Genomic DNA, 288358 nt, shown 5'->3' on the forward strand with positions numbered 1-288358 from the left:
CTATCTGACAAGTGAAGGCTTGACAGCTTGTGCTCACTTTGTGTAGGTGTGTGTGTGTGTGTGTGTGTATAAATATATATGTGTGTGTGTGTGTGTGATTCACCTACGGGTCCGGTCTTGTCCCTGCATTCCCCACTTCAAGAGGTATTCACACTCAAAACTGGGAATGTGTTCTGAAAAGCTCAAAATGTGTGTGTGTGTGTGTGTGTGTGTGTGTGTGTGTGTGTGTGTGTGTGTGTGTGTGTGTGTGTGTGTGTGTGTGTGTGTGTGTGTGTGTGTGTGTGTGTGTGTGTGTGTGTGTGTGTGTGTGTGTGTGTGCGTGCGAGGGGTCCAAAATAAATTGAGGACAGTCATGAGAGTTCAGCCTCTTCTTCTACCGCTTGTACTCCGTTGCCATGACGGCTACTAGTTACCATAGAGACTAGAGATATGTGCACTTGGTATAAATGAAATGTTTTTGTGTGTGTGTGTCCTGTTCCTGTGCTTATCACCTTCTTTGTCACCTCTCCAAATGGACAGATTGTCTCACATCCCAACACCAGATGGTTCCTTCCTTCGTTAGACACTGCAGGATTAAACCCTCTATATCATACAATAAGACATACACACACACACACACACACACACACACGCTTCCACACTTCCGTTAGTTAGTTTCCTCGATCACGGATTCAAGAGTTTTCACACACTAAAAAGGCGTTTACATGTAGGAGACATGTGTCTGTAACACACTTGCGCTGAAGGTTTTCATACGTGTCCGATATGTTGCAACGTGCGAGGATACAGTACACGTACGATATGTGTGAGAGAAGGAGTGAGTAGTGGCTTTGGTGTGGGTGGATTTGCCTCAGGACTGCAGACCGTCCCTGCCTGCTGATATCGCTCTCCTGCAGCCTTATTTGGCGTTTGCACTTCCTGTTGTAGCTCTCGCCGTGCTGGAGATAGTGTGGGAGGTATCGGGAGATAATGTGTGTGACCCACCGAGCGCACCCTGAACCTGTGGCTCAGCAGCACTGCTGTGGAGCTGCAGCCGCTGCTTCACAATCAACAATTGTTAACGCTGTGTTTTTGTCAATTCTGTTGGACACGAGAATCACTGACTTTTACCAACTCATTTGACTTGTTGCGACAGGATCAGAAACTCCAGAAAAGCTACTAAATGGTCCTCTCGTACTGTTGTTTATTGGTGTTTCTCAGAGAGGAGGCAATAAGGATGAGTCATGCACTATCTTTGGTTTTTCTCTTACTGGATCACATACGTAGACCTGTAAAAGACAGAAATAGGCAGAATGACGTCAAGCTTTGTGGGTTGGATTTCATATATATGTGACACTTGCAGTGACACGGATACCAATATATACTCCCATGCATCCTGCAGGTACATTGCACAAACCTGCTCAGTGGTGGCGTTTTTCTGAAGTACACGAGTCCTGAAGCTACATTGCAAAAGAGGAATCAAATAGATGGGAGTTCCTTTGCCCTGAGCTATTGTCTGCCAAATGTTTAAACTTGTCCGTATCTGTACGTGAACAGAAGATTTCCTTTGCAATCGATAGAAAGGTAAGAAGAGCGGTCGAACAACGATTCACAATGAGCTGATTCTGCGTTCATTTGGGGTTTAATTTAACAACTGTTGAACTACTTGCTTACTTTAGACTCAGATGATGATAGTTAGCGATTTTTGGAAATATGCTTCTTTATTTCTTGTCTGTACAGTAAATCTGAAGCTATAGCTAGCAGACAGTTAGCTTAGCTCAAAAACTGTCTCTGTCCAAATGAAAACATAGAAGTAGTCGGTGGGAAAAAATATTTCCGCCGGTATTTTATGCAATTGAATTTGATGTCGTTGTGATGATGATAGTAACTGTTGAACTGTCTCAACTCGTGCTGCACACAAACAACACATTTACACTCCTGTGAACCAGCACGAGCTTGTCTCTGTACGGGCCCAGCGTCGCCATAGTGACGAGATGGAGAGGAGGAGGAGGAGGAGGAGGGAATGTGTACTGGGTAGAGAGAGAGAGAGAGAGAGAGAGAGAGAGCGTGCTCAGGCAGAGACATGTAGGAGATGTAGTCTGGCTGCCGCAAGCTGAAGAAAGAGGGGGAGTTGGTGAGCGCTGGAAATCTGCACAGAGTGCGAGAAAGGGAGACGAGAGCTGGTGGTGAGGAGGCGAGGAGTAATGCTAGGGAAGCGTGGCTGAAGACAGCAGAGACGGAAGACAGAAGAGAAGGAAGACGAACTTGTCTCGCACGTCAAGAAGGCAACGGCAAAGGGCACGAAGTGAAGATCGTGAGAAAATTAAAACACAGGAGGAGACAGCGGAGAAGACTCTTCAACCTTTCATTTGGAATAAGTGCAGTCCCGAGGAGAGGTAGGTAACCGCGCTGATAGACAGGACAGGGACTGAGTGAGGAAAGAAAAAGAGGGAGAGATGATAAAAACAAGAAAGAGAGAGAAGGGACACGATGATGAGCCGTTGATCCTTTTGTTCTTCGCCTGCTGTTTTTATTCATGCATCTGTCACGCTCAGCGAGGCTGAGGTGATCGCAACCTACGAAACTCTTCCATAGCGCTCAATCAACACTGCTGACTAGGCAGATTGACTGGCTTCGCGACTGTGTGCGCAGGAGTTAAAGACGAACGCTTTAGTGCATCTAGATTGTGGGAGTCTGTCCTCGAGACCACCGGGGAGATTAAGCTCAAGTGTTGAAGCAGTGAAGCTTCCAGTCATCTGTCCGTCCTTTGCATAGAACTTAGGTGTGTTATTCTGCAAGTTTTCTTTTTGTCTCTTCCCTGGGAATTTATGCTTGTGAATCTTTGACGGCATGTGAATCATGTTCAGTTGCATTCGATACTGGGCGTGTGTTTGGTTTTCTTGGCCATTAACCCAATTTCCTGCCAGAAACTGGATCAAGCTCTCATATTTGAACGCATCGCAGGACTTTCTAAAAAGGCAAGTTTAAATCCCCAAATCATGTTTCAGCTCAGAGCATGTCTATCCTTTTTTTTTTTGTAGTTCCAGATTGAGTCGAGTGCAGCAGAGAAAAAGAGCACAAAGCTATTACTACGACAGTTAAACCCACTCGAATCCAATCGCTGCCCTAATTTGTGTCCTTTCCCCATTTTCATGCACTAAGTTATTTTACCTCCACTTCATTGGACGGCTTCCTGACTTTGTCTTAAGTTACTGGCAAGCAGGAGTGAAACAGGCAAGATGATAAGTCTATATTTCCCAGCCTGTTTGGACTTGTATTGCAACACTGATGATGGGAAACAAGGCAGCCGCTGTAGCGCAAGACTGGAGCGGAGAGTAAGCGAAGACCCTGCGGGAGGAAAATAGAGGGACAGAATGAGACAGGTCCCAGCAGGACAACGGGAAGACCCAGCTGTTTAAGAACAGCCCGGACGGACAGGAAGATTGAATTGGAAGTCCTGTCGGATGCTTTCTAAGCCTCGGACGCCGGCCGATCGATCGTAAGCCGGCCTCCTGTTCATCGAGTCGCCGCGGTAAAGGAAAGTGGCCGAGTCTTGAAATGTCTGTATATGTGTGTGTGTTTAAACATCAGAGTGACATCTGGAATAACCTCAAAGCGAGCAGGACATGGCATCTTGCTTTAGCTGTATATATATATATATATATATATATATATATATATATATATATATATATATATATATATAGCCCCGCAGCTTTGACCTCTCCATTGGCTGACATTTATACTGCTGCTCTGATGTGGCTCTGATTTATTTAGATGTTTTGAAATATCTGAGATATTATGCAAGTGTTTACGAAGTAGATATTCACATTTCACAAAATCAAAATAGGTCTCACCACATCAATGTTTTCTTCTGTAGGCTAGAGATGATTCTATCTACATCGATCCAAATATTTATACCAAACAATTGACATGTGCAACTAGCTAATGGATGAAAGAGATTGAAGAGTAAGAGAGGGATCATGAAATATGGTCGACCGAACTCTTGATCAAAACACTGCTTAATACCAATTTCAACTGGGATTTTAAATCATATTCGACATTTCTTTTACATTGGATGCAAATAAACCTCCTTTGCTGTAAATAATGATGCAATTTTGATCACTAATTAATAAATATCAGGAGGAAAATGGCAGCTAGAACACCACTGGCTGCTCCTTTTTATGTGATTTGGCTGCTGGAAACAAGCACCGGCAAAGATATTCAACTGCTCCTCTTCTTATATTCAAGTTTTGACCACCAGTCACAGGGAATCACAAAGACGTGACACAGCATGGTGCCGTCCTAAGCGGTCTGTCAGCAGAGAGTTCACAGATGCACATACGGCCGCTACAAGCGTCCTATTAACCCGACCTCGCATCGGTAGCCTTTTCCCCAACGGCGCGTGCACTTCGTGTTCCGCACGTCGCCGACTCTGACCGCGAGCAGCTGGCGTATGTGAACTTTACTCCACCTCTGGAGTGCAAGGTACCGAACATCAACAACAACGTAAGCGTCAGCCTACTGGGCTCTGTCTCTCTCTGTTGCTGTGGCAACTTAAACCGTGTGATGTCACGCGGACACGCGCATCACACGAGCTCACATGTAGCCTTGGTCGTCAAAGATTTGCACCTTTAATTCATCTGATTTTGTGGTTCTGTAAAACATTACATGACATTTTTTAAACATAATTCCTTTTGTGAGTATCAATCAATCTTCATCATTGTTTCTGTGTCATGAAATTGAAGCCTTTCTACATTTGAACAATTGCATTTTTAAAGTTTGTAAAGGCCGAGGGTGGATAAACTCTTTGAAGCACCCACACCCAGATAGTACTGTGCTCATAAACACACACACACACACACACACACACACACATGCATGGATGTGCACGCATGCCTTGGGAGAGCTTGTGCTCCTCTGTGGTGTGACAATCGGTTCCATCGTGGGGCTTTTGAAGTATTTATTAACCCAGAAAAATATCATACACCACTTCCTCTCTCATCATGAGCTCCTCTCTGTGTGTATGGCAAAGTGTGTGTGTTTGTATGCAGAGGAAAAGCTTTGAGAGCTCTTGCTTCAACCTTGATCCTGCAGCACTTTGTACACACTCTCTCTCTCACACACACACACACACACACAGAGCATGTGCTTCTCGTCATAGTTACAGTTCTTGTGCTATTAATGGAGATATATCTGTCTCCATGGAGGCAGGCTTATTAACGGCACGCTCTGATTGGCTGCCGTTTCTGTCAGCACCGGAACAAGCCGTGCTATTGGTCCCTGTTGGACATAATTTTCAACAACCCCCCCCCCCTTAGCTGCAACTCCCCTCCGCTCTCTGGTTGCTTGGCAACCGGTGGTCTCTGGTTTCCCTCTGATGCCCCCCCCCCCCGCAATGTAGTATGTGTATGTATACACACACATATATTGCTGTATGTAGGAGCGGCTGTGGTTCTCAACAAAGCAAAGAGACTTCACTGTCATGCTTTCTGAGGGTTATTCAATATGTTGCGTGTTGAGTGTGTGTGTGTGTGTGTGTGTGTGTGTGTGTGTGTGTGTGTGTGTGTGTGTGTGTAGTCTTTTGAGAGTTCAGGCAAATCAATAGTCATCATTCCAGCCGAAAAGCTCCACCTCCAAACAGCACAACCGTTAAGTGAGGGATGGAGCGACAAGGCCGGCTGTGATTAAGTATTCAGGGTTAGAAAATGTCAATAATCGGGATGAAAAATGAGCCTTTCACACTCAGCGTGTGCTGTGCTCATTATCCACATTACATCAATGCTTTTCTATCACAAAACCTATTGATTGCAAGATGGGAGCTCGTGTCTTTTATATCCCATTTTAGCCAACAGATTATACAATTATAATCTGATATAATATGATTATCGGCTCATGATTATTCTCAAATTTGCATTTTCTTGCTCAAAGCCACTTTTCATATGACTGTAGTGCAGTAGTTATACGACTCAAATAGGGCTGTTGGAGTACAAATTCCCTCAGCATTAACCCCCCCCCCCCCCCCCCCCACACTCCTAAATGATTGACCAGCCACCAACAAAATTCAGGACAAATGTTCTAGTATTTAAAGTGTCAATCTTGAAGATTTTCACTTAAATCACAAACTATTGCTGAAGGAGGTAACGCAATGGTGATTGAGCCGATAGCCCACTGATGAAACTATATTTATGTAGTTACGGTATTACAGACTGAATGCCTGTGGCAACATTCCCAGAAAAAAAGATGTTGTGTTGTAGTTTTTCTCCACTGTATAAACACAAACAAATCCAACATCTGAAAGATATCGTGTAGTTTTGAGATTTCGGAAACAGCCCAAAACTCTGGACTCCATTGGTTTGATTCAAATAGAATTTCTAAATAAACCAGGACGGAAATCTTAAGGTCCGCCTCTTTAAAATCTAGATGTCTTCATGCTGTTTAAAGAAGAATTACACTGACAATTATGTAATTCCGGTAGATAATACTAATCCTTTTTTAGTGTATTACAATTTTTGCAAAGAAAAAGTCAAAATGTTTGATATTTAGTCAAAAAAAAGCCTTTAAACCTGAGATCCATACTTAAGAGGACAAGACCTCGATGTCCTCAACAGCTACAGTCCTGTATTCAACCCCTAAGACTGAGACAGACATGGGCTATTTGCTGATCAATATTACCATTCAATTGGCCTGTAATGTATTCTGACCTGGGCAATTTAAGAAACCCTACGCCAGTGATTCTTTGATCTGGAAAAATCGATTGGAGGATTCTTCAAAGGGTCGAACCCCCAACCGCACCATTAGCAGACGGCGCCCGTGGGGCTTCAGAGGGTCTGCTGCTATCACGGCGATCACGACCTCCTAGACTACAGGGGAGAGGTGATTGGTCACATCGACATGAGCCTGGAGAGAAGGTAGACACACACGGCCAACGCTAACAATGGACCAATCGCATGCAGTTGCTGAGGAGAAGAAAGTCTTTAATGTGCGACTGCGGCGCCAAGGGAATCAGAACCTGGAAAAGGGAAGGCGGGGAAAGGGATGCTTAGGGGGGGTCAATGTAGATTAAACGGGAGCAGAAAGCGTTTTCCGTCCCCTCCTTCTCCATCATTAAAACTACATGCTAGCTTGAGCACAGACAGTGACTGGACTGTTGGTTCCCTCGCTGGGTTTTTACGCTCCAGCGAGCCAACGAGCTTCCAAACTCCCCTTCCAGTAGGAAACAGAGAAAAGGCTTTTTGTCTCCAGTGTCCCGATTGAAACAGGTCGTTGTTAATGTCCCCCAATCACTGACGCGTACCACTCACCCCTTATTGTTGCACTGCTTTCTTTGCAGAATATGTCCTCGGCCTCGGCAGAGGTCACTGTGTTCTTAGGATCTTCTAGGAAGTTCATACAAATTCAGCATCTTGAAAGAAGGTGAAGTTTTGCTTTTTGCGTGTTTTATGAAATAACTTGGAAGGTTGAACAGTTTACATGCATACACAGGTATTTAAATTGCGAGGCACCTTATCGTTTGTTTATTTTTGTTGTAGTAAAGTGACTGCAGGCTACAGAGAGGAGATGGCTGTGAGACAAACACAGCTCCGCTGCCCGCATGTGTGCCGGCTAACGCGGTGACCAAGCCCGTTCAATCCGGGCTAACGGGACTGTTAACAGGATTAGCGCATTGATCGGCACACACAGACAAAACACATAAGACACAAACTGTGCAGCCCAGCCAGATACTGGAGACAAAAAGTGTCCCAAATCACTTCAAACTACGGTAATAAAATCAAGACCGGAGGGTAAGTAAGCCTCATCGAGCCACTCGGTTACAAATCAAGGAGAGAGAGAGAGGTTCAGTGGAGAGACGTGAGCAGGGAAAGTATCGGATCACGTCAACTCTACCTGCTCTCTGAGTAGATTCGAATCGAGTTGAGCTCAAATGAATGAGCGGTTGGTACGATAGCGTCGGATAGAAAACGAGGGAAGGGGTGCAGAGGGGTGCACGCTGTGGTAGCCCGACACGTTTCCCATCCGGATATATATGCGGCTGCTGTGAACATAATTTCAATGCAAATGGAGCGATACTGCAGTCAAGCATCACAGAGAGAGAGCGTGAGAGTCTGTGATTTAACAATAATGGTCGGGTTGCATTCTCATCCTCAGCCATTCAGGGATAACAATGTAATCTTCTTCTTCAGCCTCCGAAACAGCTGTTTGTGTGTGTGTGTGTGTGTGTGAGAGAGAGAAAGAAAGAGAGTACATATCCACGTGCATGTGGATATATATATATATTTCTTTATTTTGGATGCGCGTGTGTGGGTGACTGCTGCGGCTCTGTGTTGCCATGGTGACGGTTGCACTTGAGGTTGAGGCTTCTACTGTAGTTGAAGTAGAGGCTGTTGCATAAGACGAACAGTAGACACACACGCGCTGATGCACACCAGCCGAGGCCATTTCTGTCCTCTCTCTGGAGTGTGTGTGTGTGTGTGTGTGTGTATTTGTATGTGATTAAACAGCAGTGTGAGGACTGGTGTCGCGCTGTAGCCCCTCAGGAGACAGACGGGGAGAGAAGCAGGAGAATGAATATTTCATGACCGTTACGACATCGGGTGAAAAAGTAATCCATTACCCAGGTCATTTTGTACCTTCTAGTTTAGTGAAACGTCATCAAATCGAATCCCGTGTAAGGTAAAAACTACTTTGCAATCTGGTTTTTCAATAGGCGCTAAATTTGAAATTCAGAGCATATCTAAGATTGAGGGATTGCCTCCACAAGGCTCTCAACATGGCGCCGGCTGAGCCAGCAGCTAGCGGCACACACACGGGGGTCCACTTTACAAACACTTTGCTGCTACATAAATGCTCTGAATTTAGAATTTAGAATTGGGCACCTTTAAGGAATAACGTCATATTTTCATAATTTACTGTGATTATAGAGTCAGCTGCAGATTATTGTCTCAGTAAATGCCTTCATCATTGGGTTTCAAAAACCCAAAGAGGAAAGATATTTAGTTTACTCACACAAAAGACAAAGATCTCGACATAATTGAGAAGCTGGAATTGCGAAATGTTCCTTAAAAATGGATTAAACAATCGATCGATTATCAAAACAGCTAATACATTTTCTTTTTATCAACTATTCCATGATGGACTTACTCTAACTTCATTTTCATGAAGACACTGACACCTACGCTAAAAAAAACATGTGAAACAAATATGATTGTGCCTTATGACATATGACATGATCTTAATGCACCAAATTCAGCGAGTCAATGTCATCTTCAGTACTAAGTGTGTCCATAAAGGAGGATGTGTAAGAGAGAGAAATAGAGAGGAGAGGATGCGAGGGGAAAGATGAGTGAATAAAAATTGGTGGAGGGAGCACGGGGCGGCCATTATACACCAATTAGTTCCACTACCCGCTCGTCCCAGCTCTCCTCTCTGTTTCCCTTTGATCCCTCTAATTTTAACAATTAAAATACATTATTTCCATGCAGAGAAGAGCAGCGTAGGATGTAGTTTAACCCGTTAGCAGCTGCTCGTCTCACTTTCAACACTGCACCTTCACCTTTTACTGTTTGACATGAAATGTAATTAATGAAACCTGCTTGGCAAAGAAAACAAGAAAACAAGAGAGCATTTTTGGGCTTGCTTGATCAGTTGATTGCATGTAATTGGCATATTTGCACTATTCATTGCGTTTGGGGTTTATGTTCTGTTTGTATGTTTCGGGTTTATGCACACACACAATGAGCCAAAGTACGTGCATCCAGCGTTTGTCATTTTTATGTTTCTCTCGCAGATGTAGAGCAGTAATTGGTGCGTGAGATGATGAAGTACGTGTGTATCTGTGCGTGAGTTGCGCTGACTCACAGCAAGACTGTTGGGAGAGTCATTACTCTCGCGCCAAGGCCTCACATTGAGGCTCATTACCACCTTTTTGCCCTGAAGACGCACACAAACACGCACACATTCTCTCAGACGCGTATATATCTTTATTGGACCTCCAGAGGCAGCCCCATGAAGCCAGGCAGCAGTTTGTTGCATACTGAGGTATGTCTTGGTGCCAGAAGGTGTAGACAGTGCAAACAACAGCTCTGCACAAAGCAGTCGTGTTCCAGCTCGTCTCTTTAGAAAACCCGGTAACTGGCACAGTCAGCGGACGCCTGGTGACCGGAGGAAGAATGAATGCCTTGTCGACCAGTGTGTGTGTGTGTGTGCGTACTTTGTCTCTTTGTGTGCCTGTGTAACGAGCGCCTGGTGAAAACCAATAGACTTTTACAAATTTGCCAGAATCTGATATTGTTGAATTTGCATTTCACGGCTGTCGGAGCAGAAACTCTCAGAACAAAGAACCTGAAAGTCTTTTGGTTTGTGTGGGGGTGTTTCTGACTGAAGCCTGACGGAGGCCTAGTGGGTACAAATTCAAGGTGTGTTGCTTGTTTTTGTTCAAGTCAAGTCAAGTCCTGCTTTTTGTGAATCTGACTCAAGTCCAAAGTTTATCCTCCAAATTAATTCTGATACTTTGCCTCTTTGTGTGAGTCTCCTTCAGGATACCGTATACTCTCCGGTATGTGTGTTTTACTTCAAGGTGTACACTCCACGATCTTGTTTGTGTATCACGGCACAACCAACAGTTTGAACACAGCCGTCCGAGCCCTTTTAGTTCTGTAATGATGCCATGATGTATGCTCCTGCTCAGGGGCATTTCATGTCATGATGCACTTTCCTGAGTGCTGGTGTTTTTGTCTGTGAAACACTTTTCTGAACAGCAGAATTATCCTCCATTTCAGCCTCCTGATGATGGAAATCTGTTACCTTTTATGTGTTGTTTTTTAAATTCATTTTTTTTGCATTTGCATTTGCTAATATTATGCTAATATTATGCATTTTGGAAACCCTTGAACTCTATAAAAGCTGTTTATGCTAATGTCGGTGAGTCATCATTTTTTGCCAGTAGCTTTTGACCCAGCATTTCTTGTGTGTTTGCAGTGAACATAAAAATCAGACATCTTACCTCCTTCTGAACCTCAGGCAACGAAATATTTTATTTGATTAAATCATTGTAGCCTTATGAGCTTGAAATTGCTTGTTTTGTCCAACCCAACAATACTAAGATTACGTGATATAAATCCAGCAAATCCTCACATTTGAGAAGTTGAAACGAGCTAAAAACAAATGACCCTGCTCGTAATTGAACTTGAATGTGTAATATATCTGTGTGTTTCATTCAGGTATTGAAGATCAGTCTCATCGGACACAGAAAACGGATCCTTGCCTCATTGGGGGACCGGCTCCACGAAGACACCCCACAAAAACCTCCACGGGCCATCTCCCTCAGGGTGAGTGAGTCTCAGTGAGCAGCCTGTGTTTTACATGAACCATGAAAAGCCTCTGCAATATCTTAATTCAGCGTGGATGCTAGTACTCAGCGGCATTCGGCACTGTAGCTGGAAAGATACGATTGGACAGTGCACAGTGAACGCAATTGCCCTACTTATTGTACTTGCAGCAGTGACACAGCACGCGATGAAATGATGAATGAACCCTCTCTTACCTCCCTCCACTCCTCCACTCTCCCATTCTGTCCCAGGAGCCCGGCGGGAACCACACTCCTCCCCAGCTCAGCCCGTCGGTGGGCCAGGCAGCGTACACGGCGGGGGTCCCGGGTGGATCTCTGGACGTGCAGCACCTCATCATGCAGGCGGACGCCCGGCGCAGGCAGCGCAGCAATGACAACTACTTCGAGGACGTGCCGCGATCCAAGCTGGAGCGACAGATGGCCCAGGTCAGCATGGTGAGGAAGGGAGGACGGGATGGAGGGATGAATGAAGACAGGGGGAGAGAGAGGGGAGAGTATTATGAATGGTGGAAGTCAGACAGTTGTCTGGCTGAATGCTGAGAGGGTAAATTCGGTAATATTCTGTATTTTTCTTATTGGCAACAAACACGTCATCTCTGCCACAGAGCTCCACATTTTTTAAAACACATCAGTGAGCCACACTGGGTGACATGTTCCTTAATTATTGTTTTTTTTAAATATTAAAAAATAAGTGAAATTACATATTTGTGAGGCAAGATTTACGTCTTCAGTGTTTCTAAAAGGCTGGTTTGGGAGTGACAGTTAGTTTGAGTCTTCATGGGATTATTGACAAAAGTTATATAGAATAACTTCAGATTCATCCTTTGATACTGTTTTTTAACTTGCTGCTGTAGTTAAATGATAAAACATTATGAATAAATATCTGATTTCAAAGTTGCATCCTGTCATTTTATAAATTCAAAGCTATAATAAACGAATGGACTCTAGGGAGTATCACATTTCTAATTAAGATCTGCAGTGGAGCAGATCTTAATCACACATGAAGTACCTCAGTAATTAAATGCTGTCCCTAATAGCTACAATATTCAAGCCAAAAGTGTTTTATCTGCCTGTTTGCATTAATAATCCGCAGCAGGCAGACCATCTGATGCCAGCTGTCGTCTCTGCAGTTTAGAGCTTGTATACATTTTTACAATTAAGGAAACATGAAATTTATGCGATAACACGATGAAATATGCGAACCACAATGCAGTGGGCGGGGTGCAACAGTTTGGTTGGCATGCTTACAAAAATGCAATCAGGCATAATCTACAGCGTTACCAAATCGACGTTCATCAGTCTGTCTCTGATACCAAACATCAAAAGACACATCTCAACTTCACTGCCAAATGTATTCTCATTTAAACTCTTTATTATAACTTTATGACTTCCAATCAGAAACACACATGCACACATCTGAGAGAGCAGCTGTGTTGTGATTCAGTGTGATTCGGGTCTTTTTGTGCCTCCGTGTGAATCACAGACTGACACGCACTGATGTTTCCCACCGAGTCCCTTCAGTGTGTGCGTCACAGTGTCCCCCCGTCTAGAAACAGCACCTCTTGAGGTGGCATTGATGAGTCAGCTTTGCCGGAATGGAAAGACAACTATTGGAGAAAAGAGGATATTTATTATCTTTTTAATCGCCCCTGTTCTCTGACTGTTCCCTCGTTTCTTCCTCTCCTTTCTTCTTAAGAAAACAAAACCCAGGAAAACGGGTTCAACACATTTTTAAAGACTCTTCGTAACTGAAGATTTCCAGCTGAGTCCGGCAGCTGGGTCAAAGTGTGTGGGACAGAACATGTGTGAAACGGTTAAGCTGTTGGGGTTTAGCGTAGATTTGGCTTATGCCTGTTTATCAAACATCAGACGGGGATTACACACACACACACACACACACAATCAGATATGGAGAGGCACATAAACATAGTCTTTGGGACGGGATGTGTGCTTAGAACATCATCTGGCTTCATTTTACCAAAGAATGAAAGACCATACAAAACGTAATTGTTGTCCGCAGACATTTGAGAAGTATGCAGATAGGCTTTAGGTATTTACTCTGTTTAAAAGGTGAAAGCTCAGCGGGTGAGAAAGATGAGCAGCAGCAAACAGTCTTAAACTGAGCCAAAGAACGGGAACATTTCAAAGCCGAGCATAATTCATCCAAGTTTCATTTCCTCTCGGATGCGAAAGCGTGTCCCCTTTGAAGGCACGGTCATGTTCGGTCAGGAAAGCTGTTACATTATGAACTTACACGTCAGGCCAGCGAGTTATGTCAACATGGGACACACAGCACGGGCCTCCACGTCACGCCACATCGTGTTAACATGTGCGATCCCGTTCGTGTCCTTCCAGGCTGGCGAGTGGTGCGAGCCGATCACGTTGCGTCCGCCCAACGAGGCCACCTCGTCCACTCCGGTGCAGTACTGGCAGCATCACCCCGAGAAGCTCATCTTTCAGTCCTGTGACTACGAAGCCTACGTGAGTCCTACCTCCTTCCCTTCCCCCCTTCTTGTGTGTGAGTTTGTCCACAGGTCACAGGTTAAAAAAACAGTTCATCGATCATCAAAGCTGCTGCCATAATTCTGTGGTTCCTTAATTAATTGACCGTTTCAACTGATCATAGGGTAATAATATGAAACATAAATGACCCTAAACCTCACCCTTCAGTCAATACTGCACTCAGTTATTCTCAGCACTTTGGTAAATTTCGAGCGTTGTTACATAAAGGATGTTATATATCCACGCTACCACGGTTACAGCAGTGCGCCTCTGATTGGCTGTATGCTCAGCACCCAGACTGGAATGATTACTTACTTGCAGCAGTGCAAGAAATGCAATTTAAGATGGCATTGGCTCTTTGGAACGTCCAGAGGGAACGTAATCTCAGAAATACATGTTCTGATTAGTTTGTTGGCGTTGTGCTGAAGACTTGGAGCCGAAGATGATTGAGTGAGAAAGAACTGGAGAAGAGGGAGTAAAGAAAAAGATGGTTTGAGAGAGATCGGGGAAAAAAAATCAACGTTTGAACGAATAGGACAGGGGATTGAGAAATCAAATGCGATGCTGAAATCAAATATGAATGAAAGCAAGATGAGATAGAGGCTGACTGAATGAGAGATAAAAGAATCCCACGGGCTCGTCAAAAATGCCCTCTTTTTTCATTTTCTCACCTCAGAAGATTGATAGAAACAACGTGGACCATTAGGCCTCTGACAGATGTACAGCTACACAAGCAATGTGTTTTGGACGGATGATGGGGAACACAACGGGTGGGCGACCTGGGGGAAATAGGAAGGTGCTTTCATGCAGCCATTTATGTCAACATGTCTAAAGAACGCTGGATGTCCCAGGACAACGGGCTCCAGGAAGCTCAGAAAGTGAGATAAATGAGCGGGAGCCACAACAGAGGGGGAGGCAGAGCGCTCAGTGTGAATATTGGCAAGCTGGAAGGAGATGGAGAGTGAATAAGAATAAATTAGATGGAGAAGGAGAAGGAGAGAGGAAAGAGTATATTGTGCTGGTGCTAATAGAGAAAGAGAGACGGTAAAAAAAGGCAAAAGGACTGAATAAAGGCACAGTTCACATTTTCATCTCAGGATCTAAATTTAAAAAAACGCTCTCCTCCACTTTCAGCACCTCCGATGGCATCCTAACTTTGTTATGTCCGTTTTATCTAAATAGTATCTGACGTTATTACAAATCCATTTCCAGTGAAACCCTGCAGGCAACATACCCTAACGTCATTACCACACTCTACATCATTACCAGCCAGCATCATCTCAACAACGACTCCGTCTGCTCTTTTTTTATCTGTACACACATCAAATACACAAACGTATTAGGGAGTTCTTCCTCTTATTGAATCGCCGCCTGGTTTATTACTAAAAACATGGAAATCTCATGACTTTGCCATCAGTCTCGGCCTTCATATTTAGTGCTTATTAGCAGCCTCACATAGCTGCTATAGCATGGCTGTAGTCCCTCAGTCTTGTTTGTGTGCACCAAACACTACCGCCACAGAGACACGGTAGACAAGACGGCAGGCAGCTGGTCCCGTGTGCAGCTGTAATGCAATTTCTAGCATAACTGCCAGCAAGCCTGCCATAACGTCAAGACAAATTATTAACATGCCCAGATGACCTTCTTCCAAGGAACAGACTCCCCAACAAAGCAATTTGTTCAAAAGGTTGTTTTTGCCCCCATAATTCATTCATCGCTAATCGAATGTAGGATAAATCCTGTGTGGTAGATATTCAACATTTCAGTTCTGGGTCTTTGAGTCCCACTTTTAAAGAGCAAGGTCTCTTCCGTGACCATTTATTTGATTAAATAAACGAAAACAAAAAGGACAATGAAAATGTAAAAGCCAACTGTTTGGTGTCTTGCAGAGATTCGCAGGTTAATATGGCTGCAGAGCTGTGTAACCAGCCAGACCCTCACACGCTTCCATATTCCCCATGTGTACTGTTTACTAAGCACACTGTGTGTCTCTTCCACAGTACCTGGGCTCCATGCTGGTGAAGGAGCTGAGAGGGACGGAGTCCACACAAGACGCTTGTGCCAAAATGAGGGTAAAGCCCAGCCCAACACACTTCTTCTTCCGCTGTTGCGATGAACATCTGTTGCTGAGATGTTGGAACATATCGTAGTGGCAACGCCTAAAAGGAGTCTGAACGAAGCTACAGAAACACAGCCCGAGTTGTGATCAGTTAAACATGAATGCGCGTGGCTGCATTATGTAAATGCTCTCGCAATAAAAATGTAAATCTGGGACACAGTCTCATAGTCTGCCCTCACGTTAGAATTTAAACTTAAACGATCATTATGGTGGATTAGGTTTATTCTTTTTAATATTTGCCTGGGGTGGCTTGACACCCCCTGACCCCCCTTATCTCCTCCTCTCACTTTGTGTTGCTCTTTCTTCCTGCTCCCTCCCTCTTTCCACATTTTACTGTAACACTAACTCTCCTCTGGCCCTCAGTTCATCTCTCTCTCATCCTGAGCTGCTGCAGTGTGAAGATAACGTTTAATATTCATGTGCAAAGCTTTCTGTTCCTCCTCCCCTCCCTCTTTCCCTTCTGTCTCTATATTTATGTTGCCACATCACAGGGCATCTTTCTTTCTTTCTTCTTCTTCTTTCCCGCCTCAGTTTGACACACCTTTGCTGCAAACCGAGGTTGTAATCAACTGCGATGAGATGCAAATCATATCGTTCTGGCTTTTTATCACCTTCCATCTTCACCCGCTCGTCCCCGTTCCCGGCATCCCTCCTCTCATCTGCCCATCCATCCGCTGTGGAGGTAGATGTGGATGTTTTAATCCCAACTTCACAGCCTCGAGCTGCGTATCTGCCAGCGAAGCCGGTCTGCGCTGCCTTTGTCAGCGTTTCAGCACTACCTGACCCCGACAAGGCCGAACCGCAGCAGCGACACGCTGCGAGCAGGGAGAAAAGAAGGGAAAACAGATATGGAAAGGATGGCAGCGAGTGGATTCGACAAGGGGGAGACATGAGGGACGGAGTGTGATAGAAATATGGATACTGAGAGAAGGAGATGACAAGTGATGAAAGAGCAAGAAGTGAGAAAGCAGGAAAGGGACTCGTCTCACGTCGATTCCTTTGAACACGTAAAATCTCTCGGCAGGTAGAATGACAGCTTTGGAGGGCGACGCCGACATCGCTGTAAATCACACGATTCTCCACAGCGCCTCACTGCATAATGAGTTTAAATATATGTAATTGAGACGCGTCAAAGTGCCAATGTGTAATTAAAAAGAATAAGGAGGGATATACAGAAGGAGCGCCGATGTGGCTTAAAAGCTAATAGACTTGTTAGATTTGCAGCGCTGCAGTCAATTGGGTTTGGAAATGTAATTGCGAAGCGGTTGTGTTTTTATGAGGCGCCTGACAACCCTCAAGCGCTGGAGATTATTTGGATTGACTGAGGAATTCATTAATCTTTAACGATTTACAATAAACTGATTCCCGTGCACTTCTTTACGTCGTGCCTCAAATATAATCTTTCCTTTTCGTCTCTCTTTTTCTTTCGGCGCACTCCAAGAAGTCGACCGAACAGATGAAGAAAGTGCCGACCATCGTGCTCTCCGTGTCCTACAAAGGAGTGAAGTTCATCGACGCCACAAACAAGGTAACGCGCTCGCCGCTCACTTCCTGTGAATAACACCTGAAAGGTCAAGCGTCTGAAAACGAGCACGAGTGACATTCAGCAGCAGCAGCGCCGATGCCTTCTTTTGCTGCAGCGTGACTGATTTAAAGCTGTATACGCTGTGCAAAAATCAATAAGGTGTAAAAGAGGGCAAGACACAAACAGGCAATAACCAGTGTGAGCCGGGAAATCAACAACAACCTACTCAGTTCATTAAATCCTGACTGGAACGGGCTTTTTACTTTTTAAAGAAGCATAGAAATACAAAAAAACAGAACAAACAGCTGGTCAGCTTTGCATTCACACACCTTATACTGATGGTAATAGATGCCCAAAAGTCATCATCTCCATACTATCTCTCCAGAATATCTGGGTTTGCCAGCTGTTCTTCCATTTTCCTCCAACGCAGACCCCTTCACCATCTCAACTGTCTTTTGAATTTGAACAGTCAGAAGTGATTCTGTGCGTATGCTTTTCCTCAACGGTCTGTTTAAAGGTTTATCGTCATCGTCTCCCTCTTCCATCCAGAGTGACATTTGAGTGAAGGGTGCTCGGCGTGTGTCAGCACGTTCGCACTCAGACAGTGTTTTTACCCGGCTAATGATGTCACACTGCGGAGTCACTTATTTCCGATCGTGCGCTGATTCCCGTGCGAGACGGTAGGATCTAATAAAGGTGGCACAGTGAGACGCATTTTAAAGATAATTATAAGCTGCTTGCTTGCAAAATGTGTTTTTATTTTATTTTATTTAAGCCTCTGCGATGCACAAAAGCACACACACAGCAGAAGATGAGCATCATTTGCAGAAAGTCGGTACATTTTGAGCTCTTCCTCAGACAGCACTGCACACAGCGGACTCAAGTAAGTTGGCCTCAATACATAAATAATACACACAGAAGTACAGCACATTCAAGCATGTGCTGTGTCTGTCTTTGCCAAAACACTTCAACTACTTAGTGTAGTCAATCAGACGTGAATATTAAATATATTAAGGGGATAAGGAAAAAAATCTTCCCTATTTCATCTCCGTATCTTATCTGCTGTCCCGGTGAACACGTAAAACAGACTGGAGGGCGTGGTTCTTACACAAACCAACAATCGGCTGATATCTTTTGATAGAATCAGTGACGAAGATGAGGCCGTCTCGTATGACAAAAAGCAGTCATGTTCTCTCGCGAAAGCTTCGATGTTCTGCGTTTCACAGCACGGAGGCTTTAATTATCACAACACAAAGACAAGAGTTCTCCAGTGACATTACCGGAGGACAAATTCCAACTCAACTCATGTGCTCCAGTGATTATGGTTTCGGGGGGTGTGTGAAATTAGATGAATAATAAATCTGATTTGTTTTTCCATGAAGTGGCTCACTAGAGATTATCAGCTCTCTCTCGCTCGCTCTCTCTCGCTCTCTCTCTCGCTCTCCTCTCTCTCTCTCGCTCTCTCTCTCGCTCTCTCTCTCTCTCTCTCGCTCTCTCTCTCGCTCTCCTCTCTCTCTCTCGCTCTCTCTCTCGCTCTCTCGCTCTCTCTCTCGCTCTCCTCTCTCTCTCTCGCTCTCTCTCTCGCTCTCCTCTCTCTCTCTCGCTCTCTCTCTCGCTCTCTCTCTCGCTCGCTCGCTCTCTCGCTCTCTCTCTCGCTCGCTCGCTCTCTCGCTCTCTCGCTCTCTCGCTCGCTCGCTCTCTCTCTCGCTCGCTCGCTCTCTCTCGCTCTCTCTCGCTCTCGCTCTCTCTCTCTCTCGCTCTCTCTCTCTCTCTCGCTCGCTCTCTCTCGCTCTCTCTCTCTCGCTCTCTCTCTCGCTCTCCTCTCTCTCTCTCGCTCTCTCTCTCGCTCTCCTCTCTCTCTCTCGCTCTCTCTCTCGCTCTCTCTCTCGCTCGCTCGCTCTCTCGCTCTCTCTCTCGCTCGCTCGCTCTCTCGCTCTCTCGCTCTCTCGCTCGCTCGCTCTCTCTCTCGCTCGCTCGCTCTCTCTCGCTCTCTCTCGCTCTCGCTCTCTCTCTCTCTCGCTCTCTCTCTCTCTCTCGCTCGCTCTCTCTCGCTCTCTCTCTCTCGCTCTCTCGCTCTCTCTCTCTCTCTCTCTCTCTGTCTCTCTCTCTCTCTCTCTGCAGAACATCATAGCAGAACATGAGATCCGTAACATCTCGTGTGCGGCTCAGGATCCAGATGACCTGTCTACATTTGCCTACATCACCAAAGACCTGAAGTCCAGTCACCACTACTGCCACGTCTTTACTGCTTTTGATGTGGTCAGTACGCCGACACTGTGTGTTTCAAAGCGAATATCATATTCACAGCAGCTGTAATAGCACATTGCATTCTGGCGCCGCTACCCTCTTGTCAGAACCTGGCGTATGAGATCATCCTGACGCTCGGCCAGGCCTTCGAGGTGGCCTATCAGCTGGCCCTGCAGGCCAGGAAGAGTGGCCACGGGTCGTCCACGCTGCCCGAGAGCTTTGACAGCAAGCCCAGCAAACCTGTCCCCAAACCTCGAGTCAACATCCGAAAATCTGTAAGCATCGCTGCCGCACCGCCGCACAGCCGTTTGAAGGGAAAATCCATCCTAAGCTGAAATTCGTGAATTTGAAGAATGTTGGTTAAAAAAAACCTGGAAGAACTGGATCCTCTACAGATGATTTCAGAATACGCGTACGGTCTAGATGGCCTTTCCAAAGTGAATATACAGCACAGGATTGATTATAACAAGAAGTAATGTCTTTTAAGATGGATTTTCACTTGTGATAACACCTCTCTCACACTCTGCTTCTAATCACATCTCACCAGCATCCCATCAACTCTGTCCCATTCGCTCTGGAATCCGTCCGCTCCGAGTCGTTCCCGTGTCTCATCCATTCTCAAATGCGTTGTTTTCACCTCCCAGTTTGGTTCTCTGGGATTATCCTGGAGCGCTTGTGTTTTGTGCGTTTGACAGTCTTGGCCCGGCGGACGCTGTGGCAGAGGTGTAGGCGGATATTTGATCTTGTTAAGCGTCCGTTCGGTCTTCCTGTCCCTGCAGTCTCTTCCACACTGGGCTGATTGATGAGGCCTGTTTGCATTGGGCTCTGGGGAGGCTTAGCTCTCCTCCTGTGTGTGTGTGTGTGTGTGTGTGTAAGAAGATAAAGAAGAATCCTCATGTGGAAGATTCCTACATACTGCAGCCTTGCATGGAGAATTGATTTATTGACATTTCAGTCCATCAGATCCTCGTCAAAAAGGCTGGAGTCTCTGATGGAGAATGTGTTGGAGCAACACCCAAACTGTAGTGGGTTCATAGAATCTACACTCCATGCTGCTCGTGGTAAAAACAAATGCCACAGGGTCCCTTTAACAGTTGTTTGATACCAGAATTAAGTTTGTGACATTAGATACTTGGGTCCCGCATTCTGTCGTGTGTGTGTGTGTGTGTGTGTGTTTGCGCAAACGTGTGTCGCCTATCTTCATGCCTCCTCCAACCGCAGCGTCACGAAGTCTATCTGCAGACCTGTCAACCTCCCATTAACCCCCGACAGAGCTTCAAATAGCTTCAAAACGCTAACACACTCCTCCGCCGACACGCATCGGCCGGCACATGTGTGTCTAAAGGGTCCGGGGTATCGAGTTACGCCGGCTGCTGCATCAGTGTGCTTATAGACTAAATTTAAGTCTATTTACATCCTGCGTGAGTCACGGAAGAAACAGATGGTGATGGAGGAGAAATGGCCTCACTTTCTAAAGTTAGAGCGGGATGTGAGACGCTGAGGAAAAGATAGAAGAAGAGCTCGTGTGTGTGTGGTCCCGTGCCTGCAGAGATGATGGACGATGGCACGTGTATGCACAATCTGCTGAGTCTGCAACCGTTACATTAACCATTAATTGCCTTTTTCCTCTCTCTGTTCGTGTGTGTGTGTGTGTGTGTGGTGTACTTAATGGCTTGTGGTGTGCAGCAGGGCAAAGATACTGCAGGATTCACTTAATATTCCTGCCACCTGCCAGCCATAATCTCCATCCTGCAGCACCCCTCGAGCACCTGCGCTTTCAAATACTGTCGCTTTGTTTTTCTGCCCACAAGTATCCGTTTCACCACGCCTTCCTACTTATATTTTTATGTTGTGTGTTATGTGAGCGTATCTCTGCTCATAAATCTCCCTCAACATCCACTTAACTCGCTCTTATGAGTGTGACCGTGTCTGATGTGGCTGTTGTCTTTGATCGGCCTCGGCATGTCACTGTAATCGGATTACAGGATTGCAACACATGACCCTAACCCTGCATGATTGAGTCTCACAATCTTGGGTTTCTTAAAGAAGGAGTGAAAGAGCCTCCCAGTGATGTGAAAATAGCTTGTTTCCATGCAGAAGGCAAGTCTAGCAGCCTTGAGTTTATACTTTTCTCAAGAACTCGAGAGCAAATCAAATGTAACCACAAGCTTTCTGACCTCCTTGGCAGGATTTTTCATGACTTCTAGATAAAAAAAAGAAATTTGAACACGAGTCTGGCTTGTCGAGGTGCTTTTGCAGATGTTTTGTTCAGTTGCCGTGCCGTATCCGTCCTGCTCGGAGTGTTTTTTTGCCAAACCAGAGCTGCTATATATATGTGTGGCGTAACGTAGCCTGCTGTAGTTTTGTCCCACGCTGTTGCCGGGGTGAAAGACTTCGCTGCCATGTTGTTGCCATGGTTTTGCTTTTGGTTTTGGAGTGTTGTTGCCTCTCCGTGTTGCCATGCAGCTGCTCTGTCATCGCCGTGGTTTTCTTTGCCTTGCCGCTTTGCTGTTTTCGGTGTTTGCTGTTGCCGAGCGGGCCCACTTTGACCTGTGTAATACCTCTGCCCCTGTAGGTCATCATGCCCCCCGTCAGCCGCTGGTCACTGGGCCACATTTACACCCCTCACCGGCCTCCTCTCCACCCTCCTCTTCCTCCCCCTCGACTCTTCCATCTTCCTTACAAAGCTCAGTCGCAGGTCCTCCACGCTTTTTTCCTTCTCTTATCCTTTATTTCCCACATGACTTCTCTTTTAGTCCAGAGGAAAGCGCCGTCTGTAAGTGCTTCCATTTTACTCTGTCGCTTTATTTCTTCAAAACTCACCCTGCATCCTCGTGTGGTCTGTTAGCAGCGAGTGTTTGTGTGTCTCATTCTTCAGTTACTACCTTTAGCTCCTTATCAATAGCATTAGAATGAGGAAAAACCTCAGATGTGACACTGAGCCAACCCATTTCATTACTTTACTGCTAATAAAATCAGCAGAAATCAGCCCTAGACTTTAGCGCCTCAGTCAGTTTTTATGAGCCTCGCTGCACCGATTCAACCCCTGGATGGGGATGCACTGCCTCCTTAAAGATGCATGGTCGAGATGGTAAATGAAGTGTAAATTAGCTGAGTGTTTATTAAAACAACCTCAATTGAATGCTTGGGAATGAGCTTTTTTACGTTTGGAGTGTTTTTCCTTCTGATCCTCTTTTTTTTCTCGCTCATCCACGTCTTCATCTTGCACGCAAGGCAGTCGGATATTTGAAAGGGTCGTCAAAAGAAGACTGCAGTAGCGGAGCATACACAGCGTGTGCCAAGAAATGATTCAAATGTGCTAAAGTGATATTAAGCCTCACACTGCAAAAAGCCATGTTCTGCATGGGATTGGATAACGGAGCTTGCTGTCCTTTGGAGGTTTTCAAAGCCAAATCACACACACTGTGATGTCCCTGCAGCATTACCGCAAGTTCTTATGTCCTTCAGCAGAAAACCCCCAAAAAAAGGTGTTGATATAAAACGTATTTTGAAGGCAGGCATAGTTCATTCAGCGGCTTCATGTGTGGTTGCTGAATTTAAGACGAGTTCTGCACCATATTGATCTTCTGTGATCGAAAGTGTGTTTGTTCCTCAATCCTGTTACCCCACAACATGATTATAAGGTCTTGCTGTGTGTGTGTGTGTGTGTGTGTGTGTGTGTGAGGATAGAGAATCGGATTATTTTACAGTAAGTTTCCGTAGTGTTGCTGTAGCAGCGTGCTGAGACAAGATAAGGAAACATGGCTCTGTTGGTGCGCTGCAGAACTTTGAGGTTAGCCCTGTTTACTCAAGAAGTAGATCTTTACTGCTTTATAAAATATCTATATCAAATGTAGTTACATTTAACATACGTGTCTATTGACATAATTATAATTGATGTGCAAGGACAAATGTGGTGTTCTGCTGTCAAAACTGCAGCGCTCACAGTCGATTTCCCCCCCCACATCACCTGAAAATAAACCAATAGATTGGATGAAAACCACCCTCAGCAACACAACCCGGCCGCTTGATTGCTGCCGTGGGGTTATTTTTGAAGGCAGCGTAGATTGTTTGGTTTATTTCTCCGCTGTGAAGCCACGATAGCTTCACAGTGGCAGCAACAGACCGAGTCCACAGTTCTTTGATAATCGGATGCACAGGAAGTGCACCGCTGCAAACGCAGCACGTAGTAATTGCGATTGTTCAGGACCAGCTGGATCTTGCACGCAGAAACTGTATAGATATGGAAAATTAAACCAAATGTGAGCTTCTGTCCGTGATCCGTGTTCTGCTTTCTCATTTGTAATCTGTATCTTAGCCGCCTCTCACGTTTGAGTTATTATTTTTCATCACATTAACTTCCAAAGCCACACTTCCTCCATCTCATTCCTTCCACCGTCTCCCTCTGTATCCACTGACTTAGTTCGCATTATGTTGTCACAGAAAGTTGCCCCTACAGTGTGCAAGATGACGATTGTCAACAGGAACAGCTGTTTGCATTCCAAATGTATCATGAAGTTTTGCATCCAGCATCTAAAGAAGTGCAAAATCAATACAGAAGTGTCTACTATATGCATAATTGAGAATATGCAGGTCGTTGAGAGTAACTTGTCTCTCCTCCGTCTTCTCTCTGTTTCCTCTCTGTCCACGTCAGATGGAGCAGCCGTCCATGGACCAGAAGGGCCACGCAAACGTGCCGTGGATTGTGGAGCCGGGTCAGGAGGCGAAGAGAGGAGTCAACACCAAGTACGAGACCACTATTTTCTAACATACACCCGCCTTGTCCACTCCTGTGTGTGTGTGTGTGTGTGTGCCTTTCAGAGGTCGCCCTGTACTGGGGGCCCCGCCCCGGAGTTGGGCACGAGCGACGCACGCACGCCGCGTCACCTCACCGGCTGAAAAATAAAAAACAAAACATCCTCCCCCGTTAGCCGAGCCTGTCTACTGCATGATGAAGTTTGGCACTGCGCTGTCTCTCTCTCTTCTTCTCTCTTTTTGTTTCTGCTCTGCCCTTCTTTGGCCCGGGCCCCATCCTCCTGCCTGCAGGGCTGGCGCATGACCCCGGGGGCTGTGGTGCACTTCTGTGTCTCCACCTGTTGGGGGAATTGTCAGCTCCGTTTTTTCTCCCCACTTCCTGTTTGTCAGTCAGTCAGCGGTCAAGCAGTCAGTTGTTCTTCTTTTTTTTTTGTTCCTGTTGATGGGTGCAACCGTTTGGCTTCGTCTCACTCCTCTTTTTTTCTCCTCTGACTGCCTCCATCCCTCGCTTTTCTCTACATCTTCTGCCCCCTTGTCCAACTGCCCCTGACAACTTGAATGACATTTGTAACCAGAATACTGCTAAGAGCTGTGACAGTGTTTTAGCTGTCTGTTGAGCCCAGTGCGGGAGCTGACAATGAGGAGGGCGGTTGTCGAAACATGACAGCTGGAGGAAAGTTCAGACTTTTTAAACATTTTTTTAATCAAAGAGGAGCGCTGAATTACAGGAGAGGTGATGTCTCTTTGACTCAAACTGGTTCATCCAGCAGGCTACTAGAATGTATTACAACTTTTTGATCCTTTATATCAGATTATTTTTTTGAAAATACTAACAAACTTGTGAATTTCTTTGACACACAACTTTAACCATGTCCTGTGACACGGGAATCCTTTCTTTGCTTTTATAGCACCCTTTTCCACCACATGTGTGTGTGTGTGTGTGTGTATATGTTCAGAGTTATGTTCACCGAATGGACTTCTCCCTGGCCATGAACCTTATTTTATTCGGAGGGGAAAACATCTTGTACGTAATCGGTTAAGCATGCGGCTTGTGAGACGCATGGTGGCCATTTTAGACTTGCTGAGCAGGGGGGGGGGGGGGGGGGCGGTGTAGAGGGGGGGTGTGAGGGCTCTCTCGATAAGTGATGTCATCTCATTTGCAGGGCAATGCCGGACGCTCATGTCTATTACTGTGGAATGCAAAGAATGTAGCCAGCCCTAAACACGGACCTTGTCACACACACACAATGCAAAATGGACTACAAAAGGACTACAAACATGGACGCCACTCCACAGTGTTTAAGGTTGACTACAAAATTCTAACATCATTCATCCACATGATAAACATGACATTCATACACAGTAACAGGACTGCATCTTGAATGTACACTTATTTGAAAGCAGCCTGGACGTTCTCCAACGCCAGCAGGATCTTTTTTTTAAGCGCCCAACTGGGAGGCGTGACCTATGAACTTTTGGGGGCGGTCACAGCGACTCCGTGGAGACTGTGGGTGTGGTTACAGGGCATCTGTTGGTTCACAGACAATGGACTCGCTAAAGGCACCACTGGGCATGTGTCATTGATGGAACGGGCATGGGGGTTTTGAAGACGGCCGGCTGGCTCTTTTTGGTCTTTTTTTATTTTCTTTAAAGTCAGAATATAACACAGAGATATATGCACAAGTGTGTAAATGTGATTGGACCCTGCAGCACGCTGGAGATGCAACAGGTGTGTCCTTATGAGACGTCGCATAACGGATTATAAACCTATGTGAACAACACAGCATCTGGCGTAAAAAAAAAAAAAAAAAGTATTCTATTCGTATTGCCCGACATTTTAATGTTTAATATGAGAGTATTATATTACCATGATTATTATGATTATTCTTGTGCAATTCTTGTCTACTGTTGTCTTAATGTTACATTATTTTTCTATGATACGATGAGATGAAAACCTTGGGCTTGAGAATGATGGCCATCCTTTAACAACAATCTGAAACGATGTGATCATCCTTGTACTCGGAGAGTGAATGTTGCAGGTGGCTCGCTAACTCATGTCAGGTCAACTCCATCGTTTCTCACGGGGCTCTACTCTTATCTCGCAGATGTAATATTTTAAACGCAGTATTACTGTATTATTTGGATGAGACGTTGTCCGATCATAAAATGTACATAGATATTTTGCCAACTCATTGTTCATACATGTAATGTAAAAGAGAAAAGAATAAAGGATTTGCAGTACGTGGCACTGGAAACAAGGTACCAAAATAAAGGTTGGAAATGAAAAGAACTGGTAGATTGTATTTTGAGTGACGACTGAGATGGTGACATCACTGCTGACCAACTTATGTACACTGATTTTTGTAATTTGGGCCATTATTTATATCCTTGTAAAGCACATGGAATAAAATATGACTTGTAAAACCATCATTCACCCTTGGATAAAGTTGTCATAAGTTATTTCCTTTTCCTCCATAAAAAGGTCTTTTACACGACAGTTTGACTTCAATGTTTGAAAGGATTTATTACTCCGTATCCCATTTAGGTTTGGCCATCGTGTTATTGGTTATGACAAAATTGTACTTGCAGAGATTCTGGGAACACAACAGCGTCGGTACAAACGGGGCAAGAAAACACAAACAAGGTTGTAAACGAGCCTCTAAAACGAGATCTAAAACGTTTAGTGTCAAACTAACCTTACAGAGAGAAGTGTATGTGAGGTGATGGTGAGTGTCGCATGCATAGTTCAAATTGTTCAAACATAAAGAATTGTTCGTATACTAATTTACAGACGAAGCAGTTTTTTGTCACAACTATGGACGGCTTTCAGATTGTTTCGTGGCATTCGGCCGACTGAATAAATCCGTAGGATACGGATTTCAGATTTCGCTCTCACTCCCTCGGTTGAAGTTATTTCTGCCATTTGGGGGGGGATGTGCGTTCTCCGGTAGTTCTTTTACTGAGCCTTATAAAAGCTGAATAAAAAAAAATGAAATAAATGTGTGGAAGTAAAGATGAACACCTATGGCTGTGTGTCTATTAACTTCATTGGATTGACATTTACAGTGAGCCCCTGAAAAGGCTGAACAAGCGTTTGCCATGAGCTATAAAACCACTGAATGAAAAAAGCTTCACAAGCTTCACAATCTACAGCGACTATTGGGCTACTTTCTGAGATTGGAGGAGGAAGGGCCACGGCTGCGGCACATTGATTTGCTGAAGATTTACTGCCAATCTGCAATTTGGTGCATTCTGTTGAAAAATGACAACATGTTTATCGTTTGTAAAGAAACAGCAGACCACTGCGGGTTGGGAGTGGGAGGTAATTCGAGACATTATTTCTGGAAGATTAGACCAGGAGTGGTGCAGTGGCTGCTGTATATAGGAGGCTTCCCAAAGCTCCAACAGCTCGATTTTCTTCCTACTGCAGATTTATTTGCATTGTTAAACGCATACTGCTGATAATGTACGGCAAGATGGTGGATTAACAGACACCAATGTGTTAGATTTCTGCAGTGAAGTGTAAGACAGGAAGACTACATGCTTTGTTTCACCGTCTGTGCCAGACTGTGGGAGAGGGCCAAACTTCCAGATGGTGTGCACTGCCCACGGCTAAGTGAGACGGCTATGTAAAAACTGCTCATGTAACAATCACAATATTGTCTGGTATTCATTCAATGGGGACAGCTTCAACCAGAGAACTGATACCCACTGGGGGTAAAATGCATGTCTGTGTTCTCATTTAGATACAAATCCTCGCTGTTTACCCTGCACACACAATCCACATTTAAATGTTTCCAATTCACAAACAAGGCCGAGGAATAAATGGAGGAGAATCTGCATGGAGAAACTATTTTACATAAGACTGGCAGAACAGAGATCACTTTATTTTGCACCTCGCAGATGTGGTGCAACAGCACCCAGATTACCATAATGTACTGATATTGTCCAACATGGAACTGACTCGCTTCATCTCTGTACTGTCCTCCAAAAGTAACACTCAAACAAACAAACCTGGAAAGTGTTGCTGCCTCTGTTGTCATGGGTGACGAAGGAGAGTTGATAAGAGTTTTCGTTTACTGTGTTGGGTGCTATCGATAACATAAACATTGTTGTCAAGTAGTTACATTGCTTGACTTTTTCGACATGCTATACGATGACCGTGATTGACTTTTTTCGAAATGCTACACGATGACCGTTTTTGACTTTTTTCGACATGCTATACTATGACTGTTTTTGACTTTTTTCGACACGCTATACTATGACTGTTTTTGACTTTTTCCACATGCTATACTATGACTGTTTTTGACTTTTTTGAACATTCTATACTATGACCGTTTTTGACTTTTTTCGACATACTATACTATGACCGTTTTTGAGTTTTTTCGACATGCTATACTATGACCGTTTTTGACTTTTTTCGACATGCTATACTATGACTGTTTTTGACTTTTTTCGACATACTATACTATGACCGTTTTTGACTTTTTTCGACATGCTATACTATGACTGTTTTTGACTTTTTTCAACATGCTATACTATGACTGTTTTTGACTTTTTTCGACATACTATACTATGACCGTTTTTGACTTTTTTCGACATGCTATACTATGACTGTTTTTGACTTTTTTCGACATGCTATACTATGACTGTTTTTGACTTTTTTCGACACGCTGTATGATGGCCGTCTTTGACTTTTTTCCACATGCTATACTATGACTTTTTTTGACTTTTTTCGACACTCTATACCATGACTTTTTTTGACTTTTTCCGACACGCTATACTATGACTGTTTTTGACATTTTTCGACATGCTATGCTATGACTGTTTTTGACTTTTTCCACATGCTATACTATGACTGTTTTTGACTTTTTTCGACATACTATAACCGTTTTTGACTTTTTTCGACATGCTATACTATGACTGTTTTTGACTTTTTTCGACATACTATACTATGACTGTTTTTGACTTTTTTCGACATGCTATGCTATGACCGTTTTTGACTTTTTCCACATGCTATACTATGACTGTTTTTGACTTTTTTCGACATGCTATACTATGACCGTTTTTGACTTTTTCGACACGCTGTATGATGACCGTTTTTGACTTTTTCCCACATGCTATACTATGACTGTTTTTGACTTTTTTCGACATGCTATACTATGACTGTTTTTGACTTTTTTCGACATGCTATACTATGACTGTTTTTGACTTTTTTCGACACACTATACTATGACTGTTTTTGACTTTTTTCGACATGCTATACTATGACCGTTTTTGACTTTTTCGACACGCTGTATGATGACCGTTTTTGACTTTTTCCCACATGCTATACTATGACTGTTTTTGACTTTTTTCGACATGCTATACTATGACTGTTTTTGACTTTTTTCGACATGCTATACTATGACTGTTTTTGACTTTTTTCGACACACTATACTATGACCGTTTTTGACTTTTTCGACATGCTGTATGATGACCGTTTTAGACTTTTTTCCACATGCTATACTATGACTTTGTTTTGACTTTTTTCGACACGCTATACCATGACTTTTTTGACTTTTTTCGACACGCTATACTATGACCGTTTTTGACTTTTTTCGACATGCTATACTATGACTGTTTTTGACATTTTTCGACATGCTATGCTATGACTGTTTTTGACTTTTTCCACATGCTATACTATGACTGTTTTTTGACTTTTTTCGACATGCTATACTATGACTGTTTTTGACTTTTTTCGACATGCTATACTATGACTGTTTTTGACTTTTTCCACATGCTATACTATGACTGTTTTTGACTTTTTTCGACATACTATACTATGACCGTTTTTGACTTTTTTCGACATGTTATACTATGACTGTTTTTGATTTTTTCCGACATGCTATACTATGACTGTTTTTGACTTTTTTCGACATGCTATACTATGACTGTTTTTGACTTTTTTCGACACGCTGTATGATGGCCGTCTTTGACTTTTTTCCACATGCTATACTATGACTTTTTTTGACTTTTTTCGACACTCTATACCATGACTTTTTTTGACTTTTTCCGACACGCTATACTATGACTGTTTTTGACATTTTTCGACATGCTATGCTATGACTGTTTTTGACTTTTTCCACATGCTATACTATGACTGTTTTTGACTTTTTTCGACATACTATAACCGTTTTTGACTTTTTTCGACATGCTATACTATGACTGTTTTTGACTTTTTTCGACATACTATACTATGACTGTTTTTGACTTTTTTCGACATGCTATGCTATGACCGTTTTTGACTTTTTCCACATGCTATACTATGACTGTTTTTGACTTTTTTCGACATGCTATACTATGACCGTTTTTGACTTTTTCGACACGCTGTATGATGACCGTTTTTGACTTTTTCCCACATGCTATACTATGACTGTTTTTGACTTTTTTCGACATGCTATACTATGACTGTTTTTGACTTTTTTCGACATGCTATACTATGACTGTTTTTGACTTTTTTCGACACACTATACTATGACTGTTTTTGACTTTTTTCGACATGCTATACTATGACCGTTTTTGACTTTTTCGACACGCTGTATGATGACCGTTTTTGACTTTTTCCCACATGCTATACTATGACTGTTTTTGACTTTTTTCGACATGCTATACTATGACTGTTTTTGACTTTTTTCGACATGCTATACTATGACTGTTTTTGACTTTTTTCGACACACTATACTATGACCGTTTTTGACTTTTTCGACATGCTGTATGATGACCGTTTTAGACTTTTTTCCACATGCTATACTATGACTTTGTTTTGACTTTTTTCGACACGCTATACCATGACTTTTTTGACTTTTTTCGACACGCTATACTATGACCGTTTTTGACTTTTTTCGACATGCTATACTATGACTGTTTTTGACATTTTTCGACATGCTATGCTATGACTGTTTTTGACTTTTTCCACATGCTATACTATGACTGTTTTTTGACTTTTTTCGACATGCTATACTATGACTGTTTTTGACTTTTTTCGACATACTATACTATGACCGTTTTTGACTTTTTTCGACATGCTATACTATGACTGTTTTTGACTTTTTTCGACATGCTATACTATGACTGTTTTTGACTTTTTTCGACATACTATACTATGACCGTTTTTGACTTTTTTCGACATGCTATACTATGACTGTTTTTGACTTTTTTCGACATGCTATACTATGACTGTTTTTGACTTTTTTCGACATACTATACTATGACCGTTTTTGACTTTTTTCGACATGCTATACTATGACCGCTTTTTGACTTTTTTCGACATGCATACTATGACCGTTTTTTACTTTTTTCGACATGCTATACTATGACTGTTTTGATTTTTTTCGACATGCTATACTATGTCTGTTTTTGACTTTTTTCGACATACTATACTATGACTGTTTTTGACTTTTTTCGACATGCTATGCTATGACCGTTTTTGACTTTTTTCGACATGCTATACTATGACGTTTTTGACTTTTTTCGACATGCTATACTATGACCGTTTTTTGACTTTTTTCGACATGCTATACTATGACTGTTTTTGACTTTTTCCGACATGTTATACTATGACTGTTTTTGACTTTTTTCGACATACTATACTATGACTGTTTTTGACTTTTTTCGACATGCTATACTATGACTGTTTTTGACTTTTTTCGACATACTATACTATGACCGTTTTTGACTTTTTTCGACATGCTATACTATGACCGTTTTTTGACTTTTTTCGACATGCTATACTATGACTGTTTTTGACTTTTTCCGACATGTTATACTATGACTGTTTTTGACTTTTTTCGACATACTATACTATGACTGTTTTTGACTTTTTTCGACATGCTATACTATGACTGTTTTTGACTTTTTTCGACATGCTATACTATGACCGTTTTTGACTTTTTTCGACATGCTATACTATGACTGTTTTTGACTTTTTTCGACATGCTATACTATGACTGTTTTTGACTTTTTTCGACATGCTATACTATGACTGTTTTTTGACTTTTTCCACATGCTATACTATGACTGTTTTTTGACTTTTTTCGACATGCTATACTATGACTGTTTTTGACTTTTTTCGACATACTATACTATGACCGTTTTTGACTTTTTTAGACATGCTATACTATGACTGTTTTTGACTTTTTTCGACATGCTATACTATGACTGTTTTTGACTTTTTTCGACATACTATACTATGACCGTTTTTGACTTTTTTCGACATGCTATACTATGACTGTTTTTGACTTTTTTCGACATACTATACTATGACCGTTTTTGACTTTTTTCGACATGCTATACTATGACTGTTTTTGACTTTTTCCCACATGCTATACTATGACTGTTTTTGACTTTTTTCGACATGCTATGCTATGACTGTTTTTGACTTTTTTCGACATACTATACTATGACTGTTTTTGACTTTTTTCGACATGCTATGCTATGACCGTTTTTGACTTTTTTCGACATGCTATACTATGACTGTTTTTGACTTTTTTCGACATGCTATACTATGACTGTTTTTGACTTTTTTCGACATGCTATACTATGACTGTTTTTTGACTTTTTTCGACATGCTATACTATGACTGTTTTTGACTTTTTCCGACATGTTATACTATGACTGTTTTTGACTTTTTTCGACATACTATACTATGACTGTTTTTGACTTTTTTCGACATGCTATACTATGACTGTTTTTGACTTTTTTCGACATACTATACTATGACCGTTTTTGACTTTTTTCGACATGCTATACTATGACCGTTTTTTGACTTTTTTCGACATGCTATACTATGACTGTTTTTGACTTTTTCCGACATGTTATACTATGACTGTTTTTGACTTTTTTCGACATACTATACTATGACTGTTTTTGACTTTTTTCGACATGCTATACTATGACTGTTTTTGACTTTTTTCGACATGCTATACTATGACTGTTTTTGACTTTTTTCGACACACTATACTATGACTGTTTTTGACTTTTTTCGACATGCTATACTATGACCGTTTTTGACTTTTTCGACACGCTGTATGATGACCGTTTTTGACTTTTTCCCACATGCTATACTATGACTGTTTTTGACTTTTTTCGACATGCTATACTATGACTGTTTTTGACTTTTTTCGACATGCTATACTATGACTGTTTTTGACTTTTTTCGACACACTATACTATGACCGTTTTTGACTTTTTCGACATGCTGTATGATGACCGTTTTAGACTTTTTTCCACATGCTATACTATGACTTTGTTTTGACTTTTTTCGACACGCTATACCATGACTTTTTTGACTTTTTTCGACACGCTATACTATGACCGTTTTTGACTTTTTTCGACATGCTATACTATGACTGTTTTTGACATTTTTCGACATGCTATGCTATGACTGTTTTTGACTTTTTCCACATGCTATACTATGACTGTTTTTTGACTTTTTTCGACATGCTATACTATGACTGTTTTTGACTTTTTTCGACATACTATACTATGACCGTTTTTGACTTTTTTCGACATGCTATACTATGACTGTTTTTGACTTTTTTCGACATGCTATACTATGACTGTTTTTGACTTTTTTCGACATACTATACTATGACCGTTTTTGACTTTTTTCGACATGCTATACTATGACTGTTTTTGACTTTTTTCGACATGCTATACTATGACTGTTTTTGACTTTTTTCGACATACTATACTATGACCGTTTTTGACTTTTTTCGACATGCTATACTATGACCGCTTTTTGACTTTTTTCGACATGCATACTATGACCGTTTTTTACTTTTTTCGACATGCTATACTATGACTGTTTTGATTTTTTTCGACATGCTATACTATGTCTGTTTTTGACTTTTTTCGACATACTATACTATGACTGTTTTTGACTTTTTTCGACATGCTATGCTATGACCGTTTTTGACTTTTTTCGACATGCTATACTATGACGTTTTTGACTTTTTTCGACATGCTATACTATGACCGTTTTTTGACTTTTTTCGACATGCTATACTATGACTGTTTTTGACTTTTTCCGACATGTTATACTATGACTGTTTTTGACTTTTTTCGACATACTATACTATGACTGTTTTTGACTTTTTTCGACATGCTATACTATGACTGTTTTTGACTTTTTTCGACATACTATACTATGACCGTTTTTGACTTTTTTCGACATGCTATACTATGACCGTTTTTTGACTTTTTTCGACATGCTATACTATGACTGTTTTTGACTTTTTCCGACATGTTATACTATGACTGTTTTTGACTTTTTTCGACATACTATACTATGACTGTTTTTGACTTTTTTCGACATGCTATACTATGACTGTTTTTGACTTTTTTCGACATGCTATACTATGACCGTTTTTGACTTTTTTCGACATGCTATACTATGACTGTTTTTGACTTTTTTCGACATGCTATACTATGACTGTTTTTGACTTTTTTCGACATGCTATACTATGACTGTTTTTTGACTTTTTCCACATGCTATACTATGACTGTTTTTTAACTTTTTTCGACATGCTATACTATGACTGTTTTTGACTTTTTTCGACATACTATACTATGACCGTTTTTGACTTTTTTAGACATGCTATACTATGACTGTTTTTGACTTTTTTCGACATGCTATACTATGACCGTTTTTGACTTTTTTCGACATACTATACTATGACCGTTTTTGACTTTTTTCGACATGCTATACTATGACTGTTTTTGACTTTTTTCGACATACTATACTATGACCGTTTTTGACTTTTTTCGACATGCTATACTATGACTGTTTTTGACTTTTTCCCACATGCTATACTATGACTGTTTTTGACTTTTTTCGACATGCTATGCTATGACTGTTTTTGACTTTTTTCGACATACTATACTATGACTGTTTTTGACTTTTTTCGACATGCTATGCTATGACCGTTTTTGACTTTTTTCGACATGCTATACTATGACTGTTTTTGACTTTTTTCGACATGCTATACTATGACTGTTTTTGACTTTTTTCGACATGCTATACTATGACTGTTTTTTGACTTTTTTCGACATGCTATACTATGACTGTTTTTGACTTTTTCCGACATGTTATACTATGACTGTTTTTGACTTTTTTCGACATACTATACTATGACTGTTTTTGACTTTTTTCGACATGCTATACTATGACTGTTTTTGACTTTTTTCGACATACTATACTATGACCGTTTTTGACTTTTTTCGACATGCTATACTATGACCGTTTTTTGACTTTTTTCGACATGCTATACTATGACTGTTTTTGACTTTTTCCGACATGTTATACTATGACTGTTTTTGACTTTTTTCGACATACTATACTATGACTGTTTTTGACTTTTTTCGACATGCTATACTATGACTGTTTTTGACTTTTTTCGACATGCTATACTATGACTGTTTTTGACTTTTTTCGACATACTATACTATGACCGTTTTTGACTTTTTTCGACATGCTATACTATGACCGTTTTTTGACTTTTTTCGACATGCTATACTATGACTGTTTTTGACTTTTTCCGACATGTTATACTATGACCGTTTTTGACTTTTTTCGACATACTATACTATGACTGTTTTTGACTTTTTTCGACATGCTATACTATGACTGTTTTTGACTTTTTTCGACATGCTATACTATGACCGTTTTTGACTTTTTTCGACATGCTATACTATGACTGTTTTTGACTTTTTTCGACATACTATACTATGACTGTTTTTGACTTTTTTCGACATGCTATGACCGTTTTTGACTTTTTTCGACATGCTATACTATGACTGTTTTTGACTTTTTTCGACATGCTATACTATGACTGTTTTTGACTTTTTTCGACATGCTATACTATGACTGTTTTTTGACTTTTTCCACATGCTATACTATGACTGTTTTTTGACTTTTTTCGACATGCTATACTATGACTGTTTTTGACTTTTTTCGACATACTATACTATGACCGTTTTTGACTTTTTTCGACATGCTATACTATGACTGTTTTTGACTTTTTTCGACATGCTATACTATGACTGTTTTTGACTTTTTTCGACATACTATACTATGACCGTTTTTGACTTTTTTCGACATGCTATACTATGACTGTTTTTGACTTTTTTCGACATACTATACTATGACCGTTTTTGACTTTTTTCGACATGCTATACTATGACTGTTTTTGACTTTTTCCCACATGCTATACTATGACTGTTTTTGACTTTTTTCGACATGCTATGCTATGACTGTTTTTGACTTTTTTCGACATACTATACTATGACTGTTTTTGACTTTTTTCGACATGCTATGCTATGACCGTTTTTGACTTTTTTCGACATGCTATACTATGACTGTTTTTGACTTTTTTCGACATGCTATACTATGACTGTTTTTGACTTTTTTCGACATGCTATACTATGACTGTTTTTTGACTTTTTTCGACATGCTATACTATGACTGTTTTTGACTTTTTCCGACATGTTATACTATGACTGTTTTTGACTTTTTTCGACATGCTATACTATGACTGTTTTTGACTTTTTTCGACATACTATACTATGACCGTTTTTGACTTTTTTCGACATGCTATACTATGACCGTTTTTTGACTTTTTTCGACATGCTATACTATGACTGTTTTTGACTTTTTCCGACATGTTATACTATGACTGTTTTTGACTTTTTTCGACATACTATACTATGACTGTTTTTGACTTTTTTCGACATGCTATACTATGACTGTTTTTGACTTTTTTCGACATGCTATACTATGACCGTTTTTGACTTTTTTCGACATGCTATACTATGACTGTTTTTGACTTTTTTCGACATACTATACTATGACTGTTTTTGACTTTTTTCGACATGCTATGACCGTTTTTGACTTTTTTCGACATGCTATACTATGACTGTTTTTGACTTTTTTCGACATGCTATACTATGACTGTTTTTGACTTTTTTCGACATGCTATACTATGACTGTTTTTTGACTTTTTCCACATGCTATACTATGACTGTTTTTTGACTTTTTTCGACATGCTATACTATGACTGTTTTTGACTTTTTTCGACATACTATACTATGACCGTTTTTGACTTTTTTCGACATGCTATACTATGACTGTTTTTGACTTTTTTCGACATGCTATACTATGACTGTTTTTGACTTTTTTCGACATACTATACTATGACCGTTTTTGACTTTTTTCGACATGCTATACTATGACTGTTTTTGACTTTTTTCGACATACTATACTATGACCGTTTTTGACTTTTTTCGACATGCTATACTATGACTGTTTTTGACTTTTTCCCACATGCTATACTATGACTGTTTTTGACTTTTTTCGACATGCTATGCTATGACTGTTTTTGACTTTTTTCGACATACTATACTATGACTGTTTTTGACTTTTTTCGACATGCTATGCTATGACCGTTTTTGACTTTTTTCGACATGCTATACTATGACTGTTTTTGACTTTTTTCGACATGCTATACTATGACTGTTTTTGACTTTTTTCGACATGCTATACTATGACTGTTTTTTGACTTTTTTCGACATGCTATACTATGACTGTTTTTGACTTTTTTCGACATGCTATACTATGACTGTTTTTGACTTTTTTCGACATGCTATACTATGACTGTTTTTGACTTTTTTCGACATACTATACTATGACCGTTTTTGACTTTTTTCGACGTGCTATACTATGACTGTTTTTGACTTTTTTCGACATGCTATACTATGACCGTTTTTGACTTTTTCGACACGCTGTATGATGACCGTTTTTGACTTTTTCCCACATGCTATACTATGACTGTTTTTGACTTTTTTCGACATGCTATACTATGACTTTTTTGACTTTTTTCGACACGCTGTATGATGACCGTTTTTGACTTTTTTCCACATGCTATACTATGACTTTTTTTGACTTTTTTCGACACGCTATACCATGAATTTTTTTGACATGCTATACTATGACTGTTTTTGACTTTTTTCGACATGCTATACTATGACTGTTTTTGACTTTTTTCGACATGCTATACTATGACCGTTTTTGACTTTTTTCGACATGCTATACTATGACCGTTTTTGACTTTTTTCGACATGCTATACTATGACTGTTTTTGACTTTTTTCGACATACTATACTATGACTGTTTTTGACTTTTTTCGACATGCTATACTATGACCGTTTTTGACTTTTTTCGACATGCTATACTATGACTGTTTTTGACTTTTTTCGACATGCTATACTATGACTGTTTTTGACTTTTTTCGACATGCTATACTATGACTGTTTTTGACTTTTTTCGACATACTATACTATGACTGTTTTTGACTTTTTTCGACATGCTATGCTATGACCGTTTTTGACTTTTTTCGACATGCTATACTATGACGTTTTTGACTTTTTTAGACATGCTATACTATGACCGTTTTTTGACTTTTTTCGACATGCTATACTATGACTGTTTTTGACTTTTTCCGACATGTTATACTATGACTGTTTTTGACTTTTTTCGACATACTATACTATGACTGTTTTTGACTTTTTTCGACATGCTATACTATGACTGTTTTTGACTTTTTTCGACATACTATACTATGACCGTTTTTGACTTTTTTCGACATGCTATACTATGACTGTTTTTGACTTTTTTCGACATGCTATGCTATGACTGTTTTTGACTTTTTTCGACATACTATACTATGACCGTTTTTGACTTTTTTCGACGTGCTATACTATGACTGTTTTTGACTTTTTTCGACATGCTATACTATGACTGTTTTTGACTTTTTTCGACATACTATACTATGACTGTTTTGACTTTTTTCGACATGCTATACTATGACTGTTTTTGACTTTTTTTGACATGCTATACTATGACTGTTTTTGACTTTTTCGACATGCTATACTATGACCGTTTTTGACTTTTTCGACACGCTGTATGATGACCGTTTTTGACTTTTCCCCACATGCTATACTATGACTGTTTTTGACTTTTTTCGACATGCTATACTATGACTGTTTTTGACTTTTTTCGACATGCTATACTATGACTGTTTTTGACTTTTTTCGACACACTATACTATGACTGTTTTTGACTTTTTTCGACATGCTATACTATGACTGTTTTTGACTTTTTTCGACATGCTATACTATGACTGTTTTTGACTTTTTTTGACATACTATACTATGACCGTTTTTGACTTTTTTCGACATGCTATACTATGACTGTTTTTGACTTTTTTCGACATGCTATACTATGACTGTTTTTGACTTTTTTCGACATACTATACTATGACCGTTTTTGACTTTTTTCGACATGCTATACTATGACCGCTTTTTGACTTTTTTCGACATGCATACTATGACCGTTTTTTACTTTTTTCGACATGCTATACTATGACTGTTTTGACTTTTTTCGACATGCTATACTATGACTGTTTTTGACTTTTTTCGACATACTATACTATGACTGTTTTTGACTTTTTTCGACATGCTATGCTATGACCGTTTTTGACTTTTTTCGACATGCTATACTATGACGTTTTTGACTTTTTTCGACATGCTATACTATGACCGTTTTTTGACTTTTTTCGACATGCTATACTATGACTGTTTTTGACTTTTTCCGACATGTTATACTATGACTGTTTTTGACTTTTTTCGACATACTATACTATGACTGTTTTTGACTTTTTTCGACATGCTATACTATGACTGTTTTTGACTTTTTTCGACATACTATACTATGACCGTTTTTGACTTTTTTCGACATGCTATACTATGACTGTTTTTGACTTTTTTCGACATACTATACTATGACTGTTTTTGACTTTTTTCGACATGCTATGACCGTTTTTGACTTTTTTCGACATGCTATACTATGACTGTTTTTGACTTTTTTCGACATGCTATACTATGACTGTTTTTGACTTTTTTCGACATGCTATACTATGACTGTTTTTTGACTTTTTTCGACATGCTATACTATGACTGTTTTTGACTTTTTTCGACACACTATACTATGACCGTTTTTTTACTTATTCCACATGCTATACTATGACTGTTTTAGACTTTTTTCGTCATGCTATACTATGACTTTTTTGACTTTTTTCGACACGCTGTATGATGACCGTTTTTGACTTTTTTCGACATGCTATACTATGACTGTTTTTGACTTTTTTCGACATGCTATACTATGACCGTTTTTGACTTTTTTCGACATGCTATACTATGACTGTTTTTGACTTTTTTCGACATACTATACTATGACTGTTTTTGACTTTTTTCGACATGCTATGACCGTTTTTGACTTTTTTCGACATGCTATACTATGACTGTTTTTGACTTTTTTCGACATGCTATACTATGACTGTTTTTGACTTTTTTCGACATGCTATACTATGACTGTTTTTTGACTTTTTCCACATGCTATACTATGACTGTTTTTTGACTTTTTTCGACATGCTATACTATGACTGTTTTTGACTTTTTTCGACATACTATACTATGACCGTTTTTGACTTTTTTCGACATGCTATACTATGACTGTTTTTGACTTTTTTCGACATGCTATACTATGACTGTTTTTGACTTTTTTCGACATACTATACTATGACCGTTTTTGACTTTTTTCGACATGCTATACTATGACTGTTTTTGACTTTTTTCGACATACTATACTATGACCGTTTTTGACTTTTTTCGACATGCTATACTATGACTGTTTTTGACTTTTTCCCACATGCTATACTATGACTGTTTTTGACTTTTTTCGACATGCTATGCTATGACTGTTTTTGACTTTTTTCGACATACTATACTATGACTGTTTTTGACTTTTTTCGACATGCTATGCTATGACCGTTTTTGACTTTTTTCGACATGCTATACTATGACTGTTTTTGACTTTTTTCGACATGCTATACTATGACTGTTTTTGACTTTTTTCGACATGCTATACTATGACTGTTTTTTGACTTTTTTCGACATGCTATACTATGACTGTTTTTGACTTTTTTCGACATGCTATACTATGACTGTTTTTGACTTTTTTCGACATGCTATACTATGACTGTTTTTGACTTTTTTCGACATACTATACTATGACCGTTTTTGACTTTTTTCGACGTGCTATACTATGACTGTTTTTGACTTTTTTCGACATGCTATACTATGACCGTTTTTGACTTTTTCGACACGCTGTATGATGACCGTTTTTGACTTTTTCCCACATGCTATACTATGACTGTTTTTGACTTTTTTCGACATGCTATACTATGACTGTTTTTGACTTTTTTCGACATGCTATACTATGACTGTTTTTGACTTTTTTCGACACACTATACTATGACCGTTTTTTACTTTTTCCACATGCTATACTATGACTGTTTTAGACTTTTTTCGACATGCTATACTATGACTTTTTTGACTTTTTTCGACACGCTGTATGATGACCGTTTTTGACTTTTTTCCACATGCTATACTATGACTTTTTTTGACTTTTTTCGACACGCTATACCATGAATTTTTTTGACATGCTATACTATGACTGTTTTTGACTTTTTTCGACATGCTATACTATGACTGTTTTTGACTTTTTTCGACATGCTATACTATGACCGTTTTTGACTTTTTTCGACATGCTATACTATGACTGTTTTTGACTTTTTTCGACATGCTATACTATGACTGTTTTTGACTTTTTTCGACATGCTATACTATGACTGTTTTTGACTTTTTTCGACATACTATACTATGACTGTTTTTGACTTTTTTCGACATGCTATGCTATGACCGTTTTTGACTTTTTTCGACATGCTATACTATGACGTTTTTGACTTTTTTAGACATGCTATACTATGACCGTTTTTTGACTTTTTTCGACATGCTATACTATGACTGTTTTTGACTTTTTCCGACATGTTATACTATGACTGTTTTTGACTTTTTTCGACATACTATACTATGACTGTTTTTGACTTTTTTCGACATGCTATACTATGACTGTTTTTGACTTTTTTCGACATACTATACTATGACTGTTTTTGACTTTTTTCGACATGCTATACTATGACTGTTTTTGACTTTTTTCGACATGCTATGCTATGACTGTTTTTGACTTTTTTCGACATACTATACTATGACTGTTTTTGACTTTTTTCGACATGCTATGCTATGACCGTTTTTGACTTTTTTCGACATGCTATACTATGACTGTTTTTGACTTTTTTCGACATGCTATACTATGACTGTTTTTTGACTTTTTTCGACATGCTATACTATGACTGTTTTTGACTTTTTTCGACATGCTATACTATGACTGTTTTTGACTTTTTTCGACATGCTATACTATGACTGTTTTTGACTTTTTTCGACATACTATACTATGACCGTTTTTGACTTTTTTCGACGTGCTATACTATGACTGTTTTTGACTTTTTTCGACATGCTATACTATGACTGTTTTTGACTTTTTTCGACATACTATACTATGACTGTTTTGACTTTTTTCGACATGCTATACTATGACTGTTTTTGACTTTTTTTGACATGCTATACTATGACTGTTTTTGACTTTTTCGACATGCTATACTATGACCGTTTTTGACTTTTTCGACACGCTGTATGATGACCGTTTTTGACTTTTCCCCACATGCTATACTATGACTGTTTTTGACTTTTTTCGACATGCTATACTATGACTGTTTTTGACTTTTTTCGACATGCTATACTATGACTGTTTTTGACTTTTTTCGACACACTATACTATGACTGTTTTTGACTTTTTTCGACATGCTATACTATGACTGTTTTTGACTTTTTTCGACATGCTATACTATGACTGTTTTTGACTTTTTTTGACATACTATACTATGACCGTTTTTGACTTTTTTCGACATGCTATACTATGACTGTTTTTGACTTTTTTCGACATGCTATACTATGACTGTTTTTGACTTTTTTCGACATACTATACTATGACCGTTTTTGACTTTTTTCGACATGCTATACTATGACCGCTTTTTGACTTTTTTCGACATGCATACTATGACCGTTTTTTACTTTTTTCGACATGCTATACTATGACTGTTTTGACTTTTTTCGACATGCTATACTATGACTGTTTTTGACTTTTTTCGACATACTATACTATGACTGTTTTTGACTTTTTTCGACATGCTATGCTATGACCGTTTTTGACTTTTTTCGACATGCTATACTATGACGTTTTTGACTTTTTTCGACATGCTATACTATGACCGTTTTTTGACTTTTTTCGACATGCTATACTATGACTGTTTTTGACTTTTTCCGACATGTTATACTATGACTGTTTTTGACTTTTTTCGACATACTATACTATGACTGTTTTTGACTTTTTTCGACATGCTATACTATGACTGTTTTTGACTTTTTTCGACATACTATACTATGACCGTTTTTGACTTTTTTCGACATGCTATACTATGACTGTTTTTGACTTTTTTCGACATACTATACTATGACTGTTTTTGACTTTTTTCGACATGCTATGACCGTTTTTGACTTTTTTCGACATGCTATACTATGACTGTTTTTGACTTTTTTCGACATGCTATACTATGACTGTTTTTGACTTTTTTCGACATGCTATACTATGACTGTTTTTTGACTTTTTTCGACATGCTATACTATGACTGTTTTTGACTTTTTTCGACACACTATACTATGACCGTTTTTTACTTATTCCACATGCTATACTATGACTGTTTTAGACTTTTTTCGTCATGCTATACTATGACTTTTTTGACTTTTTTCGACACGCTGTATGATGACCGTTTTTGACTTTTTTCCACATGCTATACTATGACTTTTTTTGACTTTTTTCGACACGCTATACCATGAATTTTTTTGACATGCTATACTATGACTGTTTTTGACTTTTTTCGACATGCTATACTATGACTGTTTTTGACTTTTTTCGACATGCTATACTATGACCGTTTTTGACTTTTTTCGACATGCTATACTATGACCGTTTTTGACTTTTTTCGACATGCTATACTATGACTGTTTTTGACTTTTTTCGACATGCTATACTATGACCGTTTTTGACTTTTTTCGACATGCTATACTATGACTGTTTTTGACTTTTTTCGACATGCTATACTATGACTGTTTTTGACTTTTTTCGACATACTGTACTATGACTGTTTTTGACTTTTTTCGACATGCTATGCTATGACCGTTTTTGACTTTTTTCGACATGCTATACTATGACGTTTTTGACTTTTTTCGACATGCTATACTATGACCGTTTTTTGACTTTTTTCGACATGCTATACTATGACTGTTTTTGACTTTTTCCGACATGTTATACTATGACTGTTTTTGACTTTTTTCGACATACTATACTATGACTGTTTTTGACTTTTTTCGACATGCTATACTATGACTGTTTTTGACTTTTTTCGACATACTATACTATGACCGTTTTTGACTTTTTTCGACATGCTATACTATGACTGTTTTTGACTTTTTTCGACATGCTATGCTATGACTGTTTTTGACTTTTTTCGACATACTATACTATGACTGTTTTTGACTTTTTTCGACATGCTATGCTATGACCGTTTTTGACTTTTTTCGACATGCTATACTATGACTGTTTTTGACTTTTTTCGACATGCTATACTATGACTGTTTTTGACTTTTTTCGACATGCTATACTATGACTGTTTTTTGACTTTTTTCGACATGCTATACTATGACTGTTTTTGACTTTTTTCGACATGCTATACTATGACTGTTTTTGACTTTTTTCGACATGCTATACTATGACTGTTTTTGACTTTTTTCGACATACTATACTATGACCGTTTTTGACTTTTTTCGACGTGCTATACTATGACTGTTTTTGACTTTTTTCGACATGCTATACTATGACCGTTTTTGACTTTTTCGACACGCTGTATGATGACCGTTTTTGACTTTTTCCCACATGCTATACTATGACTGTTTTTGACTTTTTTCGACATGCTATACTATGACTGTTTTTGACTTTTTTCGACATGCTATACTATGACTGTTTTTGACTTTTTTCGACACACTATACTATGACCGTTTTTTACTTTTTCCACATGCTATACTATGACTGTTTTAGACTTTTTTCGACATGCTATACTATGACTTTTTTGACTTTTTTCGACACGCTATACCATGAATTTTTTTGACATGCTATACTATGACTGTTTTTGACTTTTTTCGACATACTATACTATGACTGTTTTTGACTTTTTCGACATGCTATACTATGACCGTTTTTGACTTTTTTCGACATGCTATACTATGACTGTTTTTGACTTTTTTCGACATGCTATACTATGACTGTTTTTGACTTTTTTCGACATACTATACTATGACTGTTTTTGACTTTTTTCGACATGCTATGCTATGACCGTTTTTGACTTTTTTCGACATGCTATACTATGACGTTTTTGACTTTTTTAGACATGCTATACTATGACCGTTTTTTGACTTTTTTCGACATGCTATACTATGACTGTTTTTGACTTTTTCCGACATGTTATACTATGACTGTTTTTGACTTTTTTCGACATACTATACTATGTCTGTTTTTGACTTTTTTCGACATGCTATACTATGACTGTTTTTGACTTTTTTCGACATACTATACTATGACCGTTTTTGACTTTTTTCGACATGCTATACTATGACTGTTTTTGACTTTTTTCGACATGCTATGCTATGACTGTTTTTGACTTTTTTCGACATGCTATGCTATGACCGTTTTTGACTTTTTTCGACATGCTATACTATGACTGTTTTTGACTTTTTTCGACATGCTATACTATGACTGTTTTTTGACTTTTTTCGACATGCTATACTATGACTGTTTTTGACTTTTTTCGACATGCTATACTATGACTGTTTTTGACTTTTTTCGACATGCTATACTATGACTGTTTTTGACTTTTTTCGACATACTATACTATGACCGTTTTTGACTTTTTTCGACGTGCTATACTATGACTGTTTTTGACTTTTTTCGACATGCTATACTATGACTGTTTTTGACTTTTTTCGACATACTATACTATGACTGTTTTTGACTTTTTTCGACATGCTATACTATGACTGTTTTTGACTTTTTTTGACATGCTATACTATGACTGTTTTTGACTTTTTCGACATGCTATACTATGACCGTTTTTGACTTTTTCGACACGCTGTATGATGACCGTTTTTGACTTTTTCCCACATGCTATACTATGACTGTTTTTGACTTTTTTCGACATGCTATACTATGACTGTTTTTGACTTTTTTCGACATGCTATACTATGACTGTTTTTGACTTTTTTCGACACACTATACTATGACCGTTTTTGACTTTTTTCGACATGCTATACTATGACTGTTTTTGACTTTTTTCGACATGCTATACTATGACTGTTTTTGACTTTTTTTGACATACTATACTATGACCGTTTTTGACTTTTTTCGACATGCTATACTATGACTGTTTTTGACTTTTTTCGACATGCTATACTATGACTGTTTTTGACTTTTTTCGACATACTATACTATGACCGTTTTTGACTTTTTTCGACATGCTATACTATGACTGTTTTTGACTTTTTTCGACATACTATACTATGACTGTTTTTGACTTTTTTCGACATGCTATGACCGTTTTTGACTTTTTTCGACATGCTATACTATGACTGTTTTTGACTTTTTTCGACATGCTATACTATGACTGTTTTTGACTTTTTTCGACATGCTATACTATGACTGTTTTTTGACTTTTTTCGACATGCTATACTATGACTGTTTTTGACTTTTTTCGACACACTATACTATGACCGTTTTTTACTTATTCCACATGCTATACTATGACTGTTTTAGACTTTTTTCGTCATGCTATACTATGACTTTTTTGACTTTTTTCGACACGCTGTATGATGACCGTTTTTGACTTTTTTCCACATGCTATACTATGACTTTTTTTGACTTTTTTCGACACGCTATACCATGAATTTTTTTGACATGCTATACTATGACTGTTTTTGACTTTTTTCGACATGCTATACTATGACTGTTTTTGACTTTTTTCGACATGCTATACTATGACCGTTTTTGACTTTTTTCGACATGCTATACTATGACCGTTTTTGACTTTTTTCGACATGCTATACTATGACTGTTTTTGACTTTTTTCGACATGCTATACTATGACCGTTTTTGACTTTTTTCGACATGCTATACTATGACTGTTTTTGACTTTTTTCGACATGCTATACTATGACTGTTTTTGACTTTTTTCGACATACTGTACTATGACTGTTTTTGACTTTTTTCGACATGCTATGCTATGACCGTTTTTGACTTTTTTCGACATGCTATACTATGACGTTTTTGACTTTTTTCGACATGCTATACTATGACCGTTTTTTGACTTTTTTCGACATGCTATACTATGACTGTTTTTGACTTTTTCCGACATGTTATACTATGACTGTTTTTGACTTTTTTCGACATACTATACTATGACTGTTTTTGACTTTTTTCGACATGCTATACTATGACTGTTTTTGACTTTTTTCGACATACTATACTATGACCGTTTTTGACTTTTTTCGACATGCTATACTATGACTGTTTTTGACTTTTTTCGACATGCTATGCTATGACTGTTTTTGACTTTTTTCGACATACTATACTATGACTGTTTTTGACTTTTTTCGACATGCTATGCTATGACCGTTTTTGACTTTTTTCGACATGCTATACTATGACTGTTTTTGACTTTTTTCGACATGCTATACTATGACTGTTTTTGACTTTTTTCGACATGCTATACTATGACTGTTTTTTGACTTTTTTCGACATGCTATACTATGACTGTTTTTGACTTTTTTCGACATGCTATACTATGACTGTTTTTGACTTTTTTCGACATGCTATACTATGACTGTTTTTGACTTTTTTCGACATACTATACTATGACCGTTTTTGACTTTTTTCGACGTGCTATACTATGACTGTTTTTGACTTTTTTCGACATGCTATACTATGACCGTTTTTGACTTTTTCGACACGCTGTATGATGACCGTTTTTGACTTTTTCCCACATGCTATACTATGACTGTTTTTGACTTTTTTCGACATGCTATACTATGACTGTTTTTGACTTTTTTCGACATGCTATACTATGACTGTTTTTGACTTTTTTCGACACACTATACTATGACCGTTTTTTACTTTTTCCACATGCTATACTATGACTGTTTTAGACTTTTTTCGACATGCTATACTATGACTTTTTTGACTTTTTTCGACACGCTATACCATGAATTTTTTTGACATGCTATACTATGACTGTTTTTGACTTTTTTCGACATACTATACTATGACTGTTTTTGACTTTTTCGACATGCTATACTATGACCGTTTTTGACTTTTTTCGACATGCTATACTATGACTGTTTTTGACTTTTTTCGACATGCTATACTATGACTGTTTTTGACTTTTTTCGACATACTATACTATGACTGTTTTTGACTTTTTTCGACATGCTATGCTATGACCGTTTTTGACTTTTTTCGACATGCTATACTATGACGTTTTTGACTTTTTTAGACATGCTATACTATGACCGTTTTTTGACTTTTTTCGACATGCTATACTATGACTGTTTTTGACTTTTTCCGACATGTTATACTATGACTGTTTTTGACTTTTTTCGACATACTATACTATGTCTGTTTTTGACTTTTTTCGACATGCTATACTATGACTGTTTTTGACTTTTTTCGACATACTATACTATGACCGTTTTTGACTTTTTTCGACATGCTATACTATGACTGTTTTTGACTTTTTTCGACATGCTATGCTATGACTGTTTTTGACTTTTTTCGACATGCTATGCTATGACCGTTTTTGACTTTTTTCGACATGCTATACTATGACTGTTTTTGACTTTTTTCGACATGCTATACTATGACTGTTTTTTGACTTTTTTCGACATGCTATACTATGACTGTTTTTGACTTTTTTCGACATGCTATACTATGACTGTTTTTGACTTTTTTCGACATGCTATACTATGACTGTTTTTGACTTTTTTCGACATACTATACTATGACCGTTTTTGACTTTTTTCGACGTGCTATACTATGACTGTTTTTGACTTTTTTCGACATGCTATACTATGACTGTTTTTGACTTTTTTCGACATACTATACTATGACTGTTTTTGACTTTTTTCGACATGCTATACTATGACTGTTTTTGACTTTTTTTGACATGCTATACTATGACTGTTTTTGACTTTTTCGACATGCTATACTATGACCGTTTTTGACTTTTTCGACACGCTGTATGATGACCGTTTTTGACTTTTTCCCACATGCTATACTATGACTGTTTTTGACTTTTTTCGACATGCTATACTATGACTGTTTTTGACTTTTTTCGACATGCTATACTATGACTGTTTTTGACTTTTTTCGACACACTATACTATGACCGTTTTTGACTTTTTTCGACATGCTATACTATGACTGTTTTTGACTTTTTTCGACATGCTATACTATGACTGTTTTTGACTTTTTTTGACATACTATACTATGACCGTTTTTGACTTTTTTCGACATGCTATACTATGACTGTTTTTGACTTTTTTCGACATGCTATACTATGACTGTTTTTGACTTTTTTCGACATACTATACTATGACCGTTTTTGACTTTTTTCGACATGCTATACTATGACCGCTTTTTGACTTTTTTCGACATGCATACTATGACAGTTTTTTACTTTTTTCGACATGCTATACTATGACTGTTTTGACTTTTTTCGACATGCTATACTATGACTGTTTTTGACTTTTTTCGACATACTATACTATGACTGTTTTTGACTTTTTTCGACATGCTATGCTATGACCGTTTTTGACTTTTTTCGACATGCTATACTATGACGTTTTTGACTTTTTTCGACATGCTATACTATGACCGTTTTTTGACTTTTTTCGACATGCTATACTATGACTGTTTTTGACTTTTTCCGACATGTTATACTATGACTGTTTTTGACTTTTTTCGACATACTATACTATGACTGTTTTTGACTTTTTTCGACATGCTATACTATGACTGTTTTTGACTTTTTTCGACATACTATACTATGACCGTTTTTGACTTTTTTCGACATGCTATACTATGACTGTTTTTGACTTTTTTCGACATACTATACTATGACTGTTTTTGACTTTTTTCGACATGCTATGACCGTTTTTGACCTTTTTCGACATGCTATACTATGACTGTTTTTGACTTTTTTCGACATGCTATACTATGACTGTTTTTGACTTTTTTCGACATGCTATACTATGACTTTTTTTGACTTTTTTCGACACGCTATACCATGAATTTTTTTGACATGCTATACTATGACTGTTTTTGACTTTTTTTGACATGCTATACTATGACTGTTTTTGACTTTTTTCGACATGTTATACTATGACTGTTTTTGACTTTTTTCGACATACTATACTATGACCGTTTTTGACTTTTTTCGACATGCTATACTATGACTGTGTTTGACTTTTTTCGACATGCTATACTATGACCGTTTTTGACTTTTTTCGACATGCTATACTATGACCGTTTTTGACTTTTTTCGACATGCTATACTATGACTGTTTTTGACTTTTTTCGACATGCTATACTATGACTGTTTTTGAACTTTTTCGACATACTATACTATGACTGTTTTTGACTTTTCGACATGCTATGCTATGACCGTTTTTGACTTTTTACGACATGCTATACTATGACGTTTTTGACTTTTTACGACATGCTATACTATGACCGTTTTTTGACTTTTTTCGACATGCTATACTATGACTGTTTTTGACTTTTTTCGACATGTTATACTATGACTGTTTTTGACTTTTTTCGACATGCTATACTATGACTGTTTTTGACTTTTTTCGACATGCTATACTATGACTGTTTTTGACTTTTTTCTACACACTATACTATGACCGTTTTTTACTTTTTCCACATGCTATACTATGACTGTTTTAGACTTTTTTCGACATGCTATACTATGACTTTTTTGACTTTTTTCGACACGCTATACCATGAATTTTTTTGACATGCTATACTATGACTGTTTTTGACTTTTTTCGACATGCTATACTATGACTGTTTTTGACTTTTTTCGACATGCTATACTATGACTGTTTTTGACTTTTTCCGACATGTTATACTATGACTGTTTTTGACTTTTTTCGACATACTATACTATGACTGTTTTTGACTTTTTTCGACATGCTATACTATGACTGTTTTTGACTTTTTTCGACATACTATACTATGACCGTTTTTGACTTTTTTCGACATGCTATACTATGACTGTTTTTGACTTTTTTCGACATACTATACTATGACTGTTTTTGACTTTTTTCGACATGCTATGACCGTTTTTGACTTTTTTCGACATGCTATACTATGACTGTTTTTGACTTTTTTCGACATGCTATACTATGACTGTTTTTGACTTTTTTCGACATGCTATACTATGACTTTTTTTGACTTTTTTCGACACGCTATACCATGAATTTTTTTGACATGCTATGCTATGACCGTTTTTGACTTTTTTCGACATGCTATACTATGACGTTTTTGACTTTTTTCGACATTCTATACTATGACCGTTTTTTGACTTTTTTCGACATGCTATACTATGACTGTTTTTGACTTTTTCCGACATGTTATACTATGACTGTTTTTGACTTTTTTCGACATACTATACTATGACTGTTTTTGACTTTTTTCGACATGCTATACTATGACTGTTTTTGACTTTTTTCGACATACTATACTATGACCGTTTTTGACTTTTTTCGACATGCTATACTATGACTGTTTTTGACTTTTTTCGACATACTATACTATGACTGTTTTTGACTTTTTTCGACATGCTATGACCGTTTTTGACTTTTTTCGACATGCTATACTATGACTGTTTTTGACTTTTTTCGACATGCTATACTATGACTGTTTTTGACTTTTTTCGACATGCTATACTATGACTTTTTTTGACTTTTTTCGACACGCTATACCATGAATTTTTTTGACATGCTATACTATGACTGTTTTTGACTTTTTTCGACATGCTATACTATGACTGTTTTTGACTTTTTTCGACATGCTATACTATGACCGTTTTTGACTTTTTTCGACATGCTATACTATGACCGTTTTTGACTTTTTTCGACATGCTATACTATGACTGTTTTTGACTTTTTTCGACATACTATACTATGACTGTTTTTGACTTTTTTCGACATGCTATACTATGACCGTTTTTGACTTTTTTCGACATGCTATACTATGACTGTTTTTGACGTTTTTCGACATGCTATACTATGACTGTTTTTGACTTTTTTCGACATGCTATGCTATGACTGTTTTTGACTTTTTTCGACATACTATACTATGACTGTTTTTGACTTTTTTCGACATGCTATGCTATGACCGTTTTTGACTTTTTTCGACATGCTATACTATGACTGTTTTTGACTTTTTTCGACATGCTATACTATGACTGTTTTTGACTTTTTTCGACATGCTATACTATGACTGTTTTTTGACTTTTTTCGACATGCTATACTATGACTGTTTTTGACTTTTTTCGACATGCTATACTATGACTGTTTTTGACTTTTTTCGACATGCTATACTATGACTGTTTTTGACTTTTTTCGACATACTATACTATGACCGTTTTTGACTTTTTTCGACGTGCTATACTATGACTGTTTTTGACTTTTTTCGACATGCTATACTATGACCGTTTTTGACTTTTTCGACACGCTGTATGATGACCGTTTTTGACTTTTTCCCACATGCTATACTATGACTGTTTTTGACTTTTTTCGACATGCTATACTATGACTGTTTTTGACTTTTTTCGACATGCTATACTATGACTGTTTTTGACTTTTTTCGACACACTATACTATGACCGTTTTTTACTTTTTCCACATGCTATACTATGACTGTTTTAGACTTTTTTCGACATGCTATACTATGACTTTTTTGACTTTTTTCGACACGCTATACCATGAATTTTTTTGACATGCTATACTATGACTGTTTTTGACTTTTTTCGACATACTATACTATGACTGTTTTTGACTTTTTTCGACATGCTATACTATGACTTTTTTGACTTTTTTCGACACGCTATACCATGACTTTTTTTTGGCTTTTTTCGTCACGCTATACTATGACCGTTTTTGACATTTTTCGACATGCTATGCTATGACTGTTTTTGACTTTTTCCACATGCTATACTATGACTGTTTTTTGACTTTTTTTGACATGCTATACTATGACTGTTTTTGACTTTTTTCGACATGTTATACTATGACTGTTTTTGACTTTTTTCGACATACTATACTATGACCGTTTTTGACTTTTTTCGACATGCTATACTATGACTGTGTTTGACTTTTTTCGACATGCTATACTATGACCGTTTTTGACTTTTTTCGACATGCTATACTATGACCGTTTTTGACTTTTTTCGACATGCTATACTATGACTGTTTTTGACTTTTTTCGACATGCTATACTATGACTGTTTTTGAACTTTTTCGACATACTATACTATGACTGTTTTTGACTTTTCGACATGCTATGCTATGACCGTTTTTGACTTTTTACGACATGCTATACTATGACGTTTTTGACTTTTTACGACATGCTATACTATGACCGTTTTTTGACTTTTTTCGACATGCTATACTATGACTGTTTTTGACTTTTTTCGACATGTTATACTATGACTGTTTTTGACTTTTTTCGACATGCTATACTATGACTGTTTTTGACTTTTTTCGACATGCTATACTATGACTGTTTTTGACTTTTTTCGACACACTATACTATGACCGTTTTTTACTTTTTCCACATGCTATACTATGACTGTTTTTGACTTTTTTCGACATGCTATACTATGACTTTTTTGACTTTTTTCGACACGCTATACCATGAATTTTTTTGACATGCTATACTATGACTGTTTTTGACTTTTTTCGACATACTATACTATGACTGTTTTTGACTTTTTTCGACATGCTATACTATGACTTTTTTGACTTTTTTCGACACGCTATACCATGACTTTTTTTGACTTTTTTCGTCACGCTATACTATGACCGTTTTTGACATTTTTCGACATGCTATGCTATGACTGTTTTTGACTTTTTCCACATGCTATACTATGACTGTTTTTTGACTTTTTTTGACATGCTATACTATGACTGTTTTTGACTTTTTTCGACATGTTATACTATGACTGTTTTTGACTTTTTTCGACATACTATACTATGACCGTTTTTGACTTTTTTCGACATGCTATACTATGACTGTGTTTGACTTTTTTCGACATGCTATACTATGACCGTTTTTGACTTTTTTCGACATGCTATACTATGACCGTTTTTGACTTTTTTCGACATGCTATACTATGACTGTTTTTGACTTTTTTCGACATGCTATACTATGACTGTTTTTGAACTTTTTCGACATACTATACTATGACTGTTTTTGACTTTTCGACATGCTATGCTATGACCGTTTTTGACTTTTTACGACATGCTATACTATGACGTTTTTGACTTTTTACGACATGCTATACTATGACCGTTTTTTGACTTTTTTCGACATGCTATACTATGACTGTTTTTGACTTTTTTCGACATGTTATACTATGACTGTTTTTGACTTTTTTCGACATACTATACTATGACCGTTTTTGACTTTTTTCGACATGCTATACTATGACTGTTTTTGACTTTTTTCGACATGCTATACTATGACTGTTTTTGAACTTTTTCGACATACTATACTATGACTGTTTTTGACTTTTCGACATGCTATGCTATGACCGTTTTTGACTTTTTACGACATGCTATACTATGACGTTTTTGACTTTTTACGACATGCTATACTATGACCGTTTTTTGACTTTTTTCGACATGCTATACTATGACTGTTTTTGACTTTTTTCGACATGTTATACTATGACTGTTTTTGACTTTTTTCGACATACTATACTATGACCATTTTTGACTTTTTTCGACATGCTATACTATGACTGTTTTTGACTTTTTTCGACATGCTATACTATGACTGTTTTTGACTTTTTTCGACATGCTATACTATGACCGTTTTTGACTTTTTTCGACATGCTATACTATGACGTTTTTGACTTTTTTCGACATGCTATACTATGACCGTTTTTTGACTTTTTTCGACATGCTATACTATGACTGTTTTTGACTTTTTTCGACATGCTATACTATGACTGTTTTTGACTTTTTTCGACATACTATACTATGACCGTTTTTGACTTTTTTCGACATGCTATACTATGACTGTTTTTGACTTTTTTCGACATACTATACTATGACTGTTTTTGACTTTTTTCGACATGCTATGACCGTTTTTGACTTTTTTCGACATGCTATACTATGACTGTTTTTGACTTTTTTCGACATGCTATACTATGACTGTTTTTGACTTTTTTCGACATGCTATACTATGACTGTTTTTTGACTTTTTTCGACATGCTATACTATGACTGTTTTTGACTTTTTTCGACACACTATACTATGACCGTTTTTTACTTTTTCCACATGCTATACTATGACTGTTTTAGACTTTTTTCGACATGCTATACTATGACCTTTTTGACTTTTTTCGACACGCTGTATGATGACCGTTTTTGACTTTTTTCCACATGCTATACTATGACTTTTTTTGACTTTTTTCGACACGCTATACCATGAATTTTTTTGACATGCTATACTATGATTGTTTTTGACTTTTTTCGACATGCTATACTATGACTGTTTTTGACTTTTTTCGACATACTATACTATGACCGTTTTTGACTTTTTTCGACATGCTATACTATGACTGTGTTTGACTTTTTTCGACATGCTATACTATGACCGTTTTTGACTTTTTTCGACATGCTATACTATGACCGTTTTTGACTTTTTTCGACATGCTATACTATGACCGTTTTTGACTTTTTTCGACATGCTATACTATGACTGTTTTTGACTTGCTATACTATGACCGTTTTTCCACATGCTATACTATGACTGTTTTAGACTTTTTTCGACATGCTATACTATGACTGTTTTTGACTTTTTTCGACATACTATACTATGACTGTTTTTGACTTTTTTCGACATGCTATACTATGACTTTTTTGACTTTTTTCGACACGCTATACCATGACTTTTTTCGTCACGCTATACTATGACCGTTTTTGACATTTTTCGACATGCTATGCTATGACTGTTTTTGACTTTTTCCACATGCTATACTATGACTGTTTTTGACTTTTTTCGACATGTTATACTATGACTGTTTTTGACTTTTTTCGACATACTATACTATGACCGTTTTTGACTTTTTTCGACATGCTATACTATGACTGTGTTTGACTTTTTTCGACATGCTATACTATGACCGTTTTTGACTTTTTTCGACATGCTATACTATGACCGTTTTTGACTTTTTTCGACATGCTATACTATGACCGTTTTTGACTTTTTTCGACATGCTATACTATGACCGTTTTTGACTTTTTTCGACATGCTATACTATGACTGTTTTTGAACTACTATACTATGACTGTTTTTGACTTTTCGACATGCTATGCTATGACCGTTTTTGACTTTTTACGACATGCTATACTATGACCGTTTTTTGACTTTTTTCGACATACTATACTATGACCATTTTTGATTTTTTTCGACATGCTATACTATGAGTTTTTGACTTTTTTCGACATGCTATACTATGACTGTTTTTGACTTTTTTCGACATACTATACTATGACTGTTTTTGACTTTTTCGACATGCTATGCCCGTTTTTGACTTTTTTCGACATGCTATACTATGACCGTTTTTGACTTTTTCCACATGCTATACTATGACTGTTTTTGACTTTTTTCGACATGCTATACTATGACCGTTTTTGACACGCTGTATGACCGTTTTTGACTTTTTCCCACATGCTATACTATGACTGTTTTTGACTTTTTCCCACATGCTATACTATGACTGTTTTTGACTTTTTTCGACACACTATACTATGACCGTTTTTGACTTTTTCCCACATGCTATACTATGACTGTTTTTGACTTTTTTCGACATGCTATACTATGACTGTTTGACTTTTTTCCACATGCTATACTATGACCGTTTTTGACTTTTTTCGACATGCTATACTGTACCGTTCATAATTCTGCAGCAACTCCATTCATCAACACCACGACCAGTGGCTGGACTCCAGCGGGATTATGCCTTATCTGACCTCAGCATCATCAGCCCTCGATTGTCTTACTTCAGGATGGAGTCCAATCACCAAAGACGTTGCAGTATTCAAATTTGTACAATGTGTAATAAATGATTGTGAAATTGTGAAATTCTAATGAAGTTTCTCCTGATTGAATGACTTTCGTATGACTGTTTGACATGCTATATTATGGCTTTGTGTCACTGTTTTTTTCTTTATTCTTCACACAATAAACTTTGAATCGAATCCCTTTTAAATTCTACACTATGATGACTTTTCCAACAGACTGACATACCACAACCTCATGTTTTTTATGACATACTATTTTTAGTGGAACTTCTGTAACAGACTCACAAGAGACGTCTCTTTTCAGGTTTATTTTCTGGTTTACAAACAGCCGGTGTCAACCCTTAATCATATACGGCCTATCTTGAAGTAGAGCTGTTAATGTCATGTCTCTTCGTGCTGCATCCACTGAAGGATCACGGCCCGATGCTCTGGCTAGCTGTGCAGCAACGATGATTTTTCTTCTCCAGGTGTGGCAGTGTCTCAAGTGCTGCTGTCTTGTGGTGGCTCCTTCTTTGGTTCTGGAGCTTTCTTACAGGGGGTGTATCCATAGGTGAATCAGTGTTGCTCTTTCTGTAGTTTCTGGCTGTCATCAGGAGCACCTGGAACAGTCTTTTCAACCCTTTCCTTCGGAAGTCTTTCACCAGGATCCAGTCCTCTCGGTTCAGATTAGCTCGTTCGGCCTCTCGTGGTCCGGCGTCCCTCACCTGTTTAGGAATATCACAAAGCACATAGGAAAGGTTTATACAACACTCCATCATCACATTCTTAAGTGTTCAAAGGGTTCTGGGTGGCATTTTGCTGCCCACGTCCTGTATTGTGCACAAACTATTCACTCTGTGCCCCTTCGCTTATATAATACTCCATCTGTCCTTAATGCCACTTGCCTCATCTCTGTCCTGTCTAGAACCATTTCCGTTCATCTATTCTATCAGGCCCTGATGAAACATATACGGCGCAGGGTATGGCCATTTTTGCATGTACTGTACTTCCTGTTTCGCTAGACACCAGGGACGCCAAAACAAAAATAGTCTTTGTTCTATCGCGGTTTACTGGACAGCAACCTGACCAACAGCCTCCCGGTCCCTCTCTCCCTGGACTACAACTGATCAGCTACATGACTTGAGGGTTAACAATTCAACCAACGCTCTTGGCCCGCATTCAAAGTTGATTCAAAATAACCTCAGATGTGCATCAAGTTTGTATTCACTGAATGTGCACGTTTGTATAGAAAGCCAGCATCAAACAACATATTTATTCATTTGTTTGCTTGGGCCTCGTTAGAGTGCCAAATGGGCAGAGGATAAGCACGTAGGTTAAGTGCTACAAATGAGATTTGACAGCACAGCAAAAGGCTCAGAGAAGTATCCAGCATAACCACCAATTTCCTAAATTTTGTGTAGCTGAACGCAAAGCAGAACAATTTCTTGTGACGTTAAAGTGTGTGGGAGAGCTGCACGTTGATTGACCCTGAAGAACATAAAAAAAACTACAACTGGCACGTCTGTCATAAGAGCTGACGGGCTCTCGCTAACGCCTTGGCCGGTATATCTGAGCCAAGTTTGATGTCTGCTCCCAAAACACCTAAAGCTGAGCCGCCGCTGCGCGCTCATCGCGAGCCGTCTCCCAGCAGTCAAACCGACATGACAGCGGCGAAGCCGTGCAGTCACATAAAGCTGCTTATGTCACCTTTCCAGAACACACGAATCAGCATTGCAAAAAAATTAAAAATAAATCACAAGCTCATCGTCTACGCAATGAAGAATTAAGAAAAACACGAGCGTTAATACCAAGAGAAGAGGAATGGAGGATAAAGCTGCACTCAAAAATGTTTTTTTTAACAAAAAAAAAAAAAAAAAAAACTACCGGTAACTGCAATAGAGCAGATAATCTTGTGTATCATGTTGTTTCTCTCCAAATTAAACTGTACCTTCCCCCCACAGGTCTGAGCCAACCACTGCATGATGTTGGATGAACATCCTTCTTGGGCAACTTTGCTTGAATAGGCAGAGAGGAGCTCCTTAGCACAAGGCGATTAAGAAAAATGTCATGATAGGAGTAAAAATTTAAAAAATGGTCTCAATCAGCATGACGTCTAGTTCATGTGTGCATGTTGCTGTTTTTAGCAGCGGCACAAATGAGTGAACAAATGTTTTTCCAAAGAAGCTCATGAAAGATAAGCAGATAAAAGTGCACGAACACACACACAGAAGCTTCCGGAGGCTATACAGACCACGAGCCCACACAGCTCGTCAGCCGGCTCCAGATCTGTCTGCCTTCATTTCAGCTCAGCAACACTAATTGTTGGGACAATGCTGCAAGAGAGCTGGCACAAGTAAATACAATAAAGGCTTCCGTGGGTTTAAAAACTTGCTCGGTCAAACCGAAAGACAGAGACAATCTTAAGGTGGCTTAGAATAAATGGATTGGCATTAAAAAGGGTCAACATGTCTGCTCCGATTCGTGATTTTGTTGTGGCTACGTATGATGGCCACCTGCTCATCCTTTCACATTGTTCTGATAATGACTGCGGCCTCTGAGACTGAAAGATCTGCTTTTAGACGTACAATGTTTTCATCCGCCCAACAAAAGCCCTTTATGTTATAAGTTTATGATGGAGACGTGAGAGAGCTCAGGTTTTTTATTTAAGTGCAGTTGTATTCAGCCCTCCCCAAGAGGAGTTGCATCTTGGGACTTTAAAACTTGATCAGTACACAATATGCATATCCGCAGCCATAACGCTGGAGAGATAAAACTCATCGTTACGCCACTCAGCCTGAAGAGGCTTTTAAAACTGATGCTGAACTTATGCTGGCCTGCATTTTCCCTCCAGTCACGAATCTTGTTCACAAAACCAGATTGAAGCATTAAGCTCTGTCTGGAGGTGTGTGTGTGTGTGTGTGTGTTGGTGTGTTTGGGGTTTATCTGTCGAGAGCAGCACCTTGCATCCTAAAAGCTGCCGCTGTGAAGGTTGGACGGTCCCAGCGTCGTAACTCTTGCACACGTCTGAGCTGAAACACATGGGTGAGTGACAGAGTGTGTGAGTGAGGAGGCAGCAGCGATACGATGGAGACAAATGAGTTGTCAAGCAAGACACTTTGATGGTCTGCCTCAGGAAGCCATGTTGTATAATGTGTGACTGCAGGGTGGCCAAGTGGTTTGTAAGCAGCCAGCATATGCAAACATCAACAGGCTGGTTGAAGTGCCCTTGAGCAAGAAAATGGGCCTTTTTCTTCTTCTTCCAGATAAATTTCTACTTACTGCCGCTTATGCAACACCTCACGGCAAACTGCAGGCTTTAATGGGACTGACAACACACATTTAAACGAGAAGATAAGATGTAAATGAGCGTAGCGAAGCACTCATTCATACAGAAAGAGTTCAAGGACGATCAAAACTTCTCTCGTGACCGATTATTTCTCAACTAGCAACACTGCTTTAATGTATTTTGTCATTTTAAAAAAGCTTGTCACTTCAAAATCATTTTTAAAACACTCAAGATTTCTTTTCTTTCATGAATTCACCTTATAGCTAGAATTATAAAAAAATACTATAATATTCACAGCCGACGTCGTACAGCAGGGCTGCTACAACGAACAACTATTTTCATTGTCGATTAATAGCTTCGTCTATGAAATATCCCTAAAGACCAAGGACAGGTCTTTCCACCAATACACTACCAATACGACCAATACGACCACCAATACACTACAGTCAAAATTTCTTTTGACACTTCTCCGTCCCGCTCTGTGTTTACGTAGCCATGCATGTGCTTCCTAAAATCTGGGCCGATGGGTGAGGGAAGGTGAAGCGGCGAAGGAGAAATGGGAAGCGGCCCAACGAGGAACGACTTCTGGCTCTCGGCCCTCTGGCTCCGTGAGGGAAAGCAATAAAGGTGGTGCGCAGCTGAGCCAACAGCTGACAGAAACAGGAACCAATGTTTGGCCAAGGTCAGGAGAACACACACACACACACACAGATCCACACGGGGTGAGGATGTAACAGCAAAACAGGGTCAAAAGACACGGGGGAATGATAATGTGGTGACCCGATATACTCAAGGGTGCCAGAGAGCAGACGGTCGATGCTTGTGTGTGTGTGGAGTTGTGTTTTAGGGCCGACTGCTGAGGGAGCTCTGTAATCAGTGTAGCTGCTATGGTTGGCAGGTGTCACCAGGGAGGTAGAGAGCACAGTCACAGGAAGTTATAACGCTATAAACTGACAAAACAACAAATCAATTAACTGACGTACTCATTAGTTCATCTACATAATATACATTTTAAAGACAGGAGGAACGAATGGGCTTGAGTGCAGCCGACAGTTGGAAAAGTGTTAAAAGACGGATTTAAATTGTGTTTCGGTGGGATTTTTGGGAAAACATGGAGTAAAACCAGCCGACCAATGTATTAAGAAAGCAATTGTTATTTGTAGGAAGCCGTATTACATCACATACATTGACTCGATCGCTGCCACACATTACAGTTACAAGCACAAGCGAACACCTCTCTCTCTCTCCTGATGCCGTACATCATGTGATCATATCTAAGCTCCCCATCCTCCCCCTCTCCACCTTTTCAAAGTGTCGGTAAGCTTGAGAAAACAGCAAGCAGTGAAAAATTAATGAGAGGGGAGCAGAGAAAATAAAAACAAAATAAGTCGGCGCTTCCCTCCGGCTTCCCGTCTGCTGCAAAGTTCTTTTTGAACCGTTTCAAACCTCCTGGGTTTGCGACTGCAGACCTCTCACTGGGAAACTAGGGCGGTTTAAAGTCGCATTAGCCTGCACACCTATGAACCGATACTGCTGTTAAATAAGGCTGATCAGGCTAGTAGGCCGCTGAGCTTTAAATGGATTGTTAAAAGAAGAGAGTGCAGCAGCAGACTTACTTCTTTAATATTTCCTGAACAAGGCCGACAATATTCAGGAGTTGAAAGGACAAAGCCTCGTCTCCCTTTGGCTCCCGGCCACCATCGGTGTGACAGACATCAGAGCCTGCGGGAGGGGAAACCCTGGCCCAGCTGCAACCGAGAGGGGAAGGTGGTGTCAGCAGTGTGTAGACACACACAGACAGCCAGATAGCTGTAATTACTTCAGCGGCAGACAAAGATTAATTAAGCAGGAGCGAGCAGAATTAATGAGGTTAGCGCACACCTCAACCGGTCTTTAAGAAGTTCACACCATTCCCCGCGGAGACCGCAGGGTGTGTAAACGCATGCGTTGACGGGAGATGCACTAAAAAGGAAGAGGAAACAAGTCATGGAAATCAACATTTCCTAGTTTTTTCCCCCCTTTTAAAAAGCCACAAGAGTGTTTTTCAAAGAACATAAAGTATCAGACATGTTTAAATCACACTGATAATCTCTGCAAAGCAGTCCACACTGTTGTGGTTGCGAGAGAAAAAGACGAGATCAGCAAGATGCGTGTTCTTTCGTCACGTAGCGCCATGGCTAACTGGATGCTAAACTCAGACAGCTAAGCTTTCTTTGCACGAATGCAAATGTGAGTCATCGTAGTGGCTGGAACACGACTAAATCCTCCTCTAAATCATTTGTGTTTCACGCAGCATTCATCCAAATACACCACCTACGAAAGACGCCACCTAAAAATTGGCGCGATGATTTCTTTCCGCCGTTGAAACCATGAAAAATTGCGGGAAATATCAGACACCCCGATGTATGGGTTTGTGCAGCAGAACGACAGGCCGTCTTTACGTCACCCGCTAAATTAAGAGGATAGAAATAGAAAGCACTGAAGTCTAACTGACAGCTGGCGACATTGCATTAGAATGTCATATGGCTGCTCCAAGTCTCGCGCCGCGATTTGGACCGATTCCCAAATCTGACTGGCAGCCACGATGCTCCGCGGCGCCCAGAACGTCTAAAGACCCCGAGACAAATGGTTTCAAGTTTACCGTCAGAGGATAAGAAGGTAATGGGCGTCCTGGTTTTGGCCAGATAACAAGGCCTCTTGTTGTGTGCTGGAGCTCGTCAGTAATCTAAATCTAGATTAAAAAAAGGACCGATTTATCCATGAGTATTCAGAGCTGGTGCCCAAGATGAAAAACAGGAGGTGAGATCAGGACAGCCATACATTACCCAGGGAACGATCTCGGTACGAGGTTAGTTGGGTTTCCGAACATGGTCGTCGTTGTTGTTTCTGCATTTTGTCAAGTAACCTTGATCTTCATAAGCCCCGATGCTACACGTCAATGTGGTAACTGATGGTCACACTCACCTTTGGTGTTAGCCCTCCACACACATCTGTCACTACATAGAAATCGAATTAATGAGGCCCTGGTGAATCACGCTAGAGCTTTATCAATCACATAACTCAGCTGAGAGTTTGAGCCCAGCCTTCAACCGGTGATACAAGTTCACTCAAAATCCACTGATGGATGCGATGACAGGGAGGTGTTAAAAACGCACATACATCAGCAGTATTACCTCAGTAAACGTGAACACCTCATGTCATGGTGGAGTCCACAATGAGTCCCACATCTATCCATTAAGTCACTTGGAGATCAGGCAAATAAAAGGTATGTAATAGGGGAAAGAAATGCATGTTTTCTTAAAGGCAGCGTTTGAAATGTTCTCTAAAAACTGGACAAAGTGCACGAAAACCCAATTAATCAACCCAATTATATATACTTACCTTACGCAATTTCTCAGGATGCGGAAGTTGGTAATACCTTGAACCAGGTTGTTGTGCAGAAGCTCGCCCACACAGCAGTTATGAGAGGGAGCGCTCACAGGTGAGTTGATTGCTTCTTCTTCTTCTTCTTCTTCGGTATTCTTGCTGTAGCTGCTATTTTTTTTCATTTGCAACTTGTATTTTCCTACAGACTGTTGCATTTTTCCAAGTACTTGAACAAGTCTTTAGCCCGCTTCTTCTGCCTTGGCTTTCATCTTGCGCGCCATCAGTTTTAACCGGAACGAGCACCGTGTTCATTACGCCGTGTTTGTTCCGCAGCGCCCCCGTGTGGCGGGGAAGGCCACACAGAAAAGCACAATAAGATGACGTTAATAGAAGTATTTGTTTTGAAGAAAAACTAATTCCAGAAAGTTTAACAGGCTTTTATTTTCTGCACAAAGGAGAGCTGCTTTTCAACCTCTGCTGCTGAATATACATATTTTTTCATACTCGTGTGTCTGGAGTGATAGATTCACAGATTCTCTGTCAATAAAAAGACAGAATCATCAACGAAACGGAAATAAAATCACCACTTCTGAATGGGGACAAAATCAAGACAGACACATCTCATCATCATAGCGCGTGTAGTTTAATCTTTTATAAATTGCACTCGCATTACACCGCACCGTAAATAACAGAGTCAATAAATCCTGAGCAGACATCAATATTCAGCAATCCTGTAAGTCAGAGACCTCCTCACTGGAAGGAAATCTGTTGATTAAATTTATGCAGACTTTAAAGCACCAATCTGGAAGAGCACAATGTGAAAATGACAGCAGCATTGTTCAGAGATGTGTGCTTATTACTCCTACTCAACCTGGTATCCAGTAACCAGCATCATCCCCACTGCGATGAATAGGTCTGACACTAGCCTCTCTGTCACATACTTGAGAATAAGCACTCATCTGTATTGTCAAATGAAAGTAAGGATACTTTATCGTGTGTCTGAACAAAGCTTCATTAGCAAAGTCTTACATTAAAGATTGTAACTCCTGCTTCAAAGTGCTCAGAACAGGAAACGGCTCAGTAGTTGGATTGATAAAAACGTGTAAAAAGTGGTATAGAGCTATAAAAAGAACTGGTACAAAATAAAAAGGTCACATTGAATACAGCACTAAAAGTGCCCTTTAACATTAGCAAGTGGAAGTTAGATTATAAATCACATACTGCAGCATTCTGATCTAAGTTCAAAAGTACAAACAGTTCGGATGTCTTGCAGATAGACTTGCAGGCTTTCTCATCGTTAAAACTTAATCTCACTGTCAATTTTTGAATATTTATCAAAGTGCACCATAAATCCCGTCTATGCTGGTGGATAGAAAAAGGCAAAACCCACGTACGCAAAACCCACATACCCTCCAGTATTCACATTCAGACTAAGGCTGCAGGGTAAATAAAAAGACCCAAAAACTATTCACAGTGACGATCAAGTTCAGACCGGACGCACAAGATTAACCACCGAACACAAACATGATGAAAGTTCAAAAACATCACCGCGTGGACGAGTCAAAGTCATGACTTCTAACGAACCAGCGGTCGTGCTTGATAGCGCACAACACATGCAATAACGTTCAGCCCTAATGCAAGGATCGCATATCTTTAGCCTGTTGGTATGAACCTCTTTATTGGGCATTAACGTTTTAAAGGCCTGATCGTCACAGTTAATGCACCTTTCCTTGTTTTTATAGGGAGAGATTTTGCTCTATTTTATCTACAAAAGCTATGTATTTGTATCGACTGTCTTCATCGACTCTTTGAGCTGCGATGGTGCAGTTTTGTGTTGAAAGCTGGTGTTACTGGTAACTGGTAAAGTAGTACCGCAGTAGAAATGTAAACGTAGCATCTGAGAAGTGTGTGGTTCTGGGATGCCGCAGATGGCGCGTTTGCTTGGATTGCAGGCGTTTGCGGCGTCTCACACCACCCTCTGCAGGATGTAGAGGATGCCGATGCTGTCGATGGTGACGAAGGTGGAGAAGTCGGATGAGACGTGGATCCTCTTCAACGCCGTCCCCGTCGTGAAGAAGGTCTGCAGGGCCTCGCCTTTCTCCACATCCCACCACTGGACAACAGAGAAAGAAAGACAGAGAGACTGTTGAAACAGTGTTGTTGCTCACCTAGGTGTTGCTGGTTCGTGGGTGAATGTTACCTTTGGACAGAGCTACGCTACCACGCTTCCACTCTTTATGCTAAGCTAACCTGCTGTTGGCTGTAGCTTCACTTTTCTTACAAGTGAAGCTTTACGACGCTGTTTTGAAGCTTTTTGTCACAAGATTTTTCCAAATTGCAGAGATCTTGTTGATCTCAATGACCTCGACATTCATGTGTAAGTGTGACTGTTGCCCTCTTCTTCCCGCCCCCTGGTTTCCTGTTGCACTCATTGGATACCGCTTATCACCGCTTTTCCAAGATACTCCAACTATAAACCCATCTTTTTTTCCTCTTTTTTTTTGGCTATGACAAAATCAAACATGTTTAAAAACTATTGCTAATGCATGACCTAGTTGATCCACAGTAACGGGCACAAGTGGCATTTATCTGAATTAGAACTCTGGACAAAGACAGGAAGAGAGAGAACGACTAACAGCTTTATATTCGCTGCCAAGGAGACCATGATGAATTTAATCGTATTATATTACCAGAGTCAAACTCACACACACACACACACACACACACACCCTCAGGCTCCCTCAAACACACAGATACTGACACACACACACACACACACACATCTCCCCCACCAGTTTTCACAGGAAGTGATTCCGTTTAATCTTGGTCTAAAGATGACATTTTGAAGATTCATCAAAGGCACATCAAGTCAATTTAGTCTGGCGTGAGAGTGTGTGTGTGTGCGCACATTCAACTTTGACAATATCCATAATAACTCACAATTGTCCATCTAAAAAAAGACAACATGAATTTAATATCGTCGTCTGTTTTTCTTCTAAAGCTTTAGTGGCTCTGTGAGAGAGTGTGTGTGTGTGTGTGTGTGTGTGTGTGTGTGTGTGTGTGTGTGGGAAAGAAAGCAGGCCAACTCAGTCTCTCGACAGACAGGCGGACGGACAGAAAAGGTGGCGGCAACAGATGTCTAGCTTACAGAACAATCCTAACACACACACACACACACACACACACACACACACACACACACACACACACACACACACACACACACACACACACACACACACACACACACACACACACACACACACACACACACACACACACACACACACACACACACACACACACACACACACACACACACACACACACACACACAGCCCATTAATCATGCCAAACCTTCCACATCATTAAAATGGAGCTCATTTGCATATCCCTGATATGGCAGCGAAACACGATGTATGCCTTCGGTTTTCTCCATTTGTTTCCCCCCAGAATGTAATGCTGTAGAGTGTGTGTGTGTGTGTGTGTGTGAGTGTGTGTGAGCATGCGCACACTGAAAAATGGCCCCGCATATTTCTGTTGCTGCAGGAGGTTGGCCCCATTTCTGCTGACTAAATATAAATATTGGGCATGAGCTGGGTCGAAGTTAAGTTATGTCCTGGTTCCACATCTTTACACAGGTCAGATCCAACAACAACCCAACATACATGTTTAGTTGGCCTGCTGACCCACAGGTATTAATATTTCATGTAAAGTTAATGTACACAGTACCTTCATTCATCTGTGTGACTCCACTTGAGAGTGAACATGACATGTAGTCAAACTCATTTTGAATACGGTTTGAATACACATGGCCTTTACGGTGTGATGTAGCACCACACCTCATTTTCCTTTCAGCTTAATATACCCAGTCTTATATATATATATATATATATATATATATATATATATATATATATATATATATATATATAGCATTAAAATACAATGGCTCTTCACTACATACTGATTTGAAATTCGAAGAATCCCTGTTAATGCGCAAAGTTACTTGCATGTAGCTGAAAGCACTTCCCCCCCCCCCCCCCCCCCCAGGCGCCGCCACTATAAAATACTGCATATGGACAGTTTTGACGTCCAAGAGCATCCACGTCTGAAATACTCATCCCTCACCCTGTCGCATATGCAAGTTTTAGGTCGACTCCGTGTGATAAGATCAAGTTCAATCAGATTACTACAGAGTCGGTTAAAGATGAGCGCTAAGAGGCTGCACCAGCAACAGCGACAGAGAGCAACATCAAGTACTGACGATCTGAAAAATAAATAATCTCGTGTGAGAGTATGGATTTTTTTTGTCAAGATCACAGAACGATACCTGCAGCATCAAGTCAGCCTCAATTTTAAAGCACTGAATGTCCCCATGTATGATTTTGTTGGAGAAATGAAGTGGTCTTTGTTGAAGGTTGATAACTCAGAGCATCAAAGGCTGCAACATATACTCTTTGTTTGGTACGGGTCATTAGATGTACACTCGATCTGGATCGTTTCGTCCAGAGATGAAGAGAGAGGGAGAGATGAAGAAAGAAATGGAAGATAAAAGCTGCGATTGATAGAAGGATAGAAACAGAGCCGGTATCAGAGGAGCTTGGTTAAAGCGTAATTGCATCTGAATGCGAGGAAAAGATGGCTGCTGGCAGCCGAAACACTGACAGCTCAGACAAAGAAATTATACTCAGATGTCTGCATGTATAAATACAGAAATAAACAGCCGAACAGACGAGGGAGAGAACAAGTAGAGTCGAGGAACAACAACACCGAATCCCGGGACAAACAAAAGCAACAGACGAATGATGAAACCCTGTGACAAAACAGAGAATAAAAAGGGGGGAAAAACACTCCACAACTCCAGCTGGTTATGGAAAAAGGGGATTAGAAGAGAGATGAGATGCACGGAGAAAAAGAGCCGTTGCGGAATCAATGTTTGACAGTGTCAGTTGGCTCGCCGGTGGGATGGAGGGAGATGTGTGGACAGAAAGTGTGAAAATGATGTTCGCTTCAGACTGGATTTACTATGAGGGGAAAAAGATGACGGGAAAATCACTACGTTGACGAGACTAGACTGGATGCATACTTATGTAGGAGTGGGAGACAAAAATAAAAGAGACGGGGGGGAATAAAGAAACAGTGAGATTTCTTTGGTTGAAGATGGAGAAAAAGCGGAGAAAATCAAGGTGCACATGAGGAGAGAGGTAAAAGATAGAAGACATACGAACACAGAAAGCAGCAGATTCAGATTAAAGAGCACATCTGTCATAACAACAGCTACACACAAGATAAGTCTGTTTTCCAGAAGGTTTCGTCCTCTCTTATGTGAATACACAGCAGTGTGTGTGTGTGTGTGTGTGTGTCACCGGGTACCCACATCCAGCAGATGGCTGATGTGCTGATATCAACACCATCACTGTGGGGCCGCTGATTTATGGGCGAGCTAAGATGCTAAGTGACCATACAGTTTGTGTGTTTCTGTGTCGTTGGTGTAGAGAGGACAATACCCCCCCCAGGCGTGTTTACGGTGTGTACTTGTGTTGGTCCGTCTTCACGGTGGACTGAAACGTTTTCTGAACATCCAGCGCATCCTTCTCGCTTCTCCCCCGTGCTGAGGCTGCTGAAATTAACTCAGAGGATGCTTTTGGAAAATGGGCTTACGGTAGTTAGTTTATCTACTAATACACACACAAGCACACACACACACACACACACACACACACACACACACACACACACACACACACACACACACACACACACACACACACACACACACACACACACACACACACACACACACAGGAGATATTTATTGAGAAACGATGCGAGTGCATTGGCATGTAAATGACCCACTCATGTGTAGATTATGATCTAAAATTAATTTTACAAATGCAGGTAATACAATTGAGACAAAAACAAGACAAAGAGAAAACAGTAAAACAGCAACATGAGTCACAGAACGGAGCTGTTTCATGTAACAAGGCATCTATTGGTCTGTTTGGAGTTTGGAGGTTTGTGGTGCTGTTGAATTGTGTTTCAGATGTTTTATGTTTAGTGTCCCAATGCAATTCAACAGCACCACAACCGGCCACATCCAACATAATCATCAGCACCTCCCCTCAGCGTGATAACCTTCATGAAGGCAGGATTTATTGCTGTAATAAGCTGCACTGATTTCAGCTCGGTGTGCTTTATGAAAAGGAAACAGAGTGCACGTCGATGTTGAACAAAAAAATATATGACTTCAACAATTTCAACCACAAAGCCATGCGAGGACAGAATGAGTTAGAAAAGGATTGTATTTTAAAGAATATTGATGTTAACATACACATATGTCATCCTCTTATCTATAAAGCCCTTCTGCATGTTCAGATAAGCTCCCTCTCAGTGTCACGCTCACACACACACACACACACACGGGTCAAAATGACATCTGGGGAAGCCGGGAATGCGAGTGACCCCGATTCATTTCAGCGAACAGCGGAGGAGCACTAAATCTGCTCCGACAGGCGCCAGCCGTTGGTTCTCCTCAAGCTAAATAGGTCTGCTTATTCGGGCTACCCGAGGGAAAGTCAGCCCCGCTTACATAACGGAAATACCCGTCCATGTGTGTTCTTGTGAGGGCCGGCGAGATGGGCTCTCGGTGTGAGCGGGCGCACGGTTGCGTCTTTAAGGACGGGCGGCGGGAAGTAATTCATCTTCCTCTGACATAAATAGCTTGGAACAGAGTCCAGAGGGAATAGGTGCAGTTTTTACACTTTATAGAAAATCGTTACGACTCCACAGCCAGCAGCAGCACACAATGGAGGGAGGCAGGAGGGGAGGGAGATTAAAGAAAGAGGGGGAACCAGCGGGAGTAGATTCAGGCAATTTTGTAATGCCACCTCCATTTCAGAAAGAAAAAGTGGGGGAGTTAGTGTGTGTGTGTGTGTGTGTGTGAGACCAGGCCAAGAGTCTTGCAGAGAGGGAAACAGTGTGACACTGAGGTTGAATTATTCATCCAAGGTTCTATCCACTGAAATATTGATGCTCAGACGATCCTCCACGCATCTTTCATTCTCTGCCACTTGCGTTGCTTTAGTTCCACGGGAAACACTTTTTCATCACAGATTTTTTTTAAAAAGGGGGGAAATGAATATGGATTGTAGGGAAACTAAAAGTGAAGAGAGATCTTACATCCTTGGATTAGAGAGGTTGTTAGTCCTTCTGTTTATTGTTCTCTCTCTCACACACAGAGGAAGAGACGGATCCATAAAAAGAAAACAGAGAAAACAAGACACGTCAAAAGACGATTGTTCCGTAAATATGAAGCTGGAGCCAGCAGGCGCTTAGCTTAGCTTAAAGACTGGAAACGGGGGGTAACTGCTAGCCTGGCTCTGTCAAAAGGCAACTAAATCTACCAACACCTGTAACGCTCACTAATTAACACATTGGCTCTTCCTTTTAATCAAAAACCAAAGTGTAGAAATGACAAGTCGCTCTCTTGCTGGGGGGTCATGAGTATTTCTTGGCAAAGAAAAATGTAAAACTTTTCCTTTTTACACAACATTTGTTTGTGGACCAGATCTCTCCATACCGACACTTTTTACGGCAGCGGTAGTTAACAGCGGCATGTCACGCAAAGGCAACAACAACAAAGACAGTTGACCAGCTGGTTTGGAAGGATGGAGGGTATAGTGTGTATAACACGAGTGTGTGTGCATCCACGCATTTTACAAAGCACACACCACCAGCAGCCCCGTCCACCTCATCCTCCATCGCTGAACTCCCGTCTCCACTGTGCCTCATTTCGTCTCGGTGTGATTTGCACACACACACACACACAAAGGCCCTTCTTCTGCAGCCAGAGAGACAATGAACCCTGGCTTAATGAGCAACGCAGAGGAAACGACTACCTCCCAGAGACAGATAAATATTTCACCAGCCTGTGTTTATACCCCAAGCCTGACAACAGGAGCATGGCAGCCAGGGCACAGTCATTCCGAGCTCAACGCTTTCAAAGTTCTTCACTCTTGCTTTGTCTCTCGTGTGTGAAGTCGAGGACCTAATGGAAGAACACATCGAATCTGAATGCATTTTGACCGCATGAGGAAGAACGTGTGCGTGTTTAAATGTGTCTCTGGAAGAACAAAAAGAGAAAAGGATGGGGAAAAATAGACCAAAAGATTCTGAGGGAAAAGATAAATGCACTTTCCACGAGCTGCTTTGCATCTGATGAGTGCGTGCAGGTATTTTTAGAGGCAGGTCTTGCTGCTACGCTGGAGCAGCACTGCGGGGTGCTTTACTTCTGAAACAACGCGACGGGAGAAAGGCATTGAATGAAATGAAAAGTGCGAACGCGGCCTGAACCAACGCGGTGGCCTGGAACATTTGCATACACGTCCCATCAGAAACAGCAGTCATCAAATTGTGTTATTTCCATCTACGGACCCATTCTGAAGGAGGTTGGGGTGCAAATATCAAATGAAAAGCCAAGTGGTGCAACTAGCCTGTAAACCAACATACAGAAGCAATAACACCCAAGAGGTGTTGTCTTTATGTTGCTACGCAAATGCAAAAGCTGCTGCGGGATCAGATGAAAGGTTAATGAACCCTATGAGGGAACTCAGTCATTGCTGTTGCAGCTAATGTGTCCAGGAAGTTTTCTTCAAAGCAGAGCCTAAACATTAAAAGAGCAACAAAAGGAGAAAACTAAAAAGTCAGCCACCTCCCTGGTTGAAACAAGAACTGACGCAGCTATTAATAAAGTATATCAATAGACAATTTTTAACGCGTCCTGTGTTCATGTCTTTAAAGGTTTTCTATTCGGAGCATTATTAGAGCAGCAAACAACGATTTGCTCTGTAAAAATGTAGTGGAGTAAAAGCGTCCTGAGCCGAGAATGAAGTTGCTCGCCACGTTTGTGTGTTGTAATCTGAAGTTCTCTGTGCTTTGTTTACATAGCCGGTCCGGCAGCGCGTGCACGTTAGCTAGATAACGCCATCACAGCGACATCGTCGCGGAAGCGTACCCTCCGGTTCCCCCTCAGGTTAGCACTGTTAGCACTGTTAGCTCGGTCAGCACGGTCGCCGTTGTTGCATTGTTAGCGCTGTTAGCTTCTAGCCGTCTCCATGCTGAGAGCCGTTGGGAGGAAATAGATATGGACTACATTTTGCATTTAGCAGCTTTACGTAAAACAAAAAATAAAGTCAACACTGCAGTACATCTTTCCTTGCTACAGCACCAGACGTGTGTCAAAACTCTCCTGCAGGTCTGTCCTGTACGGAACACTAACCCGAGGAGATAACATATTTATATATATGCCACTCAAAGTCAGCCATATTGTAAAACTGTGACGCAGCAATGAAAGCTGAACTGTAGTCTGCGAGTCCAATTCAGTTGGAAAATGTGGCAGTTTTACAATATATCTGACTTTAAAAGCCTGCCATGATTTACCTTAAACCACTCGGGTCTGAATGAGTGTGTGTCGTTGAAGTACAGGCCTGTGGACATATAGTTAGAGCACTAGAAGTGAAATGTTGACGGGATAATTCGAGAGTCTAAAAGTAGCGTTTCTCTGTGAGGGGAAGGACTTTAAACTAATGAATTACTACTTCATAAAAATGCACAGACGTGTCGTTGCATTTTGCCGCTTAAACATGTTCTTGTGTAAACAGGCGTTTTACTGTAAGAAATAAAAAAAGATCTTACGGTTGTATTTCTGACTTCTGGAACAAGTCTGAGGCGGCGGGTGGCAACATAACTCTAGCCTAAAAGAGACAAATGAACACTTACTGATGTGGAGCCTCCAGCGATAGCACTGAGGTCTTTGCCAGTAAGGGAGGAGAATGGAGACACATTGACTAATAGCTTAGTCAATCTCATTATACCAGTTTTGACTGCTCGATACCACATCCATCCCTCAGAGAGGCTTGATGGCTGCCACGCAACCGTGTCTTAATCTTTGACAGATCCTCCGTCCATCAAATGTCTCTCGAGGGAAGGTCAACGCATCCGTCGCTCCTTCATGTCATCACATCTCCCCGTCCTCCGTCCCCGCTTCACTTCGAGACTTGCTTAGAGCGGCGGCCGGCTGTTACGGCTCATTAGCCGCTGAGGCCTCGTTAGGATGTGCTTAACGATGATGGCAGAGAAAGCAGGGGAGCGACAGGCTGAGACCTGACGGGTGAAAGAAATCTCCAGCGGTCTGAAATGGCTTTAAACGAACCCACTGTGCAACGTAAGCATCATTATTTTTGTGTGATTATTTAAATAGCTTGGGAGCGTTGGGGAGGGCGGCTGTAATCCAAATGGTCACAAAAGTGGACAGACAAAGAAAACGACAGCAGAAAGAAGGTACAGGTGTGAAACGGAGAGAGAACATTAGAGGAGAACACAGAAAGAGCAGGTCTGGTGGGAACCCGGAGACGGAAACATAGAGAATGAAAGGAAGGGAAGCGTAAGAAGGTGAGATAAGGGGAAATTGTGTTCCGCCCTTGCGCCTCCATCACAGGCTTGGCTGATAAGTGATGTCTGACAACACTGGTGGCAGGGGAGAGCCTACAACACTCCCATCCATCTGGGGATACACTGTTTGGATGTGTGTGCGTGTGTGTGTGCGTGCTACAAATGTCAGTGTGGGAACATGCGAGTGAATAAGAAAAGCAACAGTGAGTTGCTTCCGTCCTGTTCCAGTTAAGAGTTGACATGTTCTTCACTGGGTTGGACGCCATTGATGAATCTACAGCTCAGGTTGCAACATGGTTTCCCTTTTGGTCTTTTAGTTATATGTGTTTCGGACCATTAGTGGCTCCGTGGAGCATTGTTTCGATGAGCAATGTCCCTCTTTTTTTCATATCTTGTGCTCTGCTAGCACACTAAGTATGCTGCTGTCTTGATGCACATTGCCGCTAACGGCAAACAGTACTGAAGTGAAAATAATATCATGATATTTCCAAAGCAGCAACCCTTGGGAGGCCAGGTACAGTCAGTGGTATCACACATTTCCAAGTTGTGGCGGACTAAAATAAGGCTTCCTCTCAATCTCACATCTTTGCTGGAAACCTGTCATCACTGAAGGAGGTGTCATTTTGAAATTGAAGTGACAAAATGCTTTGATGACTCGAGATTGCAAGTTTTCCAGCAGCCAAGGAGAGAAGTTGCTGTAATATCAACAGATTATTCACAAACCGAATGGATTATGCTTCTGCAACGACGCCTTGGGTGGAGACGGCGTTATCAGCGGTAACGTGCCGTATGAGCAGCATACAGGGATTCAAATGCACCAACAAGCTCAGATAGGTTCCCAGATTTTAGACCTTCAAAAATCCAGGGTATGATGGTTGCATCATTCACTCCATTCAAACTGAAACAGGAGGACTTTTATGTCTCTGTTCACTCAGTAAAAACACTTTTTGCCCCCGAGAAAATGTAAAAAATAGGCAGTTTGAAAGCTCCGTGTCAACATCTACAGCATGTTGCCGGTTTGTTTGCAACATGACGACTTGGTGTGAATTACTCTGGGCTGCTGGGCCTGTGTGTGTGTGTGTGTGTGTGCGGTCAAGGTGAGCCTTTTCACACCAGCCGCCTCCCTCTCGGATCATGGCACTGTGACAGCTCGTCTCGAAGCCTTTTCGGAGGAGAGTGTGTTTGCGTGGAGGCCAGGTGTGAGACAGGTACAGCCTTTCCTGGCACGACCCGAGGGCAGAAGGGAGGAGGACTGATGGGAGTCAGTGTGCGATGCAACAGCCTCTCTCAGAGGGCTGGACGACATCACTTCATCACACCCTGACACACACACACACACAGAAACTTACACACACACACTTATCCGCTCGCAGGCATGTAAGCTTATAATTTGACAACCAAATGCACCGCCACAAGCCCATATGTTAAGGTTTGTATCATGTGAAGTGAAGAATCGGTGATAAAAGGCGTAAGAAATGTTTAATTAAACACTCTACACAGGTACCTTCCACCCAACAGGGGATTGGACAATCACGTATAGCCCGCTGCTTTTAATTACACTCACACCATTCACCGACCATACAGAGGGAGGCAGTGATGAAACAGAGACAACAAGAGAGGCAGACGCGAAGCGATAAAAAATTTTTTTTTTAAAAAGTAGCTTGAGAGATGATTAAGGCAGGAGTACTGACAGAGACTAGTAATAAAAACCACAGGGACGAACAAAAACAAAACACACATCACGTTGCATCATATCAACCCACCCACTGAGAGAACCATGCGAGACTTCACCCGCCGTCACTGCTGCTGCTCTTTTGAGACCAAGAACAACACCGTTCTGTTCAGCAGCCGCAACGCACTCATTGTGTGGAAGAGCTTCTGATGCTGTGAGCTGAAAACTCTCCACTGAATCACGTCGCGATAACTAAAACAAAACATGCCTTCTCTGTCATGTTCTGCTTATTTTGACTACATCTGATTCTTTAGCTGCTAAATGCTCAGCAATCTTTACCAGTATAGTTGCTAACTGTGTCCATGATTGCTGCTGGTGCTGGGCCGGTAGCGTACAGTCGGGTTTTAGAACTTCCTCCACTGAGAATCAGAAAATGACGCTGATGAGAGCGGAACGAGGACAAAGATAAGGCCGTAAAAGCAACAAATGAGCTGAAAGATGCTAAAACGCTCCGTTGAGCTGAGGGGACCTGCAGAGTGGGATAATCATTCTCTGTGGGTTACTCACTACAATAAAGATTTTCACAATAAAAGTCTTTTTAACCACCGTTAATCGAAACATATTGATTAGTGCAGCTTTTAGAGACTGAAGGAAAACAAATAGATAAGTCATTTTTCATGGTGATTTCAACATTGTTCAACTAGAAGTTACTGTAAGTTGGACAAAACATGTGTTTAGTTTAAGTGTCGGAGTCAGTCTGTGTACAGTGTGCTATTGGAGAGGCAGTGATATAAAGTAAACTGATGCTTTGTTAATACAATAAAGATGCTTTATGTTTATTTTTAACATGGCTTATTATTTTATCAAGTTATGTGGTGAAAATTGATTTCAAACTTCTCCTTCCGAAGTAGAACAGAAAAAGTCCGTGCCATGAAGCAAAGCCATTGTTCAGAGCTTTTATAGGATCCAAGACAAACTCAATATCAATCAGTCTGCATCTACGATCCAAATGCACATTTAATACGATCCCACTGATCCTCCATAATTAAATCTCTGCCTTACACCAGCTGAGGATGAATACAAACCAAACACCCTCATGACGACATTCAGAAGATTGCCAAGACCGACAGAAAAATCATTACAACGTCCCGTGATTTATTTAGACGTCGGTAAATATGTTATCCGAGCACACTGGTGTTCTTGCTTCATATTCATAGGGGTGTACCCTTCCCTTTTCATTGTCATATCTAGAACTCAGAAACATGGACCAGCAATGGGATGAAAGAGGATTGTTTTTTATATCAACTTGCTCAGGTCTGTTTGAACACTATGATTTAAACAGGCGAGCACGGAGATACGCCTTGGCAGTAATCATTACCACAGATTATTATCGTGCTTCCTCACTCTGCGGTCTGCATCTGTCATAAGAGGCAGACACTCTGTCAGGGTAATTACTGTGACAGACAGGGTGGCCTCTCATAGCTGAGCTGTCCGGCCGGCGCGCGGTGCGATTAATCAATCAAAGCTCGCGATTCGGGGGGGGGGGGGGGGGGGGGGGGTTTAAGACAGCCATAATAATCCATCACTGCTCCTCACATCCACATGCTGATCCATCAAGTCAACACAACAGAGAGCGAGAGCAGGAAATAGAGTAATGGAGTGATTCGCCAGCCAAACCCCAGAATAATGATGACGGTCATAGTGATGTAACAGAGAAAGAAGAAGAGGATGAGCGCTGTATTAGTGCGTCAAACACGGCAGCCCCGTCTGTTCATTTGAATATATGAAATAAATGTTAAGTTAACCAAGATATAAATAAATCAAAGGGTATATCAGTGGACCAAACTGTTTGGTTTCCAGGTAAAACAGGCACCTCAAATGTATTCTTACACCATCATTATTTCACTTAAATATATATCTAATATAAAAACGCTGGACAGAGACAGACAAGCTGTTAAGTTAAGATAATCGCCTGCTGGCTTGAGCTTCATATTTAGCGCACCGATGTAATGGAGTGATCTGACATTTTCCCATCTTACTCTCAGCAAGAAAGCAAAAAAAAGCATATTTCCCAAAATACAGAAGTAATGCTTTAAGCTACAGGGACTATTTGAACTCAGCAGACATATTGACGTAATCTATATCACGATATAATGCATATACACAGCGATGGCCATAAATGATCATAACAGTTTTGGACAGCCATATTAGTGGACAGTCTGGAACTCAGCCAAAAGTGGCCCCTATTATCTACATCCTCCGTTTCTTGTGTGCTGCACATTGATTCAAGTGCGACCATGGGCTCTTTCCTGCTATAAAGGCAGTAAATTCAAACCTTTAAGTCTCTTTACTCACTTGTGATGTCATGCTACGGTGTCTGGTGTCCTTTCTAGCGCCTCGTCTTTCTTTTTAATAGCCTACTGGAGGACTTTATTCTCTGCCCTTTAAACTGCATGTGCTGCGTGTACCTTCAGAGAAAAAAAATGGGTTTTCGGAAAATCGGAACACCTTAAAATATATATTAAAAGAAACGGTATTAAGTGAAAGAAATACACGAGTTTCTCATTAAGTACGAGCTCATTTTTAGGCTTTGTGGCAAGATTACGATGTGTTTTTGAACGGCAGCAACTACAGCCTTCAACAGTAACATATCAGCCGACCCACACAAGCAGGTACAAACAAAGGCGCGTATGCACATGTTCGCACACGCAGAACGACCCCACACACAGAATCAGAAGCAATCGGAGGTATAACGCCTCATCGATCAGAACCGCTCTCATTACATCATTGCCCGGCAAATAGCCAATCAGAGCACAGCTGAGACTGTCCGCTCTGTGAACCCAGAACTGTAAAAGTGACGGTAATAAGAAAGAGCTGCACACACGCACACGCACACGCACACACACACACACACACACACACTCCTCAGGAATCGAGTGTTTTTATGTAAACCTGCAATGCTCCTCTGGTTACTGTAACACTGGTGCATGTTTGTGGCATTTCTGCATTGTTTTTTACTGAGACACATCTCACTCAACTCCACCTCTCACATACACGATGGTATGTTGTTGAAACGCAAAAAGACGTGCAGACGGGAATATGCTGCATGACTTCGTGGAGATGACTTCATGTGTACAGTATTTACAGAAGTTTGAGCGTGGGCAGGAAGAGGAACAGTGCATTTAGGTGCCAACTGCTCGTCTGTTGCATAATACATTACTTACATGCTGATGCAGTGGATCCAATACAGTCCAAGAGGTCATTGTTAAAACTACTTAACTTCATTATTTAATATTTGTGTTCCAGTCTTTTACTGGATCTGCTGGCCTTTATATATTATATCTTCTATTTATATTTTCCACAGTAATCGTGACTCTTTTAATCACCTTACATTTGCATATGCCTTTTTTTTACATTTTATTCCTCGGCTTCCTTTTGCCGCTCATTTTCTGCTCCACTGTTGATTTTTTTAATGAAAGCATTAAATCAAATAACAGATTTTAAAAAAAAAGGTGATTATAGCACCATATAGAAACGACTCTTTTCTACCGACCGAACTACATCTTCTTCTTCCCTGTGACTTTGAGTATCCGTACGAGTCCGATAGTCTGTGTGAGCATACCTTGATGTAGCCGCCAGTCGACACCAGGAGAGAGTTGTCTGGGGAGAAGTGCAGGTCGGTCACCCAGCCTCCGTGGAGCGAGTCCATGCCGTCTTTACCGTCACGGGAACAAATCCTCAGCAAAGAGCCGTCCTTGGCGCTCCAGAGCTGCGATGGACAGCCGCACATAATACACAAAATCATAAAGTAAATGTCACTGATGAACAACAAAGATACGCGACATAAGAAATGAAACGCTCAAGACCCAACGTACGGATTAAGAAAACGGCCCGTTCTACATTACAAGTGATTATTCGGTATTTTTGGATTCATGCTAGCCTGTGTAGATGTGAGCCGTGTTGGCATTTGATGGCCTGCATCAGCGGCTGGAGGTTGCCCAGTTGTTGTGGATGGTTTAGTCGTTATCGTCACATGACAAGTATGGAATTTTGATTATGTGACAACAGGTGGTCGTATAAGAGGGGAGATCATCACCGCCGACTCTTTTCAAACATGTTCTCCGGCATCAGAAGTAAAATCCAAAACAAAGAGGCTTTGCACAGATATTCAGTGTGAATCGCAACGAGAAATTACCCATAATGCACCTCAAACGCAATGAAACGAGGGTTGTGCAGCACATCATGTCGATTGCAGCTGTTATGCAACTGTTCACATGCCATGTCCGCTTGACAATGACATCACACGTACAGCTATATTTAACACTTGGCATGCTTTTGTGCGGAGTGACTCACATTGGTTTCCATAGAAACAGGGGTGAGATTTCAGTGTGGTTTATGTAATTGGAGCTGATGGATTCGTCCATCTCTGGCTAATGGAGCAGTTCAGCTCAGAGGCCACCAGAGGGCATTAACCCCTTGTTGACTGCCGGCTGACCGGCGGCGAATCCGCATCTTCCTCTTCCTACCGCTCTCTCAGTCAAACTTTTCAATTACGTTGTTAGTGTGTTTGTGTGTGTGTGTGTGTGTGTGTGCTTGTGTACAGGCGCTGCAGATTCAAAAGCCTTGGGGATCCAATTTGGCAGCCCGAGTCCTCTCCTTCACCTCCCACTGTCAGACATCTCCTCCTCTTCCTGCTCTCATCATCCCAACTTCCTGCAGCTCCCGCTCCCCCATCTGAGAAAGGAGCCCTGCCTCCTTCCTTTGATCCCCCCCCCCCTTCTCGTGTGCGCTGCAGCAATCACGTTTGTGTCAGTAAGCACTTCATCTCAATGAGTGATGAGACGTAATTATGGGGCGATCTCTGGAAGAAATGATGACTGCTGTAATTGCGTTTTTTGTATGTTGCATTGCAAATTAGATGGTTTCATACTAGTAACACATCAACATGCCATTTGGTGTATGGACACACTGATGCGAGTGTCTCGAGGCAGGAGGCGCAGTGGGAAGTCTGTCCTCACCTCTCATCTGCCGCCTCTGTGCTTTCTTCCAGATTACCTCCATCGACGCCTCTACTCTTCTCTTAACTACCTCATTTCCCTCACAACTCTTAAAGTGTTCTGCTTCCCATTTACAGTTTCCCCACTTCAGCTGTTTGCATTTAATGAGCCACTAGCCATTTTCGTAGCTTCCTCTTGTATGTGAGCTTACCCACACGTCATGTGTTTTTACAAATTTCCCCCTGGGGATGAATAAAGTACCTATCTGTCTATCTATCTATCTTACAATCTGGCACCTCGTGGCTTTTTTAATTTTGTTTATAGAAATGTCCGGAACACAGCAAAATCTGAATAAACAGACAGAGGGCAGGGTCTCTCTGCAGATACAGACACGCACCCGAATCTCTCCATTGTCATCTCCTGTTGCGAGGCGTCGGTTGTCCCAGGAGAATCGGCAGCTTCGGACACAGTCTTGGTGGCCGCCCAGCGTGTGGACACACTGCCAGGACTCACAGTGCCACAACTAGGAGCAGAAAGTAACGCGTTAAGAAGACTGAAAAAGCAGAAATCGGTTCCGAGATGAAATTTCCAGAACCAAGAATGTACACATTCTGACTCATTTAAAAAAAATCAGATGTATTTGATAAATTTACTTCATTTTCACATTGCAATAGAACTGAAGTGTCTAAGTCCCATAGGAGAGTAATTATAAATACCAACACAGCAGTGTATTCCTGGGAATAACAGGTAATATATGTTATGTTGCTGTAGTTGAAAACAGCCATCACCTGTTAATAGGTCTTATGGAGATAAATAGGAGTTAATAATCGTGCGAAATGCTGATGTTGTTTCAGCTCCTCTGCATCCGAATGATGAAACCGTTAATGACTTCTCTCTCACTCTTTTGTTTCTCTCACTTTGTTTGGATTTTCCTTTCTTCACTTTCTGTCTCTCATGCACTGTTCTCTTTCTATTCCTCCAATCTCTCCCTCCCTTCCTCTGTCTCTCTCTGTGTGTTCTTTCCTTACTCCCCCCCCCGATCACATCCTGTGCAGCACAGAAAATAACACAGCTCATAATTAGACACTTCATTTGGCAGCCGGCTAACTATGTCCACACACACAGTCCCATCCTTCTGGAGGTCAGTAGAGAAAGAAAGAAAGAAAGAAAAAGAGGCGGGGGGGGGGGGGGCGGAGAGAACGGTGGAGGAAAAGGAGTGAGCAGAACTGAGAACTCTGCATCTTTTTGTGGCGCGCAAACAAAAGACCCTCATGGCTGAGCCTTTTGGTCTGACCTCTAGATAGATGGAGACCGGGGACTTTATGTTTGTGTGTGTTTTCAGCGACCAAAGTCCCTACTCTGTCTGGAGAGCAAGGACTGTGTGACTGGCTGCTTACCAGCCCCATAGCACGCACACACACACACACACACACACACCTCAATTATCATCTTTGCCAAATCCATAAAACACACATTCTCTCTCTCAGTACAGTCCATCGACAGAAGCCAGGTTGGCTGCCGACCCAGTGGCTGCTAACAGCGAGTGTCGACCAAATCCAAATTCCCGTGTGAAACGCGGTGGCAGTGGCTCTCCATCAACTGCTTTAGCGCGTGCCAGAGAGCAGCTTTGCGATGTTTCTAATACTGGACACTCAGGAACAGGGGTTGTCACCCGCGGTTAAACACTGGACAGAGAAGTATCAATCTAACGGCGCACCAAAGCCCTGTTTCCGCGATCCAAGGAAATGAACGCCGTTGAGAGGGAGCCAGAGTTCGGCGTGTACTGTGCTATGGGGTTCCTCTTTTTTGTGGATGATGAGTAGGAAGAGCGATGATTTTAGAGCTGTTAGGGGAAAGGTTGAAAAAATAAATAACAGCCCGCTGAGTCTGTCAAAGTTATGCCAAAGTCAAGCGCAACCCGGGCAAAATAAATACATCCAGACCTGGAGGTGGGTTTGTTGCCAGGCTGGCGGGGTCAGCAAGTCCACGTGCTGCAGTCAGACTAAATGATCACTGGACCTGGGTGTAGAAGGACGGACTGACCTGGAGCTAACTCACCAGGCCCAAGGCCATCTGCTGCACGCCGATCTCCACGGCCCCTCGCCTCCCTACTGGAGAAACGCAGTGCCAGATATCACCCACAGCAACGCATCCGCGTGTCTGTGCTGTAAGTAATGAGCTTGGACGGCGGCTCGAGGGGGGAGACGCCGATGTGTAATAGGTCACGTTGTTACTGGCAGCACAAACAGATATGTCTCATCCCATGAGCATGTGTGTGTGTGTGTGTGTGTGTGTAAGTGATGAACCTTAGCAGTCTTGTCAGCAGAGGTGGTGGCGAAGAGGCATCCGTCTGGCGAGACGTGGCAGGACAGGACGGCTCCCCGGTGAGCCTCGATGTCCTGCAGCTTCTCTCCACTTTCTAGGTCCCACATCTTTTAGTGGGCAAGAGAAAGCGAGAGATTGTTTCCTGTATGATGTCATGCAGATGTTCGCTGTATGTGAGTCTGTGTGTGTGTGTGTGTGTGTGTGTGTGTGTGAGCTTCACCTTGACGGTGCCGTCGAAGGACCAGGACAGCAGTCTTGTGTCAGTGGAGAGCAGAGAGAAGCATCGGACCTGTTCCTTGTGACCCTGCAGCACTTTACACTCGCCAGACTGCCACCTCCACACCTACAGGGGGCAGCAGAGAAATACATTTCCACCGTTACAGCGTTTGACAAGTGTTTTTGAGAAGTGACAATGATATCAGCACGTGCCTGTGCAGCGGTCTGCGAGTATGTAATTCTGCAGACTTCCTTGGGTTAATCACCCACAATATTTAGCATCCGAACAGAACCAATATGCCCGTCTGTAAGGGTTTAGCGGCTTTGACAGGGCATAAAAGCAAGGGCAGAAATATGTCCAGTCCTCTCAAAAACATCCCGGAAAGAAAAGTGAAGAAAAAGAAATTAGCAGTGCAGCCTCGTGTGCTGTGGAATGTATGTATAGTAGATCAGAACATGTTGTACTGGTCTTTGTGTCGATGCTGATCACGTCCCAGCTTGGATGTGCTCTTTAAAGCATCTGTGGAGTTAAAACGATGAACCCGCACATCTGTCTGTTTGTTTTATGAAAACAAGGGTTCAACTGAGCTCACAGATGGGGGGGCCGGACAGACAGAATCAGCCAGATCGTCCCATCAATCATGCCCTCATGTGCAATGTTGCACCTTTTCTCCCTCTAAATAGAATCTGTCATTGGCCCAAAGGTTAGAATCCATCACCAGCCAACATCAGTGTCATTTCATCCCTTTACATTCACTGCGTGTCTGCATTAACATCTACCGTAAATACACACTTCCATTTCCGAGCGAGCGCGTGTCAAACAGCGTGAATCTGAATCGCGTCTGAATAAGCGGCGGACGGTCCGAGAATAGCGATGGCACAGGCAGCAGCCGCATGAATACGGAACAAGGTGCTGCGTTTGTCGGAGACGGATGGAAGTGCTGCAGTGGACGGTCTGTCAGCAAAAAGAAAAGATGGAGGAGGAGGAGGAGATGAGAGGAAAGGGGGAAATGAGCAACAGAGCATGAACGGTGGGGGTTGACAGACCATAACGGCCCGAAATACACACACGTCCTCATGCACAAACACAGATAGCTGCACACGGGACGGAGATAAAAAGCTACCGAGAGCGGCACAGCCGAAGGCAAAGAGAGGGAAAAACGGAAGGAAAGGAGACAAAAGAGGGGGGGGATGAAGGATGGAGAGGTGAAGCGGCAGACAGAGAAGCTGGTAGAGTGTTACAGGTCGGGGAAAGTGGAAGCACCACGGCGGCCTGAGACACTGAGGGTGAGGGATTCTGCAGAGGAGGCAGTTTTACTCAAGGTGAGGAATGGGGATGTGGGGCAGAACAATAAGCAATAGCAGGGAAGAAAAATGGACGCAGGTTATGGCGGGAAGTGAAAGACCATGCCATGAATTAGGCAAGAAAAGATGGTGGGGATGATGAATAGGAGGAACAACAGAGATAAACAAAAAGCAGAGAGAGGGAGGACGGGAGCAACAGGGGGAGGAGAGGAGTTCAGCCTTTACCCTTATGGTGGTGTCCTCGGAGGACGTGATAAGTGTTTGGCCGTTCTGGGTGAACCGGCAGTGCAGCACCGACTTGGTGTGTCCCAGCAGGGTGGCCAGGAGCTTCCCAGAGGGCACCTCCAACACCTGGAAGGAAGAAAGAAACACTAGCACCACGCGTATCCAAATAATCAGCAAGAAGACAGAGCGTTTTCGGCTCCGCGAGGCGTTAATAGGCACAGTGGTGCTAACGCTAATGCTTGCAGGCATTGGGTTACAAATAAAAGCATTGGACAAACTGAAATTATGAAAAGATGATGGTGCGTGATGAAAAGTCAGAGGTACACCAAAGTTATTGCAATTCATCCTGAGGTAAACATGAACGTGTGCGCCAACATTTGAATGGCAATCCCTCAAATAGTTTCCAAGATATTTCACGAAAACGCAAAGAAAATGTAAATCTTCTGGTGATACTGGAGGAGAAGTCAGGGGACCACAACTAACTGTACAAAACGTCATATTAATCCATCCAATGTTGTTGAGATATTTCAGTGTCAAAGTGGTGGGCTGACCAACCGACAAACAGAAAGACAATATTGCCGACCATAGAGCCACAGAAGTAGTAAACTACTGAAAGGCATGAGTGTAGAGAAAATGGGGATGCCGGTCACTGAAAGCTCGACTGTACCAAGAAATCATACTCCGTGTCTAGACTATTTATGCAAGCCTCAAATGATAGTTACGTTCGCCAAGATACACTCGGTGAGGAAATGTTCCCCCGGAAAGTTTCCTAAAACACAAAGTCACATGTTGAGGGAGGAGGGCTGAACTGCTGCTGCTGGCTTGATGGTGATAAGCACATCAAAAAGACAGCGGGTGGGAAAAAGTGGGAGCTTTGAGCGAGACCGGTCAAGACCGCGGAGGGCTGCCGGGGGTCTGACAGCCCTCAAAGCCGGGTTTGAGAGAGATTTCGTGAATGCCCTCCAAAAGGTCAACTGGATGGTTGCTCACACTACGACCCAGAGGCTTCAATAAGTCCTCGACAATGAATGAATAAATAGTTTAGGCGTGCTAGCGGCGCGTCTCTATAGGGGGGTATGGGCAAAAGGCTATGGGCGCCAAATGCTTAAAAATACTATTTTATTACTAGTATTTTTAAATATTACACAACAAAAAGTCCACAACAACATAACAATGAAGCCTATTATATATAGGCCCCATTTTATGGGTTGCCTGCCTGTTTGAGGAATAACCTTTAGCATCATTTTGAGAAATATTGTGTTATATATTGTGTTATTGGGCTCAGGTGGTCCACACTGAAACATCTCCACATCTGTTGGATGGGTTGTCATGAAATTGGATGTTTGGACATTAATGGCACAGGATGAACGATCACAACTTTAGTTACACCGTCACAATCACAACTTGACTCTGTCTAGTGTTACAAGTCATATCATCGTAACACTGGCACACAGAGCCAGTAGCAGGGCTGAAGAATCTCAGTCTTGTTAATGCGTTTACTTCTACTAAATATTACGTCAGGACAAATATCTGACATTTCCTTGGAGGAGAATCATATTTAAAAACTATGTCCATGGAAAATGTTTATCGGTTTGTGGCTTTCCGGCAGCCTCCGGATCAGTTGAATATTTACGACGACAACGACGGTATTCGACTTATCAATAACAAAGAAGGCTAATTAAGGTATTACGAGGTGACACATGAGAGTAGATTAAAACTGCAATTATAAAAAATCTTTTGCGGCACTTCCATCAAAGCCTTCCATTTTTCTTATTAACCTCCAGATCGATTTTTCTAGTGAAAATAAATACTCAAATTCAGCTACAGCAGAGTCGCCAACTTTGTATACGTCACAACAATACAAAAAACAATCATTTAAATTGATTTAAGAACAGGGAATAAAGCACAGACTCGTGTGAAAATGCTGAGATGAAATAAGCCCACCTGTGGTTTTGAGAGTAGATTTTACCAGCCACTAAAATATTTACATCTCAGAGGAGAGGGTTGAAATGTGTGAGCAGAACAAGCCTCGGGGCACGCCAACCATGTTTGTCAAGCTCCACGTACTGAGACGCAAGTTTCAAAGCCCGAGAGAGAGAGAGAGAGACAGAGAGACAGAGAGACAGAGAGAGAGAGAGAGAGAGAGAGAGAGAGAGAGAGAGAGAGAGAGAGAGAGAGAGAGAGAGAGAGAGAGAGAGAGAGAGAGAGAGAGAGAGAGAGAGAGCTTTGGTCGAGGATTTATGGGACGGTGCAGTCAGCAAAAAAATGGCTGAAGGGTGTTTGGTTAAAAAACAAATATAAAAGCAGGCTAATGTGAGAGAGGAAAGATGGGGGAACACAGTTGTTTTAAATACTTCTGCCAAGGAAGCAAACAACTTACGGAAGCGTCGCGTAAGTCATGTGAAATCAAAGAAGAAATGATAAAAGCGGTGAAGGGATGAGGTGGTTGGTGTTGAGGCTGCATGACGAGACAGTGAGAACGCGCAAGAGCCGCTCTGTGGTGCCTTTCCTCTTACAGTCATCAGGAACATTTTGAAAAAAAATGAAATACACACATACTGTGGACTCACTATACATGTGTGTGTTATTTCTGGGTGATTCCTGGAGGTATTACTCTGTCCCTACCATACCTGCACGCTGTACAGCCAGCATCAACCCCCTGAAGGAGGTCAACAGTCATCGGATCCTGCAGCTGACTGTCCTCAGTACCTGACTAGCACAGAACACACACGCACACATGCACTTTTCCCAATCATAAAGAATCACACATTAACTTTCTGTCCTCGCCTGCACATCTTACATGATATTCTTCACATCAGCAGAACACGTCTGGTATGTCAGACTGACACTGACAAGTTGATGAATTGTAACTTATTTCTCATTTTTCTTCAGGGGAAAGGAAAATGATCACTGCAGTGGCAGCAGCGATGCCTGCAGCTAACACCGGGGCTCCCTCTGGTGTCTGCTCACGGGTACTACAACAGAAACACCTGCGTGGACTCAACGACGATTAAAAAGGAATTAGGTTGTATCTGAAACTGCTGGAAGTAACTGATAAAGTATCAAAAGTTGATCGATTGCACAATTAGTTACACAATTAGTTCATTCATTGGACTATTAAATGCAACACAATAATGTTGGTTTCATTTTGACGAATATTAGATTTTTGGATGATTTTCCGAAATTAAATGATGCTAATATGGTGCCGGAGAGCGGCAAACTGACAGCGGTTACAGGAACCATTACCGTCAAATTATAGATTGTTGAACACATCAAGTATCTCATTGTTCTTCAATGCTCTTTTTCATCCCCTCTTAGTTTTAAGAACTCTGATGACTAATCATTTGTTGTTCTTGAAGTCCTCGTGTCTGCTCATCCTTGCCTCTCACATCTCTGGGGCCAGGAGGACAGCTGTAATTAAAGTTATTAACCGGTGTGTTCATTATGACTGCAGGACCTTTCTAATTAATTCTGCTGTAGGAGGCGGGCCTGGCCGCAGCAAGGATAACTCAGGGGATAGTGTGCATACGTCTGTGAGGTTTTTAAGACAGCATGGGAACTTTCTGGGACGTCCACTACAGTTGCAATGTGTGCATAACGTGCAACAGAAACATGCACTCGTAGACGAAGAAACACACCACAAACAAACCTGCCGACTAGGACCTCATTCTCTGCCTGCAAACAACAATTTATCACCGAGACAAAGAGCGCTGGAGCGAGCAGCGCAGGGGGACAGGCAGAACGAAGGGGGAAGGGAGATGAACAAAACAAAAGAGGGAATAAAAAAAAAAAAGGTGGATGACAGAGATGGTGAAATATGAAAGTGGAGAGCAGGAGTGAGGAGTGTCGAGAATACAAATCACAGGTACAAAAAAGAAAAAAGGGAAGGCAGAGCAGCGAGGAGTGGAGGGAGATGAAAGAGGTGCTTTGAGTTGACGCACAGCTGACAGGACAGATGAAAAGAGCTATATAAATAAAATTCATTCATTCATTCATTCATTCAAAAGGGTGACGGTGCTAATGTCAGATCTGATGACTCAACATGGGCTGTGAACACACAAAAAGATGCATCCTCACTCACACTCTCTCATACTTTCTGATTTACGTCGCTTGATATACATTGACGTTGGTCAATTTTGTGTTGATGAATCGAGTCTTCATTTCAGCATCAGCGCTACAATGAAGTGTCTAAAATTAAAGTTAATTGAACTGTTTTTTTCCTGCCATGTGACACGTACGGTATGTACTGTAGGTCTGAATGTGTTTTCTACCTGTACGGTGCCATCTTCCTGGCCCAGGGCCACAGCAGAGGGCTGTGTGCTCATACACGTGCACCGGATCCTGGACGGCTTCTTCTCCGACTGGAACAGCACTGATCCCGTCCTGCCATCACGTACCTGACACACACACACACACACACACACACACACACACAAAACAAGGTTCATCCAGCCCACCGCCTTCTATTCATTCATTCAGTCCCTCTTCATTTCCCCCTCCAGCTCACCTGCAGTCGGTTGCAGTTGTCTGCAGCTGACACTGTGATTCCTTCATCGCTGAAGAGAACGTCAGAGTCTCTTTTCAGGCAGACAGCTGAGGAGGTGTGCACCTTCTTAGTCTCCCATAACTACAAGAAACACAGGATAGGAAACAGGCTTGAGTATGACATAATGTCCTGGATTACTTCTTTGTAACTTGCATTCACGCAGAGGAGTTCATCTTTGGTGAGAAAACCTCGGCATCATTTAGTTTACACAGTCCACCAAAGGCAACAACATAATTCCTGCGCTGAAACATAACAGCTGGCAAAAAGGGAACAGAGAGCAATTGGTCAACTTTTCACAGGCTGTGATTTCACAAGCGGCAATTAGAACAATACTGACAATATCTGTGCAAGACACGTCACACACACACACACACACCGAGCGGGTCTTACCCTGACAGTCTGGTCGTCAGAGCAGGAGAGCAGCTGTGAGCCGTCAGGAGAGAACTGGACCCGCTGCACCCAACTCAGGTGACCGCTGCAGTCAGCCATCTTCTTATTGGCCTCCAAGTCCCACAGCTGGAAGACACACACACACACATATGGACCACTGTGCACTTATTCACCAGTATATTGTTATTTGTAGACACCCTCGGCACAGTAAGTAGCAACGCAATGCACAGAACGGGTCAGAAAGAGGAGAAATAATGCATCAAAACACCAAAGTAAAATATTAGATCATAAAAAGGACACTAAATATATAGTGTGATGTGATTGTGTGTATGCAAGTATGTCCTGTACCTCCACAGCGTAGTTTGAGAATGCAATCGCCAGCAGGTTACTGGTAGGACAGGCGTGACAGTATAGCACCGTGCTCAGACGATTCGTCCTGATCTCCATCAACATGTCCGATGTCTCCACGTCAAACACCTGAGAAACAGCCAGAAATTATAATAACAATAATTAGACCCGTTTACATCAGAGCCCGACCAATACGAGCTTTCTCAGGCCAATATCAATGTTTGAGAGTTTAAATTCTTATCCTTATGAAGAAATATGACATAAAAGAAACTTATTGTCAGTGTTGAGTTTTACTGCCCAATAAAAAGCATTATCTTGAGCAAACCTGCAACATTAAAGTCTTATGTTGACCCTCCTAAATGTAAAAGGAAGGAGCTCAGACAGCTCTGCTGGGTTGTTTCCCAAAACACAAACAAACGAGGAGGACGCAGACGGACTGATTGCAGGACAAGACGGACTGATTCTGGAAAGCTCTGGAGGAGAGCGGGGGCTCACATTTAAAACCAGGACACACTCTTCAGACTCTCTGGAAGAGAACGTGACAAACAGCCTCCCTTTCCTGTCTCCTTTTAATGAAATGAAATCAAGGGCAGGGAGGACGAAGTGAAACCTGTGGTGTTGGGACTTTCATCCGTACAGCTGAGGCATGTACGACAAGACGCAGCCACATGCAGACCATTCACACCCTCTTCATCACGCATGCGGTACTTCCCACGCACAGCAAACAGTAGCCTGCAGCTCCCCTCATTAAAATATGAATAAACCCTTTCAAAATAAATGCTCACCAGAGCAGCGTTCCTGGCTGCGCATACGATGCGTTTGCCGTCAGCAGTCCAAGTGCTGCACTTGACCAGGACATCTTCATCACTCTCCGCAAACACGTCTCTCACGTTGATCGTCTTCCACTCATTGGCAGACGACACCTGGAACAGCTGCATACAGATACGTGGTTAGTCGCCCGAACGCCGAGTTAATTCGGAAAAGCTTCACAAGTGTCTCGTTTCATGGTGGTCACCTTAACGGTACCGTCGTTGGAGGACGTGGACAAATAGCTGTCATCGGGGGAGAAACAGCAGTGGTTGACCGGCTCAAGGTGGCCAAACATGGTGTTCTGGGAAGATGGTTTGTTGAGGTTCCACAACTGCAGAAAAAGAGAGGAACACAGGGAAGAAGAGAGAAGTGAAGTCAGACGTGAGAGACTGAGTGATGGCAAAAGAGGAAGAAACGTTTGGTTGTGGCTTGTTGTAACAAAATGAGTGCAGTAACTTCATTTTTTCGGCATATAGTTAATTTTACGAGTGAAACCAAATACAGAAATAGGCTGCAAATACAGAGAACACAACACAAATACAGAGAACACAACACAAATACAGAGAACACAACCAAATACAAGAGAACACAACCAAATACAGAGAACACAACACAAATACAGAGAACACAACACAAATACAGAGAACACAACACAAATACAGAGAACACAACAAAAATACAGAGAACACAACCAAATACAGAGAACACAACCAAATACAGAGAACACAACACAAATACAGAGAACACAACACAAATACAGAGAACACAACACAACACAAATACAGAGAACACAACACAAATACAGAGAACACAACACAAATACAACCAAATACAGAAACGCTGCCAGAGACGTGTTTTGGTTGCGTTTTCTCACTTTGCAGCATTTTCTTTCTTAAATGCTGCGCACGTGTTGACAAATGGCGACGCGGTTTTCTTCATTTGCACGTGTTTTACAGATGGATTGCGTTGAGCTCTCAGGGCCACCACATATTTGACGCTTTTAGTGCTTCAATAACACTTACCGGTACTTAGAAGGGCGGAGACATATCACTCAAAGACGGGAAGGTAATACAAAAAAGCAAAAACAAACACACTGGCCTACCTTGACATTCAGGAACTTGTCGTTGGAGCAGGTGGCCAGCAGGAGGCGTTTCTTGGTGTTGGTGAACTCACAGTGGTTGATCTGCTCCTCATGCTCCTCCTCAAAGACCCTGAGCAGCATGGCTCTCTCCACGTTCCACACCTGCAGTAGGAGACGCACAGCGAGATAGAAATGCTGGACTTTGTGTGTACTGTTCTTGCGTGCTGCTGTAATCAAGTGGGCCACAGCGGGTGAGTGGATCTGCTCACCTTGACTTTCCTGTCGCTGGAGCAGGTTGCGAGCTGACAGCCGTCGGGGGAGAAGGCACAGCAGAGCACCTCGTCGTCATGGGCCTGGATCTCTGTGAGCTTCTCACCCGACGTGCTTTTAAACACCTGAGTGTGAAAGCAGGAACAGGTATATTCAGTGATATCATCTGGCAATAAAAGGGGATCGCTCTCCATGTTTTGCCGTCATGCTTTGATACCTTCAGTGTCTTGCAGGCTCCACAGGAGGCGATCTTGGCTCCGTCTTGAGAGAAGCAGGCGGAGGAGATGGAGCCCTGGTGGGGGTGGATCACCAGACGGGACAGACTCTCGACGCTGCTCTTATTCCTGTGCAAAAAAACACAAACGCACATATCAGTCCACCCTGAGATGCAGAGCCTATGATTTCTATAACTTTCTAATAAGTTGTAAAACTATTTTGCACTGGATCCAAGTAAAAAGACCAATTTAATGCATTTATTTCCCTAAATCACTTTGAATCAGACAATCTGTTGCCATTTTCTTCCTAATTTAAGATGAATCGTCATCAATGCTTCACATAATAAGGTTTCAATGAAAATTAGTTGTTTTTTTTGCCAATTTGACAGTTCACTGAATTACGCAACAGGAAAATGAAACAAACTGAATCGAATTAGCTTTTATCTCAATACAGCTGCAGAACTCTTCTACATAACAACAAAACTAATTTAAATACATCCATCAATGCACAACAAGGCCTGTGCATCACTTGATTCTGACTTCATTATTGGAACATCCACACATCAGAACTGCACAGTGAAATGTTTGCTCGCTTGCTTACAGCCATTCAAAGTAGAGTTTCCCCGTGCTGGCCCGGTCCTGTGCTTGCAGCAGAGCCTGTCGGTAGACTTCGGATGTATGCGGCTGAGACAGAGCCAGCTGCACCACGTCTGGGAAAGGACGCTGCTCCAGCTGGTGGCCGTTCAGAGAGAGAAACTCCTGGAATTGACTCCGCACCTCACAGTTCTGAGGGGACGGGAAAATAAGTCCATGTTACAATCAGGGCACAACTATTCTTCCCAAGACACTCCAAGCGGAGGAGTTTCATCCATAAATGATCTATTGATTTTCACACTATTCTAGGTCCAGTCCGCTTTTCTTTCTACATAACTGCCAGAGTGACACGGTATTTCAGAAATCATAATTTTCATCCATGAATGCAACTTTTCAGCTGCAACTGTATTTGATAATACCTGTAACTTGTACAGACAACATACATTTTTTTAAAAACACTGGTGAAATCTCGGCACAACGCACACATTGGACACAAAATTAAATTGTTACAATGGCACAAAAATCATAATTAATTAAAATGCTAATTATTCTTGTGACAGTGAAAGATAAACACACAAAGTAACCACACTCGCTCTGTGTCATACATAACGTTTTGTTGTCTGCTGACCTCTTTGTCCAGAATGGGTCCGTACTCCACATAGTCATTGATGAGGTAAGCCGGACCCATCAACTGGGCCTTGGTGCTGACCCAGTCCAGAGAAAACATGAGCGAGTAGAGCTCCTAGTCAGAGAAGGAGACGGGATGAGACATGGTGAGCAAGAAAGAAAAAAACATAAGTAATGTAGATACCAGCTGTGCAATATCAGTATATCTGACATTATACATAATTATACATAATTGATCACACTCAGTTAAATGAACTGTATTCCACTGATATGCAGCACATCAGGTAAAGCCCTATACAGGCGTCCAAAAACATTACAGCTAGTTATTCATTTAAATGATGAACAGGTGTAAAATGATGTGTGTGTTACCTGGAAGAGGTTGGCTTTGGCCATGTGGTAGGTCAGAAATCTGATCCAGTAGAGACATTCCTCATCTCCTGAGGTGGGAGGACCATCTCTGTAGTGCTGCTGGTACTGCTGCACCACCTTATTGTGGAGGCTCTGAAACACACATATGAACATATATACGTGTGCCCCCACTGGAACAAAAAAAAGATTGAAATCCAACAGTTTGGGCTCTTTCAGGGTTGCATCCAAACTCACCTTGAGCTGGGCGCGATTCTGCTCCACCAGGAAGTCCAGCTGGAGGTCATGGAGGTAGTACAGGTAGGGTTTATTGTTACTGTCCACAAAAAGCAGAGACTTGTTGACAAATTCCTCGAGAATGTCCTCCACCTCCTCCGGCTCAAGGTCCCACAGAACAGACAGCACCTGGAAGGAGGAATAACGCTGTAGCCTGTGCATTTTTGGAGTGATGGTCCATTTCCTTGTTTGAATTTCTGTGAAAAAGCATCCTAATAATAAGTCCAAATACTGGAACATAGTGGGGTGTTTTTTTCCTTCATATCTGTGAACTAAAAATCTCCAGTTTTGGAAATGAAGAGTGTGAACATTGCTCTTGCTGTGCAGCCAAACCTTTGCAGGGACTTTGATGTCCTTCTCGAGCACAGTGAGGTCCTTGTAGATTTCTTGATGTTCATCGGGTAGCACTTCAATGCTCGCTGCCATGGCTTGGTCGAGGGCGTCGTAGTCGTAAGACGATGACTTCCGTATACGCTTGAACTGCTTCTGCTGCAACTGGCGGAGGTAGTAACGCCAACGGTCGGGTTTCTCTTTGAGTAGAGCCCCAATCAGGGACATCACCAGTGGGGAACCTGAGATGGTGGCACGGAGAATCAGAAATGTGTGTGTTAAAGGCACAATATGTGAGCATGTTGGGTATGGGAACCTGCAAGCTGACGCTGTTAAAGGGTCATTTAGACCTCTGCTATTGGTAAATACAGAATTGAATCGGTTCTTCGTTTTCTTTTATAATCCTATAGGGAAACAATAAAATATTTTAGATGGATACGGCAAATTATATATATGTCACAACATCTGGAATATATATTGTGAAAAGAATTACGGATTGCATGTAGAGAATGTTTCAGTTTACAGACCTTTGCATTCTCTGACAATGCTGCGAGCCTCCTCGGGAAGTCCTTGGACTTTGGTGTTAGTGTACAGAGCAAGGATCTCCAGACCCTTGCTTTCATCCAGACCACTCGCCACTTCCAACTCGTATCTGGCTCCTACAAAATAAAAGGCGGAGTTTCCAGTGTTTATAAAAACATGGTTCAATTCATTCAAGTGTGCATGTGTATGGTGTCCAGAGTAAAAGAAAATAGGGCACATACCACCAACAGAGTCAGTAAGGCTTCGGTTTCTGGTGGTCAAAAGTATCCGACAGTGGATATCAAAGGCCTTTAGCACTGTGCTGTCCCAGATGTCATCTAGAATCAGCAGAGATCTGAAGCCAAACAGAAACAGACATGTAATCAGATATCTTTTTGATATCTTTTACACTTTTTTAACTGTCACATTTTAACTTTTATAATTTTAATTTAATTCAACTTAATTTATTAAATGATTTGAATTCATTTTCTTTCAGTTAATTCACTTTACATTTTTATTTTCATGTTCTTGTTGTAATACTCATTTTGGCCACAAGAGGCTGACGTACTCCTCTACCTCATGTTCTAAATACGACTAAAAAAATTCATGTTTTCGTCCAGGTGAGTTTTTATTGACACAACTTGCTAAAACACAATAATTTATGCACCTTGCGTTTCAACTCACCTGGAAGAAATTCTGTTCGTTTTAGTTAGAACATGAGGTAGAGGTGCACTTCAGCCTCTTGTGGCCAGAATTAGTATTACAACAAACGTGCACAAAAAATTATTTTTTGCGATTCATTTCAGCTTTCAGCATTCCAACGCATTTTCTGCAGGAAATACATTTTCTAGTTCAGTGTGGCTTTGTGGCACAAAGGCAGTAAAACTGCCTGTGCCAAAGCACACCGATTGTAATCCTGCGGGCTTAATAATAATAATAACAACTCGATATTTTGACAGTGTGGCTTCTACTGCCCGTCGCAATATATACACGCCAATGTTACCGGTAGTGTCATTCAGGTTCAATTGAGATAGTGCTCCTCTTTTTTTCTGCATTTTAGATCCATACTCTTGGTTTGAAACTTGTATTTGTGGGGCTTTTATTTTGAAAGGGTGGGACTGGGTGAGTGAGAGAGGGGGAGAAGAGACAGAATCATAATGTTTGACACTAAAATGAGAGGCGTCATCACACGCATTCCAGTTAGAATTCATTCTGTGGGGCTTTTAACTTGAAATGCAGAAAAGAGAGGAGCGCTATCTCAATTGAACCTGAATGACACAACCGGTAACATTGGCGTGTGTATATATATTGCGATTTCGTCGGGCAGTAGAAGCCACACTGTCAAAATTTCTTGAGGAATTTTCTAGTTTATCTTGTTATATCAACAAATTGTGCAGAAAACATGGCAAATGATTTTATATGCTTGTGGATAACTGTCTAAAATAAAATAAAGGCGTGGTATGAAGTTGCTGCTGTTTACTTATTGCTTGATATTTTGTATTTATTGCTTTAAATTATTGCTGTGGCATTATTCCAAGCCTAAAATCAAGAAGCCCATTTGCCTTGCGTTGCACCCGAATTTGAAGAGCATTAATATGCACCTAAAAAAAACACAAAGCCGATCATGTTGATCTGAACATAAAGCAACCTTGGATATTTGCGCAGCATGAGGAAGCGCAGACGCTCCTTGGCCTCGTCCAGAGAGTTGGGGGGCCGGTGGAGGGACTGGGAATCGAGGCTCTGCTCCAGACGGAAACACAATGACTGGATCTTCACCAGCAAGTCTGGTTTGTCCAGCTGGCCGATGGACAGCCAGTGGATTCCGCCGGGAAAACAATCTGCAGATGGAGGAAGAGGAGAGGGAGCAAAAAGACATGTAAGAGAGGCAAGAGGTGAGGCGCTACAGAGAACTGACAATCAAGCAAACATGTTTGAGATTGTAACATTATTGATGAATGAAAACCAGCCCAGTTACTACACTTTTTTTTATGCTTTTTCATTCCAGCTAGCGTTAGGTAGAGTCAGCCAGTCAAAGATTATTCACCTTCGATGATTCCATGGTGTCTGACAGCCTCGGCAGCCAGGACGGATTTGCCCGAGCCGGCCATGCCGAAGACGGTGACCCAGCCGGGCTCCTTCTGCAGCCGGTAGAGTTTCTCCCTGACGCGGTTCAAGAGCACCGGTCTGCTGACGAACACCACGGGCCTCTGCGGTACGCCGCCTTCACTGAGCACCACCTGGACTGTCAAGACCAACAGGACAGGGATCGACAGAAAGGATTAAATCAAAAGCATGAAGACAATGAAGGCAGATCAATTCGATAAGTGTTGAAGTTGTCAACCTTCCACGTGCACAAAATCACAATGAACCGACAGCACAAATCTCTCCACGCTACAAACACCCACCGCTCCCCCTTCTCACCATAAGGTGTGCAGCAATCAGAGGAGCGCATATGTGCCTCAGGTGACGGGCGGGGTAGGTCATGATGAAGGAGATTGGCCAAATCATTGTATGCCTCCTTGATCATTGCATTGTAGAAGGAGATGTAGGCACGGTTGTCCTTCCGGAGAAGCAGCTCCAGCAGCGCCACAGCCTGGTCCTTCCTGGTGGGCTGGAGAGAGAGCGGTATTAGACATACGCTTCATAATATGCACTTTAAATGCTGCTATGTTGAAGATTCTCTTTTGAGCTGGTGAAAAGATGCATGATTTTTTAAGACAGAGCAAGTTTTTAAAGGCATATGTATGTTTTTTAACGGTGTGTACAGTACAACAATGTATATAAATATCTGAAACTGTTGACTGAAAGGTTAAAGTCATATAAGTCAGTGATAGTCGTAGACAATAAATACGAACAGTTATAATCAGGAGTAGGAGGTGCAAAGGTCAGAGCCACATAGCCAAGACAGTAGATTAAATATCCGTATGAAATAAAGTTAAGGATTATTTATTTACACAATCAAATAATTTAAGTCGGGGAAGCGGGGACAAATAGCAGCAACATACAAGAAAATAAATAACATTGGCTCCAAATTATGAATAATTTCTCCTTCTCCGGCCCACCTTAAGCAGAGGCTCACCTGGGTCCTGATCCTCTCCTCCTCGTCCACAGTCAGCACACCGTCACTGACCATGTGGTCCATCAGGTAGGAGGGCATGATGTCCTGCTCCAGTCTGTGCCGAGAGCGCAGCAGACAGCTCCGCGCCCCTTCCTCCAACGCCATCGCTGCACAGCACGCCGATCATGCAGGATCCTGTCGCACTGCGAATCATTGAGGGGATTACATGGAAACTGGATGACTGAAAAGTATGTGGACACCGGAACACTACAGCCATTTTCTCCCATTTAACCACAAGAGCATTAATGAGTTCTGCTACTATACGCCTCTGTCTTTTTATTCAGTCCAAGTTCATCTACACCACACTGGGAAACACATTGCTTTACACACCCCACTTTACTGTCATGCCAAGGCAGGACAGGGATTTCCCCAAATTGTTGCCACACATCTCCAATATATTGTCGTAGTTATTGCCCTAACTTTGGGCATCAACATGTAGGCTTATCTGTAGATGCAAAATCCCAGGTTCAGGTCCAGACCGTGGTTGCGTGTCTCTACACTCAAATAAAAGGCAAAGATTTCACCCCAAATGCTTAAAATAGACATACTGAGGAGCTGTAACTGTACTGATAATGAAAACAATTATTACTTGCTGACCGACATGACAAACATGCCCCAAAATAATCATTATATTTAATGTACTTACACACAATCAAAAAGAGGAACCAGAAGATCCTAAAAGTGAAACTACAAGAGCTAGTCAGCTGTTCACAGCTCTACAACACAGAAGTGACATTTCACAGAGTGTAAGAAGTCTCCATGATATTTTGTTCTAAAGTAAGAAGGCCAAAGTTAAGACCTGGTTAACATAACTTTTATCGGACTTTTTCTCATGAACGGGATCAATGAAAATGGTGCGTGAGCAGCTACTTTTACACAGATCTGAGTTCCAGCCACTCAATGTGAAACTGAATATACATACTGAGAGTCAGGGCTTAACTGAACTCTTACTTACTTCATCGCGATCTAACGTTATGTCTTATGATTCACCTACTGTAGGTGACGTTAGGTGACCTACACACTTTGCTCATTTCAATACCTGTCTCGACAAGTTCACTTCTCTCACTCTGACTTGCTGGTAAATGAGACAAATAAAGTAACCACCAGTAGATACTTACGAATATCTTCTTTTCTTTGCCGTGGAAGGTGAATGTTGAACTGTGTATAGTTGTACGTTTAAAAAAAATCCAGTGTATGCAAAAGCTATTTATTTCTCTGTGAACGTTGTTCTACACGCCCAATTTCGAAAGAAGAGAGCTTCCGGGTTCACAACAACAACAACTACGCCGGTGTGAAGCAGCCAATTGCGTGGCGAGGTTTGAACCATGTGACATGTGAGGTCATACGTTTCACGGAGTTGTAACTATGCAAACTGATGCTGCTTTCACGGACTCTTCGTCTGCTCGTAAATAAGCGGGTGTACGCATTATTTTAGCCTTTTACTCAGTTGTAACTAGTTTCACCAAAAGTCTTTGCCGACAGTATTATATTTATATCTATATTTGTGACACACTCTCAATGCTTTTCATTTCACATTGTTTGGTAATCCAAAAAGTGTCCATATGTGTTTGTAACTCCTTTATTGCAAGGTTTTGGGACTACATGTGAAGGCAACATTACTGCCCGGTGACAGCAAGAGATGAGAGCATGTTGTTTATTCCGCAGTACAATGATGCACTGATAATGCAATTATATGTAGCCATAAATAGATGAACTAATCCCTCCGCTTACTTTATTTTTCGTAAGATTTTACATTTTAATGCAGTCTCTGAAACATGTCATTTTTTATGATAAGAACAAAGGTTTGTCTTCCATGCATTATTATAACCAATTATGTGGTTATCTGTCGTGTTTATGATTTAAACATGCTGTCTACATTTTCTCTGTGTTTCTGTTTCGTCATCTCCCTGATGTTTATTTTAGTCTGTGATTTGTCTTTCTTAGAAATATGTGAAGTCTAGGATGTCTGTACCATATGAATAAATAAATCGATTAACTGTGCAATGCAGTGAATACATCAGCTTGTTGTTGGACCTGCAAAACACTAGTAAGTAGTCTATGAATCAAAATTCCACCACTGTATCTGCATTTAGTGATATCAGTGACATGAAAGTAATTTGGCCCATATGTTATCAGTAAGGAGATAACTCCTAAATGTATTTTTCCAGGCTGTTGGATCATAACTTCCCTCCTAACAGCAACAGCAGCGTCTAATCAGGGATGTTTTTCGGATGTCATTCATTATCGTTTTCCAAAATTAAGAATGTTTGATTCATGACATGTTAAGTATTATAGTTTAATAATATATACATCTACCTAAGTTTTTATTTTTATACATTTAATAATTCAATCGCCTTAGAACCAGCAATAGACAACTATTGAGGTTACGGTATTTTTTAAAACATTAAATCAGAATTCATGAAAAAAGACCATTAACAGCCTACATTGTTATTATAAGACTTTTAAGATGAAGTTGAAACACATGGTTGTTTTTCAAGAACATCAATTTTCTTTTTAAAGTTTTATTATATTAACTGTGGTACAGAAGAAACAAGAACAACAACTTACCACATTTTATGTAAACCTTTTCAAAAGTACATGTCACTTTTCTTTGTGCAAAGAATCACTTTGAGTTCAGCACCTTTCATTTCCCCACAGGTTCTAATAGCCAACACAGCAATACTGTAACAACTACAATACCTCATCATATAACAAACATAGCAAATAAATCAATAAAATAAAAAGAAAAAGTATTCCACTGGCAGAAAATAAGTAAAAGTATAGAACACACAACATCTTCTACTCATGCAGACTTTTTTTTCTTCTTTTTTTTAGTTAAAATCCCAGTTTGTTTATGTCTACTTCTATTTTAGCTGTACAATAGAATCAGTGGATTAAAAAAAGAAGACTGAAGGTTAAATTCTCTGCATGATAAAGAAGTTAAAGGGAGAACAATCAAAAAGAGTCCATGGGGAAACTTGTGTTTTGCATTAATATGTTCAACGGCAGTCATAATTAACAGTTATACTATATAGTTACCTTAGGATTTAGCAGTGATAAATAATTTCTGATACATAAGGAATCTCATGTGCCACTTTTCTAAATATGCACACGTCTTCCTCTTTACTTTATAAACTTTACTTTGGACATACTACGCTTTTGATCTTTTCCCCCTCTACAATAACAGGAGTCTGACAGAAACATTTACCATGTAGGGATCTCTATTAGGTTCAGAAGCGGATCGCTGGAACACTGGTGTTTTAGGTTTGAAGCTGTAAGTATTCACAGGAAAGCATATTTTAGAGCATTTATCGCTAAGGATGCAGGGGACATAAAATGTCTACTGCATGGCGCCTACACTGCAGTGCCTTCACTGCTAAATGTAGTGAGAAAAACTACATTTGCAATACGATGAAGGTAACTCCAACTATTGGAGTACACTGGCTCGAGCGGAGCAGTTGCACTGCCTAGCTATTGTAGTACCCGCTTAGCGTTAGCTATGTCCAGCAGCAAAAAGACTCCGACTGCACAAGCAAAAGTTTGGTTTTAATTGGAGGCGACGGAGTCCTGGGCGGTGTCCTGCGGAGGGTTTGCTGCTGGTGGACTGCTACTGAACATCAGCTTCCTGATGATATCCGCGTAGAACGGTCCATAGACAGACTTGTTGTAGTTAACCAGGGAGATGAACTGTGCTCCCATCAATGCTAGTTCAGGCTTGATAGCAGTCAAGCCAGCTGGTACCTGTTCAAGTTTGATCTTGGGTTTAGGATCCCAGATGAGGACTGTAAAGAACCGCTGCACCCGATCCTCTGCACAGAGACAAAATGAAGAAGAGGAAGGTTAGAAAAGGCCAAACAAATCTTCATGGTTGAGTAAAAACGTAAAAACTCTGTCTTACCAACGAGAGTGCGGATGGGATTGTCCTTCTGAGTGATGCTGCAGATCTGGCCTGTGAGGGTGGCCTGCAGCGCCGGGCTCAGGGCCGGGTAGCTCCTCTCTGTTAAAGACTTGTTGAGCTCACAGCAGATCTGAGCACTGACGCTCTGTAGTGCCTCTTCTAGGTTAAAGTCCCTACAGATAGGAGAGTTTTGGTTTGAGCTCCCGTTTCACATAATTGATCAGACGTATGTTTCAATAAAGACTGTGTATTTAAAGAGATAGTTCTGGTGTTTTGAAGTGGGGTTGTATGAGGTATCAGTAGTCCTTGTATTATCTACAGAATACATCTTCACCGCTTCTTCTTGCAGTCAGTCAGCCCTGAACTGACATTTATCTCCTCTCCTCATCTGCTGCTGAAACTCTGATCCACGCCTTCATCACCTCCAGAATTGACGACTGCAACAGCATTGTTTACGGCACATCATCCAAAATCCTAAATAAACTCCAGTACATCCAGAACTCTGCTGCTCGCCTGCTCACCCACACCCGCTCCCGTGACCACATCACCCCTGTTCTCCAGAACCTCCACTGGCTCCCCGTCCCACAACGGATCCAATACAAAATCCTTCTCCTCACTCACAAAGCCCTCCACAATCAGGCCCCCTGCTACCTCACCGACCTGCTTCACCACCACACTCCATCCCGCCGGCTCCGCTCCTCTGATGCCAACCTCCCGTCCCTTCCACTCAGGACCAAGCACCGGAGGCGTGGGGCGACATGGCGACAGAGCCTTCTCCATATCTGCCCCCTCCCTCTGGAACTCTCTCCCCAAAAACATCCGAGATTGCACTGACCTTTCCACATTCAAATCACAAATCAAAACTCACCTGTTCAAAACTGCTTTTAATGTGTGACTATTATTGTGTACTTTGTTTTTCGTGTATTGTTTTTATACATGATGATTTTAATGTAAAGTGTCTTTGAGTGTCATGAAAAGCACGATATAAATAAAATGTATTATTATTATTATTATCTATGCTCTCTTCAAGCCACCAGAACGTCAACAGCAGTACAGATACGTTTCACGTTGAGTTCAGTTACCAGTTGGAAAATATTCTAAATTTAGGATACACTGACATTGTTCTTGGTGCCTAAAATACATGTAGCTGCAGCCCCCATCCACAGCAGTAGGCTTCAATGCTTTGCTGCCATGCTGGTACTCCTGCAAGTTTCTCCCAAATGTGGGTGTGCTGACCGCCATCTACTTTAGTTAATACACCGACGATGGATAAGTACCTCGTACAACCCCACGTCAAAACACCCGGACTATCCTTTTAAGATAGATACAAAAAAAAAAAGGAACTGACTTGCTGTGCATCCCATCCAGCAGCACACTAATCATCCTCTTCAGGTGGTCAGACAAGGAGGGCAGACCCTGGATAGGCCCTCCAATGGTACTGTAGATAATGAGCAGCACCTCGTTCACCGCCTCACACTGCTGGAGCTGCCATTGAATCTCCCGCAGACATGTCTCATCAGTCATCCAGGTCTGCAGAAGAAGAGATTTAGGGATAGTTTCCCATTTTGGGAAAAGCTGCTTATTTGCCTTCTGGGAAAACAGCTAGCCTGGCTCTGTCCAAACTTTAGAGAGACACACTCACCTCAGGCAGTGGGCTCTTATCATAGTCCCATGTAAGGATGCGGAGGAAGGCAACGTTGAGGACCTGAAAGGGCCCGGGCACCAGTCGCTTTCCTTTTCCCTGACCATCAGTCTGTTCTTTGGTGTTGGGGGTCGACAGCTCATCGAGTGCTGACTTGATCCACGAGGTGGTGTTCTCCAAAGCACCTGAAGAAGTTTGTCACAGTAATGCCGATTGAGGAGTTTGTTCTGACTACTATTTTTGACAAGAATACAGACTTTGGTACGATAAAACATACGGTATTAAAAGCTGTAGAGAAAACTCGGTCCGTGTTCACTCACTGGGTGTTTTGTCCAGGATGCTCTGAAACGTTGTCCTCTGGTATTCAACGCCCTGCCTGTGCAGCACAGGCCTCAGGTTATCGATTGTAAAGTTGACTACGTCAGCCTTCATCAGGTCCAGCACACGGAAGATCTCCCTGGGGTGTTAAAAAAAAAAAAAAAAAAAGCCACCGTGATTGACCTGCTTCTTATAAATTAGCCGCATAATTTAACTCACAAAGATTATTCTCTCAGACGGACATTAAAATCAAATCAAATGTTTTTTAAAGGCTTTGAATCCATGTGTTTACATACCTGAACAGTGTCACTGTGTTATCTGGGCTTTCGCGGAGCTTCTGGATGTCCTCATCCCGAACCGGTGCACACAATTTGCCCATGGTGTTGATAATGTAAGAGGCGAGCCCCTGGATGTCTACAGCGTCGTTGTCGGCCTGCTGACGAATCAGGTCCATGTTCAGCACCTCCGTGATCTGGGTCCGCATCCGATTGGCGCCCGGATTAAGGAACGACAATAAAACCTGTCCAAATAGGACGATACTACGCTTAAACGATATTAAGCACTATTTACAACTCAATTAATCAGTGATGTTGCTTAATTTGTTACTGATTTTCTACCAGTCACGAAGGAGGTGATGGAGATAAAGAGAAGCAGATACAAAAAGGGCCTTGAAAATGTGAGCAATTAAGTGATTTCTGCAGATCTGGTGAAGCTGTGAACATCACAGTGTGCGTGCTGACCTCTCTGATCTCCTCCAATAATCTGATGGCTTGCCCATACTCAGGCGGGTCGTCGTTCAGCTCGGACTCCAGGATGTCCCAGAAGGCCTTGTGGACATTATCTCTAACCATCTTCCATAAACTAAAAAAAAAAAAAAAAAAAAATGGAAGATTTAGTTTGGCTTAGAGTATATAATCTGTCAGGAAAAATGCAGATTTATGAAACGGGCTTTGGTAGGGACAGTGCACAAAGTACGAAACAACTGACGTCATCTAAAGAGTAATACAAAAAGAAATCACTACTTTTGCTGCCAGTATCTTATCTGCTCCTGTCCCTGTGTTCACTCTTCCACTGAAGACATCACTTTCTTTACCTTTCCCCTCATCTCTTTCTGTCTCGGTCCTCTCTCTTGTGTTGTGCTTAAGATATCTATATAATCTATATAATTTCTACAATATTATTGATCCATACACCAACAAACAAGGTAATCGTATTTATCAGATATGAAGAAAAAACGATCAACATGATGTATTTTGAGTCATTTCACCTCTCGTCTTTAACTGAAGTCATTGGAACGAAGATTACTTTGAAGTAGCTAAATAAACTTAACAGGAAGTGTGTGTATCTATACAGTATAAATGCACCTTACCTGACAAACTAATGTTTAATCTCACTGATAATCCACAAACATGATCGGAGTGTGACAGGTGTTTTTCACAGTATACCTGTCCTGAGGTAGGCGGTCTGGTTCCAGGTGGAAGTTGCGGTTCACAATGATCTCGTGGGCAATGCTGAGATTGGACAGGTCTCTGGTGGACTCCATGACTTCATCCAGTTTTAAGGTTTTGGGTGGGCTCGCTGTGGGAACCAAATATTGAACAAGCTTTGAAAATACATGAATGAACGCCGGCTAGTAGTCAATCATGGACACAAAAAAAAACGAAAACAGTAAGTCAGATGTTGTCTTGAGAAAAACAGTGAGGTGGCAAACTCACAGGAGGGCGTGCAATGTTTGCTGGAGCAGTCGCTGGTGAAGCTCTCCCGGGAACAGTCCAGGTCGCTGGTGGACGTCATGCTGTCACAGCGCTCCGAGGACGAGTCCACGTCACTGCCTTGTTCCTCACTGCTGGACGTGGAGCCAGGTCGCTCATCATTCAGCGGCATCTTGGGTTATAGCTGCACACGAGACGGTGGTTACGACCCGTAGCTTGTTGGCTGTGACTTCAGCAGAGGGAAACAAGAGTTCTCTTTCTGAACCCGTTAAAGGGGATCTTACTACTGGGGACAAGTTTGTCCTTTTATTTGGATGTTCTTTGTAGTTCCTGACAGGAACAGTCAAATGTTTCTGACAGTTGATGTCTGGTGATATTCTGTATTTTTATTGTTAGCAACAAATCTCATGAAAAGACAGAAAACCAACAATGAATTAATCCTACAAACAAGTATCGCCCGTGTAGCCAACGCCATATTTCTTTAGCGCCATAGACATTATCTAAAAACTACTAAAACAAATAAATGAGCCACACTGTTGCACTTAGTGACATTTTTCATGACCACAGACACTGGAGTTAATCGAGTCGATCAAACATTCACTGTCCAAGTGGTGTAAACACTCACTTAAAAACAAAATATGTATTTGTCCGCTGTGTTAGTCACTCCTGTTTGAGCAGCTAAACTACAGTGCCCAGCTGTTTAAGGGAATGACTGAAACTACATATTCACCATCTGATCATTTTCAAAATGTACATCTTCAGTGGGGAAAAAAATGGCTTGAGAGTATGTTAGAAAGTAATGAGAGACAGACTAATGCATTGTTGGTTTTGGTCTTTATCATGGGATTTACTGACAAACTATCAGATGCTATATTCTTAAGAATGTCCAATAAGAGTTTACTGAGAAGAATATTAAACTCAACTGATGGTGCATTAAGTCATTCTTTGGAGAAACATTTTCAGTGTGTGTTATCCAAAGTCAGGACACAAACAGAAGAACCCATGTCCTCAACTAGGTTTGAACAAAAGCTTATTGAGAAGCCCTCTGTCGTCACATGTTGCTCCCATGTTGCCTTGGATCTCCAAGGCAACATGGGATAACAAAGGGCTTCTCAAATCGCCAAAACGATCCTGTTACACCAGTCCCTGTTTTGTCTGTCTTTCAAACAAACAACTATAAAGACATTAACATAAGAAAGACAGGTAAAAAATATGAGCTAAATCCAAACTCCTCCGCCTTTCTAATATTATCTGCGCTGGCGGGGTGACCCCTTTGGGTGTTCCTTCCTGTCCCCGGCCTCAGTTATCTGCTGCCAAAAATGAATGCACACTCCCTCGCTGCTCATTTGGTTTAAAGATAGCTCATGGGGTGAAGGTGGGTGTGTGACATCCACGTACCCCCTGCTGTGTCCACAGCTCATTCATTACATCATCTGCTCGACTTGACAGCTAGGTCACAGCAACGCAGCAGGCCAATTTTTCTAGAGATTATCTAGAGCAATGGGAGCAATGCAGTAAGGATTAGATCTACTCTGTCATCTGCTGCTTCATTATAAGAAATCCTCTTAAAAGCAGTCTCAATGCTGGGTAACGTAAAATGCAGTATGCAATAACATAAAGACAAAACCTGACATGCGAGTTTAAAGGAAAAATTTGAATAAACAGTTGAAATAGTCAGTTCATTGGAGACTGTACGATCTGTCATAATCCATATAAGTTGCCCAGGTGTTTTGGATGAACGCAATATGGAATCCAAATATATTGTTACAGTAACCTGTGCAGAAACAAAGACAGTCCTCTGGGATCCTGCAGTGTAATGTAAACAAAGCACTGGATCAGGGAGGCGGGGCTAACTGCACGGGGTCTCTCGTTATTGGCTGCAGCTCCCTGTCGCTCACCCCCACATGGAAAATCCTTGGTTGTGTTGCTTTGCGAGTGGACCAAAAGAAAAAAGAAATATCCACACACGCGTAAGAAGTGGGTACACGTCATCTGAGCAGCAGACCATAACAAGAACTTCGTGCACATTCAATACACTGTATCATATTCCCATGCACCACGTGAGAAGACAAACAAAAAGTGCAGTAAGACGAGATGCGTTGAAGATATATGCAGATAACCGATAAACTCGTCACTTCTGTTCATGCTACATTATAGCGTGTTTACACGACAGTCTTGGTTTTTAGTGAACATGACCACGTTTCCGCTTCACCACGAAGCCAAACTCAAAGCCAAAGATTAACGTAAAGTTACTAACAAAACCAGCCGAGTGAGTCACAATTTAAATTTGAGTAAAATGAGCTCCCTTTACCTCATTCAAGTATCCGGAAAAGGAGAGAGATACTCTAAAGTGAAGATCCGTCGTCGTTGTGTAATGCTCGTCTCTCTGTGTTCTTTGGTTACCCCAGCTGGCTCTGAGGACAAATGGGCGAAACCACTTCTTACACAGGGTCCATCAGCGGCCAAGCACATGCGAACAGAAGGTTTACGATTCAAGATTCAAGTGTTTTGATGAAAACTGCAAGTTTTAAATTGGCATACGTTTAACTAAAGGCACACGTCCGGCTTGGAGAGCGCAACTTGATACGACATTCTACATTGTGTCGCCCTTGGTGGAAATGGTACGCTGCACTCTGTTTCACGTGGGACGACTGTGTTTACGGATGTCTCGTCAGTGTGTTTACAGCAGTGTAGGCCTACTGTACATGTATGTACGTCTGAAAGACACTAGGGGGGACTCACCCCTTATTTGAAGGTCTGTCATTGCCACATCAGTTTTTAAAAGAAAAATCGAGTCCTGGGTTACACAGCACATTATAAAGACCTTAACTTCACCCAATTATAAACACATATAGATAATTTCTCAAACGTATCATAACAATTTATATTATATCTGAGTTTCTTAAAAATCAATGACACGCTAAAGCATGACTTTGTGAGCTCTAAGAGAAGTGGCAGCACTGTGGAAGAATATCTGCAATCATGATAGGCTACTGTGTAACCTAAGTGTAAGACAAAATAAAGATTTTACAATGATTCTGGAAGCCATGTCAAGTGTTTATTTTTTCAAAACACAAAACATCTCTCATCTTTTCCTTGGCGGTTGTAATTGTGTGCTTATGTTTCTTCCTTGTGTGGAGCGTCGTTTTCCCACGTGGTCACGATGTGAGGTCCAACCCCTGGCACAACAATGTCCGGGAGAACATGGATTTGGATTATTTTGCTAAGAACAAGAAACAACAACTTGTGGGAGATAGTAAGATATAACAACAAAACAAATAGTCCATCATAAGAGGCCATTGAGGCATAGCTAATATTGTAATAAAAAATCAGAGCAACAATCTCACCCAATTGTTCAGTCAAAGACTAAAGCATGAATGTTTGATCATAGCCAAATGTTTTATTTCAGACATGGAGACAATTTGTGTTGAACTCTGGTGAACTTGAGTGGTCATTGACCTCAACATTGCATTTTTCCACTTTTTGCCATATCACTCTCCATTCTAATCATGTATATATATTTGCCTTAATTGTATTATTCTTCCAAAAATATGGAATTTGCAGCCAGCTGCTGCAGCCATGGGCCCGATCAAAATGCTCCTTAGAGCACTGATTTGGCCAGGGGAGCTCTTCACTAGTATGTGTGTTTATTTCCAGGTGTCAAGGTAACGATAGCTTATTGTGTTACACCCAGGCTCAAAGGCTGTGACAATAATGAGCGACCACATGAGTGAAAAGTAATAAAAAACCCACATTTATTTACAGAATAACGTTAACTACACAAAACCATGGCGAGTCATTAAACAGTAATGTCAGCATGTGTGGAAATGTGTGGAGCAAGCAACCCTAAACAGCAGCTGTGTCAGCCAGGGAAGAGACCATCAATGATCAGGTGGTACATCTTTATAGCATGGCCCCACAACATGGCTGCGGTCGAAAAGTCCAAAGATTACCTCCTCACGTCTGTTCCATGACCACTTTTCCTTGACCTCTATGGAAAACGTCACAGGGTCAAGGAAAGGTGTGAAGGAGAATGCATGAGGAGTTAGGAAAAGACAGGTGGGACTGCCATGGCGAAAACTACAATGAAGGACCAATAAAACATGACACCATGTCTGTTCCTCTGTTTGCATGCAGGCTATATAAATAGCTTTTTTTGTCAGAGGCTGCTTCACTCGTGGTGTGTGAAGGATTAACACACAATTTAACAATTACACTCATACAGTCATAACTGATGGGATTCATGTTGATGAATATGAATAGACAGTGACAATCCTTTTGTTTCATTTCATATGTATTTATTAACTTCGAACATGTACAAATAATAATTTTTAAAAAACAGAATACGGAATAAAATGAACAATAAATACTGCAAACTGTCAATGAACAAAGTCTCATTCTCAATAACAATAAAAAAAAAAAACAAGCTCGGCCTATGATAGATTATTAAGCTGTTAAAGGCTTAAAGGACACATTGATGTTGGCCAGTGATATTGATATTGATATTGAGTAAAATGTCAGTTCCCCGTGACAAAGTCATGCAGCACCTGAAACATGACTCCATGATCACTATAATCCTGCTGCATTCAGGTTGTATTTTGTGAGAAGCTGCTTCATCTGTGGTGTTTTTCACTGATGCTTCTCGTCATTGTGAATGAGAATGTGTTCATTGACAGTGATAGAAAAGCATTGATAAATATGTTTTGAAGTGTTCGAAGATACGCCCACGGTAACCAGTAGTTTCAGATCACCCTAAACCAAAACGTTTCCCTGGACACTGACAAGGTGTGACTTAATGGATAAAACACAAAACGACCTCCATAAAAACACCAGTAAGTAGCATTTTGCGTAGCGCGACCGTCTATATTCGCATTTTGTTCGACAGAGACCAAATCCATAAATATATTTTCTTAAATTTCTCCCTACGTGGCTGTGATGTAGTGCTCACTTATAGAATCACACTCCCCACAATGGATACGAGATGTGCCTCGAAGATCTCCAGCACTATGTTTGTGAATGTGTGACGAATCATGGCGACAGAGGCAGAAAACAGCTGCAGCTGCTTCCAGGAACCAGGAACATCCACTAACGCTCCCACTCCCATTGTTTCCACTGGAGCCATTGTCCCCGTCATCCTGGAGAAACTCTTTAATCTACTGCCTTCACTCCCAACCTCCATTAAGAGAATTGTAGTTCATGTGGGGACAAATGTCACAAGACACCGGGAGTCTGAACGCACCGAAAACAACTTTAACCTCCTGTTTGACATTTTGAAGGACTGTGGAAAGTCTGTTTTAATATCAGGGCATATCCCCACTCTTGGTCGTGGAGCTGACCGTTTTAGTAGACTCCTCAGCCTCCATACCGGGCTCCTATCCGCCAGCAGGACTCACAGCATGTGTTTTATTGGATGATTTCAACCTGTTCTGGGATTGTGCATCTTTGTTTTAAAAGAGACGGGAGCCGTCCCCACAAGAGGTCATGCTATCGGCTAACCTGCAGCATACGCCACCATGTCACACAAACACCCAGCAGACGGATTCCCCTCTTCCTCACAACCTCAAACACATTGGTTCCCATGAGAGCTTCCCCTACAGGTCTACAGAACTTTTTAACAAATAGAGTCAAGGACATCAGGAAACAAATCCCCCCTCCCATACCGTGTTTTACATGTCAGTAGGGATATTCCTGGTTATTTTAGCAATTTTGAAACCGGTTTCGCTGTCATTTTTAGTTGAAATCATATCCCGTGTGAAATCAACCACGTACAGTCTTGACTTTCAAGCAACTACATTTCTTTAAGAGGTGATTAATACAGTTGGTCCCAGTATTTCTTGAAATGAATAATAGCTCATTCGCAACAGGAACTGTTCCATCAGTTCTGCTGTGGTCCAACGTCTTTGAAAGAAATCGCTGTTGCAATTTCGAAACTTCCGTTTCATAAAAAACGGTTTTGAAATGCGGTTTTAACCCAGAGTGAGTCACAACATCTTCGAGAAGTTTCCGGCAGGTTTTAGAGCTTCACACAGCAGCACAGAAACTGCTCTCCTCAAGTTTCCAATGATCTCCTTCTAGCAGCCGACAGGGGTAGAGCTGGATTTTAATTATTTTAATTCTAACATAAAGTCCACTGCCAGAAACGTATTTGATTCAGATTTAAGCTTCAAACCACAAATCACAAAAGTTGTCCACTTCCTGTTTTCTTCAAATAAATTAATTTCCACCACACAAACCAATTACTGTGTTACGTGATTTCTGGGGGGTGTCCCCTCACGATTTTTAATTCGATAATAAAAATTGAAAAATTAATTAATTAATTCTTTTTTTAATTTTTATTATTTCTATTTGGGTTATTAAAACTAGATTCCTTATGTAAATCTTTTCAATTCATCTGGAAATAATTAGTAATAAGCAAATAGGAGGCCTTTTATGTGAAACGCATAAAAGAGTGAGCCGACTGATCTCCGTGTCAATCATTGATGCACAGATGACAGGAGGGCCAGCTGGCGGTGCATCAACCCTTGCGATGCACCAGAGGGACCCAGACTCCACGTGACTCGTGCCCGGTGGATCTGGTCCCTCCCTGTATGAACCCCTATTGCCGTGAGAGGTGGCGAGAAGGAGGGGATTGGTTTTACTCCGTTCCCTATATGATTTTCACATCTGACCGTGCGGGAGATATTGGGAAAAGAAAAGGGTTTCAGAATTTTCCCTGATTTGCCTCGTGCACTGCTTCACTCTAAGATTGATCTTTTTACCGGGTTATAATATTGTACCGAATATTCTTTAATTATTTGACCACCAGCCCGGTCGAAGGCTGGCTTGCTGTCTTATCTGAATCGATCCGCAGCAACTCACATAGACAGTGTAGTCTGTCGCTAGGACTATTATTTGGTTTTATAAGAGTCCAGTATTTACTTGTCTCTTTTATTTCTTTTGTTTAGATTTTTCTTAATCCTTTCGTAATTGATAAGATCCTGCTTGAGAGCCCAAACAGATATAAAGCTCTTTCAAACGCAAGCCGGTCTCTCCCGGGTGACTTCTCTTAAACTAGAGCGAAAATAATTTGAATAAGTATCAAGTGTGGTTTGGAGCATGTAAAGAATGCCATCAGTAATGTACCGAGCTGGATCAAACACAACTTACCTCAGGGGCTGAAGGGGATCTGCTGAGGCGTAACCCCTCTCCTCGGCTGGCTTCTCAAGAAAATATGAAGAAAAGGACTTGGTCGAAGAAACTAATTCGTTATTTATTTATTTGCATTGAAATCAAAGTGTAGTCTCTTGGTCCAAAATACAGAGAAAAAATCGTTAACTGAAAAATATAAGAAAAAATCACCTAAGTATTAAAACCCCTTCAGAGCAGTTTACAGACAAAGGATATTTAAAAGCACTGACTCAGCCAGCAGACGGGCTGTCCATGTAGCCTACGGAGGAAAAAGTTAATGATTCACCCAGCGCAGGACTGGACAGAGTAAGCTTTCTCTCCTGACTTGACTTCAAAAAATCTTCTAAGTATTCTTAAAAACTCTGACTCTCAAAGTCCGGAGATTCTGCAAAAAGTTAAAGTTTCACCTCCGTGCAGGCAGAAGCCCGCACGGGGTTCGAGACTCCTTCCAACTCCGAACTCCGTCCTCCTCCCAACTTCTGCCCCGAACTCCTCTGCTGTTTCAAAACTGCCCCTATATACTCGTCCGGGGCTCAGATCTCTGACTTCAAATGGATTCCTACACATCACTTGATTGATGACACAAAAACCCTTACTTCAGCGTAATCTTTGAAAGCCCGGCTAGGCCTTTGTCTTTATATGACCCCGTCAGCATTTCCAGAGACTTCACTGTCAAGGGTAAGTTCATTTATATGTACCCCGAGGCTTAACTAATGACCTTAACGCCCTATCCTCTTCCTAGAACTGCTGACTCGGTCTTGTGACTTCGTCTGGAATTTCCCTCCTTTCTTCTCTAGACTAATGACCTCTATTCTCATGGCTCACACCGCCTCCGGCTTCCCGGACTTCACGGGGGTGCGATGGCTGCCCCCCCCCCCTCCTTCATCTCCCGGGGAATTCCAAGCCGCCATCTTTGTTCTTTGTGTAAATTTGCTGACTCAACTCTTGGACTTCCCATGAACCAAGAAGCACGCCTGGGGGGTGAGGGTGTGTGTGTGTGTGTGTATGTGTGTATGTGTCCCACCGTACACTTCAGGGCAACGGAGGGTTCTTGACGACAGAAGCCTGTCTGTCTAACCGGTTCAATCTTATAAGAGCCTCAGAGTCATATGCCTGATCTAACCACGGCTTTTGCCGGTAGAGACATCACGACTTCGCAAAACCTCCACCGTGTTCAACAACTGTAACTCCCTTATCTCTGCCAGCAACCAAAAGTCACTCAGCTAGGCCTCCCACTGACGACATCACATCACCCCATTCCTGGCTTCTCTTCACTGGCTCCCTGTTCGTTTTAGAATTGATTTTTAAGATTTTACTGATCACTTTTAAAGCACGTATGGGTCTGGCCCCAAAATACATATAGGAAATGTTGACCCCCTACGATCCAGCTCGCAGCCTTGGATCCTCATGGGCCCTTCTGTGTGTTCCAAAGTCGAGGCTGAACACTAAAGGTGACCGTGCTTTTGCCATCAGGGCCAGTCGGCTTTGGAGCAACCTGCCTGAGGAGATGAAGCTCGCAGAATCTGTAATCTCATTTAAATCACTTCTTACAACACATTTTTACTGTCTGGTGTGTCAGGCAGCAGGAGGTGATCGGCTGGAGTGTCCTCAGCTGTGCACACTCAAGGGTGCGGCCATGGGAGGCGTCTGGAGGCAGAGGACAAACAGAGAGCACATGGCACACAATAACAAATGGGGGAATGACAGAACACATGAGGAGAGGAGATCAGGGGAAACAGAGGTAACACCGAACAGGTCAGACAGGGATCCTGGATCCTGACAGATACAGTGGAGCCACGGTTCGGTACGTTTCGGTACAGTAGAAAACTATAAATGCCAGAGAAATGTACTTGATTTTAAAATATATTTATTCATTACAACTAACATCATCACCGAACCGTGAGCCTCGTACCGAACGGTTCAATACGAATACGCGTACCGTTACACCCCTAGTTATTACCACAAAAAAACCACATACAAGGATATTACAAAAAAAAGAAGAACATAATTTGGGTTAGCTCACTGCTTTTCTTTGGTCTGGTTTGGGACTAAAACGAGATAAACATAAAAAAAATAAAAAAGACCTAATGACCAAAACAATAAGAATACATATTAGCGCTTACCTCTAGTTATGTCTCGCCATGGCGGCAGCTTTTGAGATATGCATCTCTGAGATGCTGTCGATAATGTTTCAACGCCATGAACTACAGTAATTCAATTATATCCACCTCATTGTATTGGGATGGCATGCAGCCATGCAAAAAGCAATTTAAATAATATAAAGAACAAACGTTTGTGAAAATGATCTCCAGGTAAACTTGTGATAGATCACAATGCTCAAAAATCGTCTACTTGGCCCCTTAAAAAATGTAATGTCTAACTTTTCTAAGACTATACATGAAACTAAATGCACAACCACACAATCTAAGCTTCCTATCACGACAGACCCTTTGTAATTTGTTCACAAATATATCAGCTGACTGCATTTCGACACCTTCTCAGCAACAAAGTAAATGAAAGACACAGAGTGTAGAGTTTCGATGTGAGCGATCACTTCTTCTCAACCCCAGTACCAGCTGATCAGATCATCAAAAGCTTGGTACTCCTTGTGGTTTTGTAAGTATCTACACGTTTTGCAGGCATGTTCTCTTATGAACGCAGAATTTTTAACTTTAAAGATGCTTCTCCAGTTAAAGAATCGCACATACTCAGCGTTATTTTGGTCAAGGTAAAGTAGCCGCTCTGCCAACTTCTGTGGAGAAGAAAAGTCATTGATATGAATGAAAGAATCAGGTGGGGCATGGTCCTCGTAATTTTGTTTTGGAGGGCCCAGAACTATGGGTACACTTCCCCAAATTAAAGGATTGTAGAACTTCTCTGTGATGTAGTCTTCGTAGATGGAGTTTTCAAAGGAGAGGTAGAATTTACAACTAGAAAGTATTTTTGGATAGTCTTCGTTGCTTAGCCGATGGCTAAAGGCGTGTCCATAAGTATGAATCTTGACGTATTTCTTCAGTTCATTGTAGTACTCGACCCTCTTTTGATGCCCGGCCCAGTTGCTCACAATCCAACACACCAACTTGTCCTTTGCCGGCAATTTGAAACTCTCATCTTCAGGTGTCACTGGCAGCAGATACCCATAAGGCACTTGAATATTTGAATCACGGCGATAGTTGCATGTCAAGTTGAATACTCGATTAAGACCAAGGATTCGAGGCGAGTTTGCGGGTGACTCCATATTTGACCACACCCATTTCTGAAAACTGGGACGTGGAATTTTGGGCAAGTTTTCTAAATTTCCATTTATGTCCCTGTGATGGAAGACAATCCCGTGGGCTTTTTGGTAAAGCGTCTTGTCATCTGTTAAGTGGCATCTTTTGATATCAAAAATGTTGCAGTCGAGCTCAAATCTGGAGCCAAATGGCCACATCCAGATCAGCACAATCGTGTCAGGCTCAGCGTCCAGCTTTGTCACGCTTTTGGGGTTTGGGTGATGGATCTGTGCTTTATCTCCACACAGAAACGCAGGACAAAAGTGACTGTCTTTTCCAAAATCCAGGTACTTGATGTCAGACCTGTACGTGATAAAAAGGCCGATAAAGCACAACATCACCAGGCTGCCGGAGAGAAATGGACGCACAGAAGTCCACTGGCAGGCCGAGCAGGACATGGTTCACCTTTGGAGAGAGAATGGATGCATTGATTGGAGACAGGACATTTGAATGGACAATGCATTGAGTTGTCTGACTGTAAGCCAGTGATTTGCGATACAATAATTTATGTCAACACAAGTTGTCATTATCGCTAGAATTTCCAAAACTCAAAACATGTAAAATCACAAAGTCACTGAAATTCTATTTCATTTTCTGGCATCGAACGAAACGTTAAATGATCAGTACATTTACGGAGGGAAGTACAAGTTCGATGTATTGCATTTCTCCATTGTAAACCTTGTTCTACACGCAAACTCTATCTCACAACACATGCGAAAGAGTATCGTTCATCTGTTACATACTTTAAATCGAAAGTTACGAATGTAACTACGGTTCTATGAATCCTGGATGACCGCCAGAGGCAGTGCTTCACACTGGATATCTTCCGTCTCGCGCATGCGCAGGTCGAATATTTATATCAACAAAGTCACGTGTGACCTCGGATGACCCCCGTCGTCTATAAGTTCAGGTGTCATCCTGAGCTCAGTCCTATGGAATCTTCTCGCGAGTTCACAGGATTCCGAGTGACCAAGAACTCTGGCGGTCATCCAGGATTCATAGAACCGTAGTTACATTCGTAACTTTCGTTCTATTTCATCCTTAAGGGCTGTGCTCCTTTTAAAAAAGAAAAAAAACAGCACCTGTCCCACTGGATAGTGGAGGCCATTGCCTATACATACAAGGCGAGCGGCTGCGCTCGGCCATCCGGGGTGAAGGGTCACTACCAAGAGTGTCTCCACACCAAGGGCAAGCCTGAGTGGTGTGCCTGTGGAGGATATATGTGCTGCGGCCTCATGGGCATCACCGAGCACATTCACCAAACACTACAGAGTTAACGTTGCCACCCCTCACCCACTGGGGAAGGTTCTTTGGCCAATTTTCTCTGCCGGAGCTATAAGAGGTAGTTACTGTGCTTCCTCGTGACTCTTTTGGTATAAGTCATCCAGTGTGAAGCACTGCCTCTGGCGGTCAGTAAGGATGAAATAGAACTAGCAGACTATAACTCAAAGTGGCACGTCCCTGTTTTCAGAAGTGGGTGTGGTCAAATATGGAGTGACACAGCTCCAATCCCTGGTTAAATATGAATTATTGTTTGTATATGCAAACATTGCCTTTATTCAAATATTCCAGTGCTTTATTGGTATTTGGTGCCATGACACATTGAAAAGTCAATATCTCCTTGGAAAACTCCATCTACAAATACTATCAGAGCAAAGTCCAACAATTGTATGATAGAAGGAGTGTCACGGGGTGTGGTGGAGGACTCAACTGTAGACAAGACCAGAAGTATAGAGAGAAGCAGGTATTTAATGATTAATGAAATCAGAACAGGAAATGTACAGGAACCCAGGGAGCAGACATGACAAGAGGGGGGGGGGAATCCAGCAGGACAGGGCAGGAAGACGGGGAAACCGCGAAAAGGACGAGCCAAACGGGCGGGTAGACATAGCAACGATCTGGCAAGGAGTGACTGAGAGGCAGGGGTTAGTGGATAGGCAGGTGAGGGGGAGTTGTGCTGATGAGGAGGGAGTGCTTGATTAGTGAACAGAGGCAGGTGGGAGTTAGGCTGATGATGAGGGAGGCAGCCTCACCAGTGACAGGTGCACTGAATGAGCTGATAGGTGAGTGAGAAATAAAGAGACATGGGGGCAGAGCTGTGACATGGACCTTATTTTATTGATGTAAGTGCTTATTGTTGGAATGCTGTTAAGCATTCCAACAATAATTGTTATCCTGTTTCTTTATTCAACTTCTTCTATTTCTTCCGTCGCACCGCTTCTCCTCCTTCATTTTTTAAGCTACAGAAACCGTTCAACTATTAAAATGTTCAGCTCTTTCACCAGAGGTCTGCCTCCTGTCATTCTATTCTATTATACACTCATCTCCCTCTATCTCTCTGTGTGTCTCTCTCTCATACAGTCATTCAGGTCTTAGGGATCTTCAGAGGTCTTTCCCCCCCCCACACACACACACGCCATTTAAAAAATAAAAGCCCCACAGAATGAATCCTAACTGAAATGCTTGTGATGAGCCTGTCATTTAATAACCGGTTTGTGTTTATCGAACATTATGATTCTGTCTCCTCTCCCCTTCTCCCCCACACCCCACACCCCATTTCAAAATAAAAGCCCCAGAGAGTGAATTCTAACTGAACTGCTTGTGATGAAGCCTGTCATTTAATAACCTCTGTTTATGTGTCAAACATGATGATTATGTCTCCTCTCCCCCTCCCTCCCCCACCCAGTCCCACCCTTTCAAAATAAAAGCCCCATGGATTAACTGTATTTAAACATTAAGCTCAAAATTCGGCTTTTTTGTTGAAATAATGAATGCTCTTACTAATACTGCGACAATAATATTTCTAGTATTACTACGACTACTGCTGCTACTACTTCTACTACAACTTTTGCTGTTGCTACTATTACTAGTGCTATTACTGCTACCATCAATATTATCACTACCACTACTGCTATTACTACCACTACGACTATTACTTATACTACAACTGCTAATACTGCTATTCCTGCTACTACAAGTACTAATACTACTACAGCTATGAGTATGACTTCTACTAGTACTACTGCTACTTCAAAAACTGACTTTACTATTACTACTACTACTACTACTTATTATACTACTACTACTGTTATAAAATACTACGACCACTACTACAGCTATTACTTTGACTGCTGATACTACTACTTCTACTTCTTCTAATTACTCATACTTCGACTACAACTTCTGCTACTACTGCTACTACAAATATCACTACTGCTACAGCTAGTACTTATTCAAATGCTACTAATGCTTATACTGCTAACAATACTTCTACTACAACTACAACTTCTACTACTACTACAACAAATATCACTACCGCTTGAATTCTTTTAAGCTACAGAAACCGTTCGAAGATCAAAATGTTCAGCTCTTTCAGGAGAAGGGTGATATAACTTCATATTTGTAATCTTTCAACTTTTTGAATTATTCAGCTTTTTGCAATTTCTTTTAAATTGGATATCTATTTTCAGCAATGTTTTTGAGATTCATTTCAGCTTTCAGCATTCCAACGCATTTTCAGCAGGAAATGCATTTTCTAGTTACAAATGTTACACTGATGTCCATCTTTGTTTAGCACAGTGGACAATATACACACACACACACATTATTATTATTATTTTTTTTATTTCTCACAGGTATGATACAGGCTGTTCAGTACTTTTGCCTTATGAACTATCAGAGGTTGATTAAACAACAAAATGATTCCATCATATGGGGCCATTGAGGCACATCATTGACCTCAGCTTTGCATTTTCGCATTTTTTTTTTTGCTCCATCAATCTCCATTACCATCGTGTAGATCTTTGCCGAAATTCCATTTTTCTTCCTCGAAAGATAAAAAGACGCATGTAACGAGCGTAAATGGACGGGTGCTGCTGACGTTCAAGACGCACGAGAAATGAGTTTATGGGGTCAGACAGGACGCGTACTGTTTTATGAGGATATGTTTCAACAGAACGTACTTCTTCATTTTGGGAAATATTTTTTATGTGACCGAATTTCATTGGATCATTTGCTATGTTGTACCTAAATACAGAAAGAGCCGCCCCGGTGATCTTATTGGACATTCTTTTGCTTTTTGATGTTATCTTATTACTATCTCCGACAAGCCGTCGCTCCCAGCAACAGCAAAACAGCGAGGTAAATAAATAAACATTTAGAGCCACAAAGAAGGACCATATCGTGTATGAATCAGACAAAAGCGATCGAACCTTTTTTAGCAGGTTCTAATATTGTATATGTGTCGTACGGTCATAAAAGAGTAAAAATATATACTGGGGTCAAACATGCTCTAAAAGGTATAAAGTCCATATAACATATAACTCATTATATAACTCTAAAAACAAAACAAATGTGTTTGCGTCATCCCCTTATTTTGGTCCGCTCGAAAAATATGTATTTGTTTCCGCGTCCGTCCACCGTTGCCCGTCAGACTGGTTCTGTGTTTTTGCGTCTCTTGTCTCTTGGAACGTTCACAAACTAAATTGACCAGTCTGTAAAAATGTGCTCCTGCCTCAAAATTAAGCACAAAAACACATTTTTTGATTATATTTTTTAATTAACAGTTTTTAACAGATTAACAGTTTTTTTTAAATCTTTAAATAGTGATTAAAGTGTCTCTTACTTTGTTTTGTCGTCTCTGCAGAGCTTCAGGTGGACCAATGTAAAAATGAGGAAGTGATCCGCTATTATGTACAACAATCCTTGCGAAACATAATCAAGTTAATCAAGAGGACACTTCCTCCTACGACCAACTGGATAAAGGTGCGCCTGTACCTTTGCAATTCAAAACTGCAGGCCACATTAAAAACAGAATAAAGTTATCATGTGAGTCTAACCCGCCTCTCAATGTGTTTAAGAAGAGTGAATGTGGTTCAACGAATTACACCTTTTCGTGTAATAACTTTTTAACAAACAGAAATATGATATCATATATTATTTTATAAATTTGATTAAAGTTTCTGACAAACATATTCATCTTTTGTAAAATCACTTTTTTGTTCCTACAAAACTGAGGGTGTGCTCAAGTGCTGCTTATCAGCTGGTAAAGTCAATGGTCTCCCAGTTTAACAGCAGGAAGCTTCCTTCTTGATTTGATTCGTAAAGACAGCCAGTTTGTAAAAAATGTAAATAATAGTAATAACGTCTCTCTATATATTAGTTGAATGCAAGTATATTGACTATTGGTTTGCTGCATTATGTGCATCAGCAACTGATTATGATATTCACCAATTTGTGTAAGCAAAATGGCGTTTTATTGTTTTAGTGTAAGATTTAGATAAGGCAAAAGAGAAGGGGTGCTGGTTATCATTTCATAAACTTTACGAATGAAGCATTATGGCCTGGCTTGTTAATAATGAACAACCATCCTGGCAATGTGTGGCAGGTGGAGTCAGTGCAATATAGTATGTATAGTATGTAGGAAAGATAGAAAATAAAGCAAAAAAACAACTGCATAATCGTTTTTTAGTGTGTTTTCTTTAAAAAAATGTATCTAAATATTTTAAGCGACATTTCTTCTTCTTCTTTTTAACAGAACAGTTTTTTTTTTATCTTTAAATAGTGATTAAAGTGTCTCTTACTGTGTTTTTGTCGTCTCTGCAGAGCTTCAGGTGGACCAATGTAAAAATGAGGAAGTGATCCTCTATTATGTACAACAATGCTGGCGAAACATAATCAAGTTCATCAAAGGACACCTCCTCCTACGACCAGCTGGATAAAGGTGCGCCGGTACCAATGCATGTAAACCCGTAACTTTGCAATTCAAACCCGCAGGCCACATTAAAAACAGAATAAAGTTATCATGTGAGTCTAACCCGCCTCTCAATGTTATCATATATTATTTTATTAATTTGATTAAAGTTTCTGACAAACATATTCATCTTTTGTAAAATCACTTTTTTGTTCCTCCAAAACTGAGGGTGTGCTCAAGTGCTGCGTATCAGCTGGTAAAGTCAATGGTCTCCCAGTTTAACAGCAGGAAGCTTCCTTCTTGATTTGATTCGTAAAGACAGCCAGTTTGTAAAGAATGTAAATAATAGTAAAAACGTCTCTCTATATATTAGTTGAATGCAAGTATATTGACTATTGGTTTGCTGCATTATGTGCATCAGCAACTGATTATGATATTCACCAATTTGTGTAAGCAAAATGGCGTTTTATTGTTTTAGTGTAAGATTTAGATAAGGCAAAACAGAAGGGGTGCAGGTCATTTTTGTGAGGCATAAATTAGAAAGGGCTCGCAGTACAAGTTATCGCCTGTAGAGAGCAGCAGCGCGCGCTACTTGGTTATGTTAGGAAGAAGAAGAAGAAGCGGATGCGGATGCTACGTCATACGGACAGCTCGTAATGGCGGTTGATTTAACTCCTCGTTTCAGAAGGTTGAACAGCCAAACGAGAAGTTTTCGTGAAAACATACAGAATGGTAAGATATGGGTATTAACGCTGAACAAATTATCGTTCTCTAATCTACCCTTTGTATGAATACAGCCACACAAACAAAGCATAGCCGTGTAAATACTACATGTTACGGCGTTGGCGTCTAGTGTTGACTTATTTACGTTCTCCTAAAAAAAAATACTTACCGGATTGTTATTACTGATGATTGATGTGTAAGCTGACTTTTACTGTTGAAGTTGGGCGACGTGGAGCTACACCAGCGGATAGTTTAGTCTATAACAATGTATCATCAGCATTTATAAACTCATATGTTTTGAATGTAACGAAGCATATGGAAATACTCAAGTAAGCACCCGAGTATATCTAACGTTACTGTACTATAAATATATTCCACTTACTCTACTGGCTTCCAGTGAAGTGATGAATATGTCAGGGACAACTATACTGTTAAGGCTACAACGTTTACTGCTCCACCATCATTTTTGATATACAGTAGGTAGAACATAAGCTAACCTCAAATCTGGTACAGTAACGGCATGTAAATCAATGGGTTATCCTGCATGAAGTTCATCATAATATTTTTAGCTCTGACCTCGACCCCTTTTCCTCTGACCCCCAGGCTTCTCGGGGCCCTTCGGTGCCACCCAGCTGTGGCACAACATCATCCAGGCCCTGCAGCTCCAGGTGGAGGTGCGCAGCCATAGAAGGCATCTACGCGTCCACGCCGAGTGTTTCACGGGCTCGGACGCCGTGGATGCGGTCCTAAGTTACTTGATGCAGAATGTGGTGTTTTGCACGAGTGAAGTGTCGCGCCTCAAAGCTGCTCGGCTCTGCCAGGCTCTGATGGAGGCCAAGGTGTTCGAACCGGTGGGTACGAAGCTGTTTCGCAGGGACAAGGAAGTGACCTTTGAGGACGGCGGCTGCAGCCTTTACCATTTTCTGGAATATAAAGTGTTCCCCAACTCTGCCATGAAGGAGGGCGATAGTGACACAGAAAACATGCCCCAGGAGGAACAGGGGCTTAAGAGGAAGAAGAGCTCCAGGTTGGTTTTTGCGATTGATTTTATCTTTCATGATGTCTTAAAAGGCAGAGTTGCAGTTGAGTAATCATGAATTCAGAAGTTAAACGAACCCCTTATTAAGCATTAGATTGAATGTTGTTTGTAATGTTCACACCTGAATTATTTCCACAGCGCTTATTAATCCCCATAAATGCTTATTTTTGTTTTCAGGAGGCTGAATGAACTGAGGACGATCTCTAATCCCCTGGCTGTCGGGTCGTCAGACAGGAGGGTTGAGAGGCTGCTGAGGACCATCGACCTGCGACCGACCGTGTCTCCAGCTCTAAACACAACCCCCGCTACTTCTGCCTTTCTGTCCAAAGCTGGTAAGATGGAGCAAATCTGTCAGTATTTGCCAGTATGGTGGGGAAATGACACTTTATGGTGGACAGATATTTTCCCCCTCCCAATATTTTGTCCTCTTCCTGCTCTTTCCTCCTCCTTCCCTAGTGGTGGATGAGGTTTGGAAGCAGCAGACGCTGCTGCAGCTGCTGCATGTAGTGGAGTTGCCCATGCTGGACTGCATCCTCACCTCTCCTGCCAGGGTTCAGCTCCAGACCTGCAGAGCTCCTCTGGCCTCCCAGGACCTGGTTATCTCCAACACATGCCTGGAGAGAGAGCTGTCCGACACTCTTAATCTGCCCAAGTCAGTGCTCTGATTAAACGCTTTTGCAGTTGTGGAAGCAACAAATATTTGTCCATGTATTCCAACAGTCACCGTCACTGTCTTCAGGTTGGATGGCTGGCTGTCGGCGGCGGCAGACTGCTTGGAGCTCTTTCCCGACCAGCTGATTGTGGTCGCAGGGGAACAGCTCAGCCACAAAGTCGTCGACTCCTTTGCAGAAGAGGACCGGGCGGAGCAGACGGCGAGCCAAAAGAGACTGCTCTTTGACACCATTGCCAAGTACTACGGTGGACAGGAAAAAGCTCCGCTTCTCTCAGGACGCCACCTGGACATACATGCTGCAATTCTGAACTCGCTGGGTGAGACTTGATCCGGTTTATGTTGACATCAGATGAAAAGTGTGTAAACAATGATGCAACAAGTGTCCGTGCCTCTGAGACTGTTTACGTCCATGAAGGTTAAATCCTTTTCCTTCTCCTTTCTTGACCACATCTTGTTTCTTTCCAGGTGAAGGGAAGGTGCAGGAAGCCATCAAAGCATCTCAGCTGTGTTTCCGACTGCTGGACACCAGCGTGAGAGATGAACTCCGGAGACTACTGGCCTTCATGGCTACAGCGGCTCACCCAGATGCTTGCAGTCTTCAGAAACAGGTCCTTTTGGGCAAAAACCAGTTATAGTGTTCACTGCCCATGCTGTACATTGTGCAATGTGTTGGTATCTATCGTTGACCTTCTGGTGGGTTTCCTCTCAGATTGATAACAGGGCCTCAGTCTGCCGTGCTTTTCAGAGAGCCATCGTCCAGAATCATGAATTGACTCGACCCCAGAGCGAAACCCTGGTGCTGTTTCTCATGGACAACTGCACAGAGCTCTTCAAGGTACACTTACGTTTTAATTCAGGTTTTAATAACATGCTATTTTAAAGACAGCGTTCACATCACTTCACATTTTTTAAATGATGTTTACTCTTTCTTCCTGTGATAAATACAGACTCCCACATCCCTTATTGAAGCTGTGAGGAGAACACTAAGGACTATGCAGCAGGGAATAGACCCCGACTCAATTGCCAGTAAGTCAAATACATATACACCTTATACATGGACAGAAAACTTCATATTGTCAAAACGCCAATGTCCTCTTCCCCTCTCTGCGTTGCAGCGTTCACCTTCTGCCAGCAGGTGACGCCACAGGAGTACGAGGACCAGCGAGAGGCAACCACGCTGGAGAGCCTCAAACAGCTTCTTCACCATATTTCCTCCAGCGAAACCATACCTGCCAACGAGAGGAGGCAGCTGCTCAAAGAGTTTGAGAAACACCACCCTGTGGTCTTCCTCCAGCATCTCTCCAGCACTTTCTGAAACAACCGACGGGGCCGTAGGTTTGGCTTCCTGGGCGCACTTCACAAAGCCAGTTAGCAGCGGTACAGCTCTTACACTGAAGAATGATCATAAGTTAATGCACATCATGGGTCTAATCAAACGAGCTGTCTTCAGTGATTGATCTGTGTAGATATTACTGTAATTAATACAAATGGTGCTGCTGCAGCATGGCTGTAGACTAAGTCACAAGAGGCCTACAATAGTTGAGCTTGTAGATATTAAGTGTTATTATAGTTCTCATAGTCCTGTAGCACTGGATGCATTTTCTATTTAATGAACATCGCAATTTCAAGCATTTTGAGATATGATACTCTTGAATTTGATCAGACCTCATTGTTTTGCGGCTGCAATCGGTGTAAAGCTTGTGTATTCATCGGTGTTACTTCCTGGTCCAGGTGTGGATGCTGTATTTGGATAAACTATTGGAAATGCTGGTTGGCTAACCATAGCTCAGTTTAATATAATGTTTGAATTTACAGGGGTTTTAAGCATTGATCAAATGTCTTTTGATTGTGAGGATTTTACTTGAGAGACATGTGTTTTAAATAATGACTTAATATTATGTTAGACTAATTTAATCTGTGGTTAAGCGTGATGCCTCAGATTGTATTTTAATTATTTGCCATGGTCATGCAAAAGTAATTTGGAGGCAAATCTCATTTCAGTCTGCCTGTTTTGTTCTCTACATACACTGAAATCATGTTCGATTGCACTTTATGATGCTGAAACATGCTTTATTGTCTTTTGTGACAACACGTCTAATAAAAGTTTGAACTGCTGTTCACTCAAACAAGATTTTGCTGTAGTTTTTTTAGTGTGTGTGTACTAGTAGAGTTCATGGATCTTCTTCTGGGTTTGCTAACAAGAGACAGTTAAAATTAGATATTTCTACAGAGGTTACCTTAATGAATTACAGTGATTTATTTTCCACCCCCCCATACTATACCAAATTATGTGACCGCCACATAGATTACCTGATTAGAAATGTCAGCCATATTGCAACTGCATTTTTAAAATATAATTTTTGATCACATACTTTTAGAGACTTTATGTACAGTTTATTTGGAGCTTAGCTGACGTCGCACCCACCTGACAACCCGGAAGTAGGATTGCTCCCTCCACGAGCGCACTAAAGCTAACGTTACCTCATATTGTATGCCACTGGAAGACATGGGGGCTGTGTCTCTCAGCCATTACTGACAGCTGAGAGTCAGTGGATGACAAGGAAATAAAAGGGAGAGCCCTCTTTATATCAAGGTATGTATCTGGAGGGTGTCGGAATGACACGTTGTCTGTAGCGGTAATGACTAACGACACTGTCTACTTGCGCATTGTTGCTTTGTGCGCACAGGCTAAACAACGCGATGAACTCAGCTAACATCAAGCTATTTCTCGATCAAACGTGACAGTCACGCCAAGCAACGAATACAATATTTGAATGCTTCAACCCAGCGTTGAAATGATTGTTTTAGCTCCTCGCTACTAGCCTGTCAAAAAACACAACAATGTTAGTCATGGTATAAACTGTCGACGGCTAACGTTAGCTAGCTAACGACTGGGCTAATCTTTGGCAAATACACCGTCCTACCTGTTGCAGGTAAACGCTTTAAACAGCCTCGTGCTCGGGGTCATATTTAATGATATGTATTTTAATTAGTAGGCCTTGCTATAGCCTTAGATTTGCGTTTGGTATTGATTCCTCTGTCCATCACAAAGTAAATAATGAGCAATGACAGTTATACTTATAATACCGCAATAGTGTGATTCTCTTGCAGTTGAGTAACAGAATTAGCAAGGGCCTTCAAATTCTGATTTAAAATTAAGTGTGCTTTGATCCATTTAATACTCGGGCTTAATGTTTTTTATACCGGAATCTGTAAGGATTTAACTACACTAACATCTCAATTCACAAGCCTTGTTGCAGTGAAATAGACATCAAAGTGCTAGAAGCCCACTTACGACTGATAAAACCCTGAAGAAGCTGTTCACATAAACATAACTTGGCTATATAGCTGTCAGCCATGTTTTTTTCTCTGACTTCCTGTTGCTTTCAAGTCACTGAAGTATTTTGACAGAGAGCCTTAATGTGGTGTGTCTGAGTTTGCTGTGAGTCATGTTTTATTTTGGGGGACAGCTCGGGCTGTTCTGGTGCTTACTCTACTCAGCCAGCACAGGCAGGACACCAGTGTGCACATCCATGTGCACATTGTCAAGCAGGTGCATTAGAGTGCATGTCGAAAAGGATTATTGAAAGGCTTTTTGCTACAGCTGCCTCTTTCAGTGATTGTAAACTACCATTGTTTTTGACATTTTGACTGTCTGGTTTAAAAACTGTATTTTCTTCGTGAGCCGCTCACCTGTCCTGGGTGGTCTGTGATCCACCTCTCTCTCACTTCAGCTGCCAGGTCAGGCGCGAACATGGAGTCTATGCTGAACAAGCTAAAAAGCACCGTCACCAAAGTGACGGCGGATGTCACCAGCGCCGTCATGGGCAACCCGGTGACGCGGGAGTTTGAGGTTGGACGGCATATCGCCAGCGGGGGTCCCGGCTTGTGCTGGAGGATCTACAATGGCACCAAGAAGTCAACGAAACAGGTTTGTTGTGTTAATATCCTCCCACTGACCAGACCTTTCCGCACCAGGAGGAGCATTGGTACTCGATGAAGCTAATGCCTTGTGCCTTGTTGTTTTGTCTTTGACCCTCCAGGAAGTAGCAGTGTTTGTGTTCGATAAGAAGACGATTGACAAGTATCAGAAATTTGAGAAGGACCAAATCGTTGATTCGCTGAAAAAAGGGGTGCAACAGCTGACCAGACTGCGTCACCCCCGTCTCCTGACGGTGCAGCACCCTCTTGAAGAGTCGCGGTGATTAAAACAAATTAAATTCAAAATTCTTCTCTGGCTCTGTTTTTGTTTTGTCTTTGCTCATGTTGCTATTTGTCTCTTGTCTGTTCAAGAATAATTCCGCATTTAAAAAGCAGTTGTTTGAAATGATACTGATGCCGTCTCTGTGTTTGGCCCTCAGAGACTGCTTGGCGTTCTGCACAGAGCCGGTCTTTGCCAGTCTGGCCAATGTTCTGGGCCAGTGGGAGAACCTGCCCAGCCCCATGCCCAACGACATCAAGGAGTACAAGCTCTATGATGTGGAGACCAAGTACGGCTTGCTACAGGTAAGAGTGCAGCTCGCTCGATGTAGGGCTGCAGCTAAGGGCTGTTCTTTATCGATTTATCGCCAATTATTTGCTATGTATTTTTTTCAATTTACTTTTACTTTGAAACATTTCCACTAACTCCAGAGTCAAAATGTCAATCACACAAGTTACAAACAATCCTACTCAGCCACCACAAGAGTCTTAATCCTGTTATTACAGAAGCATTTTCACCCTTTCATACCAAAACCGACTTTTTTCTTCTATCCCTTCAGATCTCGGAGGGTTTGTCCTTTCTCCACAGTGGGGTGAAAATGGTCCACGGCAACCTGTCTCCAGAAAACATCATCCTCAACAAGAGCGGAGCCTGGAAGATCATGGGCTTCGACTTCAGCATCTCCACCACCGACCCCTCAGATATTGAGGTGTGTTGGCAGACCTTTTTGCGACTGTAGTACAGTCCGTCTTATTCAATGTATGCTCTCCCAAAAAGAAAGCCTTGCAGTATTGCCACATCTTTATATTCTCCCGCTGTCTCATCCTCTTCAGCCCAAGTACACGTGTAAAGAGTGGGAGCCCAACCTCCCTCCACTCTGCCTCCCCAACCCCGAGTACCTGGCCCCCGAGTACATCCTGTCCGTCAGCTGTGACTCCGCCTCCGACATGTACTCGCTGGGCGTGGTCATGCACGCCGTCTTCAATGAGGGCATGCCTGTTTTCCAAGTCAACAAGCATGACATATTTAAGAGCTTCAGCAGGCAGCTGGACCAGGTGGGTGGAGGTGTGCCGCACGTTAGAGAGCGTGAATGAATGGAGAGACAAAGGATCATAAAGCTTTCAGAGAATTCTAGCAATTGTTCGACAATACAGGGCCCTGCAATTATTTTCTTTCCACGCGTGCTTTATCAAACACTGGTTTTATTCTCCCCTTCTCTGTCCTGCGCCGTGCTTCCTGTGTCTTGCCATTGTAGCTGAGCAGCATCAGCCCAGCAGTGTTGAACAAGATCCCAGAGGAGGTTCGGGAGCACGTCAAAATGCTGCTCAGCATCACACCCAACGTCCGACCGGATGCAGACCAGATAACCAAGGTTTGCATGGTCGCGACGAGCATGAAAGACGCAAGCAACGGCTCATTTTCACGGTCTTTAAAGGACAACATTTCTTTCTTTTTGTGTAAAAAATCAGATTCCATTCTTTGACGACGTGGGTGCTGTGACCCTGCAGTACTTTGACTCCCTCTTCCAGAGGGACAACCTACAGAAGTCCCAGTTCTACAAAAGCCTCCCCAAAGTCCTGCCCAAACTACCAAAGGTAAGTGCTCGTTCATCGTGTATAGGAAACTCTCATATCTATCAGAACACAAGCTCTCACATGCTCTCTGTTTAGTTGAGTCGTATAAACTCTCACGCTCAAACACAAGGTCTGGGTCTGTTTTCTCAGAAATATATTTTCTTCAACTGCTTCCTGTTATTTTTGTTCCCTTTTGTCTGCACTTCTTCTACACAACGCAACTCGCTGTGAACCTACGGTTAGTACCGCGTGAGCGCTCTTTGGTGGCTCCTGACGTTGTGTTTTTTTTTTTTCCCTTCTCTCAGAGAGTGGTGGTGTATCGTATCCTGCCGGCACTGACCTCCGAGTTTGCCAACCCGGACATGGTGCCCTTCGTGCTGCCCAACGTGCTGCTGATCGCCGAGGAGTGCACCAAGGAGGAGTACGTTCGTCTCATCATGCCCGACCTCACGCCCGTTTTCAAGCAGCAGGAGCCCGTTCAGGTAGACGCACATACAGTGTTCTCGTGCACGTGACTGCAACACAACTGCTCAACATATTGTAGTCTAAGCATGTGCTGGTAGTGATTGCCCTCTTTAAATCTTTGCATGATATTTTCCCCCATTTGAAAGTTGAATATGCCGAAAGAGCATGCTCTGTTTGGGTTTGGTCTGCCTCCTCATCAAGACTTGTCTTTCTCTGTATTTTTTCTTCCCATGCTTCTTCAGGCTAGTAACATGGTGAGTGGTCTCCGCAGTCACATCAGCTAGCCTGTGCGTTGTGTTGTGTGTCGTGCTAAGAGCTACACTAAAGCACCGTCTCCGTTAACTTCCACTTATTTGCTTTAACCACATGTTGAAAATAGCGTCACGCTTTCGACTCTTGTGTTCCTAACTGGGCCCCTGTGCTGCGCAGATCCTGCTGATATTCCTGCAGAAGATGGACCTTCTGTTGACCAAGACGCCCTCGGAGGACATCAAGAACAGCGTGCTTCCTATGGTCTACAGAGCGCTGGAAGCTCCTTCTGTACAGATCCAGGTACAGGAGGCGGAATATCAAATCACAGTTATTGGTGTATATTTGTAGCGTTCCACAAACCTTGAACTCCTCTGTTGTCAACGGTAAATGAATGCTCTTGGCATCATAGAGATGTCAGATTCCATAACATCTTATCTGTCCGAGCAGGAGCTGTGCCTGAACATCATCCCGACGTTTGCCAACCTGATTGACTACCCGTCCATAAAGAACTCCCTCATCCCGCGAGTCAAATCCGCCTGCCTACAGACCTCTTCCCTTGCTGTGAGTCTCCATCATCGTCAGCTTGTACCCCTGCCTATGCATATATATAGATATATATTTATTTTGTGTAGTTATGCCTTTAAATTGTCTCTTGCGTCTCCCTTTGCTCCTGTGTAGGTACGAGTGAACTCTCTGGTGTGTCTGGGGAAGATTTTGGAATACCTCGACAAGTGGTACGTCATTGACGAGATCCTTCCCTTCCTACAGCAGATCCCCTCCAGAGAACCAGCGGTGCTCATGGGCATTCTAGGTAAAGAAAGGCGGACGCGCTCGGCTTCCTACTCGCGTGTTTTTAAACCCTTGAGGATTGGTTATTTGACTTTCCCACTCCCCACTTTAGGAATCTATAAGTGCACCTTCAGCCACAAGAAGTTGGGCATCCCCAAAGAGCACCTGGCCTCCAAGAGCCTGCCCCACCTTGTCTCTCTTAGTATAGACAACAACCTCAACCTTAACCAGGTACTACACAGCCAAGCACACGTGCATGCTTTTTTACATTTTGCTCATCGTCTGCATCATTCTATCGAATGTAATTCCTCTTGTTTTAGTTCCCTCTGATGTGGTATTGTTTGATATATTCCATCTTTCAGTTTAACTCCTTCATGGTGGTGATTCGGGACATGCTGAGTCGCATGGAGGCTGAACACAAGACCAAGTTGGAGCAGCTGCACGCCATGCAGGAGCAGCAGAGGTGTCCGTCACCATTTTAAATGACTAAATATGAAATGGTTATACATGATAATGTGAATTTTATACAAATTAGCTATAACATCTGATACTGGCCACATGAATATGATAACTAACCAGGCTTGTATAAATGGCTCGATTCAAACTCCTTTTCACTTTCTGATTTTTGTTCGTTGTGTGTCTTCTAACAGGAGTATAAACATCTCAAACCCAGGGAGCCAATCAGAGAACACCACAAACCCACCCAGCAGTGGCAACCAGGTGAGCGGTGGATTGTATGACAGCATGGGTATATTTACAGTGCTGTGATTTATAAAAAAAAATACGTCTTTTACCTTTAGGAATTGGAATGTTATGTTTTATCTCTCTGTGCTGCAGTGATTCTATTTGGAAGTTTCTTTCTTTCAGATTCATGATATCTTTGGCAGCACAAGGGTTAATGGGAAGGAGAATGGATCTGCAGCAGCAGCCCCACAGCCTAATAGAGTATGGAAACAATGTCACACCTCAGTTACTCAAACCTTCACCTTTGGACTACATGCTTAATGGACAATCTGTTCATGGTCTCTCGCTCTCTCTCTCTCTCGCTCTCGCTCGCTCTCTCTCTTCGCTCCTCCCTAGATGTCCCTGACTCTAGAGGAGAAGCAGCGATTGGCTAAGGAGCAGGAGCAGGCAGCCAAACTGAGGAACCAGCAGCCATTAGCACCACAGAGTATCAAACCAGCCAACACCACCAACACAAAGGTAACGCCTGTAAGCCGCTGTGTACACAAACACGTGCTCACGGGCTCGTTTGATAAATCTCATCCCGTGTTTCTGTTGCAGACTAAGGATCTGACGAGCAGCCTGCTCAACAGCATGACATCTCTGAACAGCATGTCCTTAGGCAACGCGGCACGACCAGCCCCGGTGCAGGGCACCGCCATCTCCACCTTCCCCTCCTCCAGCCCCATGATGGGCTCAATGGGCGCCCCGGTGTCCAACGGCTTCAACCCACCCATGGGCTTTCAGACAGGAGGCATGGGGATGCGGCCCACGGGTCCCGGCCTCTACGGCGGGATGGCCACCACCACCAGCACCCCAAACTTTGGAGCCCTCACGCAGAGTCAAGGACCCACCGGGCAGATGAATAAAGCCCCCGACTTGTCCGCCTTGGACAGTCTTTTCTCTCCCAGCCAGACCAAAGTCACCCTCAACCAAATGGGTCCAAAGGCGGCACCGGGCGCCCCTTGGCTCAATCAGTTCGGTTCAGCCCAGAACGCTCAGACTCAGATGCAGGGCGCGCCGGTGGGAATGGGAGCGGCGCCCAGCGGGTTCGGGATGCAAGCAAACCCCTTTTTCAGCCCGCAGAACTTTTCTCAACCGGCTGCTGCCGCTAGCCTGAACCAAAGTGGAATTAAACACAGTGCATCCGTCAACAATGATCTCAAAGACTTGTTCGGCTAAATCTAAATGAAGAAAAGATGCCAGGCTCAGTATATTCTTTTAATAACTTTGGACCTTGAATCCTCAGACCAGGACACTGGTTGAATGTGAAGATTCCCGATCCTTCCGAGGGTCTTGCTGTCTGTATTTTTAATATGACCTGGTATAAATTCTGACTCTCATTCACTTTCAGCTGGCGTATTAACCTGCACCTGAATTCCATTTCTACATGACCAGACAAAAAGGTTGAGGCGGGAACTTCTTCCTCTGTGCTGTGCTCTTTAAATGCTGACGGTTTCCTACTATTTTGTACTTGACGTTCTTGGGAATGTCCACATGTCGTGAGTTGAGATTAATCCCAACTCGGTAATATTCAGGAAGGTTTTGTGTTCATATCGTGAGGATTCCACTTCCTGAATCATCAGAATCACTCCTCAAGGTGGGCAGGACAAGGAGGAACAACATGGCTTCACATCTGCTCAGCTTCAGGCTTCTCTGTCTGCATTGCCTCTCCAGACTATTTTTAGGATTTTCTGCATGTCTAAAGGGATCAGAGAGTTGGTGTAAAAAACAAAAGTCTCAGCCCAGTGGGACGTAGCTTAAAGTGTAGCGCTGACGAGCCTGCAGTCACTGATCTGCATCCAGGAGGCTTTTTTTTGTTCTTTAATTTGACATCAAATGTTGAAAAGGGAAGGGTTAGCTTAGTCTGGTCTGTGGTGATGACCATTTCATCTTTTTTGGGAACAAAAAATCAATTGTATCAATTTCTGTGAATGCAGTATGAATGATTTATCAGTGTCTTATAGTGGGAGAAGATGTGTGAAGTAGCTTTGACATCAGTGTCCTAACAAGGCGATGAATGAGGAGCACGCGAGCTGCTTAGGCTGCGGTGCCTTACGTGGGTACATGTGTAGGACTAGACGGGCATCTCATCTGTTACTCAAGTATTAATACTTTTAATCAGCCGTCCGGCATTAGCTTCTCAGATTTATGTTGCATGTTACTGAACTTGACCACGGGAAAAAAAAAATCGAAAGTTTGAATTTTCAGCGTCTTTTTGTCCAACAATGATTCCGTGACGTTTTTTATTTCACACATCCGGCTGGATTTGCTCCTGTGCACCATTTCTGTTGACCAATTTGTACAATGATGAAGATTCTCACAGTATATTTTCATTTCAGCACTTTCCAGCTGTCCCGAGGACCCCGTGCTGGCGACGTCTGATTATGAAGTGTAAATATATATCGTTATTTAAAGATTGCTCTGTGAGGGCCTTTTTTAATGTCCTCGTGATGACGGCGAAGAGGCCTTAGATGAGTCGTGTGCAATAATCCTTACTGGTTGTTCAGGGCGTCGGCGTGTCCTTTTTGCTTCATCTCCACCGACCTACAATAATCACACGGGTCTGTCGCATGTTCTAAAAATGAACATGAACTCATTTGAAAACGAGGATCGCGCCATTTTTCGGGTTGTTGGTCACACTGTTTCTGCTGACTGATTGTTGTCAACATGCTGAAGTGTATCGACTGTAGTTTGTGTAATAGTGCCACCTGTACAAGGTGAGCTCTGTCCAGCCGCATGGCAGCGTGACTCGCTGGTGAACTGGACTCCACGGGTTCTATTCCCCGGGTTTTGTCTCGCAAGGCGACGCGTTTCTGCGACTGGAGCTTTTTCATCTGGAGGGTGCAGTTTCTTTTTTTGAAAAGCGTGTTTCACATATCCTGGCAGAACCCCTCCCCAAAAAGCAGAACAACTAAAGCTTATTCTTCTACAAGATTGTTTGTATACCACTGTGGATGTATGTGTAGTGTGGCCCTTGTGTTACGTGTTGAGGTCTCTGAGGTGGTTCAATGAAAACCTGTACATATAAAGGAAAGTACACAATCTAATACTCGTGAGGGTGGTCGTTATTTGTGCGATGGCTTTAGAACACGACACAGTTTAGTGTCTGTAACCTCAATTGAGAAAAGAACAGATTACATGGCAGTATGAGTGACCATTTTAAGATTTACATTTGATGAGTAAGCAGTATTAAACACATCAAAGTTAATATTATATATGATTGAAATAACTGAAAAACGGCAGTGAATCATTCCAGTTAGAGACGACCTGATGCAGGCACTGAGGCAATTGTGAGGATCAACATGAAGTTGACCTCCGACCCCCCGTCGGTCGTCCCACAGTCACTGGTTGAGTCGTCGCACTGCTCTGGTGGTGGTTGTGGACAGGTTCATCTGAGTCATGGCTGCAAAAGATGGATTTGAAGTAAATCCAGTCCTGTAACATCACCGCCAGTCTGGAGTACAGATGTTTGCAGATGTTTTCCAGCTCACCTGAGAAGTCCAGCTCGTAGCTGAAGTGCTTGATGGTGAACTTCATGGTGCCTGACGGGTTCTGTTGGTACTGGAGCTCGATGTCCTGACTGGAATTTCTGCTTCCTTCGGAATAATCTTTCCAAAGTCCACCGACATCTTGAAATTGCCATTGTGGCAGCGTGCCCGAACTGAAGCACAGACAAGAATAGATGTAACGCTCGTCTAGCGGGGTAAGGTGTAATAGGGGGTAAGGGTTACGTCATGAGGGTTTTTCTAATTAAAGTGTTTTATGGGATTTAGTTTTTGCCTTTTAAGAATTGTATTTAATACCACAAAAAAAAAAAAAGATTCTTCAGAGTCTTTTATAATATTTAAAATTGAACTTGTAAATTAAGGGAAATGAATGTACCCCTTAAATAAAACTTAATTTCTTATATAGGGGGTTTAAAACTTCAGGTGGTTTGGTTTCAATTCGATTCACTGAAGATGTTTGCGATGTTTTCGGGGATAAATTAAACATTAATCCGTGTTTTCAGGGATTCTCGTCTCGCGGTGAAAGGTTTCTCCTGACCTGTTGTTCTGTTGACTCCCAGAGTCAGCAGTCCTCCTCACCGCTCTTGAAGTCCCGATCCTGTCATTGACTTGACACATACCTGTGATAAACCAGTGTACAGAGCTTTTAGTGATTTATACTGCCGTTATGTTTGAGCAGAGGAATGGCTTTCTTAGGTGTGTGTGTGTGTGTGTCCGTTACTTGAAAAATCCAGCGTGTACGAGTGTCTCTTGGTCCTGTAGTGCAGCTGGCCTTGTGGAGTCAGCTGGTATTGTCCCTCAATGGCAGCGCTGTCAAATGAACAGATCTACACCGAAATACAAATCAGCACAAATAAGTCCACTTTACATCAAGGCAAGTTCAAAGTGTTTTCAATTTGACCACCAGATGCCACTGCTGACTCCCCGACATTATTCACGAGGACAAAATAAATGTAAATAAGATATGTAATGAAAAATATCTTTAAAAATCATACTAATACTGCCATAACAAACGTTTCTGGACGTTTTTTTCCCGTTTTGTTTACAAGTTTCTGACAACTACCTGAAGTTCGATGCCCCACTTACATGTGCTTTGTATTCTGTCCATCTCCCCTCGTCTCCCATGAACTCCCACTTGTGGCCTCCATCAGGGAGCTGGGTGGAGGAAACGGAGGTGGTGTAAAAGCTGCAGAGAAATAAGAACGTTTATACAGGGGTTTGGTGCTAAAAAGTCTCAAGTCATATTTAGTCCAGATCAATCGACTGAGGCTGATCTGTTTGAGTGCATGACATGCAAACATGGGCCTGTACTGAATGCAGGAAATTCAAATTTTTGCCCTAAATAAGCCCCCTACAGATGAAAAGCCTCACCTCCCCGTGTTGGAAGTGAATTTTGGACGCCTTCGTACGTTCCTGCGCAGGCCTGTGCCGCAGTTTGTTTGTGTCATGGCTGCCGAGTAAAACACCATCAGTTATATTTAGGCGTATAAAGACACATTTATTGAAACGAGCGCACACGGGCAACATTTAAAGGAACATCACACACTGGAGAAGTCGAGCGAGTAGCCAGCCGAGCCCACTGTGAAGCTGAAGGTTCCCCGAGGGTTCAGGGTGAAGTGACGCTCGACGTGCGCACTGCTGATTGACGAGGACACCCTGCTGGAGCTCTGAGGATGAGGAGGAGGAGAAAGGACACTCAGAATCCCAAGAGAATCCAATTAAGGGTCAATGCACGAGATCTTCCTCACCTGGGATCCGTATTCACGCCACAGCTGGTCATCTCTGAAGTACCAGCCTACGTCCTCCGTCTGCCGCTGAGGGAGGAAGCTCAGTCTCTGGACCCCCAGACCTGGAGTTAGAGTCTGTAACTTATCAAAGTCTATGAACACCTGCCTGTGGAGACACCAAACCAGAACTCATCCATCCGACTACATCAGTGTTATCCATCTTCTTATTATTATTTATTGTCACCGTCCTCAGTTTCAACGGACACTTTTATTCCCTTCATTCACTAAATACTGTTTCAAAAGCTGCAACGAGCTTACAATGGCTCGATACAATTTGGCTCACTTACACTGTAAGGCTCTGGGTCAAACCGTATATTTCCATTTCAATACCTCCAGGTTATATGCAAGCGCTTCCTAAATGAAACAGCTGAACCCCGAGACACATTTTCTGGGATTGTCAGCAAATTTACAAACGTTCAAGACAAGTTGAACGCCCCTTTTCTGTCCATAAAGACTGAAACAACAATACTGACCAATCCATACAGTTGATTGTGATCCCTTTTGCTCCAGGTTGGCAGTAGTGGGTCTCGATCACATGGTCGTTGTCAATCGGCAGCCACTGATGTCCATTGGACAGCTGCCACTCATAGTGTTTCCCATTGACTGTAAAACAAAAGAATATGGGAGCTTATGAGGCATTAATTAATTTGACAAATGGCCTGCTATAGAAGCCATAAGCCAGTTTAATGTTCCACTCTTTATTCCTTTACTGTGTGCGACAGGTGTGGAGCTAAACAAAGAAAGGTTGGGCCAGGTGCACTTCCTGGCCTGCTGTGGGCAAAGTATTTCCATGTTATAGAGATAACAAAAATAAGGAGGTTAATGACTGACGTCATGTACAATCTGTCCAAAGTGTATCCACGTCATCAATCTTTTCTGAAGTCACGCTCTCATACTTCTTAGAGTCATATATAAGTCTTCAATTTTAGATTTTTGTTGTATTATCTTCTTGTGAATTCAGGTACAAAGGAGTAATACAGCAGGAATATAAGATGTCAAACTGACCTGGAGTCTGCTGGCAGGAGCCCACCTCCTCTCCACCTTCCTGTAAGCAACAAATACAAAGACTGTACACATCACAAAGACTCTTTAGTCCAAAGTGGTTCCGTGAAGTGGACTCACCATGCTGTCAGGAAAACACACTGCAGCCGAATAATAACGAAGAGGGCAAATTAATCAAACGTCACGTGAGCGTAAAACATATGAAATAAACACGTCATAGTTCCATTAAAGCTCCTTCAGATTCATTTCACAAGAAGCTTGAGTTTCACTTTCGCTTTTACGCAGCCAGGCGCGTTCACGCACAGATCTCACGCATCTCACGCAGCAACCAAACCACAAACCTTGCTTTTATTTCGCTCGAGTATTTATAACAATCTTAGGCCAACTGCTGTCAGTCAACAAGTTATATCATGATTCACTCAGCCTAGTGAGCAAGTTTGATCTTTTTTGTAATTAAATAGCTAAGAAACAGTAAAATGTTTCTTTTTATCTGCCTTGTGTTCTGTCGATATATTTCCACTGCCCCGGATGAGAGACTTTGTTTACAGGCTAACAGGGCTGTGGAAATTATACAGCTGTATAATATTCAGATGAAGGGCAAAACAAATGGAGATTAGTGCTAATATCAGCTCTTATTGCCTCAAAAAACACTCACACAAATATATTTAATGCATTTTTTTATTTGCAATAATTTCCAGATTTCATGCACACACTCACCGATATTATCTGTATGACATTCGTTTAAATGAAAATACCTGCATTTAAAATAACCCTCAAGACCCAAGACTGAATTTCTAATCCTGAGCAAAAAATGAAACTGAAGAATTGCAGATTTGTACAGCATAATGTAAGCACCGGTGTCACGTAAAGCAGCTCAAAGACAATGTGCAGAAGCAGCATAATGCTGAAATTTGGCCTTAAATTTGTTGTACAACTTCCTTTCTTGAGGTCTTCGAAATCCCATTGAAGTACTCAGACCAGCACACGCCTGATATTGTGTGAAGTGTTGGTGCTGAGGCTGGTCTGGGTCATCGCTGCAGGGACAAAAAGACAAGAAACAAAACAAATTGAAAAATGCTCTTTGGCCTGTCCAGGATTACTATTCGTGGAAGTTACAGAACAGCTGAGGGAGTTGTGTTGTCTTTGCAAAGTTGAATTTTAAAACACAAAGTCAACCGTTAAAGTCCAGCTTGTAGGAGCGTCCCTTCACTTTGAAGATCATGCTGTCGTTGGGGTTTTGCGCGTACTTCCTCTCGATCTCATCGCTGTTTACGGAGCATTCCGTTCGAGTGCCCCTCTGTTGAAACCAGTCAAGTCATCACGGTTTCTCTTATTTAAAAAGACAAAGTGTTCTCAGCTCAACGGAGCCGGATTACTGACCCTGTGTTTGAACTCGTGCCACGCGCCGCTGTCTCCCTCAAACTGCCACTGTGGTCTGGCGCCGAGCTGAAGATTCTGGACAGCTGAGGCTGTTTGAGAAACTCTGAAATCGACAAAATCCAAAATTCTTCATACATTTGGGAAACACGCTTGTTCACCTTCTCCTTTCGCCAAAACAAAGTCCGAACTCACCCAGCTCCCGCCGGCTGCTGTCGGTACAGCGGTCGGCGAGTGACTTTCCTCTTTCTCTGTCCCGTCACCTGTCGCATTTCTGACAATCGACGAAAAGACAATGAAGGTGGTATCTGAGAGGAAACTAACAATGCTCTTCACGTGGAACATCGTATGAAAGTATTCTGTGAACGTTTTGTGACCTCACCTCTGAATTTAATCTCAACGGTGTCGGCACCGATGGTGAAAGTATAAGAGCTTGCTGGGTTACTCTGGTACTTGTCCTCTATGTCAGAGTTCTTCACAGGGCCGGGGTTGCCCTTCGAATCCTGCACAGAAAATACAAACATACATATTCATGAACAAACTGTGTCACACTCGGGACAAAAACGAAAGCTCAACTTGTTCAACGATATTCACCTTGCTTCCATACTTGATCCACTTACGACTCAAAGTGCAGTACCAGATCCACACCGCGTTGCCATCATCCAGACGTCTCACACTCAGACTCTTCCTGAACACTTTCATCCTTTTGAAATCGATACTCACTGCCCTGCGGAGAGAGACGGAGAGCGAGGGACAAATCGTCAAGCTGTTTTCTGCGCCGGGACAAAATGTTCAAGCGCTGTGTGCGTGTGTTGTTTTTTAAGCTCTTATACCCGTATGATGTGTTGTAGATTTTAATGCTCTTGGTGTGGGGCAGCGAGTACTGGGCCTCGAGAACGTGATCATTACAAACATCCAACCAGCCATTTCCATCGTTAAGCTGCCACTGGTAGCATCGGCCATCAGTAAGCGTTGGGTCTGGTTAAAAAAGAAGAAAAGACAAAATGTTGCAAGTTTAAGCACCGAACAACACAAACCGTGATTCTTATTATATTCCTAAGGGGCATTAAAAAGCCGCACTGATCAACATATTTCTATATCAACAATGGATCAAATGACTATGTTTCATGAGAAAAGTGATGGTTGTATTGACTCAAAATCACAAATTTGTCTCTAAAGAAAAAATTCAAAAATAAAATAGGAGAATAACTTAACAAGAGAGGAAGGATCCCTGTATCAGGAGTAACAGACATGGCATGTGCAGAGCAGACAGAAGAGGCAATAGGATGAGGAAATGAAGTGAAGGAGTTTTAAGCAGAACATTTTACAAATCAAGATGTGGATCAAGATGTGGATCATAAAGAAAGACGATCCATCTCTCTCACCACTAGCCCGTGACCGGTCCGAAGCCCCGTTGCTCGCACCAGAGGCCTCTCTTTCAGCTCGGGGGTGGTACAGCTTACACTTGGACCCGTGGCGACAGCTTCCTTTCAGGGCATACTTGCAGGCGTGCAAGTAAGAGCACTTCTCACCTTCCTTGCAGCCCCGGCCGTTGTAATACTTGCACGGCTCTTTCCCATCGAGCTGAAATATAGAAAGTATAGAAGATTGCTTCCATCACCGGTAAGGAATGTGTACTGTGTAGTATATTGTATCGTTATGGCAGTAAAACTCTCATCAGCAGCCTAAAATGTGTAAAGACCGGGTTTAAGTGGGTTCACTGATCCGTTCTCTCTCTTTGTGTGTGGAATTAGAAAATAGACTCCAACACACCTGAGAATCACTTTCTACGTCTGAGTTTCCGTCACTGTCCGACTCATCACTGACCTCAGATCCACTTTCCAAAGGGCTTTCCTCACCAGAATCTGGCAAAAAAAGAAAAAGAAAAAAAGATGTTTACATGTCTGGTCAACACATATTAATAATTCCTGTCAATAATTTCTTGGAACACCTTGGAAATTGTTGCTAAAAACAAGTTAAGACAATAAGCGTACCTTTAATTTAACTTAATCTAGAAGCACGACTTTACTACACAGGGTTGCGCTCGAGTGGTACGTGGACACTTCTAGAGAGCTCCGTGAAAATAAACGAAACTAAAACTGTGTCAAGTTTTACCTCTCGCAACTTTTGATAAATCCGTTGATACAACTCAGAGCTCATACTTCTTTCAATCATTTCCCCCATAGCTATGGTGGCATAAGTAATCCTATTACGTTTTGGTTCGATATCAATATTTGCTTTTACGTCTCATATTAATAAACGATACATATAAACATACATACATCACAAGTGGTTAAGCATGGGGTTAAATCTCACTGCAGATAATCGCTTGAACACAAATGATTGATTATTGAGTGTTGGTTAAAAGGTACTTACGATCCGCCATTACGTGGCATAACACTTTCGTTTTCGTTATCCCTATTTTTACACAGACACACCCAGACGTTGTTTGGCAAGAGGCTGGTGCTGCTTGAATCAGTCACGGCAGTGCACCGGATGATAAACATAGACATTCCGCTAAAACAAGGACATCAAAGCGTGAAGGGGGTACAACGTCCAATTCATTGTGCAACCATGTGTTGTAAAATGACAAATAAATTGACTTTGTTTCCTTGTAAAACTAAAACACAGATAACTAAACATAATTATGTTGTGACGTAGGTTAAATATATATGTAGATATGCATGTAAATGCATGCAAATAGATAACAACATACAACGTCTGTATGAAGTTCAGTGTTATTGTAAACTGGATAGAGGTTTATAAATATAAGTGGAGTGCAAAACGTGCTGGGATATTGTATCGGTAATGTAATAACTGTTTGTTTTGTATACATACTTATCAATCAATAAATAAATAAATTAAATAGTAAATTGTATGAACGATGGATTTATAAAAACACAGTAGAGTACTTAAAATGTACAATGGAATATTATTTTGTAGTGTGCTAAACCTCCGCGGCACTGGGTGGCGATAGTGAGCTGGTTATGCCGTTGGCGCCTCCCGGTTCACAGGTCACGGTAAAGCACTCTTTTAAAAGCAAGCGAAGAAGAAGATAGGGTCCCTCTGAAGGAGGAACGAGGAGTCTTTTTCTTACGAAGGGCACTTGATAACAAGGCCAAACCGAAGAAACGGAAAATAAGAAAACATGGAAATCAACGATCACGCCTACACGAGCACCACTTATGATAAAGTCAGCCCCGTGGTGTTCACGTATAAAAGTAAGTACAGGCAGTAAGAAATACCACGTCTTAATCAAGCTAGCTAACATACTTGGAGCTAGCTCGGGCACCTAGCAAGTGTGCTCCACGGTGAAAGTTCCCAACGCTGCAGTTGGACTAAGCACGCTTTCATGCAACGATTAAAAGTGAATATAGCTAACGTGCATTTTCTCAGTTGGCCTCCAGTGGTGACTAAGCTGGGTTTTATTTGTTGTGTAACATTGTCTCAATGAGCATGAGGCAACACACCGAACTTAGTAAGTTAATTCATCACAACAGGTTGTGCTAATTACTCACCTGAAACACAAAATATTGAGTATTCTTTCATCTTATTTTGTAGGGAGAAATGCACAAAGCATAATAACCAGTGTTAAACACATGTTTGTCATTAAGTGCTGATGTTATATTCGAGTTGAGAATTGTGGATTTGCAATTTTTTCTTTTCTATTATTCTACATTTTTTCACTCCTGTCTAACTCGTTTCTTGTCTCTCCCCCTCTCAGTGAGTACGAAAGAAGTGGAAGACCTCGTGAAGCTGAGGGTTTCTAATAAATACCTCTTTTCTGGGAAGAGAAATACTTCCATGTGGGCATGGAGGTATGACAGCAAGTTAAAGCTCTGAGAGACGTTACACGGTCTAAATATGTAGAAAGTACCATCGTGGGATATTCTGCATTGAGATTTGTCTTTGATGGTTTTACACTAAGGCAGCATAACATCAAATAATGAAAAATGTTTGTTTAATATTCACACTTGAGAAGCTAAAACCAGTGACTTTTTTGCTATTGCTACTTTAAATCCATGACTCATGACATCATCAGATTAGTTGACAAACTTTCTGTCAAATTGACCCGTCGATGTACCAACTAATTGTTTCAGCTCTGATGTTTTTGTGTGCTATTAATTAAGATGATTATATTTTCAGAGCCATCCTGAAACATTTGGGCTTGCACCACAAGATGACGCACAGTCAGGCATCCAAAAAATGGGAAAACCTGAAGAAGAGATACAAGGTACAGTAAAAACAACAAACGAAACCACTTAGATTCATCAAGTATTTAAACAATTCATCGCCCTCTCTCTTCTTCCTCAGGGGCTAAAGTACCCGTCAGATGGAATGAAAGGGATCCCTGACGTGTGGCCTTATTTCAATCTGATGGACGATGCCATGGAGGGTCGGCTGGAAGGCAACGCCCCCATCATCAAGGCCTTCCCCACCAACGGCGAATTCCCTTCCATCCCCAAACCCAAGAAGAGGAAAATATCCATGGTGGTGAACTCTCCTGCGCCTCCGTTAGCAAACGAGCCGGAGATCGAGGTTTCCCTGAACGGAGATGAGGACAAGGAGGCGCTGGAGGAGGGCAGCCAGGAGATAGATTGCGCCATGCTCGAGATGGAGCACGAGATGGAGCACGGGAGGGACACGATGGACGGCGGAAGGCGGGTGATGGAGAGGGAGAAACGGGTGATGGAGAGGGAGGAACAGGTGGTGGAGAGGGAGCGGCAGGTGCTGCAGAGGGAGAGAGCGGCGCTGGACAGGGAGGTCGCCGCTCTGGACCGAGACCGAGCCTCGCTGGAGAGAGAGAGGGCGACGATGGAGAGAGAAAAGGCGGTGATGGAGAGGGAGAGGGCGTTGGTGGAGAAGGACAGAGATGGCGTGAGGAGGGACCGGCTGGCTCTGGAGCATGAGAAAGCCCGGCTGGACAGACTCTCTGCAACCAAAGAAAGGACCGAGGAGGGCCCGGAGGACAGCAGCGAGGCGAACGACTCGGTTCTCGTGGACAGGAAGGAGCATTTCCTCAACTTGTTTGAAAAACTTATCGAAAACTTTTGATTCCCTCGGGGTGTTTCGGCACACGACGTTCCCTGAAGAAACATATCTCCACCTTGGCTGCATCGATTGAAAATGCACATACTTCACCCACAAGGCGTCAATGAACACTTGGTTTGGAGAGGTCTTCACAACAACTTTATTAACTTGTGGTTATTCCATACAGAGCACACAATAGCAAGCTATTTGCATTATTCTTAACCCCATCCACAATCAAAGTCAACCCCCCCCCCAAATCAAACAACAGTCTTTATTTGATCGATTCCAGACAGAGTCTGGTGTCGGCTATTGTGCACGGTTAAAACATCACTTTTTTTGAAATGTAAGATACCAAATATTGCAGTTCATGTACAAAATCTTTTTTTCAGAATATATATTTTTGATATTACAGTACAGACTTTACAACAAGTGATCCGTGTTTAAATGCGTCTTTTATTGCATTAGAAAATCAATTTACCTTCCATTAAGCTCCAGCTTCAATAACTTTATGCTAGTATACATTTCCAAAAGTGTTAAGATTTGTCAATAATATTAATACTATTATTTTTTTACAAACATTTAAACAATATTACTGGTTGTATTTTTTTTTTCTTTTTCTTGCCAGTCGTGAACAGACACTAAACAGACACATACATGCCATTTGAGGATGTATATAATAAACGGATTTCTCCGAATGCCACCGATTGTTTTTCTCTTCATCAAGTTGCCGAACAGTTTTGCTTTTGAGAAAGTTCTTGTGTGTACGTGTGCGTGTGCATGCGTTTTGATAGGGGAGGGAACGTGAGAGTGACGGTTTTAGTGTGCATCAACAACAAAGAAGAAGTAGAACAGTGTATCACCAGAATCTGACTCTGTGTGTGTTTATGGAATATACATTTTTTTTTTACTGATCCATATAGTACAAGTGTGTCAATATGTACAAGGATGTGTGCATGTGGTTGTATTGGTGCGAGTCCGTGATGCCGGTGTGGTTAAATGAGATCCCCGATGGGTATGCGGGGCAGGCAGACGTAGGCCTGCGGGGTCCTGCTGAGGTTGATGGGGTTCCCGTCCAGACGGATGTCCTCCAGTGCGTTCCGGATGTAGTTGAAGTCTTTCAGGTTGCAGAACGTGTCCCCGTGCATCATTTGAATGTTGTTACGCTGCGAAAAAGAAGACGGAGGAGGATAGATCATGAGATGTCATCTCATTGCACGAGACACTTGGAACTGGTTTCCAGGACCAGATTCATTCAGTGAGGTGTCAAACATATCACGTCTCTGGTTAAACTTCAGGTTCAGCTCTTTGAACGCGAGTCTTCAAGTCTCAATTCTGAAATGGAAAGTTATTTATTGAACATTACATTTGCGTGGGGAAGGGAAAAAAGTTTGAAGAGGTAAAAGTCAACTTTATTGTCAGACCGACACGTTTCGGCTTGTGGCCTTCATCATCAGGGTCAATTTGTTTTAATTTGTTGAAAACAAAACCTAAATAGACATATTACGATGTTTTGAAAGGATTCATATTGAAATGGGTTGGATACTAGCGTCAGAGGACATGAACACTAAACCTATTCCCCTCTCAGTTTCAGGGTTTTCTGTTTTTGGGGGGTAAATAAATCTTGTTTCAGGAGCTATTCAGTGACAAGAGCTTGCAGCGTCTGTGATGTGCAAATACCTGAAAGGACTTTTTCATTTAAGTCACCTACTTAAAGGCCATGCTCCTCCCACACAGGTGTTTCCAGTTACTTTGCCTAATTGGACCACTTAGTGACAGCATTCTCATTGGTTTGGGACGTTTTGTGACGCGATGTAATTTCGGCATAGCTCCGCCCACTTCAGCGTGAGCAGGGGACTAATCAGGCCAAAGTGAAAACACCTGTGTGGGTGACCGGCACCTGGGATTTATTATTCCAGATTGCCTTCTCAGTCACGATATTTACACATGAAATAACAACTATGAAAGATGCTTTCACTGCAATATTCCTGTTTACATGCAGTCGTACATACAAACGTAAAATGCGTAGCTACAGTTACGCCGAATCCTATATTCGGAATTCAAAATTGCCAAACGTAATACGCTATTTATGACCCATATCAAATTTGTAATAATCTCACATTCGGAATATTAGTGGAATATTTGCTGTGCATGTAAACATAGTCCATGTTGACTAGCGGGGGGTTGATGAGTCATGAGGCCAAAGCGGATGTACCTGTAGGTGTAGAGACCGCAGGCTGTCTGGTAGAGGCACGGGGATGTAATCGATGTGGTTGTCTGTGAGGTACAGGTACAGCAGGCTCGTCATATCCTGGAGACAAGGAGACAAGATATAAGTCGTTATTAAAACATCAACAAGCTGATATTAACCGATGCATCGGCCGTCATTGATTGGGCTCGAGTGTGTGACTGAAATGGTCGTCGTACGTACCTTGAACGCCTCTTTGTGAACACCCTTGCTGCCGATGTTGTTATGGCTGCCGTCGATCAGGCTCATGGTCTCTGGGAGAGCAGGCAGCTGCGAGATATGGTTTTCTCGAATCACCAGCTCCTCCAGCTCAGGCAGACCCAAGAAGGCTCTCTCATCGATGGACGTTATCTCGTTGGCGGTCAGGTCGATCCTCTTCAGCTTGTCTGCAAGGAGGCGACAAAAGCCGACAAGACATCAGCTTCATATCTCGTCCTGAATATCTCTAATATTTATGTATTTTATATTCAGACATACTCATGAAGGCGAAGTCGGACTTGTTGATCTTGGTGATTCTGTTGTAGCGGGCGTAGAAGTGAGTGGTGTCTTTGGGAAGAGGTGGAACACTATCCAGCTTCAAGTCATCGCAGTAGACCGACCCACCGAGGCACGTGCACAGCAAGCAAGTGGGCATACCTGGAGGACATGGATCAGAAGGAGGAGAAGAGGAGATGGAGGGAATAAAACATGGAACAAAGTAAGCGGTAGAATGTTTTCCACAGGATTCAGGGTTTGCAGACAAGTTCCAAACTGGCAATTTTTTATCCCTCTTCTCTGAATTCAATGGCTGTATTGTTAAATACTGACCTTTCCTGTCAATCACAGGCTCTTCGGGCTCGTCGGGTTCACCAGAGCTCACTGACCCTTCTACACCGCCAGTACCCTCCTGAGGGGTTTCTGGTGTAACCGGAAGCAGCCCCTCCTCTTGTTAGAGACAAGATTAGGTGTTAAAGAAACAGGTTAGATCAGCATGGGCAGGTCTGGCAAACAGCAGCCCACTGTTTGCCGCAGTGATAAGTCACACAAAGTATGTTAGCAGTGTTAACTAAGTGTTTATGGCATTTAACTGATGAATGGAAGTTAAATGAAAATGGCTTTTTGGTGTTAATAGCATGACAGGTGACCTGCTGAGTGGTCACACATCATGGATGTAAATTAGTAACTTGATAATGGACTCAAAGATGGTGCACATTCACTTGAAGTAAAAATACTTGTGTTTATGATTCAGTGTGAAAGACAAAAAAAAGATTTTTAGCTTCTGGGGTTGATTCCGTGTACGGCCCCAAGCTTTTGTAGCCTGCAGGAAAGTTTTACAAATATACAGCCTTTACGAATTAAGAATTAATAAGACCTTGTTTACTGTCGGAGGTGACCTGTCACAAGTTTTACAGAAGTGCATGTAGACGTTTTACCACGACTGGCCACTGGGATGAATTGGCTGCAAGATTTACATCCACGTTAGCTATCAGTCTCTTCCTTCTTGTGCACGATACTAAAAAACTAGGACCCACACCTGAAGACAATGCTCCACAGCACTACTAAGGGGTATCATACTTGCAAAGCTGTGATATTTGATAAAGGAGAAGAAAAAACAAAACTGGCAAAGCTAATTCACACGTCAAAGGAAGTGGACAAAACTGACAAACAATGACCAGTTATTACAAAGATTCATTGGCTGCCAGGGCCGATGCTGGGCCGGGCAGAACAGTTTTTACCCACAGGTCTAGATTAGATACTGACCTTTATCAGTGTCAGGGACCAGCGTTACCTCAGGGACCTCTGCGTCTCCAGAGCCAGAGACACCAGAAGCCCCCGAGGATCCAGAGAACCCTAAGTCTCCGGAGGCTCCAAGATCCCCAGAGGCCCCTGAGGATCCTGAAGCTCCTGAGAACTCCCCTGAAGCACCTGACGCCTCGCTAGGGGTAGTCTCAGGAATGAGGGGCAGCTCCTCCTCTTGTTAGAGCCAAGGGTTGGGGTTAGGAGACAGGAGATTAGGAAGGGTGGAGGGTGAGATGGACAATCAATCAACCCATTAACCAATCAATCGCACTCACATTTTAGATGAGACAGGAGGCGAGGAGAACATTGATTATGAGTAGCACAAAAACGATGGAACAGAGTTAACAAATAAGTAAGATTATGAGCAAAATCAACATTTAACTACATTCAAAAAACACAGTTAAATGGAATTGAAGACAAACAAATCAACACATCAAGAAAAACAGTAGAGTTGCCATCTGTACTAACCTCCAGATAGCAATGTTATCCCTGAGTAACCGGACTCATCAGAGTCCCCAGAAACCCCAGAGCTTCCAGAGACCCCTGAGATCAAGAGATCTCCAGAGAACCCAGAACCAGACTGGTCCCCGGACCCTCCGGAGCCCAGGGGGAATTCAATGGAAATCCCAGAGCCAAGGTCCCCGGAGGCTCCAGAAATATCCCCGGATCCTGAGAAATCCCCAGATATCAAGATATCCCCAGATACCAAGAATTCCCCAGATCCCCCCGAGCTCAGGAGCTCCTCGGAGGCTCCGGAGATCAGGATAATATCACCAGAACCCCCGGAGCCGCTGGAGACCAGTAGGTCTCCGGAGCCTCCCGACCCAGAAGCCCCAGAAGCCCCAGAAGCTCCCGAGGCCCCAGACCCTACGGAGCCCCCAAAGTCCCCGGACACATGAAGGATGTCAATGGGCGTCAGACGCAGCTCCACCTCTTGTTAGAGACAAGATTAGGTATTAATAAACAGACAGATGAAATGGATCATGAATCAGCTCACAATGATGATCAGGTTAAGTAGTCGAATGGTGACAAATGGACATTGAAAAGGACACATTTAACCATTAACAGCTAGTTAAATGGAAGACATGCACAAGGGAAAGATGATTGTTGAAGATGCAGACGACAAGTTTAGAGAAGTAGATTAGTCTATCTTTGTTTTGGATGTTTTTCGTTGAGATGCTGCTTTGCATCGGCAGCAGGAGGAGCGAGGCCCTCTCTTACACCCAGTGAACTTAAGCGACTCAACGTTTAGGGTGTGTGCTGTTTCAGACCTTTCTGTGTGTCTGGGCCCATGAGGACCCCAGATCCCCCTGAACCCTGAGGGATGAGCTGGGGTGTTTGGGGCAACTCTTCCTCCTCTTCCTCCTCCTCCTCTTCTACTTCTTGTTCCAACGAGGCTTCAGGTACAGGGTAGTTATAGTCAGGTGGGGCCAGTGTTCCAATCTCTATCTGAGGGAAAGACAGCAGCAGTGAGTCAAAAATGCAAAGTTTGACTTGACACATGCATCAATACTGTACAACAGTCATGTTTGAATTATGGAGGGCAACATGCAAAATGTTTGGCATCTTGTTGTGTAGTGAGACTTCTGCACCACGTAATCCGTAAATGTGGAAAATCGAAATCTTTTGCATCTCTCGATTTGTCAAAATCCCAACAATCATTTTAACAGTAGCATTAATTGTGTAAGGACATTTACAACATGTTAAACTGCTCTATTCATACTATAGCTGCACACATGTCTCTTGATATCCCATTTGGTATTTATTACTTCATAAGCAAAAGTATTGATCCCATCCATGAAACAACTTTCATCCATTCGATCTGCATTTATTATAAGCAGATATATTATACAGGAAGTGCAGAACTGAGCCAATATAATCGGAGGTGACACATGTATTACTGTATCAAAGACCAAAACAAAGAATCACGAAGGAACCACTAGATGGCAGCCATGTGTACAGATTTAAGTATCCGATCACCACTCACGTGCAACTTCCAGGAAAGACGATAGTGGACATTTCATGAGAGTGTTTGACCTACTTTCACTTGCCATCAACCATTAGCACTCTCAGAATGTACATTTGTAAATGAAATGCATTTTTCATACGAACAGATAAAAGAACATAGACAGCTGTCATGCCATTTCATTTGCGACAAAGAAAGTTACTTTCTTTTCAGATTTGATGTAGATTCAGTTTGGAGCTCTTGTTTGTATCTACTTGAACTGAAGACAGTTGTCGTCAATCCAACTTCAACGTTGGACATTACATTTTTAATTTTTTATTCATCCCATCAAATCATCCCATGTGAAAAAGTAGTATATATATTTCACCCTAAACTGGTTGTAGTCAGTAAACTTAAGTATTCGACAAACTGCAGAGGTTTGTCAATGTCAATGTCTCCTCTGTCTCATTTCAAAATATAAAATGACTTTACAAACAAAGGCTAAGCAGCGTTTACGTTTTGCGTTGGGTAACAATTGAAAAGACAGCTCTGCCAGAATTGCAGTCCTTTGTGGTTTCTTCATTAAAAGCTTCAGGTATATCCATCTGGCGGTATAATTGCAGTTACAGATCAAACCTGCAGTTCTATCGTTCTCCAGGTGAGGGCAATGAGCCCCCACTCACCGCCTCATGTAATACTTGACACTCTCTGACGCCCAATGAGGCCGACTCAACCCTCCAGAAAAGGGAATGGTCCTTGTGGAACCAAGACACACATGGTAGCTGCACAAATCCATATTTTAGTCTTTTCAGCTCCTTGCGACCGCAGTAGTCAGATGTCAGTAAGCCGAAAGGTATCAAAAATCATACATCATTACAATAAATAAGCCATTAAGTGATTGGTTACAATGACAATGCGGAAAAGTCCTGCTGAGACTGTAAATGCAGCAATGAAGGAGATGCCCAGTCACATTTGAAAGAGATTTGGCAGAGACACAGTTTGGGATACAACAAGGTCGGCCTTTGAAAAGCGTCGTGCAGAGTTTGCTCGCTGCAGCTCTCCCATTCATTTACCCCCTTTCCCCAAAGCAAACATATACACCCGAGGGGAAAGAAGAGGCGAAAGGCTGGCAACTAAAAGTCCTGAGAAAAAAAAATGCTGTGGAAACAGCATGGGAATACAGAATGCACAGGACGTTGAATGTGAGCATCATGAATTCATGAAGCTATCCTGTCCAGAGGGAATGCCAACACAATCTCTGCCCTTTGTGTCTTTAAAGGAACAGTTCAACATTTTGGGAAATATACTTATTCGCTTTTCTTGCCAAGTCCTGGCCAAGATAGCAGCATAAAAGTTCTGCACGTATTTAACAGATTAAACAAACATCGTGTTAATTATTGAGCTTTAGAAGTGCTGGTTGGCAGATTTTGGACAGAGCACGGCAGAGCAGCTGTGTCTCTCTGATTCCAGTCTTTATGCTCAGCTAAACCGACCGTAGCTTCATATTGAACGCAAATAGAGATCTACAGGTGGCTGACCTACTATATACATACAATCCACTACAGCAGCAGCACAAGCAGCAGTTTCAGAAATTACCTTAAAACCTTAAGTATGAAAGTCTGGTTCAAGAGGACCGACCGAATGTCTGGTTGAAACTAAGAAGACGCCGAAATGAATCTACACTCGGTTATTAATGCGTTTTGAATGCAGCAGACTGAAGACAATTCAGCCTTCACTGAGACAAGCCCTGAGGAGAAAGAAGAGAAATACAAACAGAGAGCTGGATGTGGAAAGTAAAGAGTCAGCATTCCAGAGGCATGGAGGTCAGCTTCATTTCTCCCCTGACAGCTGATGTGTGCGAATAAAATCCATTTAATGCTCACTCTTCTGAAGCAAGAAGACTATCTGAGGAGCTGCCCTCTCACCTTTAACTGCAGAAAACAAAACAACATGACAGATTCTTGCAATATGCTTTTTCTCAACACGCAAAGCTAAGAGTACGAGTCAAAACTTTGTATTTGTTCAGTGTGAACAACAAGATCGGAACGTTTTCTCCTCTTCCCGCTCGCACAGACTCCCACAAAATCGTGTGCAATTTGCTGTGTCATATCCAGGCTTGTTAAACAGAGAGACGCTATCACAGCCGTTACACACTGAACACTGTCATGTGTAACACTCAGCTGTGACACAACAGAATTGAATCATCTTATACATATAGGCAGAGCGGCTGTTGTACCTTTTTGCAATGGTGGCTGGAACTAATTCGCCGCTTTAAGTTGTTTGTTCTGCTACATGTTGTCATATCTGCTGAATCTGTATTGGATTGTGGGATTGGTTTGAGGTAAGAGCAGTGTTGTGAGTGCAATCCACATCAGGTCTAAGTTAAGTCGCAGGCTCAATAGAAGCCTGTTGAAAATCCACCATCTTGACATGCCTTGGCCTAATTTCCGTGCAACAGAGAGGTATAAACGGGAACATGGATTTGGCTAAAGCTTGCCATCCCAGCGTGCCCTGCAGTCTTGCCACATAACACTCAACTTGAGCTGATTTAAAGGGAACTTCTGGACGCCATCATCCAGCTAGTAACCCGTCCTGCCAACGTTCTCCACTCGTCTTTTGAAAGATGTTGTGCCTAGCAGACTTTGAGCAGAATGAGAAAAGTAGGGTTTGAGAGTTTGAGCACAAGCAGATGACGCTCTTTACCTGGTACTGATAGAAATATATACTGTGGGAGCACCATGGTGGCCGAGTGATTACGGCGCATGCCATATAACCGCAACATCCCAGGTTCCATTCCGCCCTCAGGACCTTTGTTGAATCTCATACCCCCCCCCCCCCCCTCTCTCTCTCGCCCCCATTTCTACACTGCCATCTGTGAAATAAAAGGGCAATCAAATAATATGTTTTCAAGAAACTAAAAATATACCCATCATATATCATTGGGGCATAAATATTGTTTGATGCCACGTATGAAAAATACTCCAGATGCAGAAGAAGTAAGCCTGTGGAAACTTCATTGTAACCTGGCCAAGGTATAAAAGTGAAATATTTTGGCCACAATAGTGCAAAGAGCTGGAGAGCAGAATGCCGATTATCTAGATGGACAAACTGCTGAAATCATTAGGCTGTTTGTCTGCTTTATGAACCTGGTGACCTCGGTCCAACACCAGCACGCCAGTATTACACCGTCATGGCTGTGATTTGTGTAATCGGAGGAAACCCGTGACTTCAGGGAATTGTAGCACAAAAAAACACAATGAAGTAAACTGATAAAAGTAAATATTGCATAAGTAAGTTCGGCATAAGCAATGACCCAACTCATTGACTTGAACTGCCAATTAAAAGTGACCAAATACAAAAAAGATAATAATAATGTAAATGTTTCTTTTGTAATGACAATTCGTAGCTGTACAATTAAAGGCAAAGACAAACATCGTCTCTTGACTGGGACAGTTTCTTACCTGAGGATCATCAATTGTCAGCCCATCTTCATAGTCATAGATATCCTGGTTCTCCAAATTTAAATTGTCTAGATCCACATCATAGTTGGCATTGTCGTATGAGTCCAAGTCCACCTGTCGGGAAAATCTGGGGCCGGCCACCACCGCTTTGAGGACGAAGAGTCCCAACGCGAGCCGTACAAGCATCCTCATACTGTAGTCCTCCTTGACACGGACAGAGAGATGTGAAGTCAACGGGGGAATGTACATTCAAATATTTACATTTGTAGATGCAGTACAGGACATCATTTGTCACATGAAACTAGTTAAATGCTTAATATATACGCTGCACCACTACATTACTACCAAGCACAAAAGCACAGCTGTTAGAAATGAAGACAAGCTTTGTATTAAAACATAGCATTTCAACATGTCTTCATGATACTGGCTTCATAACCAGCCCATATGGTACCACAGAGCAGGGTTTGACATCATGTCACATCGTTAAGATCAGTGATTTCATTACTGAGGTGCAGACAGCTGGAGGAATCGAAATATGGGGGCCTCTTGCCTCACTGTAGCTGGAGGCTCCCTGTTCCAGGGAGCAGCCATCTTGGCCCAAATCAGAGCTCGCCTGTGGCGTGTCAAAGGTCAGAAGTCACAGTTGATCTGATAAGGGACCATGGGAAGGTTTTCATCAATCGGCAGTGCTAAGCACTTCTATGAAAGGAAATCTACTTTCAACTTGTAGGATTCTTGGTTTTAAATGCGTTAAACCGTTTAACAATTAGCTTCAAACAGGCCGCCTGGATTTATTTTGTTGTTTTGTCTCTAAAAGTGTCAGAAAATCTGCAGCAGAATTGTTGGCAACAAACACGAATTGAGGGCACAGACAAGCGAGCCTTTTTTCTACTTGAATCATAAATTAGCATTTATGATTTTCACTGCATGGGTGCAGCTCTACCATTCACTGCCGTGACCCAGATAGCTGCTGTTCATAACGTTAGTGAGGTTGGTTAAGTCCATAAATGTGAACCCCTGTGGGAAGTGCGAATAAAATGAGCTTATGTTAATTACCAATTAATAAGATGGCACCACAGACATTAGGAGTAGGAATAAATCATCTGTCAGTGGAGGAATTTTATAGCACACTGTTAGCAGGTGTAGCCACACATGTCAGCAGGCCCGAGATGGACGATGTGAAAAACAGGAAAAGAAGAACAGTTTAAAGAGAGTCCTCCAGGCCGGGGCAGAGAAACGGAGAGCAAGGGAAGAGAAGAAGAGAAGAAAAGAGAGAGCCGGGGAGAGAGAGAGAGAGAGAGAGAGAGAGACAGAGAGAGAGACAGAGAGAGACAGAGAGAGAGAGCAATATGTTGGCCCTCAGGGTTAGATGGCGAGAGTGAAGAAATGACTGAGAAGGAGAGAGAGAGAGAGAGAGACAGGTTTCTAAGTTAACTCGACCCCTCGCCCTTTACAGAGGGCCTTTATGAGGCCCGGTCGCTGCCTGTCTCAGCACTCAAACTCCAAATTCCACCGAGGTTTGTGGACAGGATGGCAGTGACTTACTGCTGCAAGGAAAAGCTTCATTCAGCAGTGAGGGTGCTCAAAGACACACACACACACACACACACACACACACACACACACACACACACACACACACACACACACACACACACACACACACACACACGCACATTCTAGCACACGCTTGGAAAGACACACCCTCTCACAGATGCACACTGTCTTAACACACTTATCTTTCAGAGAGAGAAAATTGAGAAACCTCTGCTGCTATTTGGGGATGAGGACAGATATAAAACAAAAAAGAAACCCACAAACACATTCACAGGTTATTTAAGTCCTGAATCAAATCTGTGTTGATAGCAGCGGGATAGACGAATTATGCAAATCAACCTGTCAGGATCTCTTGGAAATGTCCAGCATGAACTGAGTGCACCCTATTGAGAAAAGGTGAGCAGACTGGTGAGCATCCCCACTGAAATAACCTTCTGTCACGAGGCTATGAAATCCAGCATGGTTACACTGAAAGAGGGACTATGCTAGAGACAGAGGTGTGCTTATACAGGCCATCACAGTGTACAGTGTGTGGAAACTGTGTATGAGTCTAGCCTCCTGACTACCTCCGTGTTATGCTTGGCTTCCTGTTGGGCATTCCTGATATCCAGTGATTCTACCTTCTTTACCTTTCAGCAAACCTGACGGACGTCCCGTTATGACAGGTTGCGCGACAAACTGGTGTATTTGTATCTCAAAAAAAGGGTTTAAAGGAACTTCAAAATCCTCAATCAAGCAGGCGACAAAAATGTAAGTCATAAACAAAAATGATATGTGATCAAAATTCAGAATGTATGAAATGAAATAGATTCCAATCACACTCTTTGGAATTGGAGGGAGCTATATTCGAGCAAAAATGGACAAAAAAAAGTTAATGACTCGATAAACCTCTTGAGGCAAAATTCATGTGTGCTTGCTTGTTTAGATATTGGATCAAAAAAGAAAAAAACGCTGCAGCTGTCAAAACTGCAAAATAAGTCAATATCAACAATGTTGTCAATAGTAATGATAATGAAAAAAAACCAAACACCTGTCGGACACTCTGCACACACCTGAATCACATTTACTGAAGCTTGAAAAAAACTACCAGCCATCATATCATAACCACTAAGATTGCCAAAGGACAACAACGACATCCACAATTCAGTCACCAAAACAAATCGCTGATTGGAAATAAAGCAGCTGCACCGCCAACCAATTGGCCAAGCGGCTGCTAAATAGCAGTGTTTTTTGTCAGGGGGCAAGCAGTGCCTGATCCCCTGCACCACAGAGCCATTGAGCCGGCATGAAGATAGCACCAAGAACGCTTACCTCTGTCTCCTGCTTTCCCGAATGGTCCCTTCAGCCGTGATGGAGATGCTGAGGGCTCCGGGACTTGGCCAATGGTGAGAGGTCGCACAGGGTGCCTTGAAGAGGGGAGGGCGCGTGTGTGAAGTGTGTGAAAGGTGTGTGTGTGTGTGTGCGTGTATGTGTAGGTCTGTGCGCTCTGGCAGACCTGAGTGCCCTGTCGCCTATGTGTGAAGGTAGGCACTGAGACTGATTGGACCAGAGCACATTGCTTTTGGTCAGTCGGAGTGCACCCACCCCACACCGTACACCCAAATGCACGACCATCTGAAATACCACACGCACACACGCACACACACTCACACACACACACACCTACAGACACCAGACAGAGAGAAATAGAGCCCCCCCAATGGCAAAATACTTTTTTATCCCTTACAAGAGTATCCTGTATTTGTCTAAGACTGTGGCTCAATCGGACTGAGATATTTGTCTGCCTTTTCCTGAGGTGAAACTCTGGCATGTGTTGCTTTCATGTATGGGGGGGGGGGGGTCTACGGGGCCCTTGTACACAATGGAACCTCTGTGAGAAGCCCCTGTTCGCATGGTGCTGAGAGGAAGTCCCCTCTTGGAGGAAGGCCTCTGCCCTCCCTTTTGGTTGAAGCTGCTTTCTCTTTGCACCGTCGCTCGCTAAACGTTCTGCCTCAACTACAGATTTGAGTGCAGTCGTGGGATACTACAGTATGGCTGATGAGACGAGAACCGAAGATACCTGAGGGACGTGCTTCTTGTGCATTTCTGTAGCAATGTGGATGCGCGTTCAAAGAGGTGCTTTACACTCATAGACTGTCTTCAATGTGCATTGTTTAAGCAAAAACAACAGGATGCTACTGGCTAGCTTTACTCTGTCAGCTTTATTTGCCCACGATTGTGTCTCAACCCCTCTCTCTCACTACCATGGTAACTCAAGACCTTTTGATGAGTGACGGGAAAAGGGCCGAGCGGGAATGCCAGAAATCCTTCTGCACCTGCCATATAGGCTGGGATTTATCTTCAGGGCTTTTCTTCTGCTAAGCATTCTCAAAAGGCAAAGAGCCGAATGCCCCAAAAAGCTTGAGACAAGGATTGATGCACAGTGTATGACACAGTTTATTGTAAAGAGCCTCAGAAGTCCTGCAGAGTTGGTCCACTCTGTCAAGGCATTCATATAGCTGTCAGTGAGATCAAGTAAATAGCTATTTTTAGCCAAAAAATAACAGATGATAAAGAGAAAAATTTGCTGTCTTCAATCACAACAGCCAACCTTTTTTTCCCCCCAGGTTTGAAAAAACGTTAGATTTTTTGACCATATCATGTGGATGTTTATCGACTGTATGTTCACTTTCTAATGAAAAGATTAGTTCCCTAATGTTATTATTCAATATATTTTTGACAGAATTTGGAGGAAAACCTCCCTCATACCACAAATTGTACAATTATTATTTGTACATTTACATTTACGTTGCATTAAAATGTAAGATAAATAATGGAGTTGTAAAAAGAGAAGAAAACATGCTCATCTTCAGATGTTTTATTCAAATTGAAGACAATTCAAATGAAATCTCTTGGTCAGTTTATTCAGAAAAATAACACCCAGAATTAAAAAAATGTGTTGGCATTTTCTTTTAAAACAGTCATCATATTTATTTTGTATACAAAACATTAAGGAATATTGTCCATGGATATTCTTTGTATTCTTTTTTTTCTCCAATATTAAATACAAATAAATGACCTACTGTAAATATGCATATTTACAGTAGGTCATTTGTAGAGTAGAGTATTTTTCTAAAGTAAATGAGACAGCAAACCTAAGACACAAGACCATTCATTTGGCTTCAATTCTACAAATATAAAGCAAAGTTGTTCCTGACACAATCAATAAAAGGAAAAAGGACATTTAGCCTACATATTCATAAGCTTTGCCTCCTGCTCAGAGACACATAATGACAATGAGTCCTCAACATGTCATGAACACATTTTGCTCTCCGATCCCCAAAAATCACTGTCATGCTCAATTATAGTCACATTTTTACTCTGAATGCAAATGTTTACACCAAAATAAGGCACAACAAGTGGGCAATAGATTGCAGCATCAATATAGCTTCTAACCTGCCAGTTCCTTGTCATTTTAGCTGTTATTCAAATTTCTCTGAAACTAAATCAATGTTTTCTGGAACTGAAAGGAACTTTTCCCTAAACCACTGCAATGAAACAAGTTGATGCCAACTAATGTCAAATATTTCCGCTTCAAAAACATGCAAATATTACTCATGTTAACAGTTCACATTCACAGATCAGTTGTGGGAAATTAGAATTTGCCTACAACACACCGATGATTTGTTTTCCTTTAGATGACAATGGACCTCAGGAGACGGAAGCACAGAATGACATCCCTGGGAATTGGTGGCTTAATTGTATTGCCATCCAGTCTGAGATAGCGCAGGCGAGGAACACTTTCGTTAACGGAGTCGTCCACAGCGTCGAAGGCGACAGGACAGATGTTGGCGCCACTTACACCTGTAAATACACAAAGGCAATGAATGAGTTATTATAGCATTACAGTATACCTCTCTGATAAATGATCCTATTCAATAGATACATAGAATAAACAGCTGTGGGTGTTTTGGGAAAATGTCAAACTTACTTTTTATATTGTTGTGGTCAAGGTGAAGTTGTTCAAGGCCTGATGAAATGAAGGGAACCTCGGTCAGCTGGTTGTGAGACAGCTGCAAGTCCAAAATGCTGGAGACATTGAACACATTTTGGGGAACTCCACTGCTGCCAAGCTTGTTGTGGTTGAGCCTCAGAAATGCCACTTTTGGCAAATCTTTGAAGTAGCCGGCTGGGATCTTCTCAATGTTGTTTCCATCAAGGAAAAGCTGGGTAGTGGTGGGTGGTAGGCCAAGAGGCATGCTATTCAACTGGTTCTTGGCGAGATTGATCTGTACCAAGTTTTTTAGACCCTTCAGGCTCACCTCAGTCACGTCATCATCCATCAGCTTGTTTCCTTGGAGGTCCAAGAGGTTAAGCTTATCCAGACCAATGAAGACATGAGAAGGGATCCCGGAGATGCGATTGCGAGAGAGACGTAGATGCTCCAGGCTGGCTGGCAGGGGAGATGGCACAGAGGACAACAGATTCTCGTCCATGTAGAGGTGCAACAGGTGAGACATTGCACTAAGGACACCTTCTTCTACTCCCTCACTATTGATTTTGTTGCGGTTTAGGTTCAACCAGCGCAGCTGGGTGGCGTTACGCAGGGCATCTGCTGACAGGACTTCGATTAGATTGTTCTGCAGGTAGAGATACCATGTGTGTGGAGGGATGTTCGGGATGCTCTTCAGGCCTTTATTGTCACAGTAGACAGCACGAGGGAAGTTAGTGGGGCAGCGACACTCTTTAGGGCAGGCTTGGATCTGGGCCATATATTCCTCATAGGGCATGTCTTGGCCGAGAACTTGCCCAACCAGGCACAAGCAGAGTAGGCTCAGGAGAAGTGCCATGTCGATGCCCAACCTATGATGGAAAGGGAGACAGAACTATATTATAGACGCTTGTGTAATGTGCTACAGTGTTACACACAAGAGGATCAGATAATTTGCAGGATTGGGGACTGTGAGGAATTAGGACCACACAATCTCTAATGACCGATACAACTGTTAGAACCCGTGTCTGTTTCATGTTCAAGATTAATAACAGTCTTGGTTCTTTCATGTAGAAATCTAAAATACACACACCTTAAATCAGGGGTGTCAAACATACGGCCCGCGGGCCGGACCCGGCCCGCCACGTCATTTTATGTGGCCCGCGAATCCGCCAGATAAAAAAATAAAATAATAATTTTTTTTTTTTTTTTTTTACAAAAATTTAAAGTTAGATGTGAAAATAAAAATATCCCCATGGTCGAAATTATGAGATAGAAAGTCGAAGTGATGAGATGGCATGTTGTCTGTGTGCCGACATTAAAACTATCACAACAGGTGGACAGGAGATGCAACAGCCCATAAAGAGGATTTCCAACAAGTTTCTCAACATGCGTACTTCTCTGTACTGAAACGTCATCAGTCTCAGCCCAAGTACTGTTCCAATTCAAAGTTCACATCGAGCCAAGCACGGCCCTAATGCCCGGATGTGGCTCGCTCTGCCCATTTTACCCGGGATGCATCGGAGGTGACTTGTCTGTACTTGGGACAGCCAAATATCCCAGAATGCATTTTGCACCAGCAACAGGAAACAATGGCGGAGGAGAAATCACACAACTGGAAGTACGTGTTGTGGAAGTCACAGATATCCCGGGAAACTAAACTAACTATGTTAGGAGTAACGTAGTTACATTTACACCGTCTTACATTTACAACCGGCCCTTTGAGGGCGACCGTGATGCTGATGTGGCCCCAGAGTGAAAATGAGTTTGACACCCCTGCCTTAAATCCTGCAAATCATGTAGCTGGCATCAAATACGAAGGCATCGGCTGACTAAGCGTTCACAAATGCACACTCGTTAAAATCCGGGCCCAAATTAGCCACCAGCGTATGTTGCCTACTTTACCACTGATGTCATTATCATGAAATTCCAATGGCAGCTGAGGGTAACCTGCTCTTTCTGGGTCATTTCTTTTTTTGCTTTGCCTGCCGATGACACGTGAAGCTCCAAAGACAGGAAGCAGGTCAACTTTAATGGTATTAGGACAATCTTGAAGCTCAGACTTGAAGTTTCTACTTGATTCCCCTCAGCTGCCATCTGGTGCTTGTTTGAATTCTTGATGCGCTCCATGTTTGCCTGGAACTCATTTCAGGATGGCCGTACATCAAAGCCAAAGCCGCCACACCTGTTTTGAGATTTGTGTCCCTGCTTTTTCACCGTACAAGGGTAAAAGCTTCTTGACCCAGCTTTGGGATACGAGGTGTGGCGCAAATGATAAAATTGTTATCCATGTTTCCGTAAAGGTAAAACCCAATCACTTGATGCAAGACTAACATCTAACGAATCACCATCAAGCCATATCAATGTTTTTGCCTTCCAGAAACCCAGCTTACCTTTAAACGTTCCTTCTTGCCTTTGTCCTTCCTCAGCAAGTTATCAAGGATTCATTGTCAGTCTTACAGTGTTTGCAGTCAACACAGAATGTGGGATGAACACAAAGTCCACAAATACAGCTCAGTATAATTCTAATTTACAGATGATCGTCTCTAAATGCAAGCAAGAGGCCATCAAGACTGTTTACCAAGAATGTAAGCACATTATCCCCAAAATGAGACTTTTTTGACTTGGGAAGATGTGGCCTTGGTCCGATAGATCTTCGGTCAGATTTCGAGTAAATATAGAACATAGAACATATTCACAAGGCAGTGCTCATTGGAATTTTGTGCCTGATGATATAAGTGCAGTGCAGTATGCGTAATTGACTCTTAGATACTACATTTTGTTCTGTATGGTAAATTGTGAGGATTTTGACGAGTATCTAAGTTACAATGTTAGGAGGGATGGCACGTTCTCCAGGCTTGACTGCTAAAGCATCTAGCACAGAGATGACGCACTCTACTTCTTAAGTACAAAACCTGCATGAGGGTTGAGGGTGTTACGGGAGAGAGGTCAAGCTTAATCTGGGGGGATTTTACTGCACGCTTGCCAGGCAAATTGTTTTTGTACAAGCTAGCCAGTATCAGGATTGGTGACCCTTCAACATGCCAGCGTGAGATTGAGCTAATTTCCAGGGATGACGGTAAAGGCAGCAGGATAATCACAGCTGGGTTGGGTGAGGATAGGGGCAAGACTTATCCATGATCAGCCATGCAATCCCATCATAGCTCCTCCTCTGTTTGCCAAGGTGTGCTTGTGAACAGGGATGTAATCTTGTATGATCAGTTACACATCCAGACGTTAGCCCTGAGCAGATTTAAAGGAATTGTACAAAGACAAATCGCTATCTAGATGAATGGACATGTTTGCATCCTATCCTAACAAGCTTGGTGACTTCGCTTCTTTGCATCTCCAATGTGTTCTTTGAGCTCATAGTAAATTAAAGAAGACAAATGTCCTTGTTTCTCAGGATGATAAAGTTTGCTGTCAGACTGCAGAGGCTAACAACAGTTAGAGAAACCGGCAACCTTATAAAAGTTTTGGAATGAAATCAACAATCAAGTCAAACTGATATGCATTTGGTGCAACCGTTACATCAAGGCAGGCACCTGAACAATGAGTAACCAAGCAGCTATATAAAATAACAGAAATTACAAAGTTTTAAAATACAATTAACAAGGTATAAATAACTCTTTGTTTATATTTGGTTCAATTGAAAATGGGTGTGGTTTGATAAAACCTTTTACTGACTTGCACACAAGAGATGGGGTATTCTTCCAGTCTCATTAATAGTCATTAATAATGTGCGTTGAATGGTCCAACTGTTGACAATGGTGAATCAGGGCTTCACATATCTGCAAAATGGAACAGAAATTTCTGAAAACAAATGTTGGCTACAATCTCCCTGACAGACTAAGTAGAAACACATGCAGAGGAATATGATAATGCTCATTTCCTGCCAGGGCCTTTGTGTCTGAGCCAGCTATGTTAATTATACAACGGATTGTATTTGCGCTGCATGGGTTTTGTGGGATCGGTTCCAGTTGATGGCTTAGCTGAAATCCACTTCATGAATTTGAAACATTTGGAAGAGTTTGCATGGCACACTGCATCCAGAGCTGAGAAAGTAACTGTTTATGGATGATTATGTGGAAATAAATACAGCTTTGGCAGTATATGTGACTTTCCAAGAGGTATGTCATTTGCAAACTTCGTAGTTAAATTTTTCGTAGTTCATTCATTTCCAGGTTTGATTGTAAAACTTCTACAAATTCATTCATTACAAATCAATCAATCAATCTTGATCCCGACCAAAGCCTCCAAATTCATTAGATAAACTGTGACCGAAAGAGAAACCGCACGTATCAACTGAGACATTTACATAAAACACTTTCAAAATTTACTTCACCTTTTTTACGTAACACCTGTAAGTTCAGAAACATAGGCATGCAAGGTGCACCACATCAAATGCAAAGATCAATCCAATCAGATGTAAACCATCTGAAAAATGCACTGTCCAAGCCTTTCACTCCCCCTCTTCAAACTGTTTTTTACTTAAGAAATATTAGATCATCTTTACCTGCTCCTCCGACTGGTGTGAGTGGTCTCCATGCAGCCAGGTGTGGTCCGGTTCTGCTTCTCCAATGAATAGCTCGAATGATTGTCCGCAGTGTCACTCTTAAGCCCAGTTAGACTTGTAATGTTGTTGGTTTGATTCCCCCAAGGCTGCACGTTGGACACCGGTTGAACCGAGAGGATGGAGCATGTGTTGTTGGTGGGAGGACGATTGTGTTTGAGTTGGGATGTCCTTTCAGAGTTTGTGTTGCCTGCTTTTCTGCCAGCCCAGCATTTTTTTCCGCCTCTTTTTGTTTTTTCTCCTTGTTTTTTTGTTGTTGTAGAAATTGAAGTCATCAGTGTGGTGTTAAGGATGAAACGGCTGTCACTCCACCCAACTTAACCATTTGGTCTACAGAGGAGGATTCGCTCTTTACCCAGTACTATGGGGGATATTGGCTCTTTACCCAGTACTATGGGGGATATTGGCTCTTTACCCAGTACTATGGGGGATATTGGCTCTTTACCCAGTACTATGGGGGATATTGGCTCTTTACCCAGTACTATGGGGGATATTGGCTCTTTACCCAGTACTATGGGGGATATTGGCTCTTTACCCAGTACTATGGGGGATATTGGCTCTTTACCCAGTACTATGGGGGATATTGGCTCTTTACCCAGTACTATGGGGGATATTGGCTCTTTACCCAGTACTATGGGGGATAGTCGCTCTTTACCCAGTACTATGGGGGATGGGTGCACAGCCACAGCCATTTTATGGCTCGTTTCAGCTCATAGGCCTTTGGGTGTGTTTACGCTGTCAGGTGAGGTTACAGAGCAGCTTAGAGGAGTTTGCTCTCAGACACTCGCACCCAACTTTTTATAGGAAAATTTCACTTTTTTAACAACTCAATTAATTACTCACTTACGACACTGTCGAATGTTTTTTACACTTGGTCATTGCCAGAAAAAGGTTGACAATACAACACTGTCTAATGTGGTGCACCAGAAGCCCCACACCACTATTAAAGTTAACCACTTATTTGGAAGTAAAAGTTTAACTTCATTCGTTTTAGAGTGGCTCACCCGTAAGATATCATGGGAAATAGTAATTCCAGGGAACCTGAGGCTGTAGACAAGCATTTATCCTGCTGTTAGCGTGCATTTTCAGTTTGATGCTTTGTATGCAAAGATCCAAACCAAAGAGCTAAATCAAACAGCATGTGTGCACATCAATATATCAATTAAGAATACCTGCCTACCCTGTTCTCCAGAGTTTCCTTTGTATTTGATCTGCAAATGTGCAATTTGAATTACTTTGGTGATCCCTTGACATTTCCTCCAGTGCCATCATGAGGTCGACTTTTGTGGTTTTGAGTGAAATGTCTTTACACCTGTGGATGGATTGCCATGAAATTTGGTACACACATTCTTATCCACCTCAGTAGGAAGCTTACGCTGCTAAACAACAGTATGTTAGCATTGCCATTCATAAAATGAATGTTTATATTTCGCTTAAAGCTGTGATGTGCATACAACTTGTTGTTATATGTATGGGTGGGTAATAAGGATCAAATCTATTGACTGCTACTAAAAACTTCAGGTAGTTTCTCTTTTTTATGTTTTTGCAAATTTTGAATATTGAGTTCAACAAATATGTGACTTCATTCCTTTTAAACTTTATTTATATTTGTTAAGATTAGGACACAAGTTTACTTTGACTGCATCCAACGAAGAACCTTGGAAGATGGATTATGTTGTGGCCGTCTGTCACCCCTCCCCATCTTCTTGCCTTTTGTCTCAGCCCAGCTGTGCGTGCGTTGAGGGATCAGATGGGACATCTGGATCATATGTCAACACTTTTGGGGAAAATTGTGAAAACAAGAAATGTGCAAGAGATGGAGAGAGAGCTTGAAATAAAAGAGGGAAGGGAAAAATCCAACAACACTTAGGAAGCAACTGCAAAGTGTCAGTTGAGTAAAATCAGTTGAGAAAAGTCAGAGACTATAGATTAGGGTGACGATGGATGGACACAGAATATGAATAACAACAGACATAAACAGAGATAAGAGCTGGCGATGGTCTAGACTCTAGACTGAAGCACAATCTTTTGAGTTGGGCTGCCTGGCTGCAACAGCTGATTATACTTATACTCACCATCTCAAGCAGGAAGATGTGAGGCTCACGGCTTCATAAAAGGACTTTATTGTCTGTTGTCTAGACACGGGCAGCAGGACCTCCACTCAGGATTTAAATAAGGGCGACCCAGGAGGAAGAGGAGGAAATTGTCCTGGATTGAAAATCGGTCCAAATGACCGTATAAAAACATGTGAAATGTGCAAAAAGCTGTTAAAACAAACATCTAACATGTTTTAAAGGTTGTGGTAGTGAGCAGACTGCTAATGATTTTACCCGCCGACTTGTATTGGATGGCATATAGAAGTGTTAGGTGTCATTGATACCTCCCAGCAACTCCAACACAGAAGACTACCGACTTTCATTCTCATAAGTGGGTCAAATGTGAAGTAAAACTCAACTTTACAGCTGGATCTACTTACAAACACATAGCAGGAATCAAATGGGACATCTGGAAGACTTTACATAACAACTACAAATGCCACAAACCTAATCAACGGACCTACAAACTTTAAATAGTGTCTGCTATACTAAGGAACTCTTAACTAATACTCAAACAAGTGTTACCAGCACATGTGGTACACATCAGCGAGGATTTGTGGTGTACTTACAGTTACTGCAGAGCTTTGCAAAGGCACCGTTGCCACTGTAGAAAGAGTTAATGTCAAGTAAAGACAGCGACTCTGAATCTTTGCTCCTGATTCATTATCCACAGTGCGTTCATATATCACGAGGAACACTTTAGAGGATGTATCAGGGTTTCTCTGTCATTTCCTGCAATGATGACAGTTATCTGTCAGTTATCTTTTATTCCATAAAGATTAGAATTGTTTCCAATTCTTGAATTGAGAATAGTCTGCGCTGGCTTCCAGACGTTACAGATGCTGATACTCGTTGGAACACTTGCACTGATAATGAAAAGCAGAATTTTATAGCGTTGACAATATCGAGAGTCTTTTTCTGTTGATGTAGGCACAATGTGATCCAGTTTAGTGGTCATCATTACTAAATAGTCCAACACGACGCGCACAATCACGTGTTTTGAGCTGCAGTTAAACACACACACTTCATAATTCACCATGACTGAATTGTACATTTGTTTCAACTGTTACATCTGATAATGTGCTCTTGTAAATAAAAAAAGACTTCAATATTCAAACACCAACATCAATTCCATATAAAGACTTATTCAGTCTTCTTGCTGGTAAATTGAACGGTGCAGAAACCAAAAGGAATGTGCTGATATTCAAAGTTTTATTTCCCTCTGGCACACAATAAAAACACATTTCTCAGACTCCTCCAACAGTAAGAGGAAAAGCACCTCACTACCACGAAGGGGCCAGAAACCTGAGCCTTATTCCTCCTGATTTAGTTTTGGGACCTATTGATGTGCAAAACTGTGGAGAAAAATGTGAAGCTATGGTTTTCTCTGCAGGAAAATAGCCCAAAAGACCTTTGATGAACCTGCATGAATGGTTTGTTACTACAGTTCAGTAAAGAAAAGTTTAGACATAGGCTTCTTGAGAAATGATAACATTGATCACCTTTGACCACGAGTGAGCCTGTATCTAATAGAAAACTGTATGCTCGGACAGTCCTCTCTTAAGGCAACTTTCCCTGTTTGCGTTGAAGCTCCACATGGAAGCTTAACTGGAAAAAACTACGTACTTTGAAATCATCATGGGGTATTTGTGGTTTCTGTCTGAGACAGTTGGAAGGGTAGATTTACATAGAAAATATCTGGAATTGTGCAAAACCCTGCAACCCCTGCATCCCTCCAGGACCAGCAGTGCTTTTTTTGTTTCACTCGAGGCTACATTTAAAGGCAGGATAGAACAAAGATTGTAGGTACTCTATGTACAGTAAATACTGTAAATGAATGACTTGAGAGACACAAAGGGAAGTCAGGAGAATACAAGATACAGATGAAGACCACAAGGTTTGTGACGTGTTTTCCTGTTACATTGTTTCTGAATGTATTTTCAACGTACTTATTTTAAGCCCAGCCATTATGTTTTTTATTGCCTTTGTAGCAGTTGTGTACTCGCCGTTGCGTTGTGTTTAATTCAGGACATGATATAAAAGACAGAACAGCTTCAGTGACTCTCATAGACAACATTGTGGTCACAAGCTCCGGAACACTGTCAAATCAAAAGGGACAAATACTTAAGCTAACTGTGGTTAGCATGTTACTCATGCTAAATGCTAAATCCGTTAAAACCATTTGCGCTAGAAATTATAAATTAAAACAATTATACGAACAAATGGGGACTTCTAGATATCTCTATATATATCTCTCTCTCTATATATATATCTATATATATATGTACATCAGACATCGAATGAGATGTTTCACAACGGAGCTTGTCACAGGTCAACCTACCATGAAAACAGCTTGCTTCAGACCAGTTCATGAAAGCTGGGCGCACCACTAGCGTCTGCAAGCAGCCAGCAGAGGGCGCTGTTACACACAACCCACTTGTCTCCATGGGGAACTAATGATACGTTGTAAATGATATTTAAACAAGGAAATAACATGAAAATGATAAGGATTAGCAATAACTTAAATAATATAGTAATACTAGCAACCAATGGCCAGGATGGCAAGTGGAATCATTAACTCTGTTACACCTTAACCGAACTGCTCCCGTCGCAGTAGTTTTGTTGCCTGAATATAACTGCAACCATTTTCGTGGTGTCGACATGGCGTAAAATTACATGTAAAATGCTTAATATTGACACGCGTAAATGTCAGAAATATCATGCTATTTATATGCCTTCCCGTGACATTGAGTTGAGTAAGTAGTAAGTAGAAGTTTTATATTGTTATATACTGTAATATATTATCTCGGTGGACAGAACTGACTTTAGATCGTGGCTCTGTTTACTTGGCTCCAGTTTATTCCTAAAAGCAGACGATAAGAGAGGGGTTTCTAATGTTTGTATTCATGTAATCATTATAGAGCAATATGATTCTTAGTATTCTAGGTCTGGGTACAGTCAATTCATTGTCACTGACATCAATTCCGAGATTTGCAGAGAATATCCCAATTTGGTTACATTATACCTTTAGGCAAAGATTATAAACATTGGTTACTTTGTAACCAATGGATTTATTACACCAGCTAAATGCATTTATTTTGTCTAACTTGAAAGTTGCCTTATAAATACCATAAATGCTATCCTGAAAGCTAATTACACTTCCTCTGAATCAAATAAGATGGCTTCATCAATTTGTTTCCATACATGCTTGAAATTAATTACAGCAGGCTTAAAAAGCAATATCATACAAATATGTTGGAAACATAGTTTATTCAACTGTTTTTGGTTTCCTCACAGCAAATCCAAGAGCAGTTACTGAGTCAAAGGCCACAAAAAGAAATCACGATAAAATGGAAAATGACCAAAACAAAATGTGTTATTACGTCAACCAACATGACACTGCTGCCAAGTTGATTTTGTATGGGCAAGAAGCATTTATCAAACACAGTGAACAACAACGTAACAATGACGGCACCTCAACTGCAAAAGCTAGTAGTTTATTATGAAAGAATGGTACCATTGGTTGCATGCACATAATGCAAATGTATACAAATCAGCAATGCACATTTAAGTTGACAGCTAGGAATTAGGTATGGTAAAGAAACAATTTTTTTTTCTTGGAAACATCATCCATCATCTCAAGGTTTAGCAAAGCAGAAAAAAAAAGTTCTGTCAAGAATACTACCAACGTCTTCATCAGGTGTCAAACTCTTCGACACCAAGTACTTCAGAAACAGCTTAGTTTGCTCTAAATCGGAATTAAAAGAGTTATTTCCAATAAGAAATCGACATTTCTCAGTTGGGTATATGTACACATGTTTTTCCTTTGTAGTTCAAAGAAGTCAATCAGTGGAACATCATGCTATTTGCATCAAGGCACCCTTTTTAAAGAAGGCATACATCGGCAGACACAAGTAAATAACACTGGTATTTTACTGAAAACCACTTTGATTCATTCAAGATGTTGAAAAATGTGACTTCTATGCAACTGCTATTTTACATTTGTTGCTGGTCCTTTGCACAGCAATGGATTCATTATTGTACCCACCTTTTTTATTATACATGCTAAACAATGGAACATACAATACAGACAACAACATGATGATTGAATTAAGGCATTGGAGCCATTGTTTACTCCATTGTGTCTTTCTTCAACATCATCAAATACAAGTTTGGAATGTTTAAAGTGTGTGTTTTCGATCAAAGCATGTAAATACATTTTTATATACAGAACTTTTGGTCCTTTTAATATTTTCTATATTTTTTTGCCTTCATGATTATTTGAACAATAAGAACATTCATTTATATCTAGAGTAAAATATTTAAAAACACTTGTTTGACGTCGAATGAATTTAAAAAAATCTGACTGCATGTTTGGCAAAATATGTTGGAACTTGTCCTTTCATCGATTGTATCTCAAATTTACCCAGCTCGATTCATTCAAGATATATATTTAATTGATGAAGATGTTATTACAGTACATTTGCATCATAGTTATATGCAAGGACATCTGAGTACTATGACAGAAGGGAATATTATGCCATTGAAACCCAGAAGGCTTTGGGCTGACTTGTGGAGAAGGACGCATTGGCAAGGGTATTGATTTGAGGGAGGTCCTTATTCAAACATGATATCTGAAGCTTGGCGCAGGCAGGTGGAGTAGTCATAGGGCATGCTGGCAGGTGTGATTTGGTTGGCGTCCAGACGCAGATGCTTCAGGTGGGAAAAGTTGACGGGTGTGATGAGCTTGCAGAAACTTGTCAGTTCAAACTCTACAGAGAATCAAAAGTGGAGAAAAGGTTATGGAAGTTGGCAGAAAAGCAAAATACTCAAAAGTTATTATATACCTTTCAACCCCCTTATACTGGGGGTTAAAGATACCCTGTGGAGTTTTTGATCACTAGCATGAGGACGCATGCAAAACACATTCCTGTGGTTTCATGCTATTCTGCTGACTGACAGTCGTTGGCGATAATGGACAAAGAAACATAGCAATGCACCTGCAAAGACAGGCTTGCAACCATAAACAATGCACAATTAAAATGATTCCAAAAAGTAAGCACTTTTGTTCTTCATGTGGGTTGGTAAGGCATACTAATCATACACATAACATTTCTCTCTTGATGTCTATTTTTGGCTATTTTCTTAGATTGCCAATTGACACTCACTGTTGATTTCGTTGGCCTGGAGATAGAGTTGCTCCAGTTGCTCGTTGATCTCGGGGATGGACTGCAGTTTGTTGAAAGACAGGTCCAGTTCCACCAGCGATGTCACATTGAACACTCCAGCAGGGAGTCCTGAGTCCACCAGCTTGTTGTGGGAGATCCTCAGGTACTGCAGCGCGGACAGCGTGCTCAGGTATTCTGCACCGACACTGTCAATGTCGTTGTAGTCAGCGTAGAGGATTTCCAGTGAAGTAGGGACTCCGGATGGCAGCTTTTTCAGATTGTTGTGGCTCACATCCAGGGACAGCAGCTTCTTCAACCCTTTGAATGCTCCCCCGATGGCATCAGAAGTTAACTTATTGTGCTGAAGGTTAACGGAAGTCAAGTTCTCCTTGTCAGCCAAGAGTCCAGAGGGGAACTTGGATATCTTGTTGTGCATCATCTTCAGCTCATCGAGGGACTTTGAGGGAGGGATGACTGGCTCTGTCAGGTTGTTATTGCTGAAGAATAGCTTCTCCAGGCCTGTGAGCTTGTCGATGGTGCCCTTTGCTATCTTAGCATTGGTAATCTGGTTGTTGTCAAGTATCAACCAGCGAAGTCCATCAGTAACATTATCAAACACCCCTGCCTTGAGCTCTTCTATCTGGTTGTTCTGGAGGTACAGGTACTTGATCCCTGTTGGGACCATGGGAACAAACTTGAGCTTGCGGCTGTCACAATACATGGCGGTAGGGAAGTTGATTGGGCAGTCGCATTCTCGATCACAGTTGGGCCCTGAGGGTCCGAGCATGGAAACAGGCCGGTAGTCATAGTCCTCATACTGGCACAGGGCTACGCTGACCAATACGGCAAAGAGGGGTGCACGGAGAGGGAACATAACTTCTTGGGAACAAACAGACAGAAGGGAGGGGGAGGCATGTAATAAGATGTAAAGGTCAGAGGGGCCAAGACAAAATGTTAACAACAGAAATGAGACATAAATGGATTTATTTTGTTGAAGCCTCATTGTAAGAATTCTGGTGTCAAAATGGGTTGAAGGTTAAAATAACTATAATACAATACCCCAATATAATTGGTCAAGAGTTCAAGTCAACCCATTGTTGACCAACAAGTCCTAGATTCCTTGATTCAATTATCTGTGTCGAGCCACATCATTACAGCTGCAGCTTGAACCAAACTGCACTGCTCCCACCACTTCATCCATCAACTTGTCACATTTCAACATAAACTGGCAAGGGGAGCAATAATGCAACACAGATGTTCCTGGAGTGCACAATATATATATACATGCAAAATGTTACACTGATCTTCAACGTATGTTTTTTGCATGAAACACTAAATAAAGTGATTTTCATCCAATGAAGCAAACATACAGGAGAATGAACTAAAACCAGACATATAACTCGTTCAGGATTATGACTGAACAACATCAACCCTGCAGACATCGCAGAACCAGAATAATTGAATCCAGACACATGAAAAATGCAGATAGAAACTGGATCCAAGTGCAACAGATTGCTTTCTAAAGTGACCAACACCTAAGAAACAGTCCTAACAATACACTGCAGATCTGTAAAAATATGTAAGATCTAAGCAAATCCACTGTTCTCCTTAAACAATAGGCAAATCATTAGACTTCTATCACTTGTTTTTTGTTTCATGCATTGGTCATTTTTGCCTTCTCTGTACCAGCACTAGCCACGGACCATAGCTGTGACATCTGGTAATCCCATCCGGAAAGCAAAAATAAGCAGTAATAATTAAACAGGAAATCACAAATCCATGCGTCCACAAGAAAGCTTACCTGTGGTTCTCTCTCTTCGTGTGCGTGGGGTGGAGGGCCAGTAGGTAAGAACAGTGTGGTGTTTAAAAACTGGAGGTCTCTGGAGAAAAACAGAGGGAAAGAAGGAAAGAGGGGGTGGAGAGAGAGAGAGAGAGAGAGAGAGGGGTAGATGGAGAGACAGAGAGGGAGGAGGGGAGGCTTCTTTAGCAAACTGCAGTCAGGTCATCACATAAATTGAAGGTGTCATCATTATGACTGTCTGGGGGAGCATCATCCAAAAACCACTGTTAACTAACCAAGAGCAAGTGCATCAAGAAACGTGACTATTATCTCACAAAAAAGCAAAAATAAAAAGGTATGATACTTAATATTACCTCCACCTTTTCTAATATGTATCGCCTTTACAGACCAACCACTTCTTCTGGTGATTGTTCTCCAAACAACCATCTCAAAATGTGTGCAAGAAGAAACTCAAGTTGAAATTGGGAAGGCGGGTTGTGGAAAAAGTTAAACAGTAGGGGAAGCGATGTGTGGAAAAATGTGAAAATGATCTCTGGCAGCCATTTAACCCAGACGCCGGTTGTGAAGAGGAATACATTTAGCAGTACCTCTCGATCTGTGAATAAGGCTTTGGAAAATCTGACAAAGAGGTTATGAGGACGGCCAGAGAAGACTTGCGTAACACTTGACACAATCATTTATTCTCTTCTTATCCTATGATATACTCCTTAAAACAAATAGTGAGACAAATGATCACGGATGGAGTTTTACTCATCTGATATGTGCAGTTTAAGGAAGGGGGGTGGAAAAGATCAATGGCCAAATGTTTCTGCCATTTGTTGGTGGACGTCCATCACACCATCACAGCATGCAGGGAATTAACGCATGGATTTAATTGGTCACAGTATGGTCTGTTTCTCTCCTCACATACCATTCGTAGAGATCATCTTGGACACATTTACAAGTGTGTGGAAAACTTTCATACCTCACATTCTAACACAAAATATCAGATTTCCCCTGATATTTCTCCCACCCCAGACGATCCGTTTGTCATTCGACTGCTTTTTTGAATTGTTACCTCCTTGCTTGCATCTAAAGGCTCGTTTGACTCGCTGAATCATCTTTTTCCTTACCGCCCATCTGAAAGATCCCAAAAACGTATTTATTTAGACATTGAGTTTTTGTGTTCACTTTGCATAGCTAACTCTAAAGAAAGGAATCACTGTCTGTGTGCCTGTGGGTCCTTCGCATATCTGTTCATCTGCGCTTAGTGCAGCAGCGGGGGCTTGAGGGCTCTGCGGACTGAGTTGAGCAAGTCGTGCGCAGTGGGCCTTTAGAGGCCGCGGCTTATTGACTGCAGTCCAATTGTGCTGCTGGTCGATTGGCCCAAAGGATGCTTTTGCAGACTCTCCGAAATCTGCGGAGTGAAATTGCACTGCAACTGTGTTAAAAAAGAATGGACTGTTTCATGTGGGGAAAGTGGATGGAAACAGTATGAAGACCAAAATAAACAGTTTGTCATTTGAGTACACAAAGCAACTCAAAACCTTTTCAATGAGAAACCATGTAGTAATTTCCAACAGTCAGTTGTCTAAGCAAACGTAATGCGTCTCAGATCATTGTTGGGAAGGTGAAAAATGCCCTTCAACTATTTCCTCAAGCCAATTTTGACCCATTTTTGCCGTATTTCTCTTTCTCTGACACAGCTCTCTTGAGAAATTTGTTTCTGAATACTAGATAAGAGATTAACTTTTTACTCTCCTGTTTTTACTCCCTTATTTGTGTCTCCACTGGCATTCAGTGATGGATGCCTTTAGTGGCAATGCAACAAATGCATGTGAGCAAGTCATTAGTATTTCCGGGTCAGTAGTTTAAAACCCCTTAAAAAGGTCACAAAACACATGCACCAAAAACTTCTTAGACTCCAAACAAATCTCAAAACCCAATGAGTCCACTCATTTTTATCAAGCCATATTTCATCATAGATAACATACACTTTAACATTATTTGACCTTTATGCCTGATAAGACATTCATTTGACATTTCCTGATTTTAAGAGTTGACGAACATTGCGGCACAGTAGAGGGCCGAGTTAAATCTCCTTCATTATAGTTAACGAGCCACACCTGGTGTCACACCTGGCTCGTTAACAATTCTTTCTCAGTCCGATTTAACCAACGCCACACTATGAGCGTCACCTTTCACATATGAATACACTAATTATGTGCACAAGTGGTCCAAAGATAACCCTTGATACTTGCTGTCCCACTACATTTCAAAGCGCAGAGAATAGACGAACCCGTCATACTGAATAAAAACAGCTTTCCATCGGTCTGCACACAGTTAACAATTGTGCCCTTCATCAGGAAAAAAATATTTATTTCTTGGAGGTTGGTGTGTCTTTACCTCGGTAACTGGCAGTGTTTTTGTGTGAACCCACACTGTTCCAGACTGTTCGCATAATGGAGGCTGGAAAACAGACCTTTTGCTTAGTCACTGCTTCTTCTCCTCCGGAGTGTTGTCTGCCTTATGCTCTCACGTCCTTTCCATTGGGCCAGATGGCAGACATTGGCTTTCGGCACTGTTTTCCTAATACTTTTGTTTTTACTTGTTTACTTTCCCTGCAGTAATGCCAAGTAATGAATTATATGAGAGCATGAATTCATGGAACAACCAAACACAGATACAACTGTCTCCCATGCATTGGAAATATTTTGTCCTTCAAAAGTCAAATTATGTAATATATTCAATAAAATCACTTTGCTCGCCCCTTCTTTGCTCTTATTAACCTCAGTGTTTTTACCGGTTGCAAATAACTTTGTTGCAGTATGTAAAAGAAGGCCTCCAATGTTATTGATATGGTTTGCTACTTTAAGCAATATATTTCATATTAAGTCAAATCACTTCCTGAAATGTAAAATGGTCGGTGCTGCTTAGATTGATAAGGAAGATGCATCACTCTGCAGCTTTTAATTGTTTTAGTTTGTTGGTATAAAAGAATAAAAACATTAGCTTCTCTCATGTTGTGTCCTGTTTTTAGGTTCAATGAGAGTATTTTCTTACTTATCCAGTTTAAAATAATGGGGACACTGAAGGAAAGTGTGGCAATTTCAATGAACAAAGCAGGAAATGCATGAAAGTCATGGGTGGTGTTCATACTGGTAAAAGGAAAATGGCAGAAAGTACCAAAAGAACGATAAGTTAGCCTACTGCCCAATGCTGTTGTGTAGATAAACGTACTCGCAGTAGTCGTCAACACAGCCTACGTGATCTATTTATAAAATGATAGCGTTTACCAACCCTGTCACCGTTGCTTTGCTGTGAACATAATTCTTTATCTGTGCAGAAAGGATGGCAATAATCAGGTTTATGAGTGCTCAGAAACCCAAACCTATTAACATGTTTGTTTGAGGACGTCATCCATCACTTGGCTTTATTACGAAGAAAACAACTAATTTACTGTAATAGGAGGAAAAAATGAGGTGAAAAACGGTGATAAAAGTCGGCCAGAACACATTTGAGGAAAGGAAGCAGGATGACAAAGTGAAATGTCAGAGCGGTTCTTTCCTTGAAAATAAAATCAGTTTGCAACAGCTCGACTCTGTTTCTTTGAGCGTTGGGGGCCTTTAACTGCGTTCCTGGAAGTGTTTTGTTCTGAACCAAACATTCTGGCCAAGTTACAGACGAAGGGCACAATGTGTGTACACTCGTGGAAAGAACTCTCTTTCTTCTTTTATCTGAGGATTTTGTCTGTAGTTTACCTCTTGGAGACAACAATATATATAAGTTGAACCACTGCCAGAGTACTCATACAAATATCATATAACAGCTTCCAGTCAGTCTTGTCTAATTCAGATCAATCCATTTCATAACATTCAAATCAATACTCGGTTTCCACTAGATTACAAAACAGCACCTATTGTATTACTGGAAACTCTAGGACACAGTTAAAGTGAAATCATTTAAAGAATTCAATGATTCTACACTCAAACTTCACAGTTTCAGTTATAACAACCAGAAATACTGCATTTTAGCCAAATGTCACATTTCCCATGAGTTGATTGGAGGGTTATTGAGATCACCTGGCTCCCAGTAAAGACCTGAGAGCAGCTTGGTGCGTTTCCCCTCTCAGCCAATCAGGCTGTGAGTATGCCCTTTCTTCAGGGCTTAAAGAGAGGTGGGGGATTGCTCACCCTTGACTTTCTGCAGACCTCATTTTAGCATATTCAGCAAGAAACGCTTGTCTGTAGGACCCTTTGAGACTTCTTTACCGTCTAAACTTTTCTTGAGTGAATATTAAAGGACACCTTTTCACTAGGTTACTCGCATCAGGGCAGACCTAAGTGCTATTTGTGCAAGAGTTTGTGATTGACTAATGATAATCTCATGACCAAAGACTTTCAAATTGTCATTGAAACCCTCGTCATACACATTTCCTTATTTGCAAAAAAATACATGTCGATATATGTCACATAAAAACTGACATGTTAAAGTCTGTGCAGTGCAAATGATCGCCTCTGGATTTTTCTTCCTTGTCAACACCATACACAGACGTAGTTACAGATCAATACGAGCACATGAGCAAACAAAAAAACTTCCAAACTGAGGTACACGTGCTCTGACAGAGGTACACAGGATGGAGATCCAAGCATATTAGCAAACTGGGATATTTTTGGACTCCTTGGCACAGACACACAGAGGCTTCTAACACAATCTCAGACAGCACTCAGACACCACCTTCTGCTCCTGCCATGTGGTAAGCGCTGCGTTTAAAACCAGAGACTCCTCCCCAGGCAGGCCAAGTGACCTCTCACAAGCTGACATGTGCCGCAAAAGTGAAGTGGAATTAAAATGTACTCTACATAACAGACCTCTGTTCCTCTATTCTTCTTTTTTTTAATTACCTGTATAACACAAATTACCCTGATTATTTTACAAACTCCAAATTAAGGGATGAAGTGAATTCTTTCATATGAAATCTCATGCACAGTAATAATGGGGTTTTACACATTGTTGATAGGATTTGATTGAGGAATTTAGCCTCTCATTACAGGTATAAGCGCAGGTTTTTGTGTTATACTTCTGTGCCATTGAAGTAACACATCTGCTCTTCTGCAGGATATATATATATATATATATATATATATATATATATATATATATATATATATATGCTCTGAATTAAGTCGACGGAAACATATTTGCACACAACTGATTTCCTCCAAAGTATTTCTTCTTCTCAAGCTTTTTACACATCAACGGAAACCTCGCAGACACTTCAGGACACGCACATACTGGCAGCGGGCCTAAAGCAATACGTCTAAGTGCTTATGGTCCAGAGAGGATAGTCGTCTGTTGAGGAGATCAAGTTGGACCGTGCTCATGCATGTGCCTTTCAAGGGGGAGAGACTGGCAAAGAATATAGAGTGCTGTTCTAATATAGACCACATGGGGGCAACAGCTTGAAGTACATTCACTTTGCTACGATAAACTGATTCTGAGGTGTTGGGATGAGAGCCAGCGCTCAAACACGGATGCCTTTCAGTCTGCTCTTGTCTGAAAAAAGAGAGACCAAAGTCATATCAGTGGGAGAGGATTTTGAGCCAATCATAGCTCTTAAATGTTCTTTTTTTACAACTTATTTTTTTGGTTAGGCAGTATGCATTATTTGTAATTCAATGCCACACGTTAGAATTTTAGTGAGGAAAGCAGCTTTTCTTGTGGAGGCCCAAGAGTATCAACTTCTCTTTTTTTTTATCAGTTTAGTTGATGAAGGAAATGGAAACTGCGATATATATTTTTTCAGTCCTGTCTCACATTTAATCATTTATCCTCTACCCACACATTTTGTTTTATTTTCCCGTTTTCCTCCCAACATGTGTACTTTTATCCCAAACCTCCCATTTTTGTTGTTGCTCATAACAATGATGGTTTGCTTGTAGTTGTGTGTCAGTGGCGAATAAGAGAAACAGAAAGGAGTGTGTTTTAAAATATGCAGTTGGTGGCAGTAATGCACTGATACTTTTGCTCAAAAAGAAAACCTAGCTTTTTTGGGGGTAAATGTATGTATTTACTTATTATTTTTAATCCGATAGCATGCTGTTGATAATTCTCACTTCTGAAACTTCAAAAAATGCAACAAAATGAAAAATTGGTGAACAAATGCTGAAGAAACCATACAACCTGCACGCAGAGGCAGGAGTCTCAACCACCACATGTTTTTTTTTATTCCACCAAAATATCCCATTAGTCTCACTATCATGACTGAAGGATTTTAAATCACGGGTGGCAGAGGCCAGAAATGGTTCTTGAGCAAATATTTTTTATTTGACCTCAGACCACAAAACCCATCAATATGAGTTGGAGACTGCAGAGTAGCTCGAAGAAAATCCATCTGTAATAAGTCAGATTTTGTAAACTTTTTTTTTAGATCCTCCATCCAGCTGTTTTCACTCCCCCGGTACGTGGACGTGTTGGCACAATGGCTCAGTAATTTATCATTTCTATCCACAGCACGTGGAGTTTGCATGTTCTCCCTGTCAGTTTGATTTCCTCAGGGAGCATACGGTGTCCTCCCACAGACCACAGAAACGGTGGACTGGAGACTCTAAATTCAATGCGTTGTCCGTCTATTTGTGTATATGTAGATGCATATATGTCCTGTAAATGTATACAGTACATCCTGTGATGCACCCTGACTCTTGGCCAATGGATGCTGGGAATGGCTCCACCCACCTTGAGCCCTGCGCAGATGGGAGGCTGCACTTATACCCACTGGTAATATAATTTAATCTTTTATGAAAAATAGGTCTCAAAGGCTCGATGGGACGACATGATTTGATGCAGTATTTTTCAGTGTAGTTTGTTAAACATGGGTCTTGAACAGGACGCTGCCATTAGTTTCATGCACAGTGCTGTTATTAAAGTCAAAGTAGCTGCGACACTATTCCCTGCATGTGGAATTCATATCCTGAGTGAATGAACGTGATGACTGGTCCCCATGTTACGTTAATATAATGTATCGAAGAATCAGAACCATATAAATATATTGTTACCAGATGACAAAACCTGATAGTGTCTAATAAAAGTGAACATTTTAACTTTTTTTTAAAAAGTAGACAGATTTCTGTGGAGTGTACTGTTCTTGTTGACTGGACAGCAGAAGTCTGTTGTTTGGGCGCATTTATTTCCTTTTTGAAAAATCTAAAACTTTAATATCCATGAATCTAATAAAAATAGCACATTTTCTAAATATCTGTCTTTTTTTAAATCATGAATATGTGCCTGGAGCACATTCACCTGATGTGTGTGTGTGTGTGTGTTTGTTGTTTATTGTTAAGGCGTCTCACCTGCTTCACAACGGTACCTGTGCCTCCTCTTGACCTTGTTCGCCAGGAAGCCGCCAGCCTCCCTTTATTTATGCTGCAGCTATTGCAGCGCCATCCAGTGGGAGCACAAATCTCCATTCACATCGTTGATAATTAATGCACGTTCTGGTCATTACATCCATCAAAAACTGTTACTTTTTCCATTAGTATTTTTATTTTGTTCAGGACACCTTAGCCGGAGCCCCTTCTCCTGGGGGGAAAAGAGAGGAACACCTTTTGTTGCTGATATATTAAGTCTGAGCTATGGTAAGTGCTTGTGCCTTTAAGCAAATGAGAGGTTTTTATACAGCATTTATATACAGCGTCTATACATACAACAGTCACACCAACATGGTTGCAGTGGGCATGCTAGTCCACATACACCATATTTTTCTTGACTCTTAAAAAAAAAAAAAGAATTAAAAGGGCAGGGAAACATGGAGAGGAATACATACAGGGATTAACAAGAGATTCCAGAAAGAAAAAAAAATAAGGGCATGCATATAAATCTTTGGGAATGGCTTCTGTTTAAAACATATTGTTTATAAGATATTTTCACCTTTTTTTTTTTTTTTTTTTAAATGGAACAACATACACTAGGAAATGAACATGAGAGGAAATGCGATGAAGAAAAAGTGTAAACCAAACCCAGAACACTGAAGTAAGCACAAGAAATCACAATGTGATAGAAGTCACGGTTGCTTTTATCTCTACTTGAATTGAGTACAATACAAATAGAAACTGAGTTCTTTCAAAGAGTGCAGCATGGTAATGTTACACTCTGAATGCTATTCCTAGTACACAGGTAACATCTAGTACATTCTAGTATACCAGCTGTTAAAGGTATTGTAAAACACAAGTTACACCCTTTGCTGCCTGCTCTGCAGGCCAGCGTTCTGATACAACTTCATACAATTGCTAAAGGATCGAAAGTTGATCGAAGTGGGATTAATAACATTTTCCACTGAGTGAGGATTCAAATCTTTTTTTGGTTAGGGTTCACCTCTGACTTTCGATTTGTCCACTGAATGCAAATGATACAGCATGTATGTGAGAACATATTTGAAATGTGAATTGCTTGCTTTATAACTGCATCTATGAATGATGTGCTGTGTGAGAGAGAGCATCACCGCCATATGCTGGTGTTTGCTGTAAGCCGCGTGTACTACTGCTGCACCAACCTTGAAGCTAAATAATGAAAATGATATGTTTTGAGGTCCATGTCCATCAACGTTTTGGAATGAGTGCGTAGACTAATGACATCACCGTCTGTGGGGAGGCAGTGTTGCTAGGGGGTCAGTGTTGTGGGGCTGTGGTCAAACACGCACAGTTGGGAAACTTTCACACGCTCATTTACACGTCCTCGCAGAGGTGCGCGGGACGCTCTACTTCTTCCTGTAGTTGCCGAGCTGGATGGCGGAGCGGTTGAAGACGCAGCGGAAGGTGATGGGCTGAACTTCCCAGTAAGGCACAGGGTTGCTGAACAGGCTGATGCCAGAGTACATGGCCTTCTTGTGGTTGAGGCCAGGAGGACAGAAGTCCTCTGTTCCCACAGCTGCAATCTTGTTGGCATGGAGGTAGACCACCTAGAGAAGGGATTGAAATAATGACAACCTTTGGTCACTGACGTGCTTGGCAATAAATTAGGTTTTGCAAAACAAAGCAGATAAAGAAGATGATCATAAGTCACCAAATAAATAATGATGGCTCAAGGAAGCAAGTCGATTTTCTTTCCCCTTCAGGATGTTTAACTGTGAACAATTGTAAAAGGACTTCCTACATCATCATTCTTCAAACCAGCATGGCTTTAGATGCATATAAGAAACAGAATCCCATAAAAAGCACATATGAAACTGAAGAATCATGCAGCTGAGCACTGTGTTTTGAGCACAGTAGCCCTCATCATGCAGCACTGAGGAACTGATAATCATGTTATCGTTCATTTACACCGATTTTCACTGAGAAATTCCGTTCGCACAAACTGTGCACACTGGCTTGTTGAAATGTGGGTGCTCAGAAAACAGTGCAGTTCATTAGGAGCGAATATAAAACCCCAACAAACTACAGATAATTACCCAAACAGGTTTTATAGGGATAACTAATAGATGCAGCAGTGACTTAGCCTTGAGAGGGCTCATGAAATACACTGAGGTCAAACTAGAGTTAAAAGGCCTTGAATCAGGTCTGTTTACACTCCCCCCTACTGCCAAAAGCTGTAACATTATAGTACGACTGGCTTCCAACACTCGACTCAATAAACAAACTAAATGAATCCATGTGCCTTTTTGTTATGGAAGCCTTGCTTGTCTTGTAATCGGGCAGTGTGAACCTAAGCAAACCAAATGCAAAAATGCAACAAAGTCAACTTTTCCAGTATGGTTTGGATCAGAGAAAATGACCTGTGTGTGTGTGTGTGTGTGTGTGTGTGTGTGATCACGCCGTAAGAAAATGAGAAACATACTGTAACTAATGCTCCGAGGTAATTTACTGGAACTAAATGGTTGCAATAGCAATTCCCCTGGTTCTTGTGATCATGTCGGGGATTCAAACCTGGACTGATAACACTGAGAAGTGCTTTAATTATAATGTTCATCAAACCAGTATGTACCTGGATGTACTTGTGGTCGGACAGGCCGGTGGGAACGCTGATTAGAGCGTTGTTGTCCAGGTGCAGCTCTCGCAGGTGGGGGACGTTAGCCAGAGTGCCATTTTCCACAGAGCTGATCTCGTTGTAACTCAGACCCAGCCTGCAGGAGAAATCCGCAAGTAGATGAGACGTTGAAATGTGCAAATGTGTAGCAGAACAAAAGAACACAAAAGCACAAAATGCATGAGGAGAGAAAAAGATAGTGACATCAATGATTGTCTCCGGCTGAAAAAAGTATTGTTGGATAACAATATGGAACGGGAAAAAAACCGAGCTGAGGAAATGAGGATAATCTACAACTGTGATTTAAGGCCATTACTTTCCCAGTCCATTTCTAAATTATGAGAAAATGGAAAATAAAAACCATCCTTCTCTCATATCCTCTCCAACTACTCACGACACATCAAAGCCCTCTTTGTTCAGGTTTGGTCTGAGCAGTAATCTTATAAACACAGTGGATCCACATTTTGAGCAAACCAGTTATTTTGATGATCTAAAAACTACCGCTTAGGTCTCAGGTTTTGTTATACAGTAAAAGCCTGTGAACCAGAGTAAAGCTACCAGAGTAAAGCTAATGCATGTACCAGAGAATGAAAACATGAGACGGCAGGAAAAAAACATGGTAATCTGGTACGAATAGCTTTTGGTGGCTAATATTAGCCAACTGAAGATGGATACAGCTGTGTAATTGACATTCAAGTTGAAATAACAACTCCTCCTCTTACAAACTCTATTCATGAGACATTATTTGAGAACATTAGGAAATTAAGTGAAACTCAATGCGCAGTGGCATTGCAAATGCCATTCATGGCAGCAGTTGTCTGCTGTTCAGCAAAGAATTGCTTTCAATCTAAGTAGGAAAGAAATGAGGTTGAATGTGGGTTACTGTAAAGAGAGAATCATAAGTCGTATTACTTGGCCAGGTTCTTCAGGCCATTGAGGGTGCCAGCCGTCACCTTGGAGATCTTGTTTCCATCCAGGTGGAGCTCAGAGAGAGAGCTTGGCAGACCTGGCAACCCACAAGACAAGGATTACCACCAATAATTAAGTGATTAGTTGGGAAACATATATGGTTAGTTGGCAACTTGCAGCAATAAGTTTCAGTTTACAGTACAGATTAATTATCAAGGGGTGACAGTTTCCATGCAGTACGGTTTGTGTGTTTTTATTTTTTCACATTGTTTTGCTGAACACTTAAAACCAAACATGCATTCTTTTGATAGAAAACTGACGTTTCTGGCTGACCCTTGCGACATGAAACTTGGATTAAGCCAAATTATTTGTGGAACTAGATAGAGCTTTACCTTTGGGGATTTCTGTGATGTCCGTGTCTGCGATGCGAATGTAGGAGACCCTTTTCAGGTCAGCGAAAGCGCTGGCCTCAATGCCTGCGCTCGTCAGAGGGTTGGACCCAAGCTCTGAAAATGAATACAAACACTTGTGAGCGCAGACAGAAAGGGGAAAAAACAAAAGCGAGAACCGCAGTAACAGATCACGTGTATGAAGTTGATTCCTCTCCCGGGGCGTAACAGGAACATAGAGCTGAGTCACGCGTAAACAAAGTCTTGGGCAAGAGACTAGATTGTGTTTGCAACGCAGCCTTTCTCCATGGCAGATTCCCTGATTTGTCACAGATCCTAATTCTTATATCATTGCTTTTTAAGTGATTTAAATCCACACTTTAAGCCTCAGTTGAGCAATGGCACTTTTTAATTCGTAGAACAGGAAGTTAGAGATGAGTTGTCAAAGTGACAAGTGGAGGAAATGGAGTGGATGGAGGATAAAGGGCGACAAACGAAAACATATGCGATGTAATCGTGCATGTAAATGATGTTTTTTTTTACCATTGGAGTGGGTCCATTGCTGTGTGGAACATCACTGAATATATGTATACCTCAATACATTCTCAAATAATTTATTGAAAACACTGGTTTCCCTCCGGGTAATTCTTTTTCATCATGCCTGTTGAACTGTAGCCATCCCACCGGAGATGTGACCTAAACTGTTGAAAAATATGCCACAAACCTCTTCAAGCTGTTAGCTATCCACATACCGGTAAATATTGCCATTTTTGAACAAATAAGAACATTTTCTTTTCATACCCATGACGATGACATGGGACAGGCCCTGGAAGGAGGTCTTTTTGATCTTGGTGATCTCGTTCTCGTGGATGCGCAGCTCCTGCAGGCTCTTGGGCATGTTGGCGGGCATGTCCTTCAGCATGTTCTTAGACAGGTAGAGACGCTGCAGCTTGGTCAGAGGGCTGAGGGCCTTGGCGTGGATGATGGTGATTTTGTTGTTCACCAGGATCAGAGCCTATAAGGAAGAACATCAAATGAGATGAGCTACTTACATATTTTCTGTCATTCTTGCTGCAAAAAAAAGTGCATCAAAAATTGATTTTGGCATATTTTTCTGTCTGTTCTTTAAATTCACAACTTCTATTATCATGGAATTTGACCTGTATTTGGAAGTTTACACCTTGGAGGCTTTTAGCTGGTTTTTTTCTTCCACTCAGAGACATTTCCTGCTACAATTGCACCTCGGGTATGTGGTCTTTTCCCCTGAGAGTTACATTACAGTGGAAACAGCTCTGGCCTTCAGACGGAGGTATTTATTGCAAGCAAGAAAGCTAAAGGGGGCGTGAGGGTGCACAGCCTTCGGGTGAATAGTTTCCATGCACCTGGTGACTGGGGGGAGTGGAGGATATGTGGAGGAGGTTGAGGAGACTTTGGGGGTGGGAGGTGAAGTGGGGTCCATGTTTTCAGAATGAGCAGCTCTGAGTGTGGTAACATTTTATAATCTGGCAAACAATCAAGAACATCCAAATAATTCAAAAACGAGATGTTTCCCCATGGAGATCACCAAGGTTCATATTGGAGGGTTGCAGTTAGTGATACGGTTACACTCGTACGGTTGCATTAGTACACCGACATGAAGCTCTGCAGATGTGAAAGGTCTCTTACATGTAGTCCTTTGAGGTTCTTGAAGTCATTCTCCTTGATCTCAGTGATCTTGTTGTTCTGCAGGTCCAGCAGGGTGGTGTCGTCTGGGATGTCCTCAGGAACTGTCGTCAGACCTGATGGTGAATGTTTATGAGACATTGTTTAGATCAGATGGTGGGTTAGAGGCGAGGCGGTGACAGCCCTGGTTCTTGTGACGAGAGGTTAATCGCGCTCTGACCTCAACAGGAAATGGACCTACTTGCCTCCATGTTTCAAGAGTTTACGACCTCTTACTGTGAACCTACAGTCTTGTAAATCAGGTCTACAAAGAGTGCTTTTACCAGCCATAGTCCGTTCAAATTAGAGTAGAAATTGATACTTTTTAGTGTAGTTTGGTTTCACAGTGCACAAATTAAAGCAGACTAAATAAAAGAATTGCTGAGGGCCGCGTACAAAGGAGCAGGGACACTTCAATGCTGGTAGTCGTGGATTTTGAGATATGTTTTTTTACTTTTATAAACTTCATGAACTTTATTTAGCATATGCTGGATCTCTTCTTCTGCCTATCTGTCACGTACGCATGCGATTTCTGCAGAAGCCCAAGTCAGTAATCTCCCATTTGTGTTGACCTGTAGTCTACCTGCGTCCATCTCAACAAATGCCAGCGCACACAGCCCATTGCCCCGATACGTTTTGGTTCTCTTCTTGCAATTGGGTCGGATTATCGTGTCATTATGTTGCAATTGAACCACACTCGGGTTCGCTTGTACAGCTTGGAAGATGTTTGATTAAATGTTGGCTTGTGAAAAAATGTTCTGTCAAAGTTGGAACAGTTTTGGTGATTTTGCTTGAGAATATTTTAGTTTTTTGTTCTTTGTTCATGCTTTTTGTCATCACTTTGAAGTGGGCAGTTAGAAAAAGGTGATTTGGTAAATCTTTATGCTTACATTTTACTTCATTGTATTTAAAAAAAAAAAATTAGCATTTTAGCCTCTTTAAATTTTAGTTGTAGTGGTTTGGTATTCTAGTATATTATTTATACTCTAAAGATTTATAACCCTCCTAGTGTTATGTATCTTTACTTTTCCTGTGCAATGCCTGGATAACCCGCTTCTGTAATATAATTTCCCAATAAAGGATCAATAAAGTACATATTCCCATGCATCAGAGTTTAGCAACATCTAAGTCAAAATCTGATAACAGTTGTTTGTTTGAGCTGCTACCACTGTCCATCAAATAAGGGTCTGCTTTGTCACGGTAGCATGCTCCATAAAGTCTCGGTGATCGGGACTTCGAGCAGAATGGGTTTTATATTGACTTTCCAAAGGGACCAAATAAGTGTTTGATGTGCTCCGAGGCACACATGGTGGAAATGGACCTTAACACAAATTTCCTTTGGAGTAAGTAAGCGGCTGCATACCTGAACACTGAGCTCACGCAGAATCGTTTTTGCTTGGCCTTTATCACAGCGCGTCATTGTTAATGTAGCGCAGAAAAAGGCATCTGTAGTGAAAGACTTGTTTGGTGGAGTGGGTAGAGCGAAGACAGCTGGGAGTCATGGTGTATGCTCTTCTGCATCCGTGGTAACCCAAAAAGTACACCGAGATTCATGCTGGGTAGTTTACATTTCAGAGGAAGAGGCGTAGAATAAACTGTTTAACAAAGAAGCTTACATTCTGCATCTCCAGTCCGCATACGTAGGCCTGGACACATTTTGTCCTGAAAGCTTGTGACGACTTCTTTTGCAGCTCACCCAAACATTACTTCCAGCTTTTCCAACTCTGCAGTGGATGACCAACAAACCATCGCAGCTGTTTGTGGTCACCACTATCATGGCAGCACCACACTGTGTACCTCCTATACCTGCACAAGCATTTGTTTTTATTGTTCTTCTCTTAAAGTCAGACGATCTCATCTTTTGCTGCCTCAATTTTATTTACTTATTTTTTCAACGGTCACTGTTGTTCACTCCATTTTATAGCGAAGTGATTGTTTTGGACTGCGCGGGACACTCCCAAGCATTACTGACGGTGTTTGTCATTTCCTCAAGTAAGACAAGTTGATCTGGCTGCATCATCAAAGACCCGTGGGATTTGAGTAAGTTTGGATTTATAACTGCACATCTTACACAATCCCGGTTTATAAAAAGGTACCTCTTTAATCAGTGACGCTGCTGATTGTGCCATCATATAAATACCTGCAACAAGAACAATAGGCAGTTGTGCCAGTCAATGGATAAGCAAATATAACCCCAACTCATTTGAACCCAAGGCTTCATTTTCTCTCCTGAATGTTTGAGCTGTCATCCTGCCAGCTGCAAACTCACACAGGAAAATCCACATCTACAAAGTGAAAGGCTGCTTTGGGATGGTGAGCAGACTCGTCTGTCTTGCCCGGGCCTGTGTTTGTGCCCAAATATATACATATCAATTTTAATCCTGTGTGTGTGTGTGTGTGTGTTTGCATGCAGGCCAGCCGGTCTGGGGAACAGATGGAGGCGCGGGGAAAACGGTACTGATGCAGGAGTTGAGAATCGCGCCATGGAGCAGCGTCTGACTGGGGCCCCGGCTGGAGGACTGATGTAATGGAACCGGTGTTTTCCTGAACCTCACTCTCTCCAACTGTCTGCATGCTGCTGGTTATGTCTGCCCTCCGGTTTTTTCTTTCATCCTGTCCATCTGTGTCACTCCCTCTTTTCCTTCATCTGCCTCCTTGAAGCTCGTGCCCCATCCTTTCCAAATAAAAGCTGAGCCAAAAAAACCATCAAACCCAAGTGCGTAGCGAAGCACTTTTATGTAATATACAAGAAGAAATGAGGTCAGGGACTTTTCTTTGACAAAGTCTCTGTGACTCAAGCTGTTGTATATCAGATTCGACTAACGCAGCGGATTGGCTCCAAACACCAAAGATGACAATCGAGTAAATTCTTGTGACTGTGCTGAATTAAAAAGCCGGCAGAGTAATTGTAGTCGTTAAACCTTGATGAGTCAGCTTTACATTGAGAAACAAGCTTGTTAAAATTCTGGTTTGTTCAGGACTTTCCAATGCCAAATCTGATCTTTTTAATCTCCGCCTACGTTTCAAAAACAATTTGGCCAGAAAAAAGGCAAATAATGTAATTGTTACAGGAAGTGAAGTACGCCTCACAGCAGCTGTGAGCATTTAAGGTATCAACATGGGTGTCATGTTCTCCGGAGGATTTTGCAATAATGCAGAACTTAACATGAACCCTGAAATGAATATGTGGGTTTGGGTGGACGGTTTGTAAAGTCAGGGACTTTTTCCGCTCCCAAAAAACCCCCAATAATGTCACTCAACACAATAAAAGTACATTAAAATTACTGCAGACACCCATCTGACCTCATCTCATCCAGTTAAGTCTTTTGTTTGAAATCCAGATCCAGATGGAGGAATGGAAAAATAAAATGGACATGAACAAGAAGCTTGTTGCATTTGGACTGAACTATAATTAACACCAAGTCACACTGATTAATTTTAGGGATTGTGGGCTACATGTAGCAATACAATCAGTACAATCAAGGCTCCAGACTGCGACCAAAATGGTGGCATATGCGATAATTTTCTGTGGGTATTGCATTCATGCGAGTGCGTGATGATCATTATCACTGTTGCCCCCCCCCCCCCCCCCGCTGGAGTCTCCAAAGTCAAATTGGCGAGAAGTCGGCGGAACCGCATTTGTGCATGCAGAGCGATGTGCAGTGTTGTTCCCTCGCGAGGATGATTTTCTGCTCAAGCACTTTGCCTCATCACGAGCAGGCGCCTGGTTTTTAAATGCACAGGTTTTGAGACCAATAAAAGGTCATACGCCTGTACGTAGCAGTGCACAGCATGATGTGTGTGCATGTAGCGGTGGAAAACTGTCAGCAAATATGCCTTTTTTTACCGAGGTCAGAGCACTGGATCACTCGCAGGTGGCACTGGCATCTGAAGGGGCACGTGGGTCCTACAGGCATGGCAGGTAAGGATGTATCTGGAGGCCCTTCAGGCAAACCCGATCCCGCCTCATCCTCCATCATGAAGTCTAGGAAGCCGGACTGGCGGAAGGGCAGAGCCCAACAGGCAGTGACCAGGAGCAGAGATAGACAGGCTGACCTCATGGCGCTGCTAGCAGGGAGCCTGGAGGACGAGAAGACAGTTCAAAGGTTTGGGTGGATACACTTTCAAAACAGTCTGTGTATGATTAGTTTTGAAACTACCATACTCGGTTTGTTTCTCATTCACTGTGAAGGGAGAAGTTTGATTCCCACTGGGCAGGGAGAAGGACACAGTGAATGAAAGACAAAAACACATTGAAGTCCAGAGAAGCAAAGGGCAAAAGGTGGAGAACCCACTTGGGTGTCAGCTTTAGCTTTTTTTCACACACATTAAATGACCATGCAGTCTTTAGATATGAAATGTGACTGTGGATATATTTCATCATTTAATTGTTTTTTCCCCAAATCAGTTGAGCTACTCTACAATTATTCCACCTCACAACTGCAGGAGGAATACTGGTTTCTTTGTCATTTTCTGAATGAACATCTGCATTAGCGTTTACAGAATTATACATGGGATGCATCATGGGAAATCTTATGACTGCCACTGGGCTATCATTTATTCAAAAGTAATAAATCACATTAATATTAAAGCCTTTTGAAATAGCAGGCATTTACTGTACTAGTGGAGTCTCTGGGAGAATCCTCCTTCCTTTTGCTGTCTTTTATTTCGAAACAACCACAAACCAGTTGAGACATCCGCACTCTCTCTCAAACTCAAACAGTGTGGAGATACATAAAACTGCCTGACCTTTTTACCAGCCACACGCACACACACACACACACTCTCAAAGACCCAGCAAACTGCTTGTCATGCGTATCGCCAAAAGTTGCTCCTTCTTTCTTGCTGCCACAATAATTGAAGGGCAGATTTGAGCCGCAGCTGCTAACAAATGATTTGGGAGTAGCTGGTCTGCAACGGACCTTGACCTGAACATCATGACCAGGGTGATGAAACCGACCCAAAACCATCAGTTGGCCAGAGCTGAAAGTGACTCTGGTTTACATGGTCTGTGTGCATGGTGCTTATGTGCTGCATCTTTGCTTACTTTCTGTCATACGAGTGTATATTTCCATGTTTTTTTAAGTGTGAATAAAGCAATAGTTTGTGTTTTTAAGTGTATTCAAGCAAGTGCACAAGTTGTGCTGTATGTGCGCCATTATATGTACATTTAAAGGGTTAAGTCTTTCAAAGGTTTTTAACCATGTGTCTTTGACAATGTGAAAGAATGCAAGAGAAGGAGATACGCTGATGTAGAGTGAATCCAGGTTAGGGTTACGCCAGGTCACCAGCTCAGGGCTCAGAGGGACTCTCAACACAAGCAGTAATTACAGTCCATGTCCACAAAGCAGCCACCACTTTGACACACTGCTCCAGTCCAGTGGTTACAGTGCTTGCATGGAGTATGTCCAATCTTGAAATCCATTCCATTCAGAGGAGAATTGTGTTGGATGGGATAGCGCTGCCTCTGACTTTCTTTTTTTTTTAAACTCTGGTTCTGTTGCTATGAAGTGGAAAAACCAAAAAAAAAAAAATTTAAAAGGGTGATTTCATAAGCCTGGAAGTGTGTCGCACAATGTTTGTTATGTAGATGCAGTTTTCCATGCAGAACTTTTGCCATTTTCTCTCACTTGGAAACATGGAGTACATACTGTAGTGTAGTGGGAGGCTTTGAAACTAAGAGCTCCGGTCTGAACATACAGTTGATCCAGAGCACACGCTGTTCCAGTCTTCGACAGACTGAGTAATCTTGGCTGTGTCAGGCTCTCTTATCTAAGCAGAAAGCTCTGTCCAACGAAAACCTTGTCTGCAGACTTGGCAGCAGTACATTTTGATTCAGAGATGCACTTCTGGGTTAAAAAGAGTTTGTAGATGCCTTTTGATGGTTTTGTTTTCTGCAACAAATCCAGATCGGTTTGACTCGTAGTGTGATACACTAATCGCCGATACCGGGAAGAATTTGAAAGTCACTTTTCATAGGCGCTACTAGTGTTGTGAACTCCTCACATCGAACACATCTTGCAGGCTGGAACATTCAGAATTATCCTCAAAGCCAGTGTACCAGCTCTGCTTTAAAGGAGCAGCAATGTACACAAAGTAAGAGAGGTTTCACTGCTGATTGCTGAACCCTATGTCCCTGCTTTGACCCATAGTCACAAGCACATAAACCAACATACATGCACATGTGCATTGGTGCAGGATTTCAGATGGCCCTCCATGTGTTCTGCCATCAATCCATCAACCTTTTGTCCATAAAAGCTTCAGCAGCTTTTATTGGAAGCCAGACGGGCAAGAAGAAGAGGGGCGGTATCTCAAACTAAGCTCTATGGGCTTTTACTGGCTGCAGCATTACTGCAAAGACAAGAGTTACTGCTATTTTGCGAGTCCTAGTCAGGCCCAGGAATTGTTGTTGAGACTAAAACAAGATTTTGAAACAAATCCGGGAAAAAGAGATTCTCAAGGATTGTTGTTTGGGACATAAACTAACAATTTGCAACCACAGCTGCAGAATAATGCGCGATAAGTGGTATAAATATTGACTTCGGGGGTTTTGGACTTGAAGATAGAGGGCTGTATATTGTAGAGAGTTATTGCTATTCAACACGCAGAACAAGGAATTATGGCCAAATGCAATCGTATCTTCAAAAGTTGAAATTCAAGGCTCTTCCCTGCTTTATGCATGAGGCAACTTGCCGTGCCCCAGGCGTTGGTTCTTTCATTACCAGTGTGCTCAAATGTGTCCATCGGCCCTGCAAGATGGCCTGCTCAAAGAAGATGCTCCCACTTCTATATGCATGCACGCACGCACGCACGCGCTCTGGTGCTAAACCCAGAGCGCTGCCAACAGAGCAAGCTGAAACATGACTTCATCATGCAAACTCTGTATCTTGCCATTTCTAATCCCCTCAAAGAAGATTTATGTTATGGGATTAAAGGTATCCCCTTATCATTTTCACTTTTACTGAGGGATCAAACCAAGCTGGAGGTCAAACCTTGATGTTAGAAAATGTGTCATCTAGCGCCCTGCAGCTTAGAATACACATTTCACACATTGTTTTTTTTAACTTACTGATGGCGTTCCTTTTAAAACACTGGTTTTAATGTAATGTTAAATATACTGTACCATTATAAACTTTTCTCTCCCAAGTTCTTTTCATAATGTATCATTATGAAATGATATGGGGGAGCCTCACTGTCCAGCATCACATTGTGATACGGCTGTCGTCTGCCAGCTTGCAAGATGAAAACAAATGGAACAGGCTTCACGAGAACTGCACTCGGATCAGTGCAAATGTGGCAGGAATTGGTACACGCTTGTTTCCTACTAATGGACTTTTAAAAACCATGCAATAGAATGCATCTGACGAATTTAGCCTTATTTTACCCAATTATACAATTCTGAAAAAGCATATATGGTGACTTCTGTCAACAGGATTTGGGTGAGGATGTTCATGTACTAGCGAAGAAAGTTGATTAAAGTTATTATGTTTGTTTGTTTATTTGACATGTTATGCAAGTCATTTCTCCTTGGACTTCAATCATTGGTGAACCAAGAAAACAAACCCAACTGTAATGATTGTTCAAGGCCTTCCAAAGAGGCTTTGAATGGTCAGCAGATGTACGTTGAAGCACTGCACGTTGAACTATGGTGGGTATTGAAGAGATGAATCAAAAATGAAAAAGCACAAGCAGCTGAGAGTAAGTTGAGTCTGTATTTTCAAAAGATTTACAATCTACCACATCCCAGAAAAGTACATATGGTAAATAATCCATGAACCATCCTCCATCTTCTTCTCGTGTCTCTGAATCCTGCGATTCATCATCCCATATGTGATGGAGAAAAAAAGGGTTGACATTTCCTGTCGCAGCCGCATCCTTGTCAGTTCTCCTGTGTCCCTCTTTTGTCTAATCCCTCCCTCCAATCTCCCCCAAGTCTGGCCCCAGCATTGCTAATGATTCCCAGACAGGAAGCAGAGATCGCATGAGGGAGTAAAGTCATTTTCCCTGCTGTGCTTTGTCACTTTCTCCTCTTTGGCACTGCCTTTTCAATGAAACTCTGACCCACAGAAAATCAATGAGATACCGCAGAGCGATTATCACGTCAACAATTGTGTTCAGCACCATGGTGTTAGGGTCTTAGCAAATCAAGCCATGTTGCAAAGAAGGAAACAATATAGCACCCATACCCATTCCACCCCCCCCCCCCCCCCCCCGCCGTCTAACTCTCCATAGGCCTGCCTCTGCAGAGCGTCTGTCAGCAATGAATCACTGGAAGGTATTTACACCGCCACAGGACGTTTAAAGACACGTGTCAGTGGCCGTTATTTTCAAGAAATCTCTGATATATCAGGGGATTTTGTGAGCGGGAACATGTGTATCTGAAAATATGCAAAGACACGGCCAACAAACAATTTCAGAGCCAAAACGTTCCTGTAATAGGGTTACGCCAAATCAGACCAGTCTTTCAAATAGCCGTCCATGCTCCCGTTTATGTTAGCATGGACCCTTTTTTGAGAAGATGCCCAAGACACTTTTTTGGCCACTACAATCAATATTATTTATTTTTGCAGAAAAAGTGAAAAAGTCTCAGAGCCATAACTATTATTCAAAGATCCTGTTTAGTGGAGCCATGGCATGAGAAAGCCAGCGAGCGGTTCAACCACATTTCAGCTGTTCCATGAGAAGAGCTGTCAGCCTGCCATCAACCTCAGTCCCATTATCAACAGTCTGCACTGCACAGACGTGGACAAACTGTCCAACCTTCTCTCCCTTTCTTCTCTTTCCATCTCCTCCTCCCTTTTTGTGCTCTGTTCCTTCCTTCCCCGGCTTCTCTCCCATAGCTTATGGTATTTTCTTTCTGTCTGACCCTTAAAACTTTGGCCAGAAAGACTGACATGTGGAACTTTCTGGTATTCCAATGAGCAAAGGGGGGGGGGGGGGGGTGTTGAGAGACTTCATGGCTGATGTCAATTCAATTCCATTGTTCTTTTGCAGTTTTTTACCCAGGGAGTTTAAGTCCAGATGGAAAACATGCAGCCCCTGGGTGCAACTCTGGGCCTCGTCTCCTCCTAACCTTGCGTTCACTCACTTCAGGTTCAAATGTTAAACATCTGCTGAGCTCAAAACAAAAGCATGAACTGCTGAAGTACTTTCATTGCAGTGTTTGCCTCTTTTAGCCTCTATTCTAAGTCCCACTTTTCAGTCTATTTAGTTTGTCTCACTTTTTCCCTTGTTCAGTTTCACTCAATTCAGTGCAGCTGAGCCTTATTAGGTTTTTTCCCTGCTGGCATAAAGGATGTAATGAGTTAGCTGAGAGTTGTGCGGTGGCTTGCCGGGAAGCCTTCAGACCTCTTTGATAGAGGAAGCTGTACCATTATGGGATTAATGGCACTGTGCGTTGCCAGGTACAGCTTTTTTTCATCTCCTCTTCAAAGCCGCTCACTTTGAGTTGCCCCTAGCAATTTGGGTCCTGTCCTGCTCCTGTGAAAACACAGCAGCAGACGCCACGGTGGGCAGAGAAGGTTCACATTGAGAAGAAACAGGGCCGCAGAGCAGATAAGAGATTGGGGTTAAAACGGTCTGATTGCATTCTCAAATGAACTGCTGAAGTGTGAAAAGAAGCAGAAACCACTTTTCCAAATCAAAATCTTGCCCTGAGCAACATGGGCTGAATCAACACAAAGAAATGTTGTTGTTTCAGCTTTTGTTTCCCCCCCTCGCTGGTTTGCAGACTGCCCCAAGGCCACAGAGGAAGAAAAGGAGAGATATAAAGAATGAAAGAGAGCTAAATAAAGAGAGAAAAGGAACAAATTAATGACACAAAAGCATTTTCCACTGACAAATGTTGAAGCAAACAACTTAAGTAGCAGATCTCACTTTTCTGCCTCCCCCTCACTCAACCCCTTGTCTTTATGTAAGCATTACACATCTGATTCACTTGCCGTGTATACAACTAATACTCACAAAGCTAGTTTGAGGAATGCCTTTCCATATGGGATACATCCAAACAAACCAGTGTCAAAAAGCAACAACGTTACGAAACTGCGAGCTGAAGTTGTAAATCAAAACAGTGCTGAACGCATCACATGGCACTCAGCGGTGGTGGATACCTTGAAGATTAGCGATGGGCCAGGAGTATAAGGTTTTTTTGGCGGAGGAGTGAGGTACCAGCATCAACTGCACTACCACACCCCCTTCCCTAGCCGCTGCTCTTTTCACTGAGCTGTATGGCGATTGGACTGGAACTGATTAAAGGTCTCTCATCACAAAGCCAAGAGAGCTGTGGGAACAAGACCTGGCAACATCCGGAATATACACAACATAGATTAATGAACGACAAAGTGAATCAAATTATACCCATGAAATTTAAGAATCTGCGAAAAAAAACTGCAGTAATCCTATCTTTATACAATAACATGAGCAAATAATGTGACTTTTAAATCATGAATTTTAGATTTTGTCATGCAAAAAGTTACAATCCAGCAAAAGCCAAACCCTTCTCTCAAGACTATTCTCTCTCGCTTTAAAGATGAGTCCCTGTTGAAACCCAACACCATTATCATAACCTAACTTCAGCCATTATTACCCACACTTTCCTCCGCTATCACAGTAAAGGATTAACCTACCTGTTCTCAGAAGAAGCAAGGCAGAGAGAGTAAAGTTGTGCTAGATGAGCTTGACTTCCAAAAATCCAGTCGAGTGGGGGGGATGAGACTGAAGAGGCTGCGAGGGCCTATGGGGTAATTAGACTCAGAACGCGTGCAGCCAAGATCAAGCAGGTGTGCTCTGTCACAACAAGGGGAGGAGAGAGAGAGGAAGAGAGACAGAGGAAAGAGAGGGGAGAGAGATAGAAGGAGGGAGGGTCCGACCGCCGAGCTCCTCTCAGGACCGAAACAATTGGTGGAGAACTTCCCCCGTTCTCGCTGCGTGCTCCAAAAACAGCTGGAAATGGAGAAGGGAAAGGAAGGAGAAAAGAGGGAGAGGGAAAAGGAAGGAGAGAAAGAGGCAGAGAGTTTGAGTTTAAAGCAATAAGCAGTGATTCGGCTGGCAGCCACCCTCACTGTGACATCTGGTAATGATAGGTCCTGCGTGGAGCTTAGCGGAGAACGCTGCACACAATCTCGCTTTCTCCCTCTTTCACACTCTCTCTGTCATTCATTTGCATTCAGCTTCTGACTACCCTCAGGGGAAAAACAAAAACAGCACACGCACACACTTTTGTCTAATCTATTCAGATTGGCACCTCCTCCCAGTAAACCTCCGTTTCTGTTTTAACCCCAAATCTTGATTAGGTTTGTTTAGGTGTCCTTTAATGGACTATTGGCTCTATTGGATTGTATTGGCCCACAGCAGTGGAGGACTATGTGGGAGGTAGAAGGTCTTTTTTTTTGTAGCCAGAAAAGAATAACGATATTGGATTCACGTGGCAACTACCATTATGGTTAAGGTTAGGGTGAGTTGGTAAAAATGGCTAACACCTAATCAGGCATTGCGGCAAAAGCGCAAGTCCTCCCATTCATTTTAATTTGGGTTGTGCATTTGTGCTGCGGTGGTGGAGACCGCTGGGAATGCAAAACAAAAAAAAGCATGTGCTGAAACAGAATCAACTCTACTGATTTGGTGTGAATTCAGAGTTCAGTCATGCGGCTCTATGAGGTTGTATGTATTTCTAATGTCTATGTTCACCATCTTTGTTGGGGATTTGCTTATTAGCATTAAGTACAGTCGATGGGAATGCCATCGGTTTTGCAGGTATTATGTCATCAACCAATGTATTGGACCAATTAAAAACTTTACCTGATCATGTCCCGCAATTAAATGTCAGGGAAACTGCAATTAATTTCATGGGAGCCTGTCAAGTAGTTGTCCAGATATTCCACTGAAAACCACAAATGTGAACCCCATGACACTAGAGGAAAAGTCAGGGGACCATCAAAGTTAGGATACATCGTCTGGTAACCATAAATGGCTGTACCAAATCTTGTGCTAATTCATCCAGTAGATGTTGAGATATTCCATTGGAGAAGTGAAAACTTTGACTGGTTTGCTGGTTGCAACATATGAAACTGACAGGAATACTTTGCTACTTTTGAAAAGATTTACTAGAAGATATTTTCGCTCTCCAATGAGCAAAGTTGCTTTAAATCTGGACTGTGTGCTTCCTGGATTGGACATGCCAAAGCTGGATCTCATCAGGGCAAGCATGGGGGTGGGATCTGCTTTTTAACCCCAGCTGAACCAGACCTCATCTTATCACCATGACGGGAAACGTTGGGGTGGCTAAGTGTTTCGAGAGTGTCATGCTGTTTCAGGAAGGTCACAAGTTTAACTTTTGCATTGGCCAATGTCTCCATCAGCAGCCATGTGCTCAGTTGGCGAGCAAGTGACCTCTATCTGCTTCCTTGTTGTAATTCCCTCTGGGTCATCAATGGAAACGATTCTTGTGTGAATCCAAAACTTAGTTCCACTTTGATACCACCAATATAGTCTCTCTCATTTATCAAACTCTAGATTTTCATTACAAAAATGCTGGACGAGTTTTTAGCTTGGAAGAAAGACTCTGCCTCCTTCAGCTACTATCCTTCTCTTCGTGTTTTGCTAAAGACTAAAGAGAATCAGATAGCAGAAGAGCAGGTTTCATCCTGTCTTGCTTTTCCTCCCTCGCCTCGATTGTCTTTCCCAGCAGAAGGCAAAGGGCAGACCACACAAGTAGTGACCCCAAGTGTGTCGAAACGCTCCATCTCTGTCCCAAGAAGGCTCCTTTTTCAGCGGGATAAGCGCTACTACTTCTTCATTTTCTTTTGTACAAACCTATGACCTTAGCTAACGTGCATTTTGTCGCCGGGGGTTCAAGTAATCTTTAACAGAAGCTCCAATTGAGTCCTCAGATGGAAGGAAGGCGAGGAGGAAAATAGTAGCATGGAAAAGGGTCAGAGGCAAGGAGGATTACAGCACGATGTGAAGTATTGGATGAAGCCAAGTGTCCAACACAAACCATGAGATCATACCTGGCATATTTTACACAATATTGATAGAGATGAGAAAAATCAGTTTGCCTACTTTGATATCGGGCAGATGATGGAAACCAGGCCTCTTATAATAGAGTGAAGAAGCAATGACACGTGGCTGTTGTGGGGACTTAGTGGAGATCTAACCTGTGAGCTGCTGGACACAATGTGGCCTCTGCAGAAACTGATTCATGACCGAATACATTCATTAAAGCTACTCTGTTTTCAGCTATTAATATGCCACTGCGGAAGCAAAAAGATAAGAGAGATAGACGTTTCAAGAGAAATAAATGAATGAATCAAAGGAAAATACGCAAAAAGGGAGCAGGGTCAAGGAAGTTAACTTTTTTTAAAGTGGGATTCAAGGTTTAATGTGTGTGTCTCGAAGAAAGAATGAAAGAATGGGGGAAGATGAGCAGGGGTTAGCAGGTATTACCTGAGCTTAAAAGAAAAGAGGTTTCAGAGGGAGGTCAAACCCTCAGCATATCTTCACTTTGCTGCAAACCTTTTTAGAGGATTTGCCAAAAGCAAAAGGGCAATGCGGTGGTCTTGATAGTTGTGATTCTCCTTTCAGAAAAGTGCTTTCAGGAAGCTACAATGTGAGCACTTCATATCAGGAGAATATGGTTTAAAATATAGTCTTTCAGTAAATTTCAAGACAATTTATGGAGATTAAACATTATTTTTATTCTCGCAAAACTTTTGTCTTGGCTTGTGTTGAAGATATAACCACTGATTAGTTGGTGTGGAAAAAAAAAATATCGAGACATTATGGGATTTTACATAGGTTTGTTTGCCTGTGCCGACATGCTGGGTAAGGACCTCATCACTCAACATATAACACGCTACACAATTTTCTGAAAAGAGCTGCAGGCTGTCTACGCTCTGTTTCACCTCTATATCTATATTATCTGGCACTCTGCCCTCAATTTAAAGAAAGTTTTCTGTAAAAAAAGAAAAATTCCTCACCTCACACTTTCCAAGCCAACATATACTATAGGACTATTCAAAGCACCACTCATTACCATTCTCATGCAAACTCCATCTCTACTTATGTGTTACAAAAGCATTTTATGGGCATTAATATCAGTCAAAGGGTACTTTGGTGGCAGCTATTGGGTGAAGGGAAGGCTAGTCATAAGGTTCTTATACTTCTGATATTATATCAGCTGCTTGTGGACATATACAATGACATTCCCACCTAAAGCCTCTTCTCCATGGCTGCATAGTTCATATACTGTAACAAGACAGCCGTGAAACCCGCAGAGTCACCAACTGTGGGGGAAAAAATAAATAATTGTCAGGTTCTCTTACACAGAGAACGACCCTGCATGTCGTTTGTGGTCAGCGAACTCTACTCGACCATAACGAGCTCAAACGATGTTTCATTTAGCGAGTCGGTGTAAGGGGAGCCTTGATGTGGCTTGCTTTACCAGCGAAGGGCGACGCGATGGACTCTGGGTTGCTGCATGTGTGAAACCGTAAAGCCAGATGGCATATAATGGAGTCCCCAGTTACCAAGTATGGTTCAACTCGTCGCATTTTTCGAGCAAATGCCAGAGAATTTGTATTTAGCTTGGTTTAGTATAATCCTGCCCAGTTCTATTAAAATACCTCCAGTGCCTGTTTCCTGCATTATATCAACCTGCAGACACCAACATTCCTCTAGAAAGAAGTTGTTTGTCTGTCATATGTCACTCAATGATAAACCAACGGAAGCCTTTAAAGTACCGAGTGCATGACTGTACACACACAACTCATCCCAGACTCTCTAAGTAATTTACCAGCTGTGAGGCGGAGGAGCTCTGTCATTCCCATCTCTGACTGGAGTGTCTCAGCCGTGATGGACAAAACAGACCCTGCACACACACACACACACACACACACACACACAAATGCAGAGTAGAGGCACCAATGATGGCAGTGACAGGACGACAATTGGGTTCTGGGCCAGCGGTACTGTGGGAAATGACCTTATTTGGACCAATCAAAGTGAGGCTGTGTGTTGATACTTATTCATATGATAATCACACTGGAGGAATCCTGTCGGTTTGGTTCACTGTTTACAGCCTTTTCCTTTAGATCACGAGGGGCCACACACACATTCTCTCTCACTCAAAGACTCACCCACAAGTTTGGCCAGTCAACTGCTAGCTTTAATGGGTATTTTTCATGTTTGGGGGTGAGATGAATGCCATGCTGCCAGTCTGATAAACCATTACTGCAGAATAAAGAGCAGTCCCTCTGGCATTAGTGGCCTAGAGTGAAATTCTTCAACCGGAGAGTCAAAGTATCAACCGAATAAGAGATGAGGTGAACATAACTTATGCTGCTATGATATGGACCTGACTCGGTTCAATGTTGTTTTTTTAGGAATTTACTCCAAACCAGTCCCACGGAATGTGTGAAAAGATGGACGACAACAATGCTGAATAGCATCTCCATAAACCCAAAGCAACGTTTATCACCTATTGTCATAATAATGGAAATCCACACAAAGAAAAGCCTTTTTTTTTTCCAGGGAGGCGACTCATTCACTATTCCTCCTCACTCACCCCGTGGCTCTAGAAAAAAAAAAAAAAAAAAGGACACAGGCGACGGAAACACTCGCTCAAGTGATGTTTTGGTATAAACGTGGCCATTCAGGGCCCGCAGGACTTTTTGTCTCCATGGTGACAGACTCCTGCTCGGCGGAAAGCGAAGTGAAAGAGGGAACTCTTCCCAACCGGCCAAGTTTACATCGCACCCTGTAATAAAAAAAGGAGGGACATGTTGAAATAGGCAAACGCAGCTGCCTGGCTGCTGAGCATGCAGCGTAGAATTAAAACATTGATTAATTGTGATTGTCTGGTTTTAAAAAACGAGGGGAAGGATCTGGGTTATTACCGTTTCAAATACCTAGTCTGTAGAATAAAAAAGAGAACAAATATCAGTTAATGTGCAGTCCCCAGGGCGTACTGTCTGCCCGGTGCTGCCTTTAAATTATAAAATCATTCCCACAGTCTCATCATAAATACCGAGTCAAACACAGCTGCCTGGAAGCAGAATATTATGGCATTAGAGCAGTGATTTATTGTGATTGCATGGTTTTAAAATGTGGAAGTGGGATTAGGTTTATGAACAACAAGAAGCAGTTCGGCAATGTGAAATGGAAGAAGCAAGAATTTTAAATAAAGGAAACTTGCAAACAAATGAAATTTAACGAGCTCATTCTTATGTGGATCTTTTATGATAGTCAGCAAAACCCCGGTCTTTTACTCAGGTTATTCCATGGTCCTTGCAGCCTACTTTTGTGCCAGTTAAAACCATTATGTCTTTTGAATTTCAGCTGCAGGGAATGAGTGGGTGTGCCGTCTAAATAAGCTGCAAGGCTGGGCTGGAACTTCTTATCAACACGACCAGAATGGAATGCACTCTTCCTTTCTGTCAACAAATCACATCGTGTTAATTTGACATGCGCATGAATCAGTAGGAAGTATAGATGAAGTCCACTCACGATTACGTTTCATAAAATGTCTGCTTTTGTTTGATGCGATCAGAAGAGTCTCCGGTGTTTGATCGGATTTCTTTACAAACTCTTGATTCTTCTAAAATCCTTCCATCAAAATGATTGGAATTATTAAAGAATACTGATTTTATTCCCTTTGTTGGACCTGGAGGAACCCATGCGCACAGTAGTAAAGGCAATTTTTCACTTTGAGTGAAACAGTTTTCTTATGTTTTATTATATAACATAAGAGGATTAAATCAAAAAGGCCCACAACTTAAAGGAATGCAGAAACTTGGTACTAAAATATCATGGGAGAGCTTGTGTGGAGGTCAAAGTGACCAATTGTTTTTCTTCTTTAATGACGTCATTAACTCTAATTCTAACCAATGTGGTTTGAGTTACCAAACTAATTGTAACCTTGACCAACGCGGCTCCATTCCCCGATATGCTCAGCTGCCAGTTACCCCTTTTTATATGACGAACATATAAACATTTGGTGATGGAATCTGTGCTGCTGAACATCATTTTCTCATTACTCGTGTCCACAAATCTGCGATCGAGAGTGAGTGAAGCCCTGCGCCACAAGTTGCTGCTAGTACAAGTGTTCACTGGGCGTTGGATGGACTTCATCAATCTTTTTGAATGCGTCTGGACATGTTTGGTGGGTATTTTCCCCTCTTTCCATTTCAGTCTGTCTCTGATTTGCTGGGCCGAGCGGAGCAGCCAAAGCAGCTCCCTTGTCTGCCAAGAGAGCGAGCGCGTCCCTCCCAGAGACGTTTGGGTTGACGAAGCAAGAATGGTACGTTAGCTGCCAATGAAACAAGCTTTTAAATCGACATAAAAGTTCCCTCAATTTTACCATTAGATGTCATGGAAATAAAATATGGTGTAACGCTGTCGTCCCCAAAAACTGTACCTGCCTGTTAGGATGGCCACGTAGCGGCTTTATGCACAATCTAGGAAGACTGTGTGTGTTATTCCTTAAAGCAGTCCTGTAGGGCCTTCATTACACTGCCAAATGTTACATACTAGTATGTCTACACTGCCAGAGCTGTCATTAATAACACACATGAATGGGACATCTATAGGCATCTAAGGCTATAGGGCTTTGGAAAAGTTTTAAATTGAGTATTCATGAGAAAAAACGAGTTCTTTACAGTGTGAGGATACAGAATCATATGATATCAAGCAGCCTGTGGTTCCCACATCAGACACGCGTTTTGTAATTGCACCTTCATTGTTGAATTCACCAACCATCACAGCACTTTCATGAAACTACTGTGTGATCAAACTTAACAGTTCAGTCTCTCTCTAAGTATTACAAATGAGAAGTATTACAAATTGTTTTTTCCTACCCTTCCACCCAGGTTTCATGGAAATTGGGCCGGTAGTCTTTCCATAATCCTGTTGACAGATGGACAAATAAAATAGAATACAAACCAACGAACCAAATGGAAAACACAACCGCCTTGACGGAGGTAATAAAGACAGCAATGCGCTTTGCCGTGCTCCCGCAACTCAGCATATGAGCATGAGATTCAATCATGACGCACAAAGGTTTTTGCTGATGGCAGCAACAGCATCGGAGCCAAACAAAGTACAAAAGAGAGGCACATATGTTGAATATGAGCGTGAGAGCCTTTAAACAAGCTGCCAAATCACTGCAGTGAGATGGTGTGGCTAGTATTAGTGTGACATGTGAATTGGAGCATCTTGCCAAAATGAATTTATTCATGATGATATACGGATCAGAAGACGCTGAAGGTCACTGCTATTGAGGCACACGCCCTAAAAACTGCCATTTTATGATATTTACTGTTTGATTAGGAACATTTGTCATCCCATGGACTTCTAAAGTGTATTATATCACATTAAACACGTGAAGCAAATATATTTTCTCTCTAAATTCATCCAATGACAGCCCATTTTGATGTCCATCCAAATCAAATTAAAGGGAGTGTCCAGTCTTTATGCACAATCTATTCAAATTGTCCAATCCAGGCGAAGCCGTCTTAACATTCCAGTTCATATAGCTATCAGCTGATGGGTTGAGCAAAACACTTGATATGATTCGAAGCAATGTTCAAGCAGGAAATGCTTGGATGCCATTTATTCTGCAGAGTCAGCTTTGGATACATATCAAAAGACAGCAAGATGATTTATGAGTTTTTCTCCCTCCAGGCATGAAACTTGCTCTCGGCCTTCCCACCCTCAAACCTCAAAAAAAGTATTTTTGGAATGTTTGGAGAAGCTTATTGATTTACAATGACATTTTGTGTGAATGCAGGTTCTATTTTTACTCCATGCAGATTTACATTCTTCTTTGCTGAGAATATGAGAGTGCTTTAGTGGAAACATTCAGACTGTAAAACAGGAGATCCAAAGCTCCCGGGTGTCACAGAGGCAGAAAGTCTCTGACTGGGAAAGACATTAGCAGCCAAACATGGCATCATCAGCTCAGCATGGCAGAGACACACTCGCCCCTAACAAAGGCTGGTTTGTGTCCGATTGCCACTGTGGACGTCTGAGTGAGTGGTTATGGATGTAAAGCGTGCTAATGTGGTGATGATATTGGGGAAAGAGTATGTAAAATGCTGGGACGTGGCGAGAGAGAGTGAATGAGGGTCACCAAGTTTCTTCTTTTAAACATCCTTACTGCTCACAGAATACAAAATTACAATTAAATGCAAACAGGTGTATACGCCACACCTATCTATGCAGGTATATATGCAATAGGCAGACTTGTTCTCCATACTGGCCCGGTTGTGGTTTAGATGGACTACCCCTTCCTGAGATCCCACGGCTTTGGCAGTTCGGGAAAAACACTACAAAAAATCTGAAAAATACACACAGTTGTATTCAGCAATATTTATTGCACCATTCCAACAGCGATAAGTCCTGACTGGACAGTGGAGATGTTCGTGTGAAGGGCCAGCAATTGTTTCTTAAAATGTCAGTATTTGTTCTCGCACATGTCTGGAGGACATGGATAATAAACAAGCTGTCAACAGACAAGACTAAAATGTTTCTGAACAGTATTCATTACTGCAGTCTATTGATTTTCCATTTGGAAAGGGGACTCCAAACGCAGCAGGAGGCTAGTGGAAGAAAACATTGTGCAAATAACAGAACGGCTTCAAACAAAGAATTATAATAGAAAGGGAAAACAATATTACCATCAAGTCAACGACCTATTTTCCACGATCTCATCATTTCCATGGCCTACACTGACTGTTGGATATTAGAAACGGTGTTTGAATCAATTGTAGCTTGTTTTTGACAAAAACATACTCAAAAAAGCTTCAACATTTTAAATAGTTTGACTTTTTACGCTTCTTTGCTTTCTTACAGAGAATCATAATAAAAAGTAGATAGAAAAAAAGAAATATTAAGCCATCTTGTCATCACTGTGAGATTGCCAAGAAATAGTCTGCTGCACAACAGTAAAATAACAATTTGTCGCTTTTACACAGCCAAGCTCAGTGTCTCCCCCTTCTTCTAGTGTTTGTGCTAAGCTAAGCTAAGCAAAGATAACTGACTACTGGCTGTAGATATTTAAACGTGCAGAACATCAAACTATTCCTTTCAAAACTTCAAATGGTATGCTTCTTTATTTTTTTTACATCTTCCACTATAATTGGATTTTTTAAGAAAATCAGAGATCCACACGAGTAATTAGTAAGCCACAGTGGGTTTCACATTACCTTTTTTACAGGCTTTCCCAGAAGTATCTAAAGTGGATCTCAGAAATCACAACTACAGCAGCCTAAATGTCCAGATAGGCAGGAGTGTAATGGATACCTTCACCTTATTTGGCATTAACATCGCCGCTTCAGCGGGGTCCTTGCAGTTGGGTTTTTGACGTGTGCCACGATTGAGTGTTTCTACCTGGTTATTGAAAGCAGACCGCTGCAGGCCCTGTTGATTTCATCACTCGACTTGGCAAATCGTTTGCCACATTTGGCGAAAATCTCAGCAGATCCACTGGAAAGTTCTTACCAAACATCTTGAACCATTATACTACATGGACAGTGAAGCCTGTCTTGATCTCATCGATTCAGAAGTTGCAGGCAGCAAAAGAAACAAATGAGCAGATCGTGTTAAAATATCTATCTTATTCAAGAACGGTTGTTCTCAATTGTCAGGTTCTTAAAACTTCTTGTGAAACTTTCTGCCAATTGTTCAGACATGACACACCAAAACGCTCAGATGTGGTATCTGGCCGAGATGGTCTCTCATAAGCATGTGTCAGGGCCTTTGGTGAATAGAAGGTCAACCATCTTTCTTCACTGTGAATCCAAGCCAGATGAGTCTTAAGTGGCAGCGTTGATCGTAATTGAACAGAGTGTGCGGGTAACTCTCTTCACCAGACAAAACACTTCCTTTGTGTACGTTGGAGGCCCGTGTCCAGCTGGACGGACACTAAGACAGACAGACAGCACAGTTTGTATCCTGAGAAAGCTTCTCCTGTTTCATCCACATTCATCAGTGTGTGTGTGCCAGAGGAGTAGCAGTCCAACTTCCCTTTTTAGCTTTTAAGTTTATTTCTTCAGTGTGTGTGGTGGGAACCTGCAGACTTGTTACGGAACATGTAACTCTGAGGGAGGAACACACACAGGACACACTTATTTTTGTTATTGTGCTTCTGTGAATACAATTCATATCTCATTCATTCTTCACAGTACAACAGCATTAAATCATGTTTGTGTATTTTGGTCGAAGAGAGAGAATTTTTCATTTCCGGTGTTGCTTGCTTGCTTACTTTAGACTCCCAGTTCCTCCTTTTACATCGTAGCATAACTATGAAGCCGTGTCTTATCTCCCGTACTGCTACACATGCAGCCGCACTTCATGAAATCCATTAAGGGGAAGAAATTGGATTGGTAGGAGCCCTCGGTATTCCACGTGAATGCCTTTTAGGTGGTAGGAACAGTTTGTACAGCGACACAAGGGAACACTTACCATGAGATGGAAAGAGCTTTCGAGTGCTTGTACTGTGCAAGACACATGTTAAAGTCAACAAAACAGTGATGGACGCTGCATAGATGTCTTTGGTGCAGACGAGAAACTTAAAGCTGCTATTGGAGGAAGGGAGTAGCAGAAACAGGACGGGAAAAAGTAAAAGCAGACGAAGAGAGTGTTGGTGGAGCCAATTAGGTGTTGGCCACATCTGTTCTCTCCCAGACTCATAATAATCTATCTGTGGTCAATGGCAGACCAGCTTTGCATGGAACGGATGAGATGCGGTCAAATATTTCTCCAGCGTTCTCATGAAGCTGTCCAAAACGCCATGAACACTCCAAAACCTTTAAGTCCCTGTGTATTTGAGATGAAATAGAATATTCTTGGGGCGACCATCTCTGACCAACTCACTGGAATCAGAGGGTCGTAAGCCAATGTCTAAGTCTCAGATTTTACTCCTTGGGCCCAGCATTTCTGATCCAGAACCTCTGCTTGACTGGTTAAATCTGGATATTTTAGCTCTCGAAAGACCAGCTGGCCAGAGGATCATTCAGTTGCTCTTGGAATAGTCTAAGTTTACTCTAGAGTCTGCCCCCGTTCTGTCCACATAGTTCGCATTTTCACGTGTCTTTGCAGTTCCGATCCTCTTTCTAGGCTTCTACTGATGGGAAAGATGGCCACACAAAAGCAGAGGTGTGTTCATGATGTTTCCAGCTGAGTGGGCAAACAAAGGCTCCAACAGTTTCCATCAATACTCTTTTATAAACACTCAATTACAAACACTTGGTCATTTGGATGGACAAAAGTCTACATTTTTATAAATATATTCAAAGGTATGGCTACAAAAAGTGTATGAATAATAATACGAATAGTACACATATTTGTGGCCAGAAACACGACTCCGAATAAGTGATAATGTTGCTCTGCATCATGGCTGAGCAAACAGGCCCCTGTTTGTATGCAAACAACATATTCATTCATTTCCCTTCATGCCTCTTGGCATGTAGGGCAGCAACAAAAGTCTTCAAAAGCAAACAACATATGTACGCCATAAAACATTATATGGCGATAATATATCAATTTTGTGTTTCCAGCTTGCCGCCAGATGGCCCAAATAAACAATGATTGAGGCTTTGAATGCAGATTCATGTTTTATGGGCATTGTTGGAAAGCCATGGCTTTCTGCCATGTTGTTTAGTTGTTTAGCTGCAGCTAAACAACAGTTGTAGCTGAACTAAAACATGAACCCAATTTGCCAGCAAAGAGCAGAACACTTACAAGAGCAATTCAAACCACAGAATGGACGGACATTTGGACACCAATGGTGCGGTACATTTCCAGATGATTTGATTGTGCTTTGTCAGCATTACAACAAAAGTTACTGCAAGGTTTTGATGAAAGTCTTATGTTTCCACAGATGTGAATAGGGAAAAACAGACACGACAAACTATAAAAATTTTGACCTGAACCACAGTCAAGAAAGCGAAATGATCCACTGGCGTGAGATGTAAGACACCCCGGTCACCCATAATCACCCGGGGGTTTTCCCATAATCCTTCTGTAACATTCCTTCACTAAATAGAAAAATGGGCAGATGTTAAACTTGGCTAAAGCATTTTAACACAAAACATGGACGAAATATCTGATGTAAAACATGGACGAAATATCTGATGTAAATAGATGAACTGCTGTAAAGTGTTTGGCAACAAGTCCGCGTTTCACAATACCTGGCACAAACAGCTGGCCCGTCCATAAATTAACACGAACTCGAGGCTTGCTAGTTTTTATCACAAGTTGGCTGTTGTAAAGAGATAAAAATAATTCATAAATCAGGCATCCTACTTTCACTGTTATAAGAGTGACTCAATGCAGATTGTGAGTTGAAAGTGCAATGCCTTATTTCGAGTTATTGAGTGCTGGAGGCCTCAACGGCGGTACATCCTTTCTAGAAACATGTAAAATTGTGAAAAGATTAAGGCAGCTTACGATACCTTTTTAAGAATAAGACATTGTTTGAAACATTCATTTGCATTGGAAACACACGCGTCTTTCTACTAAATGAAGTCAACTTGTTGGAAGACTTTGTTGCCGTGTGAGACATCACTCACTGGTCTGTCTATGAAAGTTACATGTCACAATCTTTGAGAAATCTGTCTCCCATCTCCTTTCTGGAAACGTTCCCCCCTTGATGAAGAGTTAAGTGTATTATGTTGTTGCCAAGACTTGCTTCACTCCCTGCTGATGCATCGAGAGCAGTGCATCTTTGAAAGGGGGGATCAAAGTGACCTCGAGAGAACGTGTGCACTCGGGGTTACAATGTCAAGTAGAAAACAAACAGGAAATCCGAAGAAATATTCATGAATTATATGTTGAAGGTGCCAATGTTTGTTTCATAACCAAAATGCATCGTAAAATTAGACAGAATTAGTCAGGAAACACCAAAATGAGACTAAACGGGAGATATTTAGCTTTTTTTCCAGCGTTAAAGATATAATTAATCATTAAAATGATAACGTTACATTTATTTTTGTAAGCAGTGTACTGTAGGCTGCGTGGCTGTTGGGAACCACTTTGGTTCAGACTGAAGTATGTCAACATTTATTGGATGAATTTACATTCAATTCTCCCAATTTTCCTTTAGCACCACCATGAGACTAACATTTGGGGTTTTTCGAGAAATGTGGACAAGTATATTGGATGCATCGCCATGAAATTATATTTCAATCCACCAACCTCGTCTGCTGCCCATTCTGGCCGTGTAACAATGACGCATTACGCATCTCACATGACCAGGCTAAAATATTTTGATCATGTGCTCCAGTCACTTTTGACTTAAGAGTCTGTCGTGTGTAATACACTTAATGATCACTGAAAAGCAGCCGACTCATTTTGCTGTCAATATTGATGTTCAGATGATTGAGCAGGTCAGTCATGTGTCTGTTTACACAATGGAAAATAAGTCAGTCTCACTAAAGATATTGATAGAAGTTGATCAGCCATGACAATCCTTTGGACAATGTCCCAGGTGAAACATCAGAGTACACTGCACTTTCTATCTCATGGTGTCCAGACTTGCCTCCATCTCATCAAAGCATCCAGCCTACCGTGTCTCTCTCATTCGCAAACATTCTTTAGCACGCGTCACATCCCTCCTCTACTGCTCAAAATAAAGCAGTGTAATACAACCGCTGTGATCAGAGGAATCAAATCACCTCTAATTTGCCATCTTGCTGCCAGTGCTACTAATTCACTTCATGGCAGTAAAATTAGAGGCAAACAGGAAGAGGAGCCAACTCTCATCCTAAACGTTTCAGTGCTAGGTGATGACAGAAAGTGGTTTTTTTCGTGTCAGGTGATCGGTTGACAACTTTATCACTGAGTACCATTTGGGTCATGTAATGTGGAGCTGCAACCAAGTTCTGGAATAGTCTTAGCAAGTGGCCTAAGAGTTAAGTAGTTATTTTCCTATATCCCCTTTAATGACTCGACTGGCTTTGTCTGCCTCACTTTCTGCTCATTGACATTGAAAACAGACATCGGTAACAATGGGAGTCGAGGAATAATTGCGTCGGTAATGTCTGCTGCTTAGTATGAAAAACACTTTGCTCAAGTTCTCATCCTCAGGAGACAAGTGAAACTCTTTAATTCTTCATGTGAATTGTTCATTGTTGCCTCAGAGTCTGCCTCTGTATTCCACTATTTAGGCTCTGCAAACAAGGTTGTGCTAGTGACCTGGTTTCCCTCATACTAACCTGTCTAGACTTTGATTAAGGGTGTTACCATAGTAATAGCCAACACAGGAAGCAGAAACAAAACAAGGGAAGTGCTTCCTGTGGTTACCTGGTTCATAGTTTAGAATGTCTTGTGCCTGGGGCAGAGGACAAAAAAGTAGACTGCATAAGACCACCTGAATTGCCAACGGCTTGCAGTGACAACACACATTTTTTTCATTCTGATGCCCCAGATAGTTATTTTATTCGATTCTGAAAACAAAATACTCTTCCTACATAGGAGTTACTAAACGTTGGTCCATTACCGAACCTTATAAAATGCATTACAAGCACCAAGTGGAATGCCAATAAAGCCCGTCAATGGTAAAGATGAACCTTTGACTGAGAGATCAGGCGATGAAATCCAAGTAGAAGATGAAGTCTGTTCAGACCGGAGAGACATTTCATGTGGATTTGTACTGAGACGGGTCAACCCCTGATCTGTACATGAACTATATGTTCATATTGTAATCTGTGACATTAGAAACAGGATTCCGTTTTTTTACAACAAGTACACAGTGTATAATAGTATTAAGAGTCGTGTAGTGCATTACAAGAGAGAGATCATGTCCCAATTGAAAATTGAACAAAATAAGCAATTCGGTATAGCACAGGATCATCTGCATAAAGATGCATTTGACAAATCTAGCATCTAATATACTGTAAGTGTTGAACAGCACAGGGACAAAAATGGATAACTGTTGCACACTTAGGGATTTAGATCGTGTCCCCACCCTGATAAACTCTGTCTGATAAAACTTTACAAACTTGAGGAAGCATACCATAACCTTTTGATTTGCAAATATGAAGGTAACATTTAATATTTTCTAACAAACAAATATAATCAGTTTTAAATGATGTACCCGCAACAATTCTTTCTCCAGCTCTGATGTGGAATTTGATCAAAGGCTATTACAGGTCACTGCAATCCAAATGTTGCAGACATGCAAGATGTAATGGAAATATCAAATCTACAGCTAAATGTAGATGGAGATCTCTTTTCAACAGTATTGTCTTTGTTTTCCTCTATATAACTCATTCAAGTGCATCGAATAAGAAGTTACTTAGACAAACGTGCTCTGCTTGAATCGGGCTTGAGAGCAAGATGAGCTGCCTTTCTGTAAAAGAGTGACTCATACGGTAGGCCCCCTGGTGGAGCGCCTGAATAACAGTGGGTACAACGAGTGCATGTGTGCGTGTGTGCGTGTGTGTAATGGCAGTGTAGAGGCTTTACTGCATATCACCTTTAAATGTGCGTTTGTATAGATTTGAATATGCAAAACTGAACAACTTCACAAGCATGCGATTTCTGCATAATGTGCAAAATTCTAACTGCTGCATTGTGTTGTCAGTGCAGGTCCGGACCAGGAGCAGATGATGGGCTGTATACAGTATGTGTGTGTGTCTTGAGGTCCCTCTGGCTCCCATGGTTTCTCTCTCTATCCCCTCCTCCCTCTCATTCTCCCCTCCCTCTGTTCCTCCTTTCCCTCTCCGTTTCACCCCCTTCTCTCGGCTAACTAAAGCGCCACCTCCCTCTCACATGTGCAATAGCACTCTGCTCCGGGTTCTGAGTGCAGCCAGCCATTTTAACCCTTCACAAGGACTTTTATATCCCTGTGAGATTGAGTTTCAGAGGAGAATTAGGGCATTGTGGTCAGTCCAGTCCGAACTTTGGAGAGAACGATGAAGGTTAGGGTTGAGATTAGGCTGGCCTTGATTTAAGGTTGCTTATGTTTGAGAGAGCCGGGTGAAGGGTTATGGTTGGACTGAAAGTTGTCAGTGGGAGGTTTTATCGGAGCAGCACAGTAAGTGTTGGAAAGAAGAGAAGAGAGACACAAATGCACATGCATCCCTATGCACAGCAAAATTGCAGATGTTTGTGCCTCTCCTACATCTGTATTCAAATGTGAAAAAGAACAGCCACAAATGATATGCTGCCAATCACAACTGTTATTTCAACATATCCACTTCCCATTTATGTGTTTTTCTATAAAATTCTAGCTCTAGCTCGTCAATCTTTGAGCAGCGTTTCACCCAGTCGCGTCTTAGAATCGCAGCATTTGTGTGTACAAGCCATTGATACAGGCCAACGCCACATTTATAGAGATGTTTTAACCTAAATTTCCAGCTCCCGATGCATCATGGGAAGGAGGCCTCCAAGAATTCATAAATATCAGAAGAGGAACGACAGCTGAATAGTATCACAACTCTGTTTGTCTGGCTGGCTCACATGTCGGGTGCGGTTCAATATCCTGTTCCCTCCGGTTTATTTTGTCTTCCTCTTTTTTTCCATGGAGATTCCTGGAAGAATGTGGTCAGCATTACAGTACAATAATCTCAAAAGGGCTCAAAATCTGATTACAGTTTACAGCTATTGTAGTTTGAGTGAATTGTGCACATTAGAGAATTAAAAAAGATTAAAAATACTGTATATAGGAATTTAAACGTTTTCAATTATGGTTTTGAAAGCAATGAAAAAACAGCAAGGCAAAAAAAAAAAACCCCACATAAAGACAAGATGCTCAAGTATTACCATCTCCTTTACATTACATCAGAGACTTATAAGTCTGAGTGAAAAAGAATCAGAGGAGGCAACCTTTCTTGTCACAAAAGATCAAGAGAGAATAAAAAAAAAGTTTACGTAAGAATGTGACCAACACAGGTAAACTCTGAGACGGGAGAGGGTGGCACTAATCCTGCAAAGCTCCTGTTTGGATCAGCTTAACGATCAGACTGCATCCAGCAAAGGATACACAGCTACACAAATCAATTCACCATCTGCCAAACTGCTTAAAATGAGCACTTGGGTTCAGACTCTGTCAAGGGAGCACGCACAAACACCAGACGACTGACGGTGCGTGTGCACACACACACAGGTAGTGTGCACATACGTGTGAATGCACGCACAATCTTAAACGATTGAGTGAAAAGCAGAAAATGTGCAAAAGAAAAAAAGAGAGAAAGTGAGAGAGGAGACACAAAGAGGGGAGGAGGGTGTCCAGTGGGTCCAGGTAGACATGTGGTGTTGTGATACGGGGTCAGGGTCCTGCTGGACCGTAGGGAGGTGCCGGTGAGCTCCCTGCCCAGCCGAAGCTCTTCTCTTCTGGACACGCGCTAAGAAAGTGGAGCCTGGAGCCATCCTTGAAAAGTGCTCCCTCCTCCCCTTCACTCTCTCGATCTTCGTCTTTACTCCCCCTCCTCCTCTCTCCCAGGTCCTATGGGTGTGGTGCCACGTTGCTGAGTGAACTTATTAGAGTGAGTTAGAGAGGGGGGGGGGGAGAAAAGTGCTAAGCACCTCCATGTGGGCTGATGCATTTTCTCCACTTTAGCCTTCCTTCTGCTTTTTGTTTCTTATGTAGATGTTGTTCCAGCCCTGTGATAAGGTCGAATGCTCTTATGTTATTGCAAACAATAAGTCCACTAACATCTTTGCTTCTCTGTGAATCATGCAGACTCATGTCTGTCTGTGTGTGCGCTTGCTTTGCTGAATGTTTAAATATATATTTAGATATATTTAGATATATTTTTAAGTATTTTTCCCCCAAACCTGAAGCATGTGTTTTTTTTTAATGCCTCACCTTCTGATTTGGCAACTGAAAAAAAGCCAAATATTTTCTGTATCTCACTTTAAAAACAGGAGGCGTTACGCCTCAAAACTATTTCCTTATACATTATTGCCACCTAGTGGATAATATGTAAACAATACATTTTACAACTAAGTCTGTTATATTAGCATGTTTACAGAGACCTACAACTGCATGCTTTCTCTGTGAGAGAAAACAAGGAACTACCAGGGGTATAAGCTAGCAAATAAACACAAGTTAGTCTTGGCAATAAAAACATCCCATTTGTCTTCATTCATGAAATAGGCAATCACGTACTTTCATATTCCTCATCGTTATTGCCCTTCATACCTCTGTATCATACATTTTACCTTGCAGATTTGTAGACAGTTGTTTAACTTTTTGACTTTCTTGTTCTCGTGTCATTGCTGCACAAACACGGTGGAAGAACATCAACCTGAACCGAGTGTTTATGGAAAATGGTCGAAATGCTCGACAGTGGAACATTTAGGCCAGTGTCCATTTGTGAGCATGGGAAAACTGAATCTGGAACTGGAACTGGAACTGTCACTCCTGCCAGTTCGTTTTATCCACATATTTTACCGCCCAGGGGTTTATGGCACAAACAAAGGAAAACTCAAACAGCAAATTGTGTTTCATTTTAACATGCCGTTAAGAATTGGCACTTGGCTGTGATATGTGTCTTTTGAAATGTTGTTATGCGTCTCCCTCAGAAGAGTTGTTCAGGCTTTTCGATAGAAAGCTTAATGCGGGCGAAACTTTGAAAGACAAACCAAGAAATGCCCAATATAGGAACTTTCCTGCAGCAGCACCGATCTTTTAGAAGCCCAGTCTGTTTTTTATTTGCAGAAGAAGAAGCTTATCATGCCACTCAAATGTCTGTTGACCAGCTTTTTGCCATGTTACAACCAGCAGAGCTTGTCTCGTGCGCGATTACAGAGAACTTTATTTCAGCCACATCAAATTGACAATATTTACACCACAGCGTCAAATCCCATGTAGATTCTATGGGGTGATTGCAATCAATGAGCTCATACGGAAATAATATGAACACAGACAAAGCCTTGACAATAATAGGTCCACAATCTAGCTTCAATCAAACTTTCTAAAAAAACAGCTGAACTTATTTGTACATATGTGGATATAAGGAACTTCACTTTCATATCGTTAACAACATTTGAATGTGTGTGTGTGTGGCTTATGTATGACTGCAAGCAATTTTCCCAAAACTTCAATTTTAGCAAGTTTTCAGATTTATTTCCGAACTCATAGGGAGTTATTCATTTCCCCGTGGTATGAAAATCCCCTCAGACACCGTCAATGTGCCTGAGAACGAAACAACCTCTCACATCAACAAGTAAATTATTTTGCCAAAGTGCGAGCAGCATCCATGCCCATTGGTGGAAGTGCAGAGAGGAACCCTTAACCCATCTGAAATTCACATTATGATGAGGAAAAAAAGACCAAACTCGCATTTTTTCACATCATCCATGTCTTATTATAAGCACGCTCAATTACATTTTTTTCAAATGAAACACAAATGCTTTTGGACAGCCAACAATTCAAATTACATGGGACGGATTAAATAAATAAAATAAAGATGATGATGATGTGTCTATGATTACCTATCTCATGCAACTTTCTACAAAATGCTGCTGCAATGAATTGAAACTAAATGTTTTCCTGGAAATTATTCTGAATAGTTCTGCTTTTGGAAAATGGTCGTGAGAAAACCACCAGCACATTCCATAATAGATCACATGTGGTTACGGATATCGTGGTTAGACTTGTTGCATAAAATCAATTGTTTTCCAACCCAAAAAATACATGTTAGGGGGGAAACACGTTGTGTAACCAGTTGATAATTCTGTCTGATATCAGGCAACCTATCAGCAGGATTGCTTGTATCTTTTGAAGGTTCAGTAGAAGTGCACCACCTGGAATCCTCGTAAGCACCTGAAAGCCTGTGCATCTAACTTCCCCATATCGATTAGATTGTGTTCCAACTGCACTCGTACCAGCCCGCTGAGACTCGCACTTTTATCGCCCCAGCAGAAAGCATCACGAGGCACCGATTGAATCTTGTTGTGGTTGAGCGCTACAGAGTGCAGAGCCTCTGGCAGCTGTCTGGGCACCTGGCGCAAGTTGTTGTGGCACAGGTCTAACTGGTGCAGAACGGGCAATGTCCTGAATGCCCCTGGAGCCACTTTAAAGATTTTATTTCTTGCTAAACCCAAGTGCTCGAGGTTTTTCAAGGTGCCGAAAGCTGCTTTCTTTACGGAAGATATGCGGTTGCCCTCCAGATTTAGAGTTTTCAGTGAGTGGGGGAGGTGTCGTGGCACTTGTTTTAGTCTGTTCCCTTCTAAGTTGAGGCTTTCCAAGTGGGTCGCATTTAGAAGGGACTCTCGAAGGAGACCCTTGCTCGTCAGTCTGTTTGTACTCAAGTCTAACACCAGCAGCTCTGATATCCCATTGAAGGCTCCTCCACGGAAGTGCTTAATGAGGTTCCCTTTGAGGTAGAGCTCTTTGATGGACAGTGGTAAGCCCAGAGGTACCGATGTTAACTGGTTGTGATCCAGGTTCAGAGTGCGCAGGTTGTACAAAGGAGAGAGCACTTTATTGGGAAGACATTCAGATCCATTTCCCAGGCTGTTGTTGCTGAGGCTCAAAACCAAGAGGCCGGGGCACTGGGCCCAGGCTGCCTCAGACATCACACTCAGACGGTTATTGTCCAAACGAAGCTCCTCCAGAGAAACTGGGAGATCAGTTGGCACGCTGTCCAGGAGGTTCCTATCCAGGTAGAGGCGCTTCAGAGCCGGGATCCCCTCAAAAGCTCCCTCTACGGAACCATCTGTGAGCCCATTATTGCTCAACACAAGGAACTCCATAGAGACGTATTCTCTGAGCAGGTCCAGCTGGATGCTGTTGATGTGGTTGTTCATGAGGAGGATGTAGCGGGCATTATAAGGAATACCATAAGGAATCTTGTCCACGCCTTTGTCTGAGCACTGGACCACTCTGGAAAACAATACATAACGAGTATAAGCATTGATCTTCAAACGTCCCAATCACACACTAGTGAAAATGTTGGAAAACCTTAATTTGTAATCTTTACATTTCAGTTTTTGTATGGTATTAATCAATCAAATGCTCTGAAGAAAGCACATGTCAAACTATTTATTTAATATTTATTTTGCATTTTAAAGAAAGTATCGCGAGCTTAAGGCTGCATCCTAAGGTTGATCGTTTTGCGTGACTATTCAAAAACCCAATTTAAAATATGTAAAACAGAAAACATTCTCAGATTGGAGAACATACAATCAGTGAATCTGAAGCCTGACTAATAAATGAATCGACTTCAATTGTTATTGATGTAGTTTAGACATTTGTTGCAATACATTATGTTTAAATCAATTTGTCTGATAATTACCTTCCATAGCAGGCGCATTCAGGAGGACAGTAGTTATCCTTAAAGTAAGGAAAGTGCGTTGGCGTGATGAGCTTCTTCTTCTTTGAGGGCTTTTGGGTTTGATTGTTCTTTTTCCTTTTCTTGGATTTCTTAATGGTCTTATTTTGACTACTTCTGTTGAGTTCCGTTGGCCTCGTTGAAGGTGTTTTGTCAGTTGTCAGCTGCGGTCTGGCTGAAGGTTTGCTCAGTTGTGGTTGAGGAGAAGATGCTTCATTTCGCCTCACTGTTAGTTTGGTGTCATTTTCCATCAGTTCAACTCTTCTGGGCTGAGTCACGCTTGGTTTAAGCCCGACCATGTGACTATTTTCATTTGAGTTCGTCATTGGATTTGGCTCTTTGGTTATAAACGTTGCTTTTTGGGGTTTTGGCGATGACACTTGCACCGTGGAGTTATTTTCAGTCATGTATTTTGGTTGAACCACAGTGGTTTGTAGCTCCTGCCGTGCAGGTTTAAACAATATATTTTTGACCATGACATCCACTAAATGTGGGCTAGCCTCAACTTCCAGTTCATTCGCCTCACCAGGAAGCACTGTGGAGACTGAGATGTGATTGATTGCTGTAGGATTTGGCAAAGTGACAGACGGAGGAAGGAAGAGAGGTCTAACTTTGGCGTAAGGGGAGGGAGGGTGAGAGGAGGAGCCATTATGATGATTAACTGGAGGAGGAGAACCTGGAGGATTTTGAGACTGAGTGACAATTTGAATTGTGGCAGGAGTTACTAATTCTTCCCCCAGCTGAGGAGAGGATGTGCTTAAAAGAGGTGTGAGATCACTAACTACCGTGTGATCTTCCTCTCCATTTCCTCCTTTCTCTTCCACCTTTCCTTGATTCACAGTAAATATCTTTTCCTCTCGAGTCGCATCGTGAAGAATAATTCCAACCAGCCTGCTCTCTCGTTCCTCTTCCACTTTTTCTTGCTTCGATTCATCCACTAGATCACTTTTCTTATTCTCTTGTATCCACGCATTCTGACTATTGACTGTTTTTATCGTGTCTGTCAGGATTGCTTTAACTGTCTCCTCATTCAACTCAGTTTTCTCTGATTTTGTGACCAGATTGAGTCCATCTTCTCTCCTCTCCATTTCTTTATCTGAATCTAAATCTGTCACAATGCCAACTCTTTTCGTTTCTTCCATCAACATCTTGGAAAATGTCTCCAGAGCCGTCCTCTTCTTCTCTGGGTTCGTCTCCGGAGTCAATCCTTCACTCCTTGGTTGATCTGATCTCCATCCCTCATTTTCTTTCTCTTCCACTGGTATTGAAACATCTCCCAAATGCTCGCTCCTCATCTCAAACTGGTGGACTCTGTCCAGCCCAGCTATCTGGGTGACTTCCAGTCCTACAGTACAACACAGAGAGCAACAGCTTACATAGATCACTTAGGTACCCGTCACAAATCCTGCAAAAATGAAATGCTATTTTAATGCAAAAAACTAAATCAAGCTGCTAACAAGTGACATAGCATAACAAAAGTCTGTGTTCCCTTTGAAATGTTCATGAAATAATTAGCATGCAAGTGTTTATGACCTGTAGTTTGTAGGACTGTAATAATTACAAGAGACTATAACATAATTTATAAGTACATTTAGGTGGAGGCATGTCAAACAGGCCAGACGTTATACTTACCGGGTTGCAACACGAATGAATAACCAGAAACTGTGAGGAGCGTAAGCAGCAGTGTGAACATTTCCATTGTATCTGTTGGAAGGCATTGAAAAAAAGACGAGAATATATTCAGGATGAGCTTGTAAAGGACAACATTTTTTGGAAAAAAAATATATTTTTAAAGCCATCCTTCAGATATTTTGATTATCTCTTTCAATCGTGCAGTTTCGGGCCCTTTTAAGAACTTGTAAAACATACTTAACATTATTTTATCAGCTTGATACTTCATCCCTTTCCCTATTTTTTTATTTTTAGATCTTCTTTTAGATATTGAACTGAACTGACAACAAGTCTACTACATAACATTAATCAAGGAAATTCTGCTTTTATTGAACAGGGTTGCAGAAAATCCATCTGCTCTATATCTGATTGGTTTTGATAGTAATATTTCTGCCACATTTAATGAATAGTTTGTCAATAATTAGACTAGATGGTCCTGTGTGAGTAATGTCAAACATATATTTTTGTGAGTGACTTCAAATGGAGTATATATATTTGTTCAGACATAGCCCATAACACATAAATATATCAAATATATCCTAAACCTCTTTGATGTAATAATGATCTTTCATCCTAATTTCTGTATTTTGTCACCTTGATCAAATGTGAAAGCTCAGTTTGAGTCAAAGTGAAGGGTTCCCACTTCAATACTTACATATTCAAAAGAAACAACAAAGGTTTTAGAAAGTATTATCTTTAAATACAGTGTTGCTTACCTGCAGCCTCCTTTATATGTCAAAGCTGAGTTCCTGCATTTATCCAGCTGACCCTCCACCTGCCTCTCTGTACGGACTGAGAGAGTCCAAAAGAAATGGTTGCAACCTTTGAACCGCACACAGATGACTTTAAATGACAGAGTGGCCCTCTCTGTACGGAGAGTTTTCACACACACACACTGGCTGAGCCGCAGGCAGTGACTCCTCAAATGCCTTTATCTGGAAGAGGATTGTCACACTTACCCTCAACGTCAGAGGAATCTGAAGGATCAATAGCGGGAAAGACCGGCGACTTTAGGGGAAGAGGGGTCAGAGGTGACGGTTGGTTTTTACAGCGGCTACTGTTTTCCCCGCTGTGAGGAGACATTAACATCCCAGTGGTTATATGAGGGTGACAAGTAGCTCCTGGGTACTGCTTGGCCTTTGACCCTTATGCTAATAATCTGCTGTACGTCAGGAAGTCTGGGAACTGCTGACGCTAACGAGTGACTTTATAGACAAGTGATTGTTGTAATTAAGGTTTGGTGTTATTATGTTCTCGTCGTTTATTTTTAATGATTAAAAGAACTTGGGTCACAGATTTTAAATAATATGAGGTCTTCAGTGGCCTTTGCAGATGTGCTTAAAAGATAAGAACTGAAGGAAATAACGACCCCATTCATTGATCTCTGTGGTGAGGTCAAAACTGAAGCAAGGCATGTTTGAGTTTTGATTGCGAGTATCAATTTATTCTGCTTGAGATTTGCAGCAAGTCCTCACATTTGAGAGGCTGAAACCAGAAGATGTTGTGCGTTTGTGTATGGAAAATGAATTACACAAGTACACCATTATCAAAATGTTTCAGCTCTAGATCTGTTTTGGTAGGTCGATTATTCAGTCCTTTTAATCAGTTTATTTATTAGACTAATTAGGTTTACTATCCATGCAGCCTTCAAAATGAATTGATTCCTACAAGTTGCATCTAACATACGAGAAAGTGCTGTGTGGCACCACCGATGTTTTCTTTCCTTCTCAGCTGCACCATCTATATTCGTGTTGCCTGAAAACGTGTGCATCTAGTTCCAGAAATCAAAAGCTCTTTTTCACATTCCCACTGGGTCCGAGAATATCAATTTCTTGTCTGTGATCTTTTGTTTTTGTCGCATCGTGCGTCATGTCAGCTCGTACACAAGGCCGAGCGTCGCTGTCATTTTGCTTGGGGGTGCGACATCTGTATCACAAACACAGATACATGGAAGAGCTTACACTCACACAGCCAAGACAGAGATAGTTTTATCCCCAGAGCTTTGGTATAGTGACAGAAGTATCAATTATTTTTGACACAGTTTTCTTTGCTCATACATTTGAGAACAGGGCTTTGAAACAAGATGCAGGTTTACTTTAGTTATCTGGAAAACTTTGCTGAGTAAACACTTCAACTCTGGATCATGGACTGATGCTAAAACAGCTGATCTGTTCATCCATTCAGCTCAGTAAAACAGAGATCTGTGCTTCCCCACACACACACACACACACAGATCATAGACAGATGCACTAATGCTGACTTCTAGTGTGCAGAACATGGAGTGTGAAAATGCCTTTAAAGACCACAGAGAGGCAGCATATCCCCACGCATAAGTATGAGTTGCCCAGAGAGAGCCTTATATCGCATAACGTCGCATGGGAAAATGCAGCAAATGGGTTTTTATTATTTCCTCTCTGTGCCCAAATCGATTCTGCTCTTGTTCTCCGTGAAAAGGAAAAATCCCATGTGTATGAAAGCTGAATGACAGGGAAAAGGACACTGACTGAAATAAAAGCCCACAAGAAGACATCTCTTGACACCTTGAGCTGTGGCATCTCATTTCCTGTCAAAGGTGACGTAATGTATAGGGGAGGGGGTGTGAAAAGCAGCAATAATGGGAGAATCAGAAAGGTGGGGGTGGTTTCTTATTAAACCTGCAGCTGTTTCAGCATAAAAATACCCCAGTGTTTGTCAGTGTATGCAGGCAGACTATGTTCATTTTGTGGTTTTAAATTTGCTCCATTTGTAACACAAATAATGACACATATCTCCTGTGTCGGAGTGAAATTGTAAGAGACCATTGCTTTTTTTACCCTCCCATCAACTACATTCAGGTAAACAGCCACTGTATCTGTCTCTCAGGGTTTCATACCTCATCTAAGGCTTCAAAAATCCATTTTACAGTCAGAGCTCATGGTATAAAATCTGTCTGTTTGGACGTCGGCCTTCTAGCTAAATCCCTTCCACAGTTGAATGGTTGTTCCCCAGTGCATCCACATGGCTTGACAGCTGCCCAGCAGCCTCACCAGTTGCCCATACCCCAGTAAGTTGTTTTTTTTATTCTTTGGCAAAGCCCCAAAATCACATAAAATGAACAAAGAATAATGTATTTTTCCAACTGGTCACTGATTTGAATCAGTACAGGGTGTCTAGTGGTTAAAAGCTAGGATTTGGGTTCAGATCATTTTTTGCCCGAAGAGTTCATTTGAAGTTCTGTGTTTTTGTGGCATCGACATCAGAAAACGATCGAGTCAAAGCCTGCCCCCCTGGCCTCGCTGGACAAAAGGTAACCTCGGTGGTGAAGACGAAACTCAAAGTGAGGTATGTGTCATGAGTTTGTCACCAAAAGACTGAAGCCAGGGGCAGGTAAGTGTGGAATTTGCATGAGGTTTAGGGGTGAATGGCTACGTGTGTGTGTGTGTGTGTGTGTGTCTACCGGTGAGTAAGAATGAGTAATTGTGAGTAGCTACTGGTGTGGTATTTTAGTTGTGTCCAGAGCCCCGTAGCCTCTGGTGTGTATTGATCGTAAGTTATGGTAACTGGACAGATAATTGATGACTAACACTGCTTGTTTTTTTTGGAAGAACACAAAGATCTAATTTACAGGAAACACACAAAAAAACATCAATATTATATAACTGGAGGGCACAAGTCCAGGAGAAAATCCAGTAAAATGAGGTCGTGGTGAATGCAGGCAGTAGAAGGCTTGAGTGACAACACGGCTGTGTAAAAATAAACCCTCCCCCAAACTATCCCATCTGCTCAGAGCCTGACTGCTGGCAGTATAGCGGTGGCGGCGGTGGGCGGCGGGGGTTAACAAGGGCCACGGACAAAGGTCACAGACTGTGTTCAATGTGTTGGCTCAGAGCGTCAGAGCCACATTGTGTGCAGTGCGTGACTCCCTGGACAAACGGCACACAATGGAAATGGACTTTCTTCCCTCTGCTCTCCTACACGACCATACTCCTACTGTCCATGTGTGCTTCTCAGTCCCTGTAGTTTCGTTTCATAGTTGTCACTTTACATATAAATAGCTCTGTTATCAGGCAACTCAGGTTAAAGCAAACATGAACAGACATCGACTGTTCCAGCTCAGAGGTGTTTGGCAGCAGAGCGGAGACTTGCACTGTCCAGGATGGTTCATGTTTTTGGGCGATTGACGTGAATGTTAATGACCATCTGTGTCAAGATGAGATAAAGTGGAAATAAAAGAGTCAAATGATTTGTGTTTGTATGAGAAAGAGAGAGACACTTTTCTTCATAAGACCATCCAAATATTTTCTCCAGAGAGGGTGGGAGTCATGTGAGAGGAGGCCCCACAACACTGTTGGCTTAACCCTGCCTGGAATAGCTCCCCCCCCACCAATTTAAACCTGTGTTTTTGTTCAAGTATTGAGTTCTTGTGTGTCAGTAAATCCAACATCGCAAGAAGCTTAAGAGAAAAGAGGGATGAGGGCTGGAAGAGGAGGAGAAATCGTAATTGAGACCAGATCGTAATGTTTAGGCTCTTTCGATACACTCGGCTTTGAAGCATGAGTGAGCGGTCCCTTGACATCGATAGGCTCACACTGGCATTATAAGTTATTTCTTTGGTGTTGATGAAGCTTATCTAACCTGCAGGTAACCTTCAGTCAGCAGATCCACGGCTGATCATAACAAGGTCAGGCCAGAAGAGACTGGCTGGACATGGACAAAGAACAAGTAGTCAATAGGTTGTGGAAGCGGGGCAGAATATAATTTCATTAACTTGAATAGAATATGAAAATATGTCTCTTAGTGATTTTTTTTTGTCCAAGAAGACCCATTTCTGAAACGGACCCCTCTCTTTGGCAACTTGATGGCCTTTGCAAACATCTTCACAATTGATGTTTCCCATTTCGAAGACAATTTTTCTCTCTTTTTCTTGTGAAAGCAACAATTATCGGTTGCTTTTACATTTGGCCGCCACATATTGCTCTAAAGCAGGAGCAGAACAGGACCGCTGTAGCAGAGCGGCTCCTTTTTGTCCTTTTTAAATGACTCCATTGTTCCTCCAGAGTGACTCATTTCTTGCGGAAATCTCCATTTACAGCACAATGATGATATTGCTCAATGTGTGTGCGCTTAGCCGATTGTTGATGCCATCAGCCAAAAGCTCGCCATATGTCACAGGGACTCATGTGTCGGCCCCAGTATATCCCAGTCGATCAACTGGTCTGCACTCACTTGTGTCTTTATTCTCCACACCAGCGTGGAGGTAACTCCACACCAAGAAATTGTATTCTGCGGAGGCAACAAGTGTGAGAAACGTGGGTGGAAATATGTGCAGGATGTATATGGGGGTTGTATTGTTTCAGCGGGACACCGGGGCAGATGGACAAACAGCGTTTTGCTGTGGGTGATGTGGTTCATTGGGCCCAGTTAACTATTCTCCAGTGCTATTAAGCAATCTGTCACGCTGCAAAACAGGGACGTGGACTGACAGACAAGGTCAGAGTAACTGTGGACATGTGTTTTGTCTCTCACTTGAGATTTCCTCTTTCAGTACATTGTGACAAATACAACGTTCAGATGATGTTTTGTGAAATAATACAGCCACTGCTTTGCTGGCATGTTGCCATGAAAGGACTTTAAGCTGATCTAATCAAGTTTTATATCAATGATGGATCAAAGGAGTATTTGACAGTGAATGCAGTTTTAAAGTTCACAAACAAATACACAACATGTGAAGCAAACGACAACCTGTGTGAATAAATCTGTATCTCTATTTTTCTTTTTCTATTCCTCATTAAAAACCAACACATCTATTGGATACTATCTAAGACTACTATCTTGTTCTCTTCCCCTGTATAAAAAACGAGAAGTGAGAAAAGCAAAAACAAAAGAAATAAGAAAAACATCCCAATGTCCTCTCGCCTGACGCTCTACCATGAAACTCACCAAATCTGGAGAGACAAAGAACACGCAATGAATACACATTGTAAGAAAAGATAAAGACATAAAAGTGTAAATGTTTCTGATGTTTGTAAAACAGATGCCAGCAAAAAAAAATAGTGCAGCCGACTTGTTTTTTAACCATAAATTCCAAATCAGCCTATTGTGTGTGTGTGTGTGTGTGTGTGTGTGTGTGTGTGTGTGTGTGTGTGTGTGTGTGTGTGTGTGTGTGTGTGTGTGTGTGTGTGTGTGTGTGTGTGTGTGTGTGTGTGTGTGTGTGTGTGTGTGTGTGTGTGTGTGTGTGTGTGTGTGTGGCGAGGGGCCCTTGTTATTATATCCTGCTGCTTTTCAATGGAACAGCTGTGTGAGCTTCCAGCTGCCTCCAAACAAGGCACAGGCTGCCTGGCAACTGCGCTCCCATTGGCCAACTTTCTCCCTCCTCTGACCCAATCGCGCGGGCCACGCCATGAGGAAGGGAATGGGGGAGAAAAACACAACAGAGGGAGAACAGACAGAGTGTGAGAAACTTTGCAGTAGAAAACATGTGAGGAGTTGAGGGGAGAAACTTTGGCTCGTGTTTCCAACAGGGAGTGATACAATTAGGAAAGCAGACTGAGAGCATATAGAGACTGATCATATTTAGAGGGAAGGACTTTTTAAAGAAGCTTTAACCTCTTTTCAGACAGATTTGCATGTAAAGCTTTTAATGTTTCTCAAATCCCGTCTTTGGAAAATTCCAGTACTCTGCCCTATTAGCTTTGACCTTTTTTAAATACAATGGTACAAGGGGAACAAATCTCTCCCTTTTATTTTACATCCAACAACCGTTTCAACAGCGTTTGAAACAGCGTTTCAACAAATGCAACCCAAACACTGACACATTTCTTGGGTTCGACGCGAGGCCACAAGAAGGTGGTGACTTTTCTCGATTTGGTTTCATCGGCTCTGTGTTCGGCAGGCTGAGACATGCCACTGCAAAACCTGCGTTTCCAGGGCTTTGAGTCGGCTTACTGGAGGACTCGAGTCACATCTCTTGGGGATAAAAAGGTGTTTGTTTTACAGTGGCTGTGACGCATGTGGATGCTAGGTGTGAGGTCGGCAGACGAGGAAACTGTTGGGGACTGTTGTGGGTGATAAAGTAGAGTGTGTGTGTGTGCGCGCGTGCAGACCAAACTGTATGCATCCTCTGTGGGGGGTGCAGTATATAGCATGTGTTTATGATATGTGTTTTGCCGAAGAGTGGGTGGGCTCCATGCTCGGATACATCCTGTAACTACCAATCAGAGCAGCACGCAGATCTTTGTGAGAAGGTTCGACACGTCGCACACAGCTCCTCTCCCCTGGAGGTCACACTTCCCACGAAATCTCAACTGCAGTTTGTCTTGAAAAACAACAAGACCCGTGAAGAGACGAAGACGCGGAAGAAGGAGCGAGGCGGCCTGTGAACAAAGAAGTCTGCTGATTTAAAAAAAAAAAAGGAACATGTGCAAACACTCTTGTAATTGCAGGTAGACACAAACCTCAAAATTCACAAAATTCATCAATGAATCCATTGTGGGACGAAAATACCAAAATATTACCATTTCCATCAGCCAAAATGTTATAATTATCTGCTTTTTAAAATAAATTGAACTATAAATTCAACCTGGGCTTGGGATTTGGGCTGTCGTTCGGACAAAGATCAGAATGTGAAAATTGTCACTTTACAATTGGTTTACGCGGATCCTCTGGTTTGTTTTTTTGTAACGTATGCAAGTATATTCTGAGAAATAATATAAAGATTGTAGTATTGCTATATACCGTAATGGGGTGCATGTTTAGGGTAACACATTCATCTTGGGCATACGTGATTATTTGGATCATAGTTCATAGATCAAAGTGATATTTTTGTCATCAGCTCTGCAGGCGGCAGACATGCCCCGACATGAAAACTGATTAATAATAATAAAGCATGCCGTTTTGAACACAGGGATGGCAGCCACAGCCTGTGGCAAGTCATTTTCACATTGAAGTAAAGCTAAATGTATCCCACTTGTCAGTGTATGATTGCAGACTAATGAAACCTTAGCCCTGCGGGGCTGCAGCTGAAAATCATCCAATTCCTTTCCCTGCTTTTAATAAATAGAGTAGATTGAAAGTAATGTGGGCAACTTTAAATTGAATTTAGGCTGACCCTCAATTTAAAGATCAACTGTTGTTTCCCTCTTTTAAAAAAATACCAGCAGGACATTTACATTTAGTTCTTGCATCAAGTTGGCGAAGTTGACACACTAACCGTTACCAGTTATCCATCTTGATGAGCTGTCTTGGCAGCTATTGTAGCCTGAGGCTCCAACTGGCCCTTTAACTGTAAAGTCACGGCAGCTTGTTGAAGGGCAGACGAGCACCGACAAGCTGCTGTAAAAGCGAGTAATGCTGGTGTTACCAGGGCCGTTCGTCTGCTGTATGCCTCGTGTTCCTTCTTGCTTCCTTTCTGCTGGTGCGAATGTTTTGACGACGTTCCTGCACTGCGTTCCCTGAGTCACAGCCTACACTATGGCTCAGTGTTTGTACACATTTGACGGAGCTGCAACTAATTCTGTCACACCCCAAAATGTATTGTGTATTGCTACATGTGTGAGAAAACAGCTTCAATCTGCTCCCACTCTGCTGCCCAGACAATCCAAGCATAATCCATGGAGTCCAGTCCTGGATTACCATGTCTGCTCCACCCAAACTCAGCATTATGGAAATCAGACAGGATTATATGAAATCACACACGGACACAGACTCCCGGCGTAAAAAACCTGTGCAAAAAAAAAATCACCGGACATCTTCCTGTTTTCCTGAAAACAGCGATTACGCCTGTCATCTCCCCCAGATTAGTTGGAGTGGAGTACATGGTAGAGATTTATCACAAACAAAGCATTTGGAGTGATTGCTTCTTATCTGGCAGGAGTGGGAACAACATGGCAAGTCTCAAATGCAGATCTGTTTTGTTTGGCCCATGGGAACATGTTGCCATGGTGACCGTGATACCCATTTCTTGGTGGACGTGTTATGCAGGCTGGTGAATTCAAGCTCCAGCAGATGGTTTCAATTCAGTAGAATGTGTGTGTGTTTGAATAATTAAGAGCAAGCAGGTGAATACGGAGGAAAGGAACGAGATCTTTTGAATGTGTATTATACATTTGCACATGAAGGTGTGTGTGTGTGTGTGTGTGTGTGAGAGTGAGAGAGTGTGAATGTCTTATGTTCGTGTCTAGTGGTTTCAGCATGTGTGTTAAAGCTCCTGAATTGGCCACTCGAGATGAAAGTCATATCATCAGCAGATTGGTTCACTGACTGTTTTCCGAAGCAGCGACGGCTCCAGCAGAACTTTCATTAGCCGTGTGATCTCTCCGTCCAGCGAAGGCTGTGCTGAACCACTGATGTGTTCTCTGTTCACGTGCATCCCTCATTTTAGATCAGTTATGTTCCCTTTTTCCAAAGCAGACAGAAAAGCTATTAGAAGAGCTCATGCAGAAACTTTGAAACAAAAAGAGTGAATGGCTCCGTGTTGTAAATGAATGAACATACAGGTGAGAAGTTGCTGATAGGAAAGGTGCTCTCACATGTGCAGCATACGTTCATGCATTGCTAATTGATCGCACACCATAAGCCCACGTGTGTGTGTGTGCTCACAATCGCACACAAAGGGTAAAACAGCAGCTTTGCAGGTAGAGAGAACCTCACTGTGAACATTGATGAGAACATTGAAAAGTGAAAGTGACCCATCCGTGTAAGATTCCATAACTTTAGCGACAAATGCTAAGTATCCAGGGCTTTGGATCACAGCAGCAATGGAAGGCAGGCTCTAGCACATGAGCGGCCTGAAACCATCTGCAAGCCTTCGATTTAAAATTGCGCACTCATTCATCCACACAGAAGTGCACCTTGCGTTCCAAAACATAAAATGTTCTTAATAGTGCTTCTCCTTGCGTTTTCCAGCCGTTTGTATTCTTTCTAGCCATTATCTTTGAGCACAGCCCTCTGTAGACGTGGATGGTGAGTGGTTTAGTGTAAATGATCCCGACTTAAACAGTGATTTACATCCCTGGTTAAAGACTCAGTGGTCCACACACAGTCCCCGACAAAGACATTAACGGGCAATGTATTTTTCACTAATTAGACAGTGAAATGGCACATTGAAAATAATGTGTATCGAAATGTGGATGTATGTAAATTAGAATTTCATGGAGGAGAAACCTTTTCCTCTTGCGCATATGAACTCTATGAGTGGTCACTTTGATGGGAGCTAATGCTGATTCTAATGAAAATAAATCTAATATGCATGTTTTTGAGAGAGAGAGAGAGAGAGAGAGAGAGAGAGAGAGAGAGAGAGAGAGAGAGAGAGAGAGAGAGAGAGAGAGAGAGAGAGAGAGAGAGAGAGAGAGAGAGAGAGAGAGAGAGAGAGAGAATTTGTGTGCATGTATAGGTTCTTCAAAGAGGCTGGAGATTTAAAGTGTTGTATTGGACTTTTTAAACCGAGTTAACAAACACTTCTGGGAACATGTACATTGCCTTCAGAGTCATTTGTCTTAATTTGCTCACTCAAAGTTATTCCTTGAGTTGTGAAGGTGGATGCTTTGCTATTTTACTGCTTCCAGACCTATTTTTGAAATTACATATAAATTATTCATCACAGCATTCAGTTTGGGATTAATGAGGAACACAACCCAAAGTCTGATTTGACTCATCCAATTGTAAGTGATCCAATGGGACAGTGGTCTTTCAGTTGAGCCCCAGTATAATCCTGGAAAAAATGTTGACATCAGTGGTGGTACGATCTCTGCAACAATGGCAAACACAGCCTTATGAAGTGTGTTATTGATGTATACATAAGCTTTTCAGCTGCCTCCAGAGAGCAGCTATTTTCTTCCTCCGCTTACTGAGATTATAAAGCAATAACCTGTTACAGTTTTCTGTGTACAATCTGTCACAGTGTCTGGGAAAGTCAACAGACCCAGATAGATAAGGAAATGAATTGCAAGCGTCTAAATAGGTCAGCCAAGAGAATCATTATGTTGCAGGTTTGCTTTAAATATGTGCGTTTCTTCTATCTTAAATCATCTTGTTGATGTCAAACTCTAAAAAACCTGCACCTCCATCCCATTCACCTCCAGCTTTTCCACACCCTTAAAATAACAGCGTCACACTGTTGTGGAATTGTAGCTCTTCATACTATGCACATTATATGAAATATATTTATCCCGTTAATATTCAAGCCATCTCTCCAACTCGCTCCTGATTGAAATAACATCTTATGTTTCTCATAGATTTCCTTCATGCTGGGCATTCAAATGGTTTGCATCACATCCACACTGTAAAAAATATACACTTTTCTTCAAGATCTTCTTTGCATCTCTTTAAAACTGCACCATGTGTTTAAAGACACTGTGGAACAAACGTGAGAGCGTGACAGTACCAAAGATGATATTCCGATGTATTGTTGTGAACACGTTTTTGTATTCGTAGTGTTTTTTTGTTGACGAATTGTGAAAATCCTCTTCGAATTTGAGTTGTCTGAACATATAAAGGAAGACATTTTCAAACTGTTCATGGAAATTTTGCTGTTATCTCTGGTTACTGAGTGACTAATTCACCAAGCGAAAAGCTCCTTTAGGCGCTATTTGCATATGCAAAGTGCAGAGATAGGGGAGTAAACAATCTCTGGGTGTTTGGAGAAGTGTGTGTGTGTGTGTGTGTGTGTGAGTAGGACTGACATGGATCACAGAATATGGAGAGTGCATCAGCAAGGCCTCTTGCTATTCCAAACGCTGTGTGTGGGAAGATAGCATGTCAATGTGTGTGCTCCACGACTTTCATCTGCATGAAATTTCAGTGTGAACCACTCAAGTGTGTGTCTGTGTCACGTGGGCGTGTAGAGCACACACATTTGGTGGAACTCAAGAAAGCTTTTAATTAAAGATTGTCTTGTTTGAAAAGTAAATAAGGGAAAACTTCGACGCAAATCATCTAAAAAGCCGGCAAGTCAGATTATTAACTGCAAAGACAGGGAATTGTAATCCAGTGCAGTAATGGCGGACTCCGCCACGAACAAATTACAAGCACTTGCATTGTCTTGTGCTTTATGCACCTTTTGTTAAACGTTGTCACTATACATTTGAGTTTGCTGTTACATTCGTTTTTCAGTGATAACCCAACAGGTGCGTCAAACCCAATTCACACACACACATGCACATCTGCACTACCTCAAAAAGAAAAGAAAAACAAGTTTGTTCTGTGTGGTTGTGGCTTTCACATTACATGCAGCCTCAGAGACACGACATTAAAACATGAATTAAATAAAGGCCGAGCCAGAACATCCTGTCCTCATGCATATTTGTGTGTGTGTGTGTGTGTCACTCAGAGTAACAACAAGAGGGAGAAATAGGCTGATTTGCAGTTTGCATGCATGTGTGTGTGTGTGCACTAACGTCAGCAATCACGTAACTTGTGATGAACAGCAAACAAAGAGCTGAAGTGACAGATGAACACTGGCAGGCTTCACTGACTAAATGCTGGGACATTAGTGTTTGCCTGCTGTATAAACAGCATTTGTAACTGCACTCTAGATAATAGATAACATTGTATGGAGCTGTGGCTTCCATTATTATCGGGCCTATTTAATCACATTGCAGTTGTTTGTTCTACCGGCTCCAGACGACACAACACTTTTTTGTTTTTGTTTTCTTCTTTTCTCAGGAGAAGCCGACCTTGGGTAAAAATAATAATGACTTGAAAATAGAAACATTGAAGCTGACAAGGAAGAAGATAGAATATGAAAAACAGGCCAGCTGAGTTGACGAAGACAGACTGAGGAATTGTGCTACCTTCAGGTAACGCATGGGCATTATTATTTGAGCATGCATCGATGTCTATTACGATACATAACCGTGATTTGGCAATCCAATTCGATGTGTTAGTTCTATTCAAAGTAAGAAACAAGGCTCTAAAATAGTGCGGGAAACAGAGGATGAACGAGAGGGAGAGGGTAATATTATGGAAGCCGTATCTTTGTTCCAGATTGATTCCGAATTCTTGAGCGTGACTGAGCGATCACTGTGGGGACAGACCTGCGTCAGTTCTGTTCATCCGGCCCTCGATACACTCTGTCCCAGTCATGTGTTTGTCTTTGTATGCGTTTGCATAACTCACTCAGCCAATATTTCATAACCACGTTCATCTCGGACATTGTTGCCCACTTCCCACACAGCTGAATATTGATGGAGCTACAGGTCTGCATTCACTGTGCTGAGATGCTTAGCATGAAATGTATGTCCCAGAATATATTAGGTAGGGTTAGGGAACACAAAACTAATGTAAATGACCTCAAGAAAAAACACTATAATTTTCAAAATGTGCATTTAATGAGTTTTTAGTCGATCTTTTTGTAACTCTGACTGGAGTTACAGTGGGACAAGAACTCCATAGATTACCTTTGTTTCACACTTTTATCATTCTAATACAATGATCCTTATTTCTTTTCTTTAAGTTTCAGTTTTTAAAGTTCGTTGGTCAATTGTAAAATGAAAAAAATCTATAATTGTTGTGGATTTGGAATATTGAAAGTGAGAAAATCTGATTCAAAAATGTGATTTGCAACATCAGTGTTTGCAATGCAAAGAACTGTGTGGTTGTTTGTGTCTCTTTCGTAACTGGAACATTTGAACCGTAAACCTCTGTGACTGTTATAATTAACTTTCGGGTGTAAACACTTCCATAGTAAAAAAAAAAAAGGCCAAAAGCCTTATTTTTGTTAAATATTTATAAATAAGCAAACTTCACAATTGACCGCATGAATTTATCTGACGTACCCACAGGGACAAATACACCAGTGTCCTACTGGGTCTGTGCCCAATCACAGATGATACAGCCGGCTCTAGGTTACCATGTTCCACAGGCACCGTTTACCACGCTTGAGCGCTCCTCACAAATCTCACCAGCTGTCTATCTTATCTTTCTGTCTCCACCCAAAGGCTACACGGTAACTGTTTTTTGCTGGAGCAGATATATATATATATATATATTGTTTTGTGTGCATCATCAATGAAGTGTTCGCATCTTCCATTCCAGTGCTTTTAGAAATCGGTTCATTTTAGGAGAGTGGGCACTATAAGTGAGGATCCGAGCTGCGTTGCAAACTGACTGCTGTTGTTTCACAAGTGCGGAGAGTTTTAACGCTTTAAATAGTCCATGGATGCATCTGTGAGGCTTTTACGTCACACCCTTTCTCTCTATTCCGGTCTCTGCTCTCTCTCTCTCTCTCTCTCTGGGCAACCGGTGTCATCTGCCTCTCCTCGGGTTCATGCCGCACCAAAAAGACAGAATGCAGCTCTTGCTCCATTTCCTGTCGCCACTATCTCTCGTTATGAAACGGTTCATCCTTTATTGGAAGCAAATGCATGTCAGCGACTCGTTACCACCAGGAGATTTACGTCGTTTTGCAGTGTTGAAAGACAGTGTGATGTGTGCTGACATCTCTTAGCGCTGTATAGCATATTTACCTCATCGGTGACGATTGCTGCGTGGGCTTGAGGGCTATACTGTCATGCTGTTGCCATGACATCTGGAATCCACAAAAGGATTCTGGCTTGTTTGGTGGGAAAAGGGGGGGGGGGAGGCCTGTTGACGGAAACGCATGAGCCCGCATTTAAAAGACAGGCAGTCAAAGACGCATACAGACACATGCACAGTTTATCTATTTAGATAAATGGGACATAATAATCGCAGTGATTTGTTTTTATGAAAACATACTGACTGATTAGTGGTCATTACATCACCGTGTGCTCTCAGGTAGCCGATCTGATTATCCCCACAGCAGCCGATGACAGAACGAGTGGCTTTCAGTCCAACTTTGTGTCAAAACACCCAAAAGAGGCTACAAAACTGGAAAACTGACATAAGACTGATAAACTGTTAAAGATAGGATACTTAAGCAGGAACGTTAAATGCAGCCCACTTCCTGTCAACAATTCCACAGTAAACACAGTATGACGCCCCTTTTTGACAACATCGTTAAAGCGCTCAGTGGGAAGGGATGGGTTTGATTGGCTGTTGTGTAACCACTGTCAGACGGTTGGTATGGTGATCTGTGCAGGGCCACCACCTTTGGGAGGCATTGACCCGCTCCAGTTTGCAGTCACATGACTCTGCTTGGCAGGATGATAGATTTACTGGACCACCACTGGTGTTGTGTTGTCATGTCTCACTCAGTACATGTGCTGTGGTGGTGGTTGCCACTGAGCAAGTTAACTAAGGCATAGTATCAAACAGACTTTGTTTTCAATGAAACTGCCAAAAATGTCTGGTGATCCAACTCAAACATTGAAATTAAACTGCTAAATATTTTCTATTGACGTTAAGGTGTGTTGAAAATATCAACAAACTACAGATGAGGAAGCCGTGACATGAAGGCCGGGCTCAGGCTGACCTCTTGTGCTCTTCCTCAACAGATTTCTTTGAATTTTGTTCTTCCCTTTCAAACAAATCAGTGCCATGTTTATTTTAAAAAGGCTTTTCACCGAGGCATTCCTGGGGTAACAATGCTTGTTTGACTGGTTTCACATGAAGCCATCTTAATAACAAGTGTCCACCATATTTTGACTCGCCACAAAGCTGACATTGTGTCTACTGCCTCGAAGTTCCGATGAAAAATAAATACTTTGCCCGTGTGGTACAGGCCTGTTGTTCAACAAACTAAACACAATCTGCTGTTGTAATCAGCTGCTGTCTTGCTCAACTGGCCCTGTAACTTGGCACGGTGCGGAGGCATTGGGTTGTTCGTACCAGAAATATTTAGCTCAGAGGATTTGAGGTAAAAGCTTAAAAAAAAATGAAGCCAGGGAGGCGCCAATTCACCAAATGTCTTGTGTCGAGAATATAAAACCATGGACTAGATTTAAAGAATCCAGCAGCACCCAGATGATGATATATTTTACAGCATGCAGGAGAGGGGTATGGGGTGGGTTCTGATTATCTGCCTTTTCCAATGTGGGCACAAATGTGCTGTACTGTTTTTACCAAGGCTTTGCACAACTTGTGAATAAGATAACCTAAGATTCAGAGTGCGTCTGCCTCCCAATACCTGTAACCTCGAAGCTAACATAAATCAGCTGCTCTGTACTGAACACAGAGAAACCTGCTGCTCAACGCTCCATCAACATCCTGGATAGGCCGCAACCAAGCAGACCCCCTAACGGTTGAAGTAATGGAGCTGGTAACAAATAGAGTGAAACTTGCTTTGCTTTTGTGTCTTTTTGTCCCAAAGTTCTTTCCTCCCAAAAGCTATGAAACGTATATTTACATCAGAAAATTACAAACACGCACATTTAATGGTTAAATGTCACAATAGCCTTGAGTTCCCCTGATTTGTGTAGCACGTGCATTTCTTTTGACTACGTTTGTGTTTAATAAAAAGCTATTTAATAGTGGTTAGTGACTTACAACACCATGTAATGAGTGAAAATGTGTGTCCAAGGCCGTGTTGACTTTTCAGCACAAGACGTTTGATAAATAGAAATACATTTTAAAAGGTATTCAAAAGATGACTGGCTTCCTATTGAAACCGTGACTTTGCAAGTACAACACTGACATTTTACTTTGAAGTAGAAACCAAAGCTACAGTAGTACTATCCACCCTTCTAGAAATCACGAGTCTGAGTACGCATCTGGATAGGAAAAATGGATTTCTCAAGTAACTTATTTCCATCAGATCAGAACTCGTTCTGTCATTTAAGTATTGTCTCACAGGCCTTTGTAGGCTAATCCCCCCTTACTTTAGGGAATGAGACGAGGGCACGCGAGAAGCAAAACACACTCGCGAAACACGACAGGAGGAGTCAGACCTAATCAGAGAATGCAAATGCCATCCTCGCACAAGCCTCGGGTTCCGCTATGGATGCTAAGAATGTGTGGAACTAATCCTCAGGATGTGATATGCTTTCCCCCCTCACCTTCCCTCTGCTTTAAACTCTTTTCCCCAACTCCCCCGTCTGTTTCTATTTCCTCCAATCCTGATTCTTTTATTTCTTCAACCCAGTAACCTTGTTTTATATTCGGTTCAGTGACTTCTACCTCCGGGTTCCAGCAACATCCCACCTGGTTATATTACCAACCAGTTGCTCGCCCCTTCTTGTCCTCATTTTGCTTGTCACTCACTGCTTCCTGCTTTTACCCCTGCCTCCTGCCTCCTCACTCATTATCTCCATCCTTTATCCTTCTTCCGCTGCGGTACCTTCAGTGTAAATCCCTGCTGCAACTTCTCCGTTCCCGTTTTCCTTCTCAGCCTCCCAGTTCTTCCCTCATCCTCTCTATGGTACGAACACACTCCCACTGGCAGGGCTCTGAGGTTCATTTGCACCTCTGCAGCAGACTCCACCGGAACATTTTAAAGGCCATGGCTTTGTCCTTGGAAGACCAATGCTATGGCAACAAGGTATGAGGCATGTTGAGTTACCACCTCCACCAACAGCGACAAGGTTGTTTTTAAGAGGAGGCTTTTTAGAGTTTGAGATTTTATACGACATTTTGTGGCCAATTTGTGTGCAATCAACCGTACCTTCATGTTGGCACAAAGGTAAGAAAAAGGTTAATATCATCGACCAGTTGCCCTCGGCTCATGTGGCAAATTATTAGGTGAGGTTCTTAGCCTCTTGAACAAAAAAAACAAGGTTCAGCACTTGGACAATTGAGGCTGTTATATCATTACTTAAATTTGGGAACATTGCCCCGAGGTGAGGGTGACAATAGAAACGTTAAAATGTCTGGGCTTGATGGAGTCTTGCGTCAATGTCTGACTCAGCAAGATCAAATCAGGATTTCCTGTTTGAGCCGGAAAACAATCTGTTCTTGCGCAGGGCCTCAAAGATTGTTTACTTGTTCAGTGTGTGCATGTTGATGCCTCGCTGTGTGCAAGTTTGAGGAAGTTTGAGCAAGTGAATCAGGAAGTGATAGAGACATACTGTTTATGTGTGCCAGATTGGTGATGCGCCCTCTTTTGGTTTTTATTTTCTGATTCAAAATGCTCAGTACTTGTACTGTACAAGTACTTGTGATACTTAAACACTGAGTGAATACACCCTCTGACATTTAGTATCAAATTTTAAGATTTGTGCCATCCCCGAATCATCTCTGCGCTGACCACATGGGCAGAATTAACTCAAGGATACCTAATGCTGAAACTCAAAGTGACACATATTGTCATGAACCTAAACCTATCTCTGTTCCCGAGACCATACAAATCCTTGGTTTGCTATCCCTCCCTGTTTCTTACAACTGGACTGTGACTCCTGCGTCAGAGTGGGATGAATTCAGGTGGAAACAGCAGAGTTTAAGTGGCGTTACCACGGAGACCGCTCTCCGGGTCTTCAGAGATGAAAATGGAAGATTCCATGCTGCTGCCGAAGCGAGAGAAACACAGGAGGCATGACCATCCGACCTGCATGGCCAACATTTTATGAAATGTATTGAGTGTGTTATTGTCCTTTATTTGCTTTCTGTGACGAAGAAATAGAGCCGTAGATATTTTGTAGTTTTGAGAATGAGGAAGGTAGACAACAATGGAATATCATTTTTCCATTCATCAGTGGAGGAATGGCTTCCATGTTTGGCCAGGGAGCAGCTTTCATGAAGATGCAATGAAAATGGAAACTTCAATAAATAATTCACAGCCAGCAATCGAGGCCAGTTTCAATCATTCGAATCAGACCTTGACATTAAATAATGCATATGCTATCATCTACAGTTCGCACTGATCTAATACGCGTGAACAGAAATTCAACCATATATAATTTAGTAAAAAGTAAAGATTATTTCAAATTTCTGATTTTAACTGACTAAAAATACACTTAAGCTTTCCTGGCTGTTCAGGCTCTTTCTTTTGTTCCTTTTTTTAAGTAGCACAAACTTTACTCGGTGACCTTCCCTTTCTTCTATTTGTTGTGCATGCTGGGAAATGGTGGTGAACTAGCAATCAGACTGTTGCCTATATGGGACTGCATGCTCATACACATCATCATACACAAAGCAGTAATCATCACATCATGCTGGCCACAGAGGGAGGGTAACGTTCACCTTCAGATGTGACACAGACGTGCGCACACTTTCCACGAGTAAAATCCACATCATTACCCCACACTGAGGACATGAAGCTATTTGCATGCTTCGCCGAAATATGTTACGCATGCTTGATCATACAGTTAGCGTCATAGTGTGGCACTCCAACATGGGAAGCCGTCTCCTCTGCTATGCAAACGCACAATCTAACGCATATTTACATGCACGCATGCAAGGGCATAGACGCACACCCAATGTCCACTCACACTGTTCTGCCCATAAACTGAATAATGATCATACTTTGATCTACGGACAAGATTATTCATGCATCTATCTTGTTTTCCTTCATTTCCCTGGATGACTTAAGAGGAAGGACCCTGGTGCTGATGAATGCTCGCTACTCAATTTACAATTTCTCAAGGTTTTCCTGGATATTTCTTGCATGTGTAAATATTGCTGGCATTGTTGAGATGTTATGAGCATATATGAATTATTGAAACAAGATGTATAGCTTTTCGAAAAGTTAAAAAGACAAATTACATTGTCGGAAACAATTCAGGCCACTGGTGATTTTTAAATTGATAACCGTGATCCAAAAGCATAATATTTCAGCTTGTTTCGTCGGTCGCCCCCGTCGTGCCCTACATCTGTCAACTTGTTAAGAACACCATACTTCTGTCCGGGAAGTGAGCCCACTGAAGTGAGAGAGCGGGAGTGTGTCTGCATATTAACAAAGCCTGCCAAAGCACTGGGAATAACGTGTGTGTGTGTGTGTGTGTGTGTGTGTGTGTGTGTGTGTGTGTGTGTGTGTGTGTGTGTGTGTGTGTGTGTGTGTGTGTGTGTGTGTGTGTGTGTGTGTGTGTGTGTGCGCGTGATGACTGTCTGGTGTGGAGGCTGCAGTCTGCAGGGGGTCTGTTCCTCTCCACTGGGCACAACGATGCAACAAAAACAAGTCCTCCAATCAGCCAATCAGACAACACGCTGCGGTGACCACCCATGCCCTCACAGTAACCTCACCATCACACACACACACACACTGATGTCCACGACGAGGAGAGGTGTCCCGAGACGGAGAGACAGAAAGAGAAATGAATTAGTAATTAAAGACGGTGACTGAAACGTATGGGTCTTGAGGGTGTTGTGTGAGAGGATTTGCAGACAAGGCGAAGAGGACAACCGGCGGAAGTAAAACTTTTTGGAGATCTCTTTGTCATTACGTAGGTTTCCATCTGACAATGTTGCAAAATACATGGAATGAAAAAAATTTGCAGATTTCTGTGACAATATTTTACACACGCCTATTTTATGCTGAAAACACATTGCCTCTAGTTTCAGTGCAGCATGGGCCAAGGAAAACTGGAGTGCACACACTTCATCGGCCACAGTTCAGCGCTGTGAAAATAGAGACCATATCATGATGAACAGAAAAGGAAATCAAATGTGACATCGGCTAGAATGGCACTGCGCCACAAATATAGGGTGCGTCACACCCTATTTGTTATCGAGTGCATTTTTATTTACCTTTTGCCAAAGTGTTCACTTCATAGAGTCCAAAAAAATCCATCAAAGGTTAGTAAAAGTAGCAGCTTAGGTACAAAGTACATACATCTGAACTTGCTGGACAGTTGGATGCAAACACATAAACCTTCCCCCGTTCTCTCTCTCTCTGTCTGGGTGCATTACTGCGTCTGTGCTCGTGATTTAGTGAACCATTTCAGTGAAGGGCATGTAAAGACAGCACTGGGACAGTCGACCTCAGGGTCAGACCCATTTTGATTTTACATCCCATTTATACGCGACATAATGCAGATGGATTGATTCAGTGCTCTACACGCATAAATAACGTAAAGGTACAGCACCTACAGTAAGAGCGCAACCGCAGACGGCAACCAATACATCTTCATAAAGTGCACATGCCATTGTAAATTTATGGAATGTATTGAATGGGCAGAGTGCTTCTCTGCCTCGTCAATATTTATGGTGCTGGAGAAAGAAAGGGTCAAAGGGGCCTTAAACACACATATAAACACACACACACACACGGACACTATATTAAGTGTGTCGGAGGCAAAACATTAATCCTTCACTCTAATTTCCAACTTGAATGTTTCCTTGTTCAATGCCATACATGTGTATCAATATATATTGATTCTTTCTCATTTTAGTTCAATGCATTCGGTATTTTTTTCCATCTCTCATACTTGATTTTTGTAATGAAACTCTTAAGACATGTTTTGTGAAATCCCTTGGCTCAGGCTAACATTTTATTGTGCTGCCGGGTTGATCCGGCATCTCTCTAGCTTCTCCGCCACGGGTAGCGGGATTAAGAAACAGAATCCCAGCATGCTGAATTGAGAATATTCAAATCTTCTTTTGCTCCAGACAGAGGATGAGCAGAGGTGTGTGTGTGTGTGGGTGCAGTCAGGCTAAAGATGGGATTGTCTTTTAGTGTGAGGATGTGAGCCTCTTGGGATATTGTGCGAGTGAGCGTACTGCATCCATCTGCCCCATCATTCCTATCGCCCCCCTCCCCCTCATCTCTATCGCCCCCCCTCCCAGGTTCACCTCCTTTCATCTCCAGGTGGGCTTACTCCAGCCCACTGCATGCATGTATTAGCGCTTCCTTGAAGTGAGGCAACCTTCGGACGGCCTTTAGTTTCCATAGCAGCGAGCGGGCCAGTCGTGTATTCTCCGGCCGGAGCCGCGGCCTGATCAAAGCTCCATTGATTTTGTGTCCTGCATTTATTCAAAATACCGCCCCTGTTCCAATTAGGGAGAAGAATAGGCGACGTCTTTCTTTGTGAATAAAATGGGACTTGTAAATGAATTTGGCTGGAAAAAAAAGAAGATGAATTGATCAAGAAGTGGTAAAAGATTTTCCATTTGCCTGTGTTTTTGTTTTGAGTTGAGAAAATGGAAAATGTTGCTTGTCTGGAAACAAGAAGACCTATTCTGTTCTCTGATTCAAACTCAAAGCAATTACGGTCTCGTGACCAGTTGTTGGCGCTCGGCTGGTCAGTCCACACTGTCGGATTTCAATGGAGGAATCCTAACAACTTTGATGATTGACTTTTTCTTTGTCGCTACTAGCAGGTCAAACTTTTGCGTTATCCGGTGAAATATCCTAACCGAACATTTAGCCTCACAGGACTGCAATACAAGTGTGCTAATACTGCAGGGATCATTTAGTGTATGGAATGGATTTCTCCGAACAATATTCTGGCATATTACTCCAGAAAACACACACACACACACACACACACACATAAACACAGTAGAAGAGTGTTTGGTGGGCAGAAGGATGGTGAGATTAGATGTGCGGGGAGTCGGGGATCAGACAGTAGAGACAGATAGCAGATACGAATACAGGATTAACACACACTGTCACACACACACACATGCATTGGAGGCTAACTGACCTTTGCCCTTTAAGCTGATACAGGATTGCATTTGAAGTACACAAAGGAATGAGTTAAGTTGCGTGCTGAAAGATGCTTAAAATGTTAGGAAAGGCTTGTTTTTGTGTGAAAAAAGAAAAACAAATCAAGGGCAGATAAAGACTCGGTGAAACACTCCACAGAGGTCTCTGTCTCTCCCCTGGTTATCCGCTGTCTAGCCTCTCTTTTGGCTTTGGATTTAGCATAATCAATTACAAAACGAGCCCCCATCCTCCTCCCCCTCTCCTCCGTGCTCATCTTCCTTGTCTGCCTCCATCCGTCCGCTGCTGTATTTCAGCTTTTCAGCGCGGATGATTGAATGTCGGTCTTCTTTTCATGCGTTTGCATCTGCGCACACGCAGAATATGGAGACATTGTGGCATTTCAGCTGCCCTTTGTCCCCCGGGCTGCTGCCAGACGCCGATAAAAGACGCAACAAGCTCAGTCACAGATCAACCTTTTAGGGCTCGAAGAGGAGGCGGGATGAAAAGGAAAAGTGCGTCAAAGCTCAGGGGAGTGAAGGAGGGGAAAAAAATAGGGGGATAAATAGACAGGGACATGAGTGGGATGTGGTGATGTCATAAAGCAAGTGCGGCGGAATTGTGCCTTTGAAAGAGAAGTGTGTGTGCACATGCTTTTCTGTGTGTTGAATACACTTGTTCAGGTGCAGGGACCGGTCGGTCCTGAGAGAGAATTGAGAGACTTTCTCAGAGAGTGCTTGTTGTTTTCTTCTTTATTATGGATAGGTTAACCTTTTACTGCGCTGCATGGTCTAACTCACCATACAGACTGAGCTTGAGGCCATTGCATGAGCATGAATAATGCAATGATCGGCCACTACCACTCTGCTTTGTCCATCTGTCTGTCTGCTCACCACTTCAAGGTAGGGGAGAAAATGTAGGCGTACACAACATAAAACTCCTCACTTAAAGATATATTTTAGTGTTTGAGATAATTTCACTATGTACACATTCCCTTACACATTTTAGACTCATAAACAACTGTCAAGTACATAGTGTTTATACTAACAATGAGAAATTTTGAGCTGGACTAAGTTGCTGGGCTAGCGTTGGACTAACTCCTGACTGACTTCAGGAAACTCCAGGAAATAGTCTGCAACTTGTGGTTTGAACACTTACACACAAACAAGATGGAATGTGTGAATGAGTGAGCTCGTGATTAGAGGCGCTGGTACGGAGATTTGCCTCCCCTTTGGACAGACCCAGGCTAACAGTCTTTATGCTAAGCTAAGCTAACCGGACTCTTGCTCCAGCTGTTATTGAGTGTATCGATATGAGAGCGATATCAATCTGTTCATCTAACTCTGAGCAGGAAAGCAACTTTCTAAAGTCAAAGTATTTATTGAACCTGGCTATACAAAATCAGGATAACTATTATCTGTAAAACGTTGAGTGTGATTGTTTTGGCAATCTAACATTGTTTACTGACCCTCATTGGGACTATTTTATCCAATCAATCATTCTTTCACACTTTGTCCTCATAATGGATCTCTCTGCTCCTGTCAGCACCACATAAACTGACTGCACATTAAAGATGGCATTCATAATCTACATTTCATTCCTCGACTCGGATCTATTCCCCAGAGAACTTTCCTACAAAACATACATTATATTCTTTAATTAGTCTGAAGGGAAAGTGTCGTCTTAACTGCAGATATCATCTGACGGGCTGTGAGTGTTGGCGAATATTAGGAGCAACTCAGTTCCTGGCTGGCAGAGTCTATAAATTGCATAGCACGGTATAAACAGCTGTCTGATGCAATGTGCTGTAATCACTGGGCTGTCAGATGCACACTTTAGGTGATGGCGCGTGTGTGTTCATGCAGCGAGAGAGAGAGGGAGATAAAGATGGCGCGAAAATCCATTAGGTCTCAGTAATATGGATGAACTAATCAGAGGCAGTGTGTTTACTGTATATGATAATGAAAGCAATTAACTCAATTGCACAACAGTGACATCTGCGGCTTGTCTGGCCGTAAAAAGTGCAGCATCGACAAAATGGCTGCTGACGTGATGGGGAATCGGGCTATAAGATGGATGCTGTTGCATTTAAATGTTGTGCAGGTGTGACTTACAACAATAAGGATAAAAGATTAAATATGTGCCTTATCCATAAAATATGGAGGCCCCATGAAATGACGTCTTCATCCACCTGGGTCTCTATGTTTGCAAAGTTTTGCACTTCCTAATAACTTCATTCCCACCAGTTGATCGCTGGGACCTGGTGACATGTCAGCTTTGAAACATGAAGCCCAACGTGCCAACAAACACGAGCAGTCAGAGAATCATACAGGTGTTCAACAAACCCCCATGCTAGCCCGAGTTACAGCCTTTAAACCATTTCATGATCATGCAAAACAAACCTGCATTAGTTGAGCTACTGGCCAGTTGGGAGCAGCTGAACGAGCTGTACACCCACCATACATCTTTCAATGGTCATGTCTCCTCCTCATCAATGAGAACATGGTCAATGAGAACATGGTCCGAGAGGACAGACTTACATCAGCACAGGCTGAGGGAGAAAGGACGAGGAGAGAGGAGGGAACAAAGGGGTGAGGGATACGGAGAAAATGCGGAAGCGTGTTCCGTTTGTCTTTTGTTGTTGGGTGATGAGTATGAAGAGGGAATTCAAGATGACATTGTCTTGCTCTTCAGTTTATCTCCCCTGAAAAACCAATTACACCACATGTCGAAGGTCAAGGGTGTCCGTCTGCGTGTGTGTGTGTTTGTCATGTTGTGGTCACATCGGTTGCAGTGATTGTGCGTTTTTTTCGTGAGCGTCATGCGAGGTGGTTTGGTGCAATCGTGACACGAGAACACACTAAATAACACGCGGCCGCCCACAAAGCGCAGGTTTGAGCAGGAATGAGTCACGCGGAGAACGGCAGGAGAGCTGTTTACATAAGTCCATCAAATGGCAGCCTCCACTGGAGCATTACATAATGCTGAACGCAGGAGCAGTTGCTTCAAACTGTAAATAACAGCTAAGCACAATAGCTACAATAGAGACAGTAGGAGTGCAAACTGACCATCGTTACATTGGATTGACAATGTGGAAGGCGATGCTTGTTGGAACTGTTTTGGTCCAGCTTCACAGCTCTTATCAACCACATTTATAGATGCACTTTTTTTTTTTTTTTTTGCTCTGATAAAACCACTAAATGTTCCTTTTTCCTACCACAAGAAAAAGCCAGCAACTATAGCTGATAACCACAGCAGAGCATTTCGCATCTAAATGAATAACTGTCTCCCTCAGGAGATGGCAGAGACCATTTGTAAGGTGGTCATATGTCAATGTCGTGTTTACACTGTTAAAAACAACACAATCCCTGATGGGTGTCACATGTTTTTCCAACTGTAAATGCGTCTGATACCTGAATCCCCTCCGAGGCTTTAATGCCGCGATGTTAGCACATGAAAGAGCTCACCTGAGAGGGTGTGTCTCCCCTCTTTGTTTCACTGCTATTATACCTCGACAAGTGGCTTTTAGCCGAAGGCGCTCATCCGCCTCGGTTATTGTGAGTCACAAGGCTCCTCCCTTTGGGCAATGGCTGTTTTTGTGATGTGTTGTGTGTGTTTTTTTTTTTTTTAAATGTTAGAAGTTTAGACGTTTGCTTCCTGAGCACGTTATTGCTGACTTAAAAGCTGAGGGTCATAGTTCATTCTTGATGTTGAAAACGGCAGTTGAGAAAAAAAATCTCACACCAAGATCCATGTGGCAGTTGTGTTTTTCTATATTTTGCTGGTTTGTTCAAGGGGATCTTGTTCAGATTTGATACATATAGTTTAACAGGACATGTTTCACTGTAGTTCCAGTAAATTAGTACACGTTACCAAAGCCTGTTATTCTCCCTTTATTCATTCCATGTGTATGCCCCAACATGCTCATAGATTTATGAGAGAGATAACTGTAACCACTGAGTAATTAGAGGACAGAATAATTAAAGGATGCACTCCTCATCAATCATACCACGCCAGTAAGATAAAATGTTACGGTTCATGTGCGCGCCTTGTGGTGTGCTGAGATATATGCGCAGAGGCGACGTGCTGATGAAAGATTTATATCTCCAAAAAACATCCCCATCGCCCAAAACATATGAATATCCAGAACATGTCACCTGCATCAACGGGAAAGCCCATAATCAAAGTTCCCACCCTCGGCAGCATTCGATATTGAAAGGCGACACACAATCAATGAGTATTTATGATATTCCATCATTTGCCTTTCTACTTCCTGCCGCAGAATTCTTTTTTTTTTTTGCTGCGCTTGAAGGATTTTTGTTTTGCTTGCTTGCCGGAGCGTTGTCAGCGTGTGAACAGAACAAAACAGATGCAACCAGTGAGGAGTAGGCACTTGAGTTTGCTTTACGATTGTGTGTAGAGGACATTTAAATTCCATCTCTTGTTTCTATTTGTGAACCTCAGCACTTTCCAACAGTCGGAGGAATTCAAGCAATATGGAAATGGGCTGAGAATAGAGTTGAACGTCGGCGGCATCAGCATAGAAATAGTGCACAAGCAGTGTATCGCATTTGACATGCGCAGACATTACTGCTAAACAGCTCCCTGCCATAAGCTTTCCGTCCTGTGGAATTGTATTTGTGCTGAAAGACACAAATTCAGAAATGCTGAAAAAAAAATCCTGAATGTTGATTTTTTTTCTAAAGAAAAGCACTGAGCTGTTTGTCTACAAGATGAGGGATTTGAATACAAAAGAGGAGCTGCTGCTAACATCATCCACTCCAAATCATTGTGTGCTAAACCAATCAGGTTTAAGGATTCGGAGATCCGCCTCCAAAACACATGCAACACAATACAAGTAAATCTTAATCATTTCATCTCATATTCAATCTGCAAAGGTTGTGTTTTTTTGTGAAAAATGCAGCCGGAGTAGTTCTGCGTGCCGCATCTAGACAGATCTCAAACGGCGGAAGGGTTGCAGCAGAAAACTTTATTTATGCACGACTGCTATTTTTGTCAAAATACTCATCTTCGGAAAATCTGTATATAAAACTTTTGGACAGTTGTTCTGGACCAAGGGGGGTGGACGATGTTGCTGTCCCTAGTGCGGCTGAAGATATATATTTGTAAGTGTTTTAATGTGACAGTGGAAGCAGTAGTTAAACACATCATTCCATCTCATCGTAATGCAACCTCTGCATCAGTGACAAATCTTGTCTCATGTATCTCTGTGGCAATTTTTGCACTGTGATGGTTCAATCTCTCAGTCAGGGGTTAAAACCTTCCATAATGGCGCCATCCATCCTCATAGTGGGACTTGGGGGAAACAACTTCATGCTTCGTGCTCTCTGATGCACACACAGACACACACACACAAACACACACACAGGCTCTCACACCTGAGCCAGACTAAATGAGTAGCCCCCCTCCTCCCTGCCTCGCTAATATGGATGAAGGAGCTACTTGGCGACCCTCATTTCCACACCAATGGAGAGCGTCCGATACAGCTGTAGCTGATGAAATACATCAGCAGGAGATGCAACTCTCCCTTCACAGATGATACCACCCGCAGAACAAAGGCTGTCATCGATGAAAGGACAATGGCAGGAACACCTGTTCCCACTGTAATGTGTGGAAAACAACACTCGAGCAGTAAATTGTTCAGCTGGCGCAAAGAACAGCAACACCAGACGATGTATTGTTAGGCCGAGCAATGCAAAGGAAGTTGACTTGTTGTAAGATTTTGTTGGCATCATATTTACAGGCGGACAATACGGTTACAACTTAAAGGTGCTGAAATCAACATTTAACAAAACGAGGGTCCAATGTGTTCCATGAGTTTGTACTAACAATAACATAAAATGCCCTTATTTCTTCACGTGTCTGTAGGTACTTGTATGTTTCAGCGTGTGTGTGTGTGTGTTGGGTCCTTCGCTCCACTGATGTGCTGAGTCCATATGGTCGGCAGGTTGGATGGTCCCGGAACAGTCCGTTATGTGGTGATTTGGCAGCCCACACACCGCTACCTCCGCTACCCTTTCGTTCCCTTCACTCTCCTGCACGGATGATGTGGCACTGGGCACCGTACACGTGGTGCAGCTTGAGTGCTTGTTTATGAGTGTTTGATTGTGTGTGTGTGTGTGTGTGTGTGAGGTAACGAAGTGTCCAGTGTGTGGGAGTGTGTCCTGCCAGGAGAGTGAGTGTCCTCGGAGCAGACATATGGACACAGAGACTGCCATCAGCCATCCTGGCTCAGGTTGCTGCTACCTCTCTGTCACCTCCTGGTCCACAGCAGATGCCACATCGCAGGAAAAAACACAACGCGCAGAAACACACGCAATCACTGGCATGTATGCATGATGCCAGGGTCACAGAGTACTCTCACTCAGGCTTTACATTCATACACGTGCACTTATAACATCTAGATCTTTAATACAATGCTGGCTGATGGAGACAATCAAATATGTGATCTACAAACCACCATTTATGTTTTTCTGCACCAGGCCAATGCACTCGGAGATGGAAAGACGCACAGAGGCCTTACTCAACTACCGATTTCTGTCTCGACAATCTACGAAAACACAACTACAAACACACGACCACAGCCATCCGAGTGTGCCTACAGACGTGGACCGAGCAGTGGAAGTGGATCATCTCTCTATGCAGCAGGAAAATAACAACAGAAATATATAAATATATACCTCCGTCCTATCACAGTTATCTCAGTGTCTGTCTGCACAAATGTAATTACACAGCGTGGGGCTTGGAATACGCTTTGCTGTTTTCCCGGGCATGAACATCCAGATTGCTCTTTTTTTTTTATGAAATGGAGGAATTGGGTACAGGCACTGGCAAGTAAACACTTTTCTGTGTGAGCGAGGATGGGGGTGGGGAGGTGAATAGGTCGAGCTGCTGTCTCGTCTTTTGTCCTTCTGGCTATGCCCGATTGCATTACATTTCAGACAAATACGCACACACACACACAGTGCTGTATCCCCCTTGACCTAGCCATTGGCCATCAACTGTCCACATGTATTGTGCACGGCCATGACCTAATGCCGTCAATGCAACAACAACAAAAACAGAGGCTAAAGCCAGCGCCCACGTAGAAAAACAGAAGGCCCAAGGGCAGAACTTTGTCATTGCACTTGTTACACAAAGCTGGAGCTATATTGAATGGGTTACATCCAATAAGTCTAAGATGCTCTTATTGGTCTAATGCTGACAATCAATCTTGTGCAGACACACAAACAGAGACTGACTCATTTCCACTTGCCCCCCCGCGGTACGCCGAGCTCTTTCTCGTCCATGCTGGAGTCCCTTTGTGACGCAGCCGTTCCCTTTGTTGTTCATACCGAGTGGAAATACACGCTGGGCGTCCTTCAAGGCTTTTACAAAAGGGCAGAAGTGTCCAGCGACGCGCCTGCCTGCCCCTTTTACACCCTCACAGGGCCGAGCACGGCTGAAAGGCACCAAAGCGGGGCTGAGATTAAACGGCATGATGAGTCGACTCACGTGGAATTTGAGCATAAGAGTGTAACAGGCAACGCAACAAAGAAAGCAAAAGCAAAAGCCACAGTTGTTGCCGCTAAGCACGTTGCAGATGTTGCTTGGTAATTTCATTACGGTGTTGACAGAATGATGAAATATTGTTTGGACTTTTTGTTTTCATTCGATCACGTTCTGTTCTTTCACATATTTGCATTGTGATATCTAACTCAATAAACAACAGAACTGCTGTGATAGATGCTCTGTTGGTGTGTTGTTTATTCGTACAACTCAAAATCACATGTTTGCCCAAGAAGGCTTTTACCTCACTGTACAGCATGTGACACCATTTGTTCTTTGCCCCTCGATTCAGATCAGGAAATACTGGAACAAAGGGAGCAAGTGAAAGAGGAGAGATCCCCCTCTGTGCTGCGTACATGCATTGGATGTCACATGTGCAGAGTAGCAGTAGTATAAGTAGTAAAAAACAGAAACATCAGGAAATGGATTTAAAGAAAGCAGACAGATGCGTCATGCAAAGCGTTGAGTTTACAGACAGTGTGATTAGTCAGGACATCTGCAGCCTGTCTCTGCATGTTATTTTCCCAATAGTCTGTTTATTGTCCTGTTGAAATGGCCCTGAAGTAGATTTTAATCTCTGAATTAGAGAAAAGCCTCAATTGTGTACATACCACTCTGGTCTTTATAGCTGCAGTCACGAATGTGGTCTGATCATTTGCTTTTTAAATGGATTTTAAATATTTGCTCAAACAACTACATCACCATTAGAGGCTGTAGCTAAACAGCCATTTAGACTGGGCAACAATGTTTAACAATGGGCCAAACACAGTTAAAAAAGAACCACTGGACAATCAATAAGTACAGGCCAAAAATGTGTGTCACTGGAATGAACTGATCTCTCAGACATTTGGGTCTTTCCCCGTGGTGATTGAAAGGCTGTTTACGAGAGCCCCAGTCAGAGGGCTGGCTACTATGGTTGAGTGGATGCGCAGAGAGAAGAGGTAAGGGCTGTCCAAAGAGCTGCCGGTGCCAAAAACACTCTGGATGGTCCGACGTTAGCCCAGCAACCCCACTCGGTGACGGTGCCAAAGCCACACACACTCGCAGACGCAGACCGGCGCTCGGCCGGTCTGAGGAGGAGGAGAGATGGAGAGCGGCATAATACAGTGAAAAGAGTGATCACGTGAATATTTGCAAAAGAGAGGCAGAAAGATAGACGGACGGACGGACAGGGAGCTTGTTTACACGAGCATGAGCCCAATGCAGCATTAGGACATAGGCCAGCAGTGGCAGGACAATGGAGCAGGCTGCAAGGCTCTGTGTGTGTGTGTGTGTGTGTGTGTGTGTGTGTGTGTGTGTGTGTGTGTGTGTGTGTGTGTGTGTGTGTGTGTGTGTGTGTGTGTGTGTGTGTGTGTGTGTGTGTGTGTTATTCAGTTTGTGGTGTCTGGGACAATGGGCCAGTGGGGTATTGAAGGATGGGGGATTATAGGTCAGGCCGAAGAGAGAGATACATGGGATTGGAGTTCGAGAAAAGAAAAATAAAGGAGTAAAATAAAAGACTAGGATCTGATTATCAACCCAAACAAACAGGTATAGACACCAGAGAGATGTAGCTAGACACACACACACACATGGGCTGTCGCTTTAGGCCTCTTTCTGGCTGAGCCGCAGATGTGCCCAGCCGTCTTTGCCCACGCTGCCCCCGAGAAAGTGTCCAAAACCAGCGTGGAAAACACCCCAGACCTCACCCCTCCTCTCTCTCTCTCGCTCTCTCGCTCTCGCTTGCTCTCGCTCTTCATCCTAATACACAAAGGAGACCTACAAAAGGAAGCGGCCAAACAAGTGTACGTATTGTTGCCGGCGGTTAAGCAGAATGGCAAGGATTTGGCTACTTTGTGGTTTGCGAGGGCCCTTTGGAAAACTTCTGCTGCGTATCTATGGTGATGAAAGTGAAAGAACATAACACTTTTCTTCACACGAGTGTGTGTGTGTGTGTGTGTGTGTGTGTGTGTGTATGTGTGTGTGTGGGAGGGGGTACTTTCCAAAGGCTCAGACACGCAGGTGTTGGTATCCTCCTTCACACTTCTCTTTCTCTTTTGATGTTGTTGTTAAGCGGCTCTTTGTTAACTTCTCGTCAATAACATTCACGTCTGTGGAGCCAGCCTGTGGTTGGTGTGGAGGCACTGACTGCTTGTCTGATTTTCTGAATTTTGTCAGTAAAAAAGGAGGCAAATTGATTGCATGCCCAGGTGGATTGGAGCTCAGCAGCTACCGACACTGGAGGGTTTGTTAGCCCGTCGACGGCAGCAAATAAGGCGCGTGTATTGTTCTTGTTTTTGGTTATGATGTCAGAGAAGAATGACTGCCTTGCATTTCTACACACCGTAAGACCAGTCCTGCCCATATGTGTCAGCAGGATATGACTGGACATGAGTCAGGCCTAATGCAGAACGGTTCACTATGACGTGGGGTGGGATGTGAAATCTGTTGTCATGGTGAGAAAAAATCGGAACAAACAGAGCAACTTGAAATGACGTGAAATGTACGTACGTACCGCATATGCTCTTGCAAGAACTGCAAACTACTTTCGTGAAATACTCTTGACTCAGGCTCCACTTTCTGGCTTTTTTCGAAAAGGTCACATTTATAGATAAAGGTCTCCGCCTTCCTCTGGTCCCGGGTCAGTGTTCTATTCATGTGGAATGGGAGTAAGTGGGCTTCCAGCCTGCGTGTGACCTTTTCACAGATGTGTCAGTGTGTACATGTACGCAGCGCAGCCACCTGTTGTAGATGTGCCGTTTATGCCTCATGACGCCATGTGTGGGCGTGTTTTGGAAATCATTGTCCTGCTGGATCATTGTTACAGTATGTTCATTATTTGGATCACCACTTATTTTAATTGAATCAAACATTTTCCTGTGAAGCACAGTACGATTGATTCTACTTTCCTGCCAACACATTCTCTGAACAACAGACTCGGGCATTTGACTCCCAAAAAGATATGAATGGCCGTTCTATTTAACGTCATCAAACAGTCACGCATGGCTTTTTTTCAGTGAGGACGGCTTGGACCTGCAGTACCGTCGTGCTTTCCTTTTGATCAAGTATTTTACCACAAACAGAAGAGAAGCAAACATTTTGAAGCTAATCTCAGAGGGAGAAAAGTCCACAATTACAATTATTCAGCTGGGTTTTAACAGGAAATGGCTGTGAAATGTGTTTGTTGGCAACTCCTGTCCATATTGGGCAGATGTTTGGAGAAAAACATTCTCCGGAGAAGTGCTCAAACGCCGCTGAGGCCCAAGTAGAGAACACGCTGATGAAAGACAACCTTTCTTTGTGATCGAGGGCCGTGAGAGACGGATGGAAGGAGACAGAGAGCTCCATGACTCTCTGACAGCTGAGGTTGTTTGTGGAAACCTGAGGAATGAGAGATGGGATCAGCTTTCCAAACAAGGGGGTTTCAGCACAACAGGTGACAGCTATGCCCGTCCATACATCTATATTCTCTCGCTCACTATCCTCTCCCACACGCACACTCTGCAGCTGTATCGAGGTTTCTCCTTATCTGATCAGTTGAACAATGAGGACGGGGAGAGGGAAAAGGAGGGTCGGGGAACAAACAAAGGGAGGAAGAAAGTGTAATATGTTTGGATAACGTGGAGAAAAAGTTGACGCGGCAAAAAAAGTTGAACTAATTGCAAAATATCAAGCTTAGGCTGGGAAATGGATCAAAACAGACAAAAGCGAGAATGTTGAGAAACTTTGGCTCGTGGGGAGAGATAAAGGAAAAGCTCAAGTTTGAAGGAGGCCTGGGGGTGTTGTTGACATGCAGGGTGGGTGTCTATGCCTCATTGTCTGCCCCATCTGTCTGGCTTTATCTCTGCTTACAGCGCCCTTAACTTCGCTACCTCCTCCACCACCTCCCCCCCCCCCCCCTTCCCCTTCAGTCAGCTCACACCCTCCATTGTGCCGTGGTCAGTCCCTCCCTGCAGGCTGGCAGACGACACGGGCAGCTTCCACCCGCGGCAACTGGTGGCATAGTTCACGTGCACGACGCGCATATATGCACAGTTGCCTGCTCGTCTGCAATGTATACACTCGCTCATAATGTGAGCATCTGCTGGCACTGGAGGCATAAATCAGAAGAGCATTGACACACATGCTGTTTGGGGCCTTAATCTCCTTCATTTGTGCTTAGAGGAACAGTTGAATAGAAAATAAAATACCAAAAGTATTGAAAATACTAAACCGGTTATACACGAAGCTGATAGAAAAACAAAAAACAATGTATACAGTATAATGGAGACTGCTGTCTCCTCCCTTCCCTGGGGCACACACTCAGACACCTATCAGTGCAGCGTATAGGGGAGCTCATAAACAAAGCTGTGGTGCACAGAGGGAAGATAAACACTGTTTTGGATGTTGGTGAGGTGCAGGGATGCGGGAGAGGAAGGTTTAGTATTTCTCTTTGAACAGGTTTTGTTGTTGGCAGGGACCATGTGGGCCCTCCTTTGTTTGGCTCCCACATTGAATTCTGTGAAAAATCTTGTAAAAAAAACAACAACAACACCCTCAGTGCGGATACCTCGGCTGAAATTAGCTGAGCAGGTTTGTTCCATGACGGCAAAATAAAGAGGCTTGGATGGCTGCAGACCGAGGTTCCCAGGAGAAAGAGACGTGCGCACAAACACATCAAAGGTGTTGCTCAGCATGTGCCCACAAACTCTCTCGTACTCACACAGGCTCATTGTGAAATACGCAAGGCTTTGAATATTTGCAGAGAATCATGCGCTCGGTCACGTTGCATCTCTGACGGACGGACCCAAACGGAGGCACAAGTTGCACCGTGTCTGATCTCATTCCTTCTTTACACAGTTCTTTAGTCATGTTCATCATAAAAGGGGAAAACTCATGCCCTCTCTGTTTTGCTGTGACAAAACCGACAAATGAGCTGTTGTCTGCCTTTAAATTATGATCGTATGGCTTTTACTTATTCAAATACGAGATATTTAAGGCTGTCGTCACACGAACAGCGCTGTAACATTTCATATCCCTGAATTTTACGGTTCCCTGTGGAGTTCTAGACGTCTGGTAGCGCTGAGGAAGGAAATGCACTCAAAGCTTTTGTTAGACCTCAAGGATAAACACAATGGATTTTAGTGAGTAACTAATTGTAAACATAACTTTAAAAGGTACCTGGAGGAGGTTTTGGCCAGCAACAACAATGTGTTGTCGGATTCATGCTCAACAATTGGTGGCAATCCATCACCGAAGGCAATCTGTGAAGAAGACTGTAAAACCAAAGTTTAAACCAAAGATGCTTTGAGTGTTTTTTATTGAATATAATAATCCATCAGTTAGCCAATAGCTGGTGGCTAACAAGCCCCTGATTCTTCTCTTTTCATTTTGACTTGCAACATATCCAGTGCATGCATTCAATTTGCATATTTGCAATGAATGTTGGCAGCTGCAGTGGAAATGTGCAAATAAAGGAGCGCTCACAGAATGTGAATACACTGAATGGCTATTGCCACAAAAAGCAAAACCAAACAACGAAGCTACAGAGTCCACAGTCACTGTCTCTCCGGCTATGCTGACATGTTGCTGCAGGTTTCATTGCGTCAAGCGACGTGCCTCGGTTCATTTTTGTGCTGTACTTGAGTTTGTTTATCACAGTGCTAAACACATGGACAACACACACACTCATATACACCATCTGACGTTTGCTGATACTTAAAAGACAGTCTCCTCCCACCCACCCAATAATTTAATGGAATCAAAAAGTAGCATTTGCAGTCACAGTCAAAGGCTGCTTTCATGTCCCAGCATGCCACAGCAGTTTACATGGTGGAGCTACACGGTGTAACATTTAATCCGTGGAAAGGAAGCAGGAAGAGAGAGGGGAATGGAGACAAACAGGATTAAAGTGCCAACTGTACAGAGGAGCTTTTATATTCCACCTCAAACTGCGGACGAAGCCCAGGCGCTCAGTTATTCTTATTGGATGATTTAATAATTGTCTTTTTTGTAAAAGAATGTATTTCATGTTAAAAATAGGGGGATAGAGGGATTTGAGTTTAGCATTGGAATCCAAATTAAAGATAAAACAATCATTCAGATAGATTATGACTTCATTTGTTGTTTATCTAGTAGCGTGTTGTCTATGCCAGCCCAAATGGTCACAGTATTTAACGTTTCCAAGAAAACCCAAATCTGTTGTGTCCTTTACGGGGTCATTTGTGTGCACCATGGATGTAAGATGTGAACCACTGCTTTATTAGCCCACCGTGCATTTCATTACCAACAGCCATGTGAAAATAGAAAAATGCGAGGAGGGACAGAGAGAAACAAGAAGACCGGGGGAGAAACTAGTGCTGTTTGTTGAGGTCAGCGCTTCTTTACAGGGAGTGGAGAGTGGCTGTTCACACAGAAACGCCGCCCAAGTTGTTTACGGGCGCCGATGCACTCGGCGGGTTCAAAAACAACCCCGGCTGTGGCTTTGGAGTCATGGAGGAGCCGAAAGCTGGGGGCACGCCGAGAGAGAGAGAGAGAGGACAGGGAAGAAAGGAAAAAAAGATGAGAGAAAAGGAGCAGAGAACAACTTCAGAGGGAGATGGAGAGGGGGGGGGGGGGGTAGAGGAGAGGACTTGAATTCAAAGGGGTGCAGATGTTTCCCTGATGAGAGTACTAAGAGACACACACTCGCGTGTTGACTGTGAGTGGAGCACACTGGTTTGCGTATTACGAGAGCGTGATGCCATACATTCATCTCTCTGTGTATGTGCTCCATCAATAGGTACCTGCATCTGCAATTTAAGGTACCAAGCTGTCTGCTTTCAGAGTGCGGCGGCATGTGAGTGCATGTGATGCGGGCATGCCTGTGCATGCTCACGCCTACGTGTATCTTCACCATGTGCTCTTCTCAAGTGCTTATTTACAGTCCGTGCAAGGAACAGCGAGATAGTTTCCTCCTCCGCCCTGCGCTTGTGTGTTTTGGGTGTACTTTCCCCCCCTCCTGACACAAGTAGGTCAGCAGAGAGCACACAGCGGCGCTGGAATGCGTGGCGTGGGTCCAACACATTCCAGCCGAGCCGTTACTAAACCCTGCAAGAACCGGGCCAAGTGCAGGCGGAGGGGGTCGCAGCACATATCTTCCTCCACCACCCCCCAAACAGCTGCTATGGGGGTGGTGGAGTATGTGTGTGTGACTGACGCATCGTTTATTACCTTTGTGTCTCTGTCTAGCAACCACTTTCCCTTACTTATGCGGCTCTTTTCCGGTTGTGTTGAAAGTTGGAAGAAACATTAAGTGAGCTGCAACTCCACATATCGAACTGTCTCTCATCTTATGAGCCCTTTTCGATTTCTCTTTGTCTGCCGTATCCCCTTCTGTGATATCATTTAACAAAAGTGAAATCAATAAGGGATAATGGATTCACCTCATCAGTGCACATCAGTAAAACAAGTGGCTGTCGCCAATATTTCTTACAGTTCTTAAAAATGATTACAGACAAAAAGTCCCTGGGAGTCCTCTACTGTCTCTCTATCATCTTTTATTCCCACACTTCCATCCGGCTCTGAGTTGCAGACAGTGTCTGGAAAGCACTATAGCGCTGAACTGGCAGCCCCTCAAATGGTTTACGGTCACTACTGACGGTCCAAAGCAGCAGGAGGAGACGATAATGGACTGCATACAGCAACGACCAGCAGTAGCCCTGCATGAAAAAATGGAGCCTCATTCATTTCAATGAGTGCAGACCAAAACAGGAATGCACAGCAAAAGGTTGACTAACAGGGTTGAATTCACTCCGGCTTGCTAACCTAATAGCTGATAGTGATTGAGGATATTTTCTGACTTTCTGTCTGGAAGAGAAACAAGTTGAATGTTTGTAGGCTAGGAAGAGGCAAGCTTAAAAAGGGAGACGGGAGTTCTGGAAGCATCAGTAGCCATTTGGTGGAGACAGGATCAAACTTGATGAATCACCCGAGGCAAAAGGGGGGAAAGGAACATCGTGATTGGCTAAAACAGTCCACGCAAACGTCAGTGCTCTGCACACTGTAAACAGTGATAGAGTCTATAGAGCTGTGCTCATAGAATAAGGGTTACCATGCACAAGTAATTATATGTCCAATTCCATGTGTATCTTTCACGGTGATGTGTTATCTGTGTAATGAGTAACATATTAGTCCCGTAGGGAAATTAGTCTGCTACAGTTACTCATTAAGCGGCCGGTCTTATGTGGGTCAAGGCTGTTTATGCAAGTTAAATGTTCTGCCGCTGCTTTGTCATCCATATCTCACTGCCGCAGGAGTCAAGAGTATCACCCGGAGACACAAACCGACTCAGTGTGCATGCACCATGTGAACACTCTGTGATGTTTGGAGTAAACAAACAAGTCCTGTTACAGTCACCACTTCTGGAAACTGTTTCTATTTTAAGCCTTATGCGCGTAAAGAGACAGCTCATCATTATTCAGTATAATCAGACTTTAATAATTGACGGGATGTTTTCTGTTTATAATCAGCAGCGGTATGTTCCTGTGCGAGTTATGAGTGTTTTGACTATAGGTCTCTCCATGTTGTGGTAGAGCTGCAAGGCCGATGTGCGTGGTTACCCAAATTTGTGTGCATGGTTAAAGTCTTGTTCCCTTTTTCACTGGGGAACGATCTGTACATTTTACGGCTGTGTGTTTGTGCGAAGGCGTGCATGCTGCTGACTGTTACGCTTGACTGTGGGTGTTTTGAACAAAGTGTGTGTGTGTGTTGTCACACAGCTGTGTTCACAGCGGTGGAGAAGAAGAGCCACAGATCTTCCTGTCAGCTGTTTTCTTTCTTGCACACCCAGTGCATTTCCCCTCAGTTCTCAATCAAACTCTCTGTTTCTTTTGAATAATATCTTTGTCTTTCACACGACATATTTTGATCCCCTTTGTGCGCCACGTTTCCCCTTGGTTTCTCGATTACCCAATTTATTCCTGTGTCTAATCTCTAATTCCCTCTAATACCTTATCTCATCCTTTTGGATTCTCATTTATCTCCTCATTGTATCTCTCCATCTCTCGGCGTTGCCTTTTGTGAGCGAATCTTACCATCAACATAAACAGGAAACAGCTGAGGCGCTGCGTTCGCTTGTCTTTTTCCTGTCAGCTTCTCCGAAACCTAGACCAAACCACCAGAAACGAAGCCAACATCTCCGCCAACCGTACAGTGAAATGAGCAGGGCACAGCAGGCTGATCATGTGGTTGGAGGTTAGCGGGCTGCGTCGTGTTTACAAGCAACAGGGGCTTTAAATGAACACGTGCTTTCTAGGGGAAAATATTTTTTTGTCTCTGCTGCTGAGCTGAGAAATGAATTTCAAGCGATTGACATGAATTCTGGTGGTGAACATCAGACCTACAGTGTTTAAAAATGGATGAAGGAGCAGTTTGATTCCTCTGTCCTTTTTGTACGCAGGGTTTAAACAAACTTAATCTGTTCATGCATGTGTGTGGCGTGCATGTAAACTTGCCCCTCAGTGTGTGTGTGTGTGTGTGTGGCCAGACCTCATGCAGAGGGCCTCTTGCTGAGCCCCAATGCTCGGCTGTGTTTAGGTGGCTGGTTTTCTCTCTCTTTCTCCCCCTCTGCGTGGTTGAGCGTGTTGCCCTACTGGTCGGGAGAGGCCGGCCACAGGAATATGTTGCCTCCGTGTCTCACTGCCAACTTTCAGATAACCATGTGTGGGGGAACACAAACGCATGAAGACACCAGCGGTTGGTTAGCCTGTTAGCTTATCATCAGGACGCGGCGCTTGTTGATGTCACTGCTCCTGAAAAACATAATCACAGTTTCAATTAGTTTCTCTAAAATAGATGCTAAGTGGGAGAGGCTGCTGGTTCCACGCGTCAATGTAAATTGCTCTTTCTTTCAATGGTATTATCAGTGTTCAACTAGTTACATTTTTTTTTATCAACCATGGATTAAATGAACAAAGTGTAATGTGAGAGGGGTCGGTTGTAGTGGCATCTCTTTAGCCTCATTCCTTCATTATTGACCTGCTAATGAGCCAGACTTTTCCCTGAACAGTTAGTGGAGAGATTAAAGGAGAGTGAATACTGGACTTATTTGCCTTGAGGTCAAAAACATGACTATGAATGCTAATGCTGGCTTCGTTGGATGTGCAAAAAGGCAACTTTATGCACACGTGTTAGCCGCAGCAACTTTAAAAGATGACAATGTTGTGTTCACAGCTTGTTCTGCTCCACCCCAAAAAACGTGAGTCCTGATTTAACGATACTACAGATTTAAATTATGGATGTGATTTTCCATTATTTCAGCTTCGTTATTGAGAAAATCATGTTGCGTATGGGCGACGTCTTTAAATACTACGGTTCCCTTGAACCGTCATCGCTAAGGATAAAGAAGCCGATGGCAAGTGAGAATCAGAGCTGTAGAAAAATTGCAATTTGGCACAAAACGGCTTGCTGTGCACGTTGAATTCACTCCAAACTTGACCCAGAATCTGAGAGCAATCTGACTTAAATTGCTGAACGCTTTATTCAGTTTGTACTCAGCATTTGTAGCTTGTTTCATACTGAAGTGTTCATTGGGAGCCATCTAACTTCTCTTCATACGTTTTAGATTTGAATCTTTCAGTTTGTATCAAAGAACCGTCTCTTTTCTGAAGCAGATGCTCATCTTTTAAACTAGTGATTCCACCAAAAGCCCATCCGAGCCTGGGAAGGGCTCCAAGAATCAGTCACTTAACACCGCAGAATGAACAGACCTTATACTTTGGGACTTTAAGCCCACTTTCTTTTCTTTTTTTCTCATAGACACACGAACACATACGCCATGCAGACACAAGGGTGCAATATACAGAGACACACTCCACCACATGATTCCCACTGAGACCCCTCACCTTACCCCAATAAGGCCCTTTGCCAGACTCTGGAATGAATTCCTCTGCTGTGGGAGTGCGAGCTGCTAGGTGACACCAGCAGCTTGGATAGGGAGGGATAAAGATAGACGGAGGACGAGGTGATGTAGAGGGTATGGAGGAGCGGGGGGGAGTGATATGAGAAGAATCTGGGGAAAAACAGAAGACATAACCTGAGAGGCAGATAAAGAGGGTGACTGATGAGAGGATCTATTTTAGAGTAAAGTAAGGGGAGAGGGCATGAGGAAGTTGCTGAAGATAGACTCTGAAGAGATACAAATCAAATCACATGCTCTTACCTTACCACTTTCTTTTGGTTGCCGTAAAAATATATTTTACCTCCACATACAAGACAATGTGAGGCCTGATTGGTTAGCTTATAAAGGCATACAGTAGTGACAGCACCACACAGAAGCTGCTGCTGTAAAACACACTTTAAATACATTTTTCCTGTAGTAAGTCACACTTCAGAGAGGCAACACAAGCAACAGCTCAGTCACCTTCACGGTTAAATATTGAGGATGGGACAACAATCGTGGCTAGTTGACGGTGACCCACTGTTACTGGCGAGCTAACGTGCTAGTGGTAGTCAGTCACAACTGGTGTCCAAGCTTGTTAACTCTTGTTTATTCCTCAAGATTGCAAATTTCATTCCCTAAAATATTTCCTCCAGCAGAGCGGTAAAGTACAAGTGAATGGTACAACACGGCTAATAAGCTACAATTAGTTTCTCCATTGTTGACTCTCCGCCTCGCTGTTCCCAATTAAAACAGTTGCTATTAGTGGACAGTGCCAATTTGCAAATCAAAAGTTGAAAGTAGAAGTTTTAAATGCTGGTGTGACGGTGTCAACTATGGGCTATACTGTGAACAACTACTGCTATACCTTCAGTCTCAATATCAGGCAACTAACTAACTTCACACCGATTTCATACATCATAACTAGCTTCTTTATACATGCTAGCTTACTAAATACATACAGAAACTATCATTTACAAATAATAAAGTCGAAGTATGTTGTGCAAAGCTAAAGTGTCATAAAGCAACTGGCCATAAGGGAGAATACATGAACACTGTATCTTCACACGGTGTAAAGATTTTGAAACAAAAGATTATAGAGTTTGAAATACTGAAGCTTGGTTAGTGGCCCGATGCTTCAAACTGTGGCGTACCCCTCAGCATCTGTTTCAAAATGGTATCTATGGTATATCAGTTTGCACTAAACAAAACATACCCCTCCTTCAGCCATCCACCCAGCTTTAGTGACGTGGCTGGCCCAAGCTGGACGTCTTTGTCCCCACTGTCTTCTATTTCGTCCATTGTCCCCGTATGGATGCTGGCAGGAAGGGGCGTGTGCAGTTGGGGGGTAAAGCAGACGTCGGGGCTGAGGATGAATCGTGCCCTGAGGGGAGGGAGAGAGATGGCGGGTACTGCCTCTAATACTCTGGAGACCCACACAGTTAGGGCAGAGATCTGTTTCAAAGAGATTTTCAATGACACACACACACTCTCGAGGACACTAATAAAGAGGACATCCAGTGGAAAAACACACTGGAGTACCGTACAGCATGGACACACAAGAGTTTGTACAAGATACTTGCAGGGAAAGATTTCGGTTGTTGATTTTTGTTCCTACATTATAATACAATTGCGAAATCAAACGGGTTTTCTTTGTGAAGGCGAATGCCTGGCAACTCTCTTCACCTGACTTTGAGAGGTGAGGCACATTCACAAAAAGGCTTCGTGACTAATGCAGCTGCAGCATGGCGTTTGCCTTTTAAGCAGAGGCGCATAAACACACACATACGCACTCTGCAGGAGGGCTAGCCTGTCATCTTGTTGGCAATAAAGGGGGTCCCAGATGTCTGCCTCCCCCCCTGTTAGCAGACACACCAAGCTCACACTGTCACTCACCATGCCTTTGTTCTCAGACAGTAGCACATTGCTTGTACACACCGTTCAGACTCGGCGTACATACATGTTGTCACAGGCTCAGAGGGCAGAACTTTTGTATCGTTCGGATTTTTCACAGACTAAAGCGGCCTGACATTCCATGCCATTACTGTATCATAGCGACTATAATCCTTCCACTATATTCTCCTTGTCTCTCTGTGGTAATCAGCCACACCTTCCAGAACTTTCTACCTAATCAAACCAGCTCTACAGGGGGATTTCTGTTGCTATGTGAGTGGGAGGGGAGGGCAGACAATATTACACTGCTGTTTCATCAGTGCCAAGCTGAAACTCCAATGCAATTTGATGACATACGATGCAATAGAATTTGAATAAAATGTGTAGCGATTTCATTAGTAGAGTAAAAAGAGATTTATGCTGATGTCTGATCTCTTTATTCACATAAATGTTGTGAAGTTCATGATCTTGCCCGCCTTAAGGAAACGTAAGTCAAGTGAAGTATAAATTGCTAATGGTACCATCTGTCGCATCCATATCACTTAAGAGGTGGAAGCACTGGCAGTTCCATTTGGAAACTGAGCGCTGAGTTTTATTCCAACTGTCCGAAAAACATGTGCATTTGGACGTGAAGCGATTGGTTTTGCTGATCAGGGAAGGCCATAGTCCTTTTAAGGGGACGCAGCAAAGTGCTTATGAAGTGTTCCGGTTACTCCGAAAATACGGCGCCGCATCAACATTACCGACAGTCATCCAGCCCCTCAGTGAGGCAGATTTTATTTAGTTTGCACTTAAACAAATTACGGCTCCATTTTAGCCTTATTCCTTGAAAAAAAATAATAAAAAATCGAATTTAGCAACAGAGCCGTGTCAGCTGCGTAGAAGGATAATGTGCTTATGGAACGTGACCTAAAATCTCTTTATACACAAATTGCAGTCCCAAGATAGGCAAATGTCCGTGAGGACTTAGAACTTGCTGACTTGATCTCCTCTCCACTCCTAATTCCAATCTGGGCCCCAGTGGGGCCACACCACGAGGGTTTAGGCTTGTGTAGCTCTTGCTGTATCACCTATAGTCTTAGATCCTCCTTCAGGTAAACAATGACATGCAAAATACACGTCCCAACCATTGAATTTAAAGATGAATGTGTGCCTTTTGATTTTAAATTGCAAAGTCATCATTTCATTGTACAGAGTAAATAATGACACAGCTCACGGGGGGGATATGATGCCAAGATAGGAAATCTTTTATTACAGAGAAAAAAAACTTTTCTTCCAAAATATAGAAATCTGTACAACTTCCGCACAATCAATTTACATGAACTGTACAAATTTACAGCAGTTCATCACAACATACCCAAGGAAAAGAAACTGAACACGATAAAGATGTACTGACATGAAATCACAAGACAGCTTTTCTTCTTGGGTAAGCTCAGATTTTTTTTTGTCTATTTTCTGGTTTTGTACGTAAATAGAAAAAAAAAAGGAACAAACTGAAAAGAAAGTAAAGAAGAAAAAACAAAAAGGATACATCTACACTTACAGATCATGGAAACTAATATTTTTTTTTTTTTTTTTACCCAAACAACTTTGGTCCTTGCCAACACTCCCATCACAAATGGCTCCACTTACGAAAAGCGTTATCCATGTTAAAAGATGAAACACAAAAAGGAATAAATCTAAAAAACACCAAAGGATATCAATTATTGGCACTTCCCACGTGTAATGTCATGTACTCTACCATATGCCGTACAGTTACAATACATTCTACAATGTGTAAAACACCTCAAATGTGAAAGTGGCAATAATTCGACTAATCGACGACAACGAAACTGCTGTTCCCTTCCTGTTTCATGTCTTAACATGCACAACTTCTCCACAAGGGTATTCATTGAATGTCCGAGGCCCGAGTTTGGCAATACATTCCAGGAGAGACTCCTTGCGTCCCCAAAAAAATGTCACACAACTTCAACGCGACATATTTAGTGCATTTTATGTGCTATTTTACCACCGACTACTCAAAGCACTCTCACGACAATGTAACCTATGTGCGCACAAGCTCAATGGATGCCATTTAAATAATCTATTACTGAGGACTTGCACCATTTCCGGTGGTGGCAGAACAGTTGAGAAGGTGTCGAAAGGAGATTTTGGTGACAATTTTTTGAATTTTTGTAGCTCAAAAAAAACAAAAACAAGGTCTGTTAAAAGTGAGTTAGATCAGACTAAAAATCCTCTTGAAGAAGAGGACGAAGAGGAGGAAATGGGGATGGTGGAGTGGAAAGATGAGAATCTACCAGTGTGACCATAAAATACATCTAGAGAAAAGTGAGTTGGGACGATCGTCTCACGTCCGAAATATAGATCAATCTCAAAACATCTTGTCACATGACATAAAAGCTTTAATGGAGCAGTGTGATTTTAAAACTGGTGTCCGCCACGGAAACTAAGGCCCTGGGATCCCATCCCAGCGAGCTCCTCTCCATCTGGCCAACATGGAATCGCTGCTTTTCACAGATTGCTGAAGGGAGTATCAACAGAGAGCAGGGGAGGGAGGGGGGGGTGCTAGGTTGCAGTGCGTCAAAGGCTATAGCTCTATTACCCATGATCCTCTCAGGCTTAGGGGAGCTTAAACACCCATAGGTCTGGTGATGAGCGGTCAACCAGCCTGCCATGACAGATTTGGCCAGTAGCGAAGGCCCGGGCGGCACCTGAAGCCGCCCCCCCCCCCCAGCCTCTGTTCCAGCTCACTGTTAAACCACTCAGCCCCACAACCAGGAGTGAGGTGTGGGGGGGAGGGGGTACATCAGACAGCAATCACATCCTTTCATATGCATGTAAACAAAGTTGCTACTCTTACGCAGTAATAGAGTGCAGCGCAATCCAGTGAGATGAAAACAGAAAACAACGGCCTAGTACCCTCATTCTTCATCTTTGATCCATGTTTCCTCATCTCTCGCTAGCCCCCCCCAAGTGCAGCGTGAGCACGCCAAGCGCATGTGCTGGTTTTTGTTTTCGATCCATCACTGCTTTAGGGAGGGTTGAGTGCTTGGTGGGGGATGTTGAATAAGTCAAGCAGGGTGGGGGGGGGGGCTGGAGGGATTTTAGCTGCCCTGGACAAAAAGAGTCCGGCCCTGGACCCCCACCTCCACACCAGCTTCCCATCCCCACCTTCCTTACCCAGCTCCCCACAGTGATGGATGATGATATGTGTCACATTAAGTCCACCTGCATCCACAGGGGGTCAGCTAGCAGCAAGCTGGCTTGCCTTTGCCTGAACAGGAGGTCTGAGCTGAGGGGTGATATGTGACACGTGAGGCACTCTGACCCCCACACACCGGGAGTGTAGGGGGGGGTTGACGCTGCCAGGCTGGAAAATGGACTCCTCGGGTGAGGGTCCGGGTGGTGCATGAACCAGGCTGGCTCACATACGCCTGATATTAGTTTAAAAATCACGAGCGGCTCATAATTCATGACAATGAGGTCTTTGTAAGGCAATGAACCTCCGATGCACATATAAAGATCTCCTTTTTTACAAGACCATGGGAATAAATGTTATTATAGAAGGCCTGGTGTTTTGGATCAAATTCATTTCTTAACAGTTGGCGCTCCAGACCTCCCTTTGGCCAAAGTCTTACACAGTCATCACTGAGTCCAGACTAACTTTTTTTTTTTTTTTCTAACCGCAACACAAATTCCCATCTGGGGGTGGGGGTGGGGTGGGGACAGCTTAGCTCTGTGTCCTGCCAGAGCGAACAGTGCCATATGAACGGATGACAGAATGTTTAACATACCACCTAAAATACTGTCCGAATCAAGCGCTCTGAAATGTTCACAAATACAGTGTCATTAAAAAGAAAAAAAAGTTTTGAAATCCAGAGTTGCACACTCCCGATTTAATAGACATCAGTCTATCCCAAAGTGGGAGCTACAGTATGAACAAACGGCTAAGAATAGGGAGGGCAATAAAAACGGCACGAAAAGATGACATTCGAATGGATGGAATGCAGGCGATTTTCTCTACGAAGTACACATCCCACACAATCTCACGTCAAAGTGCATGAAACGTCAATTCGGGGACACGAGACCAAAATTTGGGTAAAATAGGCCCCCACTTTTGCTACACTTTGAAATTTGGCGATGCGGGAGATGACAAAGTGTTTGGGGGCAATATTAACAACACAGGAACTTGATTGTGATTTTTCAACAACATTCATTAACTCGGGGGAGGAGGACAGGAGACGGATCCCCTGCCCTCCCCCCCGGAAAGCTACACATACATGGGCGATGGGAGGGCGACGGTGCAACGGGACACACTGGTATCCACAGGTAGCAGGTGTCACGACACATTCCACTTACAAAGAGGCCGAGAGAACGCTGAGATGGCGGTTTTCTGAGGCTCTGAGGGGTAGGTTCCTGATTTAAAAAAGAAAATCCTTACAATTTAGGTTCTGGTGTTTTGCTGTGGTGTGTTAAACATGTACCCATCGTAACCACAAGTAAGAAAGTGCAAAGTCAATGATAGCCCCTTGGGAGGTGGCGCTGATCACCGTGTTGTTTACAGCCGAGGGGGTTCCTGGTTGGTTGGTTGGTTGTTTAGCTGCCCCAACAGTCCCCTTTTCACAAAGCTTCTCCTAAAATAAGTGCCGAGCTGATCCAATGACTCAACAGAACATATGCTAATATGGGGGAGAGGGTAAAAAATATCAAGGTTTCCATCACCTGGATGATAGGCCACATCCTTTTTTTTCTTCTTTCACCATTTCATTTCATTTCATATTCTTAGCTTCAAAAAGGCTCACCCTGATCTGATCATACGATCTGACCAGCCAAGACGGGACCCAGAACAAAAGTAGGCCGGGGTGGGTGACGGCGGGCCTCTTTAACTGGACACAGTCATCATATTGTAGGCTTTGGAGGGACTGGCTCTGCCCAGCACCATCATTTCCTCCTTGCAGCTGATGCGACTGTCCACCATGGGGCTCCCCGACATCCCGTTTCCTGAGGGGGAGCTGACGGTGACCATCGCCGGCATTACGACAGGGCAGGGCTGCGACTCATACAGGACGCAGATGGAGCCGTCCTCACCGATGCGGTAGGACACCTCGAAGGGGTCCACCCAGAGAGTGAGCTCACTGGGCAGCAGCTGGTAGAGTTGCTGGATGGTCAGGCCGATGCGCTGGCCCGCCTGCCCCACCAGTGGGTCCATCTTGTGGTTGATGCGGATGCATCTGTAACCTGAACCCTTGCAGGGCCTGTCTGGGAACCAGTGGTGCTTATATTGCTCTGCAGAGACAAAGGGGAGAGAAGAGTGGATGGAGAGAAAGTTAAGCTTTGGCGCGACTACCATCGGGCTGCTTGTAACAACATGTAAAGCGGGTAAAATCGCGTTATGTGCGCCAATAAAAGGAGACGAATGTGTTGTTGTACACCGACTACGTGGATGTGAACCGAGGCCGTCCAAAGGTTGAAACTGTCAGATAAGTCAAACGTGATCCAATAAAAACACCACGGCTGTAAAAACGGTTTACGATGGGAACATCGCAAAAAAGAACAAACACACAGGGTCTTTGAAAGGACGTAAATGTCTTCCTCATGTTGCAGTCTGCCCGTGTGGATGTCTTGCGAGTGTCTCGCCTATCGCCCATAAAACAACACCTATCTACTCTAAAGTACGGGGCACAGTTGTGTTCAGTACATGAAGAAAGGCCAGACAAGCACCACCTGTTAGAGTCCTGATAAGCAGCCATAAACAGGCGGCCAGCGGCAGCCTGGGCCTACGTGACAAAAAGAGAGCCCTTGAATTGCACAATCCCTCCCCCGGCTGTCGTCAGTGTGACGTACTCTCCCATGACTGGCTGAACAAAAACACCAAACACTGTCGGCCATCTGGGACACCAGGCTCCGCCTCTTAAAGGGAGAGGACTTTCTTTCCTTTTTTTCCCGTCCGCGGGGAAGTTTATTGTTCAAAGTGCAGTGAAAGTAGTGACGCTGCTTACGGTACGCGCAAGGCATTTTAGTGGTTACGACGATGAGGGGAAAATTACACACACACTTTAAAATCTGCCCCCCCCCCCCCCCTACTCTGACGAGATGCATCCACACTGAATTGCCATTGATTCTAACTTCATTGCGGCCAAAAGAAAAACAGGGTAACTGAAGTAGGCCAGCATTCAGGCCAGGGGCCCGAAGGCCACCTGTATGCATCCACCGGATAAAAACAACCCCCTCCCTCTCTCCCCGCGTCTTATCACAGAAGGCTGTATACTGCCGAGCTAATGGAGGGACTGGCACTCGCGAAAGAGCACAAGGGCCTGAATGATCTTTCAGCCTCGGACTGAGCCACAAAAGGCCGCTACCCTCAAACCCTGGAGCAGCTGGGGAAAGATCAGGGGACGGGGCGGGGGGGCAGGTAACACAAAAGAAAGCAGACGAGTGTGCGCTTGACTCAGTTTAACAACAGAGGGTTGTTGTTGCCTCGACCACCAGAAACAAAACATACGGAGATTCTCTTTTGGCTCGCTCTGCGAGCTTGTTGGGTGTTTTCATCAAACCCATTTTCTGGACGAGCATCAAATCCCACTGCTGCTGATAATAAAAACAGACGAACCAAGCTCTCTCGAAAACTATTACACAACTATCGTCATTTCAAATCTGGTCACTGGGCCTAATTTTGACATAGCTCGTGTTTATGTGCACTAAATATACAGCGAGGTTCAGTTTATGTCAGTGGATTTCCCCTGCGGTTACGCCGCTTGTGCCTTTAATGTCCTCCTATAGGCGCCCACAAGGAAAAACATCCCCTCCCCCACATGCAGACCTCACAGCAGCGGGGTCCAGACAACTCAAACTTTTGTCTTGTTTACAAACAGTTGTCGAAATGTGCTTACTGATGATATTTTTGGGGAAATCTTATCAAGATTTGCGTCAAACTCCCCAAAAACAACACGTACCCATTTTACACGGGCAATTGTAAGGCCACCTACAATGAATTGCAGTTTGTACTAAATACTAAATGGTATTGTGTCGTTCATTTTGGGCAACCAGTTATATTCTTACTGTGGAGATGTTATTTACCTCAAAGAATAGTCATACTAGCCTACTGCATCTGCAAAGTACTTTTTTTTTTATATAAGTGAGCTCTTATGTGGGAAATGTAGGTCATCTGCTGAGTCTATGAGGCAGATGTATAGAAAGAAGCTTAAGAGCTTCACAGCAGAAGATTTGACACAATCCGCGAGCAGCACTGTTCTAAAAAAAAACTAAATATATTTTTAAAAAATAGGTAAACCTGAATTTATATATGCATGCTTTATTCATAAATCGAAAAAATGTGATTTCACTGTAAATAGCTAATGTGCTAAAATGAACGGGAGACGTGGTAAAACATAATATCACCGTAAACAAGGTCAAAATGTAAATGCCGGAGGAAAAAAACCAACAAGGTCTTTCTCTCACTGTTGAAAAACACGCACGTCGCAAAATGTGATGTTTTCAAATCATAAGACTATTGTTTATAAAGCAAAAATGTATGCGTTTGTAAGCGCCAGTGCTGCAGATTGGCTTGGCATTGGACTAGTTTGCATTATCAGCCCATCGCGTCCAATGCATTACGTAATTGAGCAGCCTCACTGGGGGGCTGTTTTGCTCAGTTCTCTGAGAGCTTTACCGACCGAGGCGCACTTCCTTGTTTGAGGCTCTTCGCATCTCCCCCTCCTCCTTTTCTTCTTCCAAACAAAGTAACATATCATTTTGTATCTTTGCGGGAATAAAATATCCGATTGCAGCAATTTAACAGTCGACAAATCGTTCGATTAAGATCGCCCGCTGTGTTTACTCCTGTTTTCTTCCATTTCCCTCTTCGATGTGCGCAAACAGCGGTGCGCGTTGGTAGCGCTGACAGTGATACTTGCGAGAACAAAGAAAGGCTTCTTCTGAAGCAATCTAAACCCAAATAAAAGTCGATTTTAAGCATTTCACGCTACAACGACACCTAAACTAAACATGCGACAGTGTAGTGAATACAGTGAGGTGTTTTTAAGTGGCGTCTTGTTGGCGCAAATAGAAGATTGTGTGTTTTTCTTACCTGACAAAATATCCTGTAAGCTTTGGTTGAATGTTTGGACCTGTCTGTCGTTTACGTGACCTTTCACCCGCAGAAATCTCGAGAGAAATCCGACGGCGGCGGTGATCTCTGGCTTCATCGTTCCCCGGGCACAAAGGGTATGCATTGAGAACGGTAACGGCGGCGATCCGTGCTTTGTTTTCGTCACTACGTGTTCGTCCGACCGTTTTTCTCCACTTCGTCCGAGCGGCGATCCTGATCAGTTGGCTCTTTCGTTTTTCCTCTTGGCATTTATTAGTCGAGGTGGAGGGGAGTTCTCCTTCAGAGAGAGTCCGTGTGCCGGGACGGTACAGGGTTGTGGGGCAAATAGACGCCTGTTGTTGGTAAATACAGGGGGCAGTTGCGGGGGGGGGGGGGTCACTTGGTGCCACGTCTACCAACCCTCCGAGCTCACTTTCCTCCACCAGAGTGAAGCTCTCAGCGCTGGAGCGGGCTTTTTATACCCAACTCTTCCTCCTCCCTCCACACAGCGCCGACACAAGCTGCTACAGCAACAACAGCTCACCAATCCCGGTCCCCGCCACCGTCTGACGAGCCCCATATAGGCGGAGTGCAGCGTCCGCGTCACCGCTCTGAAAATAAACAGAGGTATACGCTGCATGAAGCCGCGCCGCGTTCACGGGCTGTCGGAATTACGGGAGGTAGGGGGAGAGAGAGAAAAAACAGAGAAGGAAACAAAAGCAAACGACAACAAAGGAAAGGACAAAGCAGAAGAAGTTAGAATCTGCGGCAGCAACTAAAACTACTTTACATTCGTATTCTGTTACAATTCCGTCCGTAAGCAAAGGCTGACAGAATATGTGGTGAAATAGGCCTAAACAGTAACTTTGCTGTATCCAAAATCCAATCCGTCCATGGTTTAGGAACATCTCTGATTGTGCTTGGTTGATCTGGTAATTATCTGTTTCCAGAGGGCAAACAAACAGTATTTAGTTTCAATCCACCTCAGAGCCGGAATGGACTTTTAGATTACACAAAAGTGGCCCCAATTTTGACTTCCTGTAAATCCAGATAAAAACATTTCTAATGTTCTCCACCACCTATAACTGAATACAGCACAGTGTTCTTACATCTTTACCCATTTAGTATGAGTTACTCTGTTTGAGGAGAGGTTTTGAGTTGTATAGATCTCGATCTTGCTCATTTTCCATACATAGGAAGGGTTCTCCTTGGCAGTAGCCTTCCTGGTCTCCGTTCTCCACAAAGAAACACATTCCGAGTTCGTCCTGGTGGCCTGTCGGAGTTTAACATGCTAACCAGCTGCCTTTGTTTCATGCCATCCCCCATGTCTCTCCCTCCTCTTCATTTCAACTCTTTACAGTGTCTAATAAAGCCCCCCCCCCCCTTCAAATAGAAACACATGACACTGTTTATCTCATGTCATGCTTCAGTAGCTTCAGTAGTTTTGAGTTCTCTTGTTCAGGAATCACATCGACAGCAGCCGGACTTTTTGTTGCCGTCCTGTGAAAACCACGTGTCTCTAAAACTTCAACTGTTCGCGAGCTGAGAAAGACAGCCCAGTGTTACGCTTTGTGACAATGCATATTCTTTATTTCAATCCAATGCGGTCTAATGAACTAAGGAAGTGGTTCAGCAGCATTTCTCCAATTTAAAATGTACCTCATTAGGAGTTGTTTGGCCTAAAGATGTAGTCATCTATATTTAAAAGTAGTACACGTTTAAAAAGTATTTCTGTTTTACACTGCAAGATCTTCATTTGTAACAACTGGTATTTGTAAACATTTGGTCACAACAGGTTGACAGACTGTTTCTGGTAATGGTCCTTTTTTTATTGCTGCTTATTATCAGTGTGTGTGTGTGTGAGAGACAGGAAGAGAGAGCGAGACAGTTTACATTATCTCAGTTCAGTGTGTCACCTCAGTGCCTGGTTCTTTCTCGCTTTCTTTCTCAGTGTGTGTGTGTGTGTGTGTGTGTGTGCAAATGTGTGGCTGTTTATCCACATATGCAACAGGAAGAGCCTCTATCAACTGAAAGAGTGTGTGATCCCGTCGAACGCAGAGTGGGCGGCCAACAACATTGTGCCAGGAAGCAGTGGAATCTGCTTTCTTTTCAGGGGCCAGTCCCTATTTGCTCATTCAAATCAGTGGAAAAGTACAGGCTGCTGTGCTTTGTTTGTTACAGACACAGTAACGATGAGTATTTTGAGTCTTCATTTTTCAAAAAAGTGACATGATACTCAAAAGTGTGACTTTTTTACTTCTTATTCACTGTCTAGCTTTCAATGGAAAATGGAAAATAATGCCTTGCACTTGAAATATATTTTGTTACAACCTTATTTGTACAAAAGTGCAGCCGACTCAGTAAAATATGTAAACTTTGAAAGTATTTCTTAGAATTAAAGCTTCAGGGATTTAAGGCAATAGGCGTGATGGGCATATTTTCCTCTCTTTGTATTATTTTACGATGTTATGTTAATTTAAAAGTGCATGTATGTTCCAAAAAGTTGCAGTCACATAATATAAAATGAAATACAGCACACACTCTCTTAATGTAGGAAGATAATTGTAACATTTAAAAGGTTTATTAATTGCTACGGTTTTGTTTTATCTGAAAATTAAAAAAAATAAAAAATGTTTCTTGAGACAAAAGTGAGTCTGTAGGTGTAGGCAAAATAAAAAATGTGTTACTCTTCATTGGCCTCTTCATAACCACGGCCACACGAAGTGACTCACTTCCTGGTGTAAGAAATTTGAGTAAAAAACTGTAGTTAGAAGATATAATAAAAGTGTTTAATAATTCATAATTAATAATTCATAGTTAGTCATAATCATAAGGGTTTTGAGAATGCATAATTAAGATAAGCATAAGCATAAACATAAACATGCAGAAGCATGAAGCTTCTGCCAAGTTGCAGAATACACTTCTGGAAGGTAGCCAATAGCAATTGAGATAGACGGAAGGGGAGGTGTGTCAAACAGGGGTGGGAGGTTTAATTGAAGTCTTTTTCTCTCTCACCTGGATGCTCGCAGAGAACAGACGTGTTTTTTATATCTGAGGAGCTGAGTAGAGTTTTTTGCAAATGGGGTTTTATTGTTTTAATATGTCATAGGAGTACATACTCCAATGTATAACTGTAATCGTGCTTACATCAGTGGAATTAAATTCCTTATAATTGTAAATCAGTTTCGGTAATGTTTTTAGCGCCGTGTGTCTGAAAAGCTATCATTCCACGTGTGCTAGCCTGCTCCATTTTCATTGTGAGGAGATTTTAGCCTTAACAAATTTGGCGAACCCCAGATGGGACAGTCTTGCCGGCCTCGCTGTGTGTGCTGACGGCGGCATTAGTCAAGCAGACAATCCTGGGCCCACAATATCGGTCGGCAGAGCCGTTTCATGAAATCTGTGAGTTAGCTATTAGGAACCTTAGGGGAATCTCTGCTTGGCTAAGCGCTGCTAACGGCTAACGCTCCGTTGCCGGTGGGTACGTTCCAACGAGGGAGGCCATGTTCCACTGAGGTAAGTACGATTTGCTGTCTGAAGTATGATGAACTTAAGGGATTAGTCAAGAGTATAAGGATCCTAAGAATTAATTAAAGACGGACAGCGCTGTGTAAGTAAATCACCACATTGGAATCAAACAAGCTGTGGTACGGGCGAAACTGCTTTGCTCATGCTGGGAGCCTCCTTCGGCCCAACATAAGTATTGTTAGGCCTGCAGATAGCTAGTTTAAAGCAGGTATGTGACTTGGCGGACTGAAATATCTTGGCATTCCGGCTTAGGGGTGCGATCCTTTGTTGTTGTGGCCCAAGAATTTTCGGGCTTTGAGCATACGCTGCTTAGAGAGCTAGGCTAGCGGGAGTTAGCTTCTGAGGCCGCAGGCTCCAGGAAAAACACTCTTGCTAGCTTTGGCTGTGAATATAATTAGTGGATCATGTGGGTGATTCAGAGACGTAGAATAAGGGCTTTGGTGAAACTAGACAGACTGGGTGAGTGGTTTGTGGCGTTGGAAGTGAATAACTCGCGTTTCATATACGTAACAGTGAGCTCGGGTCCGGATGAGCTAAAGCCCGTTAACCGGAGGTTTAAGGGTTAATAAAACAATAATACGTGTGACTAGTCTGTGTTTTAGCAGCGTGGAAATACGTTTAAAATGATGACTAAATAAGTCCAATAATACGTGTGACTAGTCTGTGTTTTAGCAGCGTGGAAATACGTTTAAAATGATTGATATTGCATGACCGCGCTGTGGGGAGCTAACGCTAGCTACGTGTAGCTCCGGCGTTGCGGTACTATGTATGTAAAATAAGTGCTTATAAAATAAAATAACGGCTGGATTGAGAGAGGAGACAGAAGGCGTATGAGTGGAATTAAAGTGTGGGATTTTGGTGATACTTGTGTGTGCGTACGCTTTATCAGAAGCTCCGTTTTTTCGTTAGCATTGCGGATAGCATATCTGTAAAAAAGCCGGTTTCATGACAACTTCCGGTTTGGCGCAGAACAACTTCCGGTTCGGCGCAGACGGCAAGGCAAGTTTATTTATATAGCACATTTCAAAGTGCTTCACATAAAACCATTAAAAGCATCAGAACATAAGGCAAAAGAAAAGGAGATTTAAAAACAATTAAACAGAAGAAGGACTAACTGCAGGTAACCGTAAAGAAGTGTTTAGAATCTGAATTTTCAGAGATTCATTGTCTAAGAGCTGTGAGCTCATATCCTGACCTTAGTTTTAATTAAGCATTATAACTTTAGTCGTTGACTTTGGTTTTAGTTCAGCATTTTAACAAAGATTAATGGTTTCAGTTGTGTTTCTTCAATTCTTGAACTTAATTGTGATTCATTCTTGTGCAGACCAGAGTGTAAGTGCAGTTCAACAGTTTGACTTGCCTTGGTATTTCTGATTGAATATCTTGAACACAGTTATTGATTTTAAAGTTGAATTTAATATTTAATTGATTAATTATTCATTGTTTTTTAATTTCATTTTACTTCCAATTTTAAACCTTTCGAATTCTGATTTGGAACTGGATTGTGATCGTGATTCTGATTTAGATGTTGAGTTTGATTTCGGAATTCTAGCTTCAATTTTGGATTCGAGATTCCTTCACATATCCAGTATTGACTAATTTTGGTACATTTACTAATTTACACAGTTCCTAAGAATCAATTTTGACACGGACGGCGCAACATATTTGAGAGATCGTTGACCTCTCTTACACTACAGACGTATGCTAACATTTACTGCTGAACTTTTGGCAGTTCTGTGTTTGTTTTAGTCAAGGTGCGTGGCTGAGTGGGTCCAGATCTGGGAAGTGGAGCAGCGGATCCCAGTTTTGGAGTCAGCGGCCACACGCCATACAGCACAGAGGGTGAGTTGACTTTGATTCATGTGATGACAAGCATGCACATTTAATACACACATTTGAATACTCCTAGGCTGCATAATGTTTACATTAAAGAAGCAGAGTAAGGAAGTAGGAGCACTGGTAAGAAGACTAAAATGTGAAGTAACAGAAGTAGAACGCATTAGAAAAGATTTGCAACAGCAGATAGAGGAAAGACGAGCAGAAAGTAAAGAAGACGAGGATATAAAGAGAATGCAGCGGCGACTGCTGAAACTGCAAGTAGCAGAGGTCGACAGAGAATTAAATAGAAAAGTTCAGGCCAAGAAACAGATGATAGCAGCAGAAGCCCAGCAGCAACAAAATCTAGCAGTACCAGCCCCCACGGTGGTGTACAATCAGCCCCCACCACGATGCAGAAGTGGTGCATCCAACAGAGGGAGAGGTAACGATAAAGGGGGGCGTGGGGGTCTTGTAAGTAAAGGAGTGTGCTACGTATGTGGGAGAGAAGGTCATTGGGTAAGAGATTGCCCACATAAAAGGAGAGGAAGACAGATCAGTGCAGCACCACAACATGCTCCGTTCCCACCACAACATCAGCAGCACCTAGGACCAGGTCCAGCTGGACCTCCTCCCATGAGACATCAACAGATGCCCATGCTGTCACCAGGACCATGGGGAGGTTCAGGGTATAGCCAAGATACATAGATGGTTGCCATGTGATCCCTTACAGCAGAGATATCGAGGTGAAGGGGAGATATGGTAAGGTGTCAAACATTTTTTGTAGATCCACATTTAGAATAGTTTTCAGTAAAGGTGCGACTCACAATTTTTGAGATTTAATGACGTCATGATAAACCACAACTAGACTTGCTAACTCTAGAAATTGAGAAATATACGGGAGCTCTAACTAACATGAGCCGAGTGTTGTTTCCTCAGGTGACAAACGCAGAAGCAGCAGCTGACGAAAGGAAGCAGGCTGATGTGTCACCAGGCAGTCTGGTGTGGATAAAAGTCCACAAACGCAAGTGGAGTGAACCAAGGTGGACCGGTCCATGGGAGGTAGTATTGGCAACTTGACACCACCTCACTCACTGTGCAGCAGCGAAGGTAACAAGTGTGACACTCGCAGAGACAGGAGTGAACATCAGACAGGAAAATTTGAAGTTAAAGACACCTCAAAAGAGGGTTTAGACAGTACTGACAATGACGTTTCCCCCACAGTTTAAGCGAGGCCTTCCATTGGGAGACTCTAGCTTCAGTAGGTTATGGAAGTCTGTAGTTGCTTTCTTCCTGATTTCAGTAGCTTCCCTCTTAGTATGTGGAATTAACCACAGACAGGAACCAGATCACATGCATGACTACATCAGGATTCGACATTTAGCCTCAGTAGCTAATCAAACCGATCTTAGACCACGTAGAGAGGCTTCTCTGACGACACTCACCTATGAAAATGTAACTCTCACTCTTATGTTCAAAGAAGGTACAACATCAACGGTCCAGTTCGACTTCTGTGAAGTCGTTTCCGGTCCCAGGTATGAACACGCCTGCGGGTGGATGACCAAAACCGTGTGCATCATAACTGACGAGTGTGGGCCTGCCACACATAAGTATGGGAAGCGGTTATCATATTATGCCTGTGATGTGTACAAAGGGGGTGGGTAGATGTAATCCTTTAAGACTTACCTAAATTGACTGACTGAGGACTTTACGTAATACAGGGAAAGGCTACTGATAGTCCTGCCCCACAAGGGCTCATTAGGATTATTGTTAAGCCTGTAAAAAGACCAGGTTCGACATACGACTGACGCAGAGAATGAGGTAAGGGGTGGAAACTGGAATGGCAGATGGGAATTTATGGTGGGTACAATATACGGCTTCAAGCCAGTAGTACAGATTGTATTGTGGGTTTAGGATCTAGACCCCTAGCAACACCAGTTCCTTCAAGATTCAGACTCCTAAGTCCTGAATTAGTTGTATTTTAACTCTGTTTACTGATGACACTTTGCCCCTCCAACACACTTGTCAGAGGCTACACTGAGATTACCCACCTGTATAATATAATACCCCACCTCTGTTCAAGGTTACAGAGGGTCCATTTGATTGTATAGTCTCAGATACAGCTATGGGGCCCAATGTAGGTAGTATTATTGCAAATTGTAGCCACAGTCACAACGCTAGCGACTATCTATATAACAGTGTGTTAAGACAGACAGCACCTAGAGCTGATTTATGGTGGTGGTGTGGAGGAAGAACCATACATCCAATCCTGCCTAAAGATTGGACAGGTGCGTTGATGCAACTTGTATTGTCATTCTATATCCTGCCTGTCACTGATGCAACTTATGGAGAACTCATCTCTCCACGCCCACATGCTAACAGAAGATCCAAAAGAGATGCCGGCGGCCCGAAGGGAGCTTTTGATGACCAAGTGTACATAAGATGTCATAAGACTGCCAAGGGGGGTGTCTAATGACTTTCAAGCCAGAAATCAAACAGCAGCAGATTTAGAATCTGTTTTCTCTCAGAGGGTGATGATTAATAAAAATGTCGATTGGATCAACTACATTTACTATAACCAACAGCGTTTAGTAAACTTCACCAGTGACGCCATATCAGGACTGCATGCACAGCTGGCGAAGACTAGTTTAATGACCTTGCAGAACAGAATGGCATTAGAGATGATTTAGCAGAGAAAAGTGGCGTGTGCCAGATGTTTGGGTCTGCGTGCTGTACTTTCATTCCAAATAACACAGCTCCTGATGGATCGGTGACCAGGGCTCTGGAGGGACTGACAGCACTCAGCCAAGAGCTAGCAGACAACTCTGGTGTCACTGATCCGTTCACCGACTGGTTGGGAAGTATGCTTAGCCAGTGAAAACATACATTTTTGGCAATCGTAATTATTCTGTGTGCTGTCATCATAAGCCTCCGAGTTGTCTGTGGATGGGGGTTCCCTTGCATCCGTGGACCTCTACAGGGGTTTGTTGCTTCACCGATGAGCCAGACACCAGTCCAGGCAACCAGTTATGTGACGAGGATGAGGACGAATTGGAGCTTCTGATGGCCACAGTCTAGATGAGGCCACCAGAGGGACTTCACGAGCGGTTCCTGACCATCCTCTCGGAGATCCTGAAGGACCTGATAAAGGCCCAGATGGACTTCTAAAACATCCAGTGAGATGTTGGAAGTTTGGAAAATAGACGGATTGTTTTGGATGAGTATTTGGAGATTAAATTTTTTGTTTAATTGGGTTATAAAGGGATTTTAGGGTGTAAAGATTAAGAAATGTAATTTTGTCACGTGTAAAAGAACAGTCAAGGCTTCTCAGTATGTGTTCTCTAGCCTACAGGGTGTATCCTGATCCTGCCAGCCCCAAGACGTGGAAGGCAGTGACTCTCAACGCACTCTATCTTGAAACGAACTGAACAGAAATACTTGAAATGATATCTGTGTGCATGAATTCTTTGCCTCTGCTTAGATAGATAGGAAGCCTCTCCCTGGATTGAGTAGGGGGGAGGTCTCCAGGGACATTTGAGTAACTAACGATATTTGTGTAAACTAACAACATTTAAGTACATTTGAGTAACTTACTACATTCGAGTAACTAACTCACAGTGAACTGTGGGTTAGGGGGGAATTGTAAGAAATTTGAGTAAAAAACTGTAGTTAGAAGATATAATAAAAGTGTTTAATAATTCATAATTAATAATTCATAGTTAGTCATAATCATAAGGGTTTTGAGAATGCATAATTAAGATAAGCATAAGCATAAACATAAACATGCAGAAGCATGAAGCTTCTGCCAAGTTGCAGAATACACTTCTGGAAGGTAGCCAATAGCAATTGAGATAGACGGAAGGGGAGGTGTGTCAAACAGGGGTGGGAGGTTTAATTGAAGTCTTTTTCTCTCTCACCTGGATGCTCGCAGAGAACAGACGTGTTTTTTATATCTGAGGAGCTGAGTAGAGTTTTTTGCAAATGGGGTTTTATTGTTTTAATATGTCATAGGAGTACATACTCCAATGTATAACTGTAATCGTGCTTACATCAGTGGAATTAAATTCCTTATAATTGTAAATCAGTTTCGGTAATGTTTTTAGCGCCGTGTGTCTGAAAAGCTATCATTCCACGTGTGCTAGCCTGCTCCATTTTCATTGTGAGGAGATTTTAGCCTCAACACTGGTCATGTCTGAAGGTTCTCCCATGTGTGCAGGAAAATCCTCAAATGGCATACAAGTTCACACATGTGTAAACCCCCACTCTCTTCTCCACCACAGTCACAGTTTCGCCCACAGTTACGCACCGCCGTGCTATTTTCTGAAAGAGTGGAAACTTTGGATGTGTTACAGAAGGTATGGACATTTCTGTTTGACTGATGTAAAGTAACACGTAACCCATTTGTTAGATTCGCACACGTCACGGTTTAATAGGGGAGAGAATTTCATTTTTCGCAAATCATACCAGTTTATGAGGAGATGTTTACATGTAAGCCGCGACATTTTACATCACTCCCACATTGCTTTTGTAATATTCACAGCAGTGGAGTGAAATATCTTGAGACACTGACCCAGTGCAGTGTAACGTTCAAGTGAGTTGTAGCTGAGACATACGAGACCATATGTGACCATTGGAGCAATGAGTAGATTGTGGCTTTAAAGATGCAGGTTATGTTTTAAAATTATATTATTTTTTACATATTTAGCTTTTTAGTCTCATTTCTTTTGTTGTGTTCTGCCGACAGTGAAGTTGCTGGATTTTATGGTACCGTGTTTGAGAAATGCACTCATTAAAAGTTGGTTGATTTTAGTGACAAAAGCCATTAAGTTCGCCATGAATGCACAAGTCTGACTTTCCTTTCGTGGAGGAGTTCTTTTTTAATGAGTTATGTTTTCATAATTATCTTTTGCAATGTTTTATGCAAAGATACAAGCCTAAAATCGAACAAATACAGTTACACAACATTAAAACGTTTCAAAACAGCCACACAATCTTCTCAATCACTCCTCCAGCATAATCCCCGTAACGTGCTCTCCATACATACAGCCGTGCTCTCATAAAATGAAAGGGAAACTCCGGACAATGCCTGGACTTGATTCCCTGGACATTTTTTAGAGTTGGCCTTTCACACATGGAGCACACAACAAGAGATTGTCAGTGCCAGACGCGTTCTCACCTTCTGAATAGAGCGTGCAGGAGGCATGACATGACACGGATTACACCACTGTCCTGTGGCCTTTTAGAAATTTGTTCATAAACAGCTGAGTCTCTTGCCGTTCGTTGAATTTGTCTGGCGATTCTGCCGTCAGCCCTTACCGACAGTCGTTACCGAATCTCAATGTCTTTCCAGTTGGACATTTTCCATGGCGTATTTGTGTAAATTACCCTTCTTCTTCACCCTCAGATGTTTGTTCTGGTTTCATGCCAGCCACATGTTAGAAACCCCATCAACACTGACGGGTTCTATTGACACATGGGCTCAATTGGACATAACACAAAGGAGCTGGCTGGGTAAAGTCTGTTTCATGTCCGGATCAATGGATTTGGACATTTGCATCCTCACTTACAGCTTCTTCGGAAACGTCTACAGAATTTAAGGGTTGCAGTGCATTTGCGAAAGGGGCTTATGTTCTGCATGCTCCAAACATGACCGTTTTCGTGAGGTACCCAACGGCCAGTTGGTCCGATGAGTGATGATTTGCTGCAGTTTGAGAGGCTTCTTTGCATGTTTTGATCCTTTTCCATCACGCCAACTGGTTACTATTGGAATGCATTGTAACTGGCAAGAAATAATACATATTTAGGGTGAACAATCACTCTCAATAGAATGTGATCAATTGACTGAATTCACAGCAGTAGCAGCTGAAGGAAGTTACCTTCTGTCCCCATTACTCTTGCAGGATTGCCCTCCTGGCAGTGCAGCAGCAAGCAGAAGATTTGCAAGCAAGCATGATAGCACACGTCTGTATGACACATAAAACAGGCATACGCCTCATTACTGACAGAGCGTAGGGGTATGTGGTCGAGTTTTGGCAGCTCGGCAGGGGAGATAAAAGTCAGGATAAAAGAGAAAGAGAAAGAAAGTATACGCAACATAGTGAGCTTGTAAAAGGGTAAATAAACCTGGAAAACCCCGAACCTTCCTGCTGTTGTAAAGTACAAGAAAGACTGCGGAACATGTCCTGTGCCACTGGTTGTTTTTAATGTGAGGGCCACCAGCACCGGATAAAATGTGGCCCTGGCTGTTGCCAGACAAGGGTGGGGTATCCTGTCGTTACGTTGGGCCCTCAGTCAGACTGATGAATGGAGGCTTTTATCTTGAAACCGCACGTGAGCCAAAGTGGAGGAAAGAATGTCAGGCCGGGAATGAAGAGCGAGACCGTGGCTGCTCCCTGGTGTGGGTAGAGTTTTCCAAACATGGTGGCGAACACACACATTGTAAATGTACATGCTTGGACGTACATGAGAGTACACACACAACAGCAAAGACTCCAACATCTGCGAGTCACTCAAAAGCTAAACCAACAGAGGCTGTGTTCATCCAGACATTAGACAAAACAACGCCCCTCACGTTCCCAGTACACTTATAAACACATACAAGAGATCTGAATAACATTCACAAATAATTATCTGTGTTCTTGGGCAGAATCACTTACTAATTCACTACCTGACCCACTTTGCATGTTTGTGTCCGAGGAACTTAAACCTGGTTATACCTCATCAGTTATCCAGTACCAGGGGTGGAAGATCATTTACTCAAGTTCAGCACAAGATATTACCGTTGACGTATCAATAAACGTCGTACAAAACATTGTAGGCCTCTGTTGTGTTCTCATTGGAACACTTTGTTTTTGCTCGCACAGAACAACTTGAGAACTGTCACGAATGTAAAACGGCCTGCTAGATGGAAATGTAGCTCTGAAACAGTAGTGATGTCACCGTGCTGTGAGTGTATGGGTGTATCCATGACAGGTTTCAGAACAATAAGTTGGAGAAACTCTCTATAAGCCCTTCCCACTTTGATCGTCAGTCACCAGGACGAGACTCATCTGAGAAAACCACAAACTTTCCATGATTCTCTCTCTCTCTCTCTCTCTCTCTCTCTCTCTCTCTCTCTCTCTCTCTCTCTCTCTCTCTCTCTCTCTCTCTCTCTCTCTCTCTCGGCTGATGTTAATGGAGTGGTCTCGTGTGACGTCACAGTTTAGCTGTCGGCCATGTTGGAGTACATGTTGGAGTACACACAGCCACTGGCATGCACGGCTGAGTCGCAGAACCTATCGATCATGGTGAACTTTTGTGCTGTCTTTGGTTGTGGCAGCAGAGCTGATAGAGACAAGAAATCATTCTTTGGTTTGCCAGCGGTCATTACACATCAAGGAAATTACACGAAGGAGCTATCCAAGCGACGTCGCCAGAAATGGCTGTCGCGCATCTCTCGAGATATAAAGGAATCGAATTTGGGGTACACTCGAGTATGTGCGGATCACTTTATAAGTGGTCAGTGATTTTATTTGCAAATTCGTTTGTGAACAGTATTTAATAAAGGAAATATAAATTAAACATGGACATGAGAAGGTTACAGAAGCTTCATCGGCCCGTGACAGCAGTCGGTGCCAGAGACGTGTCGAGCGTGTACAACAGGCGAAACACAGAGATGCAGCCTCAGCATTGCTTGATATGAGTTTAACGTCGTATCATGTATATATATATATGTGTATATATATATATATATGTGTGGGGGGGGATGAAGTTAGGAGTTAGTTGAAAGTGAATTCCTACACACACGCACACAATGACATGCACGTACAATGTAAACAAACACACGTGTCTGTTTGCGCTGAGTAAACATTGAATATTGCTAAATATCGGACCAGATCTGTATATATTTACCCTTCCAATGACGAGATGAGAATTCTCGACGACCGTTGCTTTGACGTCTCGGACCCATCCACTGACAAACTGATTATAAGCGTCGAGCCCTTTGTAGCACTCCAACTCGTCTTTCGTGTAAGGACTCGGGGTGTTCACGAGATACGCGTAGATGTTGGCGTAGTTTACCGATGGAAGATAAGTAGGATCGGCACTGAAACGATCTGCACTCATCGTATAAGGATCCAAGTTACCAATAACCTTCAATTTGGCAAGGTAGCGAACCTTTGATGCACTATCCAGTGATTCAAAGTATGGTATTTTCGCCGCACTTCCTTGTTTACTCGCCGCCATGGAGGATCTGTATGTACTCCAACATGGCCGACCGACCTGGTAACTAAGGAGATCGTGACGTCAGTGAGACCACTCCATTCAAACAGGAAGCTGTCCCAGCCCCCTTACCGCTGGACTGTTGCTCTGTGTGCTGTGGCTTGGCCTTGACTCGTTCACAAAAATGGAGCAACTTGCACACTGAATGCCTCAGGAACCTATTTTTTCCGCCCGTAATATATTTTTTCCTACTTCCGATTCAGCTTAACGCTCTGTATTTACTTAATTCATTCTGAAGTTTCCGACCAGATGGATCCTCCAAGCAAAGCTTCCCTGCAGTTCTTTTCCCCTGTGGCTATATTCTATTATTCCTTTTCACACCCATAGCTCTCCAGCACATCTTCAGTTATTCATGTTCTGTGCTTGGCACGACAAAATGTGCAGCAGCTTTAAGTCTGAGGAATTAAACTTGTCCGTAGCTACGATGTACAAATTATTCAGTTCCTTTTTCCACTCATACATGAAGCTCTCCATGCCAAGTGACTCAGTTCCTCAGTGAGGACTCCGACACTTTGTGTCTACAGGTCTATGAGTCCAACAATATAAACTCGATATAGCGTGTGCTTCTGTGTGTCTGTGTGTATTTATAGCAGTGACATTTGAGGTAGTGAAGGTCTGCCAAGACCAGTCAAGTCCAGTTTGGAAAGCTGATTCCCGAACGTTCCCTTCATGTGTTTGCCTAAACCCCTAAATACTTCCCTAAATACTCCACTGGAAGGGGATTGAGGATTAAAAGTCTCTGAAAAGTCTGCAAAGCAGTTGTTATCAGAAGTTACAATGCAAAAAATAACATCCTTAGAAACCTTCTATTTAGCCAAGTTAGCAGTATGGCTATAGGTATGGCAATGTTGGTCTGTGGCTTGGCCCCTAATTTGATCCAGACTGAAATACCTTAACTATTGGAAGTACTGTATTTGCTATGAAGTTTAGTACAGATATTCATATTTCCTTTGTTGATCCCCTGACTTTTCATATATCATCTGGTCAAAATTGCTCTTCAAAATATTTGTTTTTCGACCAAATTCCACCAGATTTGGCTGTATTTTTGGTTTTGTGCTAGTTAGCAAATGTTAGCTTGCGTGGGAACCTGTGAGCTCTTGTTTTATTTGCTCTGCCAGATCGCATTTGCAATTTGATCTGCCGTTGTCAGGCTTAAAGTTAGCATGCTAACATGCTGAACTAAGATGGAGAACATGGTCAACTTTAAACCTGCTAATTGTGTCATTGGGAGCATGTTATCATGCTGACATTAGCATTTAGCTCAAAGCACCACTGTGCCGAAGTACAACCTCACAGAGCTGCTAGCCGTAGAGTTTTGGTCTTGTTGATGCTCAAAGACAGATTTTGAGTCGAGCATTCCTTTAAGATTGTTTAACATCCTGCCAGGATTGTTTTCCTGGCAGGATGTGACTATATTTGTTAGCATCATGGTCTGTGACTTCTTCAATCCTCTGTTCAAATATGTGGGCCTTTGAACAGATGTAACCCCATTTAAAGGTTATATAATTTCTGGAAATGTTGTGTGTGGATGATCACTGGTGCACAGAGAGCACACATGCCAGCTGGCTCGTGCGGATGTTGCATATTGCATGTGGCATATTGCATGTGGCTCGTTGCTGCGACTTACTGACTTTTCCTGATGGAATGGCAAAGTTTGGATTCCCTACGGCTGAGTCATTAGCCTACACACTCACACACACACACACACACACACACACACACACACACACACACACACACACTGCCACACAGGCAGCATGATCAGGCCGCATGTCTGACTGCATTATATTTGTGTGAGGTATAAATATGTAACATTCCCATGAATATTACATACATGTTCTTCTCACTTTATCTGGGACAGAGTTTTCACACATAATGAATGTGACGGCTGTGTGAGGATTCAGAATGTAACATCCTGTGTGCTGGATTGGGTCAATGACATATTATATTATGCCCTAAATTAATTTCATTCATTCTGAGTGGTTGACGGGAGGCTATTACATTTTAGTCTTCCAGAGATGGACACTTACAAAGGAAGTATCTGACTACAATTCCACAGTGAGTGATGGTAAGTATATTATGGCGACATGGGACATTAGCATATATGAGGAAGGTATACTTTATTCATCCTGCAAGGGTAAACTATTAAGGGTAAATTATTTTCACTCTGTCGTTGGCCCAAATACACACATTCACAAACAGTCCCTGTACACAC

At 42.2% G+C, this 288358-nt stretch overlaps 15 protein-coding genes across 24 annotated transcripts in view; 4 read left to right on the top strand and 11 right to left on the bottom strand.

Moving 5' to 3' along the window:
* anks1b (ankyrin repeat and sterile alpha motif domain containing 1B) overlaps positions 1–26891 on the top strand; it is a gene marked incomplete at its 5' end in the record, with an annotated part of 143479 nt that extends 116588 nt beyond the window's left edge. The window contains 10 exons of one of the 6 annotated variants that reach the window (XM_079294641.1): positions 11196–11303; positions 11555–11758; positions 13679–13804; positions 15826–15897; positions 17386–17472; positions 19591–19728; positions 19824–19991; positions 22292–22414; positions 24371–24462; positions 25635–26891. In XM_079294641.1, coding sequence (XP_079150767.1) covers positions 11196–11303; positions 11555–11758; positions 13679–13804; positions 15826–15897; positions 17386–17472; positions 19591–19728; positions 19824–19991; positions 22292–22414; positions 24371–24462; positions 25635–25683 — 1167 coding nt within the window. In that variant the 3' untranslated portion in view covers positions 25684–26891. Of the gene's footprint in view, positions 1–2126; positions 2373–3348; positions 3476–11195; positions 11304–11554; positions 11759–13678; positions 13805–15825; positions 15898–17385; positions 17473–19590; positions 19729–19823; positions 19992–22291; positions 22415–24370; positions 24955–25634 lie in introns of those variants that run through there. The other 5 variants (XM_079294644.1, XM_079294645.1, XM_079294642.1 and 2 more) reach the window with 5 other exon arrangements.
* Positions 26892–65257: 38366 nt separating this feature from the next.
* Positions 65258–100576, bottom strand: apaf1 (apoptotic peptidase activating factor 1). Its single transcript, XM_079294807.1, has 27 exons — positions 100442–100576; positions 99285–99466; positions 98627–98816; positions 98250–98447; positions 97854–98043; positions 96448–96560; positions 96211–96342; positions 95687–95925; positions 95315–95482; positions 95081–95212; positions 94713–94826; positions 94092–94276; positions 93493–93619; positions 93275–93400; positions 93027–93167; positions 92130–92255; positions 91900–92046; positions 91115–91243; positions 90767–90892; positions 90338–90457; positions 90102–90227; positions 85831–85956; positions 84305–84427; positions 84066–84191; positions 82157–82282; positions 80385–80531; positions 65258–66751 (listed from the first exon to the last, which is right to left on the bottom strand). Exons 2-27 carry the CDS (start codon positions 99426–99428, stop codon positions 66605–66607), a joined length of 3768 nt encoding a protein of 1255 aa, XP_079150933.1. The 5' UTR covers positions 99429–99466; positions 100442–100576; the 3' UTR covers positions 65258–66604.
* A 1272-nt stretch (positions 100577–101848) lies between these two features.
* Positions 101849–114518, bottom strand: tcp11l2 (t-complex 11, testis-specific-like 2). Of its 3 annotated transcripts, none has more exons than XM_079294447.1 (11): positions 114040–114518; positions 109205–109307; positions 106897–107077; positions 106627–106759; positions 105922–106042; positions 105478–105701; positions 105184–105320; positions 104864–105048; positions 104570–104751; positions 103222–103394; positions 101849–103132 (listed from the first exon to the last, which is right to left on the bottom strand). In XM_079294447.1, exons 3-11 carry the CDS (start codon positions 107063–107065, stop codon positions 102870–102872), a joined length of 1587 nt encoding a protein of 528 aa, XP_079150573.1. In that variant the 5' UTR covers positions 107066–107077; positions 109205–109307; positions 114040–114518; the 3' UTR covers positions 101849–102869. The 3 variants fall into 3 exon arrangements, with proteins under 3 accessions (XP_079150573.1, XP_079150574.1, XP_079150572.1); XM_079294448.1 differs by having other exon boundaries at positions 106897–107116; XM_079294446.1 differs by having other exon boundaries at positions 106897–107122.
* Positions 114519–116049: 1531 nt separating this feature from the next.
* LOC306795645 (4-galactosyl-N-acetylglucosaminide 3-alpha-L-fucosyltransferase 9-like) lies at positions 116050–122945 on the bottom strand. The gene is made up of 2 exons (XM_079294218.1): positions 122915–122945; positions 116050–117737 (listed from the first exon to the last, which is right to left on the bottom strand). The coding sequence occupies exon 2, from the start codon at positions 117728–117730 to the stop codon at positions 116621–116623; it is 1110 nt and encodes a 369-aa protein (XP_079150344.1). The 5' UTR covers positions 117731–117737; positions 122915–122945; the 3' UTR covers positions 116050–116620.
* Positions 122946–123680: 735 nt separating this feature from the next.
* Positions 123681–127529, top strand: depdc4 (DEP domain containing 4; the record flags this gene model as incomplete). Its single annotated transcript, XM_079294362.1, has 9 exons — positions 123681–123756; positions 124351–124774; positions 124964–125118; positions 125243–125438; positions 125526–125776; positions 125925–126067; positions 126169–126294; positions 126407–126485; positions 126575–127529. The coding sequence occupies 9 exons, from the start codon at positions 123681–123683 to the stop codon at positions 126772–126774; spliced, it is 1650 nt and encodes a 549-aa protein (XP_079150488.1). The 3' UTR covers positions 126775–127529.
* A 422-nt stretch (positions 127530–127951) lies between these two features.
* scyl2 (SCY1 like pseudokinase 2) lies at positions 127952–136500 on the top strand. Its single transcript, XM_079294100.1, has 18 exons — positions 127952–128052; positions 129194–129390; positions 129503–129660; positions 129821–129965; positions 130220–130369; positions 130494–130715; positions 130916–131032; positions 131130–131255; positions 131540–131716; positions 132129–132251; positions 132399–132512; positions 132630–132762; positions 132853–132971; positions 133103–133203; positions 133391–133460; positions 133608–133685; positions 133821–133943; positions 134025–136500. Exons 2-18 carry the CDS (start codon positions 129214–129216, stop codon positions 134643–134645), a joined length of 2754 nt encoding a protein of 917 aa, XP_079150226.1. The 5' UTR covers positions 127952–128052; positions 129194–129213; the 3' UTR covers positions 134646–136500.
* Positions 136501–136727: 227 nt separating this feature from the next.
* On the bottom strand, positions 136728–140522 carry LOC306796083 (uncharacterized protein; the record flags this gene model as incomplete). The annotated part of the gene is made up of 10 exons (XM_079294861.1): positions 136728–137127; positions 137511–137592; positions 137694–137799; positions 138059–138158; positions 138344–138422; positions 138519–138639; positions 138721–138865; positions 139233–139362; positions 139765–139885; positions 140517–140522. The coding sequence occupies 10 exons, from the start codon at positions 140520–140522 to the stop codon at positions 136764–136766; spliced, it is 1254 nt and encodes a 417-aa protein (XP_079150987.1). The 3' UTR covers positions 136728–136763.
* LOC306795921 (uncharacterized protein) lies at positions 140433–143558 on the bottom strand. The gene is made up of 10 exons (XM_079294630.1): positions 143515–143558; positions 142912–143003; positions 142524–142722; positions 141972–142116; positions 141733–141865; positions 141521–141641; positions 141334–141412; positions 141142–141244; positions 140938–141058; positions 140433–140795 (listed from the first exon to the last, which is right to left on the bottom strand). Exons 1-10 carry the CDS (start codon positions 143522–143524, stop codon positions 140734–140736), a joined length of 1065 nt encoding a protein of 354 aa, XP_079150756.1. The 5' UTR covers positions 143525–143558; the 3' UTR covers positions 140433–140733.
* Positions 143559–144216: 658 nt separating this feature from the next.
* Positions 144217–146193, top strand: LOC306796084 (uncharacterized protein; the record flags this gene model as incomplete). Its single annotated transcript, XM_079294862.1, has 5 exons — positions 144217–144359; positions 144863–144956; positions 145285–145372; positions 145453–145947; positions 146005–146193. Exons 1-5 carry the CDS (start codon positions 144287–144289, stop codon positions 146191–146193), a joined length of 939 nt encoding a protein of 312 aa, XP_079150988.1. The 5' UTR covers positions 144217–144286.
* Positions 146194–146604: 411 nt separating this feature from the next.
* On the bottom strand, positions 146605–158528 carry epyc (epiphycan). 2 transcript variants are annotated; one of them, XM_079295000.1, is made up of 8 exons: positions 158468–158528; positions 155600–155803; positions 151465–151642; positions 149222–149338; positions 148892–149050; positions 148598–148800; positions 148382–148477; positions 146605–147332 (listed from the first exon to the last, which is right to left on the bottom strand). In XM_079295000.1, the coding sequence occupies exons 2-8, from the start codon at positions 155789–155791 to the stop codon at positions 147162–147164; spliced, it is 1116 nt and encodes a 371-aa protein (XP_079151126.1). In that variant the 5' UTR covers positions 155792–155803; positions 158468–158528; the 3' UTR covers positions 146605–147161. The 2 variants fall into 2 exon arrangements, with proteins under 2 accessions (XP_079151126.1, XP_079151127.1); XM_079295001.1 differs by lacking the exon at positions 149222–149338.
* Positions 158529–159998: 1470 nt separating this feature from the next.
* Positions 159999–165865, bottom strand: kera (keratocan). Its single transcript, XM_079294450.1, has 3 exons — positions 165643–165865; positions 161127–161998; positions 159999–160999 (listed from the first exon to the last, which is right to left on the bottom strand). Exons 1-3 carry the CDS (start codon positions 165672–165674, stop codon positions 160830–160832), a joined length of 1074 nt encoding a protein of 357 aa, XP_079150576.1. The 5' UTR covers positions 165675–165865; the 3' UTR covers positions 159999–160829.
* Positions 165866–171273: 5408 nt separating this feature from the next.
* Positions 171274–174843, bottom strand: lum (lumican). 2 transcript variants are annotated; one of them, XM_079294662.1, is made up of 3 exons: positions 174765–174843; positions 172964–173839; positions 171274–172567 (listed from the first exon to the last, which is right to left on the bottom strand). In XM_079294662.1, exons 2-3 carry the CDS (start codon positions 173835–173837, stop codon positions 172413–172415), a joined length of 1029 nt encoding a protein of 342 aa, XP_079150788.1. In that variant the 5' UTR covers positions 173838–173839; positions 174765–174843; the 3' UTR covers positions 171274–172412. The 2 variants fall into 2 exon arrangements, with proteins under 2 accessions (XP_079150788.1, XP_079150789.1); XM_079294663.1 differs by having other exon boundaries at positions 172964–173842; positions 174765–174842.
* Positions 174844–182407: 7564 nt separating this feature from the next.
* Positions 182408–198648, bottom strand: dcn (decorin). Its single transcript, XM_079294623.1, has 8 exons — positions 198385–198648; positions 191607–191839; positions 187724–187836; positions 186860–187073; positions 186062–186175; positions 185673–185766; positions 184719–184857; positions 182408–183696 (listed from the first exon to the last, which is right to left on the bottom strand). Exons 2-8 carry the CDS (start codon positions 191818–191820, stop codon positions 183496–183498), a joined length of 1089 nt encoding a protein of 362 aa, XP_079150749.1. The 5' UTR covers positions 191821–191839; positions 198385–198648; the 3' UTR covers positions 182408–183495.
* Positions 198649–218491: 19843 nt separating this feature from the next.
* Positions 218492–220337, bottom strand: LOC306796085 (decorin; the record flags this gene model as incomplete). The annotated part of the gene is made up of 2 exons (XM_079294863.1): positions 218492–219590; positions 220003–220337. The coding sequence occupies 2 exons, from the start codon at positions 220335–220337 to the stop codon at positions 218492–218494; spliced, it is 1434 nt and encodes a 477-aa protein (XP_079150989.1).
* Positions 220338–265679: 45342 nt separating this feature from the next.
* On the bottom strand, positions 265680–272921 carry btg1 (B-cell translocation gene 1, anti-proliferative). Its single transcript, XM_079294416.1, has 2 exons — positions 272542–272921; positions 265680–269741 (listed from the first exon to the last, which is right to left on the bottom strand). Exons 1-2 carry the CDS (start codon positions 272684–272686, stop codon positions 269338–269340), a joined length of 549 nt encoding a protein of 182 aa, XP_079150542.1. The 5' UTR covers positions 272687–272921; the 3' UTR covers positions 265680–269337.
* Positions 272922–288358: the final 15437 nt, after the last annotated feature.

The sequence above is a fragment of the Melanostigma gelatinosum genome (genome assembly GCF_949748355.1).
Source record: "Melanostigma gelatinosum genome assembly, chromosome: 22".
Lineage (NCBI taxonomy): Eukaryota > Metazoa > Chordata > Actinopteri > Perciformes > Zoarcidae > Melanostigma > Melanostigma gelatinosum.

Bases quoted from the DNA above. Each gene is read 5' to 3' on its own strand.
- apaf1 (XM_079294807.1), bottom strand. From the start codon at position 99,428: ATGGCGTTGGAGGAAGGGGCGCGGAGCTGTCTGCTGCGCTCTCGGCAC. The intron at 98,448-98,626 runs GTGAGAAGGGGG...TGGTCTTGACAG, and splicing joins TGATTGCTGCACACCTTATG to TCCAGGTGGTGCTCAGTGAA. The intron at 92,256-93,026 runs GTAGGCCAGTGT...CTTTTTCTGCAG, and splicing joins ACAAGTTCCTGAATGTCAAG to TTGTGGAACCTCAACAAACC.
- tcp11l2 (XM_079294447.1), bottom strand. From the start codon at position 107,065: ATGCCGCTGAATGATGAGCGACCTGGCTCCACGTCCAGCAGTGAGGAA. The intron at 106,760-106,896 runs GTGAGTTTGCCA...TGGTTCCCACAG, and splicing joins CAAACATTGCACGCCCTCCT to CGAGCCCACCCAAAACCTTA. The intron at 104,752-104,863 runs GTGAGTGTGTCT...CTTCTTCTGCAG, and splicing joins ATAAGAGCCCACTGCCTGAG to ACCTGGATGACTGATGAGAC.
- LOC306795645 (XM_079294218.1), bottom strand. From the start codon at position 117,730: ATGTCCTGCTCGGCCTGCCAGTGGACTTCTGTGCGTCCATTTCTCTCC.
- scyl2 (XM_079294100.1), top strand. From the start codon at position 129,214: ATGGAGTCTATGCTGAACAAGCTAAAAAGCACCGTCACCAAAGTGACG. The intron at 132,513-132,629 runs GTGAGTCTCCAT...GCTCCTGTGTAG, and splicing joins TACAGACCTCTTCCCTTGCT to GTACGAGTGAACTCTCTGGT. The intron at 133,204-133,390 runs GTGTCCGTCACC...GTCTTCTAACAG, and splicing joins GCCATGCAGGAGCAGCAGAG to GAGTATAAACATCTCAAACC.
- LOC306795921 (XM_079294630.1), bottom strand. The intron at 141,642-141,732 runs GTGAATATCGTT...TTTTCTGTGCAG, and splicing joins GGATCAAGTATGGAAGCAAG to GATTCGAAGGGCAACCCCGG. The intron at 141,413-141,520 runs GTGAGGTCACAA...GTCGATTGTCAG, and splicing joins CGTTGAGATTAAATTCAGAG to AAATGCGACAGGTGACGGGA.
- epyc (XM_079295000.1), bottom strand. From the start codon at position 155,791: ATGAGGATGCTTGTACGGCTCGCGTTGGGACTCTTCGTCCTCAAAGCG. The intron at 149,051-149,221 runs GTCAGTATTTAA...CATGTCCTCCAG, and splicing joins GCCTGTGATTGACAGGAAAG to GTATGCCCACTTGCTTGCTG. The intron at 148,478-148,597 runs GTACGTACGACG...CCTTGTCTCCAG, and splicing joins TTCACAAAGAGGCGTTCAAG to GATATGACGAGCCTGCTGTA.
- kera (XM_079294450.1), bottom strand. From the start codon at position 165,674: ATGGAGACCACTCACACCAGTCGGAGGAGCAG. The intron at 161,999-165,642 runs GTAAAGATGATC...TTTCCATCATAG, and splicing joins CACACCAGTCGGAGGAGCAG to GTTGGGCATCGACATGGCAC. The intron at 161,000-161,126 runs GTAAGTTTGACA...GTGTATTTACAG, and splicing joins TGACCACAACAATATAAAAA to GTGTAAGTGGCGCCAACATC.
- lum (XM_079294662.1), bottom strand. From the start codon at position 173,837: ATGTTCCCTCTCCGTGCACCCCTCTTTGCCGTATTGGTCAGCGTAGCC. The intron at 172,568-172,963 runs GTGAGTGTCAAT...GATTCTCTGTAG, and splicing joins CCAGGCCAACGAAATCAACA to AGTTTGAACTGACAAGTTTC.
- dcn (XM_079294623.1), bottom strand. From the start codon at position 191,820: ATGAGGTCAGCCTGTCTATCTCTGCTCCTGGTCACTGCCTGTTGGGCT. The intron at 186,176-186,859 runs GTATGAAAAGAA...ATTCATTTTCAG, and splicing joins GTCCCATGTCATCGTCATGG to AGCTTGGGTCCAACCCTCTG. The intron at 183,697-184,718 runs GTACATACTGGT...TCCCTTCTCTAG, and splicing joins CCGACCACAAGTACATCCAG to GTGGTCTACCTCCATGCCAA.
- btg1 (XM_079294416.1), bottom strand. From the start codon at position 272,686: ATGCATACCCTTTGTGCCCGGGGAACGATGAAGCCAGAGATCACCGCC. The intron at 269,742-272,541 runs GTAAGAAAAACA...TTGTCTCTGCAG, and splicing joins CTTACAGGATATTTTGTCAG to AGCAATATAAGCACCACTGG.